The sequence below is a fragment of the Schistocerca americana genome, chromosome 1, assembly GCF_021461395.2.
Source record: "Schistocerca americana isolate TAMUIC-IGC-003095 chromosome 1, iqSchAmer2.1, whole genome shotgun sequence".
Lineage (NCBI taxonomy): Eukaryota > Metazoa > Arthropoda > Insecta > Orthoptera > Acrididae > Schistocerca > Schistocerca americana.
Window position 1 is genome coordinate 862648553 of NC_060119.1, and position 262287 is coordinate 862910839.

At 38.9% G+C, this 262287-nt stretch overlaps 2 protein-coding genes and 1 long non-coding RNA gene across 3 annotated transcripts; 2 read left to right on the forward strand and 1 right to left on the reverse strand.

The window, feature by feature from the left end:
• Positions 1-33183: 33183 nt before the first annotated feature.
• LOC124594783 lies at positions 33184-34369 on the forward strand. Its single transcript, XM_047133194.1, has 3 exons — positions 33184-33352; positions 33407-33591; positions 33752-34369. Exons 1-3 carry the CDS (start codon positions 33184-33186, stop codon positions 34367-34369), a joined length of 972 nt encoding a protein of 323 aa, XP_046989150.1.
• A 63352-nt stretch (positions 34370-97721) lies between these two features.
• Positions 97722-219224, reverse strand: LOC124594788 (tektin-1). Its single transcript, XM_047133208.1, has 9 exons — positions 219175-219224; positions 218411-218597; positions 195497-195687; positions 194901-195173; positions 159402-159404; positions 154995-155217; positions 112883-113019; positions 108225-108306; positions 97722-97952 (listed from the first exon to the last, which is right to left on the reverse strand). The coding sequence occupies exons 1-9, from the start codon at positions 219222-219224 to the stop codon at positions 97815-97817; spliced, it is 1284 nt and encodes a 427-aa protein (XP_046989164.1). The 3' UTR covers positions 97722-97814.
• Positions 204230-211222, forward strand: LOC124613803. The gene is made up of 2 exons (XR_006979641.1): positions 204230-204321; positions 211069-211222. It is a non-coding gene; the product is annotated as an uncharacterized LOC124613803 (long non-coding RNA).
• Positions 219225-262287: the final 43063 nt, after the last annotated feature.

Consider the following 262287-nt stretch of genomic DNA (forward strand, 5'->3'; position numbering starts at 1 on the left):
TAAACATAGATGTACTGGTTCATTCATTCATGCATTGTGTTCCATAAATTCCACCTGGAAGCAAAGCCATTCAAGGATGTAGAACAAGTCATGCTATGGTCAACAGGCATGGGCCACTGCAATCAGTCACTTTATCTCTGGAAAGCATACCAAGAATCACTTGCAACTTACCGTATGCTAATCTATTCACAGCAATAATCATGATTATTTCTAGATTCTAGACATAAGAGTTGGCACTCTTACATTGTTCTGCTGCTGTTTTTATCTACTCCTTCATACTAATCATTGATGTAACTTAATGAGTTCAGAGTACACAATCAACTATCTTTGTATCCCTGACAATATTATTAATAATTTAGTGACAAACTTATTCTGCTTTCCTACTTAAATGTTACTAGTAATACTCCTACAGACTTGTACATGTAGCTTATGAATAAGCAGGAGAAGAAATATCAGTTGGCACTATCTGACTTTAAGTTACTTGATTGATTTGTTTATTTGGTAATATAGATTATATTCTGTACGCTAAATGTCCTCGTACAATAGAATCATTTAGGTAGCATAATGTCACAAGAATTTTTTCTATATGAGGTGTTTTACAAATACAAGATCAATCACCTAAATTGTGCCACACAGACATTGCAGAGTTGGAAAGTAATATTGATGCACAGTTTTTACAGAATGGATTGGCAGTCAGGAACTCACATAGTTGACCAATAAACATATTGTAATGATACTCAGCGTTTTTTTGTGCAAACCTACACTTTTTAAATGGAACAATATCTATTGACATTAACAAACTAAAAGTAGGATTAATTAGAATGTCAGTGGTGTTTGCTGCAGGATTATAGTGTGATTCATTAATGAGACGTTGTATTTTGAAAAGTTCCCACACCGACACTTGTGCAATACCTGTGGTAGCACACACTACAAGGTAACACAAGTGCATACCACAGTTATGTGGATTCTGACCAGTAACATGACACTTAACTATCACAGGTTGTGTTCAAAATGACCATCAGCAGAGGCAGTACACACTTCCAGATTGGTATTGAACAACTGCTGCACACGTGCTAGCATTTCAGTGGGGATGTCCAATCAGTCTGCAGTAATTAGTTATTGCACATCATCAGGTGTAATTGTTATGCCCTTTTAGACACTGTCTTTCAGCTTTCCTGACAGAAAAAAGTCTACAGGCATAAAACCTGGGGAATGGGCCAGGCAAGGTACAGATCCTCTGCATCCAATCCAACGATCTGGAAACAATTCATGAAGAAATATTATAGTACTTAATGCACAGCCATCATATTGGTGCCAAAGGCTCCTCCTAGGATGCAGAGGAACTACTTCTAGCATCCATGAGAGATGGCCTGTTAGGAGGCTGCGATACTTGTCACATTCGGTGTTCTGTCTATGAAAAATGGACCTATGAGCTGATGGTTCACTATCCCAAACCATACATTTACATTCCATGGTTGCTGACGTTCCACCTGATGAAGCCAATAGTAATTGTCAACAGAACACTAGTGTATGTTTTGGCAGTTTAACTGGCCATGATTGGTAAATATAGCTTCATGACTAAACAAGATATGCATAGATCAAAATTATCCTTTCTTAATGTCCATGTGCAGAGGTTAATATGATTCTCACAATCATTTCCATGCAGCTCTTGATGGAGAGAGATATGATAGGGCTGGAACATTTGTTGATGGAGAATGCATAAGACACTTGCCTGATTGATGCCACTTCCTTGTGCAAATGCATAGGAGCTAACGTGCGGATCAAATGCAACAGCAGCAAGGACATTCATTTTCCCCTCTTCTGTCGTCACTTGTTTTCTTCTGCTACATTGTGTAGGTCTTTATTACTTTCACATAACTGGCTGTAGAGGTTGATAAACAATTGCCGAGATGGTTGATGTTTATTGGGATATCTTGCCACATACACCAAACCAGAATTCTTCATGCATTATCCATACACCATGAGCATGTTGGCTTTATCTGCATTGGCAAACCCCATTCTCCACTCATGACATACTGCTTAGACTGTCACACACTAACCGACTAACAAGTTGCAACACACTCAGGAAACACACACTGCACTATAAGCAAACATAACAACTTTGTACCTAGTAACTATGCAGGTTGAATGGCACAAACAAGTGTGCGTGCAAAAATTTGTCAGAATATGATATCTTGTGAATTACTTGCACTAGAATCCTACAACAAACACCAATGAAATTCTAATTTACCCTACTTTTAATTTTTTAATGTAAATAGATGTTGTTCCATTTGAAAAACTGTGTGTTTCCAGAAAAAACGCTTTTTAAATATTATTGCAATGATTTATTGGCGGACAATGTGAGCACTTGACTACCAATCCATTCTATGATAACTGCACATCAATAGCACTTTCTGTTTTTGCAACATTTGTGCTGCAAGTTTCCGGCGATTCCCCCTGTATATACAGAGTGGTCCATTGATCGTGACTGGGCCAAATATCTCACGAAATAAGTGTCAAACGAAAAAACTACAAAGAACAAAACTTGTCTAGCTTGAAGGGGGAAACCAGATGACGCTATGGTTGGCCCGCTAGATGGCGCTCCCATACGTCAAACGGATATCAACTGTGTTTTTAAGATAGGAACTCCCATTTTTTATTACATATGCGTTTAGTACATAAATAAATATGAATGTTTTAGTTGGACCACTTTTTTCACTTTTTGATAGATGGTGCTGTAATAGTCACAAACATATGGCTCACAATTGTAGACGAACGGTTAGTAACAGGTAGGTTTTTTAAATTAAAATACAGAACTTAGGTACATTTGAACATTTTATTTCAGTTGTTCCAATGTGATACATGTACCTTTGTGAACTTATTGTTTCTGAGAATGCATGCTGTTACAGCGTGATTACCTCTAAGTACCACATTAATGCAATAAATGCTCAAAATGATTTCCGTCAACCTCAATGCATTTGGCAATATGTGTAACAACATTCCTCTCAACAGCGAGTAGTTCGCCTTCTGTAATGTTCGCACATGCATTGACAATGCGCTGACGCATGTCATCAGGTGTTGTCGGTGGATCATGATAGCAAATATCCTTCAACTCTTCTCACAGAAAGATATCTGGGGACGTCAGATCCGGTGAACGTACTTCGACAACCAATCCACCTGTCATTAAATATGCTATTCAGTACCACTTCAACTGCACACGAGCTATGTGCCAGACATCCATCGTCTTGAAAGTACATCGCTATTCTGTCTTGCAGTGAAACATCTTGTAGTAACATCGGTAGAACATTACGTACAAAATCAGCATGCAATGCACCATTTAGATTGCCATTGATAAAATGGGGACCAATTATCCTTCCTCTCATAATGCCGCACCATACATTAACCCACCAAGGTCGCTTATGTTCCACTTGTTGCAGCCATTATGGATTTTCCGTTGATATTATGCCGGTTCATGTTACCACTGTTGGTGGTGTGTCGTCGCTAAATAGAACGCGTGCAAAAAATCTATCATTGTCTCGTAATTTCTCTTGTGCCCAGGGCAGAACTGTACATGATGTTCAAAGTCATCGCCATGCATTTCTGGTGCATAGAAATATGGTACGGGTGCAATCGATGTTGATGCATTCTCAACACCGACGTTTTTGAGATTCCTGATTCTCGCACAATTTGTCTGCTACTGATGTGCGGATTAGCCGCTGCAGCAGCTAAAACACCTACTTGGGCATCATCATTTGTTGCAGGTCGTGGTTGACATTTCACATGTGGTGGCTGAACACTTTCTGTTTCCTTAAATAACATAACTCAGACACTTGGATCATGCCGTCCAGGATACCAAGCAGCATACATAGCACATGCCCATTGGGCAATTTGATCGCGATAGCCATACATCAACACGATACTGACCTTTTCCACAATTGGCAAACAGTCCATTTTAACACGGGTAATGTATCACGAAGTAAATACCGTCTGCACTGGCGGAATGTTACGTGTTACCACGTACGTATACGTTTGTGCCTATTACAGCGTCATATATCACAAAGCAAAAAAAGTGGTCCAACTAAAACATTCATATTTCTTTATGTACTACACGAATATGTAATAAAAATGGGGGTTCCTATTTTTTAAAAATGCAGTTGATATCCGTTTGACCTATGGCTGTGCCATCTAGCGGGCCAATCATAGCACTAGCTGGTTTCCCCCTTAAAGCTAGATGTGTTTCGTTCTTTGTAGGTTTTGTGTTTCATGCTTATTTTGTGAGATATTTGCTCCAGTCACTATCAGTGGACCACCCTGTATATTCTTTGTACAACTAGCTGAACTTGAGACTTCAGCTTATTTATTGCTACAAATAATATATTGAGTTTAGTTACCAGGGTTTGTTGGTATGCCTTAAAACTTAATTTATTCGTATCTAATATCAGAGTTGGTTAAGTCTGTTTGATTGCAGCAGAAGACAGAAAGGTAGAATAAAGGCAATAGCTAATATTTGCATCACGCACAGGACATACAGGTGGTGGCAAAAAATGGTTTAAACAGTTGTATAGAAAAATGAGGCGATGAGAGAGAGAGAGAGAGATAGAGAGAGAGAGAGTGGGCAATGAGGCCACATATAGCGATAGATAAGTGATAGATAAGTGTACATTATTATAAAGAAGATAGGTGCAATGAAGGCAGCATAAATGGACAAAGTAAGCAAAGGGTTTCTAAACATCCTGTGCAGAAGCATTTTACCTTATCAAAGAACCCTGTTTTTATTTCTGTACTAGCTGAGAAACTTGACATTGCTCAATATTTAATTATAGCTGTACCTTAGACTTCATATTTGTAAAATTTGTATTTGACTTACAAAGCTTTGCCGCTTGGGGTAGCCGTGCAGTCTGAGGCATCTTGTCACGGTCCATGCAGCTCCCCCCGTCGGAAGTTGAGTCCTCCCTCGGGCATGGGTGTGTGTGTCGTCCTTAGCGTAAGTTATTTTAAGTTAGACTAAATAGTGTGTAAGCTTAAGGACCAGTGACCTCAGCAGTTTGGCCCCATAAGAGCTTACCACAACTTTCCAACAATTTTACAAAGCTTCTTTGTATACACTGTTTGAAGTAGTGTGGTTGGGCGGCATGAACGAAGAGCTTGTTTGCTTCAATAACACAGGCGAGAACCACATAGGGCTGGTCACGTAAAAAGCAACTGACACGAAGGTCCATTCTTGGAACAGGCAGTACCTGGCATTGTGTTTTATTTATGGTTAAGATGTAACATAAGCTCACTGGGAAATGTACATGTTTAAATTGAAATGGTAAATTGCTAGGAACAAGCAGCATTCAGGGTATTAAAACTGGTCTGCCTACATTACTTCCCATCACAATTTCCGCTTCTGCTTGTTGCTTTGGAAAGAACTGACTTAAAGCCTCTGTAAGAAAAAGGTTGTGAGGAGCAAAATAACACATGATGCTCTTAATTAGAGTTACACTGTGCCTCACTTACAGAAGGAGTTTACAAAGAAAGAGTTAAAAGACTGATGTTATTGAGCTACAACCTGTCTTGCCTCACAATCTTCTTTGAATTGTTGAGGCCACATGGACCTCAGCCCTTTACTCATTCTGGTGTATTCATAAGGGGGATTGACCACTTTCTAGGGATTTTTATTTGTAAACAAAACCAAATCAAAATGTGATGGGTGGGTCCCCAAATCACAAAGCAAACTTAATAAATTCATTTTTCCTCTCAAAGAATATAAAAAAGACCTATCAAAAGAAGCAAAGCTATGTCATTAAGTTTTTAATACACAAAACAAAGTCAGTAAAGTGTACATGCTAGCCAGGTAGATTCAAATATGATGTTAATGATATATAAAGCAAAATCCATAATCTGTATACCCTAGCCAGGTAAATTCACTGTTAGTTTGTGTCTGTGAAGGGAAGATTGTGGCACTTAATTCTGTCACTGACATTAACTTCCAAAATACATCTGTCACTCAGGTAAAAAGGCTAAAAGCAGCATTATTGGTTTTTTGATGTACTACAAAATTGACATCACCATCTATTGGTTCATTGATGTACCATGAAAGTAACAGCACTACATATTGGTTCTTTCATGCACTACACCTTGAGGACTAAACATCAGAGTTACTAAACTGAGCAGATGGTTTCAGATAAGAATTTAAATCATGATATCTTCTTTCTCATGATCCAATTTTGATGAAATAACACATATACAGTGCCCCAAGCTGTGCTCAATTTACCAGTGAAAACCCCAAGAATATTCACCTTGTAGTTTTGAGATTAGGATGTTCGATAGACAAATAGACAGACACAATGGTCTTGTATGGTACTTCAAATCTTGATATCTTTTTTTCTATTATCCAATTTTGATGAAATACAGATTGTACACTGCCCTGAGGAATGTAAAGCTACATGTGAAAACTCCATGAAAATTTGTCTAATAGTTTTGGAGATTAGTATATTCAAACAGAGAGACAGACATGACAGTTTTACAGTCTTATTGTTAGTATAGATAAGTGACTCTGGGCTCCTAGATGATTAGAAAGAAGCTGTAGCATTACTAGTGTGTGTGGGGGATGATTGTAAAAACTGCATATCTCTTATATTACTGACCTTTTTATCTTTTTGAAGTCTTCTCTCCAGTTAGTTTGATGGTAAAAATACCAAAATATACTGGAAAGACTTCAAGAAATGTGGTGAATCCTACAGAAATTTAAAGTACAATACAAATGTTCAGCTTATAGTTCACCTGTTCTTCAAATTTCACAAAATACGGACAGTAACTGATGTAGACTCCTCATCCTCGCCTCTTTATACAAGTGACAATTAACAATAACAGTCCTGAAGACTAATTAAAAACTAATGCGGACATGGCAAGGATTGATTGATGGAAAATAGCTCTGCATGAATAACTAGACTCTGGTATTGTCCATGAGACATATTTAAAGACTCTTGTAACAAATTTTGTATTAAAATAGGGAATAATTACATTTTTAATACTGATGTAAAAAAAGAACTATAGGTGAATCTTCCAGAAATTAAGTAATTTTGTATACCTATTGTGTTGGCAGTCTTTAAATAGCTTTTATACTGGGTACCGATAGGCACCATTAGCCACACAAATGTCTTCAGTGTTTTCTGATACAGCCCACAAAGGTATTTACACAAAGAAAATATTATATTTGAAATATTTAATTGGCTTGAATATTATATAGGTCCTGAGCTATGACCTGTACTATTGCCAAGATAGCACGGTGCAGGGAGTTGCAGTGAGGAACTGACAAACACCCAAAGTTACTGATAAGCCGTTGTTAACATAATACACATTTATTGTTCACGGATACATAGTTGTCTTCTTTCACAGCTGCCAGTAGCCTGGTGAACAGGAGGAATTCATGCAAGGCCAGTATGTGCTGATGTCTGCATGCCTCACAGTCGCTGCTACCATAGTGATGGCGATGCACATGCAGCGAGCAGCTACGTCACAGGAGATTGCATATTGGACGCACTGTGGACATTGCCTGCAGGGTTCCAGTGGCCAACAGCACAGCTAACAGGCTACCAAGGCACTCTTATTGACACCATAGATGGCACAGCAGAGAGGCACCCAGCAGCTCTGCACAAGGTGGTCGTAGTCATAAAGAGTTAAGTCACAGCCTCTCAGCAAGAGAATAGCCAGCGATGTGGGTGTCTGCTTGTAGATGCACTTTGGGAGGTGGCAGCTACTGCACTACACTCGCCAGGTACCATCAGCTAGGCCTCTAGGGGCGAGGTGGTAGGAGGTTCACAAGTCTTCTCATCAGCAAAGGCAAATATGAGATGGCAGAAGCCCACAGCTGTCAAGTATGTCAAGCTGAGGTGGCTGTTGCATCATGGTTTGAAGTCATGAAGATGGAGCATCACACATCCCAAATCAGTACTGGGTAGTTGAAAACTGAGAACTGGGCTTTGGAAGTCATAGTATTTGTACTGATCGGTCTCTGCCAAAGATGTTATCCTGTTACAAGATTGACAGAAAGTGGCCTATTTTTCTGGACCTGTCAGCACTCTGCACCATACTGTAGTGTGCCAATTCTTCTCACCAGGCTTTCAGTTGATTATATCTGCAGTGTCTGTGGCTAGGAAGCCCCTCTTGCATCTGACTTGTGCATGTTACTTCACTGTGTGTGGTCAGCAGAATGACATTGAGATCCTTTCTCTGTGAAGTCACTCTGCTGCTTTGGCACCTTGCTCATCCTACCTAGTTGGTGTGTGGCATTTAGCTGGGTGATGTAGCCACAATTCATGCAATATTGGCCATTCTCCATTGTTGGCCTGCATTGGCTTCAGCTCTTGTGCTCGTCGGGAAAGACTTTACTTTCACCTCCACCAGAATATAATTCTGGGGTGTAACACTTCCCCTTCCTTCATAAATTTTGCCTTTAAGTTTTGCCCCAGATGTTCCTGAAACCATCTTGTCATAAAAGATTTACATCAACCGGTATGCAGTAGATGGTGTGCTTTTCTTTGTGCTCCCATGAAACTGAACCACAATGTTCATCTTTTAACCCTAAAACTTATAATGTTATGTTTCACATTTAGTCCATTGAACTTGTGCTCCTAAACCCATATAAAGTCTTGAATTTATCCTTTGCACACTACCACAATCTTTTATAAATTCTCAACTCATCTACTAATTTAACTTGTTATTTATTGTCTTAAGTTTCACTTATTAGCATGTAAAAAGGTAATTCTGTTAGTGAACCAGTCAACGGGTACCTAGCATGCAGGTAACTCAGAATGGTGTATAAATCTTCATTTAAAACGAAAGTGGATTACACAAATTGCAATCAGGACTGGTGCAACACTGGCAGTCATAACACATTTGGTCATAATTCTGTGGCTTTGTTTGTCACAATATTTTCACACATGTTGACACATTTGCTCCCATGTGTTGCATTCTTTTTGTGATGCTACAAATTCATCTAGTCAGTGTAGGAGATGAGGTTTCAGAATATCATTCTGGAAAGTTCGGTTGGTGGCACCTCTAACAGCTTTTCTGACCAATAGAACATAGGTTGTACCCATTGAAGCGTAATTGTATTGGTGACCATAGCTGGGAGATGGGAATATTATGTTCACCATGTCCCTAGTCATAACTTTTATTACTATTCTGATGTTCTGTGATTTTATTCTTGCCATAATTAAGGTTTCGTGTTCTGCCAAATGTCGTGCAATCTTTTTGCAAGTTTCTTTCCCAATTCACCATTGGTTCATAGCATTAATTTTATCATTTTGGAAGACTTAGGCATTTTTCTGTCATATACCATGTCTTACAGTGAAACGCCACTAACTGTTTGCACCTTAGAACTGTATGCTGTTATGATGTACATAAGGTACACATCCCTGTTGTCATAATTACTGTTCACATAATAGCTTAATAACTTAGAAATTGTGTGACGTACTTTCTCTGTGTATAAGATTAGTGCCTGGAACACCAACTGTGAGCAAGCAGTTGTTCACCATTGGAAGATTTGTAATGATTACTTGCTGATGTTCAATTAAATGGACCTAAAATATCAAGTCCTACCATTTCAAATACTGTAATGGTCTTTGAGTCCCAACAGCCACTTCAGTGTTGCATGATCTGTCGCTAATTTTACATTTTGCCCTTACAAATAACAATGGAAGTAAGGAATGCTGTAGATAACTGTTGACATTCCTTTCTCCAAAATTGAACAATTCCCCTCCAATTTATTCAGTTGTCTCACTGCATGTGCCACTGGGTGTTCCTTATTATACAGGGTGACACATAGAATATGGATGATTTGTAAATAAAGAACACTCAGTCAGTTTCAAAATTAATGTATTTTTATTAGTATTAATCAAAGCTGATTACTTGTCATTTAATGCAGGTCAGACTTCTTTGGTGATGATGATGATGTGAGGTTTGTGGGGCACTCAACTGCGCGCTCATCAGTGCCTGTATAAAGTCCCACTTATTACACAGTCCAGTTTGTACACAATCCAATATAGCCACTGTCAAGAATGACGACTATGACAAAATGATGAGGACAACACAAACACCCAGAACCTGGGCAGAGAAAATCCCCAAACCATCCGACAACTGAACCCGGGACCCTGTGATCCAGAAGTAGCAACCCTAGCCACTAGCTGTGGACACACTTCTTTGTGAAAAATAATGTCATTAAAGTGGTGTCCATCATTTTGGTTGCATGATTCAAGTCTCTTCTCCAAATTCCCCATCACATGGTCCAGTGTCTTAGCAGGGATACCAGCAAGTACTTAAGTGATTGTGTTGTGCAACTGGTTCAAACTTCATAGTTTGTGGCTATAGACATGGCTGTTGAGATACTCCCACAGAAAAAGTCACACACTGTGCAGGCTTTCAAAAATAAGATGAAATCATGTGATGGTGGCCCTCCACTATGTACCCACTGACTCAGAGTTGAAAAAGTTTTGGCTGGTTTCATTCTCTAGGGGCTGGGATACGTAGTTGCTGCATTACAAGCCAACTACTGCTGAGTCTACAGTATACAATATGAATACACACATGAATTGAATGGTCATAGGTTCCTATCACTTGGCAATTGCGAATGTAACATAGAAGTTTATAAGTGAAAGATTGCAATTTAATAAAATCTGCAGGTACTATCTTAACGACTTTAAATGATGAGTACGATAGTGGAAGTACTTTTGAGAATGCGGTATATTTCTGCAAACACTTATTGGTGTCGATGGTCGAGCAGTTAAATAAAATATAAGTTGAATGACAGGGAAACAATAGATTCCTACTGCAAGTAATTAGTTATGAACAACAACATAGCTCGCGAGATATTCACTTCTAAATGTACACTATGTCTTCACTGTAGAAGCCATGGAAATCTCACAATTTCACGAGTCGGCACTCTGAAATATCTCTATCTGCAGCATTCACGCGCAAACCACTCCACAATCTCCAAGTCTCTGCTGCGACTGTGCATCCGTCGCGCTGTACTGTCTCGAACGCGCCGTGTCCTGCATGACTCTCCCTCGCGCCGCCCTTTCAGAACTCCTCATGTCCTCTCCCGTACCCTCTCACTTCCATACAGTCTCTCCATGTGTGATTGGCTAGAGCGCTCACACTCTGTGTTCAAGACAATGCACACACGCATATTGAAACACATTTGAACTACTGAATTTACATTTAAATAACTTGAAATTAAATAAATGTTCTTACAGCTGGACCATAAAAATGCCCTAACACACATTATTAAATACATAAACAAATTAAATAAACATATATCAAAGGAATAGCAATAAAAGGTAGGCCAGTAGCCTAATGTCTCTATGCTTTCTAAAACACAGTAAATATTTAACCAATTTCTTCATGAATAATATATATCGGATATAAACAAAGACATAGATGAATAAATATATTGATAAGCATGATGCTACTGTTTTTTCGTTTAAGTGTGGAGTACTTATGGCCTGACGGGATCGATAGTAATTGGCCACTTTACCTCCAATAACTCATGTACTATTCAAGTTAGATGCCTGTAGTTCATACCAATTTAGGTTTACACCAATAGCTTTCTAAAGACATGTCGATCGACAAAATCGGATGAACTGTTTAGATTTTGGAAATTCGTGGCTGGGTGTTACTTGTATAGTTTATCGTCAGATACTAAACATTAAAGTAATAAAGATATTGAAAATCTGATTATGCTATCAGAACTGTCATGCAAATAATGGTAATGTACATGTTTCTTTTTGAGGTATCATGATTCATCTGGCTACTATTAATTTCTATACGAACTGTGAAAAGTCTGCCATAATGGTTTCACAAAGCCCACCATTTTTGGCACTCTTGGCATACAAGTTTCTTTCATCGACACAGCGTCACCATGGAATTCCCAGCCACGCACTTGGGCTGGACCCCTCTTGCTTTGGCCAACGTCCAGCACCACGTGGTCGGCCTGCTGAGTGGCCCGCACCTGCCGAGCAGCCTGTGTGGCCGCGCCAACTCTGAACTTAGAATATTTTCGGGGTGCCACAATTCGCCCGTTACCTTACAACTGGTAAGTTTCAAGATATGGGAGGCAAAGGAACATTGCCAAAACGTGAGATAATCTGTCTAAGAAACATGTTTCAAAGAACTGCCATTGAAGCTTCCATGGTGTGTGATGTAGCAACATCATGCTGGAACCAAAAATCTTCTAAAGGGATCAAGTCAAATTAACAGCGACTGTTGCTCCAAAAAACATGGTCCAATAATGCCAAAAGAGCCAAGAGCACACCAGACTGTGACTTTTCTTAGAGCATAAAGAACATTGCTGAATAAGGTGTTGATACTCAGGAGCCCAGTAACACAGGTTTTGTTCATTGATGGTCCTGTTTAAATTAGCTTAACTGTTCATCAATAAAATCACATTATCTCTGAAAATCACTTGCCTACTGCAAGCCAAGTTTCACATGCAGCAAAATCAATTGACTTCATTTGCTGCACAATAAAGAGTTTGTACAGATGGGAATTTAATGCAGGCAAAATGAATAACTGATTCATGACTGATTGCTAGTACAGTAGCACGATGCCTTACTGACTGTCTAGGACTTTTGACTGCCTTTTCCCTTACTCTCGCAAGATTTCCTGGTGTTGCACTTCTTGTCAGGCCTGTATGCTTCTTACCCATTATCTTCTCATATGATCTGAAGCGTTTCAACCATCCGGGAATTGTGTTAAAAGTCAGAATAAATTATGTCAACTGAGACTGAATTTTACATGAAACATTCGCCACATTACTGTGACAGATTCACTTCTTCTAACAAATCTGTCATAGATGAACAAATGATGTTGTAAGTCCCTCAGCTCAATTGTAAATGAATTGGCATCATGTATGGAGAAGAACTACCCCCATGATAATCTTCTCCCACCACTGCATACTCAGTGATTTGCAGTTCAAAATCAGCCCTCTTCCATGTGTCATTCAGTATATTCTCTGGCTGAAAGAGCATTCAATTGCCACATTGCTCACACTACAGGACAAAGAAATCCCTCTTGGAAGTTGGGGAATACATACAATGGACCTGACTAGAGTGGCTATTTTGTGGAGTCAGAAGCTGCCTGTTAGTCAGTACATCATTCCAATTTTTACTCAATTCTTTAACAAGCAGTCTTTAGGCTCAGTAATTTCAGTAAAATTTTTGACAGATTTCCTATCAGAATTATGAAGTCCTAAAAACGATTCCAAATTGGTTTGCTGTCTGCAGTGGCAAGAAATTATGTACCGTTGACACTTCACAATGAATCAGTTTTTTTACCTTCGTAACTCGTCACATGCCTGAGCTAGTTTACTTCTGTTGCTCCAAAATCACATTTATCAATACTCAGCACATTGTCTTTGAAATCTCTTGAACTCCTCTTTGAAATCTCTTGAACTCCTCCTTGAAAACACTGTGATGTCATCCAGATACATTGTGGCAGTTCCTCCTGCTTTATTTATTTTGTTGTTTGTTGATTTTCCTTAGTGTTGACTTACTGCGTTGCTACACTGGCTGAAAAATGGAGTTTGTAATTCCGATACTGACTACTGTAAATGATGTAGCCGACAGATGCACAGTTGCACTTCACCATACTTTAATTTCACTGTTCACAATCCCTCAGTAATACACAGTTCTATATGTATAGCCAGTGCACTATTGTTTAAAATTCCATAAGCCTCATTAATAGTTTGCAGACAACACTCTACATACTGCTACAATAGTTTCTTGTTGAACATCTATGAACAGTAAAAACATAACCACAAAATTCACAGTTCTTGAAGAATAATCAGGTACACATGGAGAAGTCACTGTCACTGTTTTTACACATAACCTAATTGTTTAACACTTATTCCACAGTTAATTTGAAGCATTGTTGTTGTTCTAATCTGCACAGGTTACTCGTCAGAAACTCAGCCGTGGACTTTACTGTCTCGTGACCCTAAATTGGGCCCTTATGTATCATCACAATGATAGGTGCTAAAACTACACATTGTTTGAAGTTCAATTTACAGAAGTTACAATTAAAACTTAACTCATTAAATTAACTGAATACATCGACAAATTGCATTTTTTAACAGTTTCTTCTACTATAAGGTTTAGTCTGAATCATTTGTTTAAATCATGAAATTAACAAATATACTTATGCAAACAATACTTTTGATAAAACTGTTAATTACTTTGGAACTTATGACAGGCTGGTTTTTAGATAGAGCTAAATAGGTACTTTAAGATTAATAGTACTTGGTCTTCCAAATGTTTACAATTATTATAGAATTTATACTCATTTATATGTCTACAATAGATTTTAAGTAACGAAACAATCACTGTCTTCACCTTATGACAAATGAAACTAACTAGGAATAGTCAAAATAAATTAGAAAATCAATTACATACATAAAACTAAGCACAAAATTAGATCTGGCGTTATTTACTTTAAAACTGAGGGCCAATCTTTCTCTTTTATGGAAATGCACATTATACATGGATATGTTAATAATAAATAGGTAAAAGTAACCAAATGAATTTAAGGAGGCAATGGCAAAACAAGAGGGGAATTAAAATTATCCCAGCTTGCTTCATCACATCATCATGCAGCGTTTTGGTTTTAACCCACAACACTCTCTGAAAATAGTGTGTAGGTTCTTTAAATGACATACACCATATTCATGCCGTCCCTGTTCAGCAGTGGTATCATAGGAGTTATGATAACGCCTATGCTGACAGAAAATTGAAGAACAAAACTATCATTTTTCTTTTTTTTTTCACTGATCTCAGAGTCTGTTAGTATTCTGAGCTTGTGTGATAAAGATATACGCAACTGTGCTATGTTAAGTAAAAGTTATAATATGCAGAAGTCACAAGTTTTCATTCTTCTACCAAACTACGTCCTATCTCCACATCCCGATGCGAAGAGGACTTCCATTTTTAAGTGAAACTTTTTTAGAGACAACGTCAACAGGAAGAGCGAATAGCCACCACAGCCATGCTGACATTGTTGTATATGGTTGAGGAGACAAGGTGCAGCTTAATGATAATTACTGTAGATCTGGGCAATCCACATTATCCCTCTCTCCAACACTATATCTGGCGACCTACAGTAGGATATCACCATCAGGAGAGAGAGTTAGCAGGTTTGTAATAGTTTAAAATAATTATATAATCCTGTAAATTTTCTATTATAATAATTATTTATTTACACGTCAAGTTCCGTAGGGCCAAATTGAGGAGCAAATCTCCAAGGTCATGGAACGTATCAGTACATGAACTTACAACATAAAAGTAATAACAGATAAAAATAAATGTTCATGAACCTGAAAAAAAGTCAGTCCATAAGTTTAAATAAACGCTATCAGCAATACAATAAGAATCAGCTTAATTTTTCAAGAAACTCCTCGACAGACTAGGAGTGACCAATGAGGAAACGCTTCATTTTCGATTTGAAAGCGCGTGGATTACTGCTAAGATTATTGAATTCGAGTGGCAGCTTATTGAATTGGATGCAGCAATATGCTGCACACCTTTTTGCACGAGTGTTAAGGAAGTCCGATCAAAATGGACGTTTGATTTCTGCCGAGTATTAACCGAGTGAAAGCTGCTTATTCTTGGAAATAAACTAATATTGGTAACAAGAAACGACAATAAGGAATATACATATTGAGAGGCCAATGTCACCCAGACTCGTGTCACCCAGACTCGTGAACAGAGGTCGATAAGAGGTTCGTGAACTCACACCACTTATTGCCCGAACCGCCCGTTCCTGAGCCAAAAATATCCTTCTAGAATGGGAAGAGTTACCCCAAAACATAATACTATATGACATAAGTGAATGAAGATAAGCAAAGTAGACTAATTTACGTGTCGAAGTATCACTCACTTTTGATACCGTTCGAATAGTGAAAATGGCAGTATTAAGTCTTTGAACAAGATCCTGAACGTGGGTTTTCCACAACAGCTTACTAGCTATCTGAACACCAAGAAATTTGAACTGTCCAGTTTCACTAATCATACACCCGTTCTGTGAGATTAAAACATCAGGTTTTGTTGAATTGTGTGTGAGAAATTGTAAAAACTGAGTGTGATTTAACATTAGTTTATTTTCTACAAGCCATGAACTGAGGTCATGTACTGCACTACTTGAAACCGAGTCAATGTTGCACACAACATCCTTTATTACCAAGCTAGTGACATCAGCAAACAGAAATATTTTAGAGTTACCCATAATACCAGAGGGCATATCATTTATATAAATAAGGAACAGAAGCGGCCCCAACACTGATCCCTGGGGCATCCCCCACTTGACAGTACCCCACTCAGATCCCACATCACAGCCGTTATCAACATTGTGAATAATGACCTTTTGCTGCCTGTTGCTAAAGTAAGAGGTGAACCAATTGTGAGCTATTCCCCTTATTCCACGATGGTCCAACTTCTGGAGCAATATTGTGAGATCAACACAGTCAAATGCCTTTGTTAAATCAAAAAATACGCAAAGCGTTCGAAACTTTTTGTTTAGCCCATCCAGTACCTCACATTTTCAGTTGTCAAACGATTTCTAAAGCCAAACTGTACATTTGATAGCAAATCGTGTGATATAAAATGATCAATTAACCTTACATACACAGCCTTTTCGATAACTTTTGCAAACACTGATGGCATAGATATAGGTCTAAAATTATATACATTATCCCTTTTTATAAAGCGGCTTTACTGCTGAGTACTTTAATCGCTTAGGAAACTGACCATTCCTAAAGGAAAAATTACAAATATGGCAAACAGGGCTGATATGTGCAGCACAGTACTTTAATATTGTGCTAGACACTCCATCATAACCATGAGAGTCCTTAGTCTTCAGTGATTCAATTATTGACTCAATCTCCCTCTTGTCTATATCACAGAGGAGTATTTCAGACGTCAATATCGGAAAGGCATTTGCTAAGAAATTTATATGATTTTCTGTAGAAACTAAATTTTTATTTAATTCACCAGCAATGCTCAGAAAATGATTGTTAAATACTGTACATATATCTGATTTATCAGTTAGAGAAATATTATTACTGCGAACTGACTTTATATTATCAACCTTGTGCTGCTGACCAGACACTTCCTTCACAACTAACCATATTGCTTTAATTTTATCCTGTGAATTAGCTCTTCTATTTGCTTACCACATACACTCCTGGAAATGGAAAAAAGAACACATTGACACCGGTGTGTCAGACCCACCATACTTGCCCCGGACACCGCGAGAGGGCTGTACAAGCAATGATCACACGCACGGCACAGCGGACACACCAGGAACCGCGGTGTTGGCCTTCGAATGGCGCTAGCTGCACAGCATTTGTGCACCGCCGCCGTCAGTGTCAGCCAGTTTGCCGTGGCATACGGAGCTCCATCGCAGTCTTTAACACTGGTAGCATGCCGCGACAGCGTGGACGTGAACCGTATGTGCAGTTGACGGACTTTGAGCAAGGGCGTATAGTGGGCATGCGGGAGGCCAGGTGGACGTACCGCCGAATTGCTCAACACGTGGGGCGTGAGGTCTCCACAGTACATCGATGTTGTCGCCAGTGGTCGGCGGAAGGTGCACGTGCCCATCGACCTGGGACTGGACCGCAGCGATGCACGGATGCACGCCAAGACCGTAGGATCCTACGCAGTGCCGTAGGGGACCGCACCGCCACTTCCCAGCAAATTAGGGACACTGTTGCTCCTGGGGTATCGGCGAGGACCATTCGCAACTGTCTCCATGAAGCTGGGCTACGGTCCCGCACACCGTTAGGCCGTCTTCCGCTCACGCCCCAACATCGTGCAGCCCGCCTCCCGTGGTGTCGCGACAGGCATGAATGGAGGGACGAATGGAGACATGTCGTCTTCAGCGATGAGAGTCGCTTCTGCCTTGGTGCCAATGATGGTCGTATGCGTGTTTGGCGCCGTGCAGGTAAGCGCCACAATCAGGACTGCATACGACCGAGGCACACAGGGCCAACACCCGGCATCATGGTGTGGGGAGCGATCTCCTACACTTGCCGTACACCACTGGTGATCGTCGAGGGGACACTGAATAGTGCACGGTACATCCAAACCGTCATCGAACCCATCGTTCTACCATTCCTAGACCGGCAAGGGAACTTGCTGTTCCAACAGGACAATGCACGTCCGCATGTATCCCGTGCCACCCAACGTGCTCTAGAAGGTGTAAGTCAACTACCCTGGCCAGCAAGATCTCCGGATCTGTCCCCCATTGAGCATGTTTGGGACTGGATGAAGCGTCGTCTCACGCGGTCTGCACGTCCAGCACGAACGCTGGTCCAACTGAGGCGCCAGGTGGAAATGGCATGGCAAGCCGTTCCACAGGACTACATCCAGCATCTCTACGATCGTCTCCATGGGAGAATAGCAGCCTGCATTGCTGCGAAAGGTGGATATACACTGTACTAGTGCCGACATTGTGCATGCTCTGTTGCCTGTGTCTATGTGCCTGTGGTTCTGTCAGTGTGATCATGTGATGTATCTGAACCCAGGAATGTGTCAATAAAGTTTCCCCTTCCTGGGACAATGAATTCACGGTGTTCTTATTTCAATTTCCAGGAGTGTACTTTTTGGCTTGCTAATAACATTTTTAATCACCTTACAATACTGTTTGTAATGGGCTACTGTAGCTTGATTGTGACTACTTCTAACATTTTGATATAATTCCCACTTTGTTCTACATGATATCCTTACCCCACTAGTCAGCCAACAGGGCTGTCCATTACTGCTAGTACCCTGTTTAGAATGTTCTAATGGAAAGCAACTCTCAAACAGCATGAGAAATGTGTTATGGAAAGCTTTGTATTTATCATCTATATTGTCGGCACTATAAACATCTTGCCACTCTTGTTCCTTGACAAGTTTTAAAAAACTCTCCATTGCTGTTGGATTACCTTTCCTACGTAGTTTGTAATGACATTGGTTTGAGTACAAAAACCTTTTAGTGTTAAAATTTGTGCATCATGGTCTGAAAGGGCGAATAGAATGCCCATCTAGTATGAATAAAAATATTGTCTATGACTGTGCTTCTCTGTTTCATGAATGGGATACTATGTTATTGCAGTGACAATGGGAATCACATGATGTGCATGTTTATCAGTTGGAGAATTAATTCTAGAAGGAGTGAGAAAGCCAATGAAAAGTTAGAAAATTCACGATGCATTGTGTGCGTGACTACATTTCGTAGCATCTCTGCCAATAGTGATCATAGTGCTTTTCCTAATCCAATCCATAAATTAAAGCATTCTCATAAAATACATAGACATCTGACAAAAAATTAATTTTATGGAGAGAAATGTGTGTATACAATTGAGTTACACTGACACTGTATTTTGATACATGTTAGCAAGGCAACACTGAATAGGTCTCGTAGTGGTATCCTATTACAAACAGAACATTTGATTTTCAAAATTGTTCATTTATATTGTCATTTTCTAAAAGTATCAAAAAATAAGTACACACATTAGGCACATTGTTGCCAGTCCATCATCAGATAGCCAGGCACAAGATATTGCCAAAATGGATGTAGCAACAAGTGAAACCGAAACTGAAAATGTCAGTCGCAGTGATGACGACCAATTTAATTTTCCAATTAACATTGACACAGATGATAGTAACATTATCATTCGAAATGATACAGTGATGACAGCAGATGAGACAGGGACACAATTTTCTCCAGGGAGTACTCCCACCCACCTCCAGTGAAAATGTAATGCATCACAGCACAGACTTATTAAATCATTCTTTGCCTGCTGCACTTATGCCTAATGTAAGCATGATTGGACAAGGTGCATTGTGCTAGCAGGAAACCCAATCATGATGCAAATCTTATAACACATATTTAAGCAGAGGTTCATTGACTTGAATGAATTTAAGGAAGAGCAAAAACGAACATTCAAATGAAGTATTGATGAAAAATTTAATGAGTTTTCAAAACAACAGACAGATACACAAAGGGAATTGCTTGAACATCAAAAGCACACACTCGACGATTTCAGAACCATCGTAACACAACAGTTCAGTGACTTGACAAAAGATTTGCATGATGATCTTTCAAACGAATTATTGCATAAACTTATAAGTATGGGGAAAGATGTAAAAACACAATTGCTCAGTGATTTGTTACAAGATAATGTAAGCCAAAAGGTGTCATCAGTAGACAGTATAGAAGAACAGTTCACAGAAAAGGTGAAAGAGGTATTTGAGGGCCAGACAAAAACGCAGCAGGAGCAGTGACAACTGCGCGAAAATATAAATACACTCACAGATACCATTGACAGGTTGTAAACAGTGTATAAAGGCCTACCTGAACAGGTGCAAGATCTACCATTGCAACTAAGTAGCATGGGTTTAAATACTCAGTTCATGAGAAAGGAGAATAAAGACATTAAGGAAATAAAGAACAGAACTGAGGCTGGTATCCTAGACCAAGGCAGTACCGTCACACTTAAGGATGTCCACAAGCGTAAGGGTTATGTAGATGTGATTGAGGAGGCAATGAAGGTACAGAAGGCAGAATGAAGAGCTGAAATAGATCAGAGATTGAAAGCAGTGGACTAATATTGTTACTAACACTGAAAAGGAAAATGAACATTCAACTGCAAGCTAGGTATCAGGTGTCCATGAACAGGGTAGATAATCCAAACATATGTCGTCACGTGAACCCTAACCTGTCAGATGAAATAGATCGCAACTATAACATGCAACAGGTACTATGGACTTCTGTACCTGTTGCACATAGGTATCTGTTGCACAGGAGTATTCAGAATACGACTGGATACTGCGCATAAAAAAAAATGCCACACCAGCAATGAACAGAGCTGCCTGCCCTCCTGCTTTGCTCCTGGATGAAGGCTTATTATGATACAGAGTTTTCGATTTTTTCTTCTGAAGGTAAGCAAACAAATCCAGTCATGTTCATAGGAGCCTTCTGAAACATTTTCCCAAGGGATACATTTTTCGTAGGCTATATGCAGGGTGACATCTTGCTGTGGGCCACCAACATGACGAAAAATGTCCTATCTACAAACAATTTGAAAGAGCATTCCTAGACAAGTTTTGGCCCATCGCTGTACAAGAGAGATTGAGATGCAAAGAGTTTAACCTGACGCCATTCAGCAGTAAACACAGAGGGCTCAGAAGACACTTTGAGATGTATCTAAACAAAGCTCATTACTTGACAAACCCAATTTCACATGTAGATGTGCTAAAAATTTTGGAAAAAATTAATCACCACTCCTGAGTACAATATAGAGAATTTCCTCTCAGATCTCAATTCCATTGATTTATCTATGAAGCGAGACCTGCGCAACCACAAAGTGGCATTGTGCAGGCAGACCCCAGAAGAACTAACAAACAACACGGTGGGAATGGCAATAATAACCAATACGGTTGGCAGCCACATCTTCCTCGCATCAATACCAATAGCAACCAATTTGGTGATGGCAAGAAACGAGAAGTCTAGTGGCGATACAAAGATAACCAAGGGCAGAATTTCAGTCAGTCAGGATTTAAAGGCGAGAGAGGATATAATCAGAAAATGTACAATGCACTGCTGACTAGGGGCAATTACCTGAACAGCCACTGGTAAGGGCATAACACAATCAGGCAATAAAATAATCCACAACTGCCTGACTATAACTAGTTCAATCAAAATCACATTTCAAGTAGTGGCCAGGGAGAATGAAATTTTGAATCGAGAGCTGCACAAGATACTAACTGGTGATAGTGTGAACATAGTTGAGGTTACTCCTCATAAGGAGGTCAGTGCTTGAGGTAATTCAGAAAACTTTAACTATTCTCTATAGGGGCCCATTCGATGACTAGTACCGGTAATGGGAGTGGGGGCTTGGAACTAGTTAAACCTGTTTTCTTAGTTACTACAACTGTGCTGATATAAAAGATCACCTGTATCAGGAAGACATTACCAATCGTGTAGATGAAAATGAATACACAGTACAGGCACTAATCAATGCACAAATACTTGGTCTAAGGGTACCCACAGTACTGGACACTGGAGCTATCACCAATATAGTTTCACAGGGTCTGTTTCACCAATTACAAAAATGAGGATACATACCAATACATCCAGTCAAAAACTGTAAAATCCAAAGAGCTGTCAGTCATAAGCATAAAACTACAGGCATGGATTCCTGTACATAAACACCTCTAGGGAGTAGCAAGTACAAATTGACATTGGTTAGGGGAAGAGTCATTTCATTGTGAACGACCAATAGTATTCAGTAGACCTAGTGATGTCAAACACCAGAGAAAGCACACTACAACACACAGGTGATGTTCAAGTACAATTCTTCTATCCTGCCATCATGTTTCTAAAAACATATGGAATTAAGCAGTCACAGGAAGAGGGCCCCGAAATTGTGTGTGCCAAGGTAAGTGAGACAGTGTGACTTACAAAAGAACAAAAGGAAGAACTGCTTGCAGTTTTAATACATTATGCTTGTGTTTTTCAATGATGCTTTGGCATAATCAAAGGGTACAAATCAAAAAATGGAGGTGTGCCCATTCAAAACCTGCTTTTCATCTTACCGCATCCTGTGGGCCAAGAACGAGGCTGTGAGGAAATAGATCAATACAATGCTAAACTAGGAAATAATACAATCATCCTTATCTCCTTACTGTAGCCCCACTTTGGCCATTAACAGCTCAGACAGCAGTGTCTGCCTCATGCCTAACGTATGATGAATGAATAAAATTATTGTGCTGTTGGGATGTGGCCTGACAACCTGGATCAACAACTTCAAAAATTCCATAATGTTAAGTACCTCACCATAACAGACCTTGAATATTCATACTGGCAAATTGCACTACATGAAGAGCTGTAAGTACACTGACTTTGTATATTAGGGCAGAGGCTATGAGTTCTGTGTTCTCCCTTTTGGATTAAAAGTCGGTGCTGACATTTATTTCTACTTTAGATCGTATCTTAGGACCTGAATTGTTAAGTAGAGTCACTGTGTATGTTGCTGATTTACTGATTATTACCTCCATGTGGTCATAACACTTAAGGCTCTTGGCCCAAGTCTTGTGTAGCTTTTCAGAATACAGAGTCACAACCAACCTAATGAAGTCACATTTCAGTAATGAAAGGTTTAAATTCCTTGGAGAAATATACGACCTCCAGGCTCTAAGAAGCTTGATGCTGACGGTCACTGGTAGACTGGTAGCATTCATAGGTGAGGGGAACCCTATGTCATCGTGACGTAAATAAACTTAATCGACTTCAGGAGTACGTATATCGATCTTTGCAGTTTTACCACAGAGAATGCATGGTAACGTGAAAGCTAAATGTAAATATCCTTTTATTCTATGGTCCTTGTGTAAATACCATGTAGGTAAAAATAAGAGGAGTTGTCATGACGTCACAAACTTGAAGCCGATCCAAGAGAAGGTCCGCCATGTTAGCTACCCCAAAACATTCGCTTCTGGTGGTTTGATTCCGTGTAGTCGTGAAGTGTTTTGATAAAAAATGCCGACTTGCGTCGCTCACGGGTGTACTAATCGTTCTGATTGTAGTCTAAAGTTTAAACGAATCACATTTCATTCGTAAGTGGACTTATTTAAGTGCTATTTTCTTATATATACTTGAAATTCTGATGCACTGTAAAGTTTTACAGTATAGTTTTATTTCTGTGATTTAACTTTAGATTTCCTATCAATCCAAGGCGAAGAGCTGTCTGGAAGTGAGCATTACACTTGGTTTTCACTGTGTGGTTATTCTGAAGTAACTGAAAAGTCCAGGCAATAAATATCCTGGAAATGAGGACTAATGTTTTAAAATGCAATAATTTAATGTAAAACTAATGTAACTACATGTAGTTAATTAAATCTTCAGTAAAATGTGTGGAACACCTGTTACAGTAGTTAAATTATAAGTACTTAAATGGTTACATATTTGTTAAAGCAAAGTTCCCTATCGAAATCCAGGCTTAGATCATTACATTAATCGCTGTGTTGTCGTGTTACCCTGTAAATTTCTGTTCTTAGCCACACTGAATGTCATTTGGTAGGTACAATTTAAAAAGAAAGCAGATGTGGAAATTGCAATGGGCCTGACAATCTTAAATTCAGTTCTGTTCCTTCGTAATTTAACGTATTTTTCACTTTGTTGACATGACAGTTGGCTTGTTTATATCATCCCTGCATACATCTATGGGACACCAAAGGAAATAAGGTAAGTTTCTTGCAAACGTGAACATTTAAAATTTGCATTTGACTTGAAAATGCAACGAATACAAATCGGTGCCTCTAAACTATCAATCATTGTTTTTGGAGTTCTGGCTTCATCAATTATCGACACAAACACAATGAAAGTGAATAGAAATGGATTACAAAAGCACGGTTTTCATAGCACATACGTCTCTTCTCGGTTATTCTAAATGTATAAACAAAAAGGAATTACAGTACTGAGGCAAGAAGCGTAACATTTTTACGTATTACTGTATCAAATACGCATTTAAGACCAGAAAAACGTTTGAAGTTGCGTCCCTTATGCTGTGTTGTTCACTAAAACCGAGTAACATTTACTATATAAAACAAATGTCATGTGCACACGACATAAATAACGAACAAGAAGCAATTGTAAACACTCGTCTGCTAATGTTTTGGGGGATCCAAGATGGCGGCAGGCCTCGCCCACTGGCTTCAAAACAACGTACAGCGCAAGTCTGTAGCGCCATCTCCCCTTATTCTACCTCCATGGTAAATACATGTGTAGAAACCATGGAGATAAGAATACCTCCATGGTAGAAACAAAGTTACAGCGGTTGTGTGGTATGCTCATCCCAGTTGAATTACTTGTTAAGCTGTAATCTCACCAGTTTATGATGTTATTGTGTGTTTCTTGATGTAATGAATGTCTTAACGAAGGAACCATAACAATAACGAAGTCAAAAATAGCGTCTAGTCATTTTTTTAAAAATCGAATTGACTGTGCATAAATCATGTGGGTAGAAACGTGAAATAGAGAGAAATTAAAGTGTTTCGTATTTTTATAAAAGCCAATGGATTGTACATAATTAATTTGGTCAGAAACGTTAAACTTAGAAATTAACGTGGTTCCAAAGGTAATTCCGAATGTTGCTGGAATTTTAATTTTGCCTTCGTGCTGTAGATCAGCACAGAAAATTCTGCTCTTCCAAAATAAATTATTGCGGTTGATTACAGTGTACTGACCTATCATTATGTACTGTACATGTACTGACGTGTCATTATTTTTCCTTATATGTTGTATACTGTGAAAAAACAATGATATGCAAGTCATATTTATCCAGCATTTTATGCAACTTAAAGCAGTGAGTGCTGTTGCCAATTTTAGCTACTTTTAGTGTGACTCTTAGGCAATGTGGAAATAGCTATAGTAATCATGCCAAACACCCCCAAAATTTATACCATGTCAATAAAGAGAATTAACAAGCACAGTATTCCACCATCGCATATGAAACATCACATAGTGCTGCTAAAAACTGTGGACTGTTGACGTAATTTTGTCAAGTAAATCACCCATTGTGACAGTCAGTGTTTAACATCATTTGGCAACAACTAGGAAGCTTCCTTTTTTTGTAGTTGATACTGCTTAAATATTAAAATGTGAGTAACAATTATAGACGAAATATAATTGTCGTTTCACAGTATACAGCGCATAAAGAAATTTAATGACGAGTTATAAACAGGTTACATTACACGTTATAATCATCAGTAATAATTTAGTTCTGAAGAGTAAAATTTTCTGAGTTGATATGCAACACAAAAGCAAAATTAAAAGTCCAGCAGCATTTGGAATTATCTTTGGAACCACATTAATTTCTCGGTTTAACGTTTCTGCCCAGAAGAATTATATACAATCCATTGGCTCTTATAAAAATACGAAACACTTTAATTTCTGCCTATTTTACGTTTCTATCTATAAGATTTATGCACAATTAACAGAGTTTTTAAAAAATGACTACTCGCTTTTTTACTTTCGTTGTGCTTATGGTTCCTTCGTTCAGATATTCGTTATGTTGATGAAACACACAATAGCATCCCACATTCTTGGGATTAGAGTGCAATAACTAATTATTGCATGTTTCTGTCGCCACAATCATGCACGATTCATGGCATTTAAGAAAAAAATGACTACAAGCTTTTTTTGAATTTCGTTGTGTTAATGAAATACCCAATAACATCCCAGATTCTTTGGATTATAACTTAATTGTTAAAAGAAAAGAAAAAATTCCTTGAGGTCTATGTTTATGTGTTGCTCCATGACTCTGCTGTCAATATTTTATTCTTTGCTTTCGTGTAACTTCTGTGTTTTTTTTTTTTAGTAAATGTGTTTTTTTTCGTATCCAGGGTGTAATTATGAAATTAATAAAATGTTTTCTTGCCTTTAAAATAATATTTATCATCAGGTTATGGGCCCAGTACACGTGTAAAGGCAAACAACGTAGTTTAATTAAAACAATATTTGAAATGAGCCTACTTCTGTTAAGAAAAACATGATTGCTAGCGGCGATTATAAGGTCAGCATTGATAAGCTTGAAGGACCTGGGGTTTGGGCCAAATGGAAACGGCATATTTCTATGATGCTACGTTCATATGGATTAGAAGATACTATTAACGGTACGCGTGAATGTGTAGAGCTGCCGCAAGATGCGACAAGTGCTCAAAAAGAAGCGTATGTGGAATGGCACAAGGACGACGCAAAGGTAGCAAGTTTTATAACAAGTGCGCTAAGTAACCCTGTTGCAGAACTCGTCGTCACGTGCAAGAATGCTAAAGAAATCTGGGAAAAACTACGCGCCCGATTTGAACGTAGCAGTACTCAACGTTTGAATATGTTGTTTGAAACATTTTTCCGTGTTAAACGACATGAATCGGAAGATATTAGTGCACATGGACCTGAACGATGAATTAGCAAAACATGAAGAAAATACGCTATCTGAAAGAATTGTAAATGGTCGAATTTTGTCTACACTGGGAAAAGACTACGACAATTTTAAGGATCTCTGGGATACGATACCGACAGAAAAGCAAAGCTTGAATTTATTAATTGAAAAACTCTGTACTATTGAACTGCGTGAACAAGACATTAATGGAAGTGCAGCTTTCGTCGTTTCTAAAACAAGAAAACTGCAAACAAGTAATCAGCAAGCAAAGATGACGAAGTCACAATTAAAACAGAAGTTTCCGTGTAATATAAACAAACAATTAGGTCACTGGGCAGCAGAGTGTCCACAGAACACTCGTGACAGCAATAAAAGAAAAGAGAAGAAGCGAGAAAGTGAACACACTGCATTTACTTCATACGCAATGGGTGTGTGTACCAGTAATCACAGTGACCCAAATAAATAGTATTGCGACAGTGGCGCTACAAATCATATCACTCTCAACAAACAGTATTTTGTTTCGTATAGTGAATTTGATGCTCCTCAAGTAATTTCATTGGGGAAACAAGAATGGACAATGTTTTGTACGTCTCTGATACAAGCGCTAATCTGTTCTCTGTGAGAGCCATAGCCTGCAGAGGCTACAGTACTAATTTTAGTTATAATAATGTCTGTGTTCGAAAACAAGTCAATGGCAATATTGTTATGACAGATTATGTGAAAAATGGACTTTATGTGTTGAACATGCGTGTTGTTAGAAATGCAAAAATGAATCATGTGAACTTGATGACTTCATCTGAAACATTGCAAGTATACCATGAAAGGTTTGGTCGTCAAAATAAACAACATGTGAAGAATATTTTAAAAAGAATGAACATTAATGTGGAAGATGCCAAGAGTGAATTTTGTGATGGCTGTGCTGTTGGAAAGATGCATAGGCTGTCATTCAAAACACAAACAATACACGCTGACAGTACTGGTGAATTAATCCACGTGGATGTCAATGGACCAATGAACACGAAATCTTTTGGAGGTAAGCATTATTACATATGTTTCAAAGACGATTTTAGTATATTTCGCCGAATTTTCTTTTTAAGACACAAAAGTGAAGTGTGTGCTGTGCTTAAGCAGTTTTTAAATGCAGCACGAACTAATGGACATATTGTCAAACAATTTAGATGTGATGGTGGCAAAGAATTTAACAATAAGAATGTCAGTGAACTGCTTGCAGACAGGGGAATTGAGCTTCTGATTCCTTCTCCTTACATTCCTGAACAAAATGGTGTGGCTGAACCGGAAAATAGGACCATTGTTGAAGCTGCCCGGTCAATGTTAAATCCGAGTAAATTACCTAAAAGGTTGTGGGCAGAGCATGTAACACAGCAGTCTACCTAATAAATCGTACTGGAAAATCTTCAGTTGAAAATAAAATGCCTTATGAAGTACGGTGTAATCGACCAGTGGGACGACTTGATCATCTCAGAATTTTTGGCACAGGCTGCTTTGTTCACATTAACAAACAATTCCGTTCCAAGTTTGATGATAAGGCAGTTTTTGGACGACTTGTTGGATATGTTGATGACAAGGATTTTTTTAGAGTTTGGATTCCATCTAAAAGAAAAGTGGTATTGAGTCACGATGTGAAATTTAAGCCAGAAATTGTTTGTGATTTACATAGTGATCATGTTGAATTTGAAGTCCCTCAGGAAGAATTTAATGATCAGAATTCATCTAAAGATGACCAGTGTAAATCTCCTAGGCTGTACACTTCTGGAGGAAGTCAAACTTAAGAAAAAATCGGCACTCTCGATTCTAGAGAAAGTCAAGAGTCGAGTGAATCTGAGGAAAATAAAGAATTAACAGAATTTCTAAAAGCAAAAGCTGATGAATCTTCTAATGAAGAGAAACAGAAGAATAAAAGACAACAAAGAAAACCAACCTGGATGGAAAGTGGTGAATTTTGTATGGCAACAAAAGTTGATGCACTTGAATACAGAGATCCAAACTGTTTTTCAGAAATATTGCAGTCAAACGAGAAGGAAGAATGGATGCAAGCTATCAGTGAAGAACTTCAATCACTAAAGAAAAACAATACCTGGGTACTGGTTGACCGTCCGAAGAATGCCAAAGTACTGCAAAACCGCTGGGTTCTACAGCGAAAGGAAAGAGACAAAGCAATAATTTCAAGATTTTTTTCTTTTGGAGTAAGTGTTAAAAGAGAAGAGAAAATTCCTTGAGGTCTATGTTTTGTGCTGCTCCATGACTCTGCTGTCAATATCTTTATTCCTTGCTTTCGTGTAACTTCTTTGTTTTTTTTTCAGTAAATGTGTTTTTTTCGTATCCAGGGTGTAATTATGAAGTTAATAAAATGTTTTCTTGCTTTTAAAATAATATTTTTCATCATTAATAATTAATTATTTCATGTTTCTTTCCACATCATTAATGGACGATTCATCGAATTTTTTAAAAAAAATAATTGCAAGCATTTCATTTTTTACTTTCTTTATGGTTCCTTCGTTCAAAGATTCATTACGTTCAAGAAACACACAATAACATCCAAAATTGTTAGGATTCCAGCTTAATAACTAATTCAACTGGGCTGAACATACGACACAACTGCTGTAACTTTGTTTCTACACATGTATTTACATTTAGCTTTCACGTTACCGTGTAACCTCTGTGGTACAACTGCAAGGATCGAATATGTACTCATGAAGTCGATTTAGGTTTTTTACGTCACAATGACGTAGCGTTACATCACTATGACGTGGGGTTCTCCTCACCTAGAATGAGATGAATGCTACCAGACACAGCCCTCTACCTCAAAATAACAAACAGTTGATGGGACACAGCAGCAGTGAATAATTACATGTATAAAAATATGTATGAGTGTGATATTGTGAATGTCAGTATGAAAAAGCTACAGTATGCCAGATATAAAAGTGTTTAACTTTGGTCCCACACTGCCAAATGAAGAGGGGTCAGACCAAGGCTTAAAAGTTCATGTGACTGAGAAGAGCACCAAGTGAGCATTACTACAGTACATTCACATATGAACTCAAGTTATCTCAGCATTGTTTTACACTTGTTCATTGGCACAAGTCTCAAAGAGACATACTCATGCACAACATAATACACAAGAGTGACATATTGTAGCAAAAGGAAATATGTCACTGACACTGAAGTACACTGTTCACAGTTGATGATGGCAGTTGTATAACACAATATTGTACTTCCAGAATGTATGAGTAAATAATAAACATGAAGTAAGTGTATTAACACGAGTAGATAATCATGAAATGATATACTCAGTAGTTCTCTCTTGATGAATGAAGGATTGCAGTACTACAGTAAAAATGAATACTTCTTTATTTATATAATATTTCCTGTAGACCAGTAGATGCATCTAGTAAACTTGTCCGAGGTGCAGCTAATTCCGTAGAAACACTGGAACACGTAAGGCAATACTGACCTTACGACTTATCTTAGAAGAAAGATTAAGGAAAGGCAAACCTACGTTTCTAGCATTTGTAGACTTAGAGAAAGCTTTTGACAATGTTGACTGGAATACTCTCTTTCAAATTCTAAAGGTGGCAGGGGTAAAATACAGGGAGCGAAAGGCTATTTACAATTTGTGCAGAAAGCAGATGGCAGTTATAAGAGTCGAGGGACATGAAAGGGAAGCAGTGGTTGGGAAGGGAGTAAGACAGGGTTGTAGCCTCTCCCCGATGTTGTTCAATCTGTATATTGAGCAAGCAGTAAAGGAAACAAAAGAAAAATTCGGAGTAGGTATTAAAATTCATGGAGAAGAAATAAAAACTTTGAGGTTCGCCGATGACATTGTAATTCTGTCAGAGACAGAAAAGGGCTTGGAAGAGCAGTTGAATGGAATGGACAGTGTCTTGAAAGGAGGATATAAGATGAACATCAACAAAAGCAAAACAAGGATAATGGAATGTAGTCTAATTAAGTCGGGTGATGCTGAGGGAATTAGATTAGGAAATGAGGCACTTAAAGTAGTAAAGGAGTTTTGCTATTTGGGGAGCAAAATAACTGATGATGGTCGAAGTAGAGAGGATATGAAATGTAGGCTGGCAATGGCAAGGAAAGCGTTTCTGAAGAAGAGAAATTTGTTAACATCCAGTATTGATCTAAGTGTCAGGAAGTCATTTCTGAAAGTATTTGTATGGAGTGTAGCCATGTATGGAAGTGAAACATGGACAATAAATAGTTTGGACAAGAAGAGAATAGAATCTTTCGAAATGTGGTGCTACAGAAGAATGCTGAAGATTAGATGGGTAGATCACATAACTAATGAGGAAGTATTGATTAGGATTGGGGAGAAGAGAAGTTTGTGGCACAACTTGACCAGAAGAAGGGATCAGTTGGTAGGACATGTTCTGAGGCCTTAAGGGATCACCAATTTAGTATTGGAGGGCAGCGTGGAGGGTAAAAATCGTAGAGGGATACCAAGAGATGAATACACTAAGCAGATTCAGAAGGATGTAGGTTGCAGTAGGTACTGGGAGACGAAAAAGCTTGCACAGGATAGAGTAGCATGGAGAGCTGCATCAAACCAGTCTCAGGACTGAAGACCACAACAACAACAACAACAACTGGGAAATGAGATAAGAAATATGAAAACATGTGTAATGATTAAGTAAGATGAGACTATGAAAACAGATTACTCACTAATGAACATTTGAAATGGTAATGTCAGAGAACAACATGTGATAAAAATGGTAATGTAAAAATTAAAAGATATTATGTGACATAAATCACAAGAGATGTGTTGAAAAAGTGTGAAACAAGGACAAATTTATTTGTTATATTTATGTTAGAATCTCAGTGATTTATTTTCTTTGGTTCTCACAATTTTTTGCTGTGTGCATTTTCTTTGCAGTCCAGTATCTTACTATTGTTATTGTATATATCGATTCTTCCCAGTATGTTGTGTAACTGTGCATCAAATAAATATCCAAGTTCATCAGTTCGATATATTATTTATTATCTCAAAAATAAGTAGTTCAAACAGGTTATGGCCCCAGGAGCACAAGACACATAATATTTTCTAAAAAAGTTAGTATCGGACGTGAAATAATAATTTAAATACGATCGTGCCACATAAGGTCAGTTTTCCAGCCATGAGTGAAGAAAAAAATAACTTAACCGCAAGATGGAAAGTGGGATCATCCGCCTAACCAAGCTCAGAGGTGTTGAAAATTGGACTAGATTAGATTAGATTAATACTAGTTCCATGGATCATGAATACGATATTTCGTAATGATGTGGAACGCGTCGAATTTTCCAATACATGACATAATTAGGTTAATTTAACAACATACTTAAGTTAATATAACTACTTTTTTTGTGCTTTTTTATTTTTATTTTTTTATTTTTTTTTTATTTTTTTAATAGTTTCTTTCTTAATTTATATCTAAAAATTCCTCTATGGAGTAGAAGGAGTTGTCATTCAGAAATTCTTTTAATTTCTTCTTAAATACTTGTTGGTTATCTGTCAGACTTTTGATACTATTTGGTAAGTGACCAAAGACTTTAGTGCCAGTATAATTCACCCCTTTCTGTGCCAAAGTTAGATTTAATCTTGAATAGTGAAGATCGTTCTTTCTCCTAGTATTGTAGTTATGCACACTGCTATTACTTTTGAATTGGGTTTGGTTGTTAATAACAAATTTCATAAGAGAGTATATATACTGAGAAGCTACTGTGAATATCCCTAGATCCTTAAATAAATGTCTGCAGGATGATCTTGGGTGGACTCCAGCTATTATTCTGATTACACGCTTCTGTGCAATAAATACTTTATTCCTCAGTGATGAATTACCCCAAAATATGATGCCATATGAAAGCAATGAGTGAAAATATGTGTAGTAAGCTAATTTACTAAGATGTTTATCACCAAAATTTGCAATGACCCTTATTGCATAAGTAGCTGAACTCAAACGTTTCAGCAGATCATCAATGTGTTTCTTCTAATTTAATCTCTCATCAATGAACATACCTAAAAATTTGGAATATTCTACCTTAGCTATATGCTTCTGATTGAGGTCTATATTTATTAATGGCGTCATACCATTCACTGTACGGAACTGTATGTACTGTGTCTTATCAAAATTCAGTGAGACTGCCTGGAAGTTTCAAGTGTGCTGAATTTCCCTGAAGAAACATCCGATAATGCTGCATACAACAAGTTAGTTGCAGCCTAGATGAAGTGTGACACAACAGCTCAACGATTTATCGCCACGTCAGTTGAAGAAAAAACAATGCTGCGTATCATGAACTGCAACACATTGAAAGAAATGTGGGACAAGCTAGTGTCTATTTACGAACAAAAATCTGGAAGCAGCGTGTGCATGCTACTGCAACAGTGGTATAGTTTGTAAAAGAAACCAACAGATGACATACTGACTCATATTGCTGGAATTGAAGATCTTGCACATCGCTTGCAGATTCTTGGTGAGCAAATACCGGAGCAAATAGTTGTAACAAAAATATTGGTGACTTTACCAGTGGCATACAAATATTTTGTGAGGGCATGGGAATCTGTGCAGGCAAGTGAACAAACACTTAGTAATCTGATCTCCAGACTTGCCATTGAGGAAAATGGAATACATGTAAGTGATTGGGGTGAAAGTGCAGCATATGCACCAAACAACAGGTCTCAATAAAAAGGTGGTAAAAACACAACCATTTTGGAAAATCAATCACTTGACACTATTGTCATAAGCCAGGGCACTGGATCCGTGACTGCAAAAAGCCACAATTGCAAACCAGTCTTCACCCAATGGAGAAGCTCTCATTGAAGAAGCAATGTTTAGTGCAAGTGATTCAGATACAACTGGAGAAGCATGGTATATGGATTCAGGAGCAACTGACCACATGTCCAATCTGACTGGCAATCAACAGTCTTGGTTCACCACCTATGAAGAATTTCCAGAGGCAAGACCTGTTCGTATTGGTGATGTTAAGTATATTCCTGCTCTTGGATCTGGAAACACTAATATTCTGGCCTACACTGGAAAGGAATGGAAGAAGAAGCACATTAGCAAGGTTTTGTATGTTTCGGAGTTGATCTACAATCTGTTCTCTTTAGGTGTTGCCCTCAATAAAGGTATGACACATCAATCTGACAATAGAATGTGTAAATTTTTAAACAACAACAGTGTTGTTAAAGTGGGAGAGAGATATGACAAGCTGTTTAAAATGAAATTTAAGGTTGTGTCAGATAGTGAGTACTGTGCAAATGTTGCTGTGTGTGAACCTCTTTTTCTGTGGCACAAGAGAATATCACAACAAAATATTGTGCAAGTTAAGCAAGTTTTGTCAAGTGATAACATAAATTTGCTAGATCAGAAGTTTCAGTGTGAAGACTGCATTATTTGTAAAATGTGAAAACTGCCATTTTCATCCAGTGATACAAAACCAAAACAAAAAGTTGAGCTTGTACACACAGATTTGTGTGGTAAAATGCAAGAAGACTCTCTGGGTGGTGCAAAATATTTCTTGATGTTGAAAGATGAATATAGTCAGTGGAGAATGGTGTACTATATCACGAATAAATCGGACACTGCTGAATGTTTGGAAAATTTCTTTAAACTTAGTGAGAAATATTTGTGCAGAGGCATAAAGACATTAAGAACCGATAATGGATTAGGATTTTGTAATGAAGTGGTTGCCAATTTGATTAACCAGCATGGCATCTTGCATCAGAAAACAGTGCCATACTGTCCACAACAGAATGGAGTCATTGAAAGGGTAAACAGAACTGTTGTCGAGTTAGCCAGGACTTGTATGCATGCAGGTGGACTGCCAACTGAAATGTGGGCAGAAGCTGTGAATTATACAGTATTCACACTCAACTGGATTGGAACAAGTAAAGAAAGGGGAATTGTGCTTTGGCTATGGAAGGAAACAAGCTTAAAAATCCTCAGAACTTTTGGTGAAGAAATTTATGTCCATGTTCCTAAAGAGAAGAGGCAAAGGCTAATAAGGAGTATTTTGTTGGCCATGACCAAAACACGTAAGGTTATCATGTGCGGTTTCCAGACCTGTGACAAGTAGAAGTCCAGAGAGATGTTACTTTTACAAGGAAACTGTTTAAAGACAACTTCAGCAAACGTGAAACATCAACACCAAGAGCAGTGAACTTTTTCTTATCTCAAGATAGTGTTTATCATCTGCAGAAGCCAACCTTCAAACTATGCCTGTGGTGCGGGACTCTACAGAAGCACGTGAAGGAAGAGACAATGATGCACATTCTGATGATATCAGTGAACAGGAAGCAGTAGCTGATGAAGCTGTTCAGTCTGATAGTAAACATCAATTAAGAGATCGCAAATCATTAAGATTGTCAGCAAGATACGAGAATCATGTATCCGTTTTCGGATATTGGTAAACCAGAAACATATGACAAAGCAGTTACATGTAATGAGGCAGAAAAGTGGAAAGATGCTATGAATTATGAAATTACTTCCTTGGAAGCTAACCAAACCTGGACATTAGTGGATCTACCTGGACATCACCAAGTCATTGATAACCGTTGGGTGTACAAAATCTAGTAATCTAACAGTGATGGTGCTCCACATTTCAAGGCTAGACTTGTGGGTAGAGGTTTCAAGCAAGTTGTAGGTATAGATTTTCTGGAAACTTACAGTGCAACTTGACTCAATTCTTATAGTATTATTGATTGCACCATACAGAAACATGTCTTGAACCATCTGATGTCCAAACTGCTTTAGTTTATGGAAATTTAGCAGAGAACATTTATATAAATCAACCAAAAGGCTTCGAAGATGGGACTGACCGTGTGTGTAAACTAGATCGAAGTTTGTATGTCCTGAAACAAGCTTCCAGGTGCTGGAACCAACATTTCACAACAGTTGTATGCAAGTTTGGACTTCTTAAGATCCTTCTACCATTAACACTTTACTTAGTGAACTACAAAGAGAATTTGACATCACATTCAGAAAATAGGATATGTACTTGGGCCTGCAGGTAGAGCGATTAGCAGATGGCTCTATTTATCTGCATCATGACGATTATGCCATGAAGGTTTTACGCCGCTTCAGGATGGAGGATGCTAACCCTGTAACAGTACCTGCAGGCCATCATCATCAGATATGTACTGACCTACATAAAAGGGGAGAAGGACATGTCCAGTGTTCCATATAGGCAAGCTGTGGGCAGTCTGATGTATTTGTCAATAGGAACACGCCCAGACATCACTTTCACAGTCAACAGTGACAGTCAGCATCTAGAGAAACCAATGAAAATGCATTGGAGTGCTGTGAAGAGGATCCTGAAACATGTTAAAGGCACTATGGACTATGGATTTATTTTCCTTCAAAGCAGGAGAATCACCTCCATGCCTACAGTGACGCAGACTATGCTGGTGAAGGGAAACTAGGAGATTCACAACCGGTATGTTGTTAAAGCTTGGTGAATCCACTATTACTTGGGCATCAACAAATCAGAGAATGGTAGCACTTTCTACAATTGAAGTTGAATATATTACAGCGAGTCAGACAGTGAGAGAAATTGTTTGAGTAAAAAGTTTGCTCAATGACTTGGATTTGTTCAGCAAAATAAAAATTTAAGTGCAGTGAAACTTACTAAAAACCCAGAGTTTCATCAAAGAAATAAGCATATTGATGTACGTTATCACTTTGTGTGCAATAAGCACAAGGAGAATAAGTTTGTACTAGAGTATGTTCCACCCGATGACCAGCAGGCTGATTTACTAACCAAGCCATTACCAAAGGTGACACTTCAGATGCAGATGAAGATGCTGAACATCCAAAGCATTCACGATATTCGTGAGAAGCTTCTAAACACTTAATAATAAATTTGAATCCTATTTAAGTGGGAGTGTTCAAAATGTGTGAAAAAAGGACCAATTTATTTGTTATATTTATGTTAGAATCTCAGTGATTTATTTTCTTTGGTTCTCACAACTTTTCGCTGTGTGCATTTTCTTTGCAGTCCAGTGTCTTTCTGTTGTTATTATACGTTTTCAATCTTCCCAGTATGTTGTGTGTGTAACTGTGCATCAAATAAATATCCAAGTACATCGCGTTCGATATATTATTTATTATCTCAAAAATAGGTAGTTGCAACAATATAAACGTAATATTATCTTGTATGTACAATTTCTGTACAGTGTTTAAGTAAAAAACGTAAGAACCTTATGAAAATGTACATGTACAGACTAAGAAATTTGCAAACCTGGAATGTCAATATATTTTAAAATGTAAATACTCTGGTTATTGTAACAATGTTGAAATGTAAAAACTAAGACGCAATATAAAGTTGAAAATGTTTTCCAGGACTACGTTTGTGAACTAATACCTATAAATGTGCTACAAACATTTTGTGAAGGTTTGGAACCAATAATTCCATGTATGTTCCCATGAGAAATGTGTGACAGTACTGTATAGGAATGAACATTTATATCCTCAGTGAACTGGGTATTGACAAGACATTCTACCACATAGACCGTATCGAAATGAATCAAGGCTTTGGAGACTTACCTCGAGCCCATTCAAGAGTCTCTGGGACGCTGATAGTGTGTCTCGTTTAACCACTGAAACATATGGATTGTGACAGGAACAAATGCCTTCTGGGTAAAAAATGTCTCTGAGCACTATGGGACTTAACTTCTGAGGTCATCAGTCCCCTAGAACTTAGAACTACTTAAACCTAACTAACCTAAGGACATCACACACATCCACGCCCAAGGCAGGATTCAAACCTGCGTCCGTAGCAGCAGAGTGGTTCCAGACTGAAGTGCCTAGTACCGCTCGGCCACTCAGGCCGGCGTTCTGGGTAAAAAACAATGTGACTTATCCAATTCATCACTGCTTTCTAATGATTCTACAATATAATACTTTCTTTGGTAAGGCTGTGCCTACACAAATAGCCAAAGTTGGAATAATTTCATTCAAAAACTTCCATTTTCTCCTGAGAATTTTCAGTTCCAACCATATAGCTGAAAAGTACTGTCCCCGATGAGGTTGCATCTTTGTCACCTCATCCATGTACCGTGTATCATGGGGACTTTGATTTCTCCCTTCCTAAGAGGTCCATGCTAACGACCAATACCTGAGCACCTGTGTGGAAACTTTATGTTCACTATGTTCACTATACCAACAAGCAGCTTTACATCTCTGCATATGTTCTACTGGGAATGTCCTCTTAAGGTTGTGGCATCCCCTTTTGCGCTTAACGATTGCTTACTCCAGTGCTGTTTATCTTACTCACTGCTTCAGCAGTTATGAGCCATATACCCTGCTTGTCAATGCTCATAACATTCTGGATGGTGGTACTGCTTGTTGATGTGGCCCATATCCCACATCCATGAACTATCTCAGAGGAGAAGACACTATAGTCATTCTGCCCCTGAGTAGCAGGGTCAGTTTCCTCCAGTGACAGCCCTTATGGCATTGGACAAAGTACCTCAGTTCTTCATGCTCATTCTTCTCAACATGTCAGTGGAAATACCCGACACAAACATATCTAAGTCCTGCTCCCTCTCCGTTCCACATTAGCTCATAACTCATGTGTTGACTTTCTTAATCCTTTCAGAGATTGATTCCATAACTCTTTGTGCTTTTGTGACAACCCAGTCAGTTCCTACCTAAAAAGGTAATGCTGTTTCGTTTGCAATAATGCTGGATGATTCTGTTAGCCAGCTGTTCTATATTTTTTGCTTTCATTAAGGATCTTATACAGTGCATAAGGTGTATCTTTGCATCACCCGCTAACCCTAATTGAGCTATATTTAAACAAATACAGGAAAGCAGTGGACACCTCGTTACTGTAATTTATGGTTGGACCACTACTAGCAATGGCAGTAGTATACCAATAGGCAGTAAGGCACTGTGATATAGAAAACCATACAGGGTCATAAGACATCTTTTGAGTGAAGTCGTGATACTTGTCCCAAAAAAATGATTACATGGCACTAGAAAGAACAGACTTGTCTCATCTGTTCCCTAATTTGAGAGACAGCCCTTACATCACTAATAAATTCAGACAAAAAGGAGTCACTAGAGTAGCTGCTTTCAGCTTTCTCTTGTAATTTATTGTTAAACTACTTCTGTTTGGCTTTAGTTTCTAATGTGCTCTCAGAACTTTAACAGTCTCGTGCAAAGTCAACACACATGTGTCTGGCATTTTTATAGACTCAATCTGTGATTATACTAGCAAAAATGAGGAAACTATACTCGCAATGCACGAACAAGGAACAGATTATATTAATGTTTGTGCATTGTTATGGCCCAATGGGATTCTGTGCACTGCTGTGCCTTATAGCCAAGCCATCACATGTAACTAGTATTGCCTTAGTATCTTGCAACTTGTACTCAGAAAAAATAACAAAATGGACACATCACTGACCACAGGTACATTCCCCTATAACTCCCATGATACTGGGAGAGATCCACAGGCTCCAGTGGTTTAAAAAAGTAAACTTCAATCTCGTGGGTGTCCCTACCATCCAACATGGCCGCAAATAAAAAAAGAGACAAAAGAAGGCCAACAAAAGAGTTACTCAACAAAACATCTAGCGGCAAACGGTAAACTGTAATATTTGAGCTCACTGAGGAGCCAGACAGATGATAGTTGCTAACACTGTAGACAAACCCCTAAAATTGTCAGGATGTGTTGCGGAGTGCAGCAGTGAGGATCTTTCGAACCCCAAAGGTGCTAGTGAGACACTGTGAACAGTATGCACATTTATTGTTTGTGGATACACAGTTCTCTTTTTTGAAGACTACCAGTATCCAGGAAAAGAGATTAAAGTCATGCAAGACTAGTACTCACTGATGGCTGGGTGCCCCACAGTCTTGGCAACCACACAGTCGGGGCAATACAAGCAATGGGCAGCTACACCACAGCAGTTTGCTGACCAGGTACGCTGTGGATGTTGCCTGCATGATCCTAGTGGCCAGCAGCAGTGCTAGAAGGTTGCCAGGCACTCCTGTTGACACCATAGAATGGCACACAGCAGCTCTGTATGAATGTAGTTGTGAGCTGTTATGTCATGGCCACTTCGCAAGAGAGCAGCAAGGGATGCCAGTGTCTGCTCGTAGATGCAGGTTGAGGGATGGCTCCTACTGCTCTCCTCTGGGATAATGGTAGTTTGGAAGTTCATTAGTATATAATTACGTGATGAAAGGCCCCCAGGATGCCGTAAAATTGAGATTATTAAAAAACAAAAATTGAAACACTGAGTAACCAGAGGGTAGGCAAAGACGTTAATTATGAATGTGCGGTAAGACGCAGACAAATAAACAAAAAAACGGTAAACTATTGTACAGTTTTTTATGTTTTGTTTTCTTCACTCTTACGCACTATCTCGTATGTAGGACGAAGAAAATGTGCGATTTTAGATATGAAGTAATGTGAGCTCTATGTCTCATATGTGTGTGCGAGTAATATTATATGGAAAAACAGTATCGAGTAATTTTTATTTTTTGAACTAAGTGAAGAGGATTTTCGTGATTACGACAAGCGCTGGTGTTCCCAGTGTCCTTCGCCACCTGTAACTTCAAACTAGGTCAGCGAAGTCAGATTGCCAAGAAAAATTAAGATTAGAACAGACATTTCAACAATGCAATCATATTCAATTTTATTTATTTAAATTTTTTGTATATTACGACTGTAGACCAGTGTGCCAGAACTTCAGGGCACCAGGCGTGAGTAGTGTTTGTTAACTACTGTTATACTACGAAATTTCTATGACATAGTTATGAATTATAAAAGGTAATTGCCTGTATTTTCCGTGTGCATGAATCACAACTGGAAACAAGTAACGCAAAAAGTCAAAATTGAGGAGAAAATTTTCGAAATGAATAACAATTGGACCGAGGTCTTATAAAATTTTCCATAGTAAGCCGTTTTGTTCAGCGCAGCAGAGGTAGGCCAACTACGCAAGTTGTTTGCATGGTAACTCTTGGTAGTACCTCTTTTGGTGTAGATAGAAACTTTTTCCTCATTATTCCCTTCCTTGAACTTTATTGACGAAAAATGTACAGGAAATTTTCAGTGTGATACGCATTGTCAGTAAAACATAAAGAAGTGTGACACAATAGTTTGCACATTATAACAGACGTAAAACAGGATTTGACATTATGTAAATTACATTTATCAAGTGTAATAATTAGCGTATGAAATGTTAACATTTTGTGTAATTTCTATTTCATTGCACATTCATATAACATGGCCGAAAAATATATGCCCATTCGTGATAGCGATTGCGAAAATGCAATCAGCCAAGATGGCGGAGAATTGCGAAATCGAACGATTGAAGTTCAAGCGCCATGCATGCCTACTGCAGAAGGTTTAAATAGATCAGAGATGAGTGTCGCTGGAGTGAGCGACGCTCCACAACAGAATAACCTTGACGACACAATGTTTACAATTGACAAGACAATGTCATGCATCTCCCAGAGTGACATACCGCTCATCAATGAAACATCTGAGAGCGATCCAAATACGAAACTTGACAACACGCTACAAACACCACTATGTCACAACGCAAACATGCACTTGGTAAGTACAGTGGGCGCGCAGCCACAGTAGTAAAACTGACGCACTGCTGTCCCAGTTATTATGTAACATAAGCACGAATTTCAGTGATGTGAAACAAGACATGAATACCAAAACTGATAATTTGACACAAGTTATGAACATAGTAAAACAGCAGCAAAACACTGTTACACAAGATCTAAATGCAATGAAACAAGAACAAAAACATGTATTCAAGAATTTGCAAAACACGGTCTCACAGAAATTCAACGACTTAGCCAAACATTTTCGCACTGAAATCAACAAAAAATTTAATAATATGAAAACACAACTAAAGCATGAAATACTTTCTGAAGTTAACAGTAACATTCCAGAGGTAAAACAGAGGGTAGATTCTTTTAATGACCATCACGATCGAGTAGAACAACAGACACAAACATAAACATTGAAACACAAAACCAGTTGGTTTGGACAATAAAAATGGTACCACTGTCGTTAACAAACTAAATAAACACTACAAAGGTGAACCTCTAACTGTAGAGGAGCTTACTTTAGGGGTAGCAACATTAGAAGTTGACTCAGCATGTGCTAAGTAGGACAGAGAGAAGATTAATGAGTATCTGAGTGATATCATTAGTCAAGCTGAAGCAGGTACGTTAGATAAGGGTAATACAGTTGCAGAGAAGTTAGTAACAGGTTGTAAGTTGTACACAGATGTAGTAGAAAAGGCTAGTCAGAAAAAATGAAAATAAAACAGTGAACAAGGTAAACATTAACCTACAAGCTGTGGAAGATAAGATCCGCAATCTTTTAGAAGAAAATATTACCGGATCTCGAAATAGGCAAGTAAATAATACACAGGCTACAGTGAACAAATCACAAGCTGTTGGTATCTATTCACTAAAAAATGGTTCAAATGGCTCTGAGCACTATCGGACTTAACATCGATGGTCATCAGTCCCCTAGAACTTAGAACTACTTAAACCTAACGAACCTAAGGACAGCAAACAACACCCAGCCATCACGAGGCAGAGAAAACCCCTGACCCCGCCGGGAATCGAACCCGGGCGTGGGAAGCGAGAACGCTACCGCACGACCACGAGATGCGGGCATCTATTCACAAATTATCACGAGTCCCGCAGCAGGTATCACTGACAGTTGTAGATTGCAAAATGTAAAAATACCCACAGCTCCAATACCTGAACAATTACCAGCCAGAATTACAGGTAACTACAATAACAACATAAATATGATGGAAAACGCCATGAGGCTATCAACTATTTTTGCAGACGAAGGCTTGCTGAGACATCGACAATTTCCTACATCACTACCGAAGGCAAAAGAATAAGTCCTGTAATATTTATTAGTGCTTTTCGTCATGTATTTCTACGCAACTGGATGGAAACACAGAAAATCAGATATATCGTGGGATATACGCAAGGTGATGCGCTTTTATGGGCATGAAATAATAAGGCACAAAGATGGCGGTGAAAAAAGGTACGCGAAAATCGAGTTCCGTGAAAATCATGAAACAAAATGAGTTTCTATGCAACCAGTGCAGAAAAACTAGTTTAATCCAACTAGGGAAATGTTATTGCTGTAAGTTAAAAGTAAAAAACGTAAATGAAATCATCACAAGATGGAAAGCAAGTGAAAAGACGGAAGCAAGTTTAGTGCACAACAAGTGTAAACATTGTGACGACTTTCGTATTGTGATATCCGCAAGAAATAGTGAAATAGAAGAACTAAAAAGGACTGTAATCCAACTAGAGAAACAGTTGGAAAATCGGGACTGTAATAATCAAGAAGAACATTATCAACACAAGCTCCGAACAATGTCGGACACCAGTGAAGTAAACGAAAAAAGTACAGCAGCCACAAGCACAAAACTTAGACATATCAAAGTAACTGCTTCAAACAAAACTCCAAACAAGTCTGGAAACAGTGTAGCCGAAAAACAAGTGAGTACAGAAACTATTAAAAAACAGCAGGAGTCACGTTCCGTGAAATCTGCTAGTGTTTCAGAACATGACCAACGCAAAAAAGACAAAAAAGTAGTAATTTTTGCTGATAGTCACGGTCGTCAACTGGCGGAAAAAGTGACAGACACACAGTCAAACCTAAGTGTACAAGCCTTTATAAAGCCAGGGGCAGGAATGGAAGTAGTTACGAAGTCTCTTGCAAAATCATGCGAAAACCATGACTTTAATGACTGTTGTAATTTGTGAAGGAAACGACGTTGGCAGAGATAAAGGTAAAATACTCATCACAGTTCTCGACAGTGTGCTGCCCAAATTAAATAAAACAAACGTAACTGTGGTAAATCAACCCCATAGGTGTGACTTACCGCCCTGGTCATGTGTAAACAAACTGATAGAAAGAGTGAACGTTGAGATAAATGAACTGTGCAAAAAATATCCTTACGTGAATCTAACAGATGTCAGTACATTAAACAGAGACATGCATACCAGTCACGGTCTACATTTGAATTATTATGGTAAGCAGTTCTTGGCTGAAGAAATCTGCAGTCTTGTAAACAAGAGTGACAAGAAGCACAAAAAGATGGCAGATCAGAGTACCTTGGAGAAATGGATCACTAGGGAAGACTCATCTCGCCCAACTAGAAGAAGCATCAGGCAGCCTCCTCATCCGAATAATTTTTTACTGCCTAAAGCAGTAGCTACAAATTGCACAAACAAGAAACATTTTAAACTGAAGGTAGGTGGTGCTGTAGATTTTCCTACAAATTCTGTAATAAAGATCTTTCACCAAAATGTTCAATCCCTAAGCAATGAAGTAGAAGAAGTAAATATTTTATTAATGCATGAACTACAGGATATTTCCGTAATGTGTCTTTCAGAACACTGGCTTGACGAGAACTTAATTAAATCTGTCTACCTACATAATTTCGCTCTGGCTGAGTACTATTGTAGACCTAGTGGTCACTATGGAGGTGTAGTCACATATGTAAAAGATAATATAGAGGTTACTAAAATAGATAATGTCACCTCCCTAAGTTATGAAAAAGACTTTGAGATGACAGTGATAAAAATTCCAAAATTAGGTTTGATAATAGCTACAGTGTACCGCTCTCCAATGGGAAAGTTTTTTAAATAAGCTGCATAAAACAAGGTGTGATGGTGATGTTAACATAGATTTTCTTAGTAATTGTAAACAGAAAACCGCCCTAGGCAATCTCATTAAAACAGATAACCTTACAGCCACAGTTGAAGTTGCAACGAAAATAACACCAACCAGTCAGACAGGTTTAGATCAAATTCTGATTGATAAAGAGAAATTGGAGTGGTCAATAAAAGTGTTTAACACAGGGTACAGTGACTTCAAAACTCAAATACTTACCACCACAAAGGAAGGAAGACCGGTTAAGAATAACTTACTAAAGGTCAAGAGAAGGATCTACAGGCAGAAAAGCATTGACCACTTTAACTCACTATTGCATACTGAAGACTGGTCTGATGTCTATGAAAAGCAAAATCTGAATTCGAAATTCAATATTTTTCTAGAAAAAAGGTAAAGCATTTTGATACAGCCTTCCCTCAAAAAATGGTAAATATAAGAGAGAAGACAACAGGAAAGGGAATCAGAACTTCTTGCCAGAACAAAAGGGAGCTCCACGGAACCTGCAAAGAAAATAATGCCACTAAGGAAATGCATACTCACTACAAAACATACACTAAAATCTTACAAAAGGTAATTAAACAGGCAAAAAGAATGTACAATGATTACTACATAAATAATTCTACAAATAAAGTGAAAGCTATGTGGGACATCATTAAAAAAGAAACTGGCAAAAATAAGAGAACTGAGGAGAACATTGTCTTGATACAAAACAATAAAAAGATTTTACAGCCTAGAGAAACAGCAAACATATTCAACAAATATTTCACTGGGATAGCAGAAAATTTAATAAAAACTAATTTTAGTTCAGCTCAGCATCAAGTGGTAAACAAGTGCAACAGTAATTAATTTTCAATGTTTCTGGACCAAGTAAACAGGGAGGAGACATTGAAGGCTGTCAGAGACCTAAAGACAACATACTCAGCAGGAATTGATGATATACCGAACAGAATCCTAAAACTCTGTATCCAAAATATAATTGACCTCACTTATGCAACTGTTCCCTAGAGTCAGGCATCTTTCCAGATCATCTAAAACATCAAAAGTCATTCCTACACTCCTGGAAATGGAAAAAAGAACACATTGACACCGGTGTGTCAGACCCACCGTACTTGCTCCGGACACTGCAAGAGGGCTGTACAAGCAATGATCACACGCACGGCACAGCGGACACACCAGGAACCGCGGTGTTGGCCGTCGAATGGCGCTAGCTGCGCAGCATTTGTGCACCGCCGCCGTCAGTGTCAGCCAGTTTGCGTGGCATACGGAGCTCCATCGCAGTCTTTAACACTGGTAGCATGCCGCGACAGCGTGGACGTGAACCGTATGTGCAGATGACGGACTTTGAGCGAGGGCGTATAGTGGGCATGCGGGAGGCCGGGTGGACGTACCGCCGAATTGCTCAACACGTGGGGCGTGAGGTCTCCACAGTACATCGATGTTGTCACCAGTGGTCGGGGGAAGGTGCACGTGCCCGTCGACCTGGGACCGGACCGCAGCGATGCACGGATGCACGCCAAGACCGTAGGATCCTACGCAGTGCCGTAGGGGACCGCACCGCCACTTCCCAGCAAATTAGGGACACTGTTGCTCCTGGGGTATCGGCGAGGACCATTCGCAACTGTCTCCATGAAGCTGGGCTACGGTCCCGCACACCGTTAGGCCGTCTTCCGCTCACGCCCCAACATCGTGCATCCCGCCTCCAGTGGTGTCGCGACAGGCGTGAATGGAGGGACGAATGGAGACGTGCCGTCTTCAGCGATGAGAGTCGCTTCTGCCTTGGTGCCAATGATGGTCGTATGCGTGTTTGGCGCCGTGCAGGTGAGCGCCACAATCAGGACTGCATACGACCGAGGCACACAGGGCCAACACCCGGCATCATGGTGTGGGGAGCGATCTCCTACACTGGCCGTACACCACTGGTGATCGTCGAGGGGACACTGAATAGTGCACGGTACATCCAAACCGTCATCGAACCCATCGTTCTACCATTCCTAGACCGGCAAGGGAACTTGCTGTTCCAACAGGACAATGCACGTCCGCATGTATCCCGTGCCACCCAACGTGCTCTAGAAGGTGTAAGTCAACTACCCTGGCCAGCAAGATCTCCGGATCTGTCCCCCATTGAGCATGTTTGGGACTGGATGAAGCGTCGTCTCACGCGGTCTGCACGTCCAGCACGAATGCTGGTCCAACTGAGGCGCCAGGTGGAAATGGCATGGCAAGCCGTTCCACAGGACTACATCCAGCATCTCTACGATCGTCTCCATGGGAGAATAGCAGCCTGCATTGCTGCGAAAGGTGGATATACACTGTACTAGTGCCGACATTGTGCATGCTCTGTTGCCTGTGTCTATGTGCCTGTGGTTCTGTCAGTGTGATCATGTGATGTATCTGACCCCAGGAATGTGTCAATAAAGTTTCCCCTTCCTGGGACAATGAATTCACGGTGTTCTTATTTCAATTTCCAGGAGTGTATTTTCAAAGATGGTGACAAAGATGAAGTAATAAACTATCATCCCATTACATTAACATCCTGTTTCTCAAAAGTAATAGAAAAATTATGTGTAGTAAGTTGTTAAAGTTTATAAACAAAAATAATGTGCTATCTAATACTCAACATGGGTTTAGAAGCAAGAAATCAATGGAGACAACAATCTATGAATGCATATCTACTGTATCTAAAACAATAGATGAAAAACAACAAACAACAGGTGTATTTTTGGGCCTAACCAAAGACTTCGATATGGTAAACCACAAAACCCTAATGAAGAAGCTAGAGCACTATGGAATAAGGGGGTTGGCAAATGATTGGAATTGTTCATTTCTCAGCGACTGTAAACAAAAAGTATCCATCAGACATATAGATGATGAAAGGATGAATAATCACAGAACATGTATCGTCAGAAAGCCTAATCACTTATGGGGTACAGCAAGGGTCGGTAATGGGACCTCTACTTTTCTTTTTATATATCAGTGATTTGGATATACATATTGATTCCCACAAAGTAATACTGTTTGCTGATGACACAACAATACTGGTAAAAGCAGCAAAAAATGAAGATACAGAAGACGAAGTAAAGACAATTACAAAACATCTAAGTAATCGGACAGCAGAAAATCAGTTGATAGTAAACAACAACAAAACAGTAGCCATAAATTTCCATAACCACCAAAACACCACCTTGATATATCCAGAAATAAAAATCAATCAATACCCTATTGCAAGTGACGAGGCTACAAAATTTCTCGGCATCTGGATACAAAGAGACTTAAAATGGGACAAACACATAGAACAAATTAATGCCAAGCTGAGCACGGGCTGTTATCTTCTTAGGGTTCTCAAACGATGCATAAATGAACATGCACTATTGTGTGCCTATTATGCGTACTTCAATGCCCATCTCAAGTATGGACTCATATTCTGCGGAAATTCCCCAGCAGCTCAAGGGACTTTCAGGATACAAAAAATAGCCATTAGGATTATGACAGGGAGTGGTGCTCGACAGTCCAGCGAACCAAAATTTAAGCACTGAATGTACTACCTCTACCGTGTATGTTTATTGTTGACACACTAATGTACGTAAAAAAGTATATGATTGGAAATGATGATAATACTTTAAAAAACAAAGATATACATGATTATAATACTCAAATAAAATATAACTTGCATCTATCCATAGCCAGTACCAGTTTGTATCAGAAAGGTACATGCTATCTGGGTATTAAACTCTATAATAGACTATCAAATAGTATAAAATGCTTACAAAATATCAGTGCTTTTGAAAGATCTGTCAGAGAATATCTACAGTACCACTGATTCTACTCAGTAAAGGAATACTTGGACCAGAACAACTGTTAAGAACTAAAGCTACTGTAATTTGTAACACTGTATCATTGTAAGAACTACAACTATTAAGAACTACAACTGTTAAGAACTAAAGCTACTGTAATTTGTAACACTGTATCATTGTAAGAACTACAACTATTGAAATTGGTATAATATTGAAAAATGATTATTTAAATATGTATCATTTTGAACTTAGTAATAAGTCCAATATATACACTGTACTACATATGATCAAAGGACTCAATAAATAACAAAATAAAAAAACAACTGAAGTGGTCGAACGTTGCAGCACTTATGTCCAATTTGAACGAGCTTACATCGACAAATACTGGTCTGAGGCAATGCAAGAAAGACTCACACGTGAGGATTTCAACCCCGCAGTATTCAATGGCAAATATGGTAGTCTATGTGGATACTTTGAAAAATACCTGGACAAGACACACTATTGGATGAAACCAACATCACAGGTACACACGTTAAAAATTTTGAAAAGTCATTTAACATCGCATATTAGAGAAAAAATAATCACAACACCAGAGCATGACACTGAATATTTTTTGTCAGTACTTGATTCTATCGTCTTAATCTATGAGGAAAGACTTGTACCCAATAGAGCAACAGAAAATTGCGCACAACATCAACGTAATTATGTTAATCAGTCAGCAAAACTTGATTTAAACACACAGCAAGATTGGTACACAGAACAGCAAAACTACATTCCCAGATGTAACGAGTATGGTACACACTATCAGAAGCAGAAAGATCTTAATTAGTGTCGGAATTGGAAAGTTTAACAGTAATATGGGCATTAAAGAAGTTTGAATATTTTTTGTGGGGTGAGAATACCAAAGTTTACTGACCATCAGTCACTGTCATTTCTTTTAACATGTAAACTATTACACCATGAATTAGCCAGGTATATTTACAGAAATTCAATTTCAAGATCATTTATACTAAAGGGAGTCAGAATGTTATTGTGGATGCCTTGTCCTGGTTACCACAAGGTTTAGAGGAATTTGGCGAGTTAACAGAGCAGGATACAGAAATAGGAACGTTATTAATGCAAGGTACAGCACAGCAGTCTGATTACCATAAGTTTTGTAAGCAACTGAAAATTATACAACAGCAAGCTCGCAGATGAAGTAAGGTCATGCAAAACATTAAGCCAGATGAAAGTGGGAAGGTAAGTAAATTTTATCAGGAGTACAAGGGCGTTTTGTTTCATAGAAAACATGAAAAATCTGATTAATGGTGTATTGTATTCCTGAAGATTATATAGACAAATTTATAAGGCACACACATGAAGTATGGGGACATTATGGAATGAGCAAATGTACTGCAAAAATTGAAACTCTTTGCTATTTTCCTGATTTGAGAAGGCAAATCCTACAAGTATTTAGAAGGTGTGCAGTATGTCAAACGTCAAAACAATACAATATGTCAAAATATACCAAGCTCCACCGAATACTCACAATAAATACCCTAGATACAGTATCCCTGGACATATCCGGTCCATATCCAAGATGTAAAGGAGGAGAAGATATGTGGTAGCACTATACGATATTTTCTCGAAACATCAAAATGCATGTCATTAAAAATACAACAGCCACAAATATCGGAAAGAGAATTGAGGGAGACTATTTGAGAAGAGTAGGTAAACCAAAGGTACTACTAACTGATAACGCTTCATGTTTCATTGGGCAAAAGTGGAAACAATTTATGACCTCACGGGGCATAAAGCACATCTTAGTAAGCCTTTTTCACCCAGAAGCAAGCCCAGTGAAACGAGTCTTTAAAGAATTTAACCGGTTTATTAAGACATACAATCCTCACAAATATACCTGATGAGTAGAATGTGTAACTCCTTTCATCCAAGTTGCCAATAACCTTACACATTCTTCAACAGGTTTCACACTTGATGTTCTGGACAAAACAAACGAATGAGTGGCAGTCGCCCATGCCAAAGGTATCCATTACAGAAATGACACTACAAGACAAAATTAAACAAGCCATGGTTACACTAGCAAACAGGGCCGAGTATAGAAAGAAAATCTATAACAGGAAACTGAAAGGTGTTACACAGTTTTTTGAAGGGCAACAAGTCCTCTTATGGACGCATCCTAAACCTACAAAAATGGGGAAACTAAATAAGAAGTGGCACTTACTCTGTTCAGGACCATAATTTACAAAATACCACACCCTGGGAAGTACTGAGTAGCCTACGAAAAAACAGGGAGGTACAAGGGTCTCCACCCTCACAAAGATATAAAAGCTTTAATAGAATGACAAAGTGTGGTAACAATTTTTTTTAATCGCAAGATAGTGTACGTAATTCTAAGTATAATTTTTTCTTCTGGAGTATATTTGAAGATAAAGTAATGTGTTTAGGCGTAAATGATTCTTTTGATTTGTACACATAGGCATAAAATTAACAGCAAAGAGAAGAAACACACCGCTTCATGTGAAACGAAAATATAAACAAAATTAGCTTATGGCTCAGCTGTCCATGCTCAACAATAGCGCTGACGTCAGTAACAGGAGAGGAGACATTGACCTGTGCCCATGCGCGACAGTCTGATAGAAGGTGTAACCATAATAGAAATGCAATGTGTACATAACCTAAATACAGAGTAATCGGAAATGCTACACAAATACATCTACTGTCTAGGATCTAAGGAACCTATTGATATATGTACACAGAGATTTAATTAAATAGTCGGCTATATACAACATATTTACAGCCGAAAGGAAGCATTCTGAAAAACTATACGAGACTTGTAAGCTAACGACTAACGACAAAATACCACAAGAAATGTCAGATAATTTTCTTTTCAGAGTAAATGATCATAATGGATAACAGAATAAACGAATGTCAATGAATTTAAACAAAATATGGAAATATCTGCGGACGTATGCAATGACGAAATGTATCAGTGACCACTGAGCTACGAAATCCAATTATTTTTAACTTAGTTTTAAGTTGTTTTTTTTTTACTTTCATCGACCAGTGCATCGTCACGGCGCAGAAGAAGAGAATTACGTCGAGAGTAGCAGGTACCAAATGAAGAAATGGGCTGCACCTCGAGTAAACAATTTAGCTGTAAGGATATATATATACAAAGGTCATAAGTCAAATGAAAAATCAAATATGCATCATTACAGTGTGTCTCTGTGACACTTATCAGTACCTATTCGCTGCAGAGTTCACACAAACCTTAAAACGTGATATTTTACAAAAACAAGTCAATTTTTTCTTTTTCGTGTCACATGAAAGTTTGAATAATGACATTTCCAGGTATTTAAGAAAGATAAGTCTAGGATGGTTCACAAGAAGCTACACATGAATTGAAGTAAACAGCACTAAAACATGAAGAAACAACATGACACTTTGGCAATTATTAGTCAGTACCCATTATTTACATGAAACAAAAGTTGCTTGGCGAGTAGCCCATGATTGTACGAGTAACATTTCCTCATAAATTCTTGAACCAGTAGATGAGTTAAAAAAATATTCAAATGTGTGTGAAATCTTATGGGATTTAACTGCTAAGGTCGTCAGTCCCTAAGCTTACACACTACTTAACCTAAATTATCCTAAGGACAAACACACACACCCATGCCCGAGGGAAGACTCGAACCTCCGCCGGGATCAGCCGCACAGTCCAGTAGATGAGTATTTCTCTTCTTCCCTCCCAAACAAAGGTGGTGACGCCACGTGTAGTTAGGACAGCAATGCACAACGTTTTAATCCTATTTCGAATGTTTTTCTTGCTCCTCTACCAAAGAAAGAAATGAGCTCCCATAAGTGATAAACGCCTATCTATAAAATGAAGCCAAAATGGATCATATGCTTGTATTGTGTCTAAAAATGTGGTATGTAATTAATTTGTATATGTGATATGAACAAAGATAAGATGAAGCTAACAATTAAACTTAGTAACAGAACCCAGTTGATGAAAATTTTCTAATGTTTTAAAATTTAAGGAATTTGTGTTGGATGGAATGTCAGTTATAGGTATAAACTATCATGTTATGTATATTGTTGTAACTCAATACTTGTATGAATTTGCACTGGAAACCAAACTCAATATAAAGAAATGAACTTCAAAGACAAGCAGTTAATATAATGTTTTGGATGGCTGTATATGTCTTTCAAGTGCACGGTCAAGTGTGGTGACATGAACACGCATGTGCAACGAAATAACTTGTGAGTATCATAGCTCACAATGCTTGCTTCATTGACAAGTGAACTATAGTTGTTCGAGCAGGTACTCACCTCATCCACGGATGCTGTTGGTCAGGGTTCTCTTTGCTAAAAATGCGTGTACAATGGATAGTAATGACGCCCGGGCCATAAAAATGGAGATCTTCTGCCACAGCGTCGGATTTTGAACAATAAGCACACACACACCTGCACCCAGAATGAAGACAATCGCCACAGAAATTCTTCGATATGTAGCATGTAGGTGAAAGTTTGACATTCCATGTGTCATTGACACTAAGAAAACCAGTGCACGCATGTGCAACGGTAGCATATAGCATGTTGACTGTTGGCAACTAGTTATTGCCGCCAAAACAGACAGTGTGCCAGCACTAAACCCAGCAGCAAGAATGAAGTAAACTGGACATTATCAAGAGCGTGCTAAATTTAAATATGTAATGGACTCACATATATATATTATATTTTTATTTCTTGTAGAACTTTAACGTACATAGGATAAGCTGACATATCCATTACACTGAATAAAAAAGAAGCTAACAATAAAGGGCATGGGCCCCTGTTGACAAATGTAATTAAAAAACACTGTATGTCTCCATAACATGTCAACGTGCAGTGTGGGGGCAGTTGTATAAGTACATGGTGAAAAGCCCCCAGGATACCATAAAATTAAGATTTATTTAAAAACAAAAATTGAAACACTGAATATTCAGAGGGTTGGCAAAGACGTTAATTATGAATGTATGGTAAGGCGCAGATAAATGAACGAAAAGACAGTCAACAATTGCACAGTTTTTTTTTCTTCACTCTTACACACTCTCCACTTTGTAGAACGACGAAGAAGATGTGCGATTTTAGATACTGAAGTAGTGAAGAGAAAATTTACAGGAAGAGGATTTTCGTGATTATGGCAAGCTCTGGTGTCCCCAGAGTCTTCCACCACCTGCAGATTCAATTAGGTCAGCGAAGTCCGATCGCCAAGAAAAATTAAGATAATAATATTGTGGGATACAGTATCGAATGCTTTCTTAAGGACCAACAGTCTCGCTTTAATTATGGATTTATTCTCAAAGGCGACATATACTTGTGTGACAATGCTCTCTGCTGCCTTCACATTTGAGAGACCGTACTTGACCATTCTTGCCACATGGAACGTGATTGGCAAAGACAGACTAGTAGAAGTATTCTTGGTTTCCAAAGCTCAGTTTCAGCTACCAGCCCTAAGATGTGACTTGTGATGTTTTATCTGTGGTACTCATAGATGACATTGATCCATGATGTAACAGGAAGTCCAATTGGAAGGACTCGGCTCCCGTGGGCTACTGCCATTGTATCTTCATGCCTCCTACCATCAGGTCCCTAGAGACCGAGCTGATGGTGCGTAGTGTAATATACAAAAAATTTAAATAAATAAAATTGAATATGATTGCGTTGTTAAATGTCTGCATGGGGGGGGGGGGGGGAGGGGGGAGGGGGGCTATGTGGCGCCTATGAGGAGGATTACCGGGTTGGTTGCACCAATAATCGCACCCATTTAGCAATAGTTCATTTATTAACCACAATATTATTATAAGAAAGATACAGTATTACGGAATAGGGGAGAGTGCTCGCCAGCTATTACGAAGTTATTTATGCAATAGAAAACAAACAGTGGCAATAAATGAATAAAAAACTGTTTCTTGCCAGTTACTACAGGAGTACCACAGGGCTCCATACTTGGACCTTTTCTTTTTGTAGTCTACATAAATGATCTGCCTTCCTCATTACCTTGTGACACAGCGCTGTATGCAGGCGATACAACACTAATTACTCAGGAAAACAACACAGATGAATTACAGAATAATGTAACAATAGCAATGGACAGATGCACAAGCTGGTTTCAGGCAAATTCCTTACAGATAAACAATAATAAGACAGAAGATATTGTATTTAATTTTAATGCCCCCAAATATGAAAACAAATCTTTAAAACTACTTGGGTTCCATATCGACCAAAAACTTAACTGGAAAACTCAGACAGGTGTGCCATGCAAAAAAACTCTCACATGTACTAGTACTACATACATACTTTGCCTTTTTCCACTCTCATCTCGCTTATGGGAGTGTACTATGGGGAAACTGCCCAATTTCAAAGACTGTGTTTAAATGGCATAAAAGTAATAAGATGCCTTGTAGGACTACCACCCACAGTCTCATGCAGGCAGCATTTTAAAGAATTAAATATAATGACAGTCCCTGGCTTGTATATTTACAGTTGCCTCATGTAAGTCTGAGGAGGATTACCGGGTTGGTTGCGCCAATAATCGCACCCATTTAGCTATAGTTCATTTATTAACCTTAACACATACAAGGATCACAAAGAACTGAACTGAACATGGCGGAACAGCCAAAGATAATGCTTAGAGTCCAAACATGAATACATATTGATGTTGGTGTTGATTTCATAGGCGCCACATAGCCCGCCTCCCCCCCCCCCCCCCCAATGCAGTACGGAGTACACTTGAGAGGCCGGGGGTGGGGGTAACTATGGCATCAGTAGGGGTGATCTGCAGGAGCCAGACCACGATCAGCTCGACAGCGTCGTCGGGGAGCTGTGTGGGTAGATGTCGTGAAGGAAGGTTCGGCCACCGAACCTGGAAGTTGTTGAAGCAAGCCGGGAGTCGTACTGGGCGTGCTGGTCGTGTGGTGACAGGTAGGCTGGCGGTTTGCGGGTGGAACAGAGAGACGCCGACGATGTCTACGGTGGTTATTGGCGAACACACTAAGCATGTCCAGGTGGGGAGGGGAACACATTTCATCAGGTGGCAGGGAATGCTGGAGGTTGTGTCATGAGCACTGGATGAAGAGAAACACATGACAAACAGTGTATAATCATGCAGTGTTATTGAGATATCGTGGATTATGTCTGGGGGGACAGGCACAAACACCTCGAGCGAGGGCTCGTTCAAGATGGGGGGGCGTGAGAAACCTCATCAGGGCGAGGCAGGCGACAGTGGAGAGGTCGAAGGGACTGGCGAAGGGCCTGGTGGCGAGGGTGTGATCGAAGGTAAGCTCGACATGGGGGGCGTGTGGTCACTCGACGGAGTACGTGAGACCGGAGTAGAGGGCAAGGTCAGAGGAGAGTTCGGCAATTGGAGCTGGAAGTCACTGGACAGAGTGTGTAAGTCCAACATGGAGGGAGGGTTTGGAGCATCGTGAGCCACGGCAGTGAGTGGCGTGTACATGTCCTGAAGGGGGGTAGAAGAAGGCTCGACGTGAGCAGGCTTAAGTCTGTTGAGAGAGACTGTAACAGCTGAATCTTTCATCTGGATGTCATAGGTGTTGGATGAGCGCTGGGAAACTCGGTACAGGCCGGTATATGGAGGTTGAAGGGGAGCACAGACAGTGTCATCTCGGAGCATGACGTACTCCCAATTGTCCAGAGTTTTTGGGATGTGAACCTTAGGGTGGGAACGGCTGGCGGGTGGAGGGATATGGAGGTTGATGAAGTGACGTCTGACGCAGTCCACGCAGGAAGGTAAGTCAGACTGAGGGAGAGAAGTGGAAGGGCTCACAAGTTCGCCAGGGAGAAAAATGTTCTGGCCATATACGAACTCGGCTATTGTGCCTTTGAGGTCTTCCTTATAAATCGCACAAATGCTGAGTAGTACAAGGGGAAGGGCCTTCATCCATAGAGAGTCATGGCATCAAAGAAGCACCTTGAAAGTGCGGTGCCAGCACTCGACTAGCCGGTTACTTTGCGGGTGATATGCTGTGGTACGAATGCACCGGATGGTGCAAATGTTATAAATCCAATTGAACAGGGTCGACTCAAATTGTCTGCCCTGGTCAATCGTGATGATAGCTGGACAACCGAAACGGGATTCCCATGACTCAATGAATGCTCGAGCAACAGTTTCAGCCGTAATATTGGGGAAGGGGACAGCCTTGACCCAGCGAGTTGTTCAGTTGATAGACTAGAGAACATAACTAAAGCCGTTAGAGGAGGAGAGAGGGCTGACAGTGTCAATATGAATATGCTGGAAATGCCCAGGAGGAATCGAAAAGGCGTCGAGGGGGGGGGGGGGGGGGGTGAAGTGTGCTTGTGTACTTTGCAGCGTTGACACATGACACAGGAGAGTGCCCATTGCTGGCAGTCCTTGTTGACATTTCTCCACACAAAGCGCTCCGCTACGAGGTGGGTGGACACACGAACACCAGGGTGGGCTAAATTATGCAATGCGTTGAAGACAGCTCGATGGAGCGTGGTTGGGATGAGGGGGCGTAACGTGCCCATACTGTTGTCGAACCAGATCTCACCATTAATGACAGTTACGGTGGTGCAGACGAAGTGTAGTGAAGAAGTAGAGTCTGAAATCAGGTTTTGTGTTTCCTCATCAGCGGGTTGGAGGTTAGGCAGTTCACAGAAGTCTAACAGCGAATGGACAGTGTTGACTCATGAAAGGAAATCAGCAACTATATTGTCAGCGCCATTTATGTGTCTGACATCGGTGGTGAACTGAGATATGAAGTCCATGTATCTGAAGCGGCGGGGAGGAAGGTCAGCTGGCAGGTTTGTAATGGCCACAGCCAGGGGATTTTGGTCCATTAAAACATAGACAGGACGTCCCTCAACATCAGTCTTTAAATGCTTAATCGCTTCATAGACCGCGAGCAACTCCCTGTCAAACGTGGAGTATTTCTGTTGTGCATTGGTGAGTTTGCACGAGAAGAACTGCAAAATTTGGCCATCGATTGTCTGGCTAAGGACAGCGCTGATGGCAGTATCGCTTGCGTCTGTGGTGATGAAAAGCTGTGCATTGGGATGAGGATGCACGATGGTGCAGGCCTCGGCAAGAAGATTTTTGAGAGCAGTGAAAGAGTCAGTCATAGCAGGGGTCAGTAGAACGAGCCGAGATCCAGAAACGTTGGTGCCTACCAAGGCGTTCATCAGTGGAGCGTGAATCTCTGCAGCCGGAGGCAGATGTCGGCGACAATAATTAACCATCCCCAGAAAGTACCGGAGCTCTTTGAATGATGAAGGTCTGGGTAGGCTTAATATTGTTTGTACTTCCTCAGGGGGTGGTGAAATGCTGTCGGTAGAGACCCAAAAACCAAGAAAAGTGGCAGCGGGTTGATGTAGCTGCAATTTGTCCTGGTTGGCCTCGATGCCTGCTGCCGCCAGAGAGTTCATAACAGTTTGCACATGTCAAATGTTGTCCTCGACGGAGGAGTTGAACACAAGAATGTCATCATCATATGAAAAGCAGAATTTTAGGTCAAATAGCACTTCATTGATGAAGCGTTGCCAGGTCTGAGTTGCGTTTTTCAGACCAAAGGGCATGAATCGAAACTGAAATAACCCGATCGGGGTGGTGATTGCTGTCTTCTCGATGTCTTCAGGTGCCATGGGTGTCTGGTGGTAGGCCCTTTTGCAATCAATGACAGAGAACGTGGTCGTACCTGCAAGGGAACTGGTAAAGTCGGCAATGTTGGGTATGGGGTAGGTGTCCATAATTGTTTGTGCGTTTAGTTGACGGTAGTCTCTGCTCATGCACGAGGACACATCTTTCTTGGGTGTCATATGTATGGGCGTAGACCAGCTACTGGCAGAGGGTTCAATGACGCCGGAGCTTAGTAGTTCAGAAATCAGATTTTTAAGGTCGGAGAGGCACTCGGGACAAAGTCGACGTGGTTTACTGGAGATCAGGGGACCTGGTGTGAGGCGAAGCTTGTGAACCATGCCATTGGTGATGACGGAAATGTTGCCAGCGGCACGGTAGGTGGTTTCTTTTCAATGTGTGGCGGGCGGGGCAGGCAGGGCATGGTCGTGGTGTTTGGAGCCACTCGGTGGATCCGACAGGAGCCGAGGCGGCAAAGTGTCCCAGGAGTCAGAGCGACCGGATGGCCGCCGGCCTGAAGCAGTGGCACTGTGGTCGGGTGAGCTCGGTAGATCTTGTGAGCCATTAGTGAGTCCATTGTCTGAGGGCGTGGCCTGTGCCAGCACGGTCGTGGGCAAAACGCTTGACGCGAGTGCACTGTTTGTGTTGTCAGTGGCAGTGGCACAGCGGTGCGCAAGTGCTGAAGTTGCATACTTTGAGGTACTGTCCACAAGGGCTGGAGTAGAAGAAATCAGTTCGGCAACACGTGATGCTCGTCGCGCATGTGTACTTGTGTCTGGCAGAGTGTCAAATGCTGCTGTGTTAGGAGGGTGTGGCCCTGTGGAACTGGCAGTACACGTTATGGTACTCTTGATAGTGCAGTTGCGAGGGGTAGTGGGAGGTAAACACACGGAGGCTGGATTGCTGGGATTGCAAACAGATTTGGCACGCTTACTGACCTCACTTTGTCCTTGCTGTAGTGTCAGTAATTCCTTTGCTGCATCGGAGAGCTGGAGCTGTGTTTCGTGGAGCCGGAGGGAGAGCTCGCAGATTTCCTTGCATAGGCTAGGGATGTGTTCAAGTTCAACAAGGCACTTGTGCGTGGTTTCTTGTAATGTCGTCGACAGAGACGAGCATGTACGGATGAGATGAGCCTGGACTGATGTGCCATGGGGGGGGGGGGGGGGGAGGTTGCTTGACGGAGCACAGGAGAAGTGAGTCTTGGACGGTTGATGAAACACGGTGTTTTGCACTAGTTCTGGTGAAATGTTTTTTGGTGTCACAAGAAGTAAATGCCTAGTATAGGTGCGTCAATTTCACACACCAAAAATTGTCCACTCGAGTTTGCAGTTTGCGGAGAGTGAGATGACGTGGGAAGTTGAACCCGAGCATTGTAGTTTAGTTGAATTCACGGCTTGCAGTGAAGTATGATGAGGGCGGATGTTCGACAATGCTAAGGATGTAGGCAGCAGCGAAACATCGGCGCCTGTGTCCACTAGGAAAAGATATCCTGACGAAATGTCTTTAAAGTAAAGTCGTCCGCAATTATCAAGTCATTCCCAGACAGAATGGAGCACTGGGGGCTGCCTGTCATGTTGTGTGCGGGAGGCAGCACCCGGACCTACCTGCGATTGGCGTTTGGGAAGTAGCAGGCTGGTCTGCAGTTCTGTGCCGCCTCACCAAACTGTGTGTGGAAATAACAGTACGAATAGTGTGGTAGCATTTCCTACGGTAAGTTCGTTGCCAGAGGTGTGGCTGAGGTTCAGTGGCTTCAGCAGTTTCGGCTGCAGGAGGGGGTGTGACGATGGGTGGAGCTGGTGAAGTCCCTGTTGCTTGTTTACTGCTTCCTGGAGCAAGCGGAAAGGTCGGCACAGTATCGCCCCGGCCGCGTCCGGCAGCAGGGCAATGAGCTTGAACCTGAGACTTGTCAGGTAGGCAGTGGCTGGCGAAATAGAGCAGTGATGCGTCGTGTAGCTTGTCAGCAATTGTCATTCTTTGCTCAACAGGTTCAGGAGACCTCTGAGCCAGAGCAAAGTGGATGTGAGGAGATAGTTTATCTGACTAGATGGCGAGGAGAGCTGTGTCAGAGAATAGATTGGCACTGACCAGGGCACGTAGCCGTCTCCAGAGCTGGGAAGGTTTGTCGTTGTCTAGTTAGTTGATGTGGAGCACTTGCCATATTGCTCTGTTGAGCATGCAAGCTGACGTAGAACTCTCTTTTTGGCTAGAGTGTACCAGGTAGATGAGTCCGGGCTGTCGACGAAGTCAGGAATCAAATCCTCCTGGTCGTGCAGGTGAGTGATGAGGCACAGAAACCTGGTTGACTCATCGAGTTTGTGATGGTCGAACACTTCGTCCACAATTTTGAACCAGGTTGTTGCTCTGTCAGGATTAAACAGCGGCAGCATTGGTAAGCATTGTAGAATGTTCGGAAGAACAGGTTGTTGCTGCAGTATTCCAGGAGTGTCCCTTCAGGGAATGTGGCAGTGAAGGCTGTTCAGGTGGCAGCATGAATGTGACACATTGTGATTGAGCATGATCCGTTGTGACATGGAAGGCCGACATGGGTGAGACACCGTAATGTGTCGATTGCAGCTGCGGAAGCTCAACATGTTGTGGATGTGTTTGGATAGACGTGTTGCGGAAGACCGACACGGATGAGGCACCGAGATGTGCCGAGAACGGTAGCGGAAGCTTGACTGGAGCCAGTGCGGGGGCGACAGGTGAGAATGCGTATTAGTCCACGGAAAGCTCACACTGCACGGAGATCTGTAAGATGTCACTGCACAGTCAATGAGGGAGGGCACATGTGGTGGGAACAAAGGCGTTTGATAGCCAGAGTCATGTGCACTCCTAACCTCACTTATTGTTGCAGGCTCGAAAACGTCCGGCGAAATCGGCGGAATCATCGAGTGAGAGGCATCGTGTTGCAGTCCTGGCGGGTGCACATTGCCCGCAACACAATGCATGTCTACCACAAAATCCGGCGTTAGGCGCTGGGCCAAAGTCATTATTCGAATGCTGTGTTGATGTAATACACGTGAAAATAATCGACGCGTTGTTTGCGGATGCAGTAAAATGGCGAAAACGGAATGTGCTACAACTCGGGGTCACCAGTGAGGAGGATTACCGGGTTGGTTGCACCAATAATCACGCCCATTTAGCAATAGTTCATTTATTTACTTTAAAACACAAGGATCCCAAAGAACTGAACTGAACATGGTGGAACAGCCAAAGATAATGCTTAGAGTCCAAAGATGGATGCATATCGATGTTGGTGTCGATTTCATAAGCGCCACACATCTAATCTAAGGTTAACCATTCAGTGGTATTGAGTTTGTCATGATAATGTAATGAAAACACATAGCTTTAATATTCATACACATAGAATATAAAAATACATGTTACAAAGATAGGACAAGTGGTTGGCCATGACCTTGTGAAAGGGACTGACCATCTCAACACATGCCTGAAATTATTTAGGAAAATCAAATAAAAACCAAAGTCTGGGTGACCTGACAGCAAACTCCATCCTTCCAAATATGAAGCCAGTGTCTTAAAAACTGCAGTACCTCATTTGACTGCTGTCTGTTGTACAGAGTTAATGAAATTATGACAAATCACTTAAATACATTGCAGTGATGAACCAAATTATTACAACCTCCTGCTTAATAGCTTGTTCTTCCATCTTTGGAACAAAATACATCACTGATTCTGCATATGAGGTATCCAACAGTTTGTTGGTAGACTTGTAGAAGTATGTGGCATTAGATGTCTATGCACAGGTCATGTAACTCATGTAAATAATGGGCTGATAATTTGAATACACATCTGACAGTGACCGAGTTGGGTTCCATAGGATTTACATCAGGCAAATTTGGTTGCCAAGATATCAACATGAGTTCACTGTAGATCTCCTCAAACCACTGTAGCATGGTTCTGGCTCTGAGACACAGAGAGCTGTACCACTGAAAAATGAAATCGCGACTGGGAAGACATAAAGCATAAGGGGGGTACAGGTGGTTTGCAGCAGTCAGCATGTCTTTGTTTACTACCACAAGCCCCATGCAAGTGCAGGAGAATGTCTCTCTTAGCATAATACTGTTCCCACCAGCCTGCATCTGTGGTGCACTGTACGTTTCAAGCCACTGTTAACCTTGAAGACCATCAAACTTGAATAGCAAAAATGTGATTCACCCAAAGAGCCAACACGTTTCCATTGATTGACAGTCAAATCCCAATAGTCCCATCACCAGCGTAATCATAATTGATGATATTGTTGAATCAACATGTGAACACGTAGGGGTGGTCTGATGTGGAGCTCCATGTTTAACTATGCACAGTGAACTGTGTACTCCAAAAAACTACTGCATGCACCAACAATGTGCTATTAAAGCAGAGATGCTACAGGTCACCATCTGTCCTACCTTACAGAGCAGACAAGCCTCTCCTTATTGAGTGAAGAGTCATGGATGTTCAACCATTTAACACCTAACGGTAGTTTCAGTGTGCTTCTACCTCTTTCCATAGTGGATTTTTGAGATATTCATTCACAGGCTCTGTGTAATAATAATCTGCCCTTCATCAATGTCACTTGCCTCAATGAATTTTCCCATTTGCAGCCCATATCTTTGTTAGGGCGATTCCCTGCCACTGTCTGCTTTGCTTACAAGCTCTTTCAAAAAATTCCAGAGCTTTTTCTACAAGGTTCTTTTTCACTTATCTTTTACTTATTGTGCTTGGTCTCCTTTGAAATATTCTCCTTCAAAATTGATACACTGCTCTGAATGCCGTTTCCACTTCCAGAAGCAGTCTTTGTATGCCTCCTGCTGGATCATGCGAAGCGTCATCTGCCAATATTCTTTTGTCTTATCTGTTGTTGCAAATCTTCATCCTTTCACTGGGATTTTCAACTTTGTAAATAAAAAAAAAAGTCCACAGGGATCAGGTCTGGAGAATACAGAGGATGAGGCAGCACAGCAATTTCATTTTTTGTGCTCTTCGCAGTTTGTGAGATGTAGGTCTTTCTGGTCTTTGCTCATGAGCCGTGAGATGAACTTGGCAGCAACATGATGTATTCTAATATGCTGTGTCAGGATTTCATGACATGACCCAACTGAAATGTCACATTGTTCTGCAATCTCTTGGGCAGTCAGTCTTCGATAGGCATGCACAATTTTGCTGACTTTCTCAACATGAGCATCCTGGTAAACATCAAAGGGTGTCATCCTTAACTCCCATCAGGCTATTTTTAAACCGTGTGAACCATTTGTAACGCCAATTATAGCTTGAGCACTCATCACTGTTGACTTCCTGAATCATTTGGCATGCCTCTGTAAAGGTTTTCTTGAGTTTCATGCAAAACTTAATACAGATGCATTGCTTCTCTAACTCTGCCATCTCAAAATTGGCAAACTGTGTAACACAACATTCTACTCAATACAGCATTGAACATTAACTAACAGCCATACAATATTGAAACTTCTGACAGTTACAGATTAAACACAGGTGTGCGCATGGATGCCAAAACAACATTGGTGCAAAATTATGAATGTTCCAGAATTTTTCGAACAGACCTCATGCATACTATTGTTACCACATGTCTGCAATGCCACCAGGCAGCATCTAGTGTCAAGGTGGGCTGTAGTCATAATATTTTGGCTCATCTTTGTATATAGACCAATGGAAAGTTTTGGATGGAACAACAACAATTTTATGAAGAGTACAGTTTGCTGCTAACCAGATAGAGGAGGTGTTAAGTCACAAATATGCACAATGATAAGATTGCTATATATTCAAGCTTTCAGATATAAAAATTCTGCTTCAAAATTAAAAAACACACATTCACATAAGTGCAACTAACTCACACACATGGCCACTATTGACAGCTGCTGTGGCTTGTCTGTGAACTGTGACTGCATCTGACATGAACAGAAATCTTGTGTGGATGATGGGGTTAGGGAGGAATGACAGCAGGGTGGGGTGGGGGAAAATGTTATGCTGCCTGTGAGGGTGTGTAGGGACATTGTCTTAGTAGCAGCTACATACGTCAATATTTAAAATTTACAAAACAATCAGCAGTGTGATGTACAAAAGATATTTATATGTTGGCATTAAACTGAACTAAATATAATGCAAGTGAGATACTAGGCGAAAAGATAAATATATTAAAAGATGATTGTATAGTTGTTCTACAATATCAGTAGCGGTACTTGAAATGTATCAGAAGCAATGTCATTGCCATTGTGTCATGTCCCTGTGTGTATTTCTCTTATTTCCTAGCTGTCATTTTGGTCACCAGGAAAACAGCATCCCATCTAATACTCACTAGCATCAGCAGAGGGTGTTGTGCAACAGTTTTACATTGACATTTTCATATTTTTATTATTTTCTATGTAATGGCTGCATCAAACCAGTCTCAGGACTGAAGACCACAACAACAACAACAATGTAATATTTGGCTTGTCATAGTATTATGCTCAATATAATACCAATACATAAAGATATTCTGCTAATATCCACTATTTACCAACTACAGACCATCATGTGGTAATAGTATTTTCCAGTTTTCCAGTAACCTGTCTCATGGATCATCCATACACAGGTCTTTGAATATAGTGAACTGTACCATTACCACGACTACAACTGGCATCCCCGTGTGTACTTCTCTGATTTCTTAGCTGCCATCTTGGTCTCTGTGTTACCTTGACAATAGTGTCACTTCAAGTACACACAACAAGGCACTGCTTAGCAATTACATTGCAATATCAATATATTGTAGTAGTTTCATCATTTTATGCAATCATTTGCTTGTTGTATGTCACATTATTAGATTAGATTTACTTTCATTCCAATTGATCCAGGGTAAGGAGGTCCTCCAGGATGTAGAACATGTCAGAAAAACAACAATACATGACAAATATTTACAACCCAAACAAATAAGCTATTCTACCATTCCACAGGTCCCAAGTGAAATGGTCATCATTTTTTAATGAAAGATATATGAAAGAATCATTTTACAAATACTAATGCACTGAATTTAAAATAAAAAAGTTTTTTATTTATTTATAAGGTAATAAACGTGTAATACATCTACTAAATACTTATTTACAATGAACACATTACCACATTACTGCGCTGAACTGGTGCAGAAGTTAGATTGTACTTACACACACACACACACACACACACACACACACACTTATTTACAATGAACACATTACTGCACTGAAATTGTGCAGAAGTTTTGGTTCTAGTGAGAAATTCATCAATAGAGCAGAAGGAGGTGGCCACCAATAAATCCTTGAGGCTTCTCTTAAACTGAATTTCATTGGATGTTAAACTTTTTATGGCTGCTGGCAAGTTATTGAAAATGTGTGTTCCTGTATAATGCACACCATTTTTTACAAGACTAAGTGACTTTCAATCCTTGTGAATATTATTCTTATTTCTAGTATTGATTCCATGAATTGAGCTGTTGGTTTGAAAAAGTGTTATATTTTTAATGACAAATTTCATTAAGGAATAAATATATTGGGAAGCAGTAGTTAGTATCCCTAGCTCCCTAAACAGGCTTCTGCAGGATTTTCTTGAGTTCACACCACATATAACTCTTACTGCACGTTTTTGTGCCTGGGAAACTTTAGGTTGGTTTGATGAATTGCCCCAAAAAATATCCTATGACATTATGGAATGAAAGTAAGCATAGTATGCCAGCTTTTTCATTTTTATATGCCCTATGTCTGACACAATTCGCATTGCAAACAGAGATTTGTTAAGACACTTCAGCAGTTCTGTGGTGTGCTCCTCCCAGTTGAATTTATCATCAAGCTGTAATCCCAAGAATTTGACACTGTCCTCTTCTATCTGCTTGTCATTGTATGTTAGTCATATACTCGCGGGACACCCCTTACAAGTTCTGAACTGCATGTAGTGTGTTTTTTCAAAGTTTAGTGACAAAGAATTGGCTAGGAACCAGTGATTAATGTCCATAAATATTTTATTAGCTGACCTTTCTAAGACCACACTTGATTTGCTATTTATTGCAATGGTCGCACGTTCGAATCCTCCCTCAGGCATGGATGTATGTGATGTCCTTAGGTTAGTTAGGTTTAAGTAGTTCTAAGTTTTAGGGGACTGATGACCTCAGATGTTAAGTCCCATAGTGCTCAGAGCCATTTGAACCATTTATTGCAATGTTTGTATCATCGGCAAACAAAACGAACTTGGCTTCTGGTAATGTTACTGATGAAAGGTCATTGATATACACAAGAAAAAGTAAGGGCCCTAAAATGGAACTTTGTGGGACCCCACATGTAATTAGTTCCCAGTTGGATGATGCCTGATAGCTTGATACATGTCTCTTTCCTAATAACACCCTTTGTTTCCCGCCAGAGATATAAGATTTGAACCATTTTGCAGCATTTCCTGTTACACTATAATATTCTAATTTACTTACAAGGATATTGTGATTTACACAGTCAAATGCCTTTGACAGATCACAAAATATACCAGTTGCCTGCAATTTTTTACCTACTGAATTAAGCACATTTTCACTGTAAGTGTAGATAGCCTTCTTAATATCAGAACCCTTTAGAAATCTGAACTGTGACTTTGACAGTATGTTATTTGAGATAAGATGGCCATAAAGCTGATCGTACATGACTTTTTCTAAAATTTTTGAAAATGCTGGCAAAAGTGAAATTGGACAGAAATTTGATGCTATTTCTTTATCTCCCTTCTTGAACAGTGGCTTAACTTCAGCATATTTCAAACATTCAGGAAATATTCCACTGATAAATGACTGGTTACACAGATAGCTTAATATGTTACTTAACTCAGAATCACATTCTGTAATTAACTTTGTTGATATTTCATCATACCCACAAGATGTTTTTGATTTTAAAGATTTTATGATGGAAATTATTTCTGCTGGGGTAGTGAGGGTCAAATTCATATTATGGAAGTTACTTGAAATGTCTGGTCTGAGGTATTCCATAGCAGCATCTACAGAACCTGACAACCCCATCTTGTCAGTAACAGTTATAAAATGTTTGTTAAAAAGTTCTGCAACACAATACATGTCTGTCACCATTTATTCTTAATGCTATTTGTTCCTCTTCATGTCTGGTTATGTCAGCAGGTGTATAAAAAATTGAAAAAAATTATTTTATTCTTTTACTTATCAGGTGAAAACTATTAAGAACTACAGCTTTGTAACTTGTACCAGTGTCACTAGGTGGCACTTCATCTTCCCTCAGTCTGTAAGTTCACTAATTTTAACACGAAAAAGGCTGCTTTGTCTGTTGATCTGTAACTATCAGATTGGTACATAGATTCATAGCTTTTTTGTCTTGCATGTTGGTATTCCAGTTGATAGGAGTTTATTTATCAAATGTCATTTGTTATTTGAGTTTAGATATTGTCATTTTGTCATTGTGAGTGGAGCTGTGGATGCTGGGAAATGGAGTGCTAAGTGGAGAAATCAGAACATTTTTGATATATTCTTGTGTTTGAGTGCAACAGAGAGGTGACAGCAGTGGAGGCAGCCAGAAACATTAGCTACCTTGTATGGGGACAATGGGACTGGATAGGACATGGCAAAAAAATGGTTTTCTTGTTTTAAGGAGGAATGTTTTGAGGTTCAGAAAGACCTTTGGGGTTTGATGAAGATTGTTTAAATTCATTCATCCACAGCGATCCATGTCAGTGTACTCAACAAGTGGCAAATGTGATGAGCTGTCATCATGCAACATTTGCATGCAGTGGGGAGCATCAAAAATTGAGTGTATGGGTGCCACAAGCTCCTAGCCAAAATCATAAAAATCAGGGGTGGCCATATGTGGGGGGGGGGGGGGGGGGGTTAGGGCGCTCAACTACTGAGGTCATTAGCGGTGGCCATATGTGCATTTCTTCTTGCTCATCATCAGGTTGTGATTCGTATGCCCACGCATTGCCTCATTGTGCAAGCCGTCTTGCTTGGGACTTTGTATTGCACTTATTGTGGTGAAAAGATGACAGAAAAAGAAAACACAAAAGTGACTGTTGATAAGGCAGTATCTAAACAACAGAGGTATGAGTAATACAAAGTGATGACAATGTTTTGCCTGCAAATTTCACAAGAAGGTCACAATGAGATTTTTGATTTTCTGATTTTGTGCTTGGGAAACTGCAGCTATAAGGTGGGCAATAAATTTTTGCTAGCTAGTAACTGGTGACTAATATACTTGTTTGAAGTATTTATTCTTTATTTCAAAACAAAGCATTTCAATTCTATAAAATTTGTAACCTATAATGTGGAAGAACTGCAATGTATTATTTGATTGTTTTATACATCTTCACACTGTAGGAAGTGCTCAAGCTTGTAATTATTAGCATATTTTGCTCCTACATAACATTACAATTCGTTTCTATTAGCATCTTATACTTCTTCTCACGATAGGACATGCTTAAGCTTGCAATTATTAGCATATTTTGTTTCTATTTTTGCATAAGATCTAAATAAGGGCAGCAATGGCTTGTGGTCTTTCAACAGAATAAAATGGCGTTCATAAACACAGTTGTGGATTTTTTTTAAAGCAAAGATTATGGCTAGAGCTTCCTTTTCGATCTATCCATAATTGCACTTGGTTGATGCCAATGTTTTTGAGACAAAAGTGACAGGCCACTCCAAGCAATCAATGATATGAGAGAGAACAGCTCCTAATTCATAACTGGTTGCATCTGCTGTGTCTACCATATGGGGCAAGGGAACATAAGCTATCAGCTTTATGGGCCAAAGTAACACCTGTTTAAGGACCTGCAAGGCTCATTCACACACTGTGCCCCAGTTTAATGCGACATTTTTACATAAGAGATGGTGTAATGGTTCTGTGACTGTGGTAGCAGCAGGGATGATTTTATGACAGTAATTCAGTTGGCCTAATACACATTTAAATTGCTAAACATTTATCAAATGTGGCAAGTTCTGCATATCCTGGACATATTGTGACATTGACCAGATACCTGTGGCACCAGGGACAGTTCCCAAGTATTCAACTTGGGGAACAAAACTCTGGCATTTCTCCACATTACAATGAAGATTTGCTACGTACAGGACAGAAAAAAGGGTGTCCAGTTTATCTGCCAGGTTTTGGGAAAACAGGTCTGCAACAATGAAGTCATCCAGGTAACTGGCCTTTCCTGGTACTTCCCATGTATGGTGTTCAAAACACCTCTCAAATATCACTTGGGCTCACAATCCCAAATGGCAGGTGATTGTAGCAGAAGAGATCAAAGGGTGTGTTGTTCAGCAGCAAGTCTCATGCTGCTGCATCCAATAGAAAATGTAAATATGCATCCTTCAGATCAATTTTTGCTAAGATTTTGCCCCCAGCCAGCCAAGTAAGAATCACTTCCACCTTTGGGATGGTGTAAGAAGCAACAATGGACTATGTGTTAATGGTGTTACTGAAATCACCACATATGCAGAGGGAGATGTCCATTTGTTGACCAGCACAATGTGTGTTGCCCACTGACTGTTGGAAACGGCTGTCAAGGTCCCAGCATTCTGAAAATGTTGCAGCTCCACCCATAACTTATCCCACAAGGAAAATGTGATGTTCTGATCCTTGAAAAAAACGGGATGTGGCCATTGGTAGGAGAGTGATGTAGGCATCAGATTCCCTGACACCTGTAGCAGAAGCATCAAAAACTGAATGACAGTTTGAATGAACAGGAAGTAAGTAAGAACTGTCCATACATGGCTGGATGCTGTTGGTTGCATCACACACTTCTGAATCCCAAGGCATCAAAGAGATCAAGTTCCAGTAAGTCCGTCACTCCAGGAGTATCTTCAACAAGGAGGTGCTTCCTGCATGTTGCAACACCATGTTGGACTAGGGTTGTGAACTGTCCTTTGACAAACATTATATCATTCTTGTAACTGTGAAGGTGCTGGTATAATGTTTGGAGGGGAGGAGGGCCCAACCACCAGTAGGTATTCCACATGATGATCAATGAAGTAGAACTGGTGTCCAGCTGGAAGCCAACTGGGTTACGATTGACTAGTAGACCTACCTGCAGGGGCAGTTTTCAACCCCACACCAGGGGGGACCACATGGATGTGGAGGACCTCCAGGTCTGCCACAGAGGTTATTCTACTGGGAAGGGGTCCACCTGAGCATAATAGACATGCATCTTGGAGGTGGCTTGGCAGACCTTTGCTTTGTGATCTGTTTTGCCAAACAAGACAAATATGACTTGGTGAAACTGGCACTTGTGACCGGGATGTGTGATGAAACAGTGAATGCAAGAGGGCAACTGCTGAGCATGGTGGACTGAAAATTCTGATTTACTGGCAGAGAAAAACTCCATATATGGGGGGGCGGGGGGGGTGCTACTGGGCTAGAGGGTGGCGAGTGATGCAAGATGTGGAATGGATCATGTACAAATGCTGATGCATGAAGGGACTGGTTGAATGCCTGAAAAGACAAGAATCCAATGTGCAATGTGGGATCTTTCAACTTAAGTAAGTCTGTCCGAAGTGCCTTGTCTGGGGCATGCACCAAGATCATTTCTCAAACAAGTGATATGGCATATGGCTGTTGGCAATTATCATTTGAGCACTGAGAACAGCATTGCAGAGAGAGAACTTGAAGCATCATGATCTACTCTCAATACTATTGCCCCTCTTGCTTGTGGTGACTAAAGAATTTGTGCTGTACCATCACAACAAGCATGTGTGAGTCAAAGTATTCTTGCAAGCAAAATTTCAATTCATTATATTGCAAGGCATGTAGTTCAAGTTCAGGCCATAATTACTGAAGAAGGCAGTAAGCCTCCAGCCCAGTATAAGTGATGAATGCCTGGCTATGATCATCTGAAGAGATATCATTACCTATAAAATGATGCTTGAGGTGGGCCATATAATTTTCCCTAGGTTCCACTTTCTTTCAAATGCTTGAAATCATGAAGGAGCTCTGCAGAGGGCTTTACCCATGGAGTCCTTATGAGAAGAGCATTGCAATCCATCAGTGGATGCCATGGTAAAGTCACCATCAGGTTTATCAGCCTCTAAATCACATGGTGCATATCTTTTAGGAAGAGCAACACCTGTAGCATAACTTTGAGAGGTTGAGGAACCGGGTGTTCCACCATATGGAAGCAAGAATATCTGACTGATCTGTTGACCTGGTGGGAGTAAAGAATAAAAGAAGACATATATGACCACCTGGGTCCAGAAAATCTCGTCACCAAACTGCTATGTCTCATGTACTGAGATGCTTGAGAAACATCACATTCTAAATCAACAAGAGAATGGTTTATTACAACACAACAGGATATTAGCTGTATATAAAACTTGTCCTTACAAACTTAATACCAGGCTCTCACAGAAATCAGACATTTGCCTTGAAAACAATGAAGTTAATTAAAATGAATGGATGTAAAGACTAATCCAATTATGTTTCCCACTGGAAGGAAGGAGAGTGTATTTGACAGCTAATGGCCAAAGATACTTCTCAGAAGTAATGTTGGAGAAGTATGAATTCCCACTGTGGGACCTCCTACTGGGCTCTGACAGAAGGGCTGGTATTAGCCACACACGAGTTGGTCCACAACATTGGTGGAAAACTCCCAATCAATGGAGCTGTGCTGCTATAAATAGCCTGTGTGCAGAGGTATATTTCTGGATCTGCTTCCACACACATGACTTGATGGAGGAAAGGATATCCAGAATGAGGAGGACCTCTGGTTGTGTTTTCGCCATCGTCTGTCAGTTGCAATATGACACTTTCTGGTGGCCAAAGCTCTGTGAAATGACAATGCCAGTCCATCAGTCACACTGATGGTGTATGACATTCTGGAACCAAAAAGTTCTGATGACAAAACTGAGTACCAGTGGCTGCAGTAAATTTGGACATCACAACAACTGAGGTATATCATTTACTATTCATTTCACCTCTTTTTCAATATTGTCAGTAACTGTTAACTGATTCAAGGATTCAGTCATGAGGAAATAGATGGCAATTCAAGCAACCTTTCTAATATGCTTGCAACAATAGTTTGGGGAGAAATTAGACATACAAAGTCAGAAGCTAGACAGGTGCATTGGAAAAAAAAACTTGAAAAACAGAGTGAGAAATTTGACAAAAAATAAATTGTTTGGATAAAAACTTACAGAGGCAAGGTCAAGCACTAAACTGCATCAGAAAAGATTCAGATGATGTCATAGTTCAGGTACTGTAGTCTGTAGAGATGACTGAGAGTTTAGACATGGATTTAAAAGACTTTAAGACACATGTATACATAGAGCATAATAAGTTTGAAACTCATATTCATTCTGTAGAAAATGAGACTGAGACACTAGAAAACAAACAGATCATTGAGATAGAGAGAAATAACAGGAGGCTAAAAACCTTAAAGTCTATGATTAAAAATGAAAGTGATAGTATTAACTTGAAACTGAGCAAATCAAATAAAATTAGTAAAGAATTGTCAGATTAAAATGTGATGTTGGTTCACGTGTTAGTAATATTTCAAATGTTAGGGCATGTTTGATGAAACAGAGGAAACTGTTATGATCAGAAATTTTTGTAGTAACAAAGTTAGTACTTGGAATTGTAGAATATAAAGGACTCTCCTGGAGAAAACAAACTCCACCCTGTTGACTTTGTTTGCCAGTGTAGGGATAATTTTACTAACAATATGTCAGACAACTTGAAAATTAAATTCACAGATAAACTTTCAAATGGGGTGAGGTATTCCCATGGCTTAATCAGAATACATGTACAGATATGACCTTCACAGAATTCAAAAACTATTTTTAAAAAATTTTGTTCTGAAAGAAGCTAGGATTAAATAAAAATTCTTGATTGCACCATGACTAAAAGAAGACAGCATCCAGATGAAAATTTTTTGTGAATAACCACTTAAAACACTTGCAGACTTAAATAAACTATTAGATGAGGCATTAAAAATATGTGTTAAAGAAGCATTTGCTCATGAACAACGTGAGTAATATGTGGACCAGATGACTCTATTGAAGAATTTTTAAAATATGTTGATAAACCAATATGGCATGGGAAAGAAAAGAGAGACAGAAGGATAGTAAAAAGGAAAATGGATTTTATCACAATGGAGAGTGGCCAAATGATCATCATAGAGACAGAGACAGAGGAGGAGATAACAGTAACAGTTATCGCGATAACGGAAAGGGATTGACAACCATTAGAATGACAGAGAAATAGATGATGACAAGAGAAATAATAATTGGAATGATGGATGAAGAGACAATGAAAGGGGTCTTGAGCAAAGAAGAAGGAAATGGGAAGGTAAAGATAAAAGGTTTGATAGTAGTAATTTAGAGAACAGCAGGTGTGGATTTGAAAACTAATCCGCATCTCATGGGGCATATGTTGGTCTGGAGCAAGAGAAAATGATACCAATATCAGGCTAATAATTTTAGGAGAGGAAGGGGTAGCTTTCAGAGGGGTTTTGATGGTAGAGATTACAGTACACATCAGTAAATGGATATAATTTAGCAGGGTATTTTGGGAAGATATGTTAAGGAAAATGAAATGGAGGGAGGAGGGGGGGGGGGGGGGAGAAATTAGGAAGCAAAGTGCTCAAGTTGATCTGTGAAACTTGCAGCTATAACAGAGTTTTCATTAAAGATAAAAGTGATGATAATTGTGATGAGTTTGGTGAGTTAGGTCTAGTGAGGTTAAATCAAACAATGGAAAATCTAGGATGGAATGTAACAATATAATGAAAAGGATAATTGCTACTCACCCTATGATGGAGAAGATGAGTTGCAGAAAGGCACAACAAGAGACAGACAAAAGCAGCAGCAGAACTAACAACAGAAGCAATAGTTACAGCATCAAAAACCAACCAACCAGAATCATTAGCAGTCACAGCAACATCAGAAGCAGTAGTTCCAACATCAATAACCAAGCAACCAGAATCACTGGCATTCACTGCAACAGCACACAGCAGCAGCAGTGGTAATAGGAGCAGTCATCACACCAGAAGAATGCAGCCACCCTTGAGAAGGTAGGATTTTTGCTGGGGCAAAGCAGTGAACAACAGCACATAACAGGGAAAGAGATAAATGCTTGCAAGCAGAGGAATCTACAACAAGGATTTTTGGTACCCGGCCTCAGTTACAAGACTAACATAAAACAGATACCAATATAATAGAGGGAAACATTCCACTTGGGAAAAATATATCTAAAAAGAAAGATGATGAAACTTACCAAACAAAAGCGCTGGCAGGTCGATAGACACACAAACAAACACAAACATACACACAAAATTCTAGCTTTCGCAACCAATGGTTGCCTCGTCAGGAAAGAGGGAAGGAGAAGGAAAGACAAAAGGATATGGGTTTTAAGGGAGAGGGTAAGGAGTCATTCCAATCCCGGGAGCGGAAAGACTTACCTTAGGGGGAAAAAAGGACAGGTATACACTCGCACACACACACATATATACACATATCCATCCACACACACACAGACTGCAGAATCTCTGTGTATGTGTGGATGGATATGTGTATATATGTGTGTGTGCGCGAGTGTATACCTGTCCTTTTTTCCCCCTAAGGTAAGTCTTTCCGCTCCCGGGATTGGAATGACTCCTTACCCTCTCCCTTAAACCTCATATCCTTTTGTCTTTCCTTCTCCTTCCCTCTTTCCTGACGAGGCAACCATTGGTTGCGAAAGCTAGAATTTTGTGTGTATGTTTGTGTTTGTTTGTGTGTCTATCGACCTGCCAGCGCTTTTGTTTGGTAAGTTTCATCATCTTTCTTTTTAGATATATAAAACAGATACCTTCAGATACACCAATTTCCAAGTCTAACTGGCAACAGACTCACCTCCACTGTCATCAACAGAAGAATAACCATGCCACCAGCTCATCTAAAGAATGTTTTAGCATCAGGTCTAAAGGGAAAGGCACCACCAAGATAAGTGAAAACAAATGCCTAACAGTGTTTCACCAAAACATTCAAGCCATAAAGAACAAATCACAACAGCTAGAAGTAGAATTGGAAAATTTTGATAGCCAAATTTTGTGTATCACTGAACACTGGTGCAAAGGGAAGGAAATTGAACACATTGCATTAGCCTCATTTGACCTTGCATGTTACTATAGCAGAATCTCAATGAATGGTGGAGGTTCATGTATCTATGCAAAAAAAAGGTCTGTCATTTAAAGTTAGATATGATCTTTTACGTCTAGGTGAGGACAAACATTTCGAACTTTTCGCTGTTGAAATAGTAGGACCCGGCACAGCAAAAAAATTAGTCATATTTTGTGTGTACTGCTCTCCCAGTGGAGACATTGATATATTCTTCTCAAAACTGAATCAAAGCTTAGACAAGGTTTCTGGACCAAAAGCAAATGTAATTATCTGTGGTGACTTAAACATTAATATGATGAAGCCTGATAAGGCTAGCAACATATATGTGAATATTCTAAGCTGTTATGGAATATCCTCCCTTGTTAATTGTCCAACTGGAATAACGAAAGAATCCTCCTCATCTATAGATCATGTAGCTACAGATATTGATAGTAAAAAATGTCATATTGTTGTCCAAAACATGGGCCTATCAGACCACCGCTGCCAGATCTTAAAAACTAACATTCATGTAGAAACTCCTCCTAAACTTTGTACATACAAAAGAATGTTTTCCAAATCAGCCCTGTATCAGTTTAAATCCCAGCTAGAATATGAAGATTGGAGGGAAGTCTATGCAGAAACCAATGCAAATCAGAAATTTATCAAGTTCATGTCAATTTTTAAACTCAGATTTGAAGAGATGTTTCCCAAAACTGTTTATCAAATTAAAACTACAAAGAGAAATCAATGGGTGACTACAGGTATCAAAAAATCCTCAGAAATTCTTAGATATCTCAACTCCATAAAAAATAATCAATCTAACCCAGAAGTTCTGCAATTCTACAAAAAGTACAGGAAAATATACAGAAAGGTGTTGCTAGCCGCAAAAAAACTTTCAAACAACAAAAAATTACTTGAAGCTGAAAACAAGAGCAAAGCAGCCTGGAACATCGTCAAACAGGAAACATCTAACTCTGCTAAAAAGGACCTCAATTCACATATTAAAAACAAAGATGTACCAGTAGGTAACCCTAAAAAATTAGCTGATTTTGTAAACTCATATTTCAGTAGTATTGCAAAAAAATTACAGCAGAAGTTTCCAGATACGTATGATTTACCTACTCAGAACCAGCCAACAAACTCAATGGTGCTCTTGCCAACTACAGAAAGGGAAGTGGCACTAGTAGTACACCAACTAAAAAATAAAAACTTCAGCAGGACTTGATGAAATCCCAGTCTGCGTAATTAAAGATTGTATATACTCCATAAAGGGCCCATTAACAGACATAATTAATGAATCTTTCGAATCTGGATACTTTCCGGAGTACCTAAAACAAGCAAAAGTTATACCTATCCTTCAAAATGGAGATGTGGAAAATGTAGAGAACTACAGCCCGATCTCTATACTGTCCATCATTTCTAAAATAATAGAAATACTAATCAAAAAGAGACTGCTAAATTACCTGAATAAATATAATCTTCTTTCCTATGACCAATTTGGTTTTAGGCCCGGAAAAGGCACACAATCTGCTATAGCACAGTTCACTAAAGTAATTTTAGAAGCACTGGACAAAGGTGAAAATGTAAGTGGTATCTTTTTAGACTTGTCCAAGGCCTTTGATACAGTTGACCACAAAATCTTACTTCATAAATTAGGGCAAATAGGAATAAGAGGTGTGACAAAGAAGTGGTTCAAATCATACTTGGAAAACAGAGTTCAACGAGTTGAGATATCACAAGTTTCAAACAATTCCCTTATAAAACACCTGTCTGAGCCAGAAAAATGTGAATATAGGCGTCCCGCAGGGAAGTGTATTAGGCCCAATATTGTTTCTTATATACATTAACAACTTCCCACAAAGTATCAGACATGGAGAAAAAATACTTTTTGCTGATGACAGCAACATAGTAATAACAGGTGAAAATCCAACACAACTGTCAGAAAGAGCAAACGAGGCTCTCAATGATGTCCACAACTGGTCATTAAAAAATAAAGTAACCCTAAATGTAATGAAAACTAACTATATTAACTTCCAATTGAACAAAAAACACAATGCCACTAGAATAAAAGTTAATAATAATGAATTAGAATGTGTAACAAGTACCAAATTCTTAGGGATGAATGTAGACAGCCAACTGAAATGGACAAACCATGTCATCATTTTGGCAAAGAAATTATCCACAGCATGCTATGCTCTTAGAATCCTTGCACCGGTATGCAATAATACCTGTCTTAAAATAACATATTACGGATATCTACACTCAGTCCTCAGCTATGGGATCATGTTTTGGGGAACAAGTGCCAGTAACATACAAACTGTGTTCAGAGTACAAAAAAGAGCCATAAGGATAATAACAAACAGCAACAACAGGGCCCACTGTCTAGAATTATTTAGGAAGCTAGGCATTCTAACTGTTTCTTGTGAGTATATCTTTCAGAACATAATGTTCATTAAGAAAAATCTCAACACGTCAAACACAAACAGCCTATTACATGACCATGAAACAAGAGCTTGTCACCACCTCCATCTAGATAGAAAGAACAAGGCAAAGACGCAAAAATGTATATTTTATAATGGGATAAAACTGTATAACAAATTACCACAAGAAATTAAAGAAAACATGAGCCCCTCACTTTCAGACAAAAGCTTAAAACCTTTTTAGTAACTAAAAGTTGTTATACTGTAAAAGAATATTTAACATAGATGTAGATTATTAGCAACATATGACATTATCACAAAAATATTATGTAATTATAAATGTGTGTACGACTAGTTAAAAACTACACAAAATATGAGAAACCTGTTACATTGTAAATGTAAATGTGTGCTCATGTGTTGTAAACTGACGACAACCATACAATATTTATTGTTCCATGGATGAATAAATAAATAAAAAAAATAAAAAATAAAAAAAAACAGACAACGTACACACATGCACACACTCACACAAATGCAAGTCCACACATACTATCACAGTCTCTGGCAGCTGGAGCCAGACTGTGAGGAGCAGGGCATTATGAGAGAGGCAACCAGATGGGCATAAGGAGGGCTGTGTTGGGAGGGAGAGGGATAGCAGGGTAGGGGTGGGGAATGGTAAAGTGCTGCTGGGATTGTGCAGGGGTGAGTTGAAGAGTATGGCAGCTAGGAGGTTAGACAGAGAATGGTGGAGAGAGGGGGGGATTGGATGAAAAGGAGAGAAGTAAAAAGACTGGATGTGTTGGTGGAATAGAGGGCTATGTAATGCTGGAATACGAACAGGGGAGGGGCTAGATGGGTAAGTACAATGACTAACAAAGTTTGAGACCAGGAGGGTTATGGGAATGTAGGATACATATGCAGGGAGGTTTCCCACGTGTGCAATTCAGAAAAGCCAGTGTTGGTGGCAAGGACGCAGATGGCACAGCCTGTGACGCAGTCGTTGAAATTAAGGATGTTGTGGTGGGTGGCTTGATCAACAAGAGGGTGGTCCAGCCATTTCTTGGCCACAGTTTGCCAGTGGCCATTCATGTGGACAGACAGCTTGTCGATTACTATGCCCAAGTAGAATGCAGCACAGTGGTTGAGCTTAGCTTGTAGATCACACAACTGGTTTCACCAGTAGCCCTGCTTTTGATGGTATAGGTGATGTTTGTGTGAGGACTGGAGTAGGTGGCGGTGAGAGGCTGTTTGGGACAAGTCTTGCATCTAGGTCTATTACAAGCATACAAGCCATGAGGCAAGGGGTTGGGAGCAGGGGTTGTGTAGGGATGGTGAGGATATTGTGTCAGGTTTGGTGGGTGGCAGAATACCACTGTGGGAGGAGTGGAAAAAATAGTGGGTAGGACATTTTTCATTTCAGGGCACGACAAGAGGTAGTTGAAACCCTGTTGGATAATGTAATTAAGTTGCTCCAGACCTGAATGGTACTGAGTCATGAGGGAAATGCTTCTCCAAGGCTGGAAAGTGTGGCTTTTGGGGTGTTGAGTAGAGAAATAGATAGGGTGGTTTATTTTGAGATCAAGGAGGAAAAATTGATGAAAGATGATGATAAAAGAACAATTATAGATCTTGATGATGATTAAGTGAAGACTAGGGAAGTACATGATTATCTGCTTGTACCAGGCGATATCAGTGAAATAATGTCCACTTGTTCCAATGTCAGTAACCAAATGAACTGGTTAATGATGATATTTTAAGGGTTACTTGTGATTATTTTGATAATGTGGTAATGGAAGTGAAATGTATTATGTGTTAAAGGGAATTTCACATGACACTTTGGAATATTCCAAGATGGCGGCAAATAGTAATGGTAAAGTTATTAGCTTACGTAAAAACTCGTGTTTTGACGCGGAAAAGTGTAAAAAATGCGTAAAAGTACTGAAAACCGGAATCACGTGCAAGAAATGTAATAACTCGTATCATTTTCGATCTGCAAAAGTGGACTCATCTGTGAAAGAAAATAATGAATTTATAACATGCTGGTACTGTAGTCACTGCTGCGTTCAGAACTCAGATAATTATCATAAAGCAAAAATTTGTGACTGTAGGTGTGAATTATCTGTTCTAGTCGGCGATATGGTAAGTGAAATCCAGAGCCTAAAGGCTAAAGTTACTCTCTTAAATAAGAAGGTGAGTGAATTTGAATAACAGCGCCTGATGAACAACTGCAGGCCTAAACTAAAAACCAAGGAAAGCTTTCCTGCCATCAATACTCAAAACAGGTTTCAAATTCTTGAAGGAATAGTGGAACAAGAACAAGTTCAGTCCATGCAAACTAGAAGTAATCCTTCAAGCAGCAAAAAAACTGTCAGTGATAAGTTCAGAAAACACGAAGTCCCAAACTCATGCGCAAAACGTGAAACTGAACGTAAACAAACCATCCACGGAAGTGGAATCTGTGAAATTACATGCAAGAAATCATCCCTAGAGAAAAAAAAGAAGAAATGATGACAATCAGAAACACAAGCAGGGCCGGATTCTATTATATGGAGACAGCCATGGACGTGAAATAGCGCAAAACATTGCAAACATGCAAGACAACTTTGCAGCTGTAGGCCACATCCAGCCTGGAGCCCCTCTTTCTGCTGTGGTGAAGCCGTGCATGCAGGAGTGTGACTCCTTCTCATCCAATGACTGTGTCGTTATTATGGGAGGTTCATTTGATGTAGCAAGAAATCAAGCAAATGATGCAATTAGACGTATGAAAATGGTACTCGGTAAGTTAAATCACACTAAAACAGTTGTTGTCAACATTCCACAGAGGTAAGATATTATGAAACAGTCTATTGTGAACTGGGAAGTTCATAAAACAAATGACAGGATTAAAGATCTAGGTAGTAAACTTCAGAATGTGTCTCTAGTAGATGTCACCTATCTAGAAAGGGAGCTGCACACATCTCATGGTCTGCACATGAACAAAAGAGGCAAAAAGATCATTAGTAGCAAAATTATTGAGGAAGTCAGGCGACATTGTTCACAAAGTGATGACAAGAAGTTCATTGCCATGGGGTGGTACAACACACCTCAACAAAATCTGCCACAACACCAGCCACCGCTGGCAAGCCAGGGAAACTTGTGAAGCCTGCTGGCCTCATTGCTAGTCCAAAATTATCCTCTAAGGTCCAGCAGGTAAAACTCAGCCTTAAAATCATACACCAGAATCTTGGTAGTCTTAGAAATAAGCATAATGATCTAGATGTAATTTCATGGATTGACAAACCTGATATATTAGTTGTAACTGAACATTGGTGCAATGAAGCTCTGATTAGCATTAGTCAACCACTGTGTATGAAATTCTGCACAGCCTTCAGTAGAAAAGACAAGACTGGGGGAGGTGTAGCAATTTTCACTGTAAATGAAAGTAATTTTAATGTTATTGATGTGAGTGCCTTCTGCTTGGAAGGAGTCTCAGAATTTGCTGCAATAAACCTGAAATGGGGTAGAGATAACATAACAGTTATCGGTGTTTACAGGCCACCTGCAGCAAATACAGATACCTTTTTTGTAAATCTTTCTGACTTTGTTTGTATATATAGACACAACATTTTCTGGGCCAAATGATCATGTAAATGTTATAGTTACAGGGGATATAAATATAGATTTATTAACAAATTATGTCAGCACCAAAAAGTTACATCGTCTGTGTGATGAATTTAACCTGACCCCACTCATTCGGGAACCCACTAGAGAAATTGGCAATAGTAAAACGTGTCTTGACAACATAATAACAAACATGACCCACCTATCCCACAGTGCATCGGTTTTAAAACTAGCCATCTCAGATCACCATGCAGTACAACTTAAATTGGAACGCCATGAGGCCCCCACTGTCACCAAAAAGCAACAGTTTGTAACTAAAGGAATAATGTATAATGACAACATAAATAGACTAAACTAGATGCTAGCACAAATAAAATGGTTTGAAAATAATACCTTTTTATACGATAACTTTGCTGCTGACTTCTATTACTGCTTTGATACCACATGCCCAGTTGTAATCACAAAAATGAAACAAACAAAAAATATTTGGGTAAATAGTAATGACACTGAAGCGAGGGAAAAATTAAAACTACTCCACAGTGCAATGCTGAATAATAGAGAGATTCCCGAGCTAAAGGAAGCCTTCAAAATATATCAAGCACACTATAAGGACTTACTTACACAGACCAGGAGCAACCATGTTGCAAATAAGCTTCAAAACTCACACAACAAAACTACTGGCATCTGGGCAGTCATAAACAGTTGTAGAACCAGCAATGACAAATCCTGTATGGACTTTACTATTAACCACAATAGCATGCTCATAAAAGACCAACTGGAAATTGCAAATATTTTTAATGAATATTTTTCTTCCGTAGGGGAAGCCATAAATGACAAACATAAAAACATGCACTACAGTTTTAAAGGTAATAAATGTGACCATAGTATATATCTAGCACCCAAAAACTGTGCAGAAATAATGGGCATCATTAGCCCTCTAAAACCCTCTAATTCAGCTGGGCATGATGGCCTAAATACTAATGTTTTAAAAGCCTGTAGCCAAAATGTCTCTGTACCTCTGTCTGCAGCAGTCAACAATATAATAGAATCAGGCACCTTTCCAGACAGACTCAAAATAGCACAGGTAACACCCATTTTTAAGAAAGGTGACAACAACAAAATAGAAAACTACAGACCAGTCTCAATCCTTCCTGTCTTTTCCAAAATAGTTGAGAAAGTTATATACAAAAGGATTACAAACTTTCTAAACAAACACAGCCTGATGTTCGAAAATCAAAATGGATTCGTAAAAGGTAAATCAACCAGCACTGCAGCTGCTCAACTAATTGAAGAGGTGTTAGGGGGTATCAAAAGCAAGGAACATGTGGCAGGTGTATACCTAGACCTGGAAAAAGCCTTTGATTGTGTGAACGTTGACATCCTATTAGACAAGCTATGGAACATGGGCATTAGAGATGCTGCTTATGACCTAATAAAGTGTTATATGAGTATTAGAAAGCAGTTTGTTCTACTTAAAACGGAAAGTGGTGTCTACAAATCAGAGATCACTTGCACAAAATATGGGGTGTCCCAGGGCTCGGTATTGGGCCCCCTTCTGTTCTTGATCTATGTAAATGATATTAAATACTGTACTATAAATTCCTAAATTGTTCTGTATGCTGATGACACGTCCATTGTATGTAAAAAGAAATCATGTAATGAACTAGAGGCCGAGTGTAATAATGTGACAAAAGAAATTGTTCAGTTTTTTAATGAAAGCCACTTAAATGTAAGCACCAGTAAAATATGTTTGATGGAGTTTAACAAAAGTAGTTTGAATAATGAAATTAAATTATACAAGGCCAACGAATTGGTAAAGAAAGAGTCTAGTGTAAAATTCCTTGGCGTAACAATCCAAAGCAACCTGAAATGGGACACACATATTGACTCTCTAGCAACTAGGTTGTCAAAAAATATATTTGCAATCAGTACTATTAGCAAGTTCTGTAGAGACACCGTAGTCCTAAAGACTGCATACCGTGCTCTTTTCTCCTCTCACTTGAACAATGGTATTGAAATTTGGGGGCCAACAACCAAAGCTAATCTAGATAAGCTACTCATTCTTCAAAAAAGGGGTGTGAGAATAATCTGTGGAGCAAAATATAGGGAATCTTGTCGCAACATGTTTCCAAAAACAGAGGTGTTAACTGTTATAACCACATACATTCTAAAAGTCATATTGCTTGTGAAAAGACTGCACCCAAACACTTATTCAGATTTCCACCAGTACAATACTAGAAATAAAGCAAGATTTTACATTGGCAGCCACAGAACAGCACTTTATGAAAAGGGGCCTCAGTATGCAGGTATAAAATTAGCTAATGCACTGCCTAGAGCAGTCATGGCTCTTCCTACAATTAAACTGAAACATCAGCTTAAGAAATTTTTAGTAAAACACCCTCTCTACACATTAGAAGAGTACCATACTTATATGAAGAACAACAAATGCTTTGTGAAATTATGTGAACAGAAATAAGAAAACACCTTATTGTAATTTTGTTGTAAATTAATGACGTATTCAGAAGAATGTGACTTGTGTATTGTACAAATAACTTTAATCATTACTGTTTCTTTGTACATGTGCAGTGTACCATTTGATGTTGAATAAAGCTATTATTATTATTATTATTATTACAAACATCAAGAGAGTGAGAAGGAGGGGGAGGGGGCTGAATTTTGAGCCTAATGAGGATCTAGTAATTTTGGAAAGCTTACAACCTACAGAAAGTGGAGAGTTTGTAGAGGAAGAGAAAGATATAGATTTCAGAGAGATAGAAGAGGATTTATTGTGTGAAAATTAAAACAATGACAGTTTTTATGTACAGGGTAGTCCATATATTTGTGTTCAAACTGATAATTGAAGGGATAATTGCCTTGTTGACTATGGATGTCCTGTTTGTGGGCCATCAAAAAAGCTTAGAGATAGAAAAAAAGGATGGGGAGAATTCTGCTGAGTTTTAAATAACTGTAGTCAAGAGTAATGTTCTTACTGGAGATAGGAGTAAAGTGATTACCAGATAAGTTAAATTGTTTTTCAAAATAAATTATGTTTGTTTTGTGCAGGGATGTTTAGTGACTGGATTGTCAAGACTGAAGTTGGTTTTAATTTGAATGAGGTAAAATTGTCATTTACTGATTGGTCAGATCAGGGGGAGAGGAATTTGATGCAAGAAGATACTATAAGGAAGATGAAGGACTTTCTGATGGGGAATCAGCTATGATTCTTGCAGTGAAATTGTTGCAATAAAGATGGGGGAAGCTGAAGCTTTGAGTACAGAGTATAAAGAGGGATGAGAAAATTTTTTATGGGAATATGATAAATTTTTGATAAGAGACCTGGTAGAATGAAGAATTATCAGTGTAAACTAAAGTCAAATCCTAATGGCCTGTTTGTCATTAACCTGAATGGTGTACCCATCTGTAAGAGAAAAATCAGTTGAAAGGAAGTTACCGAAAATGCAAAAGTGGAGGAGAGCGGAAAGAAGGTGTAGCCAATATAATAACCCACTGGTGGTAGTTTCTAAATGAGGCAACTAAATAAATATGAGAATGTGAAATGGATGAACAGTTTTGACTTACCTTCTGGTTTCCATCAAACTGAATTGGAATATTTCTCTAAAAGACATACTGCATTTTTATATAATGGTAAGTGTTTTCAGTATTGTGTGGTTCCATTTGGGTTTAATATTTCTGTAGCTGAATTTATCAGGTGATTGGATTTTGTTTTGGGGAATGAACCTTTAGCCAAATCAATTATTTATGTTGATGATACTCTATAATCTACCAAGACCTGGAAAATCACATGAACTCTTTGGGGAAATCAGGGTGAAACTGAGACTGGGAGGTATGACTTTGATGTTAGATAAATGCAAATTTACTGTGAAACAACTTAACTTTCTTTGTCACAGAATAACAGAGGCAGAAATTTTGTCTGATGATAAGAAAACCCAATCCAGAGCAATATTTCCTAAGCCTGAGTCTAAGCAGGAGATAAAATCATTTTTCAGTCTTGTAGGTTTCTATGGAAAGTGTATGATAACTCAAGCTTTAAATGCAACTTGCTTAATTAGTTTAATTTCCATCACGTAAGAGTATTTCAGCAGCTGAGAAAGAAGACATAGTTAGGAAATCCATAGAACAATACTGTAGTAAAAGAAAACAGAGACATGACAACAGAGTGAAAACTGAGTAATATGTTCTTGGTTTTCATTCCACATCTATTTGAATAAAAATCTTGAGCTTTTGATGACTATCTCCACCATCATCATCAGGAATAAAACCAATGACTGCCAGGTTTGGCACGGATTTCTGCTTTTATAGCCAGGATTGTAGCCTGTGGCACCAATCAGAGAGGGCTGAAATGAAGTGTGCTTGGAAGGTGAGTTGGGCATCTCATAGCAGCTCTCGTCTGTCATCAGAACAAGTGATGTTAGGTGGCATGAGCGAGTGGTGCCACATTTGAAACTGCCACTCTCATCTGCCTAAACACTTCAGGCATCCATAATTACTTCCTTTCGACATATAAAGACTGCCCCCATTACCTAGTAAGTATATACTCCTAGTCCCTGTTAAAATTTTTGCTGCTCATAATGCCTCTTTTATAATGGAATCTCAATATGCTGACACATGAGCCAAGACTCTCATCTTTTAAAACTGTATTTTGTGCTGTTTTCCAGGCAATGCTCACCTATGGCTGACTTGCCAAACTCCCTTTGTTTAATATGATGCTTGTGCTTAGTACAACATTCTGCAACTGGGCAAATTGTCTGACCTACATAGAAGCTGCTGCATTTGGAGGGGACACCACACACCAGGCATGGAAAGACCTGTGCCAATTAACCAGCTATATCATTTGAAACAGAGCACAGCATATCTCGTTGTTTGGGGGCAGGTGAGATCACTTTTCTGAGTTCATGTCCCTGTAACACATGTTCTAACTTGCTGCTCATTGCCCCACAGTATGGTGGGAAATCTGTTGGCTTGGCCTCTTCTGCCAATACCCAAGGTGTCCTTCTTCAATTGCAATGTCTCTCTTCCTATAACCTTTCTCTGAACACATGTCTCAAATGCTGCAGTTCAGACTGTAGGTGATCATTGGTAGAAATAACTTTTCCTCTGCATACTAACATGTTCAAAACTGCTTTCTTGTGTACAGGGTGGTAAAAACTATCAGCATTTAAGTATCAATCAGAGTGCATCCATTTCCTGTACACTGAATGACCAAGCTGGCCTCTTGCCTTCTGATCATTTAAGACATCCAAGAACAGTAGCTTGCCATCCTACTCCATCTCAGTGGTAAATTTAATGTTGAGATGGACACCATTCAAGTGACCAGTGAACTTTTGCAGTGTATTTTCACCATAGGCCATATCAGGAACATGTTACCAACATACCTTAGGAAGCAAGGTGAACAGAGCCTGCTCCTCAAAGTGCTCCATGAAGATATTTGCGATTGCTGGAGACAGTGGAAATCCCATTGCTGTGCCATCCATCATTTCATAATATTTGTTGTGGTAGAGTGAAACCTATACAATTCAAGACTGTAGATCTTATGTGAACCAAGACCTACGCCAAGTCAAAGTTTATTAACAGTGAGATTAAGAAGTTTTTTTAACATATACATTGGAGCATTTGAAATTTTGGAAAATCCACATCCAAATGCATACAGACTTGTCTGCACAAAATCTAGGAAAGCTTATGGGCTTAGGTATGTAAAACAGCTGAAATTATACAGACAAACAAACTGATCTCATGACTGATACATACTATTTTGTTTACTTGAAATTTCATGATATATTACATTTTGTATTCCCTCAGGGGAAGGCACACTCATCTGCACATAATGCATGTGGCAAACTCTAGGCCCCAGCCATGTGACCTTTGCTTCTACAATAACACATTTTTGATGTCACTATTTTCTTAGACTGTCCTTTACCTCTGACTTGTGCACAAATATATAAACACTTATCTCTATTATCATTTTCATATTTTTGTTGGCAGAAGGTGGAACTTTGATTATGAAGATCGCACTTAGTTGTCTCTTACAACATTTGTACTAGGAACAATTATGCCATCTCACAATGAGAACATTTTGGTCATACTTGTTATATACACTTACAAATATCTTTTGTCTACTGAATGTTTGATTCATGGACTAACTGTTCTTTACCATCTGTCTGAAAAACTACTTGGTGCATCCATTTGAGTCTTCAGAACTTCTTATCTCAATGATACACAGTATTGGATAAGCAATCACAAAAAGAGCCTTATTGCATGTCTTGATAAGCCATGTATTTTGAAATCCTTAGAACAACATACTCAGATAATGAATTATTTTCAACTGTGAATACTTTTTGTTAGAAGTGTAAGATTTATTTAGCTATGTTGAGCACACTGACACACTGATGATTAGGATATTGTTTATTACATTACACTATGGTTCTTTCATCAAGTGAAGGAGGAGATATTGCTATGTTTGTTTGTTCAGAGCACTACTGCATTTAGTTTTTGTATTGTCTTTTAAAATGCTCAGTGAATAGGTACATATACAGATGAAGAATGATTGTGACTACTGAAAGTGCTTTACATTTTGTTTTTGACATTTTGAGTTATGGTTTATGATATTAACACATAGGAGAGACATTGTTAATAGTTGTGTGAATCATTCTGCTGGGATTTAAGATATGTACTGTTACGTGGAAGAGAAATTAGAATTTAACAATTGAAGGAAAGATCTAGCCAGTCCAAACTCTATCTTAATTCCTGATAGTTGATAATACAACACTGCTCATGTCAATATTTGGCCCAGTCTAAACTGTACCATACTATGTATTTCACTGGTCTAGATAGGGAGTATAGGTTTTGTGCTACTGATTTCAGAGCTTATTTGGATCACTTGAGTGACTGTTAAGTTGTTAGGTAGGTCCCATGCATATAATTTTCCATTTTGAGCTATGCAGTGTGATTTTCAGCAACTTCATGACACAGTACTGGCTAATATGAGGTCCATCCATTTGTAGAAAGATGAATCATCAGTTTGTTTGATTGCAGTTAGGACTTTTCATTTACAAACAACTGAATAACAAAAGAAGTATGGTACCAAATATACTGTATTTTATGTCAGGAACATGTAAAAAAACTTTTTGTGATAGTATCAACTTGCTATCCTATTGTGTAACATAACAGCATTTAATTACTTCATAATTATTGCAAATTTAAATATAAGTCTAACTGATAATGTAGAGAAAGTATTTACTTATGCCACTGGGCTACATACTGAAATTACGTCTACTCTGAAAAATAATGTATTCGTTTTTGAAGCAGAAACATGGCAGTAATACTTGATATAATGTTGTTTCAGTGCAATTAATAAAAATGTTGTCAGCATTGTTTCTTTGGATCAATTCACTTATTTTTCAATGAAAATGACAAATATATATTTGACTTTTTATTGTGTTTCACATATGTCAATTGTAAGCTCTGAATGATAACATTTTCTGTACTTTGGAACAACGTCTGTGATTGCAATTATCGAAATTACAATAGGTAGCAACGTTCATATTGTTTGTGAGAGTATATAACACTTATGAGAAATCATGCAGGGGAGCCAGGACATGTGAGAATGAGAATCAACTGCAAAAAAGCAATGAAAAGGATTTAAGTTCATGCCAATATTTATTTTAAACAATCCCCAGCAAGTTAGTTACAGCTTTCAATCACATTAGGGATACTCCATGGTATACAGTGACTGTAAAGAAACTTCTACAGAAAGAGATTACCGCATAATAGATCTAAAACAAAGCATAGGGCTATAGATTGTGAGATGTTAAATAAAATGTGTTTGGCTGTAAAGAGAGAAATTGGTTATGTCTTCAATGACTGTCATAGCAGAATATTGTCAAATGACATTTCACAAAATCCAAAGAAATTCTGGTCGTATGTAAAGGCTGTTAGTGGCACCAAAGTAAGCATCCAGTCTCTAGCAAATAAGACAGGAACTGAAATTGAGGGTAGCAAGCAAAATCTGAAATGCTTAACTCCATTTTCAAATGCTCCTTTTGAAAGGAAACCCCAGGAGAATTTCCCCAATGTAATCCTTGTACCAATGGAAAGATGAAGTTTTGAGAAACAGCTGAATTCGTCATAATTGAACAAAGCTCCAGCTCTCAATGGAATCTCTGTCAGATTCTATACTGAATTTGTGGCTGAATGAGCCCCTCTTTAGCTATACTCTATCATACATCCCTCGAAAAAAAAATTGTGCCCTGTTCTTCTACAAGAAGAGTAGTGGAAGTGATCCACAAAACTACCATCCAATATCCTTGACACTGATTTGTCGTAGAATCTTATAACATATTCTGAGCTCAAACATACTGAGTATCTCAAACAGAATGAACTACTCAATGCCAACCAGTTGTGAGTCAGGATGGAGCTGGCTAAGGTGATGAGGAAAGAGGTTTTAGGTAGGATGGCAGGTGATTGGCGTGAAAGGAAGTGCTCCATCGCAGCGAGGCCCTTGACGTGCAGAATATTTGTGTATAAGGAAGTGGCATCAATGGTTACAGGGGGGTAACAGATTGGGTATGGATTCCAGGCATTCGAGAAAGTGGTTGGTGTCTTTGATGAAGGATGGGAGACTGCATGTAATGGGTTGAAGGTGTTGATCTACGTAGGCAGACAACGCCCCCAGTGTAAAACCTGTCCCATGCACCCTCCCACCACCACCTACTCCAGTCCTGTAACCCGGAAGGTGTACACGATCAAAGGCAGAGCCACGTGTGAAAGCACCCACGTCATTTACCAACTGACCTGCTTACACTGTGAAGCTTTCTGTGTAGGAATGACCAGCAACAAACTGTCCATTGGCATGAATGGACACAGGCAGACAGTGTTTATTTATTTATTTATTTATTGTTCCGTGGGGCCAAATTAAGGAGAAGTGTCCATGGTCATGGAATGAGTCAATACATGAAATTATAACACGATATTAGAAACAGATAAAATGAAATATAAAAAAAACATATTCAGGTGACAAGTTGTAAGTTTAAATGAAGAAAATCAACAATGTAACACTGGAATTTGCTTAATTTTATAGCTCTTCCAGGAGCTCCTCGACAGAATAGAAGGAGTGAGCCATGAGGAAACTCTTCAGTTTAGACTTAAAAGAGTTTGGGCTACTGCTAAGATTTTTGAGTTCTTGTGGTAGCTTATTGAAAATGGATGCAGCAGATTACTGCACTCCTTTCTGCACAAGAGTCAAGGAAGTCCATTCTACATGCAGATTTGATTTCTGCCTAGTATTAACTGAGTGAAGGATGCTAACTCTTGGGAATAGGCTAATATTGCTAACAACAAACGACATTAAAGAAAATATATACTGTGAAGGCAATGTCAGAATTCCCAGATTTTTGAATAAGGGTCGACAAGAGGTTCTCGAACTGACACCACATATAGCTCGAACAGCCCATTTTTGAGCCAAAAATACCCTTTTTGAATCAGAATAATTACCCCAAAACATAATACCATACGTCATAAGCGTATGAAAATATGCGAAGTAGACTACTTTTCGTGTTGAAGTGTCACTTATTTCAGATACTGTTCTAATGGTAAATAAAGCAGCATTTAGCTTCTGAACAAGATCCTGGACATGGGCTTTCCACAACAGCTTACTATCTATCCGAATGCCTAGGAACTTGAACTGTTCTGTCTCGCTTATAATATGCCTATTCTGTCTGATCAAAATATTGGTTCTTGTTGAATTGTGAGTTAGAAACTGTAAAAACTGAGTCTTACTGTGATTTAGCATCAAATTATTTTCCACAAGCCACGAACTTATTTCATGAACTCCATTATTTGTTACTGTTTCAATATTACACACAAGATCCTTCACTATCAAGCTGGTGTCATCAGCAAACAGAAATATTTTTGAATCACCTGTAATACTAGAAGGCATATCATTTATATAAATAAGAAACAGCAGTGGCCTCAGCACTGACCCTTGGGGAACGCCCCACTTAACAGTGCCCCATTGGGACTGAACATCACTACCACTCTCAATATTGCGGAGAATTACCCTCTGCTTTCTGTTCTTAAAGTAAGAGGCGAACCAATTGTAAGCTACTCCCCTTACTCCATAATGGTCCAACTTCTGCAGTAATATTTTGTGGTCAACACAGTCAAAAGCCTTCGTTAAATCAAAGAAAACACCTAGCGTTTGCAACCTTTTATTTAATCTGTCCAAAACCTCACAGAGAAAAGAGAATATAGCATTTTCAGTTGTTAAACCATTTCTAAAACCAAACTGAACATTTGACAGCAAATTATGTGAATTTAAATGCTCCAGTAACCTTATATATACAACCTTCTCGATAACTTTAGCAAACACCGATGGCATAGAAATAGGTCTAAAATTGTCAACATTATCAATGTCTCCCTTTTTATAAAGTGGCTTCACTACCGAGTACTTTAATCGGTCAGGAAACTGACCACTCCTAAAGGAAAAGTTACAGATATGGCTGAGAACTGGGCTAACATACATAGAACAATACTTCAGTATTCTGCTAGATACCCCGTCATACCCATGAGAGTTCTTGGTCTTTAGTGATTTAATTATTAACTCAATCTCCCTCTTGTCAGTATCATGGAGGAGCATTTCAGGTAACAGTCTCGGAACACTTTTTTCTAAGAGCACTATATGATTCCCTGTTGGGACTAGGTTTCTATTTAGTTCACCTGCTATATTCAGAAAGTGATTATTAAATACAGTACATATATGCGACTTATCAGTAACATGGACATTCCCACTATGCACTGATTCTATATCCTCAACCTGACTCTGCAGACCAGCAACTTCCTTTACGACTGACCATATGGTTTTAATTTTATCCTGAGACTTAGCTATTCTATCTGCATACCACACACTTTTTGCCTTCCTAATAACATTTTTAAGCACCTTACAATACTGTTTGTAATGGGCTGCTGCATTTAGATTTTGACTGTTTCTAACGTTTTGATATAATTGCCACTTTGTTCTACAAGATATTCTTATCCCTCTAGTCAGCCACCCAGGCTGCCTGTTTGTGCTAGTACCCTGTTTTAAACGTTCTAACAGAAAGAAACTTTCAACGAACATGAGAAAAGTCTTGAGAAAAGCATTATATTTATCGTCTACTGTATCAGTTGCCACTCTTGTTCCTTTATAAGGTTTACAAAGGTCTCTACAGCAACTGGATCAGCTTTCCTGAACAGCTGATGACTATATTTAACACGTGTTGCAGCACAAAAATCTTTTAAAGTTAAAATTTGTGCATCATGATCTGAAAGGCCATTCACCTTTTTGCTAACAGAATGCCCTTCTAGTAATGAGGAATGAACAAAAATGTTGTCTATGGTTGTTCTACTGTTCCCTTGCACTCTTGTAGGAAAGAATACGGTTTGCGTAAGATTATATGAATTAAAGAGGTCTACCAGCATCCTCTTCCTTGCACAATCACTTATACAATTAATATTGAAGTCACCACATATAACTAACTTTTTGTATTTCCTATAAAGTGAACCAAGAACCTCCTCTAGCTTTAGCAAAAATGTTGTGAAATCGGAGTCTGGGGATCTATAAATAACAACAGTTAGAAGTTTAGCTCCATTAAATTTAACCACACCTGCACAACATTCAAACACCTTTTCAGTGCAGTACTTTGAAACATCAATTGACTCAAATGGGATGCCGTTTTTCACATACATGGCTACTCCCCCACACCGCAAAGAGCTCCTTGAAAAGCTGCCACCCAACCTGTATCCTGGTAAAGGAAGCCTCTGAATTATCTCCTTATTTAAGAAATGTTCAGATATACCAATAATTTCGGATTCAACACCCACTACTGCAGGAATTTTCCCATGAGTGATCCCACCAACCCCACCTATGCTGTCCCCTATAAGCTTTGCCAACCTCCCCTTCCCATACCTGTTGAGGTGCAGGCCATGTCTAGTGAAACCCGTCCTGCTGATAGACTCCACCGACACCACTGAAATGTGACCCATGCTTTCTGTCATCAGCGCACCCCCAAGTCTCATGTTATTACACCTGATGGCTGTATTAAGATGAGGCTGATCGTGACGCTGAAACAGTTCCGCGAAATGCACATTCGTGTTGCCAGTCTGAGTGGCTATCTTTTCCAGGTCACCATCTACGTTATACTCCCCATCCCTGTCAATACTATTACCAGCCCCACCCACAATCACTACCTGATCCTCTTTAGTGTTTGTTGGTAATGAGGATCACCCTGTGGCTAAACATGCCTTGGTGCACGGCCAGCACATCTTGGCACAGTGATACACCGTCCGGGTTATCTGGATACTTCCCACTAACACCAACCTGTCAGAACTCCGAAGATGGGAACTTGCCCTTCAGTATATCCTCTCTTCTCATTATCCGCCAGGCCTCAACCTCCGCTAATTTGAAGTTGCCGCCACTCATACCTCACCTGTCTTTCAACAACATCTTTGCCTCTTTACTTCCGCCTCGACTGACATCTCTGCCCAAACTCTTTGCCTTTACAAATGTCTGCTTGTGTCTGTGTATGTGCGGATGGATATGCATGTGTGTGCGAGTGTATACCTGCCTTTTTTTCCCCCAAGGTAAGTCTTTCCGCTCCCGGAATTGGAATGACTCCTTACCCTCTCCCTTAAAACCCACATCCTTTCGTCTTTCCCTCTCCTTCCCTCTTTCCCGATGAAGCAACTGTTTGTTGCGAAAGCTTGAATCTTGTGTGTTTGTTTGTGTTTGTTTGTGTGTCTATCGACCTGCCAGCGCTTTTGTTTGGTAAGTCTCATCATCTTTGTTTTTAGATATATTTTTCCCACGTGGAATGTTTCCCTCTATTTTTATATATATATGGGAAACATTTCACGTGGGAAAAATATATCTAAAAACAAAGATGATGCGACTTACCAAACGAAAGTGCTGGCTGGTTGATAGACACACAAACAAACACAAACATACACACAAGATTCAAGCTTTCGCAACAAACAGTTGCTTCATCAGGGAAGGAGAGGGAAAAACGAAAGGATGTGGGTTTTAAGAGAGAGGGTAAGGAGTCATCCCAATCCCGGGAGTGGAAAGACTTCCCTTAGGGGGAAAAAAGGATAGGTATACACTCGGGGACACACACACACACACACACACACACACACACACACACACACACACACACACACACACATCCATCCGCACATACACAGACACAAGCACGTCACATGAGATGTGGAACGAGTCAAACATACAAAAAGATACAAAACAGTCTTCATTAAATATATAAAAAATGTTCTACATAACTGCATATAGTTAATACAAAGTTTAGAGGAAAAACAGATATTGTACATACAACAGCAGATTTCTTTGAGTGTTAATACAAAATTTCATGTTTTAATTTGGAGAAAAATTGCAAGCACATTTCTTTTGTTAACAAGATGGCTAATTCTATCTAAATGCTATTTCCCTTTTTGCATCATAAAACTCTTCTAATGTATAAACAGACATATTTAACAAATATTCCTTTAGTTTTACTTTAAAAAGAGATTCATTTTCTCTTAAACATTTTATCTGGTCAGGGAGATGGTTAAAAAATTTTGTTACTGACCATTTGACACCTCTCTGAACAACTGTCAGGTTCTTAAGTTCACAATGAGGATTTCTTTCTCTCTTGTATTATATTTGTGATAGTTCTTATTTGATGGAAATTGTGCAGGGTTCTTAATTACAAAACACATCAGCAAATATATGTACTGGGATACAGTGGTCATTTTTTGCAGCTTTTTGAAAAGGTTACGGCATGATGCCCTAGGGAGTACTCTGCACATAATTCTAATAGCCCTTTTCTGGGCCACAATAATTTTCTTTGCCAAAGCTAAATTTCCCCAGAAGATAATTCCGTAACACATAATGGAGTGAAAATTCCCACAGTATCCTATGACTATAATATCAATGAGTCAGCTAACTGGGTGTAACACTTTGTAGGTATATGAAATGGAATGATCACATAGGTTCAGTCATGGGTAAGGCAGGTGGTAGACTTTGGTTTATTGTTAGAATGCTGGGGAAGTGCAATCAGTCTACAAAAGAGGTTAGTTACAAATCACTCATGTGACCAGTTCTGGGATACTTGTGTCTGTATATGTGTGGATGGATGTGTGTGTGTGTGTGTGTGTGTGTGTGTGTGTGTGTGTGTGTGTGTGTGTGTATACCTGTCCTTTTTTCCCCCTAAGGTAAGTCTTTCCACTCCCGGGATTGGAATGACTCCTTACCCTCTCCCTTAAAACCCACATCCTTTCGTCTTTCCTTCTCCTTCCCTCTTTCCTGACGAAGCAGCCATTGGTTGCGAAAACTAGAATTTTGTGTGTATGTATGTGTTTGTTTGTGTTTCTATCGACCTGCCACCGCTTTCGTATGGTAAGTCACATCATCTTTGTTTTTTTTATATATATATATATATATATATATATATATCCCACATGGAATGTTTCCCTCTATTATATTCAAAACATATGAAATAATAGACTTGGCCTACCCAAATGATTTGTCTTTCGATGTTCAATCTACTGATGGTATTCAAAAAATTTTATCTTTTGTGATGACAGCTGTAGTGTTAGGCTATAACACAACACCTTGTTTGTTACTGTTGTTGAGTTGTTCAATTGTTAACAGTGTTCAAATACTATTGTAAAGAGTGTTCATTTAGTGTAATCATGTAACTTATTTACTTTTTGTGCTGTTTCTGATATTAAAGTCTTAATTAATACAGATCAGTTCCATAGTATGTTGATATGATATGATTAGACACAGAATTATTACAGAATAATGAAGTATTTCCAGGTAGCCATCTCACATCATGTCACAAATGCCACCATTGTACAAGTCACACTCACCAGACATAGGGTTGCTGTAGGTTATTCACTTTCCGTGGTGATTAGTCACCACTTAGCAAGTCCATGAAATCCCTAGCCATCATCTCTTGCCTCAGCTTCCTCAGCCAAACCAACTCTTGAATCCTACATCTCAGAACTCCATGCTGCTGATATCTCATCAGCATATGAGTTACATTACAAATTATACAATTAGACTCAAATTAACCATTGCACAGCAACGTGCTGCACAGATAACATCTGGGGTCCATCATTGAACCTCATACAAACATCTGGTTAATAAGAGCCTCATGATACATATACCCTCGTATAAAGTTATTGTGGAAAATTATTCACAGTTTCAAATTAATAGTAGCATTTGAATATACAGCACTAGGAACAAAAGAGCCTCCACAGTCTCCAACTTGATCTTAATGTTGCACAGAAAGTTGCTGGCAAATAGTGTAAACAATTTCAAATCAAGGTTAAATAATTTTTGCTTGATGATCCTTTCTACCTTATAGGCAAATTACTGAAATGAGAATATTTGTGTGTGGCTGAGAAAAATTTATAATATTTTATTGTAGATTAAGACTGAAGTAAAAACTGAAAAATCTTATTGTACAAACAATCAGTGGGAAGCCAGATTTTACTCAGAAAAAATATCTTATTTGTAAACCTACTGACATGTTTCACATGATAATAAGTTGTTACAAGTATGGTTCATGATGTCATATGCAAATAATTAACTCAAAAACTTACTTTATTTTGCACTTACTTTTATATCTACAGTGGAAACACATTTCACAAAAAAGATTTTTTTCATTATTTTATTTTACCATTGCTCAACTCATTTTCAGGAGATGATAAATAAACAGTTTTGTCCAGATGAGCCTAATTTCCTATTCTGTGCTGTTCTAACTAGTTTCATAATACTGACAAAACTACCTCCTGACTCTCACATTTGAAACAAAAGCTTGGACCACCTACTCGCCTGATTTTTTTCTCATTTAAAGTGGCCCACAGCTCTCCAAAGGGCATTGTTATACCTAATTATGAAGAATCCTCCAGTAATTATTCAAATGAATGATTGCTGGTGCCACTGAATCAATTTCTGAGTACTGGATGTAACAAATACCCCAAACAGCTCCACCCTTAGGCTGAAGATTTTTGTTATTTTTTATGTGTAAAACAAACCAGCTTGCTTATCTTACAGAATCATTCTCAGAAATAATGTCAGCAACTTGCTTTGCTCACTCATCTTTTTAACTGATATGGAATGTGTTCAAAATATTGTTTAGCTGTCAGTCACTCTGTAGGTTTACATACAAAAAGAAGACAAAGAAAACAAAAGCTAATTATTTTCTTTTCAATATTAAATGGGAAATTATGCTTTGTGATTAAGTTAAATGACCAACAGTTATCCCAAAAAATTCTCTGTACGTCTTCTGACCATTTAGCTGACCTATTCTCTAAATAACTGTTATTGTATTGTAATTTGCAAACATGAAATTAAAACTATTCCACTCTCTCACAGAAGAGTAAACTGATTAGTAAATGTTTACAGTTGTATTTTTTTTTTAAATTAATACATGTAGCTGTATGTAATGTTTGTTAGACACTCAAGTGATTCACAGGCAGCATGCACAACATATTGTATGAAAAAAAGTAAAAAAATGAGAAACATTTCATTATAATTCATAGCCCAGCAAAAGTTATGTTAAAATTAATGTATTGGATAATCCATGCTTTGTCTTAATGTCATACATTCCACCTCATCAATTTTCAATGTGTTTGTCTTGATGTTGATTTCCTCTTCCAGTTGCAGTTGTGTCTTCAGCAGGAACCGCATAGAAGCCTGTGCCTGAAAGTATGTAAGTTGTTGTTTCACACTAATTACACCATACAGAAAAAATTATATTACACAATATCTACAACAAATAATATTTGTCTGTTTACAAACAGTTAACCAAACAGAATAGGATATTAAGAAAAATAGACTGGCAATGAGAAAAACATCGAAGCCTCAGCTGTCGGAGATGAGAGTACCTCTCATGATGAGAAAAGGACAACGCAGCAAATTGCCGTACCCTGAAAGAAGTGTCATAAAAGTAAGCAGGATGTATAACAGACTAAAGGCAATGATTTATATTAAAAATAGACAGAAATCACAGGGAGCAGTCAGAAAAGAAGGGCATGAAATGCAGTAATAAGATGTAAACTGCAGAGGATAGGGAACAAAACATATCAAAATAGTATTAGGAAGAAAATCATAAAACATTAAGTGATACTCAGAAGAAAATGAGATTTAAACAGGTATGGGAAACAAGCTTTTCAAATGTGTTAAGAAGAGGGCTCATACACATTCACATCTATACTTCACACTCCACTATACAGTATGTGGTGTATGAGAATAATTTTGCCACTCATGAGTAACTTACCCAGATACCACCATTTTTTATCTCTTAGTGCAATGACACCAGTGTCTATTGAAAATGCAGTACAGTTAAATTTATGAGTGATACTTGGAAATATTTAAGTCCTTCAATAGGTTAAGTTAGTGGTCAATAAAAAAGTTAGATTAATACTTGTGGTACATCATTGATACTTATCCTCACTGTTATCACATTATGGCTCTACTTTTATCTTAGTGAAATCACTAAGATTTTTCCAGCAATAAATACAGTATACCATTGGTGTCCAGCAAAATATATATATTTTTGTCTAATTAAGATTTCACGGCTATTTATTTCTGTTTTCACCCAACTTTTTGCTGTTGATACTAGGTATGTATGGAATATTATCATTAAGGGACCTCAGTGTAGTGACCTCAGTGCACTTTTTTTGTACCTGCTATGAGCTACATTTCTTTCCACAACAAATAGATGTTACCAGTTTCTGGTTCTGTAGTTTCTACACTTAACTATCAACTAACTGCCTTATAGTGGAATTTTTCTAATTAAAAAATCCTTCATGTGCATGTCTCACATACCTTACCTACCTGAGATCATGGAAATGACAGATCCACCTTCCACTCAGCATGAAACCAGAAGATTAAACCAGAAGATTGCATTCAATTCTGGGCATCTCGCCCTGTCCCATGCACACATAAAAGCAAAGAAGGAGTTTACATAGACCAGATGGACATTCAAGAGTCAAGTATGCATTGCAGGCCCAAGTTGCAGCCATAGAATTCTGATGCTCTGATGTAAAGAGAAATCTAAATAATGTAAGAGGTGAAACAAGCCTGGGGTCCACTAATACTGCCCTCCAAATTATGGTTAACAGAGAGATTTTGGAAACTGTCAATGCAGGCCACATGGCCAATGTGACTCATTCTGATTGATACCTTAGTAGTTTAACAGTTGATGTGGGCTTTTAAACAGAGCATGCAGATGAGTCCACAATGATAATTATGTTCATTTACTTATCTTTCTTATTTCTTCCGAGCCCCTCAATTTTGATATATTGGCTATTTCTGTTTGCTTCCTGAGCAGCTCTTTACAGTGCATTTGGTCTGAATTTAATACATTTTCCCAGCATCAGCTGATTACTGCTCTTATTTCCCAGTACTATATTTATCTGCAAACTCAAACATGGTTGTTAGAGACCATTATTATGTTTGACATTTTACCTACATGTTGTGTTTTCTTGATCTGGGGCTATGATTAAATTTTCATTTCTTATATGATTTGTACATCTTTTCATATTTCATTTCCTCTAAATGAAGACATGCCAACTTTCACATCTGGAGATGTGATTTTTATTTCATTTTTCCCCATAATCCTGCTCTGCAACTTTCTCTTTCTGCAATTTGTGATGTACAGTCTTAAACATAAAAACTGACTGCCAGCCAGTCACCACAGAGACTAAGTCTGAGAAGTTCAGTTAAGATGGCCAACAGAAACCAACAACCTCTGACAAGTCCAGCTATCTGCACAATCTGGCAACACTGTAAGATGACGAAGTGTTGTCTACTTCCAAGATGTTATCATGTTGTGTGAGCACATGGTCTAGTGGTAATCGTTGTTCCTTTTAAACTTATATTTGTGTGTTCGCATCCAACTTTGTCTCCCCCCCCCCCCCCCCCTTTTTTTTTCTTTTACCATGTTTCGGCCCTCATCTAAAGTTATGAGACTGATTGAACATCGAGGTACTGGCAGAAGTAAAGCTGTGAGTACCGGGCGTGAGTCGTGCTTCGGTAGCTCAGTTGGTAGAGCACTTGCCCGCGAAAGGCAAAGGTCCCGAGTTCGAGTCTCGGTCGGGCACACAGTTTTAATCTGCCAGGAAGTTTCGAACATTGATCATAATTTGCTTCACATTCTACTACCAGTAATAAAAAATACTTCAAAAAACAATTCCACAGGACAGCGCGTGGCTGCATCGCGATCAGAACAGCTCCGCTTGCGCATTTGCTCATGCGGGCGTGGCTACCAGCCACTGGCCGGATGCTACCCGCCGCCTGAAATCAGGTGCCACCCAGGTGAATGCAGCGTAATGCTGTCAGTGCATGTATCAACTGTCATTTTCGAATTTGAAAATCTAGTTATCATCTTGCAATTAAGCATTGGATTTTGCATACTTGAAAATCATGAACTATGGTTACACCTTGTAAAATTGGGAGGAAAAAGAAGAAAAAGGTATAGCATCTGCAACACAATATTTACTTTTGGTATAATACAGGGGCATCTTGAAAGATTTGAACTGTGTGTGGAGTGAGTGCTTTTGGGGAAAATATATCAGTAAAATATATTTGTGTTTCAACAAAGATCATTCTGACATGAATGATTTCCCACATTAAGGAAGTCTCGACTACTGATATAAGTGATGGATTACCATTTAACCCTCATGTGAAATTTGCATTCAACAGGAAAGTTTCAGAAGTCTGGTGTAGGAGTACTGCATGCTCTAATTCAAAACAACAAAAATCAATGGAGTTACTAGAATTGCAGTTTTGCTTGAATGTCATCAGGTCACACATTGAGCATTCCTACGCAATTCTGTTGTAACGATTCACATTGAACATTACTTAAGTTTCTTCTGCTTGGTCCATTGATGAATGAATGAGAAATTTTCATGTTTCACAAAATTTATTCACATTGATTGACATCTGAACTGCACACTCGTCAGCCGGCCGGGGTGGTTGAGCGGTTCTAGGCGCTACAGTCTGGAACCGGGCGACCGCTGCGGTCGCAGGTTCGAATTCTGCCTTGGGCATGGATTTGTGTGATGTCCTTAGGTTAGTTAGGTTTAAATAGTTCTAAGTTCTAGGGGACTGATGACCTTAGAAGTTAAGTCCCATAGTGCTCAGAGCCATTTTTTTGCACACTCGTCATGTAAACAAAACATGGAGAGACTTCACTGATCTCTTTGACTTCATAAAGCAACTTCAAAACTGACTCATCACAGCATTGCTGCATCTCTTTACATACAATTTTAACAGTAACTTCCAAAATAAAGCATTATTAATTCTGTAAAATTTTGATGTTACAACTAAAATTTACAAAATGTAAAGAAACTGATGTCACAGCCAAATAAGGGATAAAATACAATATTGAATGACAATCTTTTATAGTAATATCTTTAGTTTTCCAAAATAAAATAATTCTGAATGTTAACTCCAATAATGTCTCTTGTATTATTTTAGTTAGATAATTAATTACAGTTTGTATTTGGTTACTAACATACAATGGTAGTAAAGAACTTATGCTTTATCCGATTATATACATAAAATGCACAAATAAGGCCTCAAATACTGTAAATTGGAAAACTGTGAGATGTAACCAATTGGAGAGTTAATTAGAAATGGAATTACAAAGAATATTAATTACAGAGTAAGACATAAAAATAAATAACAAATGAAAATACATTGCTTGGTAATAACTTTTAAGCTGTTTTTCAAGATAGTGAGGTCTTCTGGTACTGGATTTTTAGATTACCATTTTGTTAATTAGAAGCATTGATTTTTCATACTAACATCTCTGCAGTCTCTAGTTATTTATTGGTAAGGACTTTTTACTTCAATTTCTTGATTAGTTACTCAATTTAGTATATGTACATAATTTTATCAATGACAACAATCTACTGATAATTCCGACAATGCATGTCCTTCTAAAACATTCCACATGCCTTTGCAATGAATATCAAGTTTTTATCAGACAGGACAGAATGATACATATAAAGACACAGATACAAAGCCTTAGGAAGCACTGAATTGTCCAATAACGATCCGGATGCATATAAAAAAATGTGGTATCAGACATTTCATATGAGTCGTGAGGGAGGCTGTACTGTTATACTGTTATTAGTGACAAATGATGATGCCTTTATCATTAACTTCCTAAGAAGAATCAAGGGCAGAGTCCTACCAAAATATGTACACTTGAGCAAAGGTAGCGTGAATGTATTTTCCATCTGATAACTCCAAAAGTGTGTTTTGCACTACGAATTCTTCCCAAAGGGTGTGTCCATCACAACTAGAATTTGTTGCCAACAATTGAAACACGTTTCAGTCGTAATGTAAGAAAGTCAACTGACAAAACTACATCACATATGCTACTGCATGATAACACACTGTGTTGATTTGAGAAACAAAATTATCCAGGAGATCGACAGGGAAGTCATCTCTCAGGTACTTGTATTGATAGGTAAGCCATTTCTCAGGCCCTTATCCCTCTGATTGTATACTCATGAAATTTTACCTTTCCCACTCTTGATCAATCAACTGTCTCAAACTACACTGGTTGAATATCCTCATTAGAACTAGTACATTTCTACAGGCGTAGAATTTGTAAACTACTTTAGCACTGCCAGATTGTTTTAGATATTGTGAAAGAACATACTGTTGTTGATTAATTTCTCTTTGATTATTACTATTGTGTTCAATAAAATTATGGAAAACGCAACTAAAATATTCACTGTACTAATACAAATTAAATTCAAGTTACTACAGAAACATCATGATGGCAGTCTATCTTCATAAAGCATTAAGTGTCTGTAAGATGATTGTGCCAATTAGTAGGATATTACTAACTTTTGACTTCAAAAATGTCTGTATTTACTTCATGTCCTGTATCATACTCAAGTATAATGAAAATGTGGAAGTTCATAGATAAAATTATGTATTCACAATAACAACAAATATGTCAGCAGAAAACAAAAGTGCATTATGAATTTTGAAGTATCATAAGGTTTTTGCTCTGACACTACGGGATACTGAAAGTAGCAAGATGAATTTTGCTCAAGTGTTGTCTGAGAATTCCCTCATTGAGTTTCTATCTGCCAGCTTGTAGCTGTGCTACAAAGGAATTAAAAATCTGGCTTTCAGCAAGTCTCAAAAGGTGGACAAAAGCAGCTTGCACCGCATAAGTAAGCACGTTACCTTGGAGCTAGTGAAGAGGTGCAGCATGTGGGTCTTACTTACTGGCACAGTAGACGCTATGACTAATAAATCGCAACATAAGAGATGAGAGTAGCTGTATTTCCCATGTGGTATGACTTTCATGGACTCAAAAGCATTAACTGATATCCTTATATCACATAATTGTGAAAAACTACATTTTTCATCTGCAGAATATTGCAGTATGAACTCAATGATTTCGTAGGATTCCTGTTCTTAATTTCGTTGTTATCATTATCAATGAAAGTAGAGGAGGAGAAAAAGAATCTGACTTGAAATATTATTTCCAGCAGGTTTTGAATCTTTCACTACACTTGCAGTTTGAACATCCAGCAAGGTGTCAAGAATGTGAGGATTCACTCAATGCTGTTGTATACGTTAGGGCAGAAAGATTTAGGTTTCCCACAAGTAAGCAATGAGAGACACAGTAATTAACACACGAAGTAACCATCTCACATTTGTAAATTTTCCAAATCACTGTCACTTGTTAAACATGAACTGTTCTGAAAGTTACTACTGTATCTAGTGAAGATACAGTAGTAACTTTCAGAACAGTTCATGTTTAACAAGTGACAGTGACTTGGAAAATTTACGAATGTGAGATGGTTACTTTGTGTGTTAATTACTGTGTCTCTCATTGCTTACTTTGTGGGAAACCTACATCTTTCTGCTCTATCCTATACAACAGCAATGATAGAATCCTCACATTCTTGATACCTCACTGGATGTCCAAACTGCAAGTGTAGTGAAAGATTCAAAACCTGCTGGAAAAGTATATTTCAAGTCAGATGCTTTTGCTCTTCCTCTACTTTCACTGAAAATGATGACAATGAAATTAAGTACAGGAATCCTACGAAATCCTTGAGTTCATACTGTGGTATTTTGAATATGAAAAAAGTAGTTTTCCACAATTATCAGATGGCAGTTCACTGATTATGATTGCATTATTAATTGTTGGATAACAGGTGCTTTTCTGCTGCTTATTGTAACTATGTTTTGAATGTTAGACATGGAAGAATATATAAATCAGATTTTCGCCATATGGATTATTAAAAGTCACCTTAATTCTACATTTTGAGTGACAGCACCATATCTGTCAGAAAGGCTGAAAAAAAGAAGCCAGGGCATGCCTGCCTTCTGGCTGGTGTGCCAATGACAGTGATCTCAATAACAATATTCTATAGCAAATATAAATTGCCAACTCAACCACTGGAGATGCTCCAAGATTGTGACTCACATCTGGTGAATACGCATTTGAGGTTTTAATCCGCTTAAGAGAATAAAATACAAATAACTGTCACAGTTACTAATTTGTGACATTATGTTTGCACTCAGTGCATCAACGTATTACAAGTAATTACATTCTAGCCCCTAAACTGAGTTACAGAAATGTGAATAAGACTCATTGACATATAGTGAGGGTATTCCAACCCTCGAAAGCCACAACTCTGAGATGAAGTTATAATCACTTCTGAGGTCACTCACAGAATACATCAGCTGGTATCCTTCCTGGTAGTATAACTGAAACTTGGCAACAATGCAGAATATGTTTGACAACTCCATGACCAACGAGTTACTTCCTTGATGGCACAGACCTATCCTATTATCGTGTTATTTCAATGGAACATTGAGAGTGGCTTCTCTTGAGATGTGATAAAAGGATATCAATTAATGCTTTTGAGTCCACAAAAGTCATTCTGTGTGGGAAATACAGCCACTCTCATCTCTTATGTTGTGGTTTATCTGTCGTAGCATCTACTGGACCAATAAGGAAGATCCATATGCCTCACTTCTTCCCTAGCTCTGAGGTAACATGCTTGCCTATAGGTGCCAGCTGCTTTGTTTCACCTTTTGAGACTTGCTGAAACCCAGATTTTTAATTCTTTTGTAGTAGAGCAACAAGCAGGCAGACAGAAACTCAACAAGGGAATCATAAGACAACATTCAAGCAAAATTCATCTTGTTACTTTCAGTATCCCTTAGTGTCAGAGTAAAAACCTTATGGTACTGCAAAATTCATAGTGCACTTTTGTTTTCTGTGACATATTCATTGTTGTTGTGAATACACAATTTTATCTATGAACAGTTTCGTTTTCATAATACTTGAGTATGATACAGGACATGCAGTAAATTCAGACCTTTCTGTAGTCAAAAGTTGGTAATACCCTAATAACTGGTGTTAAAATAGGCACAATCATCTTACTAACATTTAATGCTTTATTAAGATAGACTCCATTGTGATGTTTCTGTGGCAACTAGAATATAATTTGTATTAGTAGAGTGAATATTTTAATTACATTTTCCACTATTTTATTGAACACAACAATAACAATCAAAGAGAAATTAATCAGCAACAGTATATTCTTTCACAGTATCTTAAACAATCTGGCAGCGCTAAAGTAGTTTACAAATTCTACACCTGTAGAAACCTACTGGTTCTAACAATGTCATTCAGCCAGTGTAGTTTGAAGACAGTTGATTGATGAAGAGTGGGAAAGGTAAAATTTTACGAGTATACAATCAGAGGAACAAGTGCCTGAGAGATGAGCTCCCTGCCAATCTCCTGGATACTTTTGTTTCTCAAATCAGCAGAGTGGGTTATATTGCACTAGCATACGTGATATAGTTTTGTTGGTGGATTTAATTACATTGCGACTGAAAGGTATCTCAATTGTTGACAACAAATTCCAGCTGTGATGGACACACCCTTGGGGAAGAATTAATAGTGCAAAAATCATTTTTAGAGCTAGCAGATGGAAAATATGATGTTCAAGCTATCTTTGCTCAAGTTTATGTCTTTTGGTAGGGCTGTGCCTTTCATTTCTTCTTAGGAAGTAAACAATAAAGGCATCATAACTTGTCACTAATAACTGTATTGCATAGGAATGCTCAATGAGCGACCTGATGATGTTCAAGCAAAACTGCAATACTAGTCACTCCGTTGATTTTTGTTATTTTGAATTAGAGCATGCAGTACTCCTACACCAGACTTCTGAACTTTACCTGTTGAATGCAAATGTCGCATGATGTTTAAATGGTAATTCATCACCTATATCAGCAGTCGAGACTTCCTTAATGTGGGAAATCATTCATGCAAGGAACAATCTCTGCTGAAACAAGAATATCTTTTACTGACATATTTTTCCCAAAAGCACTCGATGCACACACAATTCAAATCTTTTGAGCTGCCTCCTCTGCATTCATCCCTCTATTGTACCAAAAGTAAATATTGTATTGCAGATGCTAAGACTTTTTACACTTGCGACCCAGTTTTACAAAGCTTAACCGTAGTTCATGATTTTCAAGTATGCAAAATCCAATGCTTAACTGCAAAATGATAAATAGAACTTCAAATTTGAAAATGACAGCTGATAAGTATACTGACAGTGTCATGCCATGTTCACCTGGCCGAAGCCTGATTTCAGGTGGCGGGTAGCATCTAGCCAGTGGCCAGCAGCTGCTGCCACATGATGAAACCCTTGAGCGTAAGATGTTCTAATTGCGGCGCAGCCATGAACTGTCCTGCGGAATTGTTTCGTGAAGTATTTGTTATTAGAGGTGGGTAAAATGTGAAGCGAATTATCTTTGATGTTCAATCAGACTCGTAACTGAGGCCCAAAATGTGCTTAAAAAAATAAGAAACAGAGAGAGAGAGAAAGATAGATGCGGTCGGATGCGAACACACAACTATAAAGTTCCGAATGCATGATGGTTACCCCTAGACCATGGGTTCACATGGCAGAAGAACATCTCAAAGTAGACAACACTTCCTCCTGACACTTCTGCATCTTGTATTGCCAGGTTGTGCAGATGGCCGGACTTAGCATTTTCTGGGGCAGTCGGTTTTTTTGCCCACCTTAAGTGAACGACTTGGACTTAGTCTCTGTGACGGCTGGCCACCAGTCTGTTTTTATGTCTAAGACTGTACCTTCTGCATTTCTTGCTTTTATGTTTTTTTTTGTTTTTTTTTCAAATGCAAAGAGAAAAGGTGAAGGTGGCCTAGTATAGAGCCTGCACCTACTGTCATGTATTTTCGATTTTCAAATGTTAAGAAAAGAATGTTTTTCCTGTTCCTTGGTAAGAAGAAGGACTCTCTCTCTCTGTTAATGAACAAAGGTATATGCACATTATTTCAGAGCGAAATTGGTGGTAGCCATTTTGGTTGTGAGAATAAGTAAAATGTCTGCATTTTTTATGTGAGTAGAAGAAATAATGTAGTGGTATTTCTTCAAGGAAAAATTGAGTTGTTATTCCAAGTAGTACTGTAATATATAAAAATCCAAGTAGCCCACCTGTGTACTTCAGATTTATTATGAAGGTCCAATTACAAAAGGAATAATGGACACCATCAAGATTTTGTAGGTGGATACAGCGATTGGATGTAGTATTATTAATTGGTAAGCATAAATCTACAAGAAGAGAAAGACTATTTTGTTTATGTAGAACTAATAAGAAAAGATGCCTGTAAATGGGTAAAGAATCGCCCTGAGGTGAGTAGTTATAGAAATGTCTTCTTCTTATTGTGCTTGTCCGACACACTGGACAATTAATCCCAATATTTCCATATATCTAAATATTTATTACATTTTTTAAATATATTATACTCTATACTGTTGAAAAATGTCTCTTTATTTAGGGAGACAGCATAAGTTCACTAGCTATTTTCAGGCCACCTCTTAATCATTCAAAAGATTTATCACTGAACTAATTATAAAGATTATTTCTATAACTACTCACCTCAGAGCGAGCTTGTTGCAACCACGTAATACTATCCTTCAAGTCTTCTGTCTCAGCAAGAAGTTTGATTTCCACCTCATCCCTGGCAAAAATTTAAAAAACAATTTAAAAATACACCTTCTGTGGGGTTCTAATATTCTTAGATAACATCATGTAACAATAATAACAGGAAAAACCAAAGTTTACTGAAAGCATAATTTGTGATAAGTTGTATAGTGGGACACATTTTGCAAAGCTGCCAAATAAATCCATTTCAAATCAGAAACCCATAATTTTACTGATCAAAGAAAAAGTCGGAGTAGTAAAAGAAAATAATTTATGATGTTTCTCACAAACATAATTTGTTGCCCCCACCTATATAGGGACAAATGGCCATCATAATAAAATAAGAAAAATCAGACTTCAGACAGGAAGATTTATATTGGAATTTTTTCCCATGAGCTATATGAGAATGAAACAGTCAAGAAATAGTCTGAAAGTGGTGCCTGGTCCCTCTGTCAAGCACTTAACTGTGAATTGCAGAGTAGTCATCCAAATGGAGATATAGATGAACCAATCCCCAAAACTCAAAAGAAAAGCTAAAAAAGAAGAAGTTATAAGAAGAGACCAGAGAAAAGCCAAAGGTAAATGCAACAATGGGTTATAATAACACTGCCTATAAAACAGGAGGCCAACAAAATTTAAACCCTTAAGGATCCCAGTGAGTATAAAACAAAGGTATGTGTCAGGCTTACAAACCACTTTCATGATGTTCAGAAAGATGTGTAGAAATACTTCATGTATATTTCTGACTGAGGGGGAAGGGAGGAGCACTGATAGTGTATATCTCTGATACATCAAGTGTTGAAACATCAGTAAAAAAGTTTACGAAGGCAGCAGTTGATCAAATACAAGTATAGATGGCGATATATACAGCTCACAACATAATTATTATATGACTGGAATACTTAAATTCTTGAGGCTGTATTCTTCATGTGTCAATTTATACTTTCCAAAGTGGAATGTAACACTTCCCGCACTATTCACCTAATTTTTAAAAGCAAATATACACTTGTAATCCTGCTTAATAATATCGTAGAAAATTATTCAAATTATGTTATTTTGTATTTCATTACTTCATGTTATAATAGAAAGGAACATTAGGAAAGTAGTCTAAAACATCGGGAAATATCTAAAAAAAAATATTTATTTGATCAAAAAACTTTTTAATAATACAAATTTTTTAAACAGATTAAAAAGAATTAAATATGAGGGTAATTGCAAATGTAAGCCCTTCAAAGCACTGGGACCACAGAGAAACTGTTTGTGTAGCTGTTGCCACATTGTATCTTTCTTTACTCCCTCTGTTCTCTACAGAAACTACTGTACATCCACTGGAGCTTTCAGTCTTGGATTGGCAGCTAGTTACAATGGAGGTCTCATTAGATGCTATTGCCAGGTGCAAAGTTCACACAGTTATTTAATTTTTGGGTGCAAAAGGTGTTAAACCAATTGACATTCACCAAGAGTTGACGGAAGTGTATGGAGAGTCATGTATGGATGTCAAAAATGTCCACAAGCAGTATAGAGAGTCTGCAGATGGTCATACTGCAATTCATGATGAGGAATGAAGTGGAAGATTGCTAATTTCTGAAGAGTCAATTGCAAAGGTCGAAAAAATTGTGCTTCAAGACTGACAGATCACCCTCGATGAGTTCTGCAATGTTGTTCCTGAGGTTTCTCGACCCACCATTCACCAGATTCTGAGTCAACTGTTGAAATTTCAAAAGGTGTGTGCAAGATGGATTCCAAGAATGCTGACAAAAGATCACAAACGACAATGCATTGAAACTTCCTGCCAATTTCTTCAACACTATAGAGATAAGGACAATCTTTTGGATTCAATAGTCATGGGTGATGAAACGTGGACTTCCCACTTCACACCTGAGACCAAACAACAGTTACATAGCAGCAGCATTCCGATTCACGCAGGCCATGAAAATTCAAAAGAATGCAGTCTGTTGGTAATATCATCACAGCTGTGTTTTGGGAATAGATTGACTTCACGCTTTCTGGGGTAACAATTAATGCCGACAGATACTGTCAGACATTGAAAATGTCAGCTGGGCCATTCAGAACTGAAGAAGAGGAATATTGAGCAAGGACATAAGCCTTCTCTATGATAATGCTCACCCCCACATTATCTGTCAAACCATGGATCATCTGCAATAATTTGGATGTTACATCATCACCCAACCACCCTACAGTCCGAACATAGTGCCCAGTGACTAACACTTGCTTCCCAATTTGAAAGTACACTTGGCTGGAAGCCACTTCAGTGATGACAACAAGGTGAAAGATGATGTTCAAAGCTTCTTCAATAGCATGGATGCAGGTTGATATGACGTGGGCATACAAAAACTTCTACAGTGTCTATAAAAATATAAAAATGTTCAAGCTTCAAAACTGAGTGCAAGTAATTGTAAATAAATGTTTCTTTACATTTTTTAAAACAAAATTGAAGACCTTACATTTGGGAACACCCTCATAATCTCTCCTAGCCATATACAGATTTCTAACCCCATACAGATAGTCCTGAAAATTTGTGCTTGTGATTTTTTATAGCTATGACAATACTTGAAAATAAAGTGAAAAATGTGGGGTTCATGCAATAGATAATTGATGAATGGATAGTTCACCTAACTTACTAACAATTTTATTGCATAGAAAATGAGTTTTTAATTAAATAATTATTTTCTGGTTTATAGTGTTGTGTGTATGAACATTTTAAAATTGATTTTAACATTTTGATGGGATTACAGTAGTTACCTGTGGTTAAATTAGAGATATATTTCAGTTTCTCACACAGATGCTTAGCAGCAATAATTCTTAACAGAAAACATTTTCGACTGGTATAGAAAAAGAGGGATACATCAGTAGTACAAAAAGTACCCTCCACCATATACCAGACAAGAACATGAGCTAATATTGTATTTTCATCCATTTTTGAGTTATGGGTAAAGTTTCAAGTCTGAAGCTCAATAGGAAGCTAGAAAACAGTTGCAAAATTTGTAACAAACAGACAGACAAAAAACCAAAGAACTCTTCTCCCCATACCAGACAAGAAAGTGGGTTGATTGCATCGTCATTCAGGTCTGAGCTAAATTCAAAGTTTCAAGTCTGTACCTCATCAGAAGTTAGTTTAAAATCAATTGTAAAATTTTTACTGAACAGACAAGAAAGTGACTACGTATTAAAAAACATACTGTGACTACATGCTTTACTTTTGCATGGTTTTCATTGACTCATAATTATTCCTGAATGGCTGTGCAATCCATACACTGCCTGTAACATTTGAAGTTCAGAATATTGCCATAAATATTCTCTATTACAATATTTGAAGTGCTGAGAACCATAGTGTGCTGCTGACATCTGTTGATCTGATGGTGAACGAACTTTACCTATATCTCTAGCTCCACACTGTACATATGAACTTTAACAAAAAGCTGTATCACCAATTTCTCTATATTCATTTCCATATGGTTTCAAAGCATAAAGTATAATTTTATTGCTTGGCACTGCTCAATTGTTATGTTGGGTACACTATGTAATTTAGTGTTTACATCATGTATTTGGTAAAAAATACTTCGTATTCATAGGTATATCAGCAGTTTTATCTGAACCTCAAGCAACAGGGTATGCTTAATGAAAATGATGATAATGAGGACCATGAAGGCTTGCAATAGGTCATACTTGTGTGTGTGTGTGTGTGTGTGTGTGTGTGTGTATGTGTGTGCGTGCGTGCGTGCGTGCGTGTGTGTGTCTGTGTGTGTGTGTGTGTGTGTGTGTGTGTGTGTGTGTGTGTGATCCATTTAGTATCTGCTCTGTATGTTCTGATTTAGTTTCATATTAATTACAAATTTTACAACAGTAAAAAGGCACTATTGTCACTAGCCTACACATGGTAATTTTGAGAATTAACATTATCAATAAAGGTAATCTTAAATATTAATTAATATTTCATGTGGTACAATGGGTACATTTCTTTTTTGTAGGAATTATAGGATGTTGAGACTTGGTTAAAAAACAATTCAGACCTAGAAACTGGGAGTTTTTCTATAAATTTGATTTTCACAAACATCTATTATACTCAAAACTTTGTTTCTGTGGTTTGGGTCCTTGTGGTTGCCAGTCCCCCATTTGATATGCTCATAAATACCATGTTCAGCATGTACATATGCATTTTACAGATGGTTTGTAGTTTGTGAAGTAAAACTGAGATGGAATATTAATCATGAGTGCAGTTAATGAAGAAAACAACAATAAATAACCACTAGAGCAGTTGTTGATTATGTTGTGAGTACAGGAGATTATGTATTCATGAGATGACATGAAAACTGCTTGTAACTTTCAGACTCATATCTTTAAGCATAAGTATTCTGTACAGCATTACAGAAGGACAGCTGATAAGTAAAGAGGTATCAGGTTTAATGTGTAGTTGGGCAGAAATATCCAGCGATGGTAAAATATGAGACATGATACTGCAGTCAGATGCTGAAGGGCAGAATTCACTGTAATGTATCGCAATAGGTGAGAAAATAAGAGTCTGGCTGAAAACTTGTTTCCTACTATCACTAAGTTTGTTTTCAACTTATTTATTTATAGAACCAAATATTTACCTGCAGAGCTCTATATTAGGCCTTTGTGTTCTATTTAATATTCTTTTTTGAGCAAGTGCCAAAAAAGCTTCCTTATTAGTAATTTCTTTTTCAATCTGCGTAATATTACGAATCATTTCATTTGCTTTTTGTACTGTCTGCAACAAAGAAAAAGTTATATTTCACGTAACTTATATTGTTGCTATTCAATGCTGTCTGACAAAACTTCTCTGGTATGAAGCCTGTGTCATGTCTATGAACATATACACTGAGGTAACAAAAGTCATGGGATTGCGATTTGCACATATACAGATGGACTGTAGTATCATGTACACAAGGTATAAAAGAGTAGTGTATTGGTGGAGCTGCCATTTGTATTCAGGTGGTTCATGTGAAACAGTTTTCAATCTGATTTTGGCTACACAAAGGGAATTAACAATCTTGAACATAGAATGGTACTGGAGCTAGACACATGGGACATTCCATTTTGGAAGTTGTTAGGGAATTCAGTATTCTGAGATCCACAGTGTGAAGAGTAAGCTGAGACTATCAGATTTCAGACAATACCTCTCACAACAGGCAACACAGTGGCTGATGGCCTTCACTTAATGACCAACAGCAGTGGCAATGCTAACAGACGAGCAACACTGCGTGAAATAACCACAGAAATCAATTTGGGGCTTTCAGTAAATACATCCATTAGAACAGTGTGGCGAAATTTGGCATTAATTGGCTATGGCAGCAGACAACTGATGCAAGTGCATTTCTAACAGGATGACGTAGCCTGCATCTCTCCTGGGCTCGTGATCTTATAAGTTGGAAAACAGTGGCATGACCCCATCAAGTCATGGACACAAGTAGTCAACAAGACACTGTGCAATCTGGTGGTGGCTCCATAATGATGTGGGCTGTGTTTACATGGAAAAAGGTATAACTGAGCCAATCATTGACTGGAAATGATTATGTTCACCTATTTGGAGATCATTTTCAGCCATTCATGGACATCATGTTCCCAAACAATGACAGAATTTTTATGAATGACAGTGCTCCATGTCACCACACCATAGTTGTTCATGACTGGTTTGAAAAAAATTCTGGACAGTTCCATAGAATGACATGGCCACCCAGATTGCCTGACATGAATCCTACAAACATTTATGGTCAGTTCATCCACAAAATCCTGCACTGACAACACTTTCACAATTCTGTACAGCTATAGAGGCAGCATGGTTCAATATTTCTGCAGGGGAATTCCAACAACTTGTCAAGTCAAAGCCACATTAAGTTGCTACATTATGCTGAGCAAAAGGAGGTCTGACATGACATTAAGAGGTATCCCATAACTTTTGTTACCTCAGTGCATTGTACCTACTGTATTCCTAAAAAATATATCAAAAGAATCATCGAGAAATAAAATATGTAGTGGTACAAAAAGTACTCAACAATACTAATGCTAAGAGTTGTAATAGAGGTATGAACAATAAACTGAGCAACTGCCCGACTCTGGAAATGATTGTGTCATACCATAACATTTGAGCTTCTATAAGGTATTCTACTATGACAATGTGGTAAGTATGGAACTAATGGATAGACAAGGCTCATACACAGACACAGGTAGGCAGTGAAGAATGCACTGTTACAATAATAAACACGATTGCCATCTTATCTGAAGGGCCACAGCACTATACACATTTGACCACAGAGTTGTCACTAAGTTTGAGCAGTACAACAAGTGTGGACCTGTCTGAATCAGTGATTTAATAATATTTACTAGGACTGGACTGGTGGAATGCATTCCATTGTTCAGAAACCAAAAATATCTTAGAGCAGCTAAGTTGTGACTTGACTGCTACAGTAGAAGACACAATTAGAAAGCATGCACCTTATTAGGTATTTCTTATCACTACACACACACACACACACACACACACACACACACACACACACACACACACACATCCTTAAATTAAATCAGTCAACTGTCATTTACCATTCAACATACATACAACAGAATAGGCCTCATTTCTTATACATAATTAAATCATACATAATTATTGATCTGCTTATTTACAAATACACAAATTACAGATATTTACATGCATTTTGAATTTCAACATACAGCATATATACTCCATTCTTTAAAAGAAATCTGTAATAAATATTATTAAATTGGTTTTCACCAAACCTTTTCTACAATATTGTTTGAAGTAATTTATATGTTATGGACCACACTGAGAGTGGTAGTTTATTAAATATTTTTAGAAAATTGACTCTGGGTGAGTGGGCTGCTTTTACTGGCATGACTCTTGGAATATTAATTTTCATTTTGTCTGTATTGTTGTGGTGGCGAATTTTTCCTCTGCCATGAAATTCTTTTACAATTAGCTTAACATATAGCATTAAGGCATAATATTACATGAATATAATTATATCAGCAAATTTACAGTTGTATATATCTTAAATTTTCTGTACAAACGTCAACAGTTATCTCTTAGGCAAGCCCCACACCTTTCTCATAGGACTCTTTTTATATTTTCAACATATCACTTACATGAAACTTCCTGGCAGATTAAAACTGTGTGCTGGACTGAGACTAGAACTCGGGACCTTTGCCTTTCGTGGGCAAGTGCTCTACCAACTGAACTACCCAAGCATGACTCACGCTCCATCCTCACAGCTTTACTTCTACCAGTACCTCATCTCCTACCTTCCAAACTTTACAGAAGCTCTCCTGCAAACCTTGCAGAAGTGGCACTCCTGAAAGAAAGGATATTGCAGAGACATGGCTTAGCCACAGCCTGCAGGATATCTCTGCAATATCCTTTCTTTCAGGAGTGCTAGTTCTTCAAGGTTCGCAGGAGAGCTTCTTTAAAGTTTGGAAGGTAGGAGACGAGGTACTGGTAGAAGTAAAGCTGTGAGGACAGGGCATCAGTCATGCTTGGGTAGCTCAGCTGGTAGAGCACTTGCTCGCAAAAGGCAAAGGTACAGAGTTCGCGTCTCGGTCCGGCATACAGTTTTAATCTGCCAGGAAGTTTCATATCCATGCATACTCCACTGCAGAGTGAAAATCTCATTCTGGAAATATCACTTACATGTGAAGAGTGTCCCATCCCATACCAGGTCTCCATAAGAAATGTGGGACTGGAACAGTCTAAAATGTAAGTCTTAGATATTCAGAAGTAACTGCACCTCTCAATTTATGCAGTAGGTAGTTTACCCATGATATTCTTTCCCAAATATGACTGATGAAATCTTAAAAGTTCAAAGGACTTATTTTTTATTTCATTAGACAGTCCTAATATAATATGTTGGGTCTTATCTGGGTTATGCAGACGTTTGTTGGATGTGAACCATGTCACTTGTAATGTACCCCTCCCTCCTTTGTTGTCACAAATGTTTGTATGGTTTTAAAATTTGAGAGGAGTAAGATTTACAATAAACTTTTTGCTTATCTACTTATCTCATGCAGTTGGCTCCAGTTATTCAAGTGTAGGGGTCTGTATCTTGGAGCTGAAATTTTCACATTTTAGGTTCTCATGGTCCAACTGATCTACATAAATTTGAAGAATGCCTGTACAGAATTTTTCTTTTTACGATGTTTATTTGCATCACATTTTACAATATCACACTGTCTTTACAATTTTCATATTAACAAAGCCGAAATTACGTTGTTCATCCCAAATAAAAAAAACATGTCCGATCACATCAGAAACATGCCCACTATTACTTCACTCTGCAGTAATAACGATATTCCAAAGGGCTTACAATTTTTTTCGACAAATGAATTTACAGTAAATTATACTATTATTCTATAAATGAATCCAGAAATAAACATATTCAACAGAAGCAGATTGCATAATTAATAATAGAAATTTTAAGTTTACCAAATATTCCGTAGTTTCAAATGTTTCTAAAAAAAATAAATTTTAATTGTACATTCAGAGCTAGTACATATTTATCATACCAACAAAAATAAAGTAATTCAATTTCATGGTTTTTAACTTGAAATATAACATATTGTGTATAAAATTATATGCAATTTTTCAGATATATAGTCGAGATAATATTGACCTGTCCAAAACTCAAAAATATTTCTAGTATCGACTACTTCTGCTGAGGAAAAGTAATGTCCCTTTACAATATCCCCCTCACAAAATTTGGAAACAATCTGTTTACAATATTTTGTGACCTACTATAAGGTTTGCCAAATGTTGTACAAAATGATGCCAAAAGATATAACATAGATGTACAGAAGTATTTGAAATAATTATATATGTATTGGGAAGATAATCCCCCTACTTGAAAAACCATAGATTTATGAGGCTGACCTACTGAAATTTTTTGATCTAAAACAGTTACATTAGTTTGCATATTGTTTTTGACATCTAGAATTTTTTGGTTTAAACTGGTGATATTTTGTTCCATTTTTTCAGATATGGCCTTTTGTTCAACTCTAACATCATCAACATTCTTTGATCGTGTTGCTGATTCAACTACCAACTCATTTTCTAAAACAATAAATTTATTTTCTAAAACATCAGCTTTTTCAGTCACACTTTTAACCCCTCTGACAACCATTTTTTAACTCTGAAACTTGATTTTTAAGTTGACCTATTTGATCTTGTACTTTGTTTATTGTGCTATTGTTTTCAGTTCTTATTTCAGTTAACTGATCATTAATTGCACTAAATTTGCTATTATTATCTGACTTCATTTCCTCTAGTTTAGAAAAAATTAACTGTGAAATTTCAGTTTTTCCTGTTTCTTTATTGGCTACAGTTTCACTTGTCATGACTTCACATGTCATGACTGGATCCTACAGCTTTCATTTCTACCTCACTTCTACCCTCATCCCCATTCATTTTGTTAACAAGCACACGATCCCACAAACAAATTAACTTCACAAATAGTTTGTACTCATATTTCTTTTTTGATGTCCCTGGTTGTAGCTGCTAAGTCCTCATTCATTTGATCTGGTCCATCATTATTGGTAGTACGTAATCACTGCTGGTATGATTTGCTCTGTTGTTCAGCCCTCAGTCTTCTTGCTTCATATGACCGGAAACCCATTCATACATAAACTGCAAAGGGCACAAATCACCCTCCCTTCTGCAACAGACAAAACTTCATTATTTGTTAGTTGATCCCAGCTGAGCCCGCAGTTGTTATCTACCCCTCCCTCCTTTGTTATCACAACTCTCTTTAAGTCTTTCCATAAGAATTGAGAGGAGTACAATTTTATAATCTTACCCCTCTCATGTCATTTGTTGATTGCCACTCTTTTCATAATAAATTTCTTTTAATAAGCTTAGAGAGGAGTAAGATTTACAAATAACTATTTACTTATCTTCTTTTCTCATAGTTGGCTCCAGTTCTTCACATCTAGGGGTTGTTTCTTGAGGCTGAAATTTTTGATTTTATAGATTTTCATGGTTCCAATTGATGTAGTAACTACTGAAGAATTGCCTGTTTTTATCTTGTTTTCGTTTTTTCACGTTTTTCTTTGTTACACTGTGTTTACAGTTTCCACTTCAAAGCTGCAAAAATTACATTGTTATTTCCAAAATTAAAAACACATCCGATCTGTGTAGGTACATGGTCAAAGACCCCCGGATACATTACAGTCAAAATTTATTTGAAAAGAAAAAGGAATGGTGAAATAGCAATCGGCCATAAGGGTCGCGAAAGACATTAATTATAAATGAGCGGTAAGGTGCAGACAAAAGAAAAAAAAGTCATTCATTTTTCTTTGTATATGATTTTGTGTTTCACTCTCTCATATGTAGAAGGATGGTTAAGATGTATTGCTCAAAATATGATGTATTACGAGTGTTATGCATTATTTTGGAATCTACATAAGAGAAGACTTAGCAACAGTAATAAGTATTTTTATCAAAGTGAAGTGGAGCCAAGTAAGGAGGATTTTCTTCATTTTTGGACATGTACTGGTGTCCTTGAAGTTGGCTGCTTGCATCAACAACTGAAATGTAAGAGAGCAAGTCCAAATAGCCTAAATATGCACATGCAGAACATTTATAACAATGCAATTGTACTATACTTTAAATTTTTCTTTTCCATTCATTTTTTTATTATTGTAATACAATTGGCAACCTGAGAGCCATGACTTCAGGGCACTGATTATAAGTAGGGTTTGTTGACTATTTTTTGTAAGAAATTTCTATGACATTGTTATTAGCCACAAAAACTAATTTTCTGTATTTTCTGATTGCATGAATCACAACAGGGAGCAAGTAAAGCAAAAAGGCAAAAATTGAGGAGAAAATTTTAGAAAGGAATAAGAGTTGGCCACAGGTTACGTAAAATTTTTCATAATAAGATGTTCTGTTAGGCACAGCAAAGGTAGGACAGCTATGCAAGCTACTTACATGGTTACGCTTGGTTGCAACTCTTTTGAAGTAGATAGAAACTGTTTCCTCATTATTCTCTTCCCTGAATTTTGTAGTGGAAAATTTACAGGAATTTTTCTGTGTGATACATGTGATAAGTAAAACATAAAGAATTGTGACACAATTGTGTGCATATCATAACAGAGGTAAAACAATCTTTGATGTTGTGTAAACAACAATTATCAAGTGTAATAATTAGCATATGACATTTTAACATTTTTTGTAAAGTTTTCATTTTTGCATATTCATACAACATGGTGGAAAAATATATGTCCATTGATGATAGAAATAGCAAAAACACAATAAACCAACATGGAGCATGATAATAAGTCCCACTAATAAATATGAAATATTGAAAGTAATTAACACTATGAAACCCAAAAAGGCTGCAGGACTGGATGAAGTGCCAATGACAATAATAAAAAAAAAGTCGCCTCAAAAATTTTGGAACCACTGGTACATATTGCCAATTTATCATTCAATGAAGGTGTGTTCCCCCACAGGCTGAAAATTTCTAAGGTTAAACCATTATTCAAAAAAGGGTATATACATAATGCAGAAAACTATAGACCTACATTCATCCTTCCATCTTTATCAAAAATTTTTGAAAAACTGATGAAAATTAGATTCATAAGCTACCTTGACACCTTCAATCTTCTAAATTGTAATCAACATGGTTTTCGTACTGGTCACAGCACAGGAACAGCTATACAGGCCCATACGGAAGAAATTATTCGTAATTTAGACAATAACAAATGTGTGGTAGGAATAAACCTAGATCTTTCCAAGACCTTCAAGATCATCAAATTCTCCTTGACAAACTGGAGGCAATAGGCATCAGAGGAATTGGGAGGAAATGGTTTGAATCCTATCTCCAAGATAGAACTCAGGTTGTGAAACTCACCTCATCTCAGAATAAGCAAAAAATAAAGTGGGTATTTGATGCTGAGAAAGTGGCAGTAGGTGTCCCTCAGAGTAGTGTTCTTGGCCCCATATTATTCCTAATCTATATAAGTGACACTGAAAGGCCTAACAGAAATTATGTTATTTGCAGATGATACAAGCATAACTATAAATGATGACAGCAAATCCTTATTCACTACAGCTGAAAAGGTTCTGAAGAGTGTGCAACAATGGTTTTACACTAATAAGTTAACATTCAATTTAAATAAAACAAATTACATACAGTATGGTAAAGTAAATGAGAAGGATGATTACCATTTATCAATGAGTGGCCATGATATAGAGAAAGTGTGGTCTACAAAATTTTTGGGCATGTACATTGATCAGCACTTGAGCTGGAAAGACCATGTCACATACATATCCAAAAAACTCAATGCAGCATGTTTTGCACTGAGAATAATTTCTAGAGTTTGCAGTACAGAGTGTACAAGATTAGTGTATATGGCTTATTTTGATTCTATTATATCCTATGGAATAACATTCTGGGGTGTAACTAAATGTCGCTTGAGAGAGGTTTTTAAATTCCAGAAAAGGGCCATTAGAATTAGCTCTCCACAAACACACTGCAAGCCCTTGCTCATGCAGCTAAACATACTTACAGTACCATCTTTGTACATATTAAAAGGCAGGCTGCATACAAGAACACATTTGAGTAGTTTACGTGTAAATTCAGATCTTCATGACTACAATACATGTATCTGTAAGAACTACATGTAGAAAGAACAAGAAAAACAAAAACTCAAAAACATGTGAGCCATTATGGAATAAAGCTTTATAATGCTCTGCCACTCTGCATCAGGGGAACAGAAGATGAAGGAAAATTTAAGTCAGAATTAAAAAAGTTTCTGATAAATAAGTGTTTTTATAGCATAGAGGAATATTTTGAATCCTTAAATCACTCACAGATAATTGTATTGTCAATATCATGTTGTTCTCATTGCCAGTTGTATGTCTCGTTTATACTCTTTTAACTCTAAATTATGTGTAATATGTGTTTTCCAAAATGTACTAAATATATATAAATCCTTTATATATATTACATATTAAAAGAGCATGTAAAAGAACAACCCATTAATTCAATGTTTTAATTTCCAACATATTATATAATGTTAATTTGATGTGTTTTAATTCAATGTTTTAACTTTCAACAAAATGTTAATTTCGTGTATTTGATGTAAATTTGTAATATTATGCTGTGCATATTCTGGACAATATCATGACAATTCCTGTGTCATGTAAATGATGCAAAGGATGATAATAAATGAAATGAAATGAAATGAAATTGCGTGACTGAACAGTTGAAGCTCAGGCGCCATGCATGCCTGCTGCAGAAGGGTTAAGTAGGTCAGAGATGAGTGTCGCAGGTGTGACAAATGATAGTGATGCTCCACGGTGGAATAACCTTGAGGGCATAAGGTTTACAAATGACGAGACATTGTCCCGCATCTCCCAGAGTGATATACCACTCATGAATGAAATACTGGAGAGCGATACAATTATGAATCTTGACAACACATTACAAACACCACTTGGTCACAACACAAACATTAACTTGGAGAGTTTAGCTGACAGCAACCACAGTAGTACAAGTGATGTACTGCTATGGCAGTTGTTATCTAATATAAACACGAAATTAGACAGTACCAACAAAAATTTCAGTGATATGAAATAAGATATAATTACCAAAATTGATAATTTCACACAAGATATGAACAGGGTGAAACAGTAACAAAACATTGTTACACAGATCTAAATATAATGAAATAAAAAAAATATTCAAGGATTTACAAGACACAGTCTCTCAGAAGTTCGATGACTTAGCCAAAAATTTTCACACTGAAATCGACGAAAAATTGAATTATATGAAAAAACAAGTAAAGCATGAAGTACTTTCTGAAGTGAATGGTAACATTATGGAGTTAAAACAGAAGATATATTCTTTTAACAACCATCATGATCTAGTAGAGCAACAGATAAAGGAAATCACAGATGAGAAAACAAATATTGAAGCCACACAAAACAGGTTGTGTTAGACAGAAAGAATGGTAACCACTGTCATTAACAAAGTAAACAAAGACTATGAGGGTGTACCTCTAGCTGCAGATCTTACTTTAAGGGCAGCAACATTAGAAGTTGACTCAGCATGTGCTAAGAAGGAGAGAGAGAATGTCAATGAAAATCTAAGTGATATCATTAGTCAAGCTGAAGCAGGTATGTCAGATAAGAGTAAGACCACTGCAGAGAAGTTAGTAACCAATTGTAGGTTATACACAGATGTAGTAAAAAAGCTATTTAGAAAAAAGAAAATGAAATAATGAACAAGGTAAACAGGTGTCCAGCTCTGAGGACTAAAAAACAGCTAAAAGCTTTTTTCATAAATTCGTACTACAGAAACTGATGAACAGTGACTTATTACTCAACTTGTTACAAAAAAATAGGCCTTGATTATGGATTGGTAAGTGTCAGGAAGACGTTATTAACATTAAGCAGGTGTTAGTTAATGCAAATATTCTTAACAAACCTGATATGTCCAAGGATTTTTGTTTATCCACTGATACCTCATCTCAGGGACTGGGGGCATGCTTGTTCCAGATGCGAGAAGAAGAAGGTAAGGAAGCACCCAAGGTCGTCAGTTTTGCTTGTCTAACATTATCAGAAGCAGAATTGGAAAGTTTAGCTGTAATATGGGCATTTAAAAAGTGAATATTTTTTATGGGGTAAGAATACCAAAGTTTACTGTGACCATCAGTCACTGTCATTTCTTTTAACATGTAAACTATTGCACTGTAAATTAGTTAGGTGGAGTCTATATTTACAAAAATTCAATTTCAAGATCATTTATATTAAAGGAAGTCAGATGTTATTGCAGATGCATTGTCTAGGTTACTACGAGGTTTACAGGTATCCAGTGAATTAACAGAGCAAGATGAAGAAATCAAAACATTATTAATGCAAGGTACAACAAAACAGTCTGATTACCATAAATATTGTAAGCAAATGAAAATTATACAACAGCAAGATTGCAGACGGAGTAAAGACGTGAAAACCTTAAACAAGATGAAGGTGGAAAGGTAAGTAAATGGTATCAGGAGTACAAGGGCGTTTTGTTTCATAGGAAACATGAAAATTCTGATCAATGGTGTGTGTGTATTCCTGAAGATTATATCGACAAATTTGGAAGACACATACATGAAGTATGGGGAGATTATGGAGTAGGCAAATACACTGAAAAAACTTCAACACTTTGTTATACTCCAAATTTGAGAAGGCGAGTCATTCAGGTATTAAGAAAGTGTGCAATATGTCAAAAATCAAAACAGTCCAATGTGTGAAAATATACTGAGCTACACCCAATACTTACAAAAAACCCTCTAGATGTAGTATCCCTGGACATAGATGGTCCATATCCAAGAAGTAAAGGAAGGGTAAGACATGTAGTAGCACTATACAATATTTTCTAGAAACATCAAAATGTATGCCATTAAAAATGCAGCTGCTACGAATATCAGAAAAAGAAATGAGGGAGACTAATTTAGTAGAATAGGTAAACCAAAGGTACTACTAACTGATAATGCTTGATATTTCATTGGGTAAAAGTGTGTAATGTAACGGACTATTTAAATTACCGATACCACCGGCTGGCGAGGTGTGCGCTGCCGTCAATCAACTTGAAGGAGCAAGTGAACTTTAACTACGTAAACATAAAGTGAAATATTATTATTTTGTTACAAAACTGTTGAAACACTACTGTTCATACTATGTTTTTCATATATGTATACATGTGATGTGTAAAATATCGATATACAACCAAGGTTGGCAGTACTGCTCAGTTTGTAAACTCTGTGAACAGGAGCTGGTTGTCTAGAGACAATGGGCAGTTGGTGTTGAGACGTCTTGTAATATGTGTGCTTTGAGAAGCTCATGGATAGAGGGAACGAAATGATGTATTGGAAAAGCTGTTACATTGAAAATTATTGAATATCGTCATGATCAGCATTTATAAAATAAAAGTTGGAACTTTAACAATGTGTCAGTTATTACGCAACAGAATACACACTCTGGACCTCAAATTGATTTAACAAACAGCGGATGGCAAGATTCATCACTGGACTAAGAGCGTGCAGCAACGACCAATAAAGGTAAGAAAGTTTTATTACTCTAAATTCAAATTGTGATGTTACCTATCTTTCTCCATGTCTTCAACCCTGTATGTACTCTGTGATTGTTTTCGTACTGACGGTGACGATATGGACGAAATCAAAACAGACCCGTTAAAAACGTGTGTGTGCGAAAAGTTACAGAATGAACTTAAAATAGTAAGAAAGGAACTTAAGTATTCGAAAACAATTATATGTTTGCTAACAAACGAACTACAGAAGCGAGAATCAGGCAAGATAGAAATATGCAAAAACTACAGATTTGATGCACCCAACATAAATCACGATTCACAACACAGTGTGCATACCACAACACAGAACGCAGTTCAAAAAGGAAATCAATCTATGGGTGCAGCAATGAAAATGCAAACCTTTGCTCCTGAGAGTCAGTCAGTGAATAGGAGACCCAAAATATTCGTTGCCTCAGATAGCCATGGCAGAGACTGTGCAAGAAACATTTTAAACTTAGCTTCAAATAAATATGATGTTGAAGGGAAGGTGATACCAGGTGCCCCCACTAGTGTAATACTAAAAAAATCCAATGACCTCCGTAAGTTGACAAGTGAAGATTTTGCAGTTATCTGGGCAGGGGCTAACGATGTAGCAAAGAATGAAACCAAGTTGGCAATTCATTCACTACATAAAGCCTTGTCAGCATTACAAAATACAAATACAAAAGTGATTGTAGTTGGTGTACCACATAGACATGACCTGCCTGAATGGTCTTGTGTAAACCAAGAAATTCAATCTGCAAACAGAAAATGTCTATATTGTGTTATGTAATTAATAACACTGTGTTTTAGTGAATGGCGCACTGTGATACACGTTTTAATATGTCTTTAGGAGAGGAAATGAATAACCAAATAAAAAATGCAGGGTGCCATTTAAAAAAGTCATACTGCTGTTCATATCTTTGTAAAAAAACAAAGCTACAATGAAGGCAAACATGCTGTCCCCCTGATGGCAAAAGAACTTTTGCTTGAAACATTTTGTATTTTGCATCTGGACAAACAGTTATTTAGGATGGTCAAGATAAATGGGACACCCTGTATACACATATGTTCACAAATTTTTTTGTGTCTCAAAATTATTATTCCTTATTAGCTCTCTGTTACGCAAATTGCCTGGAAGAGTCTTACACATTCTGGCAATGTGCAATACTCTTCAGGGGGTATTGAAGCATAACAGACCAGAATGGAAAGCATATTCATTTGATCATTACCACAACTGTTAGTTCACTGAGGGCTAGCCACTACCCAAATTCAAATACTGTTTTAAGAATGTAATGTATCTATTTTGTTTATTACTTGAGTATGCCATTTACATCAGATGCTAACATTCCAAATTAGACAAATAACAAAATAATCATAATGTCAGAAACATCAAATAAAGTAGTAATCTCCACCCAGTGGATAATGTAATGTGTAAATGATTGTAAATTACTAACATATCACAAACCCATCAAACTCAGTCAACTGTTAGCAACAACTAAAAATTTTATATTTTATTTTAATCAACATATAATGAAAACTTATTGTATCCAGTTGCTCATTTTTGTTTATTGAACAAAATTCATAAAGCAGTGTTTACTATAGTACAGGGTGATTCAAAAAGAATACCACAACTTTAAAAATGTGTATTTAATGAAAGAAACATAATATAACCTTCTGTCATACATCATTACAAAGAGTATTTAGAAAGGTTTTTTTTCACCCAAAAACAAGTTCAGAGATGTTCAATATGGCCCCCTCCAGACACTCGAGCAATATCAACCCGATACTCCAACTCGTTCCACACTCTCTGTAGCATATCAGGCGTAACAGTTTGGATAGCTGCTGTTATTTCTCGTTTCAAATCATCAATGGTGGCTGGGAGAGGTGGCCGAAACACCATATCCTTAACATACCCCCATAAGAAAAAATTGCAGGGGGTAAGATCAGGGCTTCTTGGAGGCCAGTGATGAAGTGCTCTGTCACGGGCTGCCTGGTGGCCGATCCACCGCCTCGGGAAGTTGACGTTCTGGTAGTTATGGACAGATAAGTGCCAATGTGGTGGTGCTCCATCCTGCTGAAATATGAATTGTTGTGCTTCTTGTTCGAGCTGAGGGAACAGCCAATTCTCTAACATCTCCAGATACTGTAGTCCAGTTACAGTAGCACCTTCGAAGAAAAAGGGACCAAAAACTTTATTGGTTGAAATGGCACAGAAAACGTTCACCTTAGGCAAGTCACGCTCATACTGAGTTGTTTCCCGTGGATTCTCAGTGCCCCATATACAGACATTGTGACAGTTGACTTTCCCGTTAGTGTGGAAAGTTGCTTCATCACTAAACACAATCTTTGAAACGAAAGATTCATCTGTTTCCATTTGAGCAAGGATAAAATCACAGAAATCGATTCTTTTAATCTTATCAGCTGCAGACAGTGCTTGAACCAATTTCAGACGATAAGGTTTCATAACTAACCTTTTTGTAGGACTCTCTATACAGTTGATTGTGGAATTTGCAGCTCTCTGATAGCTCTTCATGTCAATTTTCCTGGGCTGCGAACAAATGCTTGCTGGATGCGTGCTACATTTTCATCACTCGTTCTCGGCCGTCCAGAACTTTTCCCTTTGCACAAACACCCATCCTCTGGAAACTGTTTATACCAACGTTTAATACACCACCTATCAGGAGGTTTAACACCATACTTTGTTCGAAATGCACGCTGAACAACTGTCGTCGATTCAATTCTGCCGTACTCAATAACACAAAAAGCTTTCTGTTGAGCGGTCGCCATCTTGGCATCAACTGACACTGACGCCTAGTCAACAGCGCCTCAAGCGAACAAATGTACAACTAAATGAAACTTTATAGCTCCCTTAATTCGCCGACAGATAGTGCTTAGCTCTGCCTTTTGTTGTTGCAGAGTTTTAAATTCCTAAAGTTGTGGTATTCTTTTTGAATCACCCTGTATAATCTTTCAGTTTTTTGTAGAACTTCAATATACATAGGATAAGCTGGCAAATCCATTCCATTAAATGAAAGAGAAGTCAACAAGTAAAGGGCATTAACCCCTATCAAAAAATGTAAATGTACATTTGTACATGCAAAAAGACTGTACGTCTCCATACCATGTCAACGTACAGTGTGGGGCCAATTGTGTAGGTACATTGTGAAAGACCTCCTGGATGTAGTAAAGTTAAAATTCATTTGTTTTAAAAAAAGTGAATGATGATACAGTGATCAACCATAATTTTCTGCAAAGACATTAACTATCTATCACCCTTCAAACAAGAAGCAGTTGTTCGTTAGGAAAATGTAAGTGAGTTGTATGATGAATGAGGTAGTGTGTTTGGAATGTGAAGGACATTGGGAGAGGAAGTTCTCAATTGTGGCAAGACCTTGAGAATGAGGGATGTTGGTGTATAGGGATGTGGCAAAAATAGTGATAATAGGGATCCAGGAGGAAAAGGGGTGGGGGTGGTGGAGAGTCAGTGAAGGAAGTGGTTGGTATCTTTGTCATGTGGGGCTAGATTTGAGGTAGTTAGTTGGAAGAGTTAGTCAATGGGGGATGAAAGCCTTTCAGTGGGAGCACAAATAACCAGCTACAATGGGGCATCCAGGATTGTTGGGTTTGCGGATTTTGTGGAGCATAAAGAAGTAGATGGGCTGGGTGTCAGAGGGGTGAAGAGGCAAATGGATTCAAGAGAGAGGTTCTGGGAAAGGCCTAAGGCTTTAAGCAGGGATTGGAGGTTATATTGGACTTCTGTGATGGGATCATTCTGGCAGAGCTTATAAGTGGAGGAATCAGGTAATTGACATAGGCCTTTCACTGTGTAGGCACTGTGATTCATAATGAGAGTGGTGGAACCTTTGTTTGCAGGGAAGATGATTAGCTCAGGATCTGCTTTGAGTCTGTGCACAGCTGTCTTTTTTTATGCTGAAAAGTCGGTGTCCTTATGAAGGGACCTGGTGAAGGATGATGAGGCCGAATTGGAAGTAAGAGATTGCCAGGTGACAAGCAGGTGATTAGGTGGGAGTAGGAGAGGATCGCAGTTGGATGGTGGATGAACTGGGAGAGACAGGGTTCAATGTTGGCATTAGGCTGCCTCTGGTTGGAAGGATTGATGGCAAAAGAAGTTTCTCCACCGCATACACCTTACTTTCAAGTGTAAGATGGCAGCTAGCGTAAAAGTTAAGCAAGTGTCCTTCCAGAAAAACGTAAATTTTGGCGCAAAAAAAGAAATCATGTGAAAACTGTAAGGATGAAATTATGAAACTGAGTGAATGCATAACTAGCTTACAGTTCATAATCGGTAGTTTGAAAATGGATATTTTGAAAATACAACAAGAAAATAGTGAGCTAAACACACTAAAATTTGCACTGGATAGTTCGTCCATTACGGAAAGGTGGTCAAATGTGAAGTGCAATAACAGCAAGACCAAAGTGCAAAATCAGAAAACCTGTGAAAGTAACACAAGCTTTGCGTATGGAAACACACTTCAAGTACTTTCAACTGCTGATAGTGTAAATGCAACATATAGTTCGCATGAATGATGGGATAAGCAAAAAGACACTGTGAATAAGGTAGGAGAAGAAAATTTATTGATGAAAACAAGCGTGAACAATGTCAATGTAAATGTGCTGACCAAAAATTGTGCCAAAGTGTTTAGTAAAACAATACAAAACGATTCCCACATTGTGAACTTACTTTACTTTTTGGTGTCCAGAAACTACAATTTGTTTGCCCAGTATTGGGCAATGTCCAATGCTTCTTCTTTAGCCAGCCATAGATCTTCAAGGGTGCATCTGTGGGGGCAGACAGGGCATTGTAGAAGATGTTCCATGTCCTGTTGAGTGCCGCAGTCACATTTGTTGTCATTTTCGCCCAACAAACCCCATTTGATGAGATTAGATTTCACATGAGCCACCGCAGTTCTGATGCAGTTAAGGATTCTCCAGGTTTTCCAATGCCGCTTGGTGGGTCCTCTCTTAGTGGATAGTAGATGGGGGGCTCATCTAAGGTGCAACTTAGGAAACGGCGTCTGGATTTGAGTCTGCTGGGGCCACACTCTAGGCCAAATATTGAGTGATGGGCATCAAAGGTTTGTTTTAGCTTCTCGGTATGTTCATGGGCTTTCCTACATGAGTCAGGGTTTGTGAAACCTGCGGCCCTGTGAAGATTTTCTATGGGGGTTGGTTTCATGCAGCCTGTCACTATCCTGTATGTTTCATTCAAGCTAATATCTACCTTTCTTGCGTGGGCGGATCTGCACCATACCGGGCAAGCATATTCGGCAGTTGAGAGGCACAAAGCTTGGGCTGAAGTTCTGAACACAGTAGGTTTGGCATCCCATTTGCTATTGGACAGCTTTCTTATTAGGGAATTTCGTGCTTCTACTTTTTTGCATGTTTTTCGCAATGATATTTGTATGTCAATGTTCTGTCCAGCACGGCGCCAAGGTAGGTGGGAGTATCTGTGTGTTCTAGTAATGTCCCACCCCAGGTAACATTGAGCCTGTACTTTGCCTGCCTCGAGTTCAGATGGAATGCATTCACTTGAGTTTTGAAGGGATTGGGTTTTAGAGAATTCTTTTTGTAGTAGGTTGACATTGTAGAAAGGGCGGTTTCTAGTTTCTCCTCAATGGCTTCAAACCTGTTGCCTTGAACTGTTATTGCCAAGTCATCTGCATATACAAAAGTTTTGGTTTTGTCTGGAGTTTGTTGGTCATTTGTATATATGTTGAATAGGATTGGTGCCAACACGCTCCCTTGGGCGAGCCCATTTCTCTGATTCTGGCAGCGACTCTTTTTCCCCTCAAGTATTACAAAGAACTGTCTATTTTGGAGCAGGGATTCGATTATCTTGACTAGATGGTAGCCTTTCAGGGTCTCGTACGTTTTATGTGGTAGTGTCCAGTGATCTACTGTATCATAGGCGGAACTTAGGTCGACTAGTGCCAGCCCGGTGATTAGTTTATTCTCAAACCCATCCTCGATATGTTCCGTCAATGCCAGAATTTGACTGGTACAGGACTTTCCAGGTCTAAAACCTGCTTGGTGTGGAATTAGCTTTGATCTTCTCTATTCTGTTGAGGATCAATCTTTCATAGAGCTTAAACAGGTGGCAGAGAAGGGTTATGGGTCAATAGCTCTTCGGAGACTCTGGGTCCTTCCCGGGCTTAAGGAGAGCCACCACTTTTGACTTCCTCCACAGCTTTGGGATTTGAAAGGTTTCACGGCACACGTTAAAAAGTCCAAGTATCCAGACCCTGGCGCCAAGGCCAAAGTTTTTAACCTGTTCCACGCAAATATCATCAAACCCAGCGGCTTTCCCATTCTTCATGGTATTTATGCCATTGTTCAACTCTCTCATGGTAAATGGTTTCTGGAAGTTGGTGTTTTCCGTTGACAGTAGGTGTGTGATTTTAGTTTTCTGGCGTTTGGAGTTGAGCTTGCCATTTAGCAGGAATTGGTTGGCCACCTGGTTTGGAGTTACATTGGCTGGGGCCTTGCTTAGCCTTGGGTCACCATCCAGTTTCTTAATCAGGTTCCAGGCTATTTTGCTACTGTGGGACATATCCATTCTTTCTAGGGTTGCTATCCACTTCTTCTCGTGTGCCTCACTGAGGCGTGACATTAAAGCTGTGCCACAGGTGACGGTTTCATTGCTGAATGGGTCTTCCGTGAACAATACTTGATACTTCTCCAGGATGTCCTTTGAGGCATATGAGAGCCCTGGGATATAGTGTTGTCTGCAGCCCCTAGGAATATAGTGTCTAGATACCTTTCGCAAAGTCTCAACAAAGATAAGATAATTATTTGGTGTTGGGGTCAGACTGGCTAATTCCTCATCCAGCGCTTGGGAATATTCTGACCACCTAGCCTTTTTAAAGTTGAATCTCCTACAGAAAGGTATTTTGGTTGTTTTGATTGTTGAGTAGACTTGGATTCCAATAGGTCAATGTTGTGTCTTTGGGATTGCATCATATACTCTTTTGCAGCAGGTGTCGTAGATGTTCCAGCTGATGAAGCAAATATCAGAATTGTAGCCGCGCTTCCAAATTTTGCTGTTGAAGGAGCAGGAGAGCTTGGGGTCGTGGAGAAGTGAGAGGTTATTTGCCTCAGCCCATTGTTCTAGCAGCTGACCATTGGCGTCTGTCTCGTCGTAGCCCCAGGTGGTGCTGTGGCTGTTAAAGTCGCCCAAAACGAAGTGTGTCCTTTGGTTATTGAAGCTTTCTGGTGTTGAAATGTGTAAGTTCTGGCCGGGGGGTTTATACACGGAGCATATTGTAAATGATCCACTCTCTATGGCTAACACTTCAATGTTGTTGGTGATTGTCTTACTCGTGGAAGAGAGCAGCATCTCGGGTCTGGTAAATGTTGCGCTCTCATACCTTCTGTGAGGTGCTTTTAATGCCAAGCTCATTCCTTTGATATTGGGTCTGTTTACTGTTTCATCTCTACGCATTTCCTGCAGGCACAGTACGTCCCACTATTCTGATTGGCATAGTTGCAAAATTACATCTTCTTTATTCTTGGTGATTCCCTCGACATTCAGGTTGATGATTGTCAGGGTTGGCCCTGAAAAGGACTTGTTTTTGTTTTTGGCTTTTGATTGCATTGGTTTCTGGTGGTGGAAGGTTTGGACGTTGTCCGATTGGGCAACACCTGCAGGTTTTTAAGGCCAAGTACAACGAAGCCAAAAAAATCTTTAAGAAAGAGCTTTCAAATCTGAAAAAACAGATATACAGCAGTGAAATAGCTCAATCAGACAATATAGCCAAGACCTCATGGAGAATTGTAAATCAATTTCGCAAAGCCACACCGAAGCCAGAAACTGAAATTTTAATTATAAGACATGAAGGAAACACAATTAAAGATCCTAATAAAGTCTGCAATGTTTTCAATAAATACTTTATATCTGCAGCTGTTAGTCCAATTAATAACACAGTTGTGAGTAGTGAGGTAAAGCTCTGCCCCTTTGAAGAGCCACATTTTGAATTCAAACAAGTAAGTGAAACAGAAAGAGGCAGGATAATAAATAACCTAAAAAATAAGTTCTCATCTGGATGGGATGGTTTGAGTAGTATCGTGATTAAAAAATGTAATAAGGAATTAGTTAAAATAATCACCCACCTGGTAAACTGCAGTATCAGAGAACATACATTTCCAAATGTATTGAAATGGAGCACAGTTAAACCAGTGCATAAAAAAGGATCCAAGGAAGAGGTTTCAAATTTCAGGCCCATATCATTAATACCTGTCTTCAGCAAAGTATTTGAAGTTGTGCTGCTGACACAACTTAGTGACTATTTCTTGAAAAATAAGTTCCTAACAGAGACACAACACGGATTCCAATGGCCAGCTTCACACGTCCGTCCACATCGAACCCACCAACAAGCAACAGTACCTCCATTACGACAGCTGCCACCCATTCCACATCAAACGGTCCCTTCCCTACAGCCTAGGTCTTCGTGGCAAACGAATCTGCTCCAGTCCGGAATCCCTGAATCATTACACCAACAACCTAACAACAGCTTTCGCATCCCACAACTACCCTCCCGACCTGGTACAGAAGCAAATAACCAGAGCCACTTCCTCATCCTCTCAAACCCAGAACCTCCCACAGAAGAACCACAAAAGTGCCCCACTTGTGACAGGATACTTTCCGGGACTGGAACAAATTCTGAATGTGGCTCTCCAGCAGGGATACGACTTCCTCAAATCCTGCCCAGAAATGAGATCCATCCTTCATGAAATCCTCCCCACTCCACCAAGAGTGTCTTTCTGCCGTCCACCTAACCTTCGTAACCTCTTAGTTCATCCCTATGAAATCCCCAAACCACCTTCCCTACCCTCTGGCTCCTACCCTTGTAACCGCCCCCGGCGTAAAACCTGTCCCATGCACCCTCCCACCACCACCTACTCCAGTCCTGTAACCCAGAGGGTGTACACGATCAAAGGCAGAGCCACGTGTGAAAGCACCCACGTGATCTACCAACTGACCTGCCTACACTGTGACGCATTCTATGTGGGAATGACCAGCAACAAACTGTCCATTCGCATGAATGGACACAGGCAGACAGTGTTTGTTGGTAATGAGGATCACCCTGTGGCTAAACATGCCTTGGTGCACGGCCAGCACATCTTGGCACAGTGTTACACCATCCGGGTTATCTGGATACTTCCCACTAACACCAACCTATCCGAACTCCGGAGATGGGAACTTGCTCTTCAATATATCCTCTCTTCCCGTTATCCGCCAGGCCTCAATCTCCGCTAATTTCAAGTTGCCGCCACTCATACCTCACCTGTCATTCAACAACATCTTTGCCTCTGCACTTCTGCCTCAACTGACATCTCTGCCCAAACTCTTTGTCTTTAAATATGTCTGCTTGTGTCTGTATATGTGTGGATGGATATGTGTGTGTGTGCGAGTGTATACCCGTCCTTTTTTCCCCCTAAGGTATGTCTTTCCACTCCCGGGATTGGAATGACTCCTTACCCTCTCCCTTAAAACCCACATCCTTTCGTCTTTCCCTATCCTTCCCTCTTTCCTGATGAGGCAACAGTTTGTTGCGAAAGCTTGAATTTTGTGTGTATGTTTGCGTTTGTTTGTGTGTCTGTCGACCTGCCAGCACTTTCATTTGGTAAGTCACATCATCTTTGTTTTTTTTATATATATATATATATATATATATATATATATATATATATATATAGACACACACACACACACACTCCTGGAAATTGAAATAAGAACACCGTGAATTCATTGTCCCAGGAAGGGTAAACTTTATTGACACATTCCTGGGGTCAGATACATCACATGATCACACTGACAGAACCACAGGCACATAGACACAGGCAACAGAGCATGCACAATGTCGGCACTAGCACAGTGTATATCCACCTTTCGCAGCAATGCAGGCTGCTATTCTCCCATGGAGATGATCGTAGAGATGCTGGATGTAGTCCTGTGGAACGGCTTGCCATGCCATTTCCACCTGGCGCCTCAGTTGGACCAGCGTTCGTGCTGGACGTGCAGACCGCGTGAGACGACGCTTCATCCAGTCCCAAACATGCTCAATGGGGGACAGATCCGGAGATCTTGCTGGCCAGGGTAGTTGACTTACACCTTCTAGAGCACGTTGGGTGGCATGGGATACATGCGGACGTGCATTGTCCTGTTGGAACAGCAAGTTCTCTTGCCGGTCTAGGAATGGTAGAACGATGGGTTCGATGACGGTTTGGATGTACTGTGCACTATTCAGTGTCCCCTCGACGATCACCAGTGGTGTACGGCCAGTGTAGGAGATCGCTCCCCACACCATGATGCCGGGTGTTGGCCCTGTGTGCCTCGGTCGTATGCAGTCCTGATTGTGGCGCTCACCCGCACGGCGCCAAACACACATACGACCATCATTGGCACCAAGGCAGAAGCGACTCTCATCGCTGAAGACGACACGTCTCCATTCGTCCCTCCATTCACGCCTGTCGCGACACCACTGGAGGCGGGCTGCACGATGTTGGGGCGTGAGCGGAAGACGGCCTAATGGTGTGCGGGACCGTAGCCCAGCTTCATGGAGACGGTTGCGAATGGTCCTCGCCGATACCCCAGGAGCAACAGTGTCCCTAATTTGCTGGGAAGTGGCGGTGCGGTCCCCTACGGCACTGCGTAGGATCCTAGGGTCTTGGCGTGCATCCGTGCGTCGCTGCAGTCCGGTCCCAGGTCGACGGGCACGTGCACCTTCCGCCGACCACTGGCGACAACATCGATGTACTGTGGAGACCTCACGCCCCACGTGTTGAGCAATTCGGCGGTACGTCCACCCGGCCTCCCGCATGCCCACTATACGCCCTCGCTCAAAGTCCGTCAACTGCACATACGGTTCACGTCCACGCTGTCGCGGCATGCTACCAGTGTTAAAGACTGCGATGGAGCTCCGTATGCCACGGCAAACTGGCTGACACTGATGGCGGCGGTGCACAAATGCTGCGCAGCTAGCGCCATTTGACGGCCAACACCGCGGTTCCTGGTGTGTCCGCTGTGCCGTGCGTGTGATCATTGCATGTACAGCCCTCTCGCAGTGTCCGGAGCAAGTATGGTGGGTCTGACACACCGGTGTCAATGTGTTCTTTTTTCCATTTCCAGGAGTGTGTATATATATATATATATATATATATATATATATATATATATATATATATATACAATTATGTTTTAGTTGTTTCTTTTAGCTTACTCATATGTCCATGACTGTGGCTGTCTGAAAGCACAAACAGTTTGCTGTTCACAATGTGCATTTTACTTACATGCTACATAGAAGAAATTAAAATGCTGGCGCTCCCCAGAAACGTTTATTGTTTATTGTATTTTTTTTTGCATGGAGACACGAACTGGTGTCTTTTGCAAACTTCATAGCATTTTTTTACAAGTTTAGTACAATACACAAACACACACACACATATATATATATATATATATATATATATATATATATATATGTGTGTGTGTGTGTGTGTGTGTGTGTGTGTGTGTGTGTGTCTATATATTGTACTAAACTTGTAAAAAAATGCTATGACGTTTGCTAAAGACACCAGTTGGTGTCTCCATGCAAAAAAAAATACAATAAACAATACACGTTTCTGGGGAGCACCGGCATTTTAATTTCTTCTATGTAGCATGTAAGTAAAATGCACATTGTGAACAGCAAACTGTTTGTGCTTTCAGACAGCCACAGTCATGGACATATGAGTAAGCTAAAAGAAACAACTAAAACATAATTGTGTGGTATAGTGAAACCGGGAGCCCCACTTGGCCAAATTTTAAAAATACTCCATCCACAGAGGTACAAAATCTGCATTATAAAAACTTTGTTGTACTTCTGGGAGGCGCAAACGACATCTACAAAAGTGATCTACGCTTGATCTTAAACAGTGTCTGAGAAACCACACACACACAAACATAGTAATGGTCAATATTCCACATCGCTATGATCTTGTCAGATGGTCATGTGTTAATACGGAAATAAAAAGTGCCAACAATCAGTTTGCAAAAATTTGCAGACATTTTAAAAATTTAAAAGGTGTTTATATAAGCAATATTGGGCATAGGTTCCACACACAACATGGACTTCACCTGAAATGGTTTGGGGATAGAATATCTGGTAAACCTGATAACCAAGGAAATAAAAAACACCAAAATAAATTCAAAACTAAAATGATAATTGCATCACCGTCACCATACTCCATAACGAAAGCACTTCAAAAAAAAGGCAAAAGCATTAGAACCACCATCGGCACCAGGAAAGCATGTAAAAAAAAAGACAAAGTGTTAACAGAAAGAACAGTGGACAGCCATTTGAATGACAAGAGAACTACAGTTCCTGATCATCCAAATATTATTTTAGATGAAAAACAAGAAAAATGTGAAGACTCCACGTTCACAAGAAAACACAGCAGAAGTGGCAGAACCAACATTGGAAGTGTCAGAAACAGCATCACCATCAACAACAGAAATGGCAGTATTAAGTACATTAGCAGCAGCACCAATAGCAGCAACAAGCAACTCACCACAGCCCATTGTACAGGTACGTCCCGAGAGGTGCAGGAAACCTGGCCTTCTCAAGAATTTTTGATATGTCACCAGGACACCAGAATGAATATGCTATTCCTCCATCTTGTCCGCCCGACTTTGGTTTGCTGCTTCTGTTTGCTGCAGTTACATTCTGGCCAGAGATTGCAGTCATGTGTTTCTGAGGTATGCTTGGTTGTGTGACTGTGTGTGTGTCTTTCTCTTTTCTGAAGAAGGCTTAGCCTGAAAGCTCAATGTGTAACAGTCTGTTTATTATATGTGTCTGCAACTCAGTTTGTTATCTTTATGGTGAATAACAGTCTATCCTTTTCACAATATTGTTGTTAGTCCAACCTGGGTTTTCCAATGTTCAATGTCTGAATTTCTTTGCTTAATGTTTTATAACTCTTCTGATATTTTCAAATTTCAGTCTTTATTCTTAACCAAAGCTGCACATCTATTCATAGTGCATATTTGGAATTTGACAAAGATGCCTTCAAGATTGTTTGAAATAAGGCTGATGGTGCTTATGTGTCAAACAACAGGCAATTTATCACATGAACCAAGTGTATCTGATACTTATGCCAAGGAACTTTTATTCCATGGAAATGATATGTACTGACTAATAATTCATGTACATTATGTTATATCCTAGCCAGTAATGCCACCCGAGCCCGCTGCCAAAAGGTTGGCAGCATCAAAGCCCGGACGCCGTTCGCATAAGCAGCGCCAGCGAGACAGGAAATCGCCGCAAGTCTGCGCGCGCCACCGCTGGCTTCTGGCTTCTTAAGCGCTGGAGTCGCGAGCGCTAGGACAGTTCTGTATTCGCCGCTCAGTTGTATACTCGCCACCAAACTGTGTACTTGCTAGTCAGTTGTGTGTTCATCGCAGCAGAGTTGTTGTTTGTCGTCAGCTGACGCTGACCTAGCCGCTCCGACTCGAACTAGACAGTTTTCTGTAGACACCGAGTTCACTACTGTGTTACTGTATCTTCGTTAATAAAGATAAGTACCGACTTTTATTTAATCAGAGTGTTTGGGTTTTCATCTTTCTGTTCACTGTTCCAGCGGACCGGTCGGCCCGCTATTAAAGTGTGGCGGTGACTTCGTAAGCCGTTTCTACAGCGAATTGCTTGTCGCTACGAACACCGCCACAAAACTGGCGACGAGGACTTCCGAACTCGTGTGCAGGGCTGGTTCAACTTGTTTCTGGTTATACTAATTATAGCGATAAAATTTTGGGGGCTGGTTTAATTTGTGTTCACTATGTCTGCCGAATTACAACAGTTGATCTTGTTACAGAGTCAGCAAATACAAAGTCTGGTGGAAGCAATCGCCAAACAAGTGGCTAATCCACCAACACAAAAGGAACAAGCACAGGCAGCACCACCTTTCCATGCTTTTGATGCATCATGAGAAGAATGGCAAGAATATTTCGCGCAGTTGCAGGCGCACATGACAGTCTACAAAATCACAGGTACTGAGCGGCAGCTTTATTTAATTTCCACTGCAGGCGTGGAAGTCTATCGACTACTTTGTAAGTTGTTCCCGGAATCCCAGCCAGAAGCTCTAGACTATGACGTTGTTGTTAACAAGCTTGCTGAGTATTTCGAGTCGCGAGTTCATGTGGCAGCAGCCAGATTCAAGTTCTTCAGATTAAAGAAACTGCCACATCAATCTAATAAACAGTGGTTAACAGATTTACGGGGCCTCACCCATCAGTGCCGATTTAATTGTGTGTGTGGAGCTTCCTACAGTGATGTCATGTTACGAGACGCTATTACTCAAAACATTGCAGATTCTCGTATTCGTGCTGCTATCTTAAAGTTGCCTGACCCGTCATTAGAGACTGTGATGAACATCATTGAAGCCCAAGATACTTTTGACTATGCTGAGTGTGAGTTAGATCAGCCATGTATCTCTCAAATTGCCTGTGCTAAGCAAGTTATGTCACGCCCGCGGCCCCACCGGCAGAGTCAGACTGTAAACACTAGCCGGTCGCGTCATGTTAAACACATTCGTCAGCCGCGTGTGCAAAATGATAGAGTTAAGTCTTGCCCTAAGTGTGTTCTTGCTCATCCTCGTGAACGTTGCCCGTTGAGAAACGCGGTTTGTCACTTTTGTCAAAGGAAAGGACACATCCAGACTGTTTGTTTGCATAAACGCAAGAACAATTCTAGTGCTGCCCAGCCCATGGATATTCATGTACTTCAAAGCCAGCCCGCCCAGAACGTCGCGTTTAAAGACTCTTCTGCGGTTCGTGTGGGTAATAAACTTGTTCGCAATAAGCCACCCACCCAGCCCTCTGCTATGCGACCCAAGCGTAATTCAAACGCTGTAAAAAGTAATGTACAGACTGCAAGTGAAGCGGGAGTTGTTGTTCCACCCGCCCAACCCACGAGTTGTCGTAAGCAGCGAACACGCGCTAAACGCGCTGATTTTGTGTCTTCCGCCTCCACTGCACCGATCCAGAGACAGTGTATTTGTGAAGCTACGCATCCAGGATAAGACCTTCAATTTTCAATTAGACACTGGTGCGTCTGTGACTCTCATAAATAGTGCTACGTATGCGGCTATCGGCCGCCCTAAACTTTCAGCGGCAAAACATTCTTTGGCTACTTATAGTGGAGAACAAATTCCAGTGTTAGGTGTATGTAGCATGCCAGCCACATTCCGTGGCAATACAAAAACAGTTTCATTCACAGTGCTCCGCGCTACAGACAGTGTAAACATTTTCGGATTAGACTGTTTTGACTTGTTTGGCCTGTCTATCCAAGACAATGTGTTGCAAATTAATTCTGTTGTTGTTCCTCAAGACAGCATAACCGATTTGTGTAAACGATACAGTGAGACATATTTAAAGACGAACTAGGTTGTGCTGCGAACTTTGCCGCTCATATTACGTTAAAAGATAATGCTCAGCCTCGATTTCGTCGTGCTCGTCCAGTGCCTCACGCCCTCCGGGCACCTGTAGAAGATGAACTTCGTCGTTGGCAAAACAACGGTGTTATTCAACCCGTTTCAGCGAGCCAGTGGGCTTCTCCCTTAGTTATTATAAAGAAACCGTCTGGCAAGTTACGTTTGTGTGCTGATTTTAAGTCGACAGTTAATCCTCAGACTGTCATTGATTCTTTTCCTTTGCCTAGACCAGACGAGCTGATGCATAAGTTAGGGGAAGCTCGTTTCTTCTCCAAAATTGATCTCCATGAAGCATATTTGCAATTGCCCCTCGACGAGCAATCAAAACAGTATTTTGTCATAAACACGTCGTTGGGGTTGTTCCGTTTTCTGCGTTTGCCTTTTGGTTGTGCGTCAGCTCCAGCTGTTTTTCAGCGTTTTTTGTCACAACTTCTGGCTAATGTGCCATCGTGTTGCAACAATTTAGACGATATTGTTGTGTCCGGTCGGACGCCTGCTGAACATTTCCGTAATTTGGAGTGTTTGTTTACAGTGTTGTCTCAGGCAGGCCTACGTTGCAACATCGATAAATGTTCATTTTTCCTTATGGAGTTGGAGTATCTGGGACATGTTATTAATGCTCAAGGCATTCATCCCTCCCAGTCACATTTAGCAGCTATTCGTGATTTGCCCGCCCCTCGCAATCTGCAGGAATTGCAAGCAGTTCTTGGCAAATTGCCATATTATATTAGGCTTATACCTAATGCATCACAGATTGCTGCACCGTTGCATCGTCTCTGCCGTAAGAATGTTCCGTTTGTGTGGTCAGCTGATTGCCAATCAGCCTTTCAGCAGCTTAAAGAGGCTTTATTGAATGATCGTTGTCTGGTCCATTACGACCCTAACAAGCCTCTGGTGTTAGCTTGTGATGCCTCTTCTTTCGGCCTCGGTGCTGTGTTGTCTCACCGAGTCGGTAACACCGAACGTCCTATTGCGTTCGCATCTAAATTGCTAAACAAAGCTCAGTGTAATTATAGCCAATTGGACAAGGAAGCGTTGGCTATTGCGTTCGGTGTCACAAAATTCCATCACTACCTCTATGGTAGTCCATTCTATTTAGTAACAGATCACAAGCCCCTGACGTCACTGTTTCATCCGTCTAAACCAGTACCTCAGCGGACAGCTCAGAGACTACAACGTTGGGCTCTTTTGTTATCACAATACCAGTATGAGATACTGTATCGCCCTACAGCTCAGCATGCAAACGCTGACGCGCTTTCTAGATTGCCGATTGCTGCGGATGATGTCTTCGATTCCTCTGACGACTCTTGCCATCAGATTGACGCCGATGAGCATCAATCCCTCCGGGATTTTCCGATTGATTATCGTCAGGTGGCACGTGAGACAGCTACGGATCCTCATCTGAGTTTACTATTACGTTTTGTTCAACGTGGTTGGCCGTCCAAGGCAAAGGACATCTTGGATCCTGTGGTTCGTCGCTATTATCCGCAACGTCATCTGTTGTCTGTTTCGCACGGAGTTTTGCTGTTACGCACCGAGAATGACCAGCTTCGTGTAGTGGTTCCCCAAGTGCTCCAATCCAAGGTCCTCGACTTGTTGCATCAAGGTCATTGGGGAGTGGTCTGCACCAAGCAGCTTGCCCGCCGTCATTGTACATGGATCGGCATTGATAAGCAGATTACGCAGATGTCTACAGATTGTTCGACGTGTGCCGAACACCAAGCTGCTCCGCCTCAACGCTATTTTGAGTGGGCACGCCCTGCCGGTCCCTGGCAGCGAGTATATATTGATTTCGCTGGTCCATATAGGCATTCTCGTTGGCTCATCGTGATAGATGCATTTAGTAATTGTCCGTTTGTTGTGCCCATGCAGTCTACAACGTCTGCACAAACTATACAGGCGTTGACTTCAATTTTTTGTATTGAGGGTCTTCCAGAAGTTTTAGTGTCTGACAATGGTCCACAATTTACCTCTGCTGAATTTGAAAGTTTTTGTTCTGCCAATGGCATTCGCCATGTTCTTACTCCGCCGTTCCACCCTCAATCGAATGGTGCAGCGGAACGTTTTGTACGCACATTCAAGGATCATATGGACCGCCTTCGTGCTACGCACTCTCGTCAGCAGGCCCTCATCACGTTCCTGTCGTCGTACCGGACCACGCCACGCGACGGCCCTTCGCCTGCGGAGCTTCTCCACGGCCGTCGTCATCGCACCCTACTACGGTTGTTGCACCCCCCGGATCGACCCGCCGCTTCTGAGCATCGCACGCGTTTTCAGCGCAACGACGCCGTTTTTTTCCGAGTTTATCACGGTCGCCGTCGTTGGGAACGTGGTACCGTGATAAGTGTCCAGGGTCGCGGTTTTTATACTGTTCAAGGTGCTACTGGGGTGCACAGGAGGCATCAGAACCAGTTGCACCGCGCTGGCCGCCCGGATTCTGCCACTCGTTCTTTGTCCACAGATTTGGTCCGCGGAGGGTTCCAGCCGCGCCTTCCGACTTCGCTGCAGCACCCAGGGCAGCAGCAGCAGCCGTCGCCGCTACCACGCCGACAGCCCGTCCCATTGATGCCTCCCGCGCAGCTTCATTCGGGAGCGCCCCAGGTGAACGCTCCGGCGCCTGCGGCCCCTCTTCAGTCGCCACCGCCTTCGGAGCTGATGGACGTCGACCCCTCAGCCGGCCCACCTTCCCAAGCGGTGGCTGCGCAGCCTGTCCTGCAGCCGCTTTCCTTGGGCACCCCCAAGGAGTCTGACACCGCAGCGCCTTGTCTGGCGCCCACTCAGCAGCCGTCGACGCAGCGTCAGGAGACGCTGCCTCTCTTCGTGGGTCCGGACGCCCCGTCGCATCCAGTACCAGAAGCTGTGCCCGTGGTCACAAGCGTGCACCCTGACCTCGGTTTTCAGTCGGTGTTTCCCGAGGCCCCGCGCAGCCAATGCTGGGGTGCGGACCGGGGACTGCCACCGACAACAGTCTCCGCCCCGGTCTCTTCTGCTACGCCTGCGGCCAGACCCCTCCCCCGCCGTCGACGCTCGCCACGTCATTATTCGACGACTGTGCGGCGATTTGGGGGGGAGGAGTGTTATATCCTAGCCAGTAATGCCACCCGAGCCCGCTGCCAAAAGGTTGGCAGCATCAAAGTCCGAACGCCGTCCGCATAAGCAGCGCCAGCGATACAGGAAATCGCCGCAAGTCTGCGCGCGCCACCGCTGGCTTCTGGCTTCTTAAGCGCTGGAATCGCGAGTGCTAGGACAGTTCTGTCTTCGCCGCTCAGTTGTATACTCGCCACCGAACTGTGTACTTGCTAGTCAGTTGTGTGTTCATCGCAGCAGAGTTGTTGTTTGTCGTCAGCTGACGCTGACCTAGCCGCTCCGACTCGAACTAGACAGTTTTCTGTAGACACCGAGTTCACTACTGTGTTACTGTATCTTCGTTAATAAAGATAAGTACCGACTTTTATTTAATCAGAGTGTTTGGGTTTTCATCTTTCTGTTCACTGTTCCAGCGGACCGGTCGGCCCGCTATTAAAGTGTGGCGGTGACTTCGTAAGCCGTTTCTACAGCGAATTGCTTGTCGCTACGAACACCGCCACAAAACATTATATTACATGTCAATATTACATAATTACAAAAGAAAAAATTCAAGATTTACTTCAGTGTGATTTTTACTTATAGCTCATACATACTTAGAATTTTACACCTTGTGGATGAGTGCCTCATACTGTTGTGTGCAGTGAATATGTTATAACTGGTTGCTGAATTATAGTTTCCGCCTTTCACAGGAGACGCTCTCTCTAAATATGCTAATCAGGCATACCTTACAACCAAACCCAAAGAACTGGTTTACGAACACATCTCTTCTACTGACCTTCATTAACTGTTGGACTGGAATTTCTGGGACAGAGGAATGGTAGAAAATGCTTCATTTGCAAGCAAATTGTGGTTTGTAGAATGAATATTCATTCTATACTGGAATCTGCAGTACCGCTAGTACATAGCTCCTGGCAGGTTAAATAATTATCTAACCAGAATTGAAACTTGGACCATTATCTTTTGAGGACAATTATTTCTTCTAATTCATAAAGTATTTCATGATAGCAAATAGGCGATTGCAGACTGGAAAATATATTATGGTGTGGGAATGACAAGTCAATAGTTGACAGGACACTGAAACACTCTCTTTGCGAATGAGGTTCTTTGGAGAAAGGAGTGTCCATTTTCCCAGGTTAACATATGTTTGTATTGTGTTCGTGTGGAATAATAAAAGTGATCATTCCAGTTTAAAATCCATGCAAGTGTTTTCTTTTATGTAGTGTAATTACTCCTACATAAGTGGTGACCCCGGAACTACAGTGCAGTGGTGTGGCAGTAGACAAGTTTCTTCACACAGTTTCTGCGCCGTCTCATATCGACATGTTGTCTGCACTGAACCTCTTCCTTGACATCAACAGCGTCACCCAGAATATAAAGAACAAGTGCTACATGATGCAGCAAACCCCTCAGTTAACAGTGCCATGGATTCCTACACCTCATACCGAGTACGTCCACGATGTTACGTTTCCAACCACGCTGCATCGCATGTGGTGTTCCCACGCCGCCATCACAGGATATTGCCTCGCACTACCAGCCTGCAGGACATGCCCATATCAAACCAAATGTGCTCGTGTTTTCATCACCCGTGTAGGTGCTCCTCCCACAAGTTTCAGAGTTTCCGTTCGCCAACTCTCGCAGCCCACCTGTATCGTAATTACAAATTTGGCCCCCACCTTTCATTCCTGAACGCCTGGAAATTTCGTTTGTTACTACGGAGAACATTTTCATGCAGCAACAAATAGTCGATGATTTTTAACAGTTTACACTAGTAATATGCAACCTGGACCAACGTGCTTTGTCAGTGGTATCGTATATAATTATGCAACCCCCATCACAACAAGCTTACGCCAGCCTCAAGATGGCATTAATTTCTTGTTGCACAAAACCTGTGGATCAGTGGATAACACAGCTCCTGTACCACAAGAAATGCGGTGGCAGGTCACCTTCAGACTTTTATCAGCATTTACATGCTATGGTGGACCCTTCCGTGTTCTCAGACACATTACATATCCACATCTGGCAATAGCAGTTACCTTCGCAGGTGCACTTGACCTTAATTGCATACGAGGGCCAGCCATTAGGTGAGTCACTGCAAGTGGCTGCTAGAGTGCACTCCCTGCTCGACTCGCATGCCACAGTGGCCGCCACTGCAACTACCTTGGCTAACGACTCCCACTGATCACTGTCGAATCTAATCAACGCCGCACCTCCAGCTTGCGCTGCCACGAGCGCTGGATGGGACCGAAGATTTCTGATCCCTTTGTGCTGCCAATGATCATCTGATCGCCCAGCTGCAGCATTTAGAGTCACATGACATTGTGGTGGCTGAGACATGCACGTGTCCTAGCCGGAAGACCGCATTAAAAACAGACACAAAATTTCCTTGGCAGAGTTGATATATGGAGAACCACTACATGTTCCAGCGGAATTCCTTGCACCAGTCCCTCTCCCAGATGAGACACAACTACCCCACCTCTTGCAATAAATGAGGTAACAGGCAGAGATGCTATGTGCAGCCCCGACGCCTCAGTACTTGTCCCTCAATACTTGTTCTCACATCATGCTCCGCACAGACCTGGTATATCGTGCTTTACAGCCACCGTACACCAGACCATACCAAGTGCTAGGACAGGACACACAGAGAATGGATATCCTCCTCCAGGTAAAGCCGACCAGTGTTTCCACTGAGTGGGTAAAACCTGCTTGGACATTGACAGCACCGACTGTATTGTAATTACTCCTACAATGTTAAGAATTGTATGTTGATGATTTCCTCATTCCTAGTGAATGTTATTATTGACATTCTTGTAAATGACATTACTGTCTCACAAGCAGTAATCTGTGTATGGCATGTGGTTAAACAATGTTGATGATAAGCACTGGATGAGGAACAGGGAAGTATGGCACACAGGGAATGATTTCATATGATGCTGTAGACTTTAAGATAGTGACAAAATATTGCTTTGGCAGATGTAACAACAATGCTGATCTGACTACCTCTTGCTTTTAGGTGTAATGTACAGGTCAGCCAGCTATTATGAATACATTCTTGTATTCAAAAACTTAGAGTGGCAGTCATCCCTCGCTCCCCTCCCAGGTGAGCCCTTCTGTACTCCATAATTTCAGAATATGCTCCAAGATTACGTCATTATACACTGTCATTTTGAAATTTACTCTTCCACTGATCTCTTGCTTTTATTTTGCCATGAACCAGATGCAGCAATACACTGATAATGATGTCCAGAGTGTGCTAGATCTGGACATTTTACTGACATAATGGGAAAAATCCACATCTGCAGCACACTGCCTGCCAACCAGTCCAGCCTGAGCCACGCCATGAGCTCACCAAGCAACGAACACTGTTCATGTGTGTTCTGTGTGTGTCGCTGCTGCTCAGGGCCAATTTCACTGTCACAGGGAGCTAGCCAGTGCTGGCTGGAGCTGTCATGTTGCTGCTCATCACTAAGCTGCCCACATATTACAGGGCATGCAAATTGCATCACTCCCATGGCCTTGCCAGCACTTCCCGGTGATTGGCCGAGAGCACAGATACTGCAACCCACCGGCATCTAGAGGCACTGCCCTGTTAGCTGCCTCCCACCCACCTGTGGTGCCACATCTAATACTGCATGGTCTGGTTTCCAGCCAGACTGTCCACACTCTCCTCAACTGTGTGGATCACACACCATCCATTCATTGGCACAGCCTACTTGCGGCTGCCCAGCCTAAGTATTCTGTGTACAGTGTTGGGGCATCTCTTCCTCACTCCCATTGCAGGCAGCACCCACTGCTGGGTCCATACCACATCCACATGGGATATGAGGCAAGTATCCTTAGCTGTTTGCATGCACCTTTATTGCTAGCTGTTGCGCTTTGTTTGTCATATGATGTCTTGATAAGTAGTCTACGTTTGAACGTTTTGACTGTTCTTTGAGTGCACAAAATGCCCTCCACATGATCCCAGGTAGAGAGTAGAGAAGAATGAAGGACCAAAGTTGCAAGGACCTTGTTGAGACTTTACAAGAGCAATTAGTGGCACTTGGGGTGAGAAGTTGGGAATTAGAGGAATGATTTCAAGCAAGACAGAAATTGAAACCAAACAAAGTTGTTTTAAGTGTGCAAACCACCTCTGTTGGTGCTGTTATTAATAATCATCCCCCCCCCCCCCCCCCGCCCATCCCACATACACACACACACACACACACACACACACACACACACACACACACCTGCCCCTCTTGTGTAAGAAACTGATTAATTTGAGAAACAGTTTACCTGCTGTAAATTTTATTCCCTCTTTCTTGGGGAAGCCCTTTGAAAATGTGAACACCTTTTTACAAAATGTCTGCAATACTGATTGCATTTACTCATGAACAGAAGGTTTTATGTTGAATGTGGCATGCCTAAAGCTATTGGTGACACACACACTTATGTGTAGTAAGTAATCACATTAAGAAATACAGAATGTATTGAGGGATTGGCCAAGGGTTTAGTGGAGAGATATTCTAACATAAAAGTGTGAGCTGTTACCAGGACTGGGCAAGGCAAGGAGAATATTTTGAGGATTTTGTAAATAGAAAGATAGAATTCCCCTCCACAATCTTGTGTCATACAAATGATTTTGTGGAAGATGCAACATGGAATGATATCCTGTTAGAAGAGGCCAAATCACAAGCCATTGCTGTGTTTATCTGCAATATAAATCCACAAATTGGAGTTGATGTTCGAGTGTCATTATCTCTTCTTGGCATGAGTTAGTCTGCTTCAAATTAGTGTATGATGAATTTCGGCTATTTGATTGATTCCCTCATACAATAATGACGCCTGTTGTGTGTCACACCAAAACAGACTGCTGGTGATATAAACAGCTGTGCCATACTGCAATTCCCTTGTTATATCTACTGTAAAGAAATTGGTCTCTGGGGTGATTACTGTCACCGATCATGAGGTACATCAACCAAAACTGAGGAAGATTTCTCAATTAATAGAGATCTGTGTATTCTCCATGACCTTGCAACTTACAAGTTATGGAGTACTGTCCAGAAAGCAACCAAACCAATTGTGGCATTTCCTTGCATTTAATTTTTGTGTTATGATCATGCTATCTCTTTCCTCTATTTATTGACATCTACCCACAATTTCATGCCACTGACACGTGTGGGTCTCTGCCCACATGAAGGAGAGAACATTAAGGTACTCTGAACTGCTTCTGCTAAGAGGCCATGCCTCACCTGAGGCCAACACCATCTATGTGCCACAGGAGGAGCCTAATCACATGAACTTTGATGGGAGTGACTTGTTTTCAGACCCAGATACAGATATGTCTTCAGAATCTAGGCTTTCCAAGAACAGTTGCAGATCATTAGATTCTGACAATCTTGGGACAGTCTATCAGATTACTAGTAGGGATAGATTACCACCAACAGTAAGAACAGGAGACACAGCAACAGTGGGACAGACAACAGCAAAGCCAACAACAGCAGTAGCACCAGAAACGACAGTACCAATGGAGAAGCCACCAGCTAAACCACACCCCATCAGAAGGAGCCAGAGGACAAGAAAGTACATCACTCCAAAGGAGAATTTTTTATGGTTCAGCACCAAGAGGAGAAAAAAACTGGGACAAACTGGCGTAAAGCATCAGTCACTGTCAACAAAATGCAAACAAAAGATACAGGCAAGGTAAGCTGTGCTCGTTTCTCAGTCTTTCATCAAAATATACAATCTATCAGAAACAAAGTGCAACAATTAGAAGTGGAACTACAAACTTTAAACAGTTCAGTCACTTGCATTACTGAACATTGGTGTAGAGGAACTGAAATAACATTAATAAATTTAAACTCATATATACTAGCATGTCATTATAGTAGAACCACCATTAGAGGTGGTGGATCATGTATATATGTTAAGCAAGGAATTGCCTATAAAATTAGAAATGATATTAATTCTGTAAGTGAGGAAAAACACATAGAAATATCAGCCAAAGAGATAAGCAAGACAGATGAGGCACAAAGGTTAACTATAATATGTATTTACCGTTCACCCAGTGGTGATATACATACTTTCACTGCAAAACTAATCCAGATTCTAGACATGGCTTCGAATCCTAAAGGGAAGGTTCTCATTTGTGGAGACTTAAATATAAACACACAAAACCCAGATAGATTCTGTAACTCATTCTTGAATATATTGCGCTGTTATAAGTTATCACCATTAGTTAACAGAGCCACGAGGATAGCCAAAAACTCATCATCAACAATTGATCACATCATCACAGACATAGATAAAGAAAGTTGTGAAATTATTGTAGATAACCTTGGCCTTTCTGATCACTCCTGTCAAATCCTAAAATTAAACATAAATATAGACAATACAACTAAAACATACACATACAGAAGGGTTTTCCCCAAACCAAACAGATCAGAATTTGCCAAGCAAATAAACAGTATAACTTGGGAAGAAGTGTATGCTGAAACTAGTGTAAATAAGAAATTTTCTAAATTCATGTCACTATTTAAACTCAGATTTGATGAAGCATTCCCAAAGGTGCAAACTGCAGTACACTCACACAAAAGAAATACCTGGGTGACCAAAGGAATAAGGAAATCCTCTGCAACACTCAAACAACTGAACAGGTTAAAAAACTACCATAGTGATCCTGGTTTCCTAAACTACTACCACACATACAAAAGAATATACAGAAGAGTATTACGAGATGCAAAAAAAGCCCACAATGACAGTATTATAGAAAAGGCAGAAAATAAAATTAAAGCAGCCTGGACTGTTACCAAACAGGAAACAAACAGTAATAAATTAAAAACAGTAAACATTCAAATTAAACATAATGGTGCTATTATACATAACCCGAATACACTAGTAAATACTGTAAATGAGTACTTCAGCAGTGTTGCTACCAAGCTACAGCAAAAGTTTGGCAAAAAACAGCCTGAACAAAAATTGAACTATATGGATAACTCAATGTTACTGTTACCGACTTCTACAGAAGAAGTAAGGATGGTTGTGAAGAATCTAAAGAATAAAACATCAGCAGGTTTAGATGAAGTGCCAGTGTGCTTACTGAAGGACTGCATTGACAGCATACAACATCCTTTGGCACACATCATAAATGAATCTTTCACTGCAGGCTGCTTCCCAGAATACTTAAAATGTGCAAAAGTCCTGTCTCTATTTAAGAAAGGTGATCCAGAAAATATAGAAAACTATAGGCCCATCTCATTACTCTCATCCTTTTCCAAGGTAATAGAAAATATAATGAAAAAGAGACTAATGGATTTCCTAAACAAGTACAACCTACTGTGTAAAGAACAGTTTGGTTTCAGGCCAGGAAGAAGCACAGGTACAGCAGTAGCTCACTTCACAAATTTTGTCTTAGAAGCACTTGACGAAGGTGAACATGTAACAGGCATATTCCTTGACCTTAGCAAAGCATTTGACACGGTAGACCACAAAATACTACTAAACAAAATGGAGGCACTAGGAATAAGGCGAACAGTAAATAATTGGTTTCAATCGTACTTGGAAAATAGGGTACAGTGTGTAGAGATCTCACAAACGAAGTTCAGCAGATTGACAAAACACATTTCCAAACCAGAACATATTAACATAGGAGTCCCTCAGGGAAGTGTGTTAGGGCCAATACTCTTCCTAATATATATCAATGATTTTCCCCAGAGTGTCAAATACGGGGAAGCAATACTATTTGCAGATGATAGCAGCATCCTTATCAGTGACGAGTCACCAGACAAATTGAGAGACAAAGCTGAAGAAACTCTCGATCATGTATGCAAGTGGGTAGTAAGCAACAAATTAACTCTCAATATTAAAAAAAACAAACAGTATTAATTTCCACATAAATAAAAAACATAATAACATAGGCCTAAGAGTTAAAGATGAACTTATAGATTGTGTCACAAACACAAAATTCCTAGGAATGCATGTTGACTCACAGTTTAACTGGACTGACCATATTGCAGCACTAGAAAAGAAAATTGCTACTGCTTGCTATGCACTCCGGATAATTATGTCAGTATGTAATAGTTCATGTGCTAAGACGACATACTTTGTATATGTGCATTCAATAATTAGTTATGGCATAACCTTCTGGGGTACAAATGTGCAGAACATACAAGCAATTTTCAAGCTCCAAAAGAGGGCAGTACGAATAATAACAAAAAGCAGCAAGAGAGCTCACTGTACTGATTTATTCAAAACCATGGGAATCTTGACAGTACCATGTGAATACATCTTTCAGACTGTGATATATATAAAGAAACACATTGACCAGTACACACAAAACAGATCTATACACCAACACTGGACTAGATCCTGCCACCATTTGCATCTCATACGAAAAAACAAAACAAAAACCCAAAATAGTTTATTATTTAATGGATTAAAAATGTATAATAGACTTCCAGAGGAGATCAAAGCTGAAACTGGAATACATGCCTTTAGGAAAGCTGCAAAAAATTATTTAGCAGATAAATGTTACTATACTGTCAAAGAATACTATAAATGACATGTGTTCACCTCAATTCATGCAAGAGTACCTTTGTAAATTTATATTTATCTTTAATTACGATTGGTATGTATTTGTTTTGTGTAATCCATGCAAGAATACATTTGTAAATTTATATTTATTTGTAACTAAGATTGGTCTGTATTCGTTTTGTGTACAAACGATTAAGTTGCACCATAGAAATATATGCTACCAGAAGTACTATTATGTATATACTCATTCCATGTATACAGTTGACGACATCCATACAACACAAGTTGTCTACGGATGAATAAATAAATAAATAAAAATAAAATAAATAAATATAGTCCTGCAGCGGCATTATGCAGTGATAACAATATGACTAGCACCTGCTGTTGGCAAAACCACTAGGATGCTATGTGGACTATAGACCTGCAGGGGCATCATACAGTCATAAAAATATGAAGTTTTGCATGTGACACAGTGCTACTTAGCTGTTGGTGCGTTTTGCACCTCTGTATCAGGAAAATTAAAGTCACCACATTTGTTGGCATGGACCAATGTAAACAGAATTTTGTACATTTACATAGGACAATGAATACTGTATTTACTTTGTTAATGGTGCACCAGTTCATATTTTGCTATCTGACTTCTGTAGTGATCAGCAAACAAATGTTGAGTCTTTTTTTGTATAGTGTTTTTAATCATAGACTGGCCAAAAATAGTTACTTTAATGTTTATCGTATTTGAATGACATGTCATTCTTCGGAAGTACTTAAGATAACACCAGACCCTGTTTTTTAACAATTGCCCATAGCCATTGAAACGTACCTTTCCTATCTTAAATAAATGTGTGTGTACCAGAGTTGTGGAATTTAAATGGACCTCATGCATAAAGCATGCCATTAATCTATTTAAGAATAAAATTCTGTCATCAGTTGCACAGTTATTTTTATTCTGCATTACTAGTTTCACCAGATAAATCTATCTTCAGAAGCCTAGAATATTTGGGACAATATAAATCATAAAAACTCGGGCATACATTTATGTAAAATATAGGACTTTTACTACAAGAACTTACTTAATATTGGTTTAGCAGATCTCAGTATCTTCTTCAAAGAAGCATAATGTTACAACATGTCCAAAATATACATATTGCATGTTATAATCATAACCATACTTTGAAAACTTATAGTAAATGTATGACATTTATGTACAGAAACCAGTTATTGTGCTAGCATCAAGGAACATATATAAAAGCATATTAAAAGTATAACTAACGTATATGTAGGAAGTTACATAGAACACATTTGAAAGACATTTCACAAAGTTCCATATAAGCTACAACTGACATTAATATCAAAAATTAATGGTCTAATTTTATACATGTGTGCCCTAAGAGGTAAGAATGTCAGTAACATATTCTGCTGTGTCTGTTCCTCAGAAAGAAAAATTTTTTCTGACCATCACTTGCACATGAGTCTTAAATGAACTATCCAGGGGGTACAGTGGTTCCCATGCCCATGGCCAAGGGAAAAATATAATGCAATCAGTTGTTTTTCAGTCTATAAAATTATTTGAAAGAAAGTATTATGTAGGTTTCTAAGTGGTTCATAACTATAACTTTTTAATGGCTACTTACAAGTCACCATTCATCTTCCAAAATGCTAAAAATACTTTATACCTACAAGTGTATGCCCCCTTCCCACCCCCCCCCCAACCCCACCCCACCCCCTCCCCACCCTTGCACCCTGTACAAATCAGATGGATACATTCCATCCATTATGTTTTTCTTCTCCCTAAAAATTATTGTTTTGTTTGAAAATATTTTTTATATAGTCATCAATTTTATATGTCCATTGTGCTTAATATCTTGAATACTAAGTCAGGACTTATCCAAATTTACTACCCCATTTTTTTGGTTGTTTAGAATTTATTTGTGTCACTAATTCGGCTGAAAACCATGCTACTTGCAGTTACCAGTAATTTCAGATTTTGTTGTCACTATTCATTTGTAAAAGTACAACTAACAACTAACTTCCTGATAAATTAGATGAAAAAGATATACGAATAATTACAGCATTCATACAGCTAATGCTGGGAACTCATTAGCATGATTTGTGCTCATTTAGTTTCAGGGTAATTAGCATCCTTATTTAAAACATTGTTACAGAAATGGAATCTCATATTTATGCAAACCAGCCAGCATAATTCAATACAGATTATTGTTGTATCTAAAACTCCTCATTCATTCCTTTAATTTTAATTTGCTCACAAATTTGAATCTGTAATTGCAACTCGGGAAAATTTGGCAAACAACAATAGCTGAATGTAGTTCTGATTATTGCAAACTTATAAAAGAGGTAGTGTTCAATCATATCATTCTACATAATGTTATCATATGAGCAAGACCCATGCCCAAAGTGCATGTGGCTTAGTACAGTTTACAGGTCATAAAATGTACCACAATGTATCTAGATTTTGAGTTGGGGAGTTTTCACCAAGGTTCAGTAACTGTTTTTAATGGTTCATAGTGAACTAGTAATTATTCTCATCAACAGTGTTCATTTTCAATAATTATCATTATTCATTGTGAAAATAGGATCAGACTGTGAGTTGTGTTATTTCAAACTTATACTTACACTGTGCACATTATTTTCATATGGATTTGACTATTAGATTTCAAGGACATTGATTTATTCAATGACTGTGTCAGTTATACATGTTCACTACATGTGAATTGCTGGAACAGTTAGACCAATGTTAGGTTACTATACTCAAAAGAATCATATTATTAGACATAAACCAAGTGTTGTATGTGGTTAACCAATTAAATGGAATGTAGTTAAAGTAAATGAGACATAATCTGGCGATAAACATTACTTCAGCCAATATCTAAGGGCAATTAAAGTTTGTGGACTACAAAATGGTTTTGGACCACTAAATTGTTCCCACCACCAACCTTACAGCCACATTCAATGGAGGTTTGGCTATCAAAAGCATATTATTTGCACAGGTAAATATGGTTATGCCACCCCCACCCCAACTGTCATCCCCCCCCCCCCCCCAAAAAAATCCCCTCATACAAACTATCTTAAGCCGTTGAGGGGGTTCAATTGGCTACCTGTAAATGCCACAGTAATATACTTGGTTAGCAACTTACACAGGTATATCAGCCCGTATCTTCAGTTTATTTCACAAGAAACATCACCTCATCTCATAATATTAATTTTGAAACATTACAGTTTCATTGTGTTACCTTGGATATTTGTGATGCAGCATTGCATGAATGGTTCCTCCCCTATGTCACTCCAGTTTAGTGTCAGCAGTGAATGGTGCCATGACTGAAATTGTAAGCTGTTTCTAAATGTGTTGTATAATAAGGAAAATAATACACCATAAATGAATCATCAGAAATAGTTACCTGCAATGTTTCACTCTTCACATTTATTTACAAAATTAATTGTCTTTCATACACACTTTAACCCAACCAGAGTTAAGATTAAGACATTGTAATATATAACGCAATTAAATTACCTCCTTCAGCTGGTTCTCAAACTTTATTTTTGCATCTCTTGTCTCTTTTATTCTTTGTTGGAAAGTGTGATTGGTATCATAATACAGCTCCCAGAGTTCTTCATTTATCTTTTTAAGAATCATATCAATGCCAGACCGCAGTGAGTAACTATTTTTAATTTCTTTTGATGCGCGCTCAATATTTCCAGTTGTAAATAGTGCCCATTCTTCTTCTGTAATGTTGCTAATGGAGAAAGTTTGATGAACTCTTTGAAATAATTCTCCATAGATTTCTACAACTACTATTATTAGTAGTAATCTTATCCAGAATCAAACAATATAAACTGCATCAATATGTCTAGTAATTTATATCAACTGCTAAATTTCTGCTATAGTGGTGGCACTCATAAATGTTTTGTGAGCAAAACAGTCTAAATTGATTAGGATGTTACTTTATTTATAGTGTTGTTTTGGCTACTTGCATGATCAGATCTATGATGACGATTAAATGAACATATAAGAATGAGAGAATTTTGTTACACACTATAAGGCTACTTGGGTTGAAAACTTAAAAAGGTTCAGAAATACTAAAAATTTCACTCAGCAAAACATAGAACTTGTGAACCTAGAAATTGTAGGACAAAGCAGCATGAAGTTGTGACATGGTTTGCAGCGTATTCCTACAATGGGAGCTCTAACAGATTGATAATGCACTTGAAGAGGCAGAAGCATAGGTTAGTGCAAAAGCATGAAAGTGTTGCACAGGGCACCAAGATAAAATGCCTTAAACATACTGGAAGACATTGAAATTTCTGCCCATAAAAACAGAGACTCACAGACTATTTTGATCAAACAGTGTGAATTCAGTCCTAAAGCTTTTTTTATTATTTTTTTGCTGTGGCATGTGCTGACTCAGATATGTTCTCTTGCTTTCCACTGAACCACACCTCATTTTGCATTTGCAGGGTTGGCAGAATTCCCACTGCTTGACAACTGACCTGTCTCTATGTGCAAGTTACTGGTTCTACTTCAAGGTGGAGCTGCCTTCAAAACAGTATTATTTTAATAATCAATCTATATCATTCTTTAGCAACTATTTTAGGAATCCACAAACTTTGGTATATCTGTTTAACCAAATTTTAGTTCATAAGATGCAGTTTTTATGAGCAGAACACGTATAACAACAAGAGCTAATACAACTTTTAAATTCACAACATGTTGAGAGAAAATATGTTTCATATAAGATTCTATGCAGATGTTGTATGGACTTGACTGTAAGGCACATTTAATGAAAACTTGCTGCCATTTTGGATGACCTCCACAGTAATTTAGTGCTGTCATCTGCACAATTAATTTTAGAGGTTTGCAAATGTACTCTTTTAAATCCTGTTTTATAATTTGTCATCTGAAAATTGAATTTTATGAGTATGCAGTTGAATTAATTTAAATTATGTTTTCTAATCTGACTTTGAATGATGATAATTTTAAATAATGACTATCATTTCATATTTAATAACTAAAAAATAAAGGAAAAAGGTCAGCACACTAAAAGCTAAGTTGACAGTTGATACCCTGCTTATAAATAAATTATATATAAGTGATCTCGACAATTTTATTTACAAAATTCTATCAACTCTGTCAATCAATGCCATAACGGGCTTGCATCCTGACCCACAACTTCTTCACTTTTGAAGGCCAGACATACCAACAATTAAAGGGAACAGCCATGGGTACCAGGATGGCCCCCTCGTACGCCAACCTATTCATGGGCCGCTTAGAGGAAGCCTTCTTGGTTACCCAGGCCTGCCAACCCAAAGTTTGGTACCGATTTATTGATGACATCTTCATGATCTGGACTCACAGTGAAGAAGAACTCCAGAATTTCCTCTCCAACCTCAACTCCTTTGGTTCCATCAGATTCACCTGGTCCTACTCCAAATCCCATGCCACTTTCCTTGACATTGACCTCCACCTGTCCAATGGCCAACTTCACACGTCCGTCCACATCAAACCCACCAACAATCAACAGTACCTCCATTATGACAGCTGCCACCCATTCCACATCAAACGGTCCCTTCCCTACAGCCTAGGTCTTCGTGGCAAACGAATCTGCTCCAGTCCGGAATCCCTGAATCATTACACCAACAACCTGATAACAGCTTTCGCATCCCGCAACTACCCTCCCGACCTGGTACAGAAGCAAATAACCAGAGCCACTTCCTCATCCCCTCAAACCCAGAATCCCCCACAGAAGAACCACAAAAGTGCCCCACCTGTGACAGGAAACTTTCCGGGACTGGACCAGACTCTGAATGTGGCTCTCCAGCAGGGATACGACTTCCTCAAATCCTGGCCTGAAATGAGATCCATCCTTCATGAAATCCTCCCCACTCCGCCAAGAGTGTCTTTCCGCCATCCACCTAACCTTTGTAACCTGTTAGTTCATCCCTATGAAATCCCCAAACCACCTTCCCTACCCTCTGGCTCCTATCCTTTTAACCGGCCCCGGTGCAAAACCTGTCCCATGCACCCTCCCACCACCACCTACTCCAGTCCTGTAACCCGGAGGGTGTACATGATCAAAGGCAGAGCCACGTGTGAAAGCACCCACGTGATCTACCAACTAACCTGCCTACACTGTGATGCATTCTATGTAGGAATGACCAGCAACAAACTGTCCATTCGCATGAATGGACACAGGCAGACAGTGTTTGTTGGTAATGAGGATCACCCTGTGGCTAAACATGCCTTGGTGCACAGCCAGCACATGTTGGCACAGTGTTACACCATCCGGGTTATCTGGATACTTCCCACCAACACCAACCTATCCGAACTCCGGAGATGGGAACTTGCCCTTCAGTATATCCTCTCTTCTCGTTATCCGCCAGGCCTCAATCTCCGCTAATTTCAAGTTGCCACCACTCATGCCTCACCTGTCTTTCAACAACTTCTTTGCCTCTACACTTCCACCTCAACTGACATCTCTGCCCAAACTCTTTGTCTTTAAATATGTCTGCTTGTGTCTGTATGTGTGGATGGATATGTGTGTGTGTGCGAGTGTATACCTGTCCTTTTTTCCTCCTAAGGTAAGTCTTTCTGCTCCCGGGATTGGAATGACTCTTTACCCTCTCCCTTAAAACCCACATCCTTTCGTCTTTCCCTCTCCTTCCCTCTTTCCTGATGAGGCAACAGTTTGTTGCGAAAGCTTGAATTTTGTGTGTATGTTTGTGTTTGTTTGTGTGTCTATCGACCTGCCAGTGCTTTCGTTCGGTAAGTCACCTCATCTTTGTTTTTATATATAATTTTTCCCACGTGGAATGTTTCCCTCTATTATATTGATATCATTAATTTGAATCCAACAATTACGTTTGTTATTGTCACTGTTGCATCTCGAAATCTTTTCTGTCGTCTTATTTTCCTCTTTCTGTTTTTGCCAGTAGTTTCACTTTGTATTCACCTTCTCCTTTTTACCGTAATCTGCTATACTATTTTATCCCGCCTATATATACGCTATAATACGTAACCCACTTCCAAACCATAACATTTTTTTTTTTTTTTTTTTTTTTTTTTTTTTTTTTTTTTTTTTTTTTTTTTTTTTTTCAGCACTACCCCCGCTATAATATCCACCGTTTCTAGTCCACAAACAGTTCCTTTCACCTTTTAAACAACCATTTCGGCCAGTTCCAATAACTTTCGCTTTATTTCCATTTCCGTTTTTCCCACATCACTTATAATTTTCAGCCGCTTCCCACAGGTTTTAACGTCATTATTTCTTCATCACACTATTGTTAGCCTCATTTTCATAATCTGCCACCACAAAACCACTCCTTTTAATATACTACACGCAGTTTTTTCGAAATTTTCCCGAATTTCTCCGTCCTTTAACGTGTTTTGGCGGCAACACAACCACCTAACCTTTATGCACATCGTTGTCTACCAACCCGAGTCCAACATAGCCCAGCTGTAACCAACACCTTTTCGCCTTTTTTCATTCCAGATCTCCACTTACTTTCCAGTTCACCTTTATCTCTCCCCATATATTTTTATTTTCATTTTCATTTCACCTCATGTTACACTTTCCACCTTCTAATACCATGTCACCCTCACAACACCCCCACAACGACCCCATTAAGTTTTATTTACATTCCCTCCGCAAACATGCCCTCGCCCTAGCCAGATTACGCTCCCATATTCTATTTTCTCAGGCTTGTCTGACATTTGGCATTACTCCCAAAGGCCTCACACTTAAAGTTCCCATCTCTGGCTGCGACCCTTCCTTCCATCAGTCCCTACACCAGTTCCAAACTGAACAATCCATTGCCCTCACCCACTTAATCCTTCACCTACACATCAACTCAGCCAATGAACACACCCGTCAACTCCTATTCTTAATAAAAGTCCTTAATCTTTCCTCTCCCACATCCACACCGGCTGTTCAGAGCGTCCTCCTACAGGCCAACCGTAAATTAGAACAGCATGCCACCCTCCACCTCAAAAAGCTATCCAATCTCCTGGTTTCCCACCTCCGGAAAGGCAACTCACTCACCCTTCACAACCTTTCCAGCAAACCTCAACCTCCTCTCACTGCACACAAACCCAGTCTCTCCCATCTACTCAATCTCCCACTTCCAGCTCCACTCCCTCCAAAACCTCAAAATTCCGATCAACACAATCTGGAACCACAACACCCTAATTCAGTAGTTAACCTTTCCTCCAAACCTCTCTCCCAATCCGAAACCTCTGTCCTATCCAAAGGCCTCACCTTCAGCCCCACTCCCAGATTCAACCAAACAGCCCTCGTCAAAGATTTACTGTCCTACACCCGTACTCTCTGCTGGAAATATCACTTTGCCACGAAGAAAAATGATCCTAATCCTACTCCTAATGATCCAACTCCCCAAGACACCATCCAAATTGAACCCTGCCTGGAACAGTTCCGTCCTCCGTCACAGCGGGACCCACCTCCTCTTCCTCAAAATCACTCTCTCCAAACCTTCCAGGAATTTCTGACTTCCAGCCTTGCATCTCAATCCTTCTTAAAAAACCTTAATCCTACACCCAACATCACCACTGCTGAAGCCCAGGCTATCCGTGATCTGAAGGCTGACCGATCCATCGTCATTCTTCCGGCGGACAAGGGTTCCACGACCGTGGTACTTGATCGTCGGGAGTATGTGGCTGAGGGACTGCGTCAGCTTTCAGACAACACCACATACAAAGTTTGCCAAGGTAACCCCATTCCCGATGTCCAGGCGGAGCTTCAAGGAATCCTCAGAACCTTAGGCCCCCTCCAAAACCTTTCACCTGACTCCATCAACCTCCTGACCCCACTGACACCCCGCACCCCTACCTTCTACCTTCTTCCTAAAATCCACAAACCCAATCATCCCGGCCGCCCCATTGTAGCTGGTTACCAAGCCCCCACAGAATGTATCTCTGCCTACGTAGATCAACACCTTCAACCCATTACATGCAGTCTCCCATCTTTCATCAAAGACACCAACCACTTCCTTGAACACCTGGAATCCTTACCCAATCTGTTACCCCCGGAAACCATCCTTGTAACCATTGATGCCACTTCCTTATACACAAATATTCCGCACGTCCAGGGCCTCGCTGCGATGGAGCATTTCCTTTCACGCCGATCACCTGCCACCCATCCATTACCTTAGCCAGCTTCATCCTGACCCACAACTTCTTCACTTTTGAAGGCCAGACATACCAACAATTAAAGGGAACAGCCATGGGTACCAGGATGGCCCCCTCGTACGCAAACCTATTCATGGGTCGCTTAGAGGAAGCCTTCTTGGTTACCCAGATCTGCCAACCCAAAGTTTGGTACAGATTTATTGATGACATCTTCATGATCTGGACTCACAGTGAAGAAGAACTCCAGAATTTCCTCTCCAACCTCAACTCCTTTGGTTCCATCAGATTCACCTGGTCCTACTCCAAATCCCATGCCACTTTCCTTGACGTTGACCTCCACCTGTCCAATGGCCAACTTCACACGTCCGTCCACATCAAACCCACCAACAATCAACAGTACCTCCATTATGACAGCTGCCACCCATTCCACATCAAACGGTCCCTTCCCTACAGCCTAGGTCTTCGTGGCAAACGAATCTGCTCCAGTCCGGAATCCCTGAATCATTACACCAACAACCTGACAACAGCTTTCGCATCCCGCAACTACCCTCCCGACCTGGTACAGAAGCAAATAACCAGAGCCACTTCCTCATCCCCTCAAACCCAGAATCCCCCACAGAAGAACCACAAAAGTGCCACACTTGTGACAGGATACTTTCCGGGACTGGACCAGACTCTGAATGTGGCTCTCCAGCAGGGATACGACTTCCTCAAATCCTGCCCTGAAATGAGATCCATCCTTCATGAAATCCTCCCCACTCCGCCAAGAGTGTCTTTCCGCCGTCCACCTAACCTTCGTAACCTGTTAGTTCATCCCTATGAAATCCCCAAACCACCTTCCCTACCCTCTGGCTCCTATCCTTGTAACCACCCAAGGTGCAAAACCTGTCCCATGCACCCTCCCACCACCACCTACTCCAGTCCTGTAACCCGGAGGGTGTACACGATCAAAGGCAGAGCCACGTGTGAAAGCACCCACGTGATCTACCAACTGATCTGCCTACACTGTGATGCATTCTATGTGGGAATGACCAGCAACAAACTGTCCATTCGCATGAATGGACACAGGCAGACAGTGTTTGTTGGTAATGAGGATCACCCTGTGGCTAAACATGCCTTGGTGCACAGCCAGCACATCTTGGCACAGTGTTACACCATCCGGGTTATCTGGATACTTCCCACCAACACCAACCTATCCGAACTCCGGAGATGGGAACTTGCCCTTCAGTATATCCTCTCTTCTCGTTATCCGCCAGGCCTCAATCTCCGCTAATTTCAAGTTGCCGCCACTCATACCTCACCTGTCTTTCAACAACTTCTTTGCCTCTACACTTCCACCTCGACTGACATCTCTGCCCAAACTCTTTATCTTTAAATATGTCTGCTTGTGTCTGTATGTGTGGATGGATATGTGTGTGTGTGCGAGTGTATACCTGTCCTTTTTTCCCCCTAAGGTAAGTCTTTCCGCTCCCGGGATTGGAATGACTCCTTACCCTCTCCCTTAAAACCCACATCCTTTCGTCTTTCCCTCTCCTTCCCTCTTTCCTGATGAGGCAACAGTTTGTTGCGAAAGCTTGAATTTTGTGTGTATGTTTGTGTTTGTTCGTGTGTCTATCGACCTGCCAGCGCTTTCGTTCGGTAAGTCACCTCATCTTTGTTTTTATATATAAGTAACTAAACATTTCAATAAACATATTCAGGCTATTGTAATAAAAGAGTATCTATCAGTCCTTTTTATTCCTTAAGAAAGACTATTACTCATCAGGTTACCTTCCATTCGGAAAGCGGTTGCACTCATCGACTGTTATATTGACTTTTAAATTATAGAATGCAGAAATCAGTCATCCTTTTTAAATTTTATTATGCAGATCTAGATTTCAGCTAGAAGCTATTCATTCTCAATGCTAAGAACACAAGAAGTACATAGTCAGATGATGTCATAAAAAGTTACAAGTAATGGCTTAACTCATAAGGTTTGTATATTACATACCACTATTATTTTAGCTCAAAGCATGTAAGTCCCTGTTGATCGGGCTTCACCCACAGTTCATGAATGCTACTGTTTGTGGAAGGCAGACTGTATGGAGAACACATCAGTTGGTTACATGGCGCCATCTATATGAACTACGTACATAAAATTCAAGGGAAGTAAACCACTTCAAATTTGCATGAGAATTGCATAAAATGAAACATAAGTAAAATTCTTTACATTGTAGTCTGACTTATTTCATATTTGTCGGCAAGTAATAAAATTTCCATGTTCAATCCTTGTGAGTCTGTTATTACTATTAAAACATTTTTAAATATTTTTAAAAAAAATTTTGAGACACAAGAAGACACATGGTGTATACACCTATTAGTTGATATGGCTTAAGTATTTTTATCTTGATACTATATCTCCCTTTATTAAAACATAATAAGTATATTGTTAATCATATTTACTAAATAGTTCATAGATGATGCCAAATGTCAGTCAGATTCATGGTTTGTGCAATTTGGATATTCCACTATAGATATAGATGGTACTAACCTCATTATCCCTTAAAACCAATTTTCCTTTTAAACGCAAAACAATCAATATATTGCATTGCTGTTAATATTGGCACCAGGTAACCAACCAATGTGTTCTGCATACAGCCTGCCTTCCCCAAACTGTAATATTCAATGAACTGAGGGTGAAGCTGTATCAACAGGGACTTACATGCTTCGAGCAAAAATAATAGTGGTATGTAATATACAAACCATATGAGTGAAGTCATTACTTGTAATTTTTTATGACATCATCTGACTATGTACTTCTTGTATTCTTAGCATTGAGAATGGCTAGCTTCTAGCTGAAATCTAGATCTGCATAATAAAATTTAAAAAGGATGACTGATCTATAATTTACAAGAATATTATTTATGTTTAATGTATTTACATGCTCCTTTCCAGTTTACAAAATTAAAGTCCATTCCTTGTGTGGGTTTTTCAACTACTGCATCCTTGTAAACCTATTAGCAATTTCAAAATGTTATGATAAATTACAAGAAAGCTAAGTGTAATAGAGTTAAGTATAAACACAAGTGAAGTCTGTTCAGTATGTGTAGCAGGGAAGTGTGAGTCAGATCTTTTGACACAACACTCAGTGGCTGCGCAACAAGTAATGATGCGTATTTGGAGGTGCCAATGATGTGTACAGGAATGAGTTACTGAATGCTGTGCCCAACTTAAGGAAATTTCTGGATGGTACTAAGAAGCAGAACTTGATTGTCACTAGCATTCCTTGTAGACATGACCTTATCCCCACTTCATGTGTAAACACTGAAATTAGGGAAGCCAACTCGCAATTTCAGGAAATATGCAAAATGTATCCAAATACAAACTTTCTTTGTACAGATTTTCTTAAGAGAGACTGCTTCACGAAACATGGGATGCATCTGAACAAAAAGGGCAAGAAACTTTTGTGTGGGAAAATCAGTGAAATGTTAGAGAGACTGAACAAACATAGTGACAGCATGTCATTACCATTAGCTCCAACTGTTTTAAAGCAAGCACCAGCAGAAGTATTTCCACAAAAAATGCTAAAAGCATCAGAAACAATCACAGCAACAACAACAACAAAAGCAGCAACAGCAGCTACATCAACAGCAGAGCCACCTCTGGTACCAGCAGCGGCAACAGAATCAATGGTAGCTGGACCAACTCCACCAAAAGTAGTAAAAACATCAAGAACAGTTATACTAACAACAACAAATGCAGTAACAGCTCCATCAACTGCAGAGCCAGCCCTAATACCAGCAGGAAAATCAACAGCAAAAGCAACAGAGCCATCATTAGCAACAGCAGAACCATCCACAATAGCAGCAGAATCAACTCCACCATTAGCAGAACCAGTACTGTCAACTAAAAAACATTCAGACAGCAGACGGAAGCCAGTACCTCCATCCCATCTAAATGATTTTTTAGTGGAAACCAGAAAGAGGAGGAAGCCCACATGAGAAACAGAGATATGACCTTATTTAAGTCAGTAAAGCAGAGAAATCTACAACAAGGTATTACAACTTTAAAATAATGCACCAAAATGTACAGGGCTTGAGCAAGAAATATGACCGATTAGATGTGTTTGTAAATGAAACTATGCCTGATGTGCTTGGTATTAGTGAACACTGGCTATCTGATGCCAAATTAGAACTTTTTAAAACTCTAAACATGGTACTAGCTAATAAGTTTTGCAGATCTGCTATCAGAGGTGGGGGTGTGTCAATGTATGTAAAAATGCACATTTGATTTTAATTCTGTAAGTGTAAGTAAATATTCATTAGAAGGAACAATTGAATTATGTGCAGCACATATAAAGGTACCAACTGATGAAATTTATTTTATATGTTTATATAGGCTGCCAGGTGGAAACTTCAAAATTTTCTTAACAAAGTTTTGTGACATGATAGAGAATGATTTTATATCACATCTGAACAAGTTAGTTATTATAGGAGATTTCAACATAAATGTATTAGCGGATAAGTTACACACTAGACTATTCAAGAATACTCTGCTTGAATATAATGTAAGGTACCTGATAAACACTGCAACAAGGGAGACTGAAACATGCCAGTCTGCAATAGATAACATAATCACTGGTATTCATCTTTACGATCTTACACCTTCTGTTATTATAAGTGCTTTGTCAGACCACCATGCAGTAGAACTAAGTGTGCACATAAAAAAGGTTCCTACACACAGTTGCTATAGATATATTAGGATGAATACAGACCAAAATATAACTCATTTGAATAATATTCTAAGGAATGTGGATTGGAACAGTGTTCTAACGAGACTTCATAGTTAAGGCAAATTCTCAAGTGAACTATTCTACATTCTTAACCAAGCCAGCCCATTAATAAAAAAGAGAATTCAGTCACATGCTGTAACCCAAAACTGGATATCAAGTTCAGTCACTGAGGCTAGAGAAAAACTAAGATGAACATGCTATGTTAAATGACTTGAGCAATAAAAAATTAAAAGAAGAATTCAAAAAGTATCAGAAATACTACGTAGACCTCTTAATTTCAGAAAAACAGAAAGTGTCATTCAGAGTTCAAATAATATCTCCATAAACATCATGGTCACTATTAAATAGAGAAATAGGTAAATCTGGGAAACATACAACTGAAAATCACTTGCTGATAAACGGTACAATAGAAACTGATCAGAATAAGATAGCAGATCTATTTAACAATTACTTTGCTTCTGTTGGCTCCAGCATTTTGCTTCTGTTGGCTCCAGCATAAACAATCAGCTTAAAAATCATAAATACAAATTCAGAGGAACACCAGTGTCAGAAAGTATATTTTTCGATGCCAACAAGTAAAGAAAAAACAATGAAAATAGCGAGTAGCTTAAAGAATTCCCATGCAGCAGGATATGATGATCTTAGTCTAGACACTCTTAAGAAATGTATACATAAAATTGCATCACCTTTATCAACAGTTATCAACTCTCATGTGGAAGATGGTCTATTTCCAGATGAGTTGAAGATTGCTCGAGTTGTGCCTATTTTTAAAAAAGGAAACAGGAATCTAGCGGAAAACTTTCAACCCATTTCTGTTCTTCCAATAATATCCAAAATCTTTGAGAAAGTAATAAACATAAGAATCTGGAACTTCCTGGTATGCAAAAAAGTTACTTCTAAGGGGCAGTACGCTTTTGTCACGGGGTCATCCACCATTACAGCAGCCTCCAACTTAATCGAAGGTGTCACTCAAGCAATAGATAATAAAGAACATGTATGTGACATCTTTCTGGACTTACAAAAAGCATTTGACTGTGTTGATATGACCATGTTGCTGGACAAACTGTGGAACTATGGCATTCGTGGCACAGCCCATAATCTGATGAGGTCCTACTTGACAAACAGGAAGCAGTTTGTGTCTATTAGCACTACAGAGGGAGCAAACAAATCAAACACCACTGACATAAATTTTGGTATTCCACAGGGGTCAATATTAGGACCACTCCTTTTCATTATTTATGTCAATGTTATTCAGTCATAACAAACCATGCAACAGCTCTCTTATATGTAGATGATACCACGTTAATATACTGCAATCCAAGCTATTTGCAGCTCGAAGTGGAATCCAATACTGCAGAAGGCTTAATTCTGCAGTATTTTGGTGAAAACAAACTAAAATTAAACACACATAAATCTGTCTATATTGAATTTGATCTTGGGAGGCAAAAAACTCTTGAAAACCATATCTTAATGGGTGACGAATACAGTAAAAAACAATACTTGACCAAATTTCTTGGCCTGACACCTGATGCGGAGTTAAACTGGTCTGATCATGTGAATCATATTTGCAAAAAGCTATGTACTACCATATATGTCCTAAGAAAACTGACACCTTTTTGTAACATCACCACTCTGAGGCAAATATATTTTGCACTATTTGAATCCCATCTAAGCTATGGGATAGGGGTATGGGGATCCAGCAGTAAAGGTAATATGAAAAGTGTACTTATTTTACAAAAGAAGGCACTTAGAATTATGGGAAAGAAATGTGCCAGGGAGTCCTGCAGAAATTTGTTTAAAGAATTTAAAATACTAACTGTTCATAACCTGTATGTGCTGAAGATAATCATTATGGCAGTAAAAAGTAACAAAACACTTAATAAAGAAATACACGATCACAGCACTAGAGGTAGAGAGAGACCCCACATCATATCTCATAGAACAACACTTTATGAGAAAATCCCTCACTATGCAGGCATAAGACTACTGAATTGCTTCCATCCTAATATCTCCAAACTGCCCATTACAAAACTAAAAACGAAATTAAAATTGTGGCTCCTAAACAATCCTGTATATTCAATAGATGAGTTTCTAGATTTAGTACACTCGTATCATGGAAGAGCATCTATCTAAAAATATATGTAATCTCAGATATTAGACTGTGTCACAAACTGTAAATACTTGAATGTCAGATATGAATACTGTGTCACAAACTGTAGATTCCTTAATCTAAGTATGGCAATAACAATTTTTTTTATGTATAGTTCATATATGTAACTCTGTTCTCTCAACTAAATTTAGAAAAAGTTGTGTAGATAAAAGTGCCAGACAATAATATGTAACCCTAGTAAGTAAGGCTCTGACTTATCCAGAAGACTGGAACAAAAAAAAACCTTTTTTTGTAATCTGTTGATGTTGGATCAAAATAAATAAATAATTGTATAAATAAATGAACACAGCAGTTAAAATAGGTCCCTCTCATACTTAATGCAGCAAAGAGCAACAGATATTGCACTCCTGCAGGAGGTAGTATCATCACATATAGATTGGATACAGGAATACAAGGTCATCACAAATATAGACCCAGAATCTAAATGCAACACAGCAATAATGATAAGGTAAGGAACGAAGACTGGCAACACAAAAATGATGTCAAACAATCACAGAATTGCAGTCATGATAGAAAAGGAGCTGTCTGTAAATTTATTCACCCCATCTGCCACAGATAAAAAGCAAGACAGGAACAGCTTTTTCAATGAAAAAATATGTGAACTCCTCATGTACAACAACAACAACAACAACACCGACATTCTAATAGGAGGCAAAATTAACTGTCACTGCAGAATCAGAATTGTGAATTGTGCCTTATTCATCTCATGAAATACATTTGCAGTCCATTCCGTTTGCGTACAGGAGACATTTCAAAAATTTACAAAACGATTATAATGATTTTTACATTAATAAATAATAGCACTATAATAACTATAATAAATAATGACACTATAAGGATAACACATTGTACCCAGCTCAAATTTCCAGTTTGTCCCGCATGAAATCATCCATTGAGTAATAACACTTCAGTGTCAATATCTCATATAGGTTTCTTTTAAGTGAACCTAAATTCATCTGCATCAACTTGTTCCCTTTTTATTTATTACAAATTTTAATTCCCATGTATTGCGGTCTCTGGGCATACAGTCTGAGGTGGTGGGTAGGGAGCATAAAATTTTCTTTGTTTCTGGTATCATGTGATTCATTGAAACATTGTGACAAGACAACGCCACCACTCGGCTGATAACCCGAGAAGAATTCATCAGACAAAAATATAATAATCTCATATATGTATAAGGATGGCAGAGTTAATATTTTAAGTTTTCTAAATAATAGCTGACATGGTTCTTTGTGATTTGCAGTGCACATATTTCGTATGACTTTTTTTTTCTGTATTTTTAGTATCCACACTATGTCTGTTGAGTTACCCCAAAAAACAATACCATACCTAATAATGGATTTGAAGTAGCTTGTATATGCTACTTTTTGTGTATCCATATCAGCTGCAGTTGACAATATTTGCATTGCAGATCAAATCCCATTACTAAATGTCTACAGAGAACTACAAGATATTATCAAACATTTGTGACTGGAAGACCCATGGCAACTGCTCAGTCAGTCAACACAGATTGGTTGGTTTTGGGGAAGGAGACCAGACAGCGTGGTCATCAGTCTCATCGGATTAGGGAAGGATGGGGAAGGAAGTCGGCCGTGCCCTTTCAGAGGAACCATCCCGGCATTTGCCTGGAGTGATTTAGGGAAATCACGTCAACACAGAATTCATGTGCTATTGTAACAGTGGTAGAAGCAGACTGGACAGAATTTATGTGAAAAAAGTATTATTTAGCTGACTACATATTGTGTGCAGAAGCCTGTCCTTTGATATTTTTGTCTCACTGCAATTATGAATGTGGCATACACCTCCAGACAGAAAGGATCATGGGAACAAAACTCAGATGAAAGTTCTTGGCTCACGGCAACTATGAATGTGGCATACACCTCCAGACAGAAAGGATCATGGGAACAAAATGCAGCTGAAAGTGGAATGAAGAAACAGAGAGAGAAAGAGAATTTTTTGGTGGAGAACCATAGCAGGATTCTACACACTCTGCATAAGAGACACTCTAAATGCACCACTATACAATAAACTACTCCACTAACCCTGCCTTGAGTGCAAAGAATTAATGCAACAGTTCTGCAGATGAAGCATTATCAGTTGAGGTGTTTGATCACCTGCACCAGGAGATCAGCCTGTCACAATGCACCTTCTCAACAGGGAGAGGTAAATAATGAACAGCAGAATTATAAATGAACTATGTGACAAGGATGGAAAAACATTTAAAACAAAAGCAGAAATCAGAATTCAAATAGAACAATACTTTTAAGAACTCTTCCACATAAAAGAAACAAACGATGCATGAACTGCAAACATGATGCAGCTAACAAGATGGATGCTAACAGATGAAGGCAGGGTGGCACTGACAGAGAGTGTCAATGATGAAGAAGTCAAAGACATAATGGAGAGCACTGCCAAAGGAAACATGCTGGGACCCAACAGCATCCAGCTTGAATTCTAGCTTGCCTACTGGGATGGTTAATAGGACAACAACTCATGCATATCGTTGATGTGATATTCAACTGGGCAGAAATTCAACTTGCAATTATGAGAGTAACAATAATACTTTTTTTCAAAAAAGAAAGCTGCCCAACACTGATTACAAGCTGATAGCAAAATGTGTCACAAATAGCCAGCCGGAGTGGCCGTGCGGTTCTGGGCGCTACAGTCTGGAGCCAAGCGACCGCTACGGTCGCAGGTTCGAATCCTGCCTCAGGCACGGATGTGTGTGATGTCCTTAGGTTAATTAGGTTTAATTAGTTCTAAGTTCTAGGCGACTGATGACCTCAGACGTTAAGTCGCATAGTGCTCAGAGCCATTTGAACCTCTTTTTTTTTTTTTTTTTTCTTTTTTTTTTTTTCGTCACAAACAACATCAAAATGGCTACGAAAAAAGTGATCAGCCCATAGTAGACTTGTGCAATACCAGACACAAACTTACTTGACATCACCAGCACCAAAGGAGATGCCATACTATATGCAGCAACCATCAGAACTGTCACTGCCATAATATCTGTAGATTTCCAAAAGGTGTTTGACAGGATTTATCACTGTTATCTGATGAGAATGCTCACCAGACACAGCTTTGGAACAGAAGTTCAGCAGGATCACAGATAAAATTCTGAACAACATTTGATACAGAATATCAGTAAATGGATAGACATCAAAAGACATCAAACACAAAAAATCAGTGAAGCAAGGCTATCCACTATCCATAGCTATATTCACAGCAGCACTTGACCAAACATTCTAAAAGCTCTTGAGCAGTATCACAAGTTTCACCATAGTAGACAAGCCATAGTCTGTGTGGCATATACCAATGACATGGAAATCTTCCTTGAAGACCAACAGGATAGATGTAATTGTGAAAACTTTCTAATTAGTATCAGGTGCTAAAACCAACAAAACAAAAACAGTGCTATTGCCAATTGAAAAAAAGAGAAATCTATCTGATCAGTCACACAAAATATTAGAAACTCACAACATACATACAACATTGACCTCTTAAAATGATTATGTAAACTGGAGAGGCATATTACACATGATACAAAGTCTCAACAGGATGCACACCAACCGAGAATTAAACCTTCACAAGAAAATAGAGCTAATAAATGCATGATCCTGTCAGAATCTTGGAACATGGTGCAAATCCTCAGCATCCCAATGGAAATAGCACAAGAAATAACGAGTACTGCCTTCTATCTCCTGCAGTGTTTGGAAATCTTCAAAGTAGCACTAGCAATATGCTCACTGCTGGTAAAAGAAGGGAGACTGAGTTTGGTGGATGAAAAACCAAAATGTGCACCACTGTTATTATGATAGGCATAGGCACTCACCATTCAAGATAAAATCTCAGGAAGTCTCTTAGCCACAATGCTGGAAGATTCAGATCTGTGTCAGAAGAAGCATTGGTTGATGCTAGCCATATTCCATTCAAACTGTAACACATCAAGCAGCACTACCCAAATAAAAGCTATGAACTTACCACTATGACTAACCCTAGTCAAAGGACAACTCAAATGATATACAGCATTCTAACTGGGAATCCAACCAGGAGCAAAATGGAAACAAAATATTCTGACTACTGTAGGTTGCAGATATGGATAATCATTTCTGGAACCACTCTATTAAAATACACCAGAGAGACTTGGTATGGAGTTGTCAACAGAGCAGCACCAACAAATAAAAAAAACTGAAATGATCATGTGTCATTTATTCACTGGGATATCCCCTTCGGGGTTCAGCCACTGTATTGCAAATCTTTTTAGTTGAGGCCACTTTGGCGACTTGTGTGTCAATGATGATGAAACTGATGAAGCACCAACAAATGAAAGGGTGGCACAATTAAACCTCCTAGCAACACACAAGCACAAAATATGTAACACCAAGGACACCTTGGAACACTGCTTCACTTGCAAAAATTGCAAAAGAATGTGGGAAACATGTCATCAAATGTTAGCACAAAAAAGTGGAACAGATCCAAGAAACATGAAAGTTGCAGTGCTCACCACCCCACATACTAAACCATTCCTATGCCCAAAAAGACTCACATCATTATGGATCCTTGCCATGATAAGTCACACCATCATAGCAAGGACGGGCTTCTGGGAAGAGTACAAGAAAGTCAAGTAGCGCAGAAGGTATCAAGAAACCATATGCAACTTCCTCCAGATACCCCAGATACTAAACCATTTCTATGCCCAAAAAGACTCACATCATTATGGATCCTTGCCATGATAAGTCACACCATCATAGAAAGGATGGGCTTTTGGGAAGAGTACAAGAAAGTCAAGTAGCGCAGAAGGTATCAAGAAAACATCTGCAACTTCCTCCAGATACCCCTGCAGAAAGTTCTCAATAATGCCCTCTCCCCAGAATTTTATCAGCAGCAGCTTCACCAACCACCTAATCCCCTCACCTGTTCCCCATCTGCCCACACACATATTCCACACATTTTAACACCAAAGCAAATCATTCCCCTTTCTAGTCACGTGCATCCACCCACTATTAGCATGCCTGTGACAAATAATAAATGCAGTTATTGTGTCAGTTTTTTGTTTCCCTTGCAAGTGAATTTAAAAAAAAAAAAAAAAATGTGTATCTCATAGTTCATATCACTCTGATTTCTTGCTCTGTGTAATGAGTAGCAAAGTATCACCTGTATTAACTTCTTTGCTGCATTTTAAACTTGATTCCTGTGTTTTGCTGTTTTATTTTGTTTATTATTTGAATTTCATATATTGTATGTCCAAGTGCTCTACCAACTTGCCCACGAAACGCAAAGGTCCTGAGTCTGAGTCTCAGTCCGGCACACAGTTTTAATCTGCCCTGAAGTTTCAGTAACATAATTGCATTAGAGCATGTGAAACTCTCAGAAAACTGAAAACACAAATTTGAAGAGTTTGTGCACACATGGAACACTCTCTCCTTCAGCATGGCAATGCCATACTGTACAATAGCACTGCAACATCTGCCTCAATCTGACACCGTGGGTTCACTGTCATTGATCATCATCCATACAGTCCCAGCTTGGCCCTATCCAATTTTCATCTGTTTCCAAAACTTAAAGAACACATTTGACAACTTTACTTTGATAGTGATGGAGAAGCGCAAGCATAGATGAGGTTGTGGCTCTGCCAACAGAGTCAAACATTTTACAGTGATAGTATCATCAAATTGGCTTCTCAATGGGATAAAGATATTCATCATCAGGATGACTATATTGAGCAATAAATATACAGACATGAAGAATAAAGATGAAGAATGTTAATAAAGTTTGTTTTATTTAAAAAGCTTTAAGAGTTTACACATAAAAATTTTAGAATTATTACTTTTCAGCACATCCTTGTAGTTTAACACTATACATAAAATTTCTATTGCTTTATATATATTATCTGTCTTTTGGTTAGTTAGTTAGTTCAAAATTGTTAAGGCTTTCGTGGCCACTTGTTGACAAACTGCCTTTTGGCTTCTGTCTCGGGTTCTTCAGCCGACGTTCATCTAATGATTTTTCTGACATTTCGCCAGCACGAGTGGCTGGCATTGTCAAAGCTTCACCCTCCATTGCTGATGGTGAACTGGAGCCCAGCTCGCCGCCGCAGACTATATGTACCTGGCGCGCCACCGTCCGAGGGCTTCTCCGCGGTCATTTTCGGTGCGGTTCTCCTCTTGCTACCTGCGACGGTCGTTTGCTGCAGTATGGGAAGCCAGGATCTATTTACCTTAAGGCTTTCCTCTTTCTTGTTCAAACTGTTCGTGTGTTTTTGTATTTCTATAGCTTCTCTGAACAAGCGCGTATGATAGTGCTTCTCTACAGCCAGAACTTCCGTGTCGGCGAATTGTGTTACGTGGTCGGCCTCATTCAGTGCGTTCTCTTCCATGGCCGATTTCTCCACCTGCCCCAACCTGCAATGTCGCTTATGCTCTTTGATCCTGGTGTTAATGGATCGTCCAGTCATTCCGACATAAACTTTTCCACATGTGCATGGTATACGGTATATTCCCGACATTGCAAGTGGGTCTCTTTTCTCCTTCGCCGATCTAAGACACTCTTTGATCTTCCTTGTCGGTTTGAAAATCATCTTTACGCCATGTTTGCGCAATGTACGGCCGATTCTGTCCGTCACTGCCATACATTCCCAGAGTGACATTGCAGGCAAGCATTCTGTTACAGAACCGTTTGGCCCATTGACAAAATTGATCATGAATTACTGAACTGAACACACTCGGAAAGTATCAGAGTTGATTTACTTGAGAATGTTTGAGGGTCGCATCTATGATCTATAGGAAATTAATATTTTATTTCTGAACTTCATGTACCATAAATATAAAAAATTACAAGAACTCAGTTGCCATTCATTATCATTGTTAGTCTTGAGAGGTTTCTGTCCCCTGGGTAACTCTATCCTTTCAAATGTGTGACTAAAAACTAGAGATGAGAATTTTTTCTTCATTGCTTGTTTCCATTCTTCCTTAGTTATCCCTTCCAAGGTTTCTTTAAGATCAATCTGTTGATTTGGAAATACCTCTTCATGTAGTACGAAAAATGATCTGGCCATTACTTTGATTTTGGTTCTGTGCTTAATCTTTGAGGTTTAACTCCTTTTTTGAACTACAGGATCCATTATTTGATTCTCAATTTTCTCATCTGAGCTTCAGTTTCCATTGGATCACTATGAAAACTATGAAAAGGTTCATTATCTCTCTCTACTCGTTGAATTTCTTCTTCAGTGTGTGACATACTAAAGTCATGAATAACTGCTTCTTCTTTCAATACTAACACATGATAATCCTAGATTGCTCTGTCTCTGAACCAAAAAATTTCTTATCCTTCAGGAAATTTACATGCCTGCTGACAGTTATCTATAAATCTCCTTAATGATAAATCAACAGTCTTTGGTTGCTTGCCAATTTGTACCTTTGTGACTTCTTATCACACTTCTGGAATGGAATTTCAAAATGAGAACCATTGCACTACAGCCAAAAATCCTCAAATGTAGTACAGAAGACTTTCTCCTGTGTCAAAATTTATATGGCTTTTACCTCAAAGTGTGTTGGATGAGGAATGATTTGATAGGATGCAGCTGAATACTTCGCTTCAGCCCAATACTTCTTTCATAAGTTGTTACTGAAAATCATCATATGGGCTTTTTCAATCAATGTTTGATTAGCTCTCTCAGTAAAAGCATGTTGCTGTGGACTGTATTGTACTGTAAGCTGCTGGATAATACCATCAGAAGTCATAATTCTTTTGATTTATTTTGGGACATTCCATTATATTGTCAGACCACAAATACTTCATATTTCTGCCTGTCTGGTTTCTCACCATCACTCTGAAGTTTTGAAATGATTATGCTGCCTTAGATATTTTTAAAAACTCGTCAATAAATGTGAGCATGTAAATATTTCCACCAATAGCAGCAGTCTTCATTGGCCTACACTAATCAGAATGTACTATTGTAAGTCCAAGATGTTTTTAGAATATATTTTGTTAGTTTTTAGTGGAAGATATGACTGTTTTCTCATGATGCACAACTCACAGGGGTCCTTGACCACAACATCTTCATTTCATCCTATTGAAATTATTAGCAACTTCAGCATACCTTTGTGATTCATATATCTTAGCCAGTGATGCCTGTAGTAGCACTGTTTCACTTCACCTGTATTCAGACAATTGATGCTATTCTTATGTGATATTTTGGCAATTAGTTCACCTTTTGTATCATAGATGAATTCACCTTTTTTGGTTAAAGGTCACTTTTTGCCATTTGCTTACAATTTCACTAACTCAGAGAAAATCATGGCTGAATTTGCAATGCAAATGATGTCAGATGCTTCCATTTTCACTGTTTAATCTTCAGTATGGAAAGCCAGATTAACTTCCAGAATTCTCTGCTAGTAAGCCATCACCTCACATGTTCATCACTGAGCTATTATGTGGTGTGGCATTTTGAAGTTTCTCTCCATCTTTGTTGATATGAGTCACTGGCGAAGAAAATTAATATCACAGCTCTCTTCCATAATACTGTTTAAGATATACTGTAAAAAAGGTTTCTTGTGTTTTGGGTGTTTGGTAATTATATTTCCTTTAACAATATTTTTGGTGAGCTGCCTCCTTTTGCACCTTTTTCTAATATTTAGCAATATGATTTGGTCTTTTATACTTGTAAAAGTGTGGTTTGAAAACTTCTCAGAATGGAATAGAAAAAAAAGTACTTACATCACTGGCACTTTTTTAATTTTTCAATATAGTCTCCTTGTAGATCAATGCACTTGTTCCAATGATGTTCCAATGCCTTGATCCCTTCTCGAAAATGAGTTTCCTCCAGGCCTGCAAAATAGTTGTCAAATCTGGCTATCAGTTCTTCATTTGAAGTGAATCTTTCTCCACCAAGAAAAATTTTCAGTTTTGGGAAGAGATGAAAGTCTGACAGAGCCATATCAGGTGAATAAGGTGGATGTGGCAACAATTCACACCTTAGGTCGTGTAATTTTGCCATGGTAATGGCGCATATGTGGAAGAGTCACAGCATGCATCTTGCAGATAATTTTTTCATTTCCAATTCTTCAGATAAAATGTGAAGCACCCTTTCAGATGACATCAGGCAAACAAGAGCAATTTCATTCACTTTCAATCAGCGATCCTCCATGATCATTTTGTGCACTTTTGCAATGATTTCTGAAATAGTGACAAACCTTGACCAAACACTGTATAGATCATCATCTAAGCTCTCCCAACCAAATTTAAGTTCATTTGTCCACTTGGCAACAGTTCAATATGAATTAGCAGAGTCCCTCAGCATGAATATCCTTTGCTTTCATACCTTTCTTTATGAAGTACTTAATCACTGTTTGAATCTTGATTTTTTCCATCTGTGCAAATCACTACAATGGAACAACAAAAGAGCCACATCACTGCCACAGCTCTCTTCCAAGAGCACTGATGTGGCATGTGTTTACAGGCAACAGTCCAATGAATATCATGTGAAGAACTCGTTGTGCTAGCTCTGACATAGCATAGTAATTCTGAAACCTTTTCAAACCCCCTTGTAGCATTTAACAATTCATTTTGTATGAGCTTGTTTCTTTAAATATAAGGCTGATTCTGCATTTCCATTTATGTCTTCAGATTTAACATTTTATGGTACTTTTACCTTAATAGAATTTCTGATGATAGATGTGCCGTTGTTTTCAAGAGCCAAAATCATAGGTTCGTTACAATAAGGTACTCCAGCCAGGAGGGAGTTCCTATTCCCTCTACTTTAACCAGAATTTCATTTCATTTAACTTAAAACACAGTCTTTATAATTTGACCACATCATTCATACACTGGCATGCATTTATCTAATTTGTTTGTGATTAATGGTCTAAGCAAGTTCACTCTATATGTGAGTCCATAGTTTTCAAACACTTTTTTCCAAGCTTCTGCTGCCATATTAGAGTCTTTTATATGTCAATAATTTGCCTTGCTCAAAAAAAGTGTAATCTGAAATTGTGCTTTTCTGTTTCTTTTCTTCCAAGAACCATCCATTCACAACAGGTGAGGACAGTTGTTTTATAACATCCAACAGATAGTCATGGTCGAAGATACCTTCATAGCAAATTTTCATGTTGAATAATTTTCGTGACCAATCAACTTTTAAACTATTAAGTCCCAATGAAGCTGTACCATTCATTTTTACATCTGTATGTATAAAATTAGAATAACAATGGGAACAATCAATTGAAAATAAAATGTAATTGGCTAGATAAAAGAAATCTACTCACCAACCAGTGGCAGGAGAACACACATACAAAAAGGTTTAACTTATACATGATTTCTGAGCCAGTGGCTCCTTCTTCTGGTAAAGGAGTTGAAGGGAAAGGAAGATGGTTGAAGGAAAAGATCTGGAGAAATGTAGGAATAGGGGTATAGTTCAGAAAAGTCACCCAGAACCTGCGGGTCAGGGGAGACTTACTGGATGGGATGAGAAGGAAAGACTGATGGTTGGGGAATGCACTGGGTGAGATTCAAAAACCTGTGAGCTTAAAGGTGGAAGATAGGTTAATAGGCAATACAGAGAGTAAAGTTAAGTGGCTTGTGTGTAACAGAGATGGGAGAGAGGAAGGCAAAAAAAAAGACAAGTCAGAAAACGAAAGCTGTAGAAAACTAAAACAGAGTTAAGAAACAGGTATCTACTGTGGAGAAATGCTGAGGTGGAAGTAATTAATGTAAATTAAAGCCAGGTAGGTAGTGAGAATGAAGGACATGTTGCACTGCTAGTTCCCATCTGCCAATTTATAATAAACTGGTGTCTGAGGGAAGAATTCAGATGGTTGTTGTTGTTGTTGTGGTCTTCAGTCCTGAGACTGGTTTGATGCAGCTTTCCATGCTACTCTATCCTGTGCAAGCTTCTTCATCTCCCAGTACCTACTGCAGCCTACATCCTTCTGAATCTGTTTAGTGTTTTCATCTCTTGGTCTCCCTTTACGATTCTTACCCTCCACACTGCCCTCCAGTACTAAATTGGTGATCCCTTGATGCCTCAGAACATGTCCTACCAACCGATCCCTTCTTCTGGTCAAGTTGTACCACAAACTCCTCTTCTCCCCAATTCTATTCAATACCTCCTCATTCGTTATGTGATCTACCCATCTAATCTTCAGCACTCTTCTGTAGCACCACATTTCGAAAGCTTCTATTCTCTTCTTGTCTAAACTATTTATCATCCATGTTTCACTTCCATACATGGCTACACTCCATACAAATTCTTTCAGAAATGACTTCCTGACACTTAAATCTATACTCGATGTTAACAAATTTCTCTTCTTCAGAAACGATTTCCTTGCCATTGCCAGTCTACATTTCATATCCTCTCTACTTAAACCATAATCAGTTATTTTGCTCCCCAAATAGCAAAACTCCTTTACTACTTTAAGTGCCTCATTTCCTAATCTATTTCCCTCAGCATCACCCGACTTAAATCAACTACATTCCATTATCCTTGTTTTGCTTTTGTTGATGTTCATCTTATACTCTCCTTTCAGGACACTGTCCATTCCGTTCATCTGATCTTCCAAGTCCTTTGCTGTCTCTGACAGAATTATAATGTCATCGGCGAACCTCAAAGTTTTTATTTCTTCTCCATGGATTTTAATACCTACTCCGAACTTTTCTTTTGTTTCCTTTACTGCTTGCTCAATATACAGACTGAATAGCATCGGGGAGAGGCTACAACCCTTTCTCACTCCCCTCCCAACCACTGCTTCCCTTTCATGTCCCTCGACTCTTATAACTGCCATCTGCTTTCTGTACAAATTGTAAATAGCATTTTGCTCCCTGTATTTTACCCATGCCACCTACGGAATTTGAAAGAGAGTATTCCAGTCAACTTTGTCAAAAGCTTTCTCTAAGTCTACATATGCTAGAAACGTAGGTTTGCCTTTCCTTAATCTTTCTTCTAAGATAAGTCATAGGGTCAGTATTGCCTCACATGTTCCAACATTTCTACGGAATCTAAACTGATCTTCCCCGAGGTCGGCTTCTACCAGTTTTTCCATCCGTCTGTAAAGAATTCGTGTTAGTATTTTGCAGCTGTGACTTATTAAACTGATAATTCGGTAATTTTCACATCTGTCAACACCTTATTTCTTTGGGATTGGAATTATTATATTCTTCTTGAAGTCTGAGGGAATTTCGCCTATCTCACACATTTTTCTTACCAGATGGTAGAGTTTTGTCAGGACTGGCTCTTCCAAGGCCGTCAGTAGTTCTAATGGAATGTTGTCTACTCCCGGGGCCTTGTTTTGACTTAGGTCTTTCAGTGCTCTGTCAAACTCTTCACGCAGTACCATATCTCCCATTTCATCTTCATCTACATCCTCTTCCATTTTCATAATATTGTCCTCAAGTACATCACCCTTGTATAGACCCTCTATATACTCCTTCCACCTTTCTGCATTCCCTTCTTTGCTTAGAACTGGGTTTCCATATGATTTCTTGATATTCATGCAAGTGGTTCTCTTTTCTCCAAGGGTCTCTTTAATTTTCCTGTAGTCAGTATCTATCTTACCCCTCATGAGATAAACCTCTATATCCTTACATTTGTCCTCTAGCCATCCCTGTTTAGCCATTTTGCACTTCCTGTCGATCTAATTTTTGAGATGTTTGTATTCCTTTTTGCCTCCTTGACTTACTGCATTTTTGTATTTTCTCCTTTCATCAGTTAAATTCAGTGTCTCTTCTGTTACCCAAAGATCTCTACTAGCCCTCCTGTTTTTACCTACTTTATCCTCTGCTGCCTTCGCTATTTCATTCCTCAAAGCTACCCATTCTTCTTCTACTGTATTTCTTTCCCCCCATTCCTTTCAATTGTTCCCTTATGCTCTCCCTGAAACTCTGTACAACCTCTGGTTTAGTCTGTTTATCCCGGTCCCATCTCCTCAAATTCCCACCTTTTTGCAGTTTCTTCAGTTTTAATCTACAGTTCATAACCAATAGATTGTGGTCAGAGTCCACATCTGCCCCTGGAAATGTCTTACAATTTAAAATCTGGTTCCTAAATCTCTGTCTTACCATTACATAATCTATCTGAAACCTTCTAGTATCTCCTGGGTTCTTCCATGTATACAGCCTTCTTTCATGATTCTTGAGCCAAGTGTTAGCTATGATTAAGTTATGCTCTGTGCAAAATTCTACCAGGCGGCTCCTTCTTTCATTTCTTAGCCGCAATCCATATTCACCTACTATGTTTCCTTCTCTCCCTTTTCCTACTCTCGAATTCCAGTAACCCATGACTATTAAATGTTCGTCTTTCTTCACTACCTGAATAATTTCTTTTATCTCATCATACATTTCATCAATTTCTTCATCATCTGCAGAGCTAGTTGGCATACAAACTTGCACTACTGTAGTAGGCATGGGCTTCATGTCTATCTTGGCCACAATAATGCGTTCACTATGCTGTTGGTAGTAGCTTACCCGCACTCCTATTTTTTTATTCATTATTAAACCTACTCCTGCATTACCCCTATTTGATTTTGTATTTATAACCCTGTATTCACCTGACCAAAAGTCTTGTTCCTCCTGCCACCAAACTTCACTAATTCCCACTATATCTAACTTTGACCTCTCCAGTTCCCTTTCTAAATTTTCTAACCTACCTGCCCAATTAAGGGATCTGACATTCCACACTCCGATCTGTAGAACGCCAGTTTTCTTTCTCCTGATAACGACATCCTCTTGAGTAGTCCCCGCCCGGAGATCCGAATGGGGGACTATTTTACCTCCGGAATATTGTACCCAAGAGGACGCCATCATTATTTAATCATACACATGGTATGTGTGGTGAAAAAGGGACTGAGATCATGGCTGTCATGTTGTAGAGCTTGCTCTGCAACAGAATATTGTGTGTTGCTGGTATACATTCTCTGCCTAAGCCCATTCATCATGACTAATAACTGGGTGGTAGTCATGCTGATGTAAAAGGCAGAACACTGTTTACATAACAGCTGGAATGTGACGTGTCTCTTCACAAGTGGTTCTCCCTTTGCTAGCATATGTTTTGTCAGTCACAGGGCTGATATAGGTGGTGGTATGAGGTGGCATAGGGGAAGTCTTATTTTTTTATTATTTTTTAAAAACCCATCCTATAAATGTGGAAGCAGAACTGTGGCTGATCAAGAATGGATGTCTCCATTAGTTTTTTGCTTATGGGCCTGAAGATGACATAAGTGAAGTGTCAAAACTAGTTGCTTAAATAATAAAAATTTAGGAAAAATTACAGACGTTGGTACTCTTTTTCTACAAGGTACTTGGAAAAAGTGGGCTATATTGTTTCATTTGTAAGTTTATAATAATTTGGAATTTCATGTTTACATATTCCTACTCTGCTAAAAGAATAATTTCTAATGCAAGAAGATAAAAAAGATAATAATTCACTCATAGAAAACAGTTTTTTGTGTGAAATATACGCAGTTACTGAATAAATGGTTCTAGAAAAATATTAATAATGACATGAACAATTATTGAAATTGTAAATAGTCCAGTAGATAATAACCTTTAACAACATGTAGTTGATTGTACCAAATAGTGTAACTTTAACACTGAAACTTCTATAAATGGTAGTAATTAAAATAACTAACCACTTTAGCAGCAACATGATATTTTGAAAGCAATGCTTCCTGAAATTTTGTGTTAGAAAGAAATGTTATATGGAGAAAAACAGTGGCAAATATTTTCTTCATTATTGTAAAGCTTACTATTTCACTTATGTTTTTATAAAAAAAGGTGTACAATTTTTCATTACAATGTTACAAAAGTATTAATACCAGTAATAAACTTGTCATCATGTATTGTTAATCTATTATATAAAGGCTGGTTTAAGGCCAAAGCAGTTAGCTGTTATTAGTTCACGTGGCAGTAAACTGGATATGGAAGTGGCATTCTAATGCAGCACTGTTTGAGTGTTCACATAAAAGCAGGCAGTAGACTTTGGTTTATTGCTAGAGTACCAGGGAAGCGTAATCTCTCTATAAGGGGTACTGTTTACAAATCACTCGTGTGACCAATTCTGGACTATTACTCAAGTTAGTGGGACCCGTACCAGATATGGCTAACCGGGGATATTGAACGTATAGAGAGAATGGCAGCATGAACAGTCACATGTTTGTTTAATTCATAGTAGAGTGTCACAGATATATTGAAGGAAATGAATTGGAAGATGCTGGAAGATAGGAGTAAACTATCCCAAGTAAGTCTATTAACAAAGTTTCAAGACTCAGCTGTAAATGAATACTCTAGGGATATACTACAACACCCATATAATATTGCGCCCTGCCCGTGACGTAATAACATACTATTTTCTTTTTCTATTGGAATATTACGGTTTAAAGATATAATTTAACCAATGAGTCAATGAACTACGCTGCAAGTCAGCAAATGTGTACGCCCAGAATAATGAGAGTAGCATATCATTATCATGTGTATTTTGTTCTATATAAGAATGCGCGCTCATCTTTTCTTTCTCTTCTTTAACTGCGCGCCTTTCCGACAGCATCTTTCACTATCAGACTCCTATTTTCTTTCATTTTGTTCGAATGAATGAAACTTATATTCCTGCTGGGAATTTATTTAATCATGCTATTATTGTCACCAATTGCGAGTACTAATATGACCTTATTATCACTGCTTTATTCTTTCACTAAAGGGCTGAGTTAAGATTATCATAATTTCCAAGTATTTTGGCGAAATACAGCACAATTCTTTGTTATGCTCAAAACTGTGAGAATTATTCACAAAATGTTAGATTTCTGTACAAATTATTTACTTCATTAAATAATAATTGTTTAATTTAACATTTCTGCTTTCATTCCGTAACAGCAGTCCCAAATTTCCAATTTATAAATGTTATAGACATTTCTTTACTACATGTTTTTCTTACGGTGCCAAAGTAATACTCATAAGTTTAAATCAAATTATTCTAAATTTCTTGTGAGGGGAGAAGACAGTTGAGATTACGAAAAACACAAATTAACCATTTTTTAGTATGCTGCTTGCCTACTGATCTTCACTTTAAGAAAAAAGGTAAAAAGAGTAAAATAAATTAAGAAGTGAAGTGAAGTGAAGTGCATTCAACAGTACTGAGTGCATTTTCTGATAAAAATAATTTTTATTATAAAGTCAAAAAAAGTGGCATGTGTGTGAAATATCTAATTCGTTTACTTTTAATTATGGATAAGACGTGATACCTCTAATTATTCCACGTACTGATAGTTGTGTGTGAATATTTAAGTATTAAAGGTAGCTGGTTTCATGAGTACATTTAAATAATAGTAGCACAGAAAATTTAATTGGGATACATTAAGTTTGAAGAAATTTTGCTTAATAGTCATTCAATTACTGAACTACTGCCAATATATGAATATACTATAAGCTTAGGTTACATCCATCGTAATTTATGCTAGCTGAATTATAAATTTGCACAATTCCATAATAATATTCATCCATATTTATAAAACACACCATAGTCAAAAAGATTCAGTATACCCTTCATATCCCTCACATAGGGGTCTTGGAGATAAGATTAGAATAATTACTCCACAGGCAGAGGCATTCAAAGAATTATTCTTCCCATGTTCCTTATGTGAATGGAACATGAAGAAACACTAATAACTGGTATAATGGGACATACTCTCTGCAATACACATCACAGTGGTTTGCAGTGTATAGAAGTAGATTAGGTGTAGAAATGCAGGAGGATAAAATAAATTAATTTCAGAAATGTGTTGAAGTCATGGACTCAAATTAAACAAAAATATGTGTATCACAGTGTTTGGACTCAGTGTCGGGACCATTTTGTTTGATGCTTTATGCAACATCCAAAAGATAGGTAGTGGAAATCATGGAAGACAAAAGACATGGAATTCAAATCTTTGATATTCATCATGTTATGAACTAATTTATTTACGACTCAGTACCAATGATGACAGAGAAGCTATTCTTTCATTCAGTATGTGTTACAACTGATAGAAGGATTTCTTCTGGGCTATCACTAAGTGCAATCATATGTGTAACATATACTAGTCATTTATTTTGGAACAGAGGAGATGGTCCGAAACAAAGCAAAACATCTCTCTATCTGTGTAAAACTGCTGATTTCTATTATACAATTTATTAAATACATAATGAGTAATATACAAATTTCCAAAATTATAAACATTTTATTTAAAATCTTTGAATTAAGCTTTGTTATTCTAACTTTAAGTACATTTTACCTGAATGAAAGAGGATGTTGGTTTTATTGTAAACTGTAATTTAAAAAGAGATTCCAAAATGACATTGTAAACAAAGTAGAGTTATATAAAAATGCTACATTGAAAAAAAGAATTAATATCAACTGTCATATACTTTAACTGAAATTCTCTGTTATCTACTGACAGAAGACCAATTTGTTTCAATCAAAAATATTTTTAAAGATATTATTTATGAAAGAGAGTTTCAAATTCTAGAATCTTCAGTTATAAATTTATAAATAGAGTAAACACTGAGTAGTATATTTTTATAATAATAAAAAATTCCACTTTTGAAACACAGATAATTTTGTTAAAATACAGGTACTGGTTAGAAAATTGCAGTAATTAAAAAAGTTTATTTTCCAAGAACCTTTGCACGCTGGTAGCTAGGCTATAAACAGGACAAAAGCGGCCAACTGCTTGTTCAGCCCATTTCTTGTTCACAAATATTCTTTTGATCAGATTCATTTGTCAAGCCTTATATCAACAACTCATGATCAGTCTTGTCTGTTTAATGTTGTTCCAGTAAGTATTTCCACTATTTTGTGCTTTGAAAAGTGATTTGGTGAAAATAAATGTAAAGAAATGATATGCAGAAAAGTGTTTCAATCATTACTATAAAAACCCACCCCTCTAGACAATCAGTTGCAAACAAACTATTTACTAGCCACAAATAAGTTTCAAGCAAGACATAAAAGATAAACAAAACAATTATTATTTATATTAATTCTTCCCAGTCTTGATTATATAGTGTACTACTGGTATTTTTTCTATCAAAAATTACATTGTTTAATGTTAAACTTGTGGGTATTGCTTGCCTGTGAAGGAATATTACAACCACATGTGGGAACAATGTTGAAGAGAGGGATATGATTTGGGTTTTCACCAAAGTTTTATAAGTTGCCAAATCAATTGTATTATTGTGTAATCAAGCAGCAGAAACAAAGAGCAAACTAAAAGGTGTACTAGCTACTCATATATGTGCCAGGAAGAAAGAACTCAGTCAACTTGGACTAACCAACACTTGACAGTCCAGCACCTCACTAACAAAGGACAGAGAACAACAGACTAGCATGTTTCCAGTGAGGACACCTTGGACAGATATGTTACTGCAGAGAAAGATGGCTAGTTTTCAATGACTACTTTACCACCAGATGTCACCCATCACAAAAGTTCTCTTCATATTAGTCAGTGGCCAATGATTATAGTCAACCTGGATGCAGACACTCCCCAACACACCACAACCATACCTTGTCACAGAAGTACCATATGCTTGCCTGATTGCTGAAATCAGGAAAACTAAGAGAAGTGACCATCTATGGAGGTGAGGCCACCACAGATGAAAATCCACCATGGTTGACAGTCACTAAGATTTCAAACAATCTTATTTATGTCAACGAGACCAGGTGCTAGTTGACAAGTATCACAAATAGTCACAGACTGCTGATGATGAAAGCTCAGTATTGACAAAACAGTTCAAATATTCTCACATGACAAAAGATAACTTCCAGCCATTGTTTGCCACTGAAGAGGCAGTTATCTCACTGTTATTAACAATATTAATCATAAGCATTGTAAGTGGTCAAGGAGGATTCTGGATCACTAACTGTCACATGTGCCCACAACAAATCCCTAAAGGTATGGGCACAGGGGCAGACAAATAAGTCTAGGAAGAGGAGCTGAACTCAACAAAACATCATTCTCTGCTACTGCTACAGACAATGCAGGCTTGAAAGCTACTATTTACCTGCCAATAGGATATGGCCTGAATGATAAACAATGTCAGTGAGTGTTAGTAGTGCTGTGCCAGTTTGCAGATGCTTTCAGATCTGGAGTGGAGAAAAGATAGATTAAATGGCTCATGGAAAACCACTTATCATTTATTATTGAGTGCTTGTATAATGGTGTCATGAGCTGAGTGGTGGTGATGACATCATTGAACCTACAGAGAATACTTGCTCCTCTCCTGTGGTCCTCACGCAGAAGAAGGATGGCACAGGGCATTTTTGCATTGACTACTCATGACCAAACAAATTTATGAAAAAATATGTTTATACATTGCTGTGCATTGACCTAGACTACTTGAAAGGAGCAAAGTATTTCTTAACCATGGATATGAATACAGACTACTGTCCAATTGAGGTTGACAAGGATGCAGTTCAAACACACTTCAACACAATTACCAGATGCTTATATCTTCTCAAAAGTCTTGAAAAAAATGACAGTGCCAACTTAAGGCCTTGAACTAGGCTGTTCATTATATGTTCAAAGCTGAATGGAACATTAGAAGGTCCAAATAGCATAACTTTTAACTCACAAAGGTTGTCATGTGTTAAGAAGGCAATCTTTTCTCTGTCGGCCTTAGCAGCCTCAGTTCTCCAGTACTCTGTATTTACGTCCACAGTTAAGAACTACTTTGTTCATTTCAAGCAGTCTATGCCAAAGTGCAGCAATGGGTGAACATCTTTTTTGTGATTTTGTTGAGTCGTGAGTAGTCAATACAGAAATATTGTCTGCCAACCTCCTTCTTCACAAAGATGACAGCAGAGAACCAAGTATTCTCCGTAGGTTCAGTGTTGTCAGCTTGCATCTCCTCTTTATCCTGGATTATCCATTAGTCTGCCCATGACACCCTATAAGAGCACTGAATAATTGTTGGATGACTCCAAGTGTTGATCATACTGTGTTTTTCCATGGGCCACTTGGTCTTTTTTTTCTTCACTCCAGATTTGAATGCATCCAAAAATTGATGCAGAACTACTAACACTCACTGACATTGTTCATTAAAATTTGCTTTAATAGAGATATTTAATTTTATAGAGCAAACAATTAATGATTTTAGTAGTTGAGTATTGGACACCCTTCTGAGACACTGAAATCTTCAGTAATAAATAAACAAGGTAATTACTTCTTCTCTTGTTGAGACAGAGAAATTTTTCTCAGATATGCTGGATCATTTAAGAATACTTTAATTGGTGAATGTAAATACTGGAAGAACTGATTGAATGTCCAGCTCCTTGAAGAGATGCCATTTAAAAGAATGTCATGTACTTTTCTCATTGCTTCCTTTTTTAATCAGTTCTGTGTCTCTATCTACTGACTACACTAAAAGCTATACTATAAAACATCAATACATGCAAACTGCAAAGTACACACATCTATATTTATACTCAGCTAACCTCTGTGAAATGCATGGGAGAGAGAGGGCATCTCACAGTGCCAGTTAGTAGGCTTTTCCATTTACATTCACATATGGAGTGTGGGAAGAATGACTGTTTACATACCTCATGTGTGCAGTAATAGCTGGGATTTATCATAAATCTCTCTTCCAGCATAAAGTTCCACGTAAATGAAAGGAAGTGAGAGAACTCCTGCATGTAAGAAGGGTAAAAGGACAGACTCTCAACATATGGACCAATATCCTTAATATTGTTTTGCTGCAGAATTCTTGAGCATATTCTGGGTTTGAATATAATAAATTCTCTTGAGACAGAAAATTATCTGTTCATCAATCAACATGTATTTAGAAAGGATCTCAGCATACTCTTTTCTCAATAATTACCTGCAAATAATGGAAAAAGAGTAAAAAGCAGAGTCCATAATCCTTGATTTTCAGAAAGCTTTTGACATGGTGCCCCACTGCAGACTGTTAATGAAGGTCCAAGGATATGGATTAAATTCCCAGACATGTGAGTGACCCAAAGATTTCTTAAAGTACTGTAATAAAACCCCAAATGTGGTCCTCAATGGCAAGTGTTCATCAGAGACAATGGTAACGTCAGGAGTGTTCCAAGGAACTGTGGTAGAACTGCTCTCATTCACTCTAAACATAAATGATCTGATGGGCAGGGTAGTCAGCAATCTGTAGCCATTTACTGATGACACTGTGGTGTATGTAAAGGTGTCATTGCTTGAGGGATTGTAGGAGAATACAAGATGACTTACACAGAATTTCTAGTTCTTTGGATGGATGGCGCCTTGCTCTAAATGTAGAAAAATACAAGTTAATGCAGGTGAGTAGGAAAAACAGTCCCTTAATGTTCAAATACAGCATTAGTGGCATGCCACTTCACTGAGTCATGTCAGGTAAATATCTAGGTGTAACATTGCAAAATGGTATAAAATGGAATGAGCAAGTAAGGATGACAGTATGAAAGGCAAATGGTTGAATTTGGTTTATTGGGAGAATTTTGGGAAAGTGTAGCTCATCTATAAAGGAGTATGCATATAAAATACTAGTGCAACCCACTCTTGAGTACTGTTTGAGTGTTTGTGATCCCCACCAGGTTAGATTAAAGAAGGACAACAAAGCAACTCAGAGGGGTGCTGCTAGATTTGTTGCCAGTAGTTTTGATCAATACACAAGTATTATGGAGATGCAACTCAAATGGCAACCCCGTTGGGGAAGGGGCTGTTCTTTCCTTGAAGCACTATTGAGCAAAATTTACAGAACCAGAATTTGAAGCTGACTGCAGAATGAGTCTGCTGCCACCAATGTACATTTTGCAAAAGGACCATGAAGATAAGAAAAATTAATGCTTGTATGAAGGCATATAGATAGTTATTTTTAACTCAGTCCATTTGCAAGTGGAACAGGAAAGAAAATGACTATGTAGATCAATATGGTGAGAATATGGTTCAGAATATATATACAACATGATAAAGTATGTAAACAATATTTTATTATACTCAAATGGTAGCACATCTACATTATTTGGAACCATAGAACACAATGTAACTGGACAGTCAACACCAAAGATCATCTATTGTGAAGCAGGATTAACAGTCAGTGAGGTTACACAATGTAGTGTTCCCCCAAAGCCCTGCCCCTCCCCTCACCTGTTGTGAGAAGCACTGGGAGGAGGCGGTGGTCATCATCTGGGGATGGTGAGCAGGGCTAGCACTTGTGGGATGTGCCATGAGCATCAAATAGCTAAGTGTGTTGCACAGCATTGAGGTGGGTAATCTTGCAAGTATGCAGAAGTGTCCAATTCCAACCATAGTAAGATTTTTGTATAGTGTTAGTTGGCAGGTGCATTGTGAAAGGCCAGCTTGCAGGGGGAAGTCTTTGTGGTCCCACATTGTGGTGGCGGAAGAGTGTGATGTTCTAGGAATGGTATTTGTGAGAAATCTGTTGGGAGACACCTGTGATGTGATGGCTGCCATGACCATGTGAGGTACTGGCAACTGAGACCATTTCTACTGTCGTGTTAAGCATGTCGACCTTTGATGAGCAGAAACTTTTCAAGCAGTGTGACTCTCAGGTCATATGGTTGAAAATCTTTGGTATCAAACCTTACTATGAAACTGGTCACAGCTACAGTGTGTCCAATTGTGTCGCTGTGGTAGTTGGTGGATGGATTGTCCTGAAGTGTCCGCACATGTTTCAAGTCATTTACAGACACTGTGATGGGCGTTCCATTCAGGAGTATTTTGAACATAAGTATACTACATTCTAGCACCTTGTGTGGATCTGTCTGAGGAGACTGTAAGGCGGCCTCAATTGTGTCATCACAAAGCATGGCATAGGTTCAGTCCACTGTGAGATTGTGGAGATGGTAATTTGAGCCATGCATTTTGTTCTTTTAACCTGGTAATGAGCGTGGGAAGTTCAGTGGTTCCCACTATTGGCACTAGTAGCAGGATGACAACAGGAATGGCAAGTGACTCACCATACAGAACTTCAATGAGGAAAACACAGAGGTATTTTTTGTGGACAGTTCATATCCCTAAAAGCACCTACAGCACTGCCCCTTTCCAGTGTCCACCATAGCACATTCTGGCAGCTTTTGATGTGGGATGCTACCATTCTACAAGGCAGTTGCTTTATGAGTGATGGCTGGTAGTTTGATAATGGTAGGTGCAACAGAGGTTAAATAGGTTCCTGAACAGAGCAGATTCAAATTGTTGGTCTTACTCTGTAGTTATGGACACTGGACACCTGTATCAGGAAATCCAGGTGTTGATGAAGGTTCTGGCTATTGATTTTGCTGACATGTCTCACAGAGAGATGGCTTCTATCCACCGCTTTACATGGTCAATGTTTGAGAGAATGTAATGATAACCATCAGATTCAGGGACGGGTCCCACCAGATCAAGGTGCATGTATTGAAACTCTCCTTTTCATATTGTAAACTGTCTGAAGGGTAGTTAGGCATGCCAACACACTTTGCTCTTTTGACATGGTACGCATGTACATGATCACTCTTTATGATGTTTTTTGATGTACAACCATACAAAACAATCTCCAACAAGTCATGTTGTGAACAAGTGCCAGGATGCGACAAGTTGTGCAACTGGTCAATGATGGTCTTCTGAAACAGCTGAGGTACTAAGGGACAAGTTTGATATTGTAAAACATCTGTCTAGTTGCGCCCAGTGTCAGGTGACATTCAGTTTTGAAATTCAGAGATGACTGTTGAGGAGGTTTCAAAGCTGTTTGTCAGCTATTGTGTTTCTGCAAATTCATCATAATCAGCAATGATCCATGAAAGACCACCAGAGTGGCATTGTCTGCACCTTTGAGGTGACAGATGTCAGTTGTAAATTGTGTTGTAATCCAGGTGGCAGAAATGTCTGGAACACAAATCTTTCAGTGGGTTACAGATTGAGTCTGCCTGTGATTTGTTTAGATGGCTAGTTGTCTACCTTCAACTTCTGACCATCACCACCCTCTTGTAGCCCAAGTTGATTTACTAATTTTGAAATAAGTGAATAATTTGGGCAGCTGGGCAGCACTCGGCACACTGAGACAGTGACAAACGGCAGAGAGCAGTAGCAACGGCAGAATTTGAATAAACAGTTCTCATCATACTCAACTTTTATTCCTCTTCTTCACTGTAACTTGTAGGCTCATAGTCCATTCTGAAATGTAACTTTGTATACTGGTCTAGAGGATGCGTGGCTTCATTTTGTTAAATAATATGCACAGTGGTGCACTTTCTCTTGTTGAATAGATATATTTTCAGTCATTTCACTTCACAGTACAAATAAACATCAGCCACCATGCTAACACAACACACATAACTTATACTCCCTCCTCGCACTTCCAGTTCATGCAACTCTCTGCCCAAAGACAAAGGTTTCCCTCTAACAACATGTAGAAAAGAAAATATTATCATATATCAATATATCTGTGCAAAATCATCTTTGAAACATACATTTCAAAAATAAAGTACAAATAATTGCTTGTCCATAATCATCATCACTATTGCATTAAATGTTTGTATATGTTGATGTTCATACATTTTCATATAGCTGTATGGAAGTGGGTTTTTGGGGTTTTGAGTCTTTAACTTATGAACTGGTTATTTTGTATGATCCAAGATCAGTTAGTACATTCATATCACCATAATTAATTTTATTACAATTACACCCCCAAAAAATCTTGAAAGCATAAAATGTGAGAAAAATTTTGATGCAGAATAATAAAACTGGTTACGTCAACAATATTACATAATATACAACATTTTTGATTATCTTAGTAACATTACTTCTTTCAAATGAGAACAAGTGTAAAATTTCACTTTACAATATTCTTTTATACCAAATTTTCAAAACAATTACAAAGTCTGACCTCTTACCTACATTGTAGCTCTCAGGTTGTTACCAAATGTCATATATCATAAATAGGATAAGCAAGAGAAGGTCCACATAATAAAAATATCTATTTATAACTCTGTCCTTTGACATTAAGGCACTTTCATTGATTTTATCATAGTGGCATGGCTTATTTCATCATAGTGTGTAAACATTTTAAGAAACCTAAAAATACCATGATCAACAAATGTCTGCAAGCTGCCACTACACAAAAATCTTTTCTTTATATTCCTCTGTATACCAACATTTATAATTCTGTCTTCAATTAGTGAAACATTATTAACTGATAATGCACTACGACCAAAAGAAAACTTCTTAGTCCATATAGAGTTATTTGAAGTGCTTTAAAACAATTGTAGCAAAATATTTTAAATCACAGATCAAAATTAATGTACCTAGTTAGGAACTTACTCCTTTTGCTTAGAACACAAATGAAATGTTTTGCAACAACATTTTATAATGTCTTTTACATTTTTCACTAATACTACATGTCCTTACATCATCACCATGTATGTCACTTTCAAAAATAGTGTTCATCAGATTTTAATCCCATTTCTGACCTTTTTTTGTTCATTATCTAGTTACTAGAATCTAATTCTCTCTCCATCTCACTTTCACATGGTTTAACAAAATAAATGCACCTGCTCAACATTTAGATCCTTATGGCATGCAACAGAGCTTACATCAATATGTTCCATTTCATCGCTTACAACTTCATTTGTCATAACAACATCAACACCTTGTCCTCCACATACCCTCAATTTCAGTTTCTGTTTCATCCACGGGTAGCTGAACACTAACATTGGTGCCCCTAGCAGCCTTTACATAAGAAAGAATTCCTTTGATTTTCATGGAAGATCATTTTGTGAATATTCTGCTGTGGTAGTCATTGAAGACTTCATCACCACTCTCTTGACAGCCAAATATATTACAGTCAGCATCTCTCAGTCTATAACCCTATGCTTTGTTTTTCATCTATTATGCAGTATCTCTGTTCATTTAGATGTTTGTTTACGATGACTATATACAGAATATAAGGATCCCTCCCATCATGAACTGTTCTTCCAGGTACATATCTACCCTGTGCGTGGTCATTTATTCCTTTAAACTTGAGCCATACTTCCTCATGTTCTGATCTAAAAGCTTCAAGTTCTTCATTGTAATGTATCATTACTGTTTCATTATCTAGTGTACTGAAAGTATAAACCTCTCTACTTACTTCAGTTCCTGTTGTTGCTACAACTGCCACATTGTCGCTGATACCAGTTTTTATGTGGATGCCCTAAAATAGATCATATTTATTGTTGCCATTACATCTAACATATTCCCATCATAAGTGGGTTTCCAAACTATCTGCTCTGGGTAGTTTTCAGAGGAGGCAGTTAGTAAGATTTCACAGGGGATCTTGTCACATCTACAACTAACAAACCTGTAATTATCCCAATTGATTGTTGGATGGTTAAAGTCCCCTCTGAAGATTATAGTGTGGCTGAGAAACCTACATACAACTGAATGGAGCTTTTCTCTAAAGTTTTCATTTTAAAGATGTGAGTCTGGCTGTTAATAGAAGGATTCAATTACAATTTTATGTTCACCCCTGATACTGACTCTTACGCAAACAATCTTGCAAGGAGTTTTGATTTCTGTTTTGTTCAATTTGAATTTCTTGTCTATTGTGACAAATACACTACCTTCATTTCCCATTACTTTACCCTTTCAATAATTTGTTAAGATTTTAAATTGTATATTTTCCCAGTATTTAAGCTGCATCATGGGGTAGTTGAAACTTTAAATATTTGAAGATGATCAGAATTTTTTGTGGTTAGAGTTTTAGCTCAATCATGATGTGACTGGATGCTGAAAAATTTTATTCATGGATGATATGATGAAAATTAATGTCCATTAAATAAGTAATAGCAGAGAGTATTTATTGCTAAAGTATGTGATATTTTTCCTTAAATATAAGACAAGTCTCTCAAAATTAAGTTACTTTGTTTCAGCTTTTCTAGTTTTCTCTGACAAATTATGTGTAGCACATATTTTGGTGTAAACTTCTGCTTTATTACATTATCTAGAGTTGGCCATCGCCTTTATTGTAAGAGAGTGTAGGCACAGTAACTTCTATCACAACATGTGCATCTTGGTTTACACCTGGAGATCTTAATATATGCTTCTGTAATCCTTGCTGCCATTCTATATATTCTGCTTTTAGCTTTTCAGAAAAGACATTGATAAGAATGCAGTGTTGCTGTTGTACCCTCAAAGATTCTCTAATGTTTATGAAAGACGTATGTGAATTTTTAGCTGTGTGCCAATATTATAAAAATGCTACTGTCACTGATCATTCTGCAGCATGAAACATGATTCACTGTGGTAGATGACAGTCTTTTGTTATCAGTAAGCTATAATACATAATCTATGCTAAACTATTGCTCTGGATCATTTCAAGATGAAGAAGGGCACTTACTAACCTTACATCCAGTTGTGCTTTCCCTTGATAAAAAGTAAGGTTTAGACGTGTTTCCCTGAGGTTTGAACAGTGATCATCAACAATCAGTGCTGCTGCCTTATCTTTGTGATCATGTTCAATGAAATATTTGGTAGACCGCAGTAAGCGGAGCTGCTCATGTGTCTGTTCCAAAGTATTATGAAGCAATTTATGAGCATTCTCAATAGTTTGAGCTTCCTTGTGAAGTGAGTTTTCTACAGCATCATGCACCAAATCAATTCCCAATCGATTTCCCCTATAGAACCACGCACATAAAACCAACATAATTATTATGCACAATGTGGCAAAAATAATTGCATGAATGTTTTATTATTTAAGTTTCAAACTGTACAAGAATCACTATTTGCATGAATATTTAATTATTTAAGTTTCAAACTGTACAAGAATCACTATTTAACATACACGTGCTACTGCCACTTCTATAGAAAATATTATTTGTTATCTAAGGAAAAATGCTTTAAATTTGAAACCAAAAACAGTATTTATTCTTTGTACTTATTGCAGGTGAGCACATGAATTAATTTGGAAATAACTGTTTATTATCTGAAATTCACTTACCTAAGAATAATACACTTCTTGACAATACTGAGAGCCTGTTGAATCAAAGACTCCATAGTGCATAGTACACGTTCCTTATACATCTTCAGCAGTTCCTCTTCCTTGCAGCATTGTTCTTTTTGTTTTTCCAGTTCCTTTTTGTGAAACTGGATGTCTGTTATTCGTTCCTTTAACTTTATGTCAACTTCTTTCTGTAAGGAAAGTTGTGAGTCTGTATTACTAAATGACTAACCCAGTTCAGTTTCAGGGATGATGGTATAGCATGAAATATTGCAGTACTGTGTCTCAGACATTGTGTTGACAATCAACAAGCTCATTTAATTCATAATGAATTCAAAAATCATGATAATGGCTCCACATCAGCTGTAGAATATTTCAGAATAAACGAAAATTTGTGTTAGAATGGAACTCGAACACACATTTCCCACTTGTCACAAACAGTCACCTGAAACATGGGACATAGGGAAAGGCAGGATAGGGTGTGGACAGGGCCTTACTCAGTTACTGTTCGTGGCTCTGTTTTTTTTCTAATCACATACACTTTATTTGGAACCAGTTGCAAATAAGGTTGACAATAAGGAACAAAAATTTGTCTGTTAAGGCACAATGTCTAATAAGAAATTCTTAAGCAAGTTGCACTCACAGCTGAAGGCCTTATTGACTAGAAATTCATATTATTTGTCGGCTGAAGGCCTCAATAGTAATAACTCCAAAACAATTTGACGGCTGAAGGCCTGGATAGCAAATTCTTAAAAACAGTTAAACTTCTCCAAGAGATACTTCAATACTTTTAAAAAAATAATCAACAAAATTTCACTATTAAGAGACAATATCTAATTAAAAATTCTAAAGACAAATTGTATTCATGGCTGAATGCCTTATTGATCAGAAATTCAAATTATTTGTCGGCTGAAGGCCCCAATAGTAATAACTCAAAATTAAAATAGTTTTTTGAAAAAAAAAAAAAAAAAAAAAAAAAAAAAAAAAAAAACAGTCATCATCATCCGATCGAACCAAGAGAGAAGTGGTTGGACTTCACCAATAAACACAAGGAATTCACTGATTAATAATAAGAACTGGAGGATGGCTAATTAATTTCACCAACTCCAAACACTCCACTCATTGCACTTCGTCTCAGTGACCCTGCGAGTAAGAATGAGCAAACAAATGGCGTGATCTCAAAATAGTGGAGGTTTCACTACTGAGTTAATGTTCACTCAACTCAAACATCCTGGGTCCGGTAGACAACGAGGTTGTGGCCTCGAAACTACAGCCCCTCGATCCAGCAGTGGCTGTGTGCCTCCAGCGGTCCCAGCATGTCCTTGCACTGTCAGTCCTCACTGCTGCTACGTCCCAACCGAACCCCCAACATACTCCAACCCAGAAAACACTTGACGTCCTTCCAAAGATAGTACCATGAAACTAGGTATCGATAACCACTGTTGCTGCCACTCGTGGACACACAACGCTAGCAAACGTAGTGGCGCCAATAAACAAAAGAAGAAAACAAGATGCCACTATCCCTATTTGCAAGATGCCAACCTACTAACAGCACCAACATGAGCCACAACATTGCTCATAACCATAACTGTTTCAGCTATCCAAACACACTTCCAGGAGCAGCTCAAATCTCCATCTGTCTATATATGTATTCTCCTTTGTGCACACACTATTTTAATGTGCAAACTTGCTTAGATAGCTGAAGTTGCTAATGCAACTGCTCGTAAAAATCAGGAATTCTGTGTTTGAATCCCAGCCCAGCACAAATTTTCATATGTTCTGAAATATTCTACAACTGATGTGGAACCATAATCACAGATTGCAAGCTCATTCTTAACTCATACAACTTCCAGCATATGTGAAGCATATTCAGTTTTGTATGCTGTGTAACAACGTTACGCATATAAAACAGAAAGATTGGGACATAATTAGTATACCTATTATGTATTTTCAATTAATTAAGATGAAAACTGTTCTGTAAAGATCTTCAAAGCGTGTAATACCTAAATAACTAACTCTCAATATCATACCATTTATTTATTCTTGTTATTAATTTCTATGAATGTTTTCTTTACCTTAGTACTAATAAGAAATTTGTGCATTGTGACTTCAATTTCTCCAGACATATTTCGTGATGAAATAAATGGGTGAACAGTTCTAGTTATGGACCTGCAACTAGAACTAGAGCTATGAAATCGAATATTTCCAAAAAAGAGAGGGCGGCCATCAGAAAACTAAGAGAAGATTCAGACATAGTGGTCTTACTGGCAGACAAGGGTAACGGTACAGTAATCTTGTCCCACCAGGATTACACCATGAAGATGTGGGACTTGCTAGATGGCACCACATACCACAGGATTGGCATCAATCCTACCAAGAGGGTTGAAAGGAAAACTTTGGCACTTCTCAAAGATTCTGACTTTCCTGAAGAGATCACAAGGAAGTTATGGCCCAGGGCCCCTGAACCTCCGAGGCTGTATGGCTTACAGAAAGTCCACAAGGAGCACGTCCCATTACATCCTATTGTCAGCACTATTGGTGCCCTGACATATCCTCTCACCAAGTACCTCAAGGAGCTGCTCAGCCCTCACGTGGGGACAGGCCCACACCATATCCGTAGCTCTTTGGATTTCTTGGGACGCATCAACCACCTCACAATTAAGGAATCTGACATACTTATGAGCTTCAGTGTGGTTTCCCTGTTTACTACGGTTCTGTTACCTGAATCTCTGGAACTCATCAGCCAGAAATTTGATAAGAAAACCACCAAACTGTTCAGATATGTTCTGACATCAGTATATTTTCTATTTGATGGTGACTGCTACAAGCAGACCGAAGGTGTTACTATGGGGAGTCCCCTCTCTCCCATCATCGCTAACGTGTACATGGAACATTTTGAGGAAGAAGCCTTGGAGTCAGCACATCTAAAACCTACCTATTTCTTCAGATATGTGGATGACACATTTGTTATTTGGCCACATGGAAGAGACAAGCTGATGGAATTTCTCGCACATATCAACTCAAGATGTGAGAATATCAAGTTCACCTTGGAGGTAGAATCAGATGGGAGCTCCTCTTCTTGGACGTTCTCATCAAAAGACAAGATGGTGGCAGGTTGGGGCACAGTGTGTATAGAAAGAAAACTCACACCGACTTATACCTACATGCAGATAGCTGCCACCACCCTGCTCAGAAGAAAGGCATGCTAAAAACTCTTGTACACAGAGTTCATGCCCTCTCTGGTAAGGAGAGTCTCCAACAAGAATTAGCCCATCTGAAGTTCGTGTTCCTGAGGAACGGTTGTAAGGAAAGGCAAATCTGGGATGCTCTATGTCTGACAATCGCAGCACAACCGGCAGAAACTAATGAAGAACCTTAGAAAAACACGGCCATGGCATTCATTCCATTTTGTGGGGCCTTATTGGGAAAAGTTGGATGCATTTTATGCAAATATCAAGTCAAAACCATCTTCTGCCCTCCAACTAAAACCAGAGCACTTCTTGGTAGTGTTAAGGATGACCTTGGTTTACATAAATCAGGGGTTTACAAAATACCAGTAAGGAATACATAGGTCAGACAGTTCCCACCATCGAAGTCCGATGCTGTGAACACCAACAGCACACAAGATTGCAACAACCTAATAAGTCTGCAATTGCTGAGCATTGCCTGCCGGAACTTCATGACATGGATTATGACAAGACCAAGGTCCTAACACAGACTTTGAAATATTGGGACTGTATCATCAAAGAAGCTATAGAGATCAGAGTAAGCAACCCTGAACTGAATCATGACAGCAGCTATTCCCATAACCAAGCTCGGGAACCAGCCATTACCTGGATTAAGGAGAAGATAGAAATGTACTGATAGAATGTACTGACTTTGAGGGCAGGGGGAGGAGCCTCCAAAACACCACCAGCAAACCTCCCTGGGTGCAGACCTACAAGGGAACACCCAGACATGGGGCCACAAGCTGAGTGAGTAATACTTAGTGATAATGCCTCATATTTTATAGGACAGAAATGGAAGCAATTTATGACACCACAGGATATAAAACACATCTTAGTATCAACATTCTGCCCTGAGGCATTGTCCATAGAATGAATATTCAAGGAAGTTAATCAGTTTATAAGAACATTCACACCGCACACACACACAAAATGGGGAGAGTATGCACACCTTTCATGCAGGTCATTAACAATCTTGCAAATTCTTCCTGGTTTCACACCAAATGAATTAATGTTTTACACCAGACAAAAGGGCAAATGGGAGTCACCCCCACCAAAAATACCAGTGGTGAAAAATATCATTGGAGGAGATAATTAAACAACCAGTAATCACACTGGAAAACAGGGCTGAATATAGGAAGAAAATCTATGATTGGAAACTGAAGCATTTTACACAGTTTAGTGAAGGCCAACGAGTTCTGTTATGAACCCTTTCTAAGTCAACAAAAACAGTAAATTTAAACAAGAAGTGGCTCTTACTTTATATAGGACCATGTATAATTTCCAAAATTCCATATCCTGGAGCTTTTAGACTGATTTACGAGAAGACTGCTCAAGACAAAGATCTCTACCTCCACAAGGACTTAAAGGCATTTGTGAAATAAACATTTTTGACACAAATATTTTTACTAAAAATGGCTGTACATGGTGTATGTAACAGTAATTTAATTTCTGTTTTCTTTAGAAAACTAGTGTTAAGGAAACATGTTTAGATATAAGAGGTTTTACTTGTATTTTGATATACAAAGTAATAGTTAAGTGAAATTGAGAGGGCTATTAAACAATACAGTACTTCACTCAACGCAAGGAGCAGCGAAGCAGAGCAGAGTTGTGACACACACTGTGGTGTAATCACAATGGTGAGCTATGTCAACAGACAAGGTGAAAGCAACAGCTTGTATGCATGTGCATGTAAACATGGCCGCAGGAGATTTAATTATTAGATAGCTGCCATAATAAACAATCACCAGCTAATGCAATTAAACGCAACTCGCCCACTCATATATTTATAAGAATTATATACATATAGGAAGAAAGAAGGAATAACTATATTATAACTATAAACTTAAGGTGGACTACATCTAATATATATAAAATAATAATGTTAACCTACTATATACAGCCCCCCCATGAACCATGGACCTTGCCGTTGGTGGGGAGGCTTGCGTGCCTCAGCGATACAGATAGCCGTACCGTAGGTGCAACCACAATGGAGGGGTATCTGTTGAGAGGCCAGACAAACGTGTGGTTCCTGAAGAGGGGCAGCAGCCTTTTCAGTAGTTGCAAGGGCAACAGTCTGGATGATTGACTGATCTGGCCTTGTAACAATAACCAAAACGGCCTTGCTGTGCTGGTACTGCGAACGGCTGAAAGCAAGGGGAAACTACAGCCGTAATTTTTCCCGAGGGCATGCAGCTTTACTGTATGATTACATGATGATGGCGTCCTCTTGGGTAAAATATTCCGGAGGTAAAATAGTCCCCCATTCGGATCTCCGGGCGGGGACTACTCAAGAGGATGTCGTTATCAGGCGAAAGAAAACTGGCGTTCTACGGATCGGAGCGTGGAATGTCAGATCTCTTAATCGGGCAGGAAGGTTAGAAAATTTAAAAAGGGAAATGGATAGGTTGAAGTTGGATATAGTGGGAATTAGTGAAGTTCGGTGGCAGGAGGAACAAGACTTCTGGTCAGGTGACTACAGGGTTATAAACACAAAATCAAATAGGGGTAATGCAGGAGTAGGTTTAATAATGAATAGGAAAATAGGAATGCGGGTAAGCTACTACAAACAGCATAGTGAACGCATTATTGTGGCCAAGATAGATACGAAGCCCACACCTACTACAGTAGTACAAGTTTATATGCCGACTAGCTCTGCAGATGACGAAGAAATTGAAGAAATGTATGATGAAATAAAAGAAATTATTCAGATTGTGAAGGGGGACGAAAATTTAATAGTCATGGGTGACTGGAATTCGAGTGTAGGAAAAGGGAGAGAAGGAAACATAGTAGGTGAATATGGATTGGGGGACAGAAATGAAAGAGGAAGCCGCCTGGTAGAATTTTGCACAGAGCACAACATAATCATAACTAACACTTGGTTTAAGAATCATGAAAGAAGGTTGTATACATGGAAGAACCCTGGAGATACTAAAAGGTATCAGATAGATTATATAATGGTAAGACAGAGATTTAGGAACCAGGTTTTAAATTGTAAGACATTTCCAGGGGCAGACGTGGACTCTGACCACAATCTATTGGTTATGACCTGTAGATTAAAACTGAAGAAACTGCAAAAAGGTGGGAATTTAAGGAGATGGGACCTGGATAAACTAAAAGAACCAGAGGTTGTACAGAGATTCAGGGAGAGCATAAGGGAGCAATTGACAGGAATGGGGGAAATAAATACAGTAGAAGAAGAATGGGTAGCTTTGAGGGATGAAGTAGTGAAGGCAGCAGAGAATCAAGTAGGTAAAAAGACGAGGGCTAGTAGAAATCCTTGGGTAACAGAAGAAATATTGAATTTAATTGATGAAAGGAGAAAATATAAAAATGCAGTAAGTGAAACAGGCAAAAAGGAATACAAACGTCTCAAAAATGAGATCGACAGGAAGTGCAAAATGGCTAAGCAGGGATGGCTAGAGGACAAATGTAAGGATGTAGAGGCCTATCTCACTAGGGGTAAGATAGATACTGCCTACAGGAAAATTAAAGAGACCTTTGGAGATAAGAGAACGACTTGTATGAATATCAAGAGCTCAGATGGAAACCCAGTTCTAAGCAAAGAAGGGAAAGCAGAAAGGTGGAAGGAGTATATAGAGGGTCTATACAAGGGCGATGTACTTCAGGACAATATTATGGAAATGGAAGAGGATGTAGATGAAGATGAAATGGGAGATATGATACTGCGTGAAGAGTTTGACAGAGCACTGAAAGACCTGAGTCGAAACAAGGCCCCCGGAGTAGACAATATTCCATTGGAACTACTGACGGCCGTGGGAGAGCCAGTCCTGACAAAACTCTACCATCTGGTGAGCAAGATGTATGAAACAGGCGAAATACCCTCAGACTTCAAGAAGAATATAATAATTCCAATCCCAAAGAAAGCAGGTGTTGACAGATGTGAAAATTACCGAACTATCAGCTTAATAAGTCACAGCTGCAAAATACTAACACGAATTCTTTACAGACGAATGGAAAAACTAGTAGAAGCCAACCTCGGGGAAGATCAGTTTGGATTCCGTAGAAACACTGGAACACGTGAGGCAATACTGACCTTACGACTTATCTTAGAAGAAAGATTAAGGAAAGGCAAACCTACGTTTCTAGCATTTGTAGACTTAGAGAAAGCTTTTGACAATGTTGACTGGAATACTCTCTTTCAAATTCTAAAGGTGGCAGGGGTAAAATACAGGGAGCGAAAGGCTATTTACAATTTGTACAGAAACCAGATGGCAGTTATAAGAGTCGAGGGACATGAAAGGGAAGCAGTGGTTGGGAAGGGAGTAAGACAGGGTTGTAGCCTCTCCCCGATGTTGTTCAATCTGTATATTGAGCAAGCAGTAAAGGAAACAAAAGAAAAATTCGGAGTAGGTATTAAAATTCATGGAGAAGAAATAAAAACTTTGAGGTTCGCCGATGACATTGTAATTCTGTCAGAGACAGCAAAGGACTTGGAAGAGCAGTTGAATGGAATGGACAGTGTCTTGAAAGGAGGATATAAGATGAACATCAACAAAAGCAAAACAAGGATAATGGAATGTAGTCTAATTAAGTCGGGTGATGCTGAGGGAATTAGATTAGGAAATGAGGCACTTAAAGTAGTAAAGGAGTTTTGCTATTTGGGTAGCAAAATAACTGATGATGGTCGAAGTAGAGAGGATATAAAATGTAGGCTGGCAATGGCAAGGAAAGCATTTCTGAAGAAGAGAAATTTGTTAACATCCAGTATTGATTTAAGTGTCAGGAAGTCATTTCTGAAAGTATTCGTATGGAGTGTAGCCATGTATGGAAGTGAAACATGGACGGTAAATAGTTTGGACAAGAAGAGAATAGAAGCTTTCGAAATGTGGTGCTACAGAAGAATGCTGAAGATTAGATGGGTAGATCACATAACTAATGAGGAAGTATTGAATAGGATTGGGGAGAAGAGAAGTTTGTGGCACAACTTGACCAGAAGAAGGGATCGGTTGGTAGGACATGTTCTGAGGCATCAAGGGATCACCAATTTAGTATTGGAGGGCAGCGTGGAGGGTAAAAATCGTAGAGGGAGACCAAGAGATGAATACACTAAGCAGATTCGGAAGGATGTAGGTTGCAGTAGGTACTGGGAGATGAAGAAGCTTGCACAGGATAGAGTAGCATGGAGAGCTGCATCAAACCAGTCTCAGGACTGAAGACCACAACAACAACAACAACAACAACTATATACAGATATGTACAGGTGTTTACAGAAAGTGAACTACAAGACACGTAATATACATTTAAGGATATGAATGATGACAGCTAAGATTACAGCAGGTTACAGGGATCAGGAGCACAAGTACCTCATGCTTTTAGAATTTTGTAGATACTTTTCTTTACAGGGTAAAGGTAAGTGAAGCTGGTGGTGTACTGGGCAGATGAAGTGAATAAAACAGCTGCATACTGATGTAAAAGAATGACTGAATCAATAGCAACTGAGCTACTACACATTTAGTTGTAAGTTAGTTTTAAGTTTTTTTCTTTCCAGCCACCGGTGCACCAACACAGCATGAAAGAAGAGATGATAAGCTTCAAGAGTGGCATGGTACCATACAAATTCAATGGGCTGCACCTCAAGTAAGTAAAATTTAGCTGTAAGAAATATTATACATATAAGTGATATGAATGAACAATTCAAAGTACACACAGTAGCAGTCTGGTAAGTGACATCGTAATGATCTAGGTTTCATGCTACCAAACAAGTAATGGGCCGACATACATACAGGGCACAGTCATTACTTCAGAAGCTCCCAACACCCATTTTCCTCTTCATAATATGTATATGTACATTATCATTATAAACAGGATTATTGTTTCTACATGTTGAATAACAACAACATTTATGGACATTAAACACGTCATGAGTACTTGAGTCACATGTCATCTGAAGTAAACGATATCTATTTCATGTAGTAGAAACATAACAAGAATCTACCATGAACAGTGCTGGCTGAGAGTCTTCTTGTAACATGATATATCAGTTATACATCCTTTCTTTAATAATCCACTGGGCCTATAGTCAAACAGATTCCTTCCTTCATTTCTAGAAGCAATGCTAAGCATAGTTAGGCAAGCAGTGCATAGAGTATTTGAAGTAGATGCCAATATTTTCCCACCTGCTCCGTAAATAAATGACAAGTTCCCATGATTAATGTGAAAGGAATTATGTATAATGTTTCTTATGCAAAGATTTGTGATGCTCAAACATACAGGTGTATATATGTACATAAGGATGATCAATGTAACTGAGGTTATGCATAGTTATACTACAATATGAATGTAAATGAATCTATTATTTACAAACTAAAATTATATGACTGTTTATGAAGTGGAATGTCAGCAATAATATGCAATTTGTGAATGTATTAAAATTGTAACTATGTAAATAACAGTTTGTTGAAAGAGTAACAGCATATGAAAGCAGACACTTTATGCAAAATAAGGGATTAATAGAGTCGGATGGCAATTCAGCAAGGAACCTGTGTAAATGTGATATTTGTTTTCAAAAGTGAAGTGTGCTGATGCTTCGTATGTGCGTGCAAACCTACAAAAATTTTTACTAGCCTACACTCAACTCTGAATAAGTGGAGAAGTGTTTTATAAGGAACTTACCTTATCATGGATGCTGATCGATTGATTTCCTCCCACTGAATAAGCGCATTACGCCAGGTAAACAGTAGGTCACAGGCCGTAACATTGTAGGTCTTATGTCACAGCATTGAAATTACCAAAAGCACGCACACTGTTTCCAAGAACTGAACAAATATTTGTGGAGGAATCCACGGTGAAACACACAATGACTTCGCTGTTTCACTCCGTGTGAAATGGACAAGCACGAGTTAAAAGTATTTGACAAGGACACAACCATTAAAGTCCCAGTGCCAAGCCACCAACTACTTGCCATGCACATAGGCGCAATAATGAAAGAGACTTAACTAAACCAAGGGCTGTTGTATATATGCAGTACTTGATATTTTTACCCTTTTTTTATAGCTTGTCTTCGTTTTAATTATTTGTATTAGAATATGTAGATATAATAAGGTAAATTTGACATCTCCACTTGACATAAGTGTTTCCAAAAGACCGAGAAATAAAGTGCTTTAACCCCCCCCCCCCCCCCAACACTGGTAATGGATAGCAACCAATTAATAATCTGATACAATGTCACTGTACAGTGGGGGCATTGCGTAATACCTAAAGAACTAACTCTCAATATCATACCTTTCATTTTTTCTCACTATTAATTTCTATGAATGTTTTCTTTTCCTCAATAGTAATAAGAAATTTGTTCATTGCCACTGAATGTGGCACATATTTAAGTGAATTAAGGGATTTATTTCTGTTAAATTGTTGTCACACACGAAAGTTCTAATGAAAACAAACCTGTAATTATTAATCAGCTACCCAGACTTATAAAACCTTAATTATAATTTATGAAATGTGCTAAAACAACAATGTATATGTTCAACATTAATTATTGTAAAGTTATAAAAGAATCAAGGTGATAGGCATACAATTGCATGTCTTGTAAAAGATTTTATGATGTCAAACCTGTCACATGGTGCTAAAATTTTGTAATAAATATTCTGAAGTTAAATTTTTTGTTTTGCTTAAATCATTTTGTAGCTGTCATGTCTCAAATTGCCTGTAATTTCAAAGAAATATAACGCAGGCAACATCTTTAATGGAGGATGTATAAAAATAAACAGTTACACCACTGCTTATTTCATTGATAGATACAATGGTAAGTACTGGTCTGTTCCCTTTAGCCTGCAAACATTTCACAAACCAGGTTAAATCTGCAGTATTACAAAACATGAGCTAAAGACACTCATAAGCTTTTGATGGCATATCTGATTACCTTCTCAAATCCCATGTCAGATACAATAAACTTCTTCTTTCTGTTGGGCTGATTCTCTAAAATTTTCAAGGTAGCACGAGTGGTTCCTCTCTTTTAAATAAAGTGAAAGGAGTGATATTAATAACTACAAACCCATCTTGATCCTGTCAAGCATATCAGAGTTTCTTGGGGATGCAGTGAGTGACAATGTTATTAAGTTCCTGGAAAGTAGCTGTTTATTGAGCCCTCATCAGTTTTGTTTTTGAAGAGGGAGATCAATAAATGGGGTCTCATTCATTTCTAAACAAAGTTTACAATGCACTCAGTGACAGACAGCATACAACAGGAATATTACTTGATCTCACAAAGGCCTTCAATCTTCAACTAGCTCTGCAGATGACGAAGAGATTGATGAAATGTATGATGAGATAAAAGAAATTATTCAGATAGTGAAGGCAGGCGAAAATTTAATAGTCATGGGTGATTGGAACTCGACAGTAGGAAAAGGAAGAGAAGAAAACGTAGTAGGTGAATATGGAATCGGAGTAAGGAATGAAAGACGAAGCCGCCTGGTAGAATTTTTCACAGAGCATAACTTAACCATAGCTAACACTTAGTTCAAGAATCATAAAAGAAGGTTGAATACATGGAAGAAGCCTGGAGATACTGGAAGGTATCAGATAGATTATACAATAGTAAGACATAGATTCAGGAACCAGGTTTTAAATTGTAATACATTTCCAGGGGCAGATGTAGACTCTGACCACAATCTATTGGTTATGAACTGTAGATTAAAACTGAAGAAACTACAAAAACGTGGGAATTTAAGGAGAAGGGACCTGGATAAACTGACTAAACCAGAGGTTGTACAGAGTTTCAGGGAGAGCATAAGGGAACAATTGACAGGAATGGGGGAAAGAAATATAGTAGATGAAGAATGGGTAGCTTTGAGGGATGAAGTAGTGAAGGCAGCAGAGGATCAAGTAGGTAAAACGATGAGGGCTAATAGAAATCCTTGGGTAACAGAAGAGATATTGAATTTAATTGATGAAAGGAGAAAATACAAAAATGCAGTAAATGAAGCAGGCAAAAAGGAATACAAATGTCTCAAAAATGAGATTGACAGGAAGTGCAAAATGGCTAACCAGGGATGGCTAGAGGACAAATGTAAGGATGTAGAGGCATATATCACTAACGGTAAGATAGATACTGCCTACAGGAAAATTAAATAGACCTTTGGAGAAAAGAGGATGACTTGCAGGAATATCAAGAGCACAGATGGAAATCCAGTACTAAGCAAAGAAGGGAAAGCAGAAAGGTGGAAGGAGTATATAGAGGGTCTATACAAGGGCGATGTTCTTGAGGACAATATTATAGAAATGGATGAGAATATAGATGAAGATGAAATGGGAGATATGATAGTGTGTGAAGAGTTTGACAGAGCACTGGAAGATCTAAGTTGAAACAAGGCCCTGGGAGTAGACAACATCCCATTCGAACTAATGACAGCCTTGGGAGAGCCAGGCCTAACAAAACTCTACCATTTAGTGAGCAAGATGTATGAGACAGGTGAAATACCCTCAGACCTCAAGAAGAATATAATAATTCTAATCCCAAAGAAAGCAGGTGTTGACAGATGTGAAAATTACCGAACTATCAATTTAATATGCCACAGTTGCAAAATACTAACACGAATTCTTTACAGACAAATGGAAAAACTGGTAGAAGCCGACCTTGGGGAAGATCAATTTGGATTCCACAGAAATGTTGGAACACATGAGGCAATACTGACCCTACGACTTATCTTACAAAATAGATTAAGGAAAGGCAAACCTACATTTCTAGTATTTGTAGACTTTTGACAATGTTGACTGGAATACTCTCTTTCAATTTCTGAAGGTGGCAGGGGTAAAATACAGGGAGTTAAAGGCTACTTACAATTTGTACAGAAACCAGATGGCAGTTATAAGGGTCGAGGGGCATGAAAGGGAAGCAGTGGTTGGGAAGGGCGTGAGACAGGGTTGTAGCCTATCCCCGATGTTATTCAATCTGTATATTGAGCAAGCAGTAAAGGAAACAAAAGAAAAATACAAAGTAGGTATTAAAATCCATGGAGAAGAAATAAAAACTTTGAGGTTCGCCAATGACATTGTAATTCTGTCAGAGACAGCAAAGGGCCTGGAAGAGCAGCTGAACAGAATGGATAGGAGGATATTAGATGAACATCAACAAAAGCAAAATGATGATAATGGAATGTAGTCTAAATAAATCAGGTGATGCTGCCAGAATTAGATTAGGAAATGAGACACTTAAAGTAATAAAGGAGTTTTGCTATTTGGGGAGCAAAATAACTGATGATGGTTGAAGTAGAGAGGATATAAAATGTAGACCGGCAATGGCAAGGAAAGCGTTTCTGAAGAAGAGAATTTTGTTAACATAGAGTTTAGATTTTAATGTCAGGAAGTCATTTCTGAAAGTATTTGTATGGAGTGTAGCCATGTATGGAAGTGAAACATGGACAATAAATAGTTTGGACAAGAAGAGAATAGAAGCTTTCAAAATGTGGTGCTGCAGAAGAATGCTGAAGATTAGATGGGTAGATCATATAACTAATGAGGAGGTATTGAACAGAATTGGGGAGAAGAGAAATTTCTGGCACAACTTGACTAGAAGAAGGGATTGGTTGGTAGGGCATTTTCTGAGGCATCTCGGGATCACCAATTTAGTATTGGAGGGTAAAAATCATAGAGGGAGACCAAGGGATGAGTACACTATACAGATTCAGAAGGATGTAGGTTGCAGTAGGTACTGGGAGATGAAGAAGCTTGCACAGGATAGAGTAGAACGGAGAGCTGCATCAAACCAGTCTCTGGACTGAAGACCACAACAACAACAACAACTTGTCAGTCATGAATTACTTATGGATAAACTACTACAATATGGAATTAGGGGAAAATGTAATGATTGGTTTAGATGATAACTCTCAGAGTACAAAAAGTTGAAATCAGCTCAAACACATTTGGAAGCACACATTCATAGTTGTAAGTTATAAAATGAGGCATTCCACAAGGTTTCACAGTTTGTTCACTTTTGTTTATTATATTTATCAATGATATGCACCAAAGCATTTTAAAAGATCTGTGAGCGATGTGTTCTTATAACACCAATACAGTATATTTGAATTACTGTGCTAATGAACTCCCTAACATGATTTCTGATAGAAAGTCCAAGGAGTTAAATGTATTTAACACAGCAAAACTGTTACTGGTCAAGAGAAAAACTGTGTATATTAATTATCACCCATCAGTCATAATTATATCATGAACAGATATCAGATCTGAAAATGTACCTATTATGCAGATGCACCTATTATGTAGGTGTAGATTAATCAAGAGGTAACTACTAAATTCCTTGGAGCATTGAAAGATGTCATTATAAGGTTTGATGTACATAAAAAATAGTCTGCACAATTTTTTCTACAAATCTAATGCCCTGAGCAAAGTCTGTGACATCAAAACACTAAAATGTGCATACTTTGCACTTTTGCATTCAATACTCATATATTGCAACCGTTTTGGTGTGTCTCCCAGAGAGTTATATTTATTATGCAGAAGGGTATAATTAAGATAATGAGACAAGTGGTTCATTCCTCCACCATTACACATCTACAGTATTTCATGAGTTCAGTAGCCTGCCAGTGCCTTATATTTATACTGATCAAAGAGTATGTTTTATACATGATAATTTACATATTTTTTTAAAAAAAGTAAAGACCTCCACCATCATCAGACTCATAATTAAAATTATTTATCTATAAGCAGTCAATGACTATATAAAGAACATGGTGGTGTAAAGTTCATGGGAGTTCTTCTACACAACAAGCTACCTGAAAGCTTAAATATGAATAGAAAGGAATTCAGAGATAAAGTAAAAACATTACTTGCAAAGGACTGCTTATATACAGTACTAGAATTTATGAATACAAGTCTAAAATAACCAAGTTAAATATTTTCTTATATGTCATAACTTTATAGCTGATTCCTTCATTTTACAGATATTATTGTTATTTTCCTTATTATAAATCTAAAACAATAAAGTTAATACTTTCATTAAATTTCATTAGTTTTCAGTTGAGTTATTCATTGTTTAGATGTAATTGTTATTTTTTTCTTCTTATGAGTTTACTATAATGTAACTGAAGCAATGAGAACCATAAGTGACCAAAACACAGGCACAAATTTTCGATAAAAATAGATGTTTGCCAAAAACAAGGTTGTTGCCAACCCAACAGTCTCATAAGTGTGACTTGTTTTATTAACAAAGTCCCAACATCCTATATTTCCTATCACAATATAATGTACCTACTTTATGTTAAGAAAATTTATATAATATTTATGATTTTTTGATGAATGTTACTATTAATGTAGATTTCCAAATGTTTCATATAAAGGCTAGTAAAAATATTCTCTCTCTTTTTTTTTCAGTTGTATGGGGACACAAGCTCTATGGATTTCCATCCCCAGGAATATCACTGCAAAAAACAGTATCTCTGGACCTGGGGCAGTGTATACTGAGACGCCAAGTGTTTAAGTTGTATCTGTCCGTATAATGTGTATAAATAAATATTGTGTATGTGAATCAGTAATGTTGACAGTCACTACACATCATGAATATCATGTTTGTTACCCAAAACCTACTTCAGTGATCCCAAGTTTTCTGACACCCACGCCATGACATTATCATATGACATGTTGCTCCACCTCCACCCGACTTAAGAATCCAACACCTCGCCAACATAGATCCTACCCACACTGATGGTCAGCCAGCTACAGTCAATGATAGCAAGTGTTGCAAGTGTTTGTCTAACGACTTTTCACTGCTACGAGACAGAAATTGCAATACTTCTGTGTTTAATACATGCACAACAATGCAACCGTTGTCACATCAGAGCACTCATAAGGACTATGGTACTGAACTCTCATCAACCACAGTGCCTTTAGCAAACACTGAAAATAGTGTCATATGTGCTTATGTGGCCACTAACCTCATCAGACTACATAACAAAGGGACAGCGACAATTGGCGGTTATGAACAATGCCGCTACCCTGCCGCCCCCACCATTCTCGAATGCAGTATTCCAGATGATATACATTCAGCTAGTACTAATGCTACTCCCAAGTCTCCCTATCAACTGAGTGACTCTACCATTACTGAGATGTCAGGCATTGACAGCTTATTATAGACACCAACAACAGTGACATAACAGATGCCGAACAATCTGTGACAACAAACAAATATGCAGGTCAGTGTATTTGGTAGTCTCAGAGACAGATAGTGCCAGTTAACAGTGATTTTGAACAGAATGCCATATTTCTGCAAATCACTTTTGCTCTCATACGTCACGTGGGTGACATCATGGCAGCCGTGCCGCATACCATGGTAAACCTCGGGTGTGATGTCACAGCCCCGCCAGCCTCATCACTTCCCACACCCCAGCTCGCACCAGGATATGCTGATGCCTGCTGCATGCTGGTACGAATGCACGACATGACCATTTTACCACAACCGAACATCAACAGCTACCAGGATGCCACAACAGACACATCAACAGCACTATGACCACAAGATGGATATCAAAATTACAACCTGACTGCTACACCACCCACACTGACAACGAAGGGCATCAAATTCGAGCCAGACATCACACATACAGTGAACCCCATACCACACAGGCCGATAATCTACCACAAATTTATCCAGCCGACGATGATTACATGACATGCCGCTGATCCTATGGGCAAACTGCACAGACCTCCCACGCCCATAATGGTTTTTTTTCCATTTTGTGGTGACAGGATTCCAAGTGAAATGAAAAATATATTTTATGTTAATGATGTAGACAGAAATTTGTTTGGCTGTGCTAAAGCAACAGAAAAACATCAAGTTGTACTGTAGGCAGTATCTCAAAAGTTTTTGATAAAGATGATAACTTATGTACTTGTGACTGCTTAAAAAGAGGATAGGCTGTACAAAGTGACAGGTATAATTTATAAGGAAATAACATAAATAGTATTAGCAGTATAGATAGTATGTCAGTAAAGATAAAATGGTGTTGTAGCCTTGGACATGCAAATTTTAATGATTTGCTGTAGACCACAACAACAACACTGTATAAACTGTGTAAACAATTGTTAGCAGATGGATTGCCAATAAATTTAAAATTAGAATTTATGAGGTGTAAAGTCTGCACTGAAAATAAAGTGCACAATTTATCTTGTGAAAATAATAGAAGCAAAGCAAAAAAAACATCAGAAATTATTCAGACTGATTTGAATGGGCCACACTCAAGTCATGGTTTGCATGGGGATTGATATTTTCTTACTTTTATTGATGATTATATTGAAGCAGATAATGTCTATGGTATCAAATCAAAAAATCAAGTTTATGGCTGTTTTGTGGAATTTGTTAATAAAACAGAAAATTTAACTTGTAAAACAATTAAAAAATTATTGAGGTTTGTCAATGGGAAACAATATTTAAATTTAGATTTTTATCAATTTATAAGGTAGGAAAGGCATCATTTTAAATGTCTGTCCTACCTATGTACATGAATTACATGGTGCAGCTGAAAGACATAACAGGTTAATTATGGATATGTCAGGATCTCTGTTAGCTGAAGCAAAAGTAGACAGAATATTCTGATCTAAAGTAGTTCGCATAGCTACATACCTCAAAACAGAATTTTAGCTAATACTATTGAAAGGAAAACTCATTACAAGATATTTTTTGGGAAGAAACTTAATGTTAAACATTTAAAGTTGTATGGAAGTACATCTACATCTACATTTATACTCTGCAAGCCACCCAACAGTGTGTGGCGGAGGGCGCTTTACGTGCCACTGTCATTACCTCCCTTTTCTGTTCCAGTCGCATATGGTTCGCGGGAAGAATGACTGCCGGAAAGCCTCCGTGCATGCTTGAATCTCTCTAATTTTACATTCATGATCTCCTTGGGAGGTATAAGTAGGGGGAAGCAATATATTCGATACCTCATCCAGAAACACACCCGCTCGAAACCTGGACAGCAAGCTACACCGCGATGCAGAGCGCCTCTCTTCCAGAGTCTGCCACTGGAGTTTGCTAAACATCTCCGTAACGCTATCACGGTTACCAAATAACCCTGTGATGAAACGCACCGCTCTTCTTTGGATCTTCTCTATCTCCTCTGTCAACCCAATCTGGTACAGATCCCACACTGATGAGCAATACTCAAGCATAGGTCGAACGAGTGTTTTGTAAGCCACCTCCTTTGTTGATGGACTACATTTTCTAAGGACTCTCCCAATGAATCTCAACCTGGTATCCGCCTTAACAACAATTAATTTTATATGATCATTCCACTTCAAATCGTTCCCCATGCATACTCCCAGATATTTTACAGAAGAAACTGCTACCAGTGTCTGTTCCGCTATCATATAATCATACAATAAAGGATCCTTCTTTCTATGTATTTGCAATACGTTACATTTGTCTATGTTAAGGGTCAGTTGCCACTCCCTGCACCAAGTGCCTATCCACTGTAGATCTTCCTGCATTTCGCTACAATTTTCTAATGCTGCAACTTCTCTGTATACTACAGCATCATCCACAAAAAGCCGCATGGAACTTCCAACACTATCTACCAGATCATTTATATATATTGTGAAAAGCAATGGTCCCATAACACTCCCCTGTGGCACGCCAGAGGTTACTTTAATGTCTGTAGACGTCTCTCCATTGAGAACAACATGCTGTGTTCTGTTTGCTAAAAACTCTTCAATCCAGCCACACAGCTGGTCTGATATTCCGTAGGCTCTTACTTTGTTTATCAGGCAACAGTGCGGAACTGTATCGAATGCCTTCCGGAAGTCAAGGAAAATAGCATCTACCTGGGAGCCTGTATCTAATATTTTCTGGGTCTCATGAACAAATAAAGCGAGTTGGGTCTCACACGGTCACTGTTTCCAGACTCCATGTTGATTCTTACAGAGTAGATTCTGGGTTTCCAGAAACGACATGATATGCGAGCAAAAAACATGTTCTAAAATTCTACAACAGATCGACGTCAGATATATAGGTCTATAGTTTTGCGTATCTGCTCGACGATCCTTCTTGAAGACTGGGACTACCTGTGCTCTTTTCCAATCATTTGGAACCTTCCATTCCTCTAGAGACTTGCGGTACATGGCTGTTAGAAGGGGAGCAAGTTCTTTCACGTACTCTGTGTAGAATCGAATTGGTTCCCTGTCAGGTCCAGTGGACTTTCCTCTGTTGAGTGATTCCAGTTGCTTTTCTATTCCTTGTACACGTATTTCAATGTCAGTCATTTTTTCGTTTGTGCGAGGATTTAGAGAAGGAACTGCAGTGCGGTCTTCCTCCGTGAAACAGCTTTGGAAAAAGGTGTTTAGTATTTCAGCTTTACGCATGTCATCCTCTGTTTCAATGCCATCATCATCCCGGAGTGTCTGGATATGCTGTTTCGAGCCTCTTACTTATTTAACGTAAGACCAGAACTTCCTAGGATTTTCTGTCAAGTCAGTACATAGAATTTTACTTTCGAATTCACTGAACGCCTCACGCGTAGCCCTCCTTACGCTAACTTTGACATCATTTAGCTTCTGTTTGTCTGAGAGGTTTTGGCTGTGTTTAAACTTGCAGTGAAGCTGTCTTTGCTTACACAGTAGTTTCCTAACTTTGTTGTTGAACCACGGTGGGTTTTTCCTGTCCATCACAGTTTTACTCAGCACATACCTTTCTAAAACGCATTTTACGATTGCCTTGAACTTTTTCCATAAACACTCAACATTGTCAGTGTCGGAACAGAAATTTTCGTTTTGATCTGTTAGGTAGTCTGAAATCTGCCTCCTAATACTCTTGCTAAACAGATAAACCTTCCTCCCTTTTTTTATATTCCTATTTACTTCCATATTCAGGAATGCTGCAACGGCCTTATGATCATTGATTCCCTGTTCTGTGCTTACAGAGTCAAATGTTTGGGTCTGTTTGTTATCAGTAGGTCCAAGATGTTATCTCCACGAGTCGGTTCTCTGTTTAATTGCTCGAGGTAATTTTCGGATAGTGCACTCAGTATAATGTCACTTGATGCTCTGTCCCTACCACCCTTCCTAAACATCTGAGTGTCCCAGTCTATATCTGGTAAATTGAAATCTCCACCTAAGACTATAACATGCTGAGAAAATTTATGTGAAATGTATTCCAGATTTTCTCTCAGTTGTTCTGCCATTAATGCTGCTGAGTCAGGAGGTCGGTAAAAGGAGCCAATTATTAACCTAGCTCGGTTGTTGAGTGTAACCTCCACCCATAATAATTCACAGGAACTATCCACTTCTACTTCGCTACAGGCTAAACTACTACTAACAGCGACAAACACGCCACCACCGGTTGCATGCAATCTATCCTTTCTAAACACCGTCTGTGCCTTTGTAAAAATTTCGGCAGAATTTGTCTCTGGCTTCAGCCAGCTTTCCGTATCTATAACGATTTCAGTTTCGGTGCTTTCTATCAGTGCTTGAAGTTCTGGTACTTTACCAATGCAGCTTTGACAGTTTACAATTACAATATCGATTACTGCTTGGTCCCTGCATGTCCTGACTTTGCCCCACACCCTTTGAGGCTGTTGCCCTTTCTGTACTTACCCGAGGCCATCTAACCTAAAAAATCGTCCAGTCCATGCCACACAACCCCTGCTACCCGTGTAGCCGCCTGCTGCGTGTAGTGGACTCCTGACCTATCCAGCGGAACCCGATACCCCACCACCCTATGGTGCAAGTCAAGGAATCTGAAGCCCACACGGTCGCAGAACCATCTCAGCCTCTGATTCAGACCCTCCACTTGACTCTGTACCAAAGGTCCGCAGTCAGTCCTGTCAATGATGCTGCAGATCGTGAGCTCTACTTTCATCCCACTAGCGAGACTGGCAGTCTTCACCAAATCAGATAGCCGCTGGAAGCCAGAGAGGATTTCCTCCGATCCATAGCGACACACATCATTGGTGCCAACATGAGTGACCACCTGCAGATGGGTGCATCCTGTACCCTTCATGGCATCCAGAAGGATCCTTTCCACATCTGGAATGGCTCCCCCTGGTATGCACACGGAGTGCACATTGGTTTTCTTCCCCTCTCTTGCTGCCATATCCCTAAGGGGCCCCATTACGCGCTGATTTTGGAGCTCCCAACTACCAGTAAGCCCACCCTCTGCGACCGCCTGGATCTTGCAGACTGAGGGGCAACCTCTGGAACAGGACAAGCAGCCATGTCCAGCCGAAGTTCAGTATCAGCCAGAGACAGAGCCTGAAACCAGTTTGTCAGACAAACTGGAGAGTCCTTCCGTTCAGTCCTCCGGAATGTCTTTCGCCCCCTGCCACACCTCGAGATGACCTCCCACTCTACCACAGGTGAGGGGTCAGCCTCAATGTGGGCATTATCCTGGGCAGCCACAGCTGTAGTCCGATCATGGGATGCGTGGAACGAGCTGGCCGTCCCCGACAAACCCCCATCCGGACCCCCATAGTGATGCCCATTGGCAACAGCCTCAAGCTGTGTGACTGAAGCCAACACTGCCTGAAGCTGGGAGCGAAGGGATTCCAACTCAGCCCACATCCGAACACAGCAGTTGCAGTCCTTATCCATTCTAAAAACTGTTGTGCAAAGAATACCTGAACTAATCTACAGAGAGCACAAACTGTTCGACACAAAATTTAAACGGTTATTAAAATACAAGATTGCTAGTAAATGCAGTAATGCTGCTACTTGCACACTGCTGACACACTGCTCAGCAGCGGAAGGAGACTATGCAATTTTACACTATTCAGGTAATAAAACGCGATGCTACAACTCTCAAATACTATAATACGCCCGAAATTTATGAATTAAACAAAGCAAGTACCCAAAAACATACAAAGAAATTAAGAATTAAACTATGTAACAAATAAGTCAGCTAAGAGTATAAGACTTGCTGCTGGCAGCTGCTCATCCAACGGCAGCAGGGAGCATACTGGCTGTGACCAACCGACACTGGCCATTCAAAACAAAAGCAGAAGACAGACGACTACGCAAATTTACACTATTCGGGTACTAAAGCGAGATGCTACAACTCTCAAATACTATAATACACCCGAAATTTATGAATTAAACAATGCAAGTACCCAAAAACATGCAAAGAAATTAAGAATTAAACTATGTAACAAATAAGTCAGCTAAGAGTATATGACTTGCTGCCGGCAGCTGCTTATCCAACGGTGGCAGGAGTGTGCCAGAAGAACTGACAAAGTCAAAATGGGATCATAAAGCATACTTTGCAATTTTACTAGACTACAGCAAAGCTGAATACAGTGTATTGATTAATAACAAAGTCAAAATTGCCAGACATTTTGATATTGTGGAAGAGGATATCAGGTGTATTGATCTAAAGATTCTGATTCACGAAGTGAACACTTTAGTGATTCTGAGTGCAAAAGCATAGACAGTGAATCTGTAAATAAACAAATAAAAGAAAATGGTATCAAACGGGCTCCAAGCAATCATAAATGAAAACAAAAATGTCACTTGAGAAAGTGAACCAAAGCTTATAGAGCTCCTGATAGATTTAACAATTATGTCGTAACTTCATTTATGCAAACTTTGGTATGACTGATGGAAATTCAAAAACTTTCTCTGCAAATGTTTTCCTTCTCTTTAAAACTGTACTGAAATTTTAATTTTGCATGTTACATTTGGTTAAAAAAGCCACACATATCGTTAAACACAAATAAATATTTCTGATTACCTTGTTGGCTTTGGTTGTGTGTGCTGTCACCTCTCTAGCCCTTGATCCTTCAGACAGTATTCTTTCAGCTAAATCATGGTGATAATCCGCTGATTTGTTCAGTAACTTGTTGTTTTGAATCCATTCACTCAGTGTAAAATGTAGCTGTTGACAGGGCAGTGTGGCCAAAGTATGATGCTTCGACATTCTGTCAAACAAAATTTATATAAGAACTGAAGTAAAGGAAGATTACATAATTATATATAACTGATGTTCACAGAGCAAACAAAAGGAAGGCTAAGCAAAGAAAATCAGGGATGAATAGACTGTAGTTAATCAAAACTGAGTGTGTAATATCTCATACCTTCCTGTGCCCCAACCCCCCCCCCTTTTTCTCCTCCCCGAAAGAGAAAAAAACTTCATGTCCAGAATTATGTGCCCAAACCAAAAGTTATACCTTCAACAGAATGTTACACAGGACTATATCTATCAATATTTAATACAAGTAGCACATGACTTTTTAAAAAGTAATGTCAACACTACCATAAATTCTGCCATCCACTTAGCTTCCGTAATAAACTTCCTATACTACTTTCCAGCCCCAATCTCATGTAGCCTGTCCTATTTGAAAGATGAGTTGTGTTGGAGTAGTACTGACCTGCCTTACTGATTATTTTGCAGGACACACTACACATCTGGGGCAAGAATTTCATTGAGCCCCTGATGTGTCAGCTGGCCTGTACAACTGGCATGTTGTATTGAATAGCATTGCCTGCTTTATCAACCTGCCCCCTCCATCACTATCCATCTTCTTGCCCTTTCTCTGTTCAGCCATACTTATCTGCTGAAATACAATGTGAATGATTTTTGATATGGTATCAATGTTACATTTCCTGCATGCTATCAGTAACCATCATATGTTTGATGATGACATCAAGCTGACTGACAACAAACTCCTGGTCACGGGGAAGCAGCTACACTACCGGACTGTGGAAGGCTCTATCATCCATCTCTTCACAAAAACAGTTAGGACACACACGATGTCAATACCACCGCTCTAACCCCCCACTTCTCTGCTGGTGGTATCCTCGCCATCAAAGCTCCTTGCCTGCCCACTGCAGATCACGCACCATCACCTGTGCCATCCATCTCCAGTGATCTCTCCACCACCCTTACAACCTCCAAAACTGCCATATAGGCATGTTTCGGCCACCCCACCAAGTGTCAGTGTGTCTTTGTGAGTACCACCTGTACAGCACCTCCCAGAGCCAACTCTACTGCTGACAACAACACAACTGTCATACCCACATAATACTCTGCCTCCATACTTCTCATCACCTCTGCACTCTACGCTTCTTTTTGGTACTGTTGGTGGTTAACTGATACCAAGTCCGAGCAATGTCTGACTGACTGTGTGGTAAGTGGCTTCTGATAGTGTAGATGTACCTCCATTGTATCAATTTAGTATGAATAAAGAGTATGCTTGTTTGTGTATGGATTTACATTCCATGTACAGTAGAGTGCTACAAGGTGAAGCTGTGATGGACAGTAATAATAGTCTTACAAGACTTTCAATTAAATGTGTTGTGGACATTTGCCCGAACAGTAGTTTTCTGGGTTACTTCTATCGGAGCCAAAGTTCAGTTAAGTTGATTTCTGGCTGAGTGACTTGCAGAAATATGAAATTACAGGTGCCCAATGACACAGAACAACACCTTCGTTATTCAGTGTAACAGTTTTGACCACACTTGGTGCATTTAACTGATATTAACCTCTGCAATAAACAATTATAAAACCAAATGGTCACAAAAGATCAGTTTTATAATAACTGTCAATAATAAACAGTCATACAAAGAAAAATGCGGTGCCTAACCTTCAGAGATATTTTCTACATTCCTTGTCCCATATGAATGAGTATTGTCCTGGTGGACAGTAATACCAGGAAAGCTGTGAAGAAATTCCCTGATGCAGCAGCTACTGCTGAGAGTTACTGTAATTCAGGACATCTAAGATAAGAATTATCTGTGTTTCCAGCACTCATATAATACTGCAACTATGCCACACTGGTTTCACCATCCCATCAGACTGCTCGGTGGTGACATTCTGAAAACAGCATATCACACCAGACTAATTTCATGTTAATCTGCCTATCTGTGTAAGACTATCATACACACTACCATCTTTTCTTGATTGATTCAATGTTTCTAAATTACTAGATTTCTGAGGTAGGCTTAAATGAACAGATCACAATTGATTTGAATGCTAATGACAGTACACCTGAAAATCTCAATATGCATAATGTTGGTGACATCAGTTTTCTAGTTTGCATCCTCACTTGAGTATGCTGAATAAATATTGCAGAGTTGTTGTAGAAAGTAAGAAAAGGAGTGACTAGGGTTTAACAAAGTGACTTTATTTTTGCACTTACCAAGGTGCAAATAACAGTAATTTTACAAATCCTAATTTTTTCCTGGTTGAGAAGCAATAATATTTACATTTGTAATATATTTTTCACAACTAACAAGGTACAAAAAAATTATGACCATATAATAACATTCCTCTAATATGTTTTCATAGTAATCATTGCACAAAGAATTGTGTTTCAAATGCATGTAACATGTTTTATGTTTTTCCTGTGAGATCTAATACAATAGAACAGTTGCAATGTTGTAGCTTATTTTACACTTCATCTCTTGTTTAGCATGTCACAAAACATGTTATGGTTGTGATGGCACGGTACATCTTTACACTCCACGGTTCAGCTGTTGTTTTTGCATATTTACCAATTGCAGTGTCATAGCATGTTATACAGTTCAGATGTTGTGTTGTACATTTCTACACTTTACATGAAAAAAGTAAGTGAGCTTCATTTGTGTGGCCAGCAGCAGGAAAAACTAAGCCAACAGTTCATTCACAAGCATAGTGTGTAAAAAATAGTCTAAGGTACATACAGGGTATGCATTTCAAAACCCACATACACAGTGCATAATTCATGTACCCAAAGTGTGCAGTATATATAGCTACACATACACTGTAATAAATGGGTACTGTTCCACATATTAACACCTTCCACCTTTTAGAAGGCATACACGCACTCTCTATCACTCAAGTGAATAGTGCAAGTAAAAGGGGATTTCAGATCCACCATCACAAATGATACATTTATCATAATGATGTGACAGTCCAGTATTCAGCTACGCCAGTATGGATCACAAGTCATCTTGAGTATATCATCTGTGCTAGTGCCATACAAGCACACCAAGTAATCCCCTACCATGAGAGCCCATGTTGCTGCATGCTGTACACCCTCAGCCTGCGTCTATGTAGCACCTCCCTTTGTACAGTGTGTGTAGACCCACAAACTGCATGACCCACTTGTCTCATATTTCATCAAGCCAATAACCTTCCTGTTTGACAGCTTAGTTCAATAAGGGCTATCAGTTGCACACGCAGATGTTTCAAACACATTGGGGAGCCACTTTGTCAGTTCATATGGATCACAACACTTCAACCAGTAAATGAAGTTGTCAGTTTTCACATAAAGCAACTCCTCAATTTCAAAATGGGTTTTAGCAAACTCAAAATGAAAATGAAATATGGAGTTTTGATACATCCAAAACACACATGCTATTGTAAACAGGTTTCAAGAACTGTACTGCAACCTTACCACGCCCAGAGCCAGAAATTTGTTACTGAAGACGGTAGCCCATTTAAAATTTGGCTTCACAATCACATTTTCCCATCAAAACATCCATCCCAATGATTGACTGATTTAGTACGTGTTCCCTAATTTTTCCGTTGTCTGACCAATAAGTGAACTATTCATTAATTCATATAAACTCTTACCAAAAGCACACATCATAGATGACTTTTTTGATACTTTTATCAGCAAATGTCTTCAGCTAGGATTGTTGGTGGAATGCAATAATGTAGATGTCTCTACTTCATTTCAACCCTAACTTGAGACATTGCTTAAGATACCTCTAGTATTTATGCACTTTGTTTTTTCTCCCAGCATTATCGTCAGCTTGTGATAGGAGCCATCCCACAGAACTTAATGCTCTGGAAATAGTGAAAAATCACATCATCCAAACTATTAGGATATGTTTAGTCTACCTCCAAAACAAATCCTACATTAGAATAATTTGTCACAGTAGAGAGATGTCAACCAATGAAACCCTCCAATAGGTAGAAACTGTTGCTTAGAGGACCCATATAAAGAGTTAACATCAAAGTAAAGGACATAACTTAAATCGATGGATGTCCTATAGTACAATTCATCCATTTGCAGGCTATTTGCCTTGTTGTATCTATGGACACACTGGCAAAGTCCTGAATGTATCCTACACTCAAAAAACAGCAGCATGTCAACATCAGTTAAGAGTTCCATTTTGAAGCCTGTGTTTATGAGCATAGTGTCTGACAATATCCCTAGTGCAATGCAATAGATGACAGGAGCCAACATGTACAGGGTTCGGACAAAAATACGGAAACACCAAAATCACAACACATTACCACATCTAATAAGGCATAGAAAATTTGTTGGCATTCAAAACAGCTCCCAGTCATCTCAGAGAGGATAAATACATGTCCTGTATGGCTTTCTAGGTAATTTTATACCATCCTTCCTGCAAAATGGTGACAAGCTGGCATAATGATGATGGAGCTGGATAGTGATAATGCAACCTTCTCCCCAAAGCAGACCACTAAAATTCAATAAGTTCAAGCATCGTGACTGTGGTGATGAGGAGAGATGCAACAATTCATCTTCATGCTCACAGAACCATCCTGGGTGATGCAAGCAGTATGAACAGTAGCCCTGTCACCTTAGAATACAGCATCACCATTGGGGAACAAACATTATGTCGTGCATGCCCACATATGCAGCCTCCATGAGTGCAGAATTTATATTTGGCACCACTGGCTGGAAAGTACAATAACAACTTTGCTTTTAAATTCCCAGTAAATTTTAGAATTAATTACAATCAAATTAGCTCCTTCACAGCTTGGAAAGCGTAAGAACTCAGACATTACATTCCTTTCAGAGCGTTTAGTAAGGTAAGACACAATCTTCTTGTTCTGTACACCTGCAGCTTAACCCTTTCGTAGTTGCATTTTTTGTAGCAACTCAGCAACAATAATTTTTTTGCTATCCTATTAGAATTGTGATCAACTAAGTGTATTTATTTTTTGATAATTTTATTGTTGTGATTTAGGATCAAAAACTATGGTGGTACTTATACCTCTACACACCTTTGTGAGGTATTAAAAGAATTGTGGTTAATGTAATTCCCACTTCCCTTTTGTGAGCTGTTATGTGTTGCCATAACACATAAAAAAAGTAATGACCAGTGTTTTCTGTTTTTATTTTATGTTCTTTTTTACTTTATCACACAATAAAGGTATGAGCTGATACAGATCACAATAGCAGAAGCAAAACAATGTGTTCCGACAACAGTTGATCCCACAACAAATAAAAAGTGATTGTTGTAGCAGTTTTCATAGATCTGGTACAGTGTACTACCACAAGATGTCACGCATGGACAGAGGCGGTAAGATGTTTTCCCAAAAGCTTTGGGATACCCCTAAGTTGGTGGTACGTATGCCTCCCAAGGACCAAAAATGTTGCACTAATTCTGTGGTAAGTATGCACTGAAGAGACAAAGAAACTGGCACGCCTGCCTAATATCATGTAGGGCCTCTGTAAGCATGCAGAAGTGCTGCAACATGATGTGGCATGGACTCGACTAATGTCTGAAGTGCTGGAGGGAATTGACACCATGAATCCTGCAGAGCTGTCCACAAATCTGTACTAGTACGAGAGGGTGGAGATCTCTTCTGAACAGCACGTTGCATGGCATCCCATATATGCTCAATAATGTTCATTTATGTTCTTTTTTACTTTATCACACAATAAAGGTATGAGCTGATACAGATCACAATAGCAGAAGCGAAACAATGTGTTCCGACAACAGTTGATCCCACAACAAATAAAAAGTGATTGTTATAGCAGTTTTCATAGATCTGGTACAGTGTACTACCACAAGATGTCAGGCATGGACAGAGGCAGACTGGGGAGTTTGGTGGCCAGCAGAAGTGTTTAAACTCAGATGAGTGTTCCTGGAGTCACTCTGTAGCACTTTTTGACGTGTGGCGTGTCGCACAGTTCTGCCGGAATTTCTGAAGTCCATTGGAACGCACAGTGGACATGAATGAATGCAGGTTATCAGACAGGATGCTTATGTATGTGTCACCTGTCAGAGTCATATCTAGATGTATCAGGGGTCCCACATCACTCCCAACTGCACATGCCCCATGTCATTACAGAGCCTCGACCAGCTTGAACAATCACCTGCTGACATGTGGGGTCCATGGATTCACGAGGTTGTTTCCATACCTGTACACGTCCATCATCTCAATACAATTTTAAATGAGACTTGTCAGACCAGGCAACATATTTCTAGTCATTAAGAGTCCAATGTCGGTGTTGATGAACTCATGCAGTGCATAAAGCTTTGTGTTGTGAAGTCATCAAGTGTACACGAATGGGCCTTTGGCTCTGAAAGCCCATATTAATGATGTGTCATTGAATGGTTCAGACACTGACACTTGTTGATGGCCCAGCATTGAAATCTGCAGCAATTTGTGGAAGAGTTGTTGAATGGTTCTCTTCAGTCATGATTGGTCCCATTCTGGCAGGATCTTTTTCCAGCCACAGCAATGTTAGAGATTTGATGTTTTAGCGGATTCCTGATATTCATAGTACACTTGTGTAATGGTCATATGGGAAAATCCTCACTTTGTCACTACCTTGGAGATGCTGTGTCCCATCACTCATGCGCTGACTATAACCCCACATTCAAACTCATTTAAATCTTGATAATCTGCCATTGTAACAACTGTGCCAGTCACTTTTTGTCTTATATGGGCGTTACGGATCTCAGCACCATACTCTACCTGATTACCTATCCTTGTATTTCAATACACATTCCTATACCAGTTTCTTTGGCACTTTAGTATACTTCCCAAGCCCCTTTCAGGAACTACTTTGGTGGTAACCATACTTCCCAAGAACCACTAAAATACCGTTGTTTGGTAGGATATATACTTCCCACAATCCTGAAGGCTATATTTCACAACAAAGAGAAACTACAGTTGGTGCAGCAGACAGCCACTAGATGCCAGAAGTTTACAGAAATGGTAACAAATATTCCCTTAAATGCTGTAAGGAAATACTTTTAGTGGGAAGTTTATCTCCCACGGCCCTTGAAAGGGTTAAGCTGTCCAACAGATGGATGTATGCACAGTATGAAAATAGGAAGAGGTATGATTTAAGGCAGTGTTCTTGTAAAAGGGATGGAATTTCCATTCTCATGTCATTTAGTACCCATGTGGTTCAGTCCATTAAGAAAGGTGATGATAATAATAATATGGGTAATTGCTTGAATAAATAAAATGCAAATACTCCAGTTTGTGTACACTGACAGCTTCTGTGAAGGTTAAAATTATAATCTTGCTACAGCCAAGGTCATGCACCACTGCTGCGCAGATGATAGCTACAGCGTCCAATTTCATGTGCAGTGCCCAGTGACACAGAACAATACCTTCGTTATTCAGTGTAACAGTTTTGACCAGACTTGGTGCATTTAACTGATATTAACCTCTGCAATAAACAATTATAAAACCAAATGGTCACAAAAGATCAGTTTCATAATAACTGTCAATAATAAACTTGAAGCAATTGTATGCAATTTGTTGTCATTTAGAATCACAAATTGAACTTAACACAATATCACAAGGATTCGGTCACAATCTCTGTGCAGTGTGATGTCACAACAAGACTCTGGCAGTGTCATCACACAGTGGGATGAGTGAGTGAAGTGTTTATTCTACTTGTGTGTGTACAGAAGACATGGGATCTAGACATTGGAACTTGTAAGTTCATTAGTCAAACCGGTGAAACTGGGTGATGTATCACCGTTTTGTAGGAAGCACCATTTGGTTGGCCGTTGTGGCCAAGCGATTCTAGGTGCTTCAGTCCAGAACCGTGCTGCTGCTATGGACGCAGGTTCAAATCCTGCCTCGGGCATGGATATGTGTGATGTCCTTAGGTTAGTTAGGTTTCAGTAGTTCTAAGTCTAGGGGACTGATGACCTCAGATGTTAAGATCCATAGTGCTCAGAGCCATTTGAACTATTTCAAGCACCATTTGCAGCAAGTAAGGTGTTATCAACAGATCCTGCTAGGGCTTAGTGCACCATGTGCAGAGTTGGTATTGGTAGAATGTTTTATGTGCCACCATTATGGCCATAATGCTGGGCAGTGTACTGAATCTAGGTGGTTCACAAAAAGGTGTAGAATGTACGTTAATTGTAGATCTGAGTGTATGAGCTGTTGTAGGCGGATACTGTGTTGTACTTGTTTGTGAAAACAAGTAAAAGGTTTCACAATGGCAGATGCAGGAACATGATGTTTGCAGGTGAGAGGCATTGCAGATGTTAACTGGAGAATGTAGTGAAGTTAACAGCTGATAAAACAGAGTTATTTGGGTAAATGGCAGTTAAAGATGAGCAGCTAACATCAGTCCAACTGTCTGAACCCCAAGTAAATCCAGCGGCCGCCAGTTTAATCACTCTGTTTTCTAGTATGACAACTGAAGATGTGGTGACTTTCTTGCAGGATCTGGAAACATCAGCACGGATGGGTGAATGGTTCCAGAATCAGTTGCTATAAGTGACAAACGTACGAATGGTTGGGAGGGCAAAAACTTTTGTTTGGTGTACTGAGGCACTGAAAAACATGTAGACATTTGAGTAATTGGAGAAAGGCCTCCTGTAACATTACAGGAAACGAAACAGCATGAGATTTTTTTGTGAGCAATTAAAGAGGATCACAAAAAGGCATGGAAACAGCGGAAGATAAGTATAATTAATGCACAAACATATGTGTTGAGGGAGGTTGGGGAGGCAAATAAGGTTATACTGCAGGATGCCTAGCATTGGACACTGAGGAGGCTGTCACCCAAACTGTAGAGACAAGCTCAGACAGGGATCCTGAAAGTTCTGTATTCTGCTGTCAGATTGTCAACAGAATTTAAAGAGACTGATGTGGCAATGAGGGTACAAGATAAATGTGGAGTGTGCTGTACTAATGCAAAATGCTATAGGTGTGGACAAACGGGTCATGTTGAAAGACAACACTGTCAGCCTCAGTTAGATGGAAAGGGCAGATGCCAGAAATGGAATGATGGAAGCAATAATAAGAGGTAGACAAGAATGATAAGGTTTCTAGAACGAAATTTTCACTCTATTAGCAGAGTGTGCGCTGATATGAAACTTCCTGCCAGATTAAAACTGTGTGCTGGACCGAGACTCGAACTCGGGACCTTTGCCTGTAACATTACAGGATGGGGCGTGAGCAACTGCTACAGTCACATGTTCGAATCCTGCTTCGGGCATGGATGTGTGTGATGTCATTAGGTTAGTTAGGATTAAGTAGTTCTAAGTTCTAGGTGACTGATGACCTCAGATGTTAAGTCCCATAGTGCTCAGAGCCATTTGAACCATTTTTTTGAGTGATGCAACACCCATACCAATGCGAAATAAAGCACCTTTGTATTATAAACCCTATTGTAGAGCTTACCCCATAACCAAAATAATGGAAACCCTCAATAACTTGGGACAGTGCCAATATTTCTCTGTCATGGATTTAAGGAGCGAGTACTGTCAGTTAGAGGTGCTTTCAAAAGATCAACCCATAGACAGTGTTCTCAGTTCCCTAGGGTCATTATCAATACCAAAGAAAGTCTCTTGGATTAAAGAATGCACCAGCAACATTTCAGTGGTTGCTGGTTGGGGTACTAAGGAGATTAAAACCTTGGCATTGTTTGGTGTACCTCAGTAATATAATTGGAATTTTGAGGGATATAGAGGAACATATGCAATGACTGAGAAAGATTTTTAAAAGGATGAGGACCACCCATCTGTCACTGAGCATGAAGAAGTGCCATTTCACTTTAGAGAAAGTCACTTCCTTGGGGTGTATAATTAGTAAGACAGGGGTAAAGACAGTCTCAAGATCAATGCAAGTGATACAGGATTTTTCATTTCCCAGGCTGAGCAAACATCTATATCCATTTTGTGAGACTCACAAGTTACTATAGGAAATTTGTGAAAGGGTTTGGAGATGTGACATTATCACTCATGCAACTATTATAAAAGGTCGATAAGTTCAGGTGTGCAGCAGGAATGTCAAGCCACATTTGAGGAATTGGAGAAAGATTTCATGTCATACACAGTTTTGATTTTCCCAGATTATCCGAAGGGTTTTGTGCTGGCTTGTAACTGATCCAGTCTGGTGATGGGGTGTGTTTTGAGTCAGGAAATGAAAGATGATGAACATCCTATGGCTTATGCTTCACAACAACTCAATAAGGTACACATGTTCCACCACAGAAATGCTCTGTTTGATATATTGATTTACATATTTCTGGTGCTACTTCTATGGGGAAATATTTGAGGTATTAACCAATCATGTAGCTCCAAATGGTTATGAGGTCTGAAGGATGCTTCTAGCATGCTGATAAGGTGAGTATTAAAACTCAGTGAGTTTGATTATTAAATGGTGCATAAAACAGGAAAGAAGCGTAGAAACACTGATGTGCTGAATAGAAAGGTAGTGGTAGTACAGGCACTGGGACACAGCCTTGCTGAATGACAAACAGTGCAAACTACGGACCCCAACTGCAAGCTGTACATTACACAGCCATGGCTCAGCATGTGTGACAGACTGTTACATAAGCCCATTAGGTTGCGGCTGCATGTGGTAGTGCAGACTCAATTCAAGGGGAAATACTTAAAGAAACACATGATTGCATGTTATCTGAGTGCAGGGGATGTTGAACAACAAACTGGAGGGTAGCAGAGAGGTACTGGTGGAAGTGGAGGAAGAAAGATGTAGATCAATCCATAGTGTATTCAATAAAAAGTGTTGAATACTTTGAGAGGTGGTAGTACTCATGAAACCAAGAAAAATAAGTCCAATAAACATGGGCCCTGAAATGCATGCTTTCTGATGTAAAACCAATAAACATGGGCCTGGAAATGCATGCTTTCTGTGATAAACACATGTTTACAGGAGGTGTTCAACATAGCATCCATTCATGACAATGCACTCCTCTGCCCTTCAGCATAAGGAATGATGCACCCTTGGAAGTACACCCAGTTAATGTTGTACCTACTGGCACACATCAAAGATGTGACCCTGTAGTGTCTGCACATTGTTGATGGGCATGGCATGTAGAAATTCCTTCAAGTGTTCACATAACCAAAAGTCTAGGGGACTGAGGTTTGTGGAATGAGCAGCCCAAGGTGTGCAGTCCTCGACCAGTCCAGCAGTCCTGAAATGTCTGCATCAGATGTTTGCACACATTGTGACAAAAGTGTGCTGGAGTGCCATCATACATGAATCACATTTGTATTTGTTGCTACAACTGCCACAAAGATAGGCAATACGTTAATGAGAAAGTCCAGACTATGTGCCCCAGTTAATCTTTGTGGTAGCACATATGGTCCTGTTACTGCATTGCCAAGTACATCTGCCTTTATGTTGATTGAGACCTGATGTTGATGCCTTATGTCCTGAATTGCTTGGGGATTTACATCTGTCCATACATGCTGGTTATGGAAATTACAGCATCATCTCTTGTGAACCCTGCCTCATGCGTAAATAAAATCTCGGATGTGAACAGTGGATCTTTGGCACACTTCTGCAACAGCCATTGACAAAACTGCTGTCTGCCATGATGATCGCATGGCCTTAGGACCCATACATGCTGTAGATGACTTTGGTGCAGCAATTGTTTATGAAGTACCCCCCAGATACAAGAGTGAGACACATTTTCTACTGCTGATAATCATCACACATTGCTCCTAGGAGTTTCTTCCACTGAATGTAGCACAGCACATGCTCCTCCATGTCAAGTACGTAGACTGAGAGGGTCTTCCACTGTCAGTTTTCCAAGGTGCTAGGGTACCTGTGTCCCTCAGACATGGAAAAATTCTGCTGAATAGCTTATTAGAGGGTACTCTATGCTGTGTATGTTTTTCAGCGTAGAGGACATTGGCTCGCAGGCTACATCTTCTTGCTAAACCTTAGCAGAATATCATATCTGCCATTTCACTTGGCGAGTAGTAGGCTTCAATTGCTAACAAGTGGTGGAAGAGAGAAAACATAAACGTACCACACCATTTGCATGTACAAACAGCACAATAACAGTAAACTCATAAGTGCATCTGCATTTGGAAGAAGGTAAAACACAATGATACATACCGAGGGTTGACAGTGCTGTACCATAAGGCACACAAGCACAATGAAAACTAACGTAGTCTCCGACATAACTCAAGCCCCACAACTGACTACAGAGCACCTAATGGTAGGTAGAGTCCTGTGAATAAGACATCATAATACCATGCCAACATATTTGGTGGAGTGCCAATGCAACAACTGTGCTAATATAAGCAACCGAGCATCATGCAGTCCTTCCTATAAACATGTGTTTATCTCAGAAAGTATGCGTCTCTGGGCCCATGTATACTGGAATTATGTTTCTCATCTTGATGAGCACTATCACCTCTGATAGTATTCGACACTTTATGACACTGTATGAGGAGTTGTGTAAAGTGTGCACAATGAGCAGACACGAACCACAGGCAAGTACCATTCCCTAAGGTCACCGGGAGCAACAGGCTCATTCAAAATGAGGGGGACGGGGCTGGATATTTTAGGTCCATTTAACTGGACTCCAGTAGGAAACCATTTTGTTTTAATGATTATTGATCATTTCTCTTTATACTTGGAAATGGTCGCATCCCAAATAAAAAAGCAACTGCGCTGGTGCAAGCCAAGATCAACAACTGAATGCTCAGGTTTGGTGTGCCTGAAACAGTGATCACAGAACAAGATACAAATTTTATGTTGAACCTGATGAAATAACTGTGTCATTTGCTAATTGTATGAAAATGAAGAACTAGCTCTTTGCACCTACAGACTGATGGTAGAGTGGAATGCATGCACTGAGCTATGGGTAGAACGTTGAATTACTATGTTAACTCTTGCCATAATGACTGGGATATATACCTATCATTTGTCATGATAGCTTACATCTCAAAAGTTCACTCTAGTATTGGGCTATCACAGTATGAGATGGAGTACGGGAGAAAGAGATGTCATTACCATTTGATACGGTTAGATGAAAAGCTGCCAAGGACGAAGAGTCAGTTCGATAATTTTACCAAAACGTTGAGAGAGGTATGAAGGTACGTGCAGAAGCAAACACAAAAGCCCTGGAATGACAAGAGGCAGCAGTGGAGCCCATGAGGAGATTACCACATTATAAGGTAGGCCAGTGTATAATTTTGTCAAGAGTTTGTCACAAAGTACAAAGGACCATACCAAGAAATGAGGACTACGTCACCAGTCAACATCAAGCTCCAGTTGCCCATGACAATAATGCATGTCGGATGAGTATAATCATTCCTAGGTGCTTCGGATTCATTTCCGTCAATCTCAGAAACCACACATGGGAAGGAGTGAGGAAGAGTGAGCAAAGGAGAGAGCATGAGGATGTTGCACAGCCTATATGATAGGTACCATATTCATTGATTGAGAAGGTGAGAAGAAATGTTGTCTGCATTTTATAATACCTGTTAATGTAATCACAGACTTTAGAGTTTAGTGTATCATGTGTAATTATTGGAAGGTAATATTTTTTGTGTGATGTGTAACTAGTAAGTTTTGTGTGCCACATTGTTATAATAATTAGCTGAAGGGTTCACTATCGTTCCATGTGTGAGAGATATGACCAGTGCCAACAGACCTCTCTGAAGGGAGGAAGGAGAATGATTGTAGTGGTTCAAACCTGTGTCTGGCTATCCTGATTTAGGTTTTCTCTGTGATGTCACCAGGTTGCTTCATGCAAATGGTTCCTTTGAAAGGGCACAGCTGATTTCCTTCCCTAATCTGAGCTTGTGCTCTGTCTCTAATGACCTCATTGTCAACAGGACATTAAAACACTGATCATCTTCTCCTCCACAATGATTGCAGTCCCTTTTTTCAGGTTGTTGTACAATGGGTACAAAGAGGATTCTAGTCATGGTAATGCTTCTCTTCTTCATTGATGGTGGAGTGTTAGTGCTGCAGGATCAGGCACCTGGACAGCAGAGTCAGTCATTGATGGACATGAGATTAGTCTTTAATACATGGGAACTGAGGAAAGAGGTGAGGAGGTTGGAGGATGTGTTTTCTGGACTACAACAGAAAGCAAAGGTCAGAGGTATAATCAGTGAAGTTGCAAAAGAGTACAATAAGTTACATAAGTCTTAGGAACAGTTATGAGAGTGAATGCGGGGAGCGATAGATTTACTGCTCTGTAGTTTGTGATGACACAAGAGGGTTGGTTAACTTCTGGGGGAGGTGGGGGGGGGGGGGGCGGGGGGGATCTTGAAACATGTGTTCAAGTCTGCAGATGAGAGTATCATCAGGGATTTGAATGGGATTATTTTAAAGGTGAATCTCACTCAACCCTCGTTGTGTTGATAGAAAAAACCATTACACATGTAGGCAACCCAGCACCTAACTTAAACAACACCTTAAGACCAGACCTCCTCCGTGCACCAAAGGAGCTTACAGCGGCGCAAAAAGTTCGTATTATTGGCTCTGAGCACTATGAGACTTAACTTCTAAGGTCATCAGTCTCCTAGAACTTAAAACTACTTACACCTAACTAACCTAAGGACATTACACACATCCATGGCAGGGGCAGGATTCGAACCTGCGACCGTAGCGGTAGCACGGATCCAGACTATAGTGCCTAGAACCGCTCGGCCACCCCGGCCGGGAAAGTTCGCATTACCACCTATCAAATGCTCCACCATGTATGAAAATTTTGAATATTACTGTGTCATATTCTGGAACCATTGTGATTTTGACTCTGATTTGTGCAACACGTATCTATTTCAGACGGAAAACCATCAAAACTATCGACTTCCACTGCATCACTAACCAATGGACTGGGATAACCTTAATAAATATCGTTTATTTTACTTGCCTGTCTGAAAGAGCAGACATAACGATTATATTCAGAAAAAACCAATGAAACGTGTGCTTTATGATACATTAGAGGCAACGAAGAGGAGAGTCTTGTGTTTTTTATGTCAATTTATAAAACGTGTCGAAATATTTTTTGTCCAAAGAACAAGCAGACACAAATCTGAAGACAGGATTTTTAAACGGGGGGACGAGTGAATATGGCGGGAAGTGTAAACTGCGATTGTGTTACCTCTACAAATATAAACGTACATTGAACGGAAAATGTACGACATACGTAAAAATCAGTGAATAGTGCAAGTTTCAATGCACTGTGCGTGATATTATAACTCAAGTGTCCGGAAATTGGGTCTAGAAATAGTGAACTACTGGTATGTATATGAAGTCAAATGAAATGGCTCACGAGTGTGATGTGCGCAATGTTCTACCACACGGAAATACAGCCGTTGAAAGTTAAAATATACCATGTAGAAAATGTGTAGCAGATATTGAATATTTTAAAAGAGTGCATCATAATCATGCAACCAGCGATTAACACTTTAAATAGTGATCCAACGAAACTTCGAAATGAAAATACTGAACTGTTAGGTTATCTGAAATCGAGTGCACCAGTTAAAACAAAACCTACAAAAACTGTAAACAGTGAGAAAGAAAAGCAGAATGGATGGATCAGAAGCAAAAATACTACAGCGAAGGACTCAAGTGCTTGTGTTATGATGCACCCTGATAAAACCAACATCGTTAATACAAATGAAAACTGTAAAAAAAGCGATCGACCAATGCCCCAAAAAATGATACAAAGTGAAAACACAGTCTAGTTAGACTGTGGTTAAAGCAAGAGACAGAACGTATTAATTCTTTCTGACAGTCATGGTCGTCACTGTGCAAAAATTATGATCTGTTGTCAAAATCAAAAACACCACATCTCTTCTGTTATAAAAACTAACACACAGTTAAAGGACGTGGTTTGTAACATAGACTGGAAGACGAAAGAATATACGAAAAATGACGGTGAAATCATTCTAGGTGGGACAAACGACATCCTAAAGAAATTTCAGGATTTCAAATGTGCCTTAGCAGATTCTCTTCATAAGACAATCCACACAAAAGTTAACTTGTGCACAATTCTGTACAGATACGATGTACCAAAACTGAACAAAAATCTATGCTGCAAACGAATTCTCAGTGAGCACTACAAAAAAATTATCAGCATGTAATGGTAATGGACGTCAATACAATCTTCAGCAGAAGCGATTATACAAAGCATGGACCTTACTTGCGAATGGAAGGCAAAGAGAAACAATGTAGACATTTACAGTTAGCAGTAGGTGCCAATCTGCAAATACCAGCTCTAACGTACATACAATGTGAAGACCTGTAAGCAAATATGACAGTGACAACACAAGAAAAATCAGCAGCAAAAACGGATTTATCCAACTCGATAGTTATGAAAGTTAAACGAGAAGCTGCAAAAAAGAACTGTACTACACCTTCATCTCTCAAAGAAGAGACAGCAAAATAAAACTACCATCGACTAAACCAGGCTATGATAGCGGCAAAAGCATCTAACCCAGAAAAAAAGCAACTGAACCAAGTTCCTCACCCAAAGATATTCAAGATACAACAGGAACAACTGGGCCCTGCAAACCACAAGCAGTACCTACAGGAGACCCACTAAGGACATCAGCAGATCCAGTCTCAAAAGTAACACCAACGACATCTAATTTTACATGTCTCAGTGAACACCATCAATCAACTACTACCACCCCAGCAACAGGAGGAAATTTAGCAATTCCAGTGAGAGGAAATGTTAGGCAACCATGACATCTACAAGATTTTCTATTCCCAAAAAGCCTCAAGACCAAATTAGGAAAACCAGTGCACCTATCAACACCACCTCCAGTAGCAGTCCTTGCAGCAAAAACAGAAACCACCTCAACATCGACCACACTTCAGGATGAGAATGAAGATTTCCCATATAATTTAAATTCAGGAATAAAGGTAAGTGGTCAACCCAGTACTATCAGAACAAACTTAAAATCTCACCAGGTCACTCTTCTTCATCAGAATATATAGTCACATAGGAATAAAGTAAGAGACCTATAAATCTTGCTACAAGTGAACTCAGATATGTTAATATACTTTGCTTAACTGAACACTGGTTGAAAGAAAATGAGTTAAAGACAGTGAAAATACGTATTACTTGTTAGCAGCACAAACTTGTAGACATCAGTTTACACATGGAGGAAACTGCACATACATAAAGAAAGATATCAAATACAGTAACTTAGACAATGTTGAATCCTTAAACACTGATAAAGATTTTGAAATATCAGGCATAGAAATTCCAGCATTCAAGTTAATTGTAATATGTTTATATACATCTCCAGATACGCACCTAAAAAAATTCAACACTCAGCTTGATACTTTACTAAATAAAGTAGTAACAAATCGAAAAACAGTTCTTATATGTGGAGACCTGAATGTAGACTTTAATAAGCGAAGCAATTCAAAATCTGAGCTGATGAACATATTAACAGCTAATAATTTGGAGATTACAATCCACTCCCCTACACGTGAAACGAATCATTCTAGTACTACTATAGACTAAATAATAATTAGCTCCAAAAAAATATAAATCAGTTGTAATTAAAACTGGACTGGCAGACCATCATGCACAGGCTATAAGCTTTTGTGTAAACACTAATCCATCCTATAATTATATCAGGAAGACTACACACATGGGCAGAACTTTCAATAATACTGCAGTAAAAACATTCCAGAATTACCTCCAACGAGAATCATGGGAGCTAGAGTATAGTATAGAAAATATTTCTGATAAGTTTCAGACATTCATGAATATTTTTAAATATTATTTTGATCTTGCTTTTCCATTGAAAGCCAAAACAACCCAAACCACTAAAGGCAACAAGTGGATTACTAGTGGTATAAGGAAATCTTGTGCTAGCTAACGGCACCTTCACAATATTGCAAGAAGCTACAACACAACTCAGGAGTTTGACAGTTACTTTAAAACATATAAATCTATCTTAAGTAAAATTATATAGGAGGCAAAGAAACGAGACAATGACAAAAACATATAAGATGCTTCAAACAGAACCAAAGCAATCTGGCAAGTTGTAAACAAAGAAACCAAATCTTACAAAAATAGAGTTAATAATATAGTATTAAAGGCGGGCTTGGACATTAATAACCCACAGGAAGTAGCTAATATGTTTAATAACTATTTTATAAATGTAACAGAGAAACTACTACAACACACTTCTAATAGAAAACAGCATACAGAAAAAGGGAAAAAAGTCTCAATCAAATCTATGTTTCTGTACCCAACAAATGTAGAAGAAGTAGAGGTTACAATAAAAAGTGTCAAAATGAAACACTCTGCAGGCGTAGATGATATACCTGATTTCATTATAAAGAAATGTGGGGACTTGATCACTGAGACCTTAACTCACCTACGTAACCTATCTTTTGCTACAGGGACTTTTCTTTCATGTTTGAAAATAGTTAAAGTAAAGCTATTATACAAGAAAGGAAACAAAGATGATATTTTCAACTACAGACCATTGGCACTTCTGTCTGTTTTCTCAAAAATATTACAAAGTCTATTCAATAAGAGACTAACAGACTTCTTAAAGGATAATGACATTCTGTCGGAATCTCAACATGGATTTACAGCAAACCATTCAACCGAGTCAGCAGTTCATTCCTTCCTATTAGAGGCACTGATAGCATTAGACAACAAAAAACTTACCATGGGCATATTTTTAGATTTGTCAGAGGCATTTGACACCATAAATCATGACAAATTGCTACACAAGCTACAAAATCTTGGCAACAGGCGAACAGCTACCAACTGGCTCAGCTCTTATCTTAATAACTGGGACCAATATGTGGAAATAGAACAGGAAAGGGATAATGTCATTAGGAAATATAATTCCAAGCTACTGACTGTTAAATATGGAGTGCCACAAGGATCAGTAATGGGTCCTGTTCTGTTCTTACTCTATGTAAATGACCTAAACATAAGCAATGATAGCAGTAAAATATTTCAATTTGCTGATGATACGAGTGTTCTAATTACAGGAAACTCAGAAGCAACTCTTGTAAAAGACATAAGAGATGCCACTGGCAGGCTAACATGTTACTTTGATGACAATGACATAATAACAAACACTGGAAAAACTGTAGCTATGGATATACACACAGCACAAACAAAAAATCTGACATCACCCAATCTAAAGCTATATGGACAGACAATTGCCAAAACAGCCTGTACCAAATTTCTTGGACTTCATCTACAAGACAACTTGCAATGGAAAGCACATATTGAGCAAATGAACAAAACATTATGTACTTCTTGTTTTGTGTTACATACATTAAAAAACTGTACCAGCTACAACACTCTCCATTGTGTATATTATGCAGTTGCACACTCTCACCTCCAGTATGGGATTATGTTCTGGGAAAATTCTAGAGCTGCCATCAAAACATTCAAAATTCAAAAAAAAGTTGTAAGAATAATGGAAGAGGTAGATAATCGCCAATCATGTAGACCATTGTTTCAAAAAAGGATGACCATGCCACTTCCTTGCATATATATATATATATATATATATATATATATATATATATATATATACACTTGAAAATATAATTTGTTTAAAGCAAAATCTACATACAAAAAGACCACTCATCACTCAAAATCACACAGTACACAGCTGTGATACAAGACAAAAATTGGATGTACATGCTCAAAGCGCCAACACAAAGTTATTTCAAAACGGTCTTATCCATCCTAGTATCAAGCTGTACAATGCCTTAAGGGATACCATTAAACACTTACAAAACATTGGTCACTTCAAATCTAAATTGAAGTCGTACTTGGTTGATCACTGCTTTTACACAGTAAATGAATACCTACGAAAATAAATTTTTCCATGTTAACCCAATGTAGTCTCATTCAGAAGAACATCTGTATTTAACTCTCTGTGTATAGCGTAACAACATTTATTTACGTATTCATCATTAATTGATATATTAATGTGTGTTATTTTGTACAAAGGTATATTATATGTAAAACTGTTAATATTAACATAAAAATCCAAATACCTCTTGCACATTGTGCAGCTGTAAATGAAAATGGATCAATAAATCAAATCAATAAATCAAATGTTGCACCACAACTTTGCAGGGACAATTAACCGTCCTGTGTCGGTCAGCAGGACGACATCATAGAGGATGGAGCAGTCATCTGCCTGCAGTCCAGACATCGTTACGAGAAAGGTGTATTGAGAGTGCAAGAGTGCTTATTCAGGACGCTGAGAACTCGAAAGATGTCTACCAGCGCTTGTGAAAGGTGATGCTGAGAAATATTACGAGGGTGAGTCAAATGAAAACCTTAAATTTGTAATAACAAATCGTAATTTCGCACCGTTAACCTGTAAGTTGGTAAGCCTGCTACACACAACGTGCAGAATGGCCTGTAGGTGGCAGCATAGTGCAGATGCACACATACCGCCACAGTATCAGTATCAAGATGGCCACCCCACTTGCGACTTGCACCAGGGAAGAACAGTATTCTGTTATTAGCTTTTTGCGTAGTGAAGGTGTGAAACCTATTGAAATTCATCGACGAATGAAGGTTCAGTACGGTGATGCATGTTTGTCACAGCAGCAAGTCTACGAATGGTGTAGGAAGTTCGCAAATGGTGTGACTTCAGTGGGAGATACTCCTCATCCAGGTCAGGTGCAACGAGTTGTGACTCCACAGTACATTGTGGCAGTTGAAGCCATAGTGAAGGAAAACCACCCAGTGACACTGAATGGCATTGAAGTATGTTTACAGATTAGTCATGGGTCAGGACACCACATTGTGCATGATGTGCTCCAGTTTCACAAAGTGTCTGCAAGATGGGTACCATGGCAGCTGACTCCTGAAATTAGACAACGATGTGTTGATTCCTGTGAAGAACTTCTTCGGCATTTTGAACGACAAGGTGACGGTTTCCTTGTAAGAATCGTTACTGGGGACGAAACCTGGGTTCACTTTCACCAGCCAGAAACGAATCGAGCGAAGCGAGCAAGGAATGGCGCCATTCCTTATCACCAAAACCAAAGAAGTTTCGAACAGAACCATCAGCAGGAAGGTTATGCTTACTCTCTTTTGGGATGAAAAAGGTGTCATTTTGGAGCATTACATGCCTAGAGGAACCACTGTCACCAGTGCATCATACACTGATCTCCTAAAAAATCATCTGCGGCCTGCAATCAAATCAAAGTGACATGGATTGCTGCCATCAGGTGTGACAATGCAAGGCCCACACTGCCTGTGCAACAGTTGCAACAATCACAGACCTGCATTTTGAGTGTCTTCCTCATCCTCTATACTCATCAGACCTTGTCTCAAGTGATATCCATATATTTGGACCACTCAAAGACGCAATGGATGAAAGAAATTCCGTTCTGATGAAGAGGTACGCCACGAGGTGCATGAGTGGTTGTGTGGACTACCAAAAGAATTTTTTTCTAAAGGAGTTTATGCAATTTGTAAGCGCTGGAGGACTTGCATTAAGCGTGGGGGAGATTATGTTGAAAAGTGATACAGCTTTGTACCACTTCTGCACAATAAATAATATTTTTAAAAAATTTAAAGTTTTCATTTGACTCACCCTTGTACATTTATGACAGTGTTTTGGATGAGATGACCAAGCAAAAAGTCAGAATAAATGAAGCAATTGCCGCCCAATCGTGACATCCTGCCTCCATATCCTGCTATGAGTTCTGAGGTGAAAGTGCTACTGTTGGAGAAATACTAACTAACCAGCTAACAAATATTCTCCCCAGATCACACCCTCACTCTCAAATGTTCTCAGGTGCTGGCCAACGATCTTTGTACATGACAGTATCCAGGTGTGTATCTGCAAAGATAGTTGATAGACACATGGCATTTTCGGTCGTATTTAGGTGGTTGTTGTAGTTACCTGTAATTCTGGCTGGTAATTGTTCATGTATTGCAGTTGTAGGTATGTTTACATTTTGCACTCTACAATTGTCACTGGTATGTGCTGTGGGACTCAGTACAATTTGTGGATTAATACCAACAGGTTGTGGTTTGTCCTCTGTAGCCTGTGTATTATTTACATGAATATTTCGAGATCCAGTAATATTTTCTTCTAAAAGATGGCGGATCTTATTTTCCGTGGCTTGTAGATTAATGTTTAGGCCCTACCTTGTTCACTATTTCATTTCCTTTTTCTGAATAACCTTTTCTACTACATCTGTGTACAACTTACAATCTGTTACCAACTTCTCCGTAATGGTATTACCCTTATATAATGTACCTATTTTAGCTTGACTAATGATATCACTCAAATTTTCATTGATCTTCTCAGTCTCCTTCTTAGCACATGCTGAGTCAACTTCTAATGTTGCTACTCTTAACGTAAGCTCTTCTACAGCTAGAGGTACACCTTCATAGTCTTTATTTAGTCTGTTAACGACAGTGATTACCCTTTTTACTGTCAAACACAGCTAGCTTTGTATGGCTTCAATGTTTGTGTTTGCCTCTGTGATTTTCTATATCTGTTGTTCTACTAGATCATTATGGTTGTTAAAAGAATCTATCGTCTGTTTTAACTCCATTACGTTACTGTTAACTTCAGAAAGCACTTCATGCTTTACCAGTGTTTTCATATCTTTCAATTTTTGTCGATTTCAGTCCGAAAATTTGTGGCTAAGTCATCGAATTTGCGTAAGACCATGTCTTGCAAATGCTTGAATACTTGTTTTTCTTTTTGTTTCATTATACTTAGATCTTGTGTGACGGTGTCCAGATTGTGTGTCAAAATATTAATTTTGATATTCATATATTGTTTCATATCACTGGATCCTATTGTGTTTCATATCATCAAATTTCACTTTTTGTGTTAGATAATAGCTGCCATAGTAGTGCTTCAGTTGCGCCGCTGTGGTTGTTGTCAGCTGTACTTTCCAAGTTAATGTTTGTGTTGTGACCAAGTGGTGTTTGTAACATGTTGTCAAAATTCGTATTGTAATCACTCTGTAATGTTTCATTCATGAGCGGTATGTCGCTCTGGGAGATGCGTGACATGGTCTCGACAATTGTAAACACTGTGTCGTCAAGGCTGTTCAGCTGTGGAACGTCGCTATCATTTGTCACTCCTGCGACACTCATCTCTGGTCTACTTAAACCTTCTGCAATAGGCATGCATAGTGCCTGGACTTCGACTGTTCGATCTCTCAATTCTATGCCATCTTGGCTGATTGAGTTTTCGCTACTGGTATCAGCTATGGGCATATATTTTTCGGATATTTTGTATGAACATGCAAAAAATAAAATTCTCACAAAAATGTTAAAAATTTCTTATGCTAACCATTACACTTGACAAATGCAATTCACGTGATGTCAAAGCCTTTTTACCGTCTATTATTATGCTAAACTATTGTGTCACAATACTTTATGTTTCACTGACAGTATGTATAACACTGTACAATTTCAGTAGATTTTTAGCAAATAAAATTCAAGGAAGGGAATAATGAGGAAAAGGTTTCTATCTACATCAAATGAGGCGCTACCAAGCATAACCGTGCAAGCAACTCGCGTAACCCTCCTACCTTTGCTGTGCCAAACAAAACAGCTTAATATGGAAGATTTTGCGTGACCTGGGTCCAATTCTTATTCCATTTCCAAAATTTTCTATTCAATTTTTGCCTTTTTGCTTTACTTGCTCCCTGTCGCGATTCATGCAAAGAAAATACAGACATTTAGTTTTTATGACTCATAGCAGTGTCAGTTACTATAACAATAGCTAACAAACACTACTCATAACTGGTGCCCTGAAGTCCTGGCACAAAGGTCGACAGTTGTAATAAAAAAGAAAAGAATGAATAAATTAATACATAATACTAAATATTATTGACTATGTGTATGAAGATATATTTTGTGTTATTAAAAATGTTCTGTTCTTATTTGTATCTTTTGGCCATTGGACATTGCTTACATTTTAATGGTAGCTGCAGCTGACAGACTCCGGGAACACCGGCGCTTGTCGTAATCAAGAAAATCCTCCTTGTATGTTCTTCACTTACTTCAATAAATAAAAAAATACTTGATACTGTTGTTCAATATAATATTATTCACGCACAAATATGATTCATAGAGCCCACAGTACTTCATATCTAAAATCACACATCTTCATTGTCCTTCTACGTACGAGAGAGTATGAGAGTGAAAACAAAAAACTGTACAAAAATTGAATGTTTTTTCTTTCATTTGTCTGCGCCTTACCGTGCATTCATAATTAACGTCTTTGCCAGCTCTTTGGTCGCTCGGTGTTTCATTTTTGTTTTTAATGAATCTTAATTTTACGGCATCCTGGGGGCCTTATAGCATGCACCTCCACAGACAGCGCCTCCGCGTATGGAGGTGGAGTGCTAGGGAAGCATTTTGAGAATGAGGTGGTCTGCGCATATGTAGCTGCTGAGAGTGGGCAAACCAAGGCCGTGGTCCTTAACTGTGTTGCAGCGGGCAACACTCAGGTTCATTTGTTTTGGGTACATTGTATTATACATTCAAATCTGAGGAGAATTATACATTTTAAAACAGATTTCGATATCAAACCAAAATCATTACGTTTGCTTGACAACAGCTTCTACTCCATGTAATTTTTTAAGACGTTTATAACGCATGTACGTGTGTGTGTTTGAGTGTAGTTCAATGTAAACCACTATGTGGAAAAACGAAATTACTGGTAGCAAAGACTAGTGAAAAAAATTGTGGTATCATATTTTTTCGTTTTCAACAGGCACTACGTGTTTAAGCTATCTCGTTCGCCTTTATAGTGATACACCGCATTTAATCCGTTGAACTGACAAACAGTTAACCATCTTCTGTGGATAAGTCGAGGGGATGTGGACCGGTAACATTGAAAATCACCTAATCAATAAAGACTAGGAAGTTCTCCTATACTATGTACGCAATTGACATGGTGACAAACATAGCTTTTAAACTATGAGTCTCTAAAACCGATAAATATTATTACTTTACTTTGTTCTAACGTCTACATAATAATACCATCGTCACTGCTATCCAAGTACATGACCGAACCATCTGACTGCAATTTTAAGATGACAGGTTCAAGGCTTAAATCCGCCTCCATCTCCCTATCAAAGTCTTCTTCCTGAAACTTTTCAGCGTGCTGTACATAAATTGCCCATGCTGTAGCCGGACGCTATTTATTGCTTCGTGCACAAGCATTTTAGTGTTGGTTATCTTGAATGCTTTGGTGATTCTTTCTCCACATCGCCTTTCAACATTTGCTGAAATTAATTCCATCGTATTATACTGACAGTGATGTGTGGGTAGACACAAAACTGTGTGACCACGTTCTCATACAAGAAAGTAAAATTTGTATGTTCTGTCACGTGACTCATATAAATTAACAAGTCACAGGAGCTTGTCTTACACTGTCCAGAATGTTTTTATTTTTCATCCAATGCACAGTATCCGCTTTCCTGATGGTTGTACTTGGTGTTTTCTCTGTAACAGCTGAATGATTATTGGTATGGCAATTACAATAACTGACTTCGAAGCAGGGTATGGCAAGAATTGTTCAGTGAACCAATTCTTTCCGAACACTAGTCATTCCTGTTTTTATTACACCTAAATACAAGTTTTCTCTCAGGAACAAAACCAGAAGAATGCAGCATAATTATCCCAGAACCTTGTCCTATGGGGACTTTAAAACATCCAGTACCATCACTCATTGTGCAGCAGGTATTTATGGAGTGATTTTGATTCACCCATGTTTCATCAAGGTAACACACTAGCTACCTCCTTCACTTGTGCATCTTTATATGGGAAGTGGTTCATGTTGAACCTAGGTCACTTCTTTCAATTGGAAACTCTGTTCTTAAGATATTTGAACCCAATGTCTTTTAAAATACTTTGCTTTGACGAAGTACTACCTCTGAAACCAGTTTGCTCGTGCATGACCATAACAAGCTTTTGTGATATCGGGTTTCTCCTTCTTGTATACATTTCAAACACGGTGTCTTTTAAAATATCGTTGTCAAAACCATCCATTTGTGTTGCAAATTTCTTGCAATTTCGATGCTTTCCAGGCGACATGAATACAAATTTTCCTGAGGCTTCTACAGCTCTGACACTTTTATTAACTATTCTCTGTACAGTTCTCTTGGCGACATGTGCTTCTGCAGTTTGTTCTTGAGTCTTCAAAAGTCAAAACTAGAAGGCTCACTTTCAGATTAACAATCTAAAAATTTATAGATGCGATACGTAAATTCCTGCTTGTGGAGGTCTATATCTACATGATTACTCTTTAATTCGCAATGAAGTGCTTGGCAGAGGCTTCATATAACCACCTTCAACCTATTTTCCTACAGTTAAACTCTCGAACAGTGCACAGGAAAAACGAACACTTCAGTCTTTTTGTGTGAGCTCTTATTTCTGTTATTTTATTACAATCATCATTCCTCCCTGCGTAAGTGGGCACCAACAAAATATTTTCACACTCTCCAGAGGAAGCTGGTGATTGAAATTTCATGAGAAGATCCTTCCGCAGCGAAAAACGTCTTTCTTGCGATGATTGCCATCCCAATTCGAATTTCATATTCATGGCACTTCCTCTTGTTTCACGAAAATACAAAACGAGCTGCTCTTTTTTTGGACTTTGTCAATGTCTTACACGAATACTATCTTATGCAAATCCCACACCAGACAGCAATACTCCAGAAGAGGGAGCACAAGCGCAAAGTAAGCAGTTTCTTTGGTAAACCTTTTGTACTTTCTAAGCGTTCTGCCAATATGTCAATCTTTGGATTACATTCCCCATACGATTATCTGTGTAGTTGTCACAATTTAAGTTACTCATAATTGTAATCCATAAGTATTTAGTTAAATTTACAGCTTTTAGATTGGTGTGTTTTATCCTATATCCGAAATTTTGTGGAATCCTTTTAGTACTCATCCAGACGACGTCACACTTCTCATTAATTGGAGTCAACTGCCACTTCTCGCACCCTACAGATATTTTGTCTAATTGTATCGTAATTTGTTTTGATCATCTGATGACTAAATAAGATGGTAAATGATAACATCATCTGCAAATAATCTAAAAGGGCTGCTCGGATTGTCTCCTAAATCGTTTATGTAGATCCCTAACACTTCCTTAGGGAACGCCAGATTTCCCTTCTGTTTCATTCGTTGATTTTCCATGAACCATGGACCTTGCCGTTGGTGGGGAGGCTAGTTTGCCTCAGCGATACAGATGGCCATACCGTAGGTGCAACCACAACGGAGGGGTATCTGTTGAGAGGCCAGACTAACGTGTGGTTTCTGAAGAGGGGCAGCAGCCTTTTCAGTAGTTGCAAGGGCAACAGTCTGGATGATTGACTGATCTGGCCTTGTAACATTAACCAAAACGACCTTGCTGTGCTGGTACTGCGAACGGCTGAAAGCAAGGGGAAACTATGGCCGTAATTTTTTCCCGAGGGCATGCAGCTTTCCTGTATGATTAAATGATGATGACGTTCTCTTGGGTAAAATATTCCGGAGGTAAAATAGTCCCCCATTCGGATCTCTGGGCGGGGACTACTCAAGAGGATGCCGCTATCAGGAGAAAGAAAACTGGCGTTCTACGGATCGGAGTGTGGAATGTCAGATCCCTTAATCGGACAGGTAGGTTAGAAAATTTAAAAAGGGAAATGGATAGGTTAAAGTTAGATATAGTGGGAATTAGTGAAGTTCGGTGGCAGGAGGAACAAGACTTCTGGTCAGGTGACTACAGGGTTATAAACACAAAATCAAATAGGGGTAATGCAGGAGTAGGTTTAATAATGAATTGGAAAATAGGAATGCGGGTAAGCTACTACAAACAGCATAGTGAACGCATTATTGTGGCCAAGATACATACGCAGCCCACACCTACTACAGTGGTAGAAGTTTACATGCCAACTAGCTCTGCAGCTGACGAAGAAATTGAAGAAATGTATGATGAAACAAAAGAAATTATTCAGATAGTGAAGGGTGACGAAAATTTAATAGTCATGGGTGACTGGAATTCGGTAGTAGGCAAAGGGAGAGAAGAAAACGTAGTAGGTGAATATGAATTGGGGCTAAGAAATGAAAGAGGAAGTCGCCTGGTAGAATTTTGCACAGAACACAACTTAATCGTAGTTAACACTTGGTTTAAGAATCATGAAAGATGGTTGTATACATGGAAGAACCCTGGAGATACTAAAAGGTATCAGATAGATTATATAATGGTAAGACAGAGATTTAGGAACCAGGTTTTAAATTGTAAGACATTTCCAGGGGCAGATGTGGACTCTGACCACAATCTATTGGTTATGACCTGTAGATTAAAACCGAAGAAACTGCAAAAAGGTGGGAATTTAAGGAGATGGGACCTGGATAAACTGAAAGAACCAGAGGTTGTACAGAGTTTCAGGGAGAGCATAAGGGAACAATTGACAGTAATGGGGGAAAGAAATACAGTAGAAGAAGAATGGGTAGCTTTGAGGGATGAAGTAGTGATGGCAGCAGAGGACCTAGTAGGTAAAAAGACGAGGGCTAGTAGACATCCTTGGGTAACAGAGGAAATATTGCATTTAATTGATGAAAGGAGAAAATATAAAAATGCAGTAAATGAAGCAGGCAAAAAGGAATACAAACGTCTCAAAAATGAGATCGACAGGAAATGCAAAATGGCTAAGCAGGGATGGCTAGAGGACAAATGTAAGGATGTTGAGGCTTATCTCACTAGTGGTAAGATAGATACTGCCTACAGGAAAATTAAAGAGAACTTTGGAGATAAGAGAACCACTTCTATGAACATCAAGAGCTCAGATGGATACCCAGTTCTAAGCAAAGAAGGGAAAGCAGAAAGGTGGAAGGAGTATATAGAGGGTCTATACAAGGGCGATGTACTTGAGGACAATATTACGGAAATGGAAGAGGATGTAGATGAAGATGAAATGGGAGATACGATACTGCGTGAAGAGTTTGACAGAGCACTGAAAGATCTGACTCGAAACAAGGCCCCCAGAGTTGACAACATTCCATTGGAACTACTGACGGCCTTGGAAGAGCCAGTCCTGACAAAACTGTACCATCTGGTGAGCAAGATGTATGAAACAGACTTTAAGAAGAATATAATAATTCCAATCCCAAAGAAAGAAGGTGTTGACAGATGTGAAAATTACCGAATGATCAGTTTAATAATTCACAGCTGCAAAATACTAACACGAGTTCTTTACAGACGAGTGGAAAAACTAGTAGAAGCCGACCTTGGGGAAGATCAGTTTGGATTCCGTAGAAATACTGGAACACGTGAGGCAATACTGACCTTACGACTTATCTTAGAAGAAAGATTAAGGAAAGGCAAACCTACGTTTCTAGCATTTGTAGACTTAGAGAAAGCTTTTGATAATGTTAACTGCAATACTCTCTTCCAAATTCTAAAGGTGGCAGGGGTAAAATACAGGGAGCGAAGGGCTATCTACAATTTGTACAGAAACCAGATGGCAGTTATAAGAGTTGAGGGGCACGAAATGGAAGCAGTGGTTGGGAAGGGAGTGAGACAGGGTTGTAGCCTCTCTCTGATGTTATTCAATCTGTATATTGAGCAAGCAGTAAAGGAAACAAAAGAAAAGTTTGGAGTAGGTATTAAAATCCATGGAGAAGAAATAAAAATTTTGAGGTTCACCGATGACATTGTAATTCTGTCAGAAACAGCAAAGGACTTGGAAGAGCAGTTGAATGGAATGGACAGTGTCTTGAAAGGAGGATGTAAGATGAACATCAACAAAAGCAAAACAAGGATATGGAATGTAGTCGAATTAAGTCGGGTGATGCTGAGGGAATTAGATTAGGAAATGAGACACTTAAAGTAGTAAAGGAGTTTTGCTATTTGGGGAGCAAAATAACTGATGATGGTCGAAGTAGAGAGGATATAAAATGTAGACTGGCAATGGCAAGGAAATCGTTTCTGAAGAAGAGAAATTTGTTAACATCGACTATAGATTTAAGTGTCAGGAAGTCGTTTCTGAAAGTATTTGTATTGAGTGTAGCCATGTATGTAAGTGAAACATGGACGATAAATAGTTTGGACAAGAAGAGAATAGAAGCTTTCGAAATGTGGTGCTATAGGAGAATGCTGAAGATTAGATGGGTAGATCACATAACTAATGAGGAGGTGTTGAATAGGATTGGGGAGAAGAGACGTTTGTGGCACAACTTGACCAGAAGAAGGGATCGGTTGGTAGGACATGTTCTGAGGCATCAAGGGATCACCAATTTAGTACTGGAAGGCAGCGTTGAGGGTAAAAATCGTAGAGGGAGACCAAGAGATGAATACACTAAGCAGATTCAGAAGGATGTAGGTTGCAGTAGGTACTGGGAGATGAAGAAGCTTGCACAGGATAGAGTAGCATGGAGAGCTGCATCAAACCAGTCTCAGGACTGAAGACCACAACAACAACAACTTTATACTGTGACCTTTCTGACAGGAAATCACGAATCCAGTCACACAACTGGGACGATACTCTATAGGCATTCAATTTCTCCCAGCTAGCCATTCGTAGAAGAATGAATCTTGTTGGTTGCTAGCAGTTGATGGAAGGTGATGCCTTCCTACATGACTCAAACTATAGCTGTTACTTGCTGTTAACCGTATGGAAAGACAATAAATATTATTGGCTGCCAGTGGCTAATGGAGGGGGATGCACAGAATGGCTGAAAATTGGACCGCCTTCCTAAATGACATGGACTTTAGTAGTGAGTGTGCTGGAGTGGTAGTGTGGCAGACATGGTCGACTGTACATTTAGTGAAAGAGCTGTGAGTCAGGAATACGCGAAGTTGAAATGTAAGGTGTTTAATATTGCATCGAGAGAAATATGTATGATATAGTCAGGTACGTTTCTATTGTTTGAAGATGAATAAAAGTGAGATAAAGGAAGTCATATTTTATTTCAGAAAAACGGCACCCTCTTTCGTTATTAATGTGGTTGTAAATTATTATAGTTATGCCAAGTACTCTCAGTCAGCAGTTTAGCTTTTTGCGATCATTGCTGAAGTAAGTCTTGCTCTTTATAGTCCGATTGCCAGCCGATAGGAAGATGGTCAGACACCTTCAAATTATGGGGGGGAGTTTACACAATGTTAATTTGAGAAATGCCGAGTTGCACTGTGCTTTTTTGGAGTTCACATGGAGTTGTAATCCCCCCCCCTTCCCCCCTCTCTTATGACTTGCTGGGTAAGTCGGACCATAGAGTTCATAAGTAGGCAATGATATACCACCTTCAATAAGTCCGCGCGTAGTAATATGGCATTGTGATAATCAATCCAACTTTCAGGCTGTTGACATCTTTACTTCAGCAATTTGGTAAAAGATGCGAATGTTGGATACGTTATGCTGCTAGCTCTGGAATACTGGAGTATGGTTCATGATTAAAGTGAACTTAGTACAGAATAGCTCATATTGCAAATACAATCAGTATTACTTCCGTCTCTATTTGTGGGTACTTCTGTAGTCACTAATATTTCTGTCTCTATCTGGGGGTGGTTCTGTTGTGTGGGCGGCAGTGTCTTTGACCCACAGTCGATGGGTTTTCAGTATCCTCATCGTTCCTACGTGTCAGCAATGGACCAATACCAAATGGACAGGTATTTATGGCCAGAGCAAGTGGATGTGAGTGTGAAAATGTTGTAACAGTACGTTCTTTAACTGTGGCTTGGTACACTCGCAGATACCAGTATTGACATCTTTCTTCTGTAGTCGGCTTAACTGTTGCACAGTATGGACAGTTTATAGGTGAAACTTTGAATAATAACTCACCTTTCCCTAGAAAGCTTGCAGCTCCAGTATATTTTCTGTTTTTTGTTTCCTTTTGGGGGGGGGGGGGGGGGGTTAGCAAGTACCCAAGGTAATGAGCTTACTCCTGGAAAAAAGGAAGTATCTTTAGCCTTGCATTATAATAATGTAGTAAACTATTGTGTAAAGGTTTCGCAGGTGATCCTGAAGCGTAGCTTCCATGACAGTTAAGTCACCTAGATAGTTAGTGTAGAGGAGGATGGACATCGTTAACTGTTCCTGGTATCTCTGAAAGCTGTAAGAACAGAAAAGGCCCCAAAAGGTAAGTGCTTCTATTTGTACTAGCCGAAGTGAGCGTTTACGAATATGACGTTTTTTGACTGTTCATGTAGCAGTATTTGCAAATATGTGTCGGCAATGTTGATATTAAAAAAAATGTCCTCCTCCAATAAGCTTTGTGAGGAAGTCTTCCTGGATGTGGTACAGAGTAGATTCCTACTTATGCCTGGGCATTGATTGTTGGTTTAAAGTCATTGCATAGATACAGGTAGCTATTGGATTTCCTTAGTACCTGTTTTAACTGGATAAAAGACCCTAGCCTCCTGGAGTCAATCACGTTTTTACTTAACGGCTGTCCGTAAGGAGACTAGGTCATGCTAAGCAGAAACAGTGCATGGAGTACCCCAGACCAGGTTTGAGTATAGATGTTAGAATGGTAAAGAGGTCGTCAAGTTTCTGGAAGGGAATCGTGTCAGAGGCAAGCAGAGCTTCGGCAGTGATGGAGAATCTAAACAATGACAAAGCATCCAGATCGAAAATGTTTCCAGATGAATGACTGTCGATACTTACTGCTCAATTTTGTGCAATCAGTACTTTGTTTCTAAGTGTCACCGCAGAAAACAGGTACAGTTACCAGTCTTGTGACCTTCTTGTAGCCTGCGGTGATCGCAAACTGACCATGGGGGGAAACTGAACTGACACCATACGTTACCAATTACTTGTGGGGAACCTACATGAGCATACGTTTGGTGGGATACCAATGTATTTCTATCCCCTGCCTCTATGAACAGCTGTTCAGAGGTCATTGGCACATCTAATATAGATGAATCACCACGTCACCGTCGAAAGCGATTTTACCTTCTGTTAGGCTTATCAAGTTTCGTGACGCCGCTAGTCGCAATGTACCTTCCGAATATGTGAGACGACATTTGTGTTTGAATGTTCATTTTAATTTTTTAAAAGACTACAGTTCTCTCTATTGGTACAGATTTAACATATATGGAAATGACCATCAGGTTCATTAGATTTTAAAATTAACATCAATAGTTAACATCATTTAATGCAGACGTATATTAAATTGTCATACTGATAAAATTCAGTTGATTTAATAAATTATTGAACTAACAAGAGTGCATATGCCTACAGACAGACATTTTTCACAAGCCATTTTGTATACTTTTGCAAACAGAGATGCGTGTGGCTTTTTTCACATCTATACTTGCTGAGGCAAGCCTTTTCTGTCTCCTTGTAGCATGAATGGACCTTTTTCTTTTCTTACTCCCTGGTTCCAAAGAAAATTCAGTGTTTTCTTGCTATGGCCCATTGGGTTTATATTCTCCCAGCATCGATTTTATGTCATATGGTAGTTTTGCAATCAGCGCTGTTCTTTTGAACTTCCAGTGGAATCTGCACGAAATCCTTGAGGTACTTACGTCTATCTAAGTATTTATTCTTGCTGTCCAACAAACTGACTCTTGAGTTGATGCCTATAACGTTTAGCATATAGAAAAAAAATTATCATAGGCCATCTCCTTTTTGACTTCGCTACATTGCAGATAGCAGAAATTTTGTTGACTACATCAACTCATATATGGTGTTATTAGAGTGAGGTATAATTTCTGGTTTCTTCTCTAATCCTTCCCAAGTCTCATGTGATGATACATGAATCCTCAAAGGAGAACCAGAGTTTTCTCTTTTTTATTATTATTACTAATACTATTTGTATGTCGTATCTTGTACTCACCAAAAAATAACTTTCATCATCTTCCTGCCCTTCATTATTTTCCTCTCCATCAACTTCATGATCTGCATCTGATTCTCAGGCCTTGTCTCAATTGTCTTCAGGTTCGGAATCATTTTCTACGAAATGATCGTCAGTGGGGACCTCATCGCCGAAAAGAAAGAATTACAGCTGTTGCAAATTATTAGGATTTTCGAAATCGTATACTTTACTTTTTTTCAAAGCTAGAGCCCCCTATAATAACGAAATGTACCCTCATTCACCTGACAATAACGGAACTACAGACTTGAGCACGCGGCACACAATGGTATGGTTGCATTCCATGGTAGCGACAATGAGTTAAGTCAGTTGGTGCGATGTATCTGACAGACACAACCTGATACATGTGCTGATGTTGTCTTGTTTGCGACCACGGCATAATGGAAATAAGTTTGAAACTTCTGTGAAACAATAACAAAGGTATGATGCAAGGCATCTGGGCCAGCAAGCACTTATCTCCTTTTATTTCGGTAATATTGAAAGAATAATTTGCCCTGTATCTCACAGATATATAAAATAAGCGGTTAATGCAGGCCCAGATCTTGTAATGGGCGGGGGGGGGGGGGGGGGGGGGTGAGGGGGCAAAACCGTGGTATCTGCTCCGGGCGGCAATTTCACGGGCCGCCAAATTCATATTCTTGAAGAAAAAAACCTTGCTTCGCAAAGCACGCAGCATCCCGCGTACGTTGGCCTATTGATTATTCATATGATTTTGAAAAGCATCCCTGTTTGTTTTTGAACAAGTTCTAAGTTTATTTCTGTACGAATCATAAGTTGACTTTTGAATGCGTGCGTAGTTTACATTATGTCTCTGCCAGGAGAATCCTAATCGCATCTAAATTTAAGCTGAATTACTGGCGTGTGTACTATAAGTAGGGAATATTTAAGAAATGGCGTGTGCAGGACTTGAAATTAGAGACGAGCAGTTCCACGTGGTGAGTACTGTGTGAGTATCAATCTGTGTATGACACAAAGGATAAAGAGAAGCACTCGTCCAAGGTATCAGTTGAGGACTCGCGTGTGTGACAAATATGATCTTATGTTACTTTGCGTGTTATGTTTCCGTGTCATGCTAGATTCAAACTCTAATACTCTGAGAGAGAAGCAAGGTGTGTCAGCCGTCTATCCAGCAACGCCATTTGGCTTGCATTGCACAGGAAGACGTGCATATATCCACCAGAGATGGTAGTAGGAAAGAAAAGTTACAAAGTGGGGCAGTTTCGTGTGAAACTGGGATGAATACTAATTCAAGTGGGAGAGCTGAAAGTGAAGTGATTCTAACGTTGAGACCATTCTTTGTGAGGTATTCTATATTGCCAGTGTGATGTATTTCATGTAATTTAAGTATGTGTGGTTTGCATGGGAGAGTAGCGAGATAGGTTCAGAGGCAGTGGGTTATGTATGTTTCTTTTTGTACCGCTCGGTCTGGAGTAAATTTTCGTGATGATGGGTGTGAGAGTCGAAGTATGAGATATAGCAAAAGATCCATCGTTCTATCCAGAAAGTGCACTGTAGCGTTAGATAATTACGAGACCATAAGATAATCACCAATGTAAAGCCATGCCCACTAGGCGGAGTTTCTCATGTGTAATTGTTGTAAAAATGTAATAGTGTGTTTAGGTTATCTTTGAATCATAATAGAATTTATCAGAATAAAAAAGATAGTGAAAAGAAAAAGATTGGTGGCCTTGTTATTCGAATAGTGTGTAGTCATGATAACCAGGATTTATAATGTGTGCGCCATTCATATTCAGTGCGATGGCCACCTGCTGGTCAAAGCCGTTGGATAAGAAAGAAAATTTGGTATTGCCAGAGTGCAGTGAACAATCAGAGTTGTGTAAATTCCTAACAGTTAGATGTGCGTTATCCGTTTCCGATGCATAATATTCAAACAGGAGAATAATTTTTAGCTTAATTGTGGGTACTAGAGCTCATAATCAGTCATTGATGTTACTCGAGAGATAAGAAAAAATCGACTTGCTTGTCAGACCACTCATCTTGCAGGCCTGACTGCTTGACGCCACAGCATGAGCAAGGCTTGAGGGTGCCTCTCAATGGGCCAGTACAGCTTCAAGGTGGTTTATGAACAGATTAAAGTTACCTGCAGGTGCTCGATATACACTTAATATTATGAAGGATTTTTTGTGAAATTCTACTTCTGTTGCACATGCTTCCATATGCTGTTCTAGGCAAAATTTATGAATGTCTATGTTCTTAAATTTATGACAGTTCCTGATGAATGTGGCAAGTCCTCCTTTCTCCATTTCTGATCTACAAAAGTGAGAGGCTAACCTAAACCCTATAACACTTAAAAGTTCTATGCCAGTGGTCACCTGATGTTCAGAGAAGCAGATTATGTCAGCTGGGTTTGAAGACTCTAATTCATCCATGTAGATAGTTAATTCATTAATTTTATTTCTCAGTGCTCGAATATTTTGATGCAATAAAGATAGCTGAAGTTTCACATTGACTGAGTTAAAATTGGGTAGAGTTGAAATATCTGCTGACTGTTGAAAATTCTTAACCAATAGCTGTTTATGCAGATGTAATAAGCTAGAATTCGGTTTTTTTGGTTTTGTTGTGCCCAACAACTGTATTTGTTTCAAGTAGTAAAGGGTACATCAATAATATGCAATGATGTGTATTGCATATCTAGTTTCGGTCATTGTGTGGCCATCTTCAGTGCAGTAAATGTAAGTTAAAACATTAAAAACACTTATATTTGCACATAGGCCAGTTGGGGCTATGCACATATACAGCGAACAAAATCTAGATATGCAATAAACATCATTTTGATTGATTGCTGTATCCTTTAACACTTTATCTAAGAATTGACATGATTCCGCTGTCAACCTTGAGGAAATCAAATATTTCTTAGAAATACTAGCGCTTAGTGGGTATAATCAACTGACAAGAAAGAAAATATATTCGGAGAAAAGCAATACCATATACAATAAGTTAATCTATAATGCAATGAGGAGGAATATATTTTTAAAATGATCAACTGGTTTATTCATTTGTTTAATAATGATAACCCTGATGCAAACAGTAAAGATAAATTGTGGAAAATCGGCCTCATATTACTCGTTGTAAGACACAATTATCCAAATATTTTGGGCCTGAACAGAATTCGGATTTTGCAGAAGAAAGAAATATATATGAAAATGGTATTGCTCATTTTAGCATACAAGAAAGAAATGATCTGTGTCTGTGTAAAGTATGTGACAACCCTGCTGCTAATGCAGTATCAAATACAAATGGTGTGAATCCAATACTGGTAATTAACATTACAAGATGTTACCTGTGGTCAAGGAAACACATTGAAGTCCCTCAGCCCTTCATCCTGACAGAGTACAACAAGCACATGGATGGAACTGATTGAATGGATAAAAATGTGAATCAGTACAGGATAAATGTGCATAACAGGAAATGGTATTGGCCTACTTGCAGTTGGTTACTGTATCTCGTTACAAGCTGTGAAACTAGAAATACAATTACTCATGTAAATTTAAAAAAAAAAAAATTGTGCGGGTGTACTTGTGGAAGTATTCGATACCACTGAAGGGACCTGGACGAATCCCACACTACAGTACTATATAAGATGAGTTCTGTTGATGGAAAGACCACCTGATTGTGAAAATACTGGAAGACTGAATGTCTGGAAGAAAGTGTAAGACTCAGCATATATGTGAGACTGTGTTTGAATGTTCTGCTGGTTACTGTTTTTTTTTTTTTTTTTTTTTTTTTTTTTTTTTTTTTTTTTTTTACAATTTGTACCTCGTTCTCGTGTCTAATTTGTTATCGTCAGTAAAAAAAAAGTGTACCCTTTTCATATTAATGATGTTTTGCCTAGCATTATATATACCGGATATTATGTTAAAACTACAAAGGTGATGTTTTCTTTTTCACTTTTACAGTAGTAAATAATAAAAACAGTTAGCAAGAAGTTCAGGCACTACTGGCTTAATTTCGCTTCCGGTATAGATCACTTTTAACGAAGGTTTTCAAGTTTTATAGCACTTCATACTTACACACGACTGCGTCCACGAAATATTCCATGATCACTATAGACTGGGAGACGAGTCTTTGGTATTGACAGCTCGGTAGCGTCTTTCCGTTGCCTAGCGACCGCAGGCAGGCAGCCAATGACGCTCTGAAACCCGGTCGCGTGCGCTTATGAAATTTACCAGTGTCTCGCGTGCAGGCGGGTCGTTCGTCGTTTGTCTGAAGTTGAATTCGCAGTTTATTTCGTTTTTGTTGTTTGTAGTGTTTCTTTGTTTATGTTTCGTTGTAAACAATGTCTAGTGCGGCGGGTAGTACCAGCCCAACACAAGTAGTGAAACGGAGGAAGAAAAGTGTGCTACACACCCAGGCTCGTGAATTCGTGTACTCTGTGAGGGATTACTTTGAGAAAGAAAAGGACAAAGGTGGGCCCTTAATTCCTGTTGTTCAGGTTGTGAAGAGAACTGCAGCAGCATTGAAAATAAGTAAGAACACTGTTGTAAAGATAGGGAAAGAACAGTATAGTGTAGATTGTGACGAGAGTGGCACAACAAAGCTGCACACACCAGGAAAGAAGCGACCGAGAAATAAGCAGGTGACAGCTTTGGACGATTTTCAGAAAGACGCTATTCGTCGTCACACAGGGTGTTTCAAAAATGACCGGTATATTTGAAGCGGCAATAAAAACTAAACGAGCAGCGATAGAAATACACCGTTTGTTGCAATATGCTTGGGACAACAGTACATTTTCAGGCAGACAAACTTTCGAAATTACAGTAGTTACAATTTTCAACAACAGATGGCGCTGCAAGTGACGTGAAAGATGTAGAAGACAACGCAGTCTGTGGGTGCGCCATTCTGTACGTCGTCTTTCTGCTGTAAGCGTGTGCTGTTCACAACGTGCAAGTGTGCTGTAGACAACATGGTTTATTCCTTAGACCAGACACGTTGTCAAAGGTTTCGGGTAATTTCATTCAGAGACTACGCCATATTATTGCTACGCATGGTGGATATGTGGAAAATATCGTACTATAGAGTTTCCCAGACCGCAGCGCCATCTGTTGTTGAAAATTGTAACTACTGTAATTTCGAAAGTTTGTCTGCCTGAAAATGTACTGTTGTCCCAAGCATATTGCAACAAACGGTGTATTTCTATCGCTGCTCGTTTAGTTTTTATTGCCGTTTCAAATATACCGGTCATTTTTGAAACACCCTGTATATACAGCTATTATAAGAGAAGGGAACATCCCACTCTATCTAAATTACAGGTGTCGCTTCAGAAAGACGATCTTTTTAAAGGGAGCAAATTTTCATTGCGTACAGTGTTGAAAGACATAGGCTTCAGCTATTCACTGTTTAACGGACGCAAAATATTAATGGAAAGGACAGATGTAGTTGCATGGCGGTGCAGATTTCTGCGCAGGATCATGGGTGTGGAATTCGAAAGTATAGTGTGGTTGGATGAAACTTGGGTCAATGCCAGCCATTCTTTACGTAGAGGCTGGAATGATGGAACGCCTGAGGGGACAATGGCAGTGCCTGTTGGCAAAGGAGGGCGTATTATTGTCTTACATGCAGGAACATCGAAAGGTTTTGTGCCAAACTGCTTGAAAATGTTTCGGTCAAAAAAGACGGGAGATTACCATGAAGAAATGAACAGTGTAGCATTTCAAGAATGGTTCGAGACATCGCTTATGACGAATCTGACAAGTCCATCAGTGATTGTTATGGACAATGCGCCTTATCATTCCGTTGTTCACGATAAGGCACCAACCTTGGCAACAAAAAAAAGACGATATCATTCAGTGGTTGAAACGGCGAAAAGTAGATTTCAGAGAAGATTTAAGGAAGGCGGAACTGCTTGAAATTGTGGCACAAAAGAAACCCCAATTTCCAACATATGTAATTGACGAGATTGCTAAAAGGCACAGGCATGAAATCGTTCGGCTTCCTCCATACCACTGTCACTTCAATGCAGTTGAAGAAGTGTGGGCGCAGATAAAAAATTACATTGCTGCAAACAATAAAAAATTCACGATCTCTGAAGTGGAAACTCTCCTTCCAGCAGGTATCAATAGAGTAACAAGCAAGACGTGGGCTAAAATTGTAAACAACACTGCAAGTGCCATCAGAGAGGCGGCCAAACCGAAGGGGTTGTGGAAGAATGCATCGAAAATTTAATTATACATCTGGGAGAGAGCAGTGATAGTTCGAGTAGTGCTGGGGAAGACAATGTCAAATAAGATTCTGACAGTGATGTGAGTGGTGTTTTTGCATTACAGTAACTACAACGTATTCAGGAATGTAAGGAGGGAGTTTGTTATCGATCTGCAACCAAATCATCATATTGTGAGTACTTTCTTCAGATTATAACTCTTAATACACTGACCAACTATTCTGTAGCATGTAGTAGAACAAATTAATAATGCTAATACTTAACAATGCAAACCAAAACTGCTAATTTACAACAACTTGCGAAAATAGTTTCCATTTCAGTTGTGAAGTTTAACAACTAACTTTATTATGTTTCAGCATCTTAGATACTTGTACTAAATAGCTCTTATCAGTTTTCGAGTTAATATATTTCAAGCATCAACTTTAAATAAATTCACGCGTACCAATACGACTTGTATTTTGTCTCGCTTTTATTTCTGCTGCTAGAGAATGCGTGTGGCAGACAGGGCGCCGCGTGCTGTGAGCCACATTCGGCAACAGCGCCGTCTGCCCGCCGGAACTGTCAGTACTCAGTAGTACCAATCACTCGTCTCACGGACTATGTCATTTGTGTACAGTTTACAGCAATATAACTAAGATAACTAACTCTTTATCGTATTCAGGCTGTTCAAGCTGCAGTAATTGAAATAGATAGGCGTACTTTCAGAAATATAAAAACCACATAAGACAAAATAATTTCTTCCTGAAAATTTACTTCATTTCAATTTACACTTTCCCATCAGATTTATGTAAAATTCACCGTTTGTAATAAATGCAAACTAATATAAACCTATGCCACATAACTCCCGAACAAAAAAGTGTTGCTCAACATTAAGCTTTCACTAGGTAATGAAAATACAAGTGTAGTTTTTTGAATAATTTAATTCTAAACATACCGTTACAAAATCTAGAGCGTTATCTAGACAAGTCTTTAGCAACTCTATTTGAGTGTTGTAAATTTTATTGGTGCAAAGTTAAGCTTCATACCGGTTGTTAAAGTAACCCTTCCCTGTTAGTTTTGGCATTTCTGCAGTTTTGCAGATAATTACATTCTGAAACACACAGTAAGATTTCAGTTACTTACCGTGTTCTTGAAGTGTATCCTGTTGTCACGAAACTATTTACACTGCTGGTTCTCATGACAACAATGCTTCGTTTATATGTAACCACGTTGAGAGAATCTTTTTTTATTATTTTTTTTATCCCTGTTTATCACCTTTAAGCTATATATTACTAAGCAGTACTCCGAGATGTGTGAAATAAATCTTAATAGAAAGAGCAACACAAATATGTTTGACATCATTGCTGGCTCTGACATTTGGCTATCATTGGGATGCGTAGAAATGTGTGTGTAAGGGATGTATTTTGAGTGGATCGGTGTTGAGTGTAGGCAATGAATGGCAGTACTTTTGGTGTTCTGTGTGGCAGTAGAGACCGTAGAAAATATGTAGGAATGAGTTGTTCATGTCGGATTTTACATTAAAATTTGTATGAATTTATTGCATGTTGCACATTAAAGTTCGGAGACAGTAGCTATTCCAGTGCATTTAGTGGAATGCTGGCTCTCATTTATGGTTTTTATTGCTCCCGATCGTTTTTACTTTATTTAGTACCTGTTGATCATTCCTTTGTCTCACGGTAATTGTTTTACTAATTTTATTTTACCATAAATTTTGTATTTGTTGTCTTTAGCGTACAGCTATTTTAATTAGTTCCGTGTAAAATACCTGTACATTGTGCGGTAACATTGGCACATACTTTAAGTCAATGAAGCGCCTCTGTTATCTGTGTGGAAATAATCGCACGCAGAGTTTCGCGAAATAGTTGTTATTCTACGAACTAGGCGATCTAAGGCATGTGCTCTCCCAAACCTGCGTGCTCGTATTCTCTATGAAATTACATTTCTCACTGTCACATGTGATACTATGCTCTGTTCGTAAAACAGTGCCCTTGAAATGGGAAATGCTAACGTTTTACTGCTCTAAAAACTGTTCTGTCCTTGCAGATATGAAAAAGTCAGCTGGCCTTGGCATCAGAGAAACGTAATTTGCTACAGTCAGTTTCACCATTTGCTATGCAGAACATCTGTTAACAGTTGACAAATTCGTCCTTATCTGTGGTAATATTAATCGTAATATCATCACAGTCTAGTGCGGTGTTATCATTAGATGACGAAGGAAAAGAAGAGTAAGTCTTGCCTTCTACAAAGTGTGTGAACAGACTTACAAAATGATTCTGTCAGAAGTATTTCATTAGTTGCGTGTTGCACAGAATATGTAGAAAAGAATTTGTGTGACTTATTTGACACAAAAACTGAGAATAAATAGTGTGTGTTTATGTAACAACATTAATGAAGGATTCAGTTTGTAGTTGTTAGCATGTGGGGCTACTCTGGGGTAACTGATCAGTTTGTTTCTCCATATTACATGGACACCTGCTGGTTTCATCAATGAAACCAGCAGGTGTCCATGTAATATGGAGAAACAAATTTAAAGATTAAATGTAATGTAATGATTCTGTGTGTGTGATGATTTTTCTCAGCTTAAAAACTGTTGCGCACAACCTGTTACGGTATGAAACAGTTTAGTGGAGAACCACTCTTATTTTATGATTTGGTACTGTCACGACGTAAGGCTAAAGGTTGGGGTAGGGGTGTATTCAGTGCCTGTGACAGTTAACCACATGAACTTTCAAAGTACATCATGTAACCTCATTTGTATGTAAATTAAATATAACATGTTACTTTACTGTGGGATTTCTGTTACAAGACAATGGGAAACAACATTGGCATAGTTTTGAAGACACCCCAGTTCTTCCAATATCACTTTAGTCAGAAGTACTGAAAGTTTGTGAAAAAAATGTATCGTCATTGCAAGTGCTCACTTAATGCATTACATAGATATTGGAAGGAACAAATATTAAGTTTTGATATCCACTTGATGTTGGAAACAGAAGTTATTGAATGGTATATGGTTAAAAGCTGCAAAATTCATGCAAAAAGATGCCTTTTATTACATGAAAAATTTATTTCCTAAGCTTTAAAAAAATGCAGACCTGGACTAAGTACAGCACCTATTTGTTATTGTATTTAGTAAAATGTTGGATACAGAACAACTATATGGCATTCCTAACTGTATGTTTGTGCCAGCCCTACATTTGTCTAATAAAGGAATCAAAAGCACTAAATGAAGTTACTTTTAGTTTCACTTAAGTGCAATTACAGATTTGTTTGACTTGCAGGTTAGCATTATGAAAATGATAAAAATCTGAAGTGGCAGACACTTGAAGGCAGGCACAAGTATCCCAGAAATGTCTGTATGAAGCTTCAAGAATCACTATTGAATGAGGAACTTAGGAATGTACTGTAGTAAATTACATATTGCTACTTGTAGGGATTGTGAAAAAAGATTAGACTGATTACAGTGCCCACAAACACATTTAGGCAATAGTACTTCCTATTCTCCATTCACAAATGGAATGGGGAAAACCAAGTATGTGGTGCCATGGCAAGTATCTCATCCATGTATTTCACAGTGCTTTACAAAGTACAAGTGTAGATACAATACCCCCTCCCTCCCTGATCTCTTGGCTGTATTTTTTTTTCTTTTTATTTGCCCATAGACCATTTAGTACAGCAGTA

Coding starts and splice junctions, on each gene's coding strand:
- LOC124594783 (XM_047133194.1), top strand. CDS start 33,184: ATGAAGTGTGACACAACAGCTCAACGATTTATCGCCACGTCAGTTGAA. Junction 33,353..33,406: donor GCTACTGCAACAGTGGTATA/GTTTGTAAAAGA, acceptor CTGGAATTGAAG/ATCTTGCACATCGCTTGCAG. Junction 33,592..33,751: donor TTGAGGAAAATGGAATACAT/GTAAGTGATTGG, acceptor ATTGCAAACCAG/TCTTCACCCAATGGAGAAGC.
- LOC124594788 (XM_047133208.1), bottom strand. CDS start 219,224: ATGGCTGAACAGAGAAAGGGCAAGAAGATGGATAGTGATGGAGGGGGC. Junction 218,598..219,174: donor GATAGTGATGGAGGGGGCAG/GTTGATAAAGCA, acceptor TTTGTTTGACAG/AATGTCGAAGCATCATACTT. Junction 113,020..154,994: donor TTGAGAACCAGCTGAAGGAG/GTAATTTAATTG, acceptor TCTTTGTTGCAG/ACAGTACAAAAAGCAAATGA.